This window comes from Polypterus senegalus, chromosome 1 (genome assembly GCF_016835505.1).
Source record: "Polypterus senegalus isolate Bchr_013 chromosome 1, ASM1683550v1, whole genome shotgun sequence".
Taxonomy (NCBI): domain Eukaryota; kingdom Metazoa; phylum Chordata; class Cladistia; order Polypteriformes; family Polypteridae; genus Polypterus; species Polypterus senegalus.
In genome coordinates, this window is record NC_053154.1 from 280,934,926 (window position 1) to 281,193,974 (window position 259,049).

Below are 259,049 nucleotides of genomic sequence, written 5' to 3' on the forward strand. Positions count from 1 at the left end.
TTACTAACATCTGATGAAGGAGCATCTCACTCTCTTACCAAACTGATGAACTGAAAGGGCAACACAATGAAGAGCACAGCTCAGCAGCCATATTGAGACAGGCATGCAGCCTGTTCTGAAGAAAGCTGACCAAAAATGAGGACTTAACTAGAGACATTAAGTAACAAACAAGTCTGTGTGCCGCCTGAAACTACACATCACCATTTAATCAGGTTGTATGGTTGCCAATATTCAAATGTACTTTGCATATTGTTATTATTTATGAATATTATCAATAATACATTGCTTAAATTGTAACTTAACTCCTGCTTGTCTTTTACTACACCTAATTGCCTGAGGTTATAGATGTAGAAAGGAAGGAGGGGAGAAGTTATATACTATAATACCTTATAAACAGTGGTACTGTAAGTCTGGGAGATTTGAGGCATTCTGACAAAGGCTACATATTAATAATACAAAAGAGGAAAGTAGGGAAAGGGGACTATCTTACAGACAGACCTCAATATGTGCGTCTCCGGAACTGCAGGTCTGACATTGTGGTCAGCAACACAGGCGCACCGCAGGGGACTCTACTTTCTCCGGTCCTGTTCAGCCTATATACATCGGACTTCCAATACAACTCGGAGTCCTGCCACGTGCAGAAGTTCGCTGACGACACTGCTATTGTGGGTTGCATCAGGAGTAGGCAGGAGGAGGAGTATAGGAACCTAATCAAGGACTTTGTTAAATGGTGCGACTGAAACCACTTACACCTGAACACCAGCAAGACCAAGGAACTGGTGGTGGATTTTAGGAGGCTCAGGCCACTCATGGACCCCGTGATCATCAGAGGAGACTGTGTACAGAGGGTGCAGACCTATAAATAACTGTGAGTGCAGCTGGATGATAAATTGAAATGGACTGCCAATACTGATGCTCTGTGTAAGAAAGGACAGAGCCGATTATACTTCCTTAGAAGGCTGGCGTTCTTCAACATCTGCAATAAGATGCTGCAAATGTTCTACCAGACAGCTCTTCTACACGGTGGTGTGATGGGGAGGCAGCATAAAGAAGAAGGACGTCTCACGCCTGGATAAACTTGTTAGGAAGGCAGGCTCTATTGTAGGAATGAAGCTGGACAGTTTAACATCTGTGGCAGAGCGACGGGTGCTGAGCAGGCTCCTGTCAATCATGGAGAATCCACTGCATCCACTGAACAGTATCATCTCCCCCACACTATGCGACTCTTCAGTTCATTAAGGCTACAAAACTGAGAGAGAAGGAGGAGCTGAGAGCACAGCTGGCTGACTTTGTATCTGCATTGGTTCAATTGTGTGTTATGCACCTATTTTGTTTTTCTTTTCATTACAACTAAACGGGGTGACTAGAGTGGTACCCGAACATTTCTTCCTGCTCCTGACTGCTTCCTTGTCACACTCTGAATTACTGACTCAGAATGGAGAAATTTTTCTTGACCGAGGTGCTCTGTCCAAATCTAGTGTAGGCTTCACAAATCCTGAACATCAGTCCTCAAAATGATCACAAAATACCGTAATCACCATTAAAATGTACTGAATAGGAAGTGAATGTCAATATTCCAAACAGCTGGGGTCATGAAAAACCATATATTTCAAAATGGATTCACAAACCAAAAAAAGCTTAGGAAACTCTGAGTTAAGCTATAAAAAAATAAACAAAACGGCCATCATCGGTATCAGAGACACTAAGAAATGAAGGTCTGTTAACCTCCTGTAGAAAGAAAGACAAATAGAAAGACCCCAAATCTGAGCATTCAGTGTTGCCTTACCACAATTAATGTGGACCTTTGAAATATTTCTATGTAGGCTTGTCGGGATTTCTTATAAAGTAATCCTATTATGAACTCGTACTAGGAAAACGGTCCATACTAACCTGGCACCATGACAGCTTCTGACAAAGTGTATTAACCAACACGCTGTGTGTATCGTCAGCTGATTAGATAAAGTGCTAGGTGCTCCTATTGTAGTAACATTTGCATGAAAGTTCAATGACTGAATGCCCTTTTCATTTGCACCCCCCCCTAAACCCATGTCCTCAATCAGATTAGTGCACACAGGCTCTCGGCCTCTGAGCAAAATTAAAATGACTGGACTCTTTGTTCAGCCAAGTTGTCTATTCTGAGGTACAGTTTTGTCTTTTTTCATGCATTCTTTTTAATCTGCAATTAATGTGTGAAACAACCCCATCAATTACGTAGTCACATGCTTGTGGAACTGACAACAATATGCTTCTAAAAATGAATGAAATACTAAACAAAAATCCCCTCTATCTATTTAATGAACTCACCATTTCCATTTTTGTACTACATGTCACTGGATGCAAACATAAATCATATCCTTAATTACTTTTGCCCATCTTACATACTTTACACACCCACACAGTCAGACACAGATAGAGCAGACTGTGACAGGGGGCCCTGGAGCTGGGAGCCAGTGATGCCCACCCCTCTGCCAGCTTGCTGCCACATGTTAATTATAGCATAGAATTCTCAAAGCAGCTTAGTCCAGTTCAGGGATTTGGAGGTCAGAACACATCCTGCAAACTAAGCAGGAGTCAGCCCTGGGTGTGGTGCCAAGCCATTGTGCCTCACACACCTCTAACATTTACACTTCTGTTAGCCCAACAAGCAAACGGAATCCAAATATTAATGCCTTGTTTAAATAATTTGTAACAATTTTTACTGATGTGTTGAACTACTGCACGCCTGACTTTCCCTGAGGGTATGAATATTACTATTATATAGTGCTATCTATCTATCTATCCATCTATCTATCTATCTATCATATAGTGCCTCTATATATTTTTCTATCTGTCTATCTATCAACCTGTGGCACAATCCAAGCAGGTCTGACCTAATCTTATTGCCAACCTACAAGCCGGTTATTAACAGAAGCAGCTCTTGACCAGACACAAGTATGTATGTGTTTTGGGGTGGTGTTTATTTATTTTTTGGGAGAGTCTGTAAAATTTTAATTTCCCCATGTAGAAAAATAAAGGATAATCTAATCTAATCTAATGATGTCTTTGAGATGTGGCTGGGGCACTAGAGTACTAGAGTGAGGTAAACCTTCACAGCCCAGGACTGCACAAGAGCTTTAAACCAAGGACACTGAAAGAATACAGACATACAGTACATTTAACAGGAGAGAAGCCTTGACAGATGAATTGTCGCCATGCTGTTTCCTGGCAGCCTCTGGAGCCTGCGTATTCCAAGGATATGGAACACTTTTCCACTGGCTTTGAGATCAGCAGAATCTGTTGAACTGTTCTGGTGTCAACTTGGGGCTCATTCCTTAAGACTGGCATTTGGGTAGCACCGTCAATCTGTGGATGTTTTTGCATTGTCATTGCTGTGCATTTTCTTTTAACATTTCATTTTATTTTAGGTTTTATTGTTCAGTGCTTTGTGACTTTTGCTTCTGATAGGCACTCTCTAAATAGATTTTTTTACCTTTCTTTACTTCTACTAGTGCATCCCTGGACCAAAGGACATGCCCTGTTCTAACGGATTTAAACCCGATTCTTGTCCACTTTCTGTGTGGACTACTTTTACATAACACATATTCTCACTCTTCAATTAAACATCAGTTCTTGTTTGTGTGGATGAAGCCTATCAGCAGCACTGATCACAAGGCAGGGAATCAGCACACGGCACACACAAACAAACTGACCCACACTGAGCTGCACTCAGGTCAGCTTTGAATTACCAGTTTACCTAATGTGCACGTCTTTGAGAATGCAGGAGGAAAACCGTAGTACATTAAAGTTAAATTATTTATCTAAATGTATATATCAGTTGAAATTAAGAAGAAGCACCTTTCAAGATTGAAGCTAAGAAATTCAAGTGTCCTGGTAGCATGGAATGCATTTTTAAGAAACACAGCTAAAACGGAGATCTGGAACTTTCCAAAATTTCTGCATGTGTAATATTAGGAAATCCCATTAGTCATGTGAACGAACTTGATGAACTGGCCACTGTAAAATAGAACTTTTAACATATAAAGCATTAAATGGCCAATGTCCAGCTTACTTGTCTGAACTTATGACTTACAAACCAGAGCGCACATTAAGATCTCAAGATGCCGGTCTGCTTAGGATTCCAAGGATTAATAAAATAACAGTGGGAGGTCGAGCTTTTAGTTACAGGGCCTCTAAACTGTGGAATGGTCTGCCTGCTACTATAAGAGATGCCCCTTCGGTCTCCGCTTTTAAATCCCAGCTGAAGACTCACTACTTCAGTTTAGCACACCCTGACTAGAGATGCTGATTAACTGTACAGACTGCATCTCTGTTGTTAGTCATTAGCGCTAAAACATAAGTAACATGATAGTTATAATTGGATACTAACCCTCATCTATTCTGTTTCTCTTCTCGGTATTCAAATGTGGCACTTGGTGCCACGGCCCACCTGCCAAGTTGTTTTGCCTGCCTAAGTGAAGTCATCCCTGACGGAGGATCGCAGGAATCGTGGGGTAGAGGGGTCCTTTCATCGGATTGGCTGGTCCAATTTTTATATTTATACTGTATTGAGGATTTGTTATGTTCTGTGTATTGTATTGTATTGTATTGACCCCCTTCTTTTTGACACCCACTGCACACCCAACCTACCTGGAAAGGGGTCTCTCTTTGAACTACCTTTCCGAGGTTTCTTCCATTTTTCCCTACTGGGTTTTTTTGGGAGTTTTTCCTTGTCTTCTTAGAGAGTCAAGGCTGGGGGGGCTGTTAAGAGGCAGGGACTGTTAGAGCTCATTGCGGCACTTCTTGTGTGATTTTGGGCTATACAAAAAATAAATTGTATTGTAAATGGACTTAGAAGGCATTTAGTAAAGCACAGCTACCAGTATGAATAGAACAGCAGCCATGACTTTCTCAAAGATGGAGGCAGTTGCTACCCACCCGGCCTTTATAATAAAACATTAGCAGTGATCCAGGTATGAACTCAAATAACTGGATCAGTGACCTCCTATCACACCAGACAACTGTCTGATGAAAATGTGCGTCCAGACTATGAATGAAAGAACAGAAGTTTAGTTGTATTATTATATGTACTATTAAAGAGTGACTTTAATCAAGAAGTGGCACTGCACATCCCCTCTCTTGCCATCGTCATAATCAGCTCAGTAGAAAAGCCTGTTATTTCGTCTTGGAGCTCTTTATAAATGGATTTTCCTTTATGGGATTTGCATTACAGCACACTATAGAAAGCAAGTTCTCAGAGAGGGCACATGTTGCCAGGACTGCAGAAGAAATTACTTTAGTCGCCATGAGCAGGTCTGAAAACAGCTGACAATACCAGAGGAGCTCAACAATTAGTAACTACGGACAGCTCCTGTGAGTAGGAGAAGCTTATACCACTAACTGCTGGTGGGCTCTGAAGCTGGAAGGGTAACTAAGCCATTCTTGGTGCTCTCCCATTGTTTTCAAGATACCGATAGTCAGAAGTGATGTTTCATGATGATTCTTGCTGAATGGTACTGTATAATAAATACTGAATGAGGACCACAGTAGTACTAGAAAGCATATACATGTAGTTCACCAGCTGCAACCAAAAGACTGTGCAGTCCAAAGGCCACACACACAAACAGGCTTCTACAGGTTTAGCAGCCTCAGCATGCTAGATAAAACCTGCAACAATGTTTTAAGTCTAGGTAAATAAAAAAGGAAGTAAACAAAATATCAAAACAGGTCCAACATTTTATTCTTCCTCCCGCAACTGGATAACCACAAGAATTTTTGGAAAACCCTTGGAGAGCTGAGGCAATCTGCTCCACCTTGGCCAACGTGGCCAATCCCCTGCCAGTGAGTATGGTGCCACTGTGCAGCTAACTGTATCGACCTACAATCCATCTTATGCTGCGTTGCCTGGTTTTGTTTTGTTCCATGTTTCATTAAACATCATGTGAAGGTTCTTGACAGTACGCAGGATTGCTGAGATTTCAGAGTTAATCACGGAAGTCACTCTATTAATTTAAGTGTACAATGGTGCTTCAAGTAGAACACGTGATAACACAGAGGTTAGCATTGCTGCTTGCTGGCATTTTTAAGTTGGCACGGCTATGGGTGCATGTGTGAGTTGGCCCAGCAGTGGCCTGGTACTACATCCTGGGCTGCTTCCTGCCCTCCAGACCTCTACAACCAAAATGACAATAACATGAGTTTGAGAATGGTATGCTATGATGCTTAAAATGTATTGATTGATAAAGAAGAATATTCTTTAAATAATTAAACCAATTTATCTACATACAATTGATTTCGGGCATCTGCTTACCCCCTCCAACTAACTGCATTTAACCACATTTTAATGATTTTAATTAATTAATTTTCCTAAGAGTTGTAATCAGCTTTAACGTTTTTATTTTGCATTGCTAATGTCTTGTTTTTTCAAGTCATATTTAAAAAAATTAATTTACTGAACTTACTACTTCTTGTGAAGAGCTACATAGAACACAGAGGCAAGAATAAAGTAGAAAACCACCCGAGAGGAAATGCTGGTCCACAGTAGTCACAAAAAATGAAAGCACAGAGTTAAAAAGCAAAGGAGAGTGGGCACTAAAATACATTTAGGGATTTTTCTGAAGGTGGTTACTACTTTTAGACTTATGGTGGGATAAGCTAAAAATCATACCAACAATAATTGGTTAAGGTATTCTCAGCAGAATGGAGCATAAGACTGGAACCACGTCTGCAGGAGACCAAGGGCAGACAAAGAGAAAGTAAATGAAGCCCTGTGACAAAGAGAGGACGCCAGTGCAGTCATTTAGGACTCTGAGATGAGCAGTACTGCGCTGTATTTGGAGAGCTATAGCTTGAGTGGTCAGTCTTAACTGAGCAAACTGAAATGCCCACCTAGTGTGTTTTTGGTGCCCCCGTGTGTATAACAAGGGTACACAGCTAAAGAGGATTTCACATTTTCAAATTCTGCACAAAACCAATTTTAGAAATGTAATTAAACACCCAAACCTTGTTACTGCTGTTGAACTAAATTAGATTATAATTTCAACAGTTTTACAGTTTTTATTAGAATGAATACAATGAATATTACAAAGAAAGTGAAATCCTATGTGTACAAATAATTTTAAGGAATCACTTTGGTGGATTAAATGCTGCAGAATTACACAGTAGGCAAATTATATGCATTTATTTGAATTTATTTTGCATAATTTAGTTCCAACTGTAGCATGCAAAGAGATTTTCAAATTAGTTTTTATACATTTTAAAGACTTCATGCTACTTGACACTAATTTTAGCAGATGAATTTAGATTCTTTCTCTTTTGTGGGCACATACTTGCAAATCCCTTGCCAGTGTGCCTAATGGCTTAGAATAATTTGCCTCTCCCATCACAGATACCACTCAAAGTGAACAATAACAGTTACTTTGGGCTGTTACGGACTGAATGACGTCCACCAAACTAAATCTGCCTTAATATTGATTTGCATTGTTTAAACAGGAACAAAGCAAACATAAAAATATCTTGAAGAAAATGCGTCACCTGTAATGAGTGTTCTGTTCAAGATCAGGTTATCCTTACACTTCATGTCCATTTGCCTCACCCCAGAAGGAGCAAATCTCCATTCCTCAGTTCAGCATTTTCAATAAATACAAGGCAACATTTTTACAGTCACAAAAGTGGAAAAAAACAAAGTATGAAATTATGAAAGAAACTAGTTGGCAAAATAACACAATTAATTAGAAAGTAATGGTTATTAGTGATTTATTCATTTTTTGCTGCTTCCAAATTGCCCTGAGGTTCCTCCTGAAAGAAAAAAAAAGAGGCATTACTTTGTACAATGGCATGAACCGAATTGTTTAGTACTTCACTCTATCAGTCCAGATTTATGAAGGAAGCTTTAGTGGGTAACACCAAACTATTATTTATTGATGTACTTGTTTTGCACAAGGATGCCATACTCACGTTATAAAACATGCTTCCCATTGCTTCATTAGTACAAATACTTGAGGGAATATAATTGAAATTCTCAAGGAAATTCTACATCTGAATACGAATCTAAAATGCTCCTCGTTATCTGTGAATATCTCTGTGTGATAAACTGATCATTTTGAACAATTGACTAAGTTCGTGGGAAACTTCAGTGTTTGATTGTTGAGTGTTTGAGGGACTATACCAGTCATGTAGATCAATGATTTTGTGAAAATTTGAATTGAAATGCATCACGTCATAACAAACAGGACAGGATCACTCACTGAGGTGAGATGTAATGTGACACAACAGCAGAATTATTCTTTATTATGACCTCAGCTTAGCAAGTGTGTTCTAATTGTTCCAACCCAGAGTGGTAGTTAAAGGTTGTTATGTGTCTGTCTACTCGTCCAGCTCCTATTGGAGTTTACGGGACACAGGCTTAAGTAACATAGACAGGAAGATTTTAAATGAAAATGGGAAAATTAATATCAGACTCTGATCAGTCTGGTAGCAAAGTGGGTTACTGTATACAAATTGGTCCCAAAAAAAAAGCTAGTGGCTCTTGAGGTAGGACACATTTATCCCTGATAAAGCTCTAAAATGTAACATTTGATGAGGATGTGTTAATTCCTTCCAAACCAATATGAGCAATTTTTGTTGACCACAGCAAATCATAAGAGAAGGCTGCTTGATTTAAAGAATATATAGAGACACTTGTAAGGTCCAATGCTCCTTCTTTGATGAATGGTGTCTGCTGATGCCACCTATGTGTAGCTCCTAGCTGGTGGAACGAACTGTGCACCCCTATTCAAAATTATGTGTTAAAAGCATTTGAAGACTCTTGTGTTTGTTGAATTTTGGTCTAATTGATATTAGAGCCATTAGGATTGGTAATGCAGGAATTGTAACTACAGTAGCTTGTTTTTTTTATTCTGAGCTCTTCCCTTGTGATCATCAATTTTGTACCCTTGTCCAGAAACTCTTGTTCCCAAGCAGTCCCCCTGACTGAGGTTTACTTGATTATGTTGATCTCTTTTGTAAGTCACTTTGGATAAAACATCTGCTAAGCAAATAAATATAAAATATGTTTAAGAAAGCAGTAATTTAGGCGCAGCATGAATTTGCATCAGGGTTCAAACATAGACTGTGTGTTCGTAGAGACTATGATGAAAAGATCCACAGCTCACACATAATGGCGCTTAAACAAATAAATGAATACAGATAAGTCAAAAACCAGCTACTTTGATAGAGGTGCTTGATTTCAGACCAGTGCTACTTTACGTCCTTGCGGACTCAGAACAAGATTCAGTATCCCATAATAAGAATGGCAACTTAATTAAAGTAGGCTTCAACCTTAGGCTGGGTGGCTTCCACTGGAGGGTCTTTTGCCTCTTCCTGTTGGCCACTTTCTCCAGGCTGGGTTTGTGCAGGTTTAGATTCTTCTGAAGCACCTTGCTGAGGAGCACTTCCATCTTGTCCCACAGGAGGATCTTTCTGTTAACATTTTTTTCAGACAGGAAAACAAAATAGCAAGTCAACATAAATGCAATATGAATTAAAAATGAATTAAATAATTAAAAGCATTAATTAATCTGGACATTTGCCAGTTGTCTACATACAGTCTGACTGCAGAAATTATTTATCTGAAAATCATTTTTCTTTTAAAAAAGTTGTAACTTTTAATCCAACTTTGTTGTGTTACAAGAAAATGAGACCAAACAAACAAACAAAAAAAACAAACAGCTGAGCGTATTCTTACACAGTACCCTACATGTTAGATGAAGTTAGTGTGCTGTATATATAATAATCAAAAACACCATGTAACACACACACACACACTGTACGGTATATATGTGTGCTTTTTTGGTGTTTGCCAAATCCACAAGAGGCTACCAATACGGCACAGGACAGGAGAATGAACCAAAAAGAAAATGGCAAAATATTGCAATGGAAGTGCATGTTCACATGTCAGTGTAAGGGAATGCTGGAGGCCAATAAGCCCTTTAGGTATAATACATGCCTGCCCCACAAGCAACTTATCTTGGACAGTGAGAGTGTGAGAAATCGGCAGGAGACCACAGTTCCTGCATGCTACTACACAGCAGCACATGGTACCTTGCTAGAAAAGCAGGGAACAAATGGCCATTTTGAGTGTAAGACTGGAGAGGACTGGCAGGAGGACAATATTTTCCTTTGGGCCAGTTAGCTGGCAGCCCACAGTCCCTGACTGGGAAAAGTGGGACATGTGTTTTCCTTTGAAAATAGGTGGCCTGCAAGGTGTCTGACAGACTCAGTTCCTCTAAGGTTACCTAATGCCTAGGGGTAAGGAAACACAAGGGAATACTAGAAGATTTTTAGCGTTGGTATCACTGTTGAAAAAGTGCTTCTGTGGTTTGGAGTCAAGAAGACAATTTGGGGCAAAGTGTCCTTTAGTAACCATTTACCCACAATAGTACTTGTGATGGCATTCCAGTTACCAGGCTACTCTTTTAAAAGACAGATGCTACAGACCATTCTTCTGTCATGTCTTCACCCTATATCAAAACCTCTTGAGAGAAAGGTTTGCTGTGCATTAGTCCAAGATTGAATAACAGTAAATTTCCAACATGTCTCATAAAATACTATTTTTCCAACAAATGAAATTGTGGAACTAACTTATGCATCCACTAGATGTCCTTCAAGAAATATTAGAGTCCTGAACACATCCTTCTTAATGAAACAATTGACAAATAATAGCATTACAGCATGGACCTTTAAACGTCTCAACTCATAAACATTCTTTCCTTTATTTGTGTTGCAGATTTATGGTCATGAATATTTATTAATAATGTGGAAATGTAATTAAAATATTAGCATAATATTAACCACTTCTAATGCTAATGCAATTAAAAATGTGTATATTTAGCAAAATATCAACCATGAATGTTCAATATGAGATCATACTTAACTTTAGGTTATAAAAAATTGTAAGCAATGGTTTCACTCTTTTTATAAAGGTATCCTAAAGACTAAAAGCAGTGATTTTTCAAACAGGATCCTGGAGATGCAATACAAGAACCTTTTTTCCCTAAGCAGTTTCTTAGCCAGCAGTCAATTCTTGCAGAACTCAGATATGCGGTTTACTAAAATGACTTTGGCCGGTCTCTTGCTCTACAGCACCAGACATTTCCAGCAGTTTACCTCAAGAGAGGTGTGTTTTAGATGTGCATGGATTAGTATGCATCAACTGTTTCATCTGTGATTTGTTTTTTAAATCTCTCTATTAAAGTAAAAAAAATCCTGGGACGAGACGTGACTTTTTCTGAGAGATACTTTCATGTCCCGCGAGATGAGACTTTGTGCCAAGAGATTTAACCCTGCCCAGGGCCGGAAATAAAAGACAAAGTGTAGATGACAAAGTAGAATGTCATAAAGAGTTAAAAAATGGCGCAATACAGAGCAGGTTAGTGATCATGAAAGTACTAAAATTGTAAAATCTCAAAAAAATGATAGTAAAGATCACATTAGTGCAAACAAACAGAAATTATTACCAGGTGAAATAATGGAACAGCAAAAAGGGCTTGAATGTATAGTTCGGATTTAAACTTTAAGTCGGATGATCTTGTGGATCATCTATTTCTTTTTGCCATCAGGTAAAAGTAGTGTTTCTTTCCAATGAAGAGACCTATCCGCAAGAGTTAAAAGATTTGTTATTTGGTGAAAGTGAAATGCACATATGCGAGCAACAGAGACACGAAGTGGCTGGCGCGTAGTGTTGGATTTAGGGGGTGAGGGTTGGCGAGCGAAGTGAGCAGGGAATGAAGCCCCCTAGTATTTTATTAAGATGCAAAGGGCTGAAAGTCACTGAGCTAATGGTTCGTCTTCATATTGCACATACAAGTACAGTATGCCTGCTCAGAGATAATGGGTTGCTGTTTAATGGTAAAAGTAACAAGTAAGGGCTCAAAGTCTCACCAATCAAGTGATATAAAATAAGCAGATATAACATGCATACAAAATATTTTTGGGCAACTAAAAAATCTCATTCTTAAGATATTTGCAAATGCGGGTTAAGAGCTGTGGCTTGCTATCTAGAAGGAGAGGGGTCTCTGTAATTAAGAAATTACTTGGGATTAAAACTGACAGCCAAAGAGGGTTCCCAGAACAGAGTCTAAAAGTAACAGGATTAAAATTCTTCAAGAAAACCCTGACTGAACAATTAACAATATAAAGGTCACATTACTGTTATGGTTTATAACTTGTTACGTGTTGTTGTTTCAGACTGATTTGTTAGTATAACACAGTCCATTATATAAAGGACAGATATAACTTCATTTTCAGGACCTTGTTCCACTTAAATTTGAAAGGTTACGTTAGTTACAAGATTATGATTTTTTATTGCATGCTTCATTATGTACTTTTCTACATACCTGATGGTGACTATAAAATAACAGGCTGCTGTAGGACTGCAAACTACTGAAGTATGAAATGAATATAACCACCAGAAGAGCATGACTGGCAGCATTAAGAGTGAAGTACAAACATGTTGCACGTACCACAGGAGCAGAAATGCTTTCATCGCCTTCTTGAACAGGTGGAAGGCTTGGAGCCCCAGATTTCTCTGCCAGTTCTTCCAGAGGTTTTTCCGAAGCTGCCAAACGTTCTTCTTCTTCCTAATGATAATAGCATCATTTTATGTGGCCGTGTGGGTAAATTTAAAAATGATTAACACATCTGTTAATATGTCATAAAGTTGTCATTAGTGATGCAAGTTTAAAGATTTTTATTTACCAACAACATCTGTATGAAGCTTCAACAGTTCATCCCAGCATGAACTACATTTTTAAACTTCGTCATATCAAGCTGTCATATATTTGGGGGGGTGAAATGGTCTCTAATGGACAATTAAAAATTAACTCCTTTAGTTTAATAACTAACAATGATAAATATTTTTTAATTGAATGAATGAAATGGAAAAGTAAACTATGGATGGATGCAGCACTTCACCCAATCCAAAATACAGATTTTTTGAGAGAATTGTGTTACTGTCTGGTGCAACCTTAGAGCACCATCAATGAATTTGCCTCTTGTGACATAACATGGGAGCAGCAGAGAATTTTTGCTTCTCTGACAATCATTTTTTCTTCTACTAATATATTGTACAGTTCACTAACTGTAAATAAATAACCAAAGAAGCTGTCATTCAATCCTGCAGCCAGACACACCAGGTAATAACCCACCTTAAAAGGGGGGCTGGTATGTCACAGGGTGCCCATAAGTACAGTAAGACACTTACACAAGCCAAGCTGTAGCACATTCATTCAATTAAGTACCCCAAAATGCATGACTACAAGGCTTGAATTTTGTAAGAAACTCAGCATATCCTTAAAGAAACCCGTGTGCACACAAGGAGAACATGCAAACTGCATACAGATGGTGACCCAGCCTAGAGGTGAAAGTGAACTTAAATATAGCAAATGCTTCCCACTTTGCCCTGTGCCTCTCATCTTTCACATCAACTGTCATTATCTGAAGAAGGACAGAAAACGAGAGATTATCTACTGTATTTGTCTTCCACTGCTCACTTTAAGATGCTGTTGGAGTGCCTTCGATAACCTCTCCTCTTCTTCTTTCAATTTTTGCTGAAGCTCTTCTTCTTGCTTTGCTTTCTCTATTTCTTGTTCCAGCAGGGCCTGCTGAATTTTTTTCTGAAACAGAAAGAAATCACTAAAATTTAATGAAAGAAGTGTGAAATCAGAATATATCCCGGTTTTAAAAATAATAATCTTCTTATAAACTGGTTAAATAATGAAATATTAGAAGAATACAACAAAATGAAACTTTCAATTGTACTGAAAGCGAATGAATCAAAGGCAAGATATGCTTAGAGTTGAAATGCTGAAGGCCTGCAAAATGTGAGGACATGGCCATGTGGCTTGCTCTGTAAAAGGATTATGAGGTTCATTAATGATAAATTAATATGAAGAGGAGTCTACAGATGGTGAACATAACCCCTGTTCATGGTAAATGACAAATACCGGAGGTAATGAAGTGTAAACTTACTGTATTCAAACCGAGTTTGTTACTTGGGACATTGAGTATGTAAGATGTGGACGGGGAGGCAGACTTGGCAGTGTGTGGGCCGTGCTATACATAAAAGATGTTTCAGGATCATCACCTCAGTTTTGACTATTACATTCACCTTTATTGTATCAAAGACATTTTAAAAATTGAAGGGGGCTTGCGTGGAGTATGGGAGGACAATATGGCTGATGAAAGCAGAGCATGAATAAAAATCATAAAAGAATGAAAGAAGAAAGATTGGGAAGTTATAAAGAGACTTCCTGATGTGATCAAGTTAGAGTTGACGAGTTGGTCTGGCGGTGATTAAACTGTTTATTGATATAAACAGGCTGAAATGTTCTGGTTGTAAGGAGAAGGAGGCACAGAGGGGGCTGAAGGACTGGAGACCAAGGCAGGGCAGGCTGAGCTGACATAGAGACCTGAAAAGAGCGACTCTCACCTACAAGGAAGCCTAAGACAGAGCAAGGCAGAGAAGTGAATTTCTGAGAAGCAAACTGTGAAATTTGTAGGGGTAAAATATTGTACATTTTACAGCTTAAGCTGAGCATACATTTTCAATATAAAGGTTATTATGCACATTTTAAACAATAATACCTTTTCTCTGTATTCCAGATTTTCTTTGTATTTATAAATCCAGTGTGCAAGATATTCAATAGGATCCCGGGGTCTTTTTCTGGATACTTCTGCTAATCCTTCCACAAGACATTTTCCAAGAGTATTCATTAAATATTCTGAGTCCATTCTTCTTGATGATTGTTTTTAACTGATGAAAAATTAAAATTAAAATAAATATAAATAACTAAAGTGCAAGTATTGCAATCTCTCTGATTTCTGCTTTCCAATTATATAATTTGTTTCATTATCTGCTATTTAAGTAGAAAATGAACAGCAATAAATTGAAACAAACAAATCTTCAAAAACAATAAATACAGGATATTACTGTTTACGTTTCAAAATCATGATTTTAATTATTACAGTGGTGCTTGAAAGTTTGTGAACCCTTTAGAACTTAGAAACCAGTTAAGCAAATGAGACAAAAATATTATACTTGGTCATTTATTTATTAATAAAAATGATCGAATATTACATATTTGTGAGTGGCAAAAGTATGTGAACCTTTGCTTTTAGTATCTGATGTGACCCCCCTTTGCAGCAATAACTGCAACTAAACGTTTCCAGTAACTTTTGATCATTCCTGCACATCGGTTTGGAGGAATTTTAGCCCATTCCTCCATACAGAACAGCTTCAACTCTGGGATGTTGGTGGGTTTCCTCACATTAACTGCTCGCTTCAGGTCCTCCCACAACATTTTGATTGGATTAAGGTCAGGACTTTGACTTGGCCATTCCAAAACATTAACTTTATTCTTCTTTAACCATTCTTTGGTAGAATGACTTGTGTGCTTAGGGTTGTTGTCCTGCTGCATGACCCACCTTCTCTTGAGATTCAGTTCATGGACAGATGTCCTGACATTTTCCTTTAGAATTCTCTGATATAATTCAAGATTCATTGTTCCATCAATAAAGGCAAGCTGTCCTGGCCCAGATGCAGCAAAACAGGCCGAAACCACGATACTACCACCACCATGTTTCACAGATGGGATAAGGTTCTTATGCTGGAATGCAGTGTTTCCTTTCTCCAAACTTAACCCTTTTCATTTAAACCAAAAAGTTATATTTTGGTCTCATTCGTCCACAAAACATTCTTCCAATAGCCTTCTGGTTTGTCCATGTGATCTTTAGCAGACTGCAGACAAGCAGCAATGTTTTTTTTGGAGAGCAGTGGCTTTCTCCTTGCAATTATGGCATGCACACCATTGTTGTTCAGTGTTCTCCTAATGGTGGACTCATGAACATGAACATTAGCCAATGTGAGAGAGGCCTTCAGTTGCTTAGAAGTTACCCTTTGTGACCTCGCCGACTATTACACGCCTTGCTCTTGGAGTGATCTTTGTTGGTCGACCACTCCTGGGGAGGGTAACAATGGTCTTGAACTTCCTCCATTTGTACACAATCTGTCTGACTGTGGATTAGTGGAGTCCAAACTCTTTAGAGATGGTTTTGTAACCTTTTTCCAGCCTGATGAGCATCAACAACTCCTCAGAAATCTCCTTTGTTCGTGCTATGATACACTTCCACAAACAAGTGTTGTGAAGAGCAGACTTTGATAGATCCCTGTTCTTTAAATAATCAGGGTGGCCACTCACACCTGATTGTCATCCCATTGATTGAAAACACCTGAATCTAATTTCACCTTCAAAATAACTGTGATCATCTGTGAGGTTCACATACTTGTGCCACTTACAAATATGTAATATTCTATCATTTTCCTCAATAAATAAATGACCAACTTAATATTTTTGTCTCATTTGTTTAACTTGTTTCTCTTTACCTACTTTTAGGACTTGAGTGAAAATCTGATGATGTTTTAGGTCATATTTATGCAGAAATATAGAAAATTCTAAAGGGTTCACAAACTTTCAAGCACCACTGTAAATCACTACTTTTGGTAAGAACAGCACTTTTCACCCACAAATTGATACATTTTTTTGTGTAATGAAGACATGCAAAAATATTCAGAACAGAACTGGGGACTTTCAAAAATGACTTATGCATATATAGTTCTTATACTATATATACACTATATATATATATATATATATATATATATATATATATATATATATATATATATATATATATAGATACACACACATATATATATACACATATACATATATATATACATATACATACACACACACACACACACACACACACATATATATATATATATATATATATATATATATATATATGTCCTCTATCAATCATTGCCAACTCAATCTATTCAATGTTTATGCCCTCTTATCTATGTGTTGTATCTATCCATTTACCCACCAACAAACATGGGGTAAAAAGACATCCTGATAATGAACAGTATTTAAATGTTTCTTATACATACTCTAAGTCCACCTATTTCTTTATACTTACATCCTACTGGATTAAAATGTTAATACTAAGTCAATTTACAATTTCAAATGTTTTGATGAAAAATTCACAGCATTGTTTTATTCTTTAATGTATATTAATTTGTAGAAGTACCCGAAAATTTAAAAAAGCATAAGTGTTCTAATTTTTTATTTACACATCATTTAAATTTTTCCCATAAGCAGGTAATGTAAATGTCCTGTAAATGTGAGAATTGCAAATTCAGATATAAACACTATGGTGCTAATATTCTGCATCACACTGCCGAAACAGAAACTTCAGATATGTATGGTGCAACTATCTCATTTGTTTGGGCAAAATGAAAATCTTTCTATTTCACAAATATTTAAATTGGAAACAAATTACTTCTGCAAACAACAAAAGAATTATGGTCGTTTAATTGTTTTTGACTAACAATGGATACGATACGATATCTGCATACAAATACAAAGTTAAAATGTGATTTTTTTTTTATTTTCTAATTTAGTTTTATACAAAAGCTGAAGTTATGACGCACGTTAGGAATGTGTATGCTTTGAGATGTGAGCTCTACGCTGAAAACCGAAAATAATAATGATAGTTAAAACATATTAAGACGACTTTTATCTCGTACCTACATGAGATTGATTAAAACATTACATTTTTAAAATCCAGATTACTTATTCATAGAAATAACCTTTTTGATTAATCGTAGTAAAGAAACAGGCACATTATGCAAAAATGTTTACATTAGCCGTGGAATGTTTTGTTTCAACTGATGTAAATGAAGCCAGACAGGAAACACCAGACTACAATGTGATAAAGAAAACTGAGCGGCTCAAATCAACTGCGCGAGTTTTATAAACTTCACTTCCCAGCATGCCTTTCACGTTTAACAATGACGTCGACAGAAACAAATGTGGGTTCACATATATGGGTACTATATGTATGTAATTTTTGTAAATAAGAATATAATAACCTTATTAAATAAATTCAATGCACTCTATCTATTCCAGCTTAGTAAGCGACAGGACGACTTTCTCATATCCTTTTAAAAAATGCAGTCCTTCCCGAAGTGATGTTTATTTGCATTCACGAAAACAGACCTCAATTTCTTAATTAGAGAGACGTTATAGCTGTCAGATAACTGGTGTCTTAATTATAACACATTATCCAACATATTACTGTTTTCATCAAAACTGATATCTTTGTTTAAAATACTGTACTCAGAACTCACAGACTAATATCAACAGCACTTTAAATAAAAAATCCTCGGTTCTCGCCTGGGTTGTCTTCAAAAATAATCTGGAAAAATAACATACTATCTTAATGTGCTGTAAATGTCATGTGAGATATTCCATACGCTTGACATGCAATGTCAAAATATTGTATTTCGTTACTTGTTACCATACCGTACGTAACCAACCTGACTTTCTTTGGCTTCGGTGTTCACGCACAGCGTCCGGAAGTGCTCTATCATCTCCATGACAACAGTGCAAATTCCGGTAGAAACAAAGGTCACTCTGTACAAATGTAAGGTTCCTCAGTGCAAACAGGAATTGGACTAAACGGGTTGGAAAAAGTTATGTTATTCTTTAGACAAGGCAACAAATTGAAATAATTTAGTGAATATTACGTGAAACACAGTAGGTGTTAAAATGGATCGTCTTGTTTACTTTTTAATAATATAGCCACTGACTTAAAAAAATGATGTGCAACAGATAATAAGGATTTTATTAGGAACATTAATATTTTCAGGAAAGACAAAAAACGAACCATTACATACAAGTATTATTATATTTTCACCATTCATGCTGAAAATAATGCTTTACATGTAATAAAGATCCGTATTTACATATTGCAGCCCAAAGTTGGTCATGCAAATGCCTTGAGCATAAGAAAGGTGCTATATACAGTAAATAAAATGTATTATTATTATTATTATTATTATTATGATGCAAGGATTCATGATGGCCTTTTAGCTCTACTCCTTGGCTGCTTTGCCACACTTTCTGTCTACATGTGTACAGACACCTTAAGAGCTGCGTTGATGAAGGTATACCTGAAGAGCCACTGCTTTATTTTTTCTGTTGATGTCATTTGGTGTATGCAGGCCACTCTTACATGTTTTCTACCAGTCTGTAGTTAGCAGTGTAAAGTTTTATATGGGGGGAATGGCCTTAGTGCTGGTGATCCCAACAGACTAAATAAACCGATTAAAAAGGCTGGTTCAACCTTGGGAGTCAGGCTGGATTTACTGAAGGAAGTGGTTGAGCAGACGGTCACTCAGAGTGCCGCTGACTATTTTGGAAAATGGCTGTCACGTCCTGTAGGTGGTTTTGGCTAAATAGAGGAACACAGTCACTAACAGACTGAGACAACTGCTTCGCTCCAAGGAGGACTATGTGAGGTCATTTCTAACCTCGACCATCAAACTCTGTATTGAGCCACCGATAACTGAGGAGGTATTGAATGGTACTGAGCTGAAACAATGAAACCATCTGTAATATGCTGGGCCAATGACTGACATCCTGTAGTGTGAAATAGTAACTAAGAAGTCTGTACAATTCTAATCACTTTCCACTTAGTGAACACCTACACTTTTATCATCTACTAATAGATCATTCTTGTTATATGTGTATTTGTGTCTTTTCTGTCTGCTGCGGTAACCTCACAATTTCCATTGGAATTAATAAAGTCTATCTATCTATCTATCTATCTATCTATCTATCTATCTATCTATCTATCTATCTATCTATCTATCTATCTATCTATCTATCTATATTTAATTACTTACAATTATTAAACAAAAGCATGCACATATTTTTTCGCAATAGTGGGTAAAAGCCTACATGGGCCACAGTTTAATTGTTTCAGTTATTTTACCTGCCTAGGACCTTGAAACATTCAGCAGACATTCTGAAAGAGTGAGCCAGTGACTGAGGTGCTGAGGTTCTGAATGACATGTTGCTCGCTCATCTCCCCTCTCACTGTGTGATGCTGAGAGTATGAATTGTAGTTGATCTGTGATTTGCAAGTCACTTTGGATAAAACGTCCATGTAAATACATGACATTGTTGGCTAAGTGACCTTCCGTCTGCCCATGACTGGAAGCACATTAATTCAATTTCTCAGTCAAACAGTATGCTAACCATTCTAGCATCTTCAAGTGAATGGCAGGAGATGCACCAGCAAGTAAATGTTAAATGCTAAGAAGAAAATGGTGCAATCAACATCCAGGAAAAGACTGGGTTGCTGCTGGAAGAAGTGTTGGTGATGCCAGCAGGGGGCGCTTGCCCTGTGTTTTGTGTGTGTGGATCTTAATGCCCCAGTACACAGATGAGGACACTGTGCTGTAGAAATGTCACCGTCCTTCAGATGAGAAGTAAAACTGAGGTCCTGACTCTCTGTTATCACAAAATATCCATGGGAATCCTTCTTAAAGTATAGGGCATTTCCTGATATCCTAGCTAAATTGCTCACCACAGCCTGGTCATTCTTGCCCTCTGATCCTCCCATTTCCCTAATTGTCTGTCTCTCTCAGCCCTTATTCTCCTATTAGCTAATGTGTGCTCAGTTTACTGGCACATGAATGGCTGCCGTCATATCATCCAGGTGGATGCTGCACATTGGTGAAGGTTAAAGTGACTCCCCACTGTCTACAGTATGTAAAGCACTTTGAGTAGTGAGAAAAGCACTATATACATGTAAATAATATTAAGATGTAAGTTGGCGCCTATAGACTATATGAGAAAGTGGACATCATGAAATCATTGTTCAGTAGTTCACTTTGTTATATAGTTAATTTCCTTAATTGACAGCACAGTATATTTTTTAGGTCCCTTAAACCCCTTTGGCAAAAATATGACATTTATTTATCATTTCCTTAAACAGGCTTAAAATGCACATGAAGGTCCGGCCTATGAATTTTAAAATTTGCCAATAAATTCACAGATGCACTCAGACAATGGCTCACTAAAAGCACACTACATTTTTTATTCTTTAAGTATAACATTTACATGGTGTTTCAGGTGTTTTTCTAATTTTATTACAGGGCTGAAGCACACAGCATCACTGCACTCACTCAGTCACTCATCCAGAGTCACATTAGAGTCACCAGTTCACCTAACCTGCATATCAGGGGGACGTAGCAGAAGGCCCACACCACCGACACAGGGAAGGCCTGCACGCTCCACACAGACAAGGAGAGGGCTGGAAGTCAGCCAAACTCAAACCTCTGAAGCTTTTAGGTGGTGGTGGTAACCATTGTGCTGCCTGAGGGGTTGTGCCACCTTAGGCAATAACATTGAGTTTATCACTTCTTCAGAGGGGCACATTAAAATAAAGCAACAGTTCACAGGCAATAATGTTCATATTAATAATAAACTACAAGAATACTTTCATGGGGAGAGCTTTGGAATTATTATCTCTTTGAATCCTTTAGTCATTTTACATCAATAAAATGAAATGCTTAGCCAAGCAAGTGATGCTCGAGTGTCTCTAAATACACAGCGCCTTGAGCATGGGAAAGGTGCTATATAAATAAAATGTATTATTATTATTATTATTATTATTATTGTGAGGTTTCTACCTGTCTCTTGCATGATGGATGCTCTCCAAGTGAGTACCAACCTCTCAGATGCAGATTTTTTTTTCCAAAATGTCAGCATTTTAAGGGAATGTTATCATGGGATGTTCATGTCTTTCATTATCTGGCTTTATAGTTCTATATTATTTACTACTTTCTGTCCTTTAGTGCCTATTTTTATGTACTTTGAAGGGCACAGACACTTGAGTTCCTGATGAGTGTATGTTTAAATGATAAAAATAAAAAAATCTATTCATTTTCAAAAAACGTCATTTTCTAAACCAGGAATAAATCTGAGTCACAGCAGAAACGAATATTAGACAGGATACCAGGCCATCCCTCGCTTTGCACAAGTATTTGTTCATGGTCTGAATGGCCTCCTTTCTTGTTCAGGTCAGTTCAGGTTGGGGAACATACACTGGCACAGCGCACTGCACCCACTACATGACGAAACACCTCAGGATCCTGGTTGGCAACCCCCCAGACAGACATGAGGTCCAGTTCCACCCCCTGAAATGGCCATCTATCTGCCACAGCCAGGTGTTACATGGGCATCCCCTTGGCCTGGTCCAGCCACTCAGATCCCCAACAATGAGGATCCTGTGAGCTGGATTACCCTCTGGGAATTGCTCCACATAGCCGTAGTGCCATAACTGACGCTCCCTCACAATGCAGGTAATGTGCCTCATTCAGGACTCCATGAGCAAACTCTCATTCAACACAAAGTCAAACCCTTTCTTGTTGTTTGCTTTTAAACGGTTCTTCAGATTCAATGCTGTAGCCTGCAAAATTCAATTTAAAAACATCATCTATCAATCCATCCACCCATTTTCTAACCAGCTGACTCTATTTAAGTTTTTAGGGAGCCTCTGCCTATGCTGGAAACCGGTATGAAGCACCAAAGTCCATGAAGTATGAAGCATGGAGCCCACTTTATGACACACACCTTTTTCAATCTACAGTAAATGCCAAACAAGCTTATCAAAACAGAATATGGCTGCATCTGCTGTACGGCTTAAGAACTCAGTAGGTACTGTAAATGAAGGAATGGAAAGAATTAATACATGTGGAAGAAAAATTAGGCCTTGGGGTCACATAGTCATAAAGTGTTTTGATGTGCTTTCCATATTAAAATATAGCCTTTATCTTAAAGAAACAGCATAAAGGGTTAATAAATGTCTGTCCAGCATATCAGGAAAACAGCTAAAGGTCAAGTGAACAATGGAGACTACGATGTAATACACAAAATGTACTGAAAGACGACTAACAAGTCAGCAGATGTCCTGTGGACAATCAGATTGGACAGCTGCCACATACACAGAAATTTCAAGAGTAACGTCTAAGCCTAACGACATAGGAAGAACAGGAGTTTAACAAAAATCGACTTTCTAAGTTATATGATGTGTAAATCAACAAACCAACCACAGTAAAATGTAAGCATTGAATGAAACTGTATGTAAATTCAATTGTTTATAAAATGAACGTCTATCCTTTGTTTGTGTGACCGTTCTCGTCACGCTGTACCGGAGTGCTGTCAGAGATGCTCCCTCCTCGGCTTGGTGCTGCAGGTGTAATAAACAACGCAGATGGACAAGCTTTTCTGTGCCTGATTACTGACTCAAAAATGTTATCAAACTTGTCTTATTACAGGATAAGTTTCTTTCTTTAATTAAGTTGTTGATTTCTACCACATATACTATTCACAACCCCCCATGCTATTTATTTCTTTCAAATAATCTGGAGGATTTGGTATTTTGCTTTACTGCATTTGTATCGTGTTTGTTTGATTTATCTGAAAAGGATAATGGCAATGTATTGTAGTGACTGATGTAATATTACCAATAAATCATTTAACCCCCAAACTATAACGAACAGATATTGTGACAGATAGGGGGCGCTGTCGTCCCTTTGAACCCTCAGATCAGACGCCAGACACCAGACAAAAGTCCAATTATTATTTATTTTGTAATAATAATGTGCACCAAGCACCCTCCATTCCACAATACTCATAAATATACAATACACAATAATCAATAACAATAAATCCTCCTACTCCCAGATGCGTTGCCACCCTTCCTCCCGACTCAGCTCAATCTGCTGGGGTTTCCCGTAGTCCTTTAATAGTCCCTGACCCGGAAGTGTTTCTGATCCCTCAGTCCATGTGATTCTTATCACTTCCGGGTCAGATCAAAACTCTTCTTCTTCATCCCGGAAGTACGTCATTTCCTCTGTTGCTCTGTGCTTCCAGGTTATAGGGAAAATAAACATCTCTGAGCCTCCCTGCAGCATCTCCTGGCGGCCCCGAAGTTATCCAGAAGGGCCTTGTACTAAAACTACATAGTCCATGATGCGCTGCTGGAATTCGGGGCATTTCCATGTTGCAGGGAAGGGTCCCTCTGGTGGCCTGGGGGTATTGGCCGGGATGAATGACCGGCCATAGTCCACAATGTACAGTATGGAGTTATTTTTTTCACTACGTAAAGGTCAGTCATTTTCTAACCCACTTAGTCACGAACAGGGTTGTGGTGAGTGTTGAAGGCTTTCCCAGCTAGCATAGGGCACAAGGGAGGAACAAACCCTAGGCAGTTACTCCATGTGGACACGGTGAGAACATGCAAGCTCCTTGCAGGAATGCAAACCCCAGCCTCCTTGGTGTGAGGCAGCAGCGCTACAACTGTGCCAAGGTTTGTTTCAAATAGTTCCAAAGTGTTTTCCTCTTCCTGTAGGATGTGTTATTTGTTGACTCTCCTACAAGTTGACCTTTACTCCCCAGCTGTGTTTCACATTATTTTTAATAACTTGTGCTTTCCAAGACTGATATGTTATCATACTGCCAGCGAACTCACATTTTGCAATAATGTACCTGTGGAAATGGCAAAACATTTTATTCTATGCTTGGTTAAACGGAATGCTCTGTCCTGTGGGGCTCCATGTATTCTGAACAGAAGAAAATGTCAAACGCTGCCAAAGCAATAAATACAAACCAAATGACATAACCTGATTTAGTGAAACATAGTGAGAAGTCAAGCAAAATGACAAAGGTGTCATTTTGCTTGACTTCTCACTACATTCATAATGGCTAACACAGTACCACACCCTAGTACTACAGTGAAATGCATTCAAATAAAACATCAGTTGCCACACAAGTCCACATGGGGATTGTCATTCTAGCTCAGCTATAGTAACCCATTACACTCCAAGATGAGATGGGGTGCTGTTGCTGTCTCTGCTCTTTCACATGCAGCTCAAGGAAGGCACCAAATGAGGGCACCCATAAACCCCACCCATGGCACCCAGAGCAAGCCCTGCCTCTTGCAGTTGGGACTCCATAAAGCCAGACAGTCCCAAGAGGTGGCGTCTCTTTTTGTGACCATGTCTCATGACCTCAGAGCTCCAGCGTGACTCCTTGTGAATACGTTTCAGTAGGAGAATCTTTTATTTTGGACCGTGTTTACTGTTGTGCCGCAGTGCACCCTTTCCCTTATTTTTGTTGTTCATTAAATTACCTGCTTGGTACCCCAATACTTATTGGTGGAATCCTTGTGGTCCATCTGCTTGGTCACACAGTATTACATACATTAAGATCATAACTCTATTGTTGATCTCCAACAACTTACAACTGACCAAAAACATATTTAGACATCTGGTTCAAGGATCTCATGACCTGTAAATGACGATTTTGGGAAATATGCTATTGTTAGGAGCCTGTTCCTTGCTTTTGAATTTTGCAGCGACACTCATTTCCTTTCTTTTTTAAAAAAATTCCCAAATTTCTATTATAACATTTCATTCGCTTATGCTTGCTAACCTCTCTTATCAAATTTGCTACAGCATGTAAGTCTTTCATACATAATAATGAGGGCATATTTAGGTGTTGGATTAGTCCGCCAAAGCCCGAACAAATTTCAATAAAACTGTTATTCTCTTCATTTTTTAGAAATTGGAAAAAATGTTATATTATGCAGCTTTGATGTTATAAAGTCTCTTTGGGTTTATTTCATTAAAAGCAGGATTATGGTCTGTTACCTGGTGCATAATTATCCAGCTGCAGCAGTACAATTTCCCATAGGCTGTCACAGATCAGCGGTGCTTACTAAGTACCAACAGGATCCAGGAAATCCTGGCATGTGGCTCCCTCTCCCACATTTGGTAAAGAGTGAAGGCAGGAACCAATTGCATACAAGTTCTCTCAGATGCATGTCCTACAAGGGGCTTATTCATGGTTTAGTCATAAGCACTGACAGAGTAGACACCCCCAAAGGGTCCCCTCAGCAGACCTTCACAATGCCAGCTACAAATATATGTGTGGCGGAAGGTCTGGACGCATGCCCAGCTAGGGCGCCCCTTTGGCACTGAATCCAGAGGAGCAGACTACGTCCCCCGGATCACTTGGTGGCAGTCCCCCTGGGTTGCATCAGGGTTACAATCATGGAACACCGGAGCTCAGTCCTGTTGGGCTCCGTGGCCACCGCCAGGGGGAGCTGCACAGCTCCCTGAGCCCATGTGAGCCATGATGCAGCCACACCGGGAAGTGCAGCTTGAATTAGGTTAGTCATCACCTGGAGCACTTCTGGGTGGGCCATAAGAGGAGCCAGCAGCCACTACTCTAGGTGCCAGAGTCGGGAGGAGGACGACCAAGCTGCCTGGGAGGAGTGGAGGAAGAAACTTTATTTGTGTATCTGCTTTTGTGTGCTTGTAGTGATGAGCACACGGGGAAGAAGTGCCCCACAAGTGAAGAAGAAAAATAAAATCTTTTCTGTTAGCGGGACAGAAAAGGCTTCTGCTCCTTGTCCTCTTTGCCCAGCTCTTCCCATTTCAGTCAACCACAAGCGTGCTAATAAGGATGTGCCAAGTGACCTGCCAGCCCCAGGTAAATAAAACAACATGACATTTTTGAATGGAAATACCTAAATGATAACACTGGAATCTCAAAATGTCTTACTATATTAACTCTACAGATGTTTTCATTGAATTGCAACAAATTGGCCAGTCACAGCACGGGTTTAATCTGATTTGTCCAAAAAAAATTTGTTTGAATAGTGTCTGACTTCAGTGTAGAAGTAGGAGAGATTAAAATACAGCAGAACACTCATGTAGGGTATTTCTAGGAACCTACAGGGAAAAAAAGTGTTAAATGCAGAAAACTGTCAATTATTATCTCATTAGTACAGGTCAGGGTACAGTGTGTTTAGGGTTTTTACTTAATATACATCCATTATCCAACCCGCTATATCCTAACTACAGGGTCACAGGGGTCTGCTGGAGCCAATCCCAGCCAATACTGGGTGCAAGGCAGGAAACAAACCCCGGGCAGGGCACCAGCCCACCGCAGGGCGCACACACACACCAAGGGCAATTTAGAATCTCCAATGCACCTAACCTGCATGTCTTTGGACTGCAGGAGGAAACTGGAGTACCCGTAGGAAACCCATGCACACATGGGGAGAACATGCAAACTCCACGCAGAGAGGACCCGGGAAACAAACCCAGGTCTCCTAACTTTGAGGCAGCAGCGCTACCCACTGTGCCACTGTGCCGCCCAGTTTTACTTAATATTTTCATGATAATTATTGATAAATAGTTATGATCTACTGTAGTTTGAATTGTCCTAATTTGGCCTATTAAATTTGTGGAATTATTAGTCATTTTTGTTATTTCAGATTGATATTCCTTTTCATGAATGCTGCAGTGTTGTTTGTAGCAGCTTCACCGTTGTTAAACCACCAGTGTTAAATCAGGTCTGACCCCAATAGCTGCATGAAACATACTGTACAATCTTGAGTCTGATTTTTGAAGCCAGAGAAGGGCTATGTTTACACTGCACCTGAATTCACATTTTTCCACTCTTATGTGACACATATCTGATGATTTTAAAGAAGTGTGATTAGCAAAAAACGATACAGAATCAGAACTTTTCAAAAAGTACTTACACTATGCATTAACAGTTTTGCATCCAAACACTCTGCATCACACTCTTTTGTCCACTAAGCTCATTTCTATATGCAGAACACCGACAGCAATAAATAAAACCAACAGTTCTGATCGTTTGCTTCCTGTTTCTCTTTGCTGTCATCACAAGTTTACGATTTGCAGACATCCCACACTGAAATGGTGTGAAGTAGAGCAGCAACTCTGCTGCAATGTGTGTCTGTCTGACTAAATTGTTTTATTCATACCAGATATGGATCAATAATAAAATTCATTTAAGCTTACCAAAAAAATATCAGAATAAGCTATGCAAAGGTAGACTTAAAGGACTTGCGCTCCTTTAGTTAGAGATTTTGAATGTCAACAGCAGCAGCCAAAAATGTTAAGTGTGTTAAAACAACTGGGGTTCTGTGCTTTTTTCAGGGTGCATGCCACATTTCTGCTATTGCGGGGTGGGGCACAAATTTTGCACTACGCAATAGGTGTAGCAGTTGTGTTGTGTTTCTTTTCGCAGCTATGTTGCTAAGTCTGGTTCCTATTTTATTTCTGCTACAGTATATCTTTTCTGAAAACAACCATGAAATGCATCAACGCAGCTATCTCCTGCTCTGTGCATGGAAGAGTCTTTGATGGGCAATTCATGAACAATTCATTGTTTTTGAACGATTCTTTTCAGTGAGCCGTACAAATCGATTTGAGAGCACAAACAAATCGATTCAGATTTGAAAATCAACAGGAGTGCTGTAGCTCACATGTCATGTTGTCAGTGCCTTTGGTTTCACAAGTACAAGTAGATGTTTAAAGTGCATGAGCAAGTTATACCCACCTGATTCATGATTCTCATTCACTTCACTTATGATTTTTTTGAGGTCGAACTGAATCATTACCACTGATGAGTTTTGTGTTCATCATATGAATACTGTTCAATATGGGCAACAACACATTTATATTAAAATGTATCTGTTGTTGGTTTTGTACAATTTGTTATTGGAATTGTTTTAAAACAGAATACATAAAACATATTAAAAAAGTACATTTATGTCCCTTTATACATTCAACAAATTAGTCACACAAAATTTAACCTTATAAAATTATTATTTCTAACCATTATTTGTTATTAAATTACTGTAATTTAAATCTAAATTTAATTTCATTTATTGCAGCTCACTAACTGCACTGCCACATGTCATTCACTGATTCTTTCAAGTTCAAACTGAGTCATTACCCGAGAACAAGGCACATGATTGATTTGTGAACTGAACCCCAGAATAAGTTGAACAATTCTCAGTTACTTATGATTCTCTATTGTATCGTCTTATTTTAATTACTGTATGCATTTTAACTGTTGTCATGCTTTGTGTACAGAAACAGGACAATGTCATATGAGTAATAAGCATGTTAAATATAAAGTGTATCATTTATTACATTAAAATAGTGTATGAATTATTATATAGTTACAACGTGATCAGAGGAGAAGCCTCAACCAGATTATTGATGATTCAAACAAATCAAAAGGATCGATTCACTTAAACTGGTAGGTTGAAAGAATTGTATCAAAATTTTGTACAGCACTTTGGTGCCGCCTTTGTTGTTTTGAATGTGCTTTTATAAATAAACTAGACATTAAGCCCGTTACAATAACGGGCGCTACAACAGTAGTGTATAAACATTAGTAGGAACAGTCTATATTAAATGGCAAGGGACCTTGACCTCATTCTGTTTCTTGTCTTAATTTTTTTTTGTCAAAAATATTTTTGCAAGAAGCCTAAAGTAAAATAATAATAAAAATAAAATAGAAATGCATATGACAATACAGTAAGTATAATTAATATTGCTTTAGTGTAAAACTTTGTAACCATCTGTAAGACACAATATCTGAAGAAGATATTTAGGTAAAATTTTACATTTTTTTACCTCATGAAATTTTTCTGTACAATTTCATTACAGACAACATTTCTTGTAAATATTCTGTCTGAGTTTGGCAACAGTTTGCCTTGTTCAGGAATCTCTACAACCTTGACAACAACATCTGGAAAACTTCTAACTCTTGATAATGCAACATAAAACTGACCATGGCTGAATACTGCTTCTGGCAAGTAAACGCCAACCTTTTCTAAGGTTTGCTCTTCTGAGTCTTTCTCTTTTAGCGTTTTTCTGACAGTCATTTTCTTTTTGTTCAATCGATCTATTTGCTCGTATTTTTCTTTGTCTTTCAGCCTTTCTTTTGTTGATGTTTACTTGTTGAGCTGACCGTTCTTCCAGGAGATGTTGCTTATATAGGATTTGATTGTCTGTGTCTTTTGTCCAACTTGGCGTGTCCTTTTTTTGGGTGGCATGTTGTTAGTAGATATGTCTGTAATATTTTCTCCTACAGTAATACTGGCTTGTATGTGGCTGTAATATGCATCACTGTATTGTGTGTCTTTAATTTTCTCTCGCAGTAATACTGGTTTGTATTTACGTAAAATGCCTGTCATTTTCTCTGACAATAATACTGGCTTTGATGTCCGTAATATGACTTTAATTTTCTGTCACAACAGTGAGGAATCAGCAGTGTCCCCAGCAACTGATGCAATGTGTGGCGTGCTGCTTATAATTGTGCCTGTGGCGTCTTCCCAGCAAGTACTGTGCAGTTCCCCAGCAAGTATTTTAATCTGTGGGGGCGTGCAGCTGATTATTTTATGTGTAGCATCTCCCCAGCAATGGATTTTATGTGCGCGGCAGCGACTACCCAATCAGCACTCTCCCCAGCAATGGTGTCCTTTATATCTTATCATGCGCGGCAGCGGCTAGGCCATTCACTGTGCGCCCAGCTTCCAGTGTGTGTGTGTCCACGGTGCTGAGTTCATGGGCGGGGCATGGTACAATGTGTGGCCTGCACGCGCACTTCACCAGAAGACACACACACGGACATCCCTAGGCATACATGTGTGACATCAACTAGAAGTAGTGGGATCTCAAGACTGAACTTGAGGATTACTGGTCTAAAGGGGTCATATATGGAAAAGAATTTAATTTAAACGGGCGCAAAAATAAATGTTGTTCAGTCACATCAGCTTCTGATCATCATTAGCAGACCATTTAGTAAAAACGAATCTGCTAGAAAATGCATTATCTCCTGTGATTTAATTAAATATCACATAATCTTTCATATATTTTTCATGTACAAATGTATTGATTAGTTATTTTAAATGCAAGAAACTGGAAATGGCAGCATAGTGGTACAGTGCTTAGCACAGACAAAAACTTCTCCTGTTTCACATCTCATCCTGGTCACACTTGGCATGGAGTTTACATATTTTTCTTGTGTCTGTGTAGATTTCTCTCATGATGCACCACGCCTTTTACATTATATGGAGGCTTGTGTGTGTCTAGCACCCCATCTAAGGTTGATTATTGTATTACATCTGATGGTGTTCATGCTGTATAGAGTCTTGAGTGTTATGAATTGGATTAAGTGTGTTCAGTTAATGGATGCAGTCTGACAACGAGGAGAAATCACAGTCTTTAAAGAAGTGGTGATTGTTATATCAGTGGAGATAAAAGCTTATTATTACTGTAAAAAATATCCTGCGATGGAGCTCATTATGAAAGGTGCTACAGTACAGTATATTAAAAGTGGAGTGATTGAAAGGAAGGCTGCATGGTAGTAGTGTGGACATCATGACCGATTTTACAGTACATTGAGGATGGCTTCGAAATCCTGGCCTGGACGCTGTCTACACAGAGTCCACAGTGTAAAGCAATATGCAAATCATCATGGACAGCTGCACACACTACACAACCTAAATCCTGTCAGAAAGAAGAGCCTGCCATTTGGTACCACGTTTCTGTTATCCACTCATTTCAATTTACTGTTTAGATGGTCCACTAGCTATGTGTTGAGTCTCCACCAACTCTGTCTCCTGCCCATTATGTTGAATCACCCTAGGTGCCGCACAGCATACCAGAAGCCCACCACCAATCCCACTACCTCAGTAATGTTTCAGTTGCAGATGTTTGTCCCTGCACTTCATGACAAAGTCCTATGCCTTGTTTCTTAAAGTGCACCTAATGTCCAGTTCAGTTGTTACCTCAACACACCAACACTTCATTAAGTGTGCAAACTGAAACAGTGCTTGCCCACCATTACAGTATCACATAACAAGTGCCAGAAATGTCAGTCAGACTTCTGTAATGTTGTGCACTTCACACGCTCTACTTGTGGAGCTGCTGCTGAGTGACCACATTTCATGTTGCTGGCATTTCTTTTGCTTGCAGCTGCCTTTCAGGCTGCCATCTGAATATGTCAACAAGACCCACACAAACCCACCTGTTGGTCCTTATTTGAGCCTCCAACAAATGCACTTTAGGATTTGTAACCCGCCCGTGCTTGTGTAAACGGCTCTGTGCCACTACTGGCTAACTGCATGCACACCCCCAACACACCCTTATTTTCTAAAAATGAGAGACTTCAAAGAACCTAGGACAGCACACAGGGCAGCCACATACACACTGTCAGGGCAGCTTATATTAGACCAAGAGAGGATCGAGACTACAACGTATAACCTACTGAATTATGTGACAACGTGGTGGATGACAAAGGTCCAAGTCAAGAAGAAATTTATGGGCTTTGTAAACAAAGTTGTGTTCTCCAATGATACTTTTATATGTGTGCTTATGTCTGAACAGATTTTAAATAATTAGCTCTGACGATAGTGCTGTGCTGGATTTTGCTTGGTTACGTTGAATAAAAGTAAATCTGGACTTTTAATGATTGCTCTCTAAAGCAGAATACGAGCTGAACACAAACCAGCAGGATATTTCACTCACATAGATTCCTGTCACAAAGCTATAGTTAGGTTTATAAAGCTACCTGTTTTCTGAACCTACTTATTATGCAGTAGAGTCACAAGAGCCACAACGTATGTTGTCGGCATTGGGCCACAAGGCAGGAACAAACTGTAGGGCACTTTTCACAGGGCAGGTGTGCACCAACATTGACAGTCAGGGCTGTCTTAATGTTTGGGCACTGGCTGGGGAACCCAGGAGCATAGGAGCCCATAATGTTTCTGATGCCTACGTATGGCACTGTTTTGCAATCAAAATAGGGGCTCCAGTTCACTGTGATTGACTCCCTGAAGGACATGAATCACTAATCAATCTTACAAGCTGCCCATTCCTCCAACCTTTTACTGAACCTGCTTAGTCCAAATCTAGGTTGACAGCTAGCAGGAGCACATCCCTGCACAACCGGGCACAAGATGGGAGTACCTGGTGAAAACGCATGCAGAATGTTTAGAACTTAATGTTTTCATTCATTTAGCACACTTGCTCGGTGTAAGCCACTGCCTATTCTGGCAGAATCATGTACAAGGTTGGAAGTCACAATGCATGAAGCACCACTTCATTGCAGAGCTTGGACATTCATGGTCATATTAGGTCATTTAGAGGGACTAGTCAACTAAACAAGCACCTGTGTGAGATGCGAAAACCAGAGTACCCTGAAAAAACCACACACACTCAATGTGAAAGGTCCTCAGAGAAAATGGCTGGGCCAGGGCTGACACCACACTCCCTGCAGTGGCTTGTAAGTAAAAAAAAAAAATGTTATAACATTTTAGAACAGGGACAATGTTTTTGGTATTTATCCACTAATTTGTGGGCATTACAACAAACAAGCCACGTTGCACAATAAAATGATTTATTGAACATTAGATTCCATATGAGACTATTAAAGTAGTATGTAATACATGTTTAATTAGATGAGCTGTCAAATAACGCGCAGTTTGGTGCGAACGCTTGATGTGGTAATTACACTCAAGTACTCTTAGAGCAGATGGCTAATAATGTGGTTAACATTCTAAAGTGCTACAAACAACACTCACAAAAGAGCCACAAATTATACAAACTCAGAGAACTACAAATGGTGCAAAATGAAAGTAAGCTGAAAATAACTGCGTAACAAATTTAAGACAGTAATTCAAAAAAAATAAAGCATATACTGTATATAACCCCAATTCCAAAAAATTTCATAAAAACACTAATAAAAACCAAAAAAGAGTGATTTATAAATTCTACTCAACCTGTGCAATATTTAAAACACTACTACAGCACATTATTTGATGTTTTACATTGTGAATTAATTTTTTTTTTAAATGTTATAACATTTATAACATGAGTGAAAATGTACACTCATTTCAAATGTTTTGACTTCAACAAACTAAAAAAAAGTTTGGACAGTTGAGTGTTTACCGCTTTGTGACATCACCATTTCTTTTAAAAACACTCATTTAGCATTTGGCCACTGATGACACAGGTTGGTGAAGTTTAGAAAGTGGGCTTTTTCTCCACTCGTCCATTAAGTAGGTCTTCAGCTGCATAATTGTCCAGCGCTTTCATTGTCGTATATCGTGCTTCATAATGCCCCACACATTCTCAGTCAGAGGCTGGCTAGGTTTTTAGGGAGGCCAGTCTCATAGCCACACTCTCTGCTTGCACAGCCATGCACCTGTAACGTTCCTGTAAAAGATGACATCTGGATGGCATGTTATGTTGTTCCAAAATTAGTACATATCTTTCTGCACTAATGGCGCCCTGACAGATGTGCAAGTTACCCATGCCATGGGCACTGACACACCTCATACCATGACAGACACTCACATTTGGAAATGACTATGATAACACCTTGGACGGTCTTTTCCTGTTAGGCGAAGAGAACACGATGGCTGCTTTTTTCAAAAACTTTGCAAAATGTTGCCTTGATGGACCACAAGACATGATTCTACTGTGCTACTTTCCATCTCAGATGAGACTGAGCTCCGAGTAGTCGGTGGTGCGTTTGTGGACAGATTTATAAAACTAGCATAAAGAGGCTTGAAATATGTGTATGGAGCTTTCCATGTAAATGTCAAGGTTTATAAACTAAAACTTGACAGGAGAACGTGTATATATTTAAGTCAACTCTGACCCATCAGTATGCAACATTTCAGAGAAACTGGGAAATGACAGCACCCATCATCAAGTAGAGAAATGCAACCAAAGCAGCTACCATATATACTCGTGTTTAAGTGTCCCACGGATAAGTCTGGGCTTGATTTTACCGTACAGTTTACGGTATTTTATAACGTCGGTTGTATAAGTCGAATGTGGAAAACTCACGCTATTGCTCCAAGAGATTGATATGTTAACACCAATCTGAGAGAGTAACCACAGAGCACACTGCCTTTTTTTCTATGTATTGTGCCTATGTGACCACACGATAATACCAAAACTATTCCGAAGCAGCGTTTGCACTGTTTTGTGTTTTTTGTATCTCACACCCTCATACACCTTTATCGTAAGAGCATCACTTATCTACAATGTAGCATTTCAATCAGAAGAAAATATGAAGCTGGTTTTAAATTAAACTCCTTTTAAGTGCGAAAGAAATTGGTAACTGCGCTGCTGCAACAAAATTTGATGTGTCTGAGAAACTGGTGCGAGATTGGAGGAAGCAGGAAGATGTTAACAAAAAAATAAAATGTCGTTTTTTTGGGTGTATGAATCGAGGTCTGATTTTATGATTGATTTTTCAGGTTTCAAGAACAGACTTATAAACAAGTATATACAGTAAATGATGACTCACATGCATAATAAATCATATTACCGAGCCATTATTAGAAAGCGCATTAAAAAGACAAACATATTAAAGCTCAAAAGTGATGAATATGACTCTATTTTAGTCCCCTTGTAAGAGGGCCAATGCTGCATATTTGCACTAGAAAACCTTTGTAGCTTTTCATCAGTTTCTATCAGCTGCCTGTTGTCGTTTCTCAGGGAAATGGCCGACACGTCAACAATATCTGAGCCAAACTTCACTCCATTATGTTGGCTATGATGGAAGCCATTAACTGACCAGCAAGGTGATACATTCATTTTTCATATGGTCGGGGTATACATACATAAAACATAACATGCTTGTGCTAACATAATAAGGCAATTTGTAGCAGTGTCTGGTTTTCCAACATAATCTGAGCATTTTCTGCATTCATATTGCAACAAGGGCATCTATCGCGAATAACGCTGGCTTACTGGTAAGGTAATTAGCTGAGCCATCAGATTTTCATATGGCCTCTACTGTTTAGTCATTGTAACAGCAATTACGGCATTACATGTGCCAGGTAGTAGTGGCTACCCACTCTGGTGCCTTATGAGGAAAGGTGCTATAAATGCTGTGCATGATCTTGGGCACTCAGTTGCGGAACACAGCAAGACCTTTGAATGCAGGTGCGGGGGTCTTGATATACCAGATGGAAGCCTGCTCTCTCAGCCAATGAAGTTCGGCAGGATCATGACTGCATATGTATGGGGTCGATTAGGATGCTCCATGTATGGTTGTTTCAGGAGCAACCAGTTTGAGGCACTTTCATAGATGCACATTTAGAAGATGGCTGTAATAAATAAAGTTAAATTGCATAGAAATGTGTTTATGCCAGGTTTTAGAAACCATGTTTTTTTTGGCATACACATTTTCATGTTTTTTAGTGTTTTATAAACAAGGCCTCTGAACAGTGTCGACACCTAGTTAAGCCTTAACTTGCATCTGTGGATGCAGCGGTGAATGGTGTTGACTGAGAAAGGTTTTGCAAGCTCATGTCATGATATTCATTACAGATGTGTTACACCTTTTAAGACAGTGACGTCTGAGGGATCGCAGATCACACACATTGAGAAGTGGTCTTCAGCCTTGGCCTTTACTCATTGATATTTGACTGGATTCTTCAAATCTTTTAATCATACTGTGCACAGAAGAGGGTAAAAAGCTCTTTGAGAAATGTTGATAAGAACAAATGTGCGAGCCTAGACTCATCCCTACTCTTGAAGGAGTAGGTCGTTTTTGAAGGCTCCTTATGTACTATGACATGATTGTAACATTTAACATCACCTACTTCATATCACCTTGTTACTGCACATGATTCTTAGTCCAGCTTTTTTGGAATGTGTTGCATGAATTAATCTTAGAATAAACATTATCTTCAAATGCAGTTGATTAGGTAGGATGTGAGATGCCTTGTTTTTCTGCTGCTTTTGTTTGAATGTAAGTCAACGTAAATTTAGAAGTCACTCCCTTTTGTTTTTTTGAGCATTTTCCCTACTGTCCCAACTCTTTTGGAATTAGGGCTGTGTATGGTAACGTAGCATTCTCAAATTCGCTTGATCTAGGTCACTGAGAAGAGGAGTCTATCCTGACAGCAAAGGGCAACAATGCATGAACCAACCATGAACAGAGTGCCAGTCAATAAATATATACTGTGCAAACATCTTGGGCACCCCAGATTTATATACATGTTATCTTAAATGTTTAGTTTTCTGCATTTGTTTGTCAGTAGAAAAGCACTGATGTCAGATGTCCATACTTTCACTGGCCAAAAAAATTAGAGGAATCAGAATGGAGGAAGATGACCAGACTAAAAGGTGACAGGGGTGGCAGATGTCACAGTTTAACTTTCAAATCATCAATCCTTACACCATAACAAGAGTGAACAGAGCATTAAGAAACAAGGTGCCCCAGTAAGGTCTCTCTCAAGCAGAAATGTAATGGCAGAGAGGAGTTTCAAGATGTGCTGTCCAAGCTCTTCTGAAGAAACAGAGTGAAGTGTGAAAGGCTGAGAAGCAGAAGTGCAGCGCTCCACCATGGAAACCGAGTGCAGTGGGTGAGAGATGCAGCCAACTGACATCCTTTCAAAATCACAAAAAGAGCAGCACTGCTGTCAGCTCTGCACACACAGAATATACACCCGTCAACATGGCGTGGACTTCATGGAAGGGTTACTGCCTAAAAGTGGAAACAAAGCCAAGAGACTCACCTATGCACAAAAATACAAGAACTGGGATGACTGTTAGAGTCAGAATGAATAGAATCCTCAGTGATGAGAAGTACAACCAGATTCTCATCCATCAAACAAAACCACAAAAAAAGCATCTGATGGGTCCCGGGGGCCAAATACTTACAAAAAAAAGAGATTTCAGTTGTTGTTTTTTTTAATAATTTGGTAAAAAGTTCTGAAAACATGGTTTCACTTTATCATTATGGGTTATTGACTGTAGATTGATGAACAGAAATGATAAATTAATTCAAATTTATTTTTAAAATTGAATCTATGACACAATAAAATGTGTAGAAAGTGTAGGGGTCTAAATACTTTCTAAATCCACTGTATTAAGTTTTTCTTCAGAACATACATAGGTTACTAAACTACATTAAAATGGGGAGCCGTTTTGGGTCATACTGTACATTCAAAGTGAAAACCTTGGAAAGACAATAGGAAAAAGAAGAGTTTAGGAAAAGACTCCCGTGCATCTGTCTGGAGAAGGGCTAAGAAAGGATAGCAAGTGACCAGAACTGCTGTGGTGATGAAAGTGGCCTGCAGCAGACTGAACCCGATTAACACTTTATCAGATAAAGACAGTTGAAACTTTCAGATAAATCGTTTTAGCTTCTCAAATGGTACTTGTATTATTCATATGTTTTGTTTTTAAAGGCACTTATGTCTATTATCAAGAGAACAGGGAATATTGGACTGTGGACCCTGATGGAGCCTTCGCTGCTGCTGCTCTTTCAGTACAACAGCCCTTTTAATGGGAAAAATTAACCTGACGCAGCTGATTGTTCCATTGGAAAATCCAGAGGTGCTCAGCCTCATATAACCTGAAAATGACCTCAGCTAACGAGGATAATATTTAAAATAAAAATCACACCTCCCTGATCTTTGAGCCATTAATTTGCCAAAGATGTTTTGAAGCTGCAACAGCACCAAAACATGTCTTGCATCAATGCAGTGCCTCACACAGTTGGTAAATATTTGATAACAAGTTAGTTCCACTGGCAAAAAAATTCAAAAACAAACAGTGGTGTTTCCACCAGGAGGCAAGGGATTGGTCCGGAGCTGATTAGGCAACCAAGGCTCAATTTCTTGTTTTGTTTTTTTTTCCTACCCATATTTTTCTGCAGTGGAGATCACCGTTCAACACACAAAATAAGTGACCTGGATTAATTGGGTTAATAATATTGTTCAATATTCTCACAAATTAATTAGCACAATTACATTGTTTGATGTGACTGAGCCTGATCTTTGTCGGCCTTTGAGCCTGTTTTGTGCCACTTCCAACTACCCTGGACTAGAAAACAGGTAAGAATAAGAAAGGAAGGTTTGCATAAATTCTAGGCACAAGTTTAAATTGCTTTTATGAAATGAAATTTGGCTTTAGTAAAATATTACTTGCAGAATATTAAAAGGGTCACTATGTGTGCTAAGGGCACAAATTGGGCAGTTTCCACCAGCTCATGTGGTCTACTCACAATGCCAGCTCCAAGTGGCCTCCATCATTGTAGAGGTGGCATCGAAAGCACCTCAGCTGGCACTGCTGTCTCACTGAGTTCACAATGTGCATTGAACTTACAATCTACATCCAGAAAAAAAATAAAATCACACTTTGGGAGTTATTCAGAGGACACAGTCACTCAATGGTAAAGATTAAGCTGGCAAATATAAAGTTCATATCATAGAGATTTGGCCACACAGTCTATGTCTACTATATAATTTGTGAATTTCCCCTTGGGATTAATAAAGTATCTATCTATCTATCTATCTATCTATCTATCTATCTATCTATCTATCTATCTATCTATCTATCTATCTATCTATCTATCTATCTATCTATCTATCTATCTAATTAACCACTACTTACTGTCTGTGTGCATGTGTGTAAGTGTCTGGTCCCTCCAAGCAATCTGATTGGTCAGTTTGTCTTTGGTCTAATTAGTTAGTTTCGGTTTTGTTGCTCAGTCAAATGTGATCAAAATGGGAAACACCGGGCAAGAGAGGTTGACACCCATGAGGATACCGAGGGGAGGCGTAGGAGGAATGCTGTGAGTCACCTTCAAACAGGGAAGTATTCATAAGAATATGAATGATGGTTTCACAGTGGGTAATGGGTGCTTGGCTATAACTGGTGGAAGTCAAAAAACAGACAGGAGGTGAGCAACATGCCTGAAAATAACAGAGCTTGAGAAGCAGACTTTATAGGAACGTGAAGAGAAAGCAAGTGCTGGACATGAGAAGCTAAAATACAAAAGGATGCCAAAGAAATGTGTAGTATGAAAGCTGGCCATAAATGTAAGGAAAGAGATATTTTAAAATGTATTCTATTACCTGATGGGTAATGTAGCTAGTATATAAAAGAAATATTTCTCATAGCAGTGTTCCACAATAAACACCATTCCAAGACATTTTACAGGAAAGTTCACACCAGAAGTAATGCAGGTTCAGTCATATATATGTAGTCCTACAAACAAAATTTGTTTTTATATGTCACCTTAGCATAATAAATGCCATCCTAAGACTCTTTGCAGCAGTGGTCTCCAGCTCCAGTCCTGGAGGGCCGCAGTGGCAGCAGGTTATCATTCTAACCCTTGTCTTATTTTTAACTTCTCTTCCCATCATTTTAATTGACTTTCTATTTAAGACTCTGATCCTTTACTTGTTTCTTTTTTCTTAAATTAGTAGCCAAACAATAATGTGATACAAAATGAGCCAACAGAAGACCAGCTAACCTAAGCCCATCATATAATATCTGAACATAAAGGAAGGTGAAGGTCTGCTGAGGTCCACAAAACATTTTGACGGTGCTCCTAGGAAACAGAAAATCAGTTATTCTGGAAATGTCTGAGGTGGCAGAATAAGAACACCAAAAAGTCTTTGGATTAAACAAAGAATTTAATTAACAACAAGAATCGGTTTCTAATTAAGAAATTGTTTGGCGGGAAATTGGTTGGAGTTTGAGGCCCTGACTTAGCTGTTCTACTGTTGGCTCGCTTCACATCTCATTTGTGTTTGACCTGAAACATAACGACACAGGACAGGTACATTAGCAGCCTCACAAAAGAAACACAGATGGCCACAGACTTTGTCTAATGGATTGTCAGCAGCGCTTTGGTGTACTTTTCAGAATGCTGAGCCACTGTCTAACATCAGCCAGCGAGGCAGCACATCCGTTCTGCATGTTAGCCACTGCTGATAAACTGGAGTCACTGACGTATTGCATCATTTTACATTTACTATGCATGCTGCCACCCAAAGTCTCTGTTTAAAACTGCGTTTGACGGTCAGCAAGCATTTCAACTTAATAAAAAATGATTCTCTATTTGGAGTTAAATTTCAAAAAGAGTTTCAACGTCAAGCTAACATGTGCTGTGAACTTTAGCACAACTGACAACTCCACAGGTTGCCAGGATGCCAAAAAAAAAAAAAGAGAGAGACACACACACACGCGCACACACAGACACACACACAGACAACATTTGGCAGCTGCCTAAACATTTGAGTGTCCCCACCGCCTGCTCCCAGTGCGCTTTCCCACGGCTCACATGATCTGTGTGTATTTTCTCCTGTCCATATATAGGAGCAATCTGGGAATGACAGCCGAGGTCCTGTAGAAAAGCAAGCGTGAAGTATAACTAAAGCGGCGTGCACTCTGAAAGAACTCCTGACACTCCACCGCTGAGCCAGTAAGAGGGGACCTTCACAAAAGACATCCAGAATTGCTTTGCTTTGAAAATGAACGGGCCAGTGGATGGGCTATACGACACAGAGCATGATGATGGGGCTTTCATGTTCACTTCAGAGTCAGTCGGGGAGGGACATCCTGGTGAGTGAATGACTATGAGCTTCCTTACAATTTGTAGACTAACTGAAAGTGCACTCCTCTCTGGTAGCTGAAGGAGGCTGGGAACGCATGAGCCAGGCAGAGGTGTGCAGCCAAGGATGGCTGGTGGGGTGTTAAAGGAAATGATAACATATTGTCAGAACGTTATTTACAAGAATGCTGACATTGCTAGCCTGTTTAAAAACTAAGGATAAAGCCCAAGGGTTGCTGCAGCAGGAAGGGAGCCATGAACAACACAGCCAGATAAAGACAGTGTGGCTGCCTTGGCAAGCACAGCCTGACCCGAGAGTGACATTAGGTGAATGTATCTAGTTGTGTTCACTTTGTTGGCACTTTTTTGCATGGTGGCACAATGGGTAATGTTGCCACCTCATATGGCTTTCACTCACATTGATTCCCAATTGGGACGCTTTTTGAGTAGTTTTTGCATGTTTTACCTGTGCTTGTTTGTATTTCAAAAAGGCCTAAAGATTAGCTATTAAATAAATTGCCCAGCGTGTGTTCTACTCAGTTGGTTCTTGCTTTGTGGTAGGATAGTATCTGCCTTTCTATGACCCTCTGCTGGAACGAGAAGATTCAAGAAACATGTGGATTTTTAGTGCAACATGACAATTGTTTCTCATTTCTACAAATGCAAGTCTAGGTAAAGATGGACAAAACAGTTTGAGATGGACACTGATCAGCCAGCCTCATGATGGACAGTCCACTGCATTAGACACTATGCCACAATACTTATATGGAAATCACCCCCAAAAGAAATTTCCCAGGGCCTGTAATGGTATGTTGCCCCATCCGAGGAGTGCCTTCTAGCCCCAGGAGTAAAAAATTCAACATCATCACTTTGCATTCAGAATTCTTCATTAAAAGCAAAGCAGCGCCTCTTTAGGATCAACCCTGAGTGCATGTTATTATCCAGTAGGTGTGTGAGAATCTCAATGCGCTGAACAGTATTGCTGTGTTTGGGAAGAAGAAAAGCACAGTTTAGTCGAAAAGAGAACCAATGGTGCTTTCTTCTTTTGGCTCTGTAGCTAGCTGTCTGCTACCCTAATACTTTAACTTGGAAGTAAGGCTAATTTTAAATACTGCGAGGGACGGGTAGACTAACTTAACTAAACCCCAACCCCCCTACGACTCTTGGCAACATGAGACCCTCAGGAGGCAGCTGTCTTTCTGAATAAAAACGGCCTTGTGACCATTTTTCTTGCTGCAACCAAACAGCTGTCCACTAAAAATCATTAGGAATGTGGCTGTGCACCACTCGGTGTGGCACTGATCTCTGAGTTAGGTACAGCATTAAGGGTGCCACAGATCCAGTCCTTTACACACCATGGTGCTTTCACTCTAGCAGAGATCATTGTATAGGACCCATTGTGCTTCTTTCTTCATTAGATTTAATTTTCTATGGAATGCGGCCATCATGGCTCTCTTTAAAACCTGGAAAATATTTGCACTGTTCTTCTGCATTTCAGGCCAAAGGTCTGCAAAATGGTCCTTGTAAACTTTCTCTGTCTTGTTATTTATTATATAAATCTAGATCAGGGGAGGCCGTAGAGTACAAAAGCCAAGAACATAACCTGGAGGAGATGAAAATTCAGTTTTTGTACACTTTGCACTGTCGCATAGCATTTTACTCTGCATGGCAGTTCCAATTATCACACATTAAGTACACAATGTAGACAGTAAAATAAAGAGAGCAGGGCATTGAGCAACAGGATTATGGGTTTACAAATCAATATCAGTCCAGAATGCAATGAAGAAGAGCTGCCGGCAAGTTGTTGAATGAACAGGAATGCTTCAGAGCTGAAATAGTCATCACTGAAAACAAGAAGGGTGAGATGGAAAGGCAAGCCTCAAGGTAAAATGTAACAAAACCGGGGAGGTGAAGTCAGGAACAGGTAGGAACTTATTAACGAAGAAAAATCAAGAAAATGTAAACCACAAAAACCCACCATGTTATCCAAAAAACACAGATAAAAGTCACAAAGCAAGCCAGAGTTGAGAATATTTGAGATTTGTTCACCCTCACTACTCTAACACATGGATTACTCTTTCTTAATCATCCATAAACTTGGACAAACTGTGATGGTGTGCCACCATTGTGCCACCAGCAGCATGATAATGTCACGTGTCACACTTCCAGTAGTCATGAGGAAGCAGCAGGCAGCCATCCTTAACAACAATAGTCATGATGTTAAAATACACAAACAACAACAGCATCAGCTGTCAAAAAACAGGCAAAATGGCAACAAAATAATGTATAAAAATGATGATAAAAAATTTGGATGTGAGCATCAGTAGGCTTTGCACCCTAGGAACCAAGTTACCCGAACTACAGTATTCTATAACATTTCAGTAATTATTTACCACTCTTGTGTTGATCTTTTTGATCATAAAATAGGTTATTACGATAGCAATTCATGAGAAGAATTCATAAGTAATTGCAGAATTATGGTATTTGAGGGTTTCTCAAGAGTGCCTCTTTCTCTTGCCACAATTTGGCTTAAAAAGTAATCAGCACTTCGTCATCTCATGACAGGTTTAATTTCCAAGCTTGGTAATTTTCCGTCTAACTGTTTTAGCTCTAGACTGTCCTCAAGAAACTGTGACCCATCATCGAGATATTAATGTTTTTGGTATCACGGGACCCTAAAACATTGAAATCCGTCGAAAACCAGACATTGAAATTTTTGACAAATCTAAAGCTTTTGCTTCTACCCCATAGATGATTGGTTATTTGAGGGGAGGGAACAAAGCAAAAAAATCAAAACAACATTACACAAAAAACCTCAATGCAGAATCAGTTTCAGCATGTTCAGAAGTGCAGAAACCATGACAAACAAGCTCTGCAAGGACCAGCTTCAAAGGGCGTCCACTATCACATTCTGAAACAAGCTGTAAACCAATGTACTGTAGGCCATCAGGATGTTCAGTATGCTTCATGATTTGAGGAGCTTTATTTGAATTAGCTGTGGCCAGAATAACACTTCACTGAGAAGGCAATCACCATGACTCATTCCATAGGCTATGGAGACATGTGTTTGAGATGAATGGACAAGTCTTTGACTTTAAACGTGCAACCAGTAACAAAATGAAGTTTTAGCTGAAATGATGCATAACGGTGAAAACTCAAGTCACTTTCAAAGAAGATCCGTAGGAGTGGGTGGGTGGCAGAGTAACAAGGCCACAACTCTCACCTTAAAAAGTATGTTCATCCAGAAGCAATGAATGAGGGAACTGTAACAAGATGCATCAGCAAGGGTAAGAATAGAACGCCATCTTGAATAAATTAGTAGGATAAACTCATTTAGGATGTAAATATTTCCGCAATAAGAAAGACTAATAAAGATTTGAATGTACTGCATGTGCAAGATATAATTAAGAAGGAGGAGGTTTATTTTGGAAAGGAGACAGTATACTGCATAGGAGTCAGTGGTCACCTTGTTCAATAACAGAGAAAAACTGCTGCCAGCATGACGACATCTTCAAAGTACATAGTAAGTTTGGTAATTTACAAGCCAAAGTTATTTCTTCACAAACATTCATTTACCATGCAAAATTGCGATAAAGCTAATAAATGTTAAAATACATAGCCAGACCTACAGAAGATGATACTCCAACTGAAAATATAAGTATAAAAACTTACAGAATACATACCTCTTTGAATAAAAAAGTACCTTCTATGTTTGTGACAACAAAAGGGTTCTGGAGATAAGCATTTTATCACATATTCCTGGTACTATTTTTCTCGATGTAAAGATATATTTTCTATTCTCTTATGTGAGTTCTCACATAAATACAAAAGTAAATCAAAACAAAATCAACCACATGACATGAAACGTTTACTATGAAAGGAAACCGCACCTCCGGGGTCAAAGGTTATTGTGGAAGAAGACAAGTGCTGAGATAGCGTGCATAGCCAGTCATGTTTTAGAATCTTTGCATGTCATAACATTGGTGTTATTTGTTCAAAAATGACATGTATAAGATATTCTAACATGTATGTGTAATCGCAAGACATGGATCAATACTTGACAAAGGTCTTGGCTTGAAAAATGTGCGTATTAGGTATGATTTAGGGCTTTATGTCACATGCTCCAAATGGTTCAATGTAAAATGCAAAGACTCACTATGTATTTTTAAAAATTTATGGAAGTCGTTTAGCTTAAGAACACAATTTTCCTTTGCAAATGCATATACCATGTTTGTGAAGAAATAACTTTGACTTGGAAAATACTAAACTTATCTCATAGGTCTGTGTACAGCATAAAGAGAATGTCAGAATAGGCAACTAAAGCCTACAATTTGTTTATTTAAAAAAAACAGAACAAGCCAGGAGTCAGCGCTAAGTGCCAGTCGAGCACAGGGCACACAAGTACACCAACAGCAATCGTGCACGGATACACACAGGAGGATCAAGTGCCATGAAGCACCACCTGCTGAGTCACCTTGCTGCCTTTCTATCTGATATTTGTTTATCATAAATTAGCTATATTCCTATTATTTCAGACATCTACCTAGACTAATCTACTCTAACAAGTGGCTTTAAAATAAGTAAGCATACAATTCTTGAAAAGTAAAGTCTACCAGCTGATTGGCTGAGTGCAACTAAAGATCAGAAAAGGCCGCACCCTTGGGTTTGTGATCAGATGGTTATTCGTTATCCATTATATCACTACCTGTTTAAAGCGCTAAAAAGTTAAAAAGTTACAATATAGCACTTCAGGCAGGCAAAGTAGTGAACACTTCAACTGCACAAGAAAAAATGAATTTGATCTCTGGTGGGAATGTGACCAGAGACTGTCACCAGAAATGAAAAAAATAAAATAATTCACATTTTTAGGATATCTTTTGTAAATCGCAGTTTTTTATCCAGCCTTTATGGCCATACATAATCCGATTAAGTATTGCAGGGACATGATTTCCAGGCCGAAGTTTATTTATATATGTACATTGTAGTTCAGTGCAGGTGTTAATATATTTCTCAGTGACTTCAAGTACTCTGAAAACACAGTTAAAAACCACGGATATGGATTCAGGTAAAGTCAAGCCTTTACAGATTTAGTGTATTATATGCAGTGTTTAAAAAGGCTAATCTTAAAGCAACATAAGGTTTGAGGATGCTTATAATCTAACATATTTAATCATAATAAATGAATACCTGTAGTGAATGATAACTGAATCAAACATTCATTCTTGTTTATCTAAGTGTCCGCAGATAGTTGCTTCATTTCTGTTTTTAATGCTGGATGGATTATTCTTCCTTCTTATTCTTCCTTCTCTGCCTTTTTTTCTTTTGCTGCCCTTGTTGTTGTATCTCATTTTAAAGTGGAATTCCAAATACCGTAACATTTCTTACATGGCACCTTGAAAAAAAAAACAACATAAGATAAAAATCATCTAATGAATAACAACATTCAAGTTAAATCTTTCTTCCCTCCACTGTACAATTTAAGAAAAGGCCCAGAGCAGACTGTTCTTTTTACTTTTTAATCTGTGCAAAAAGCTGCTTGGGATGTTCTACACTTGCCTAACTGTGGCTACTGTACACTTCCGCACCATGGTCTGCTGGGCTAGTTATTCCAACTCTATGGATGCCAAAGGCCTGAATAAAAAGATCTAAAGGCCAGATGGATTACAGAAGCAACAGTGGGCTCACTGGAAGAAAAGAGTCCATCATGGCTAATATTACCCATCTTCTCCCCATTTTTCCAGAGCGCCTTTAACTACTGGCCTTTCCACATAGAAGTGTGGCTAGCAGGGCTCTTCTTCATTCTTAGCCATCACAAGATATAATGTCTTCTCCCATTGTCCCCACTCTCCACCCTCTTCAGTTTTAACAAGCACACTGGCATAAGAATAACATTTCTTCAATTTATTATATTAAATATTCAGTTCTGGGTCTTCATACTTTCTATCTATCTATCTATCTATCTATCTATCTATCTATCTATCTATCTATCTATCTATCTATCTATCTATCTTCAAAATGTCTTATTGTTGGCAGTGTTCACCAAAGCATGAACCATTCCGGCACATGGCACACTCGTGCGTACATTGACTAACTTTAGACCAATTTATTTTACATGGTATCATTAAACAGTATCATTCTCTCCATTTTCTGAGTTAACTCAGATTGGCCGAAAACTGGGAGAATAGGGTCACACTTTTTCAAAGCCAGGTGCCTTCCTGACACCAACCTCCTCTTTCTCTTTTACATGAATTTGTCTATAGTACATACTGACAGAAACGGCTTTGAATTCCTTGGTAGTGCATTTTTGAAGTGATATGCTCAATGTACAGAAAACATAGCACTGATATGTCTGACGCAACAGTCTCTCCCTGTTGCACACCTAATGGCGAGAGCAGTGTGGATAAAGCTACCGCATTGTCTGTGTTCGCTGGTTCAGCTAGATCGCTTCAGAATGAAATGCCATATAGACACATGAATTCACCCTGATGCCTCCTGATGGTGCTCATTATACACATTTTTGTTCACTCTTTTTAAAGCAGCTGAAAGTGTCACTACTTGCACAACAAGCAAACAAAAAAATGTCCCACTCTTTCCAGCAATCATTAACTATAAGTCAGAGACTTGTAACAAAATACATAAAAGACTATTAACTGTATGCAAAGTGTGTAATGTTATTGAAGGCAAAGGGATCTCCAAATCTATTTCCTAAGTAACTCAAACACAATTTAAAGTTCCTGGTTTCCTTTCTAACTAGAGATTATTATTTGTCTTTAACTGACCACCTTGTTCCTTTTCTAATGTCTCTGTGGTCAAAAAGACAAAGTAAGATGAAAAGATTTGTACTGCTATCTGCTTTATACATTGCCTTTCAGGACAGTACCCTGCTGAAGTGCTTGACAGTTATTTACAGAGCTGCACATCTCTACTATTGGAGTGCAGGAGGTTGAAGTGACTTCTTCAGAGTGTTAATTGTGGGGACTGAATATGCCAAATTGTGTTGTTAACATCCAGATTTTTCACCTCTAGCCCATTCTGCCTTCTATTCACAAGGAGTGTCCTGGCAAGTAAACTTTTGAGAATAGCAAAGAGAACAGAAAAAAGACTAAAAGCCAGGAGATTAAAAATAGCAACCAAAAACAAAGTGCAAGACAAAATTCCAAGTCAAAAGATACAAGCAATGAGGTCAAAAACGAACAATGCTCTCAAGAAAAATTTTAGCAAGTCTTTGAAAGACTTTAGGCGTCGGCAGATTGGATAAGGAAGAGAACACACAGCTAGCCTTTGCACCAACTGCCAAAAGGTCATGACCCCAGAGGACATGCCAATTGAAACACAATGAGGACCTAGTGACAGGTACACAAAGTGGCAGTGATCGTGAGACTTAAAATGGCATCCAAGACAAAAACTTACACAACTCCTAAACCATTAGGAAAATTGAACAAATAATGACAAGCAACGAATCCTTGACCTCAAAACACCCAACTAACTAATAACTATTAAAGTGAGCAAAAAGAACCAACAACAACACCAAATCATGACAAGGAGTTTCAAAGGTAAAAAGTTGGGGTTCTTCTCCATGAAGTCCAATAATTTATACCCCACCTACATATAACAAGCTCATTGAGAATGATAATGGAGCAAAACAAACAAGCACGTGTAATTAACATACGGTAGTGTGTTTGCTGTTTTCTTTGTTATTGTACTACTGCCAGTAGTCTGTAGGAAGCAGGCAAGTAAGAATATATTCCATTACATGATAGTTTTTCTGTGCCACTTGTACACTATTGGCTATGGAAGTAAAGAAGTCTGGCACCTCTGTATCGATATTTGTGATCTCTAGAGGGTGCTCTTGTGCCAAATGCAAGCGTTTCCTCTATTAATTTACACTAGACTGTTACTGAATCAGTAAATATGTACATCAGTCAGATACTACATATGTTCTACATGCCAGTTTCCTACTGCTTGGTGTGTGTTGTTCACACTACATCTTGCATCATGCCTCAGTATATCCACACAGAGCGAGCTCTCTATGGGCGAATGCATTACATTGTACATGTGTGGGCACTAAAGTGAACATCAGCATGAAAAATGAATTTGCATCAGCTCATAATAGTCAGCCAGTAGTAATCACACCATTACAACGTAATATTCTTTCCCAAATGACACCTCTACTACTTCAGGTGCCTGTCCCCAGCTCTGAGTAATTCTTTGGGATTAACTGACACCATTGCAATACATGACTCTGGAATCAGCCTGTTTTATACCTACTAGGGACTTGACTAATTTTAATGTACTACAGTATGTACACAGGGTAATACAACTGCTGGGGACTCACTCACCTAACCTACCTCTCTATCAATGGCCCCTTCTGTATTTAATTAAAAGGTCTGCTGGGTTAATAGTGTGAAGGTGTGCCCTGTAATGGTCTGTTCTACCCTCCTCCCAGTGCAGCTGTGATTTAAAAGCTACAGTATTTCTATCTACTTTGGAGCAGAATTAATGGTTCTCACTAATACAGTATGTTCTCTTTATTTCATTTAAAGTTATCTTGAAGACTAAATTCTGTAGCTTTATTATTCATCCATCCCTTTATTTTCTCAAATATATTTAATGGAATTTATTAGATCACAGGGAGCTGAAACCAGTCCCAAGAGCAATGAGTAAACCGCAAGGACCAGTTCTGTACTGGACATTGGTTCATCACAGGACACACACAGTCAACTCCAGGCTGGAATTCAAGAACAAGTCAACCTACCCAGCATGCTTTTGGGGGTGTGGAGGATTTGGAAAGAAGGCCACATGTGCATGAGGGACCATGCAAACTCCACATGAACAACAACCACTGAGCTGGGATTAAAATCCATAAAAAAGCTAATAAACACTTTCTGGGCACTGGTAGAAAATGGGGTATGGTACTGAAAAATCTTTTGTAACTCACTATACCAGCCATCATTTCCCTGCTTTAAAACATATTTCCAAATATCTGAGAGTAGAATAAAACCATTTCTAGAAATCTGCACTTCAGGTATTTCAAAATTTGTGACAAAATGTCAAAATATGAAAATCAGTCTAGCCATTTTCTGTTTCCACTTAGTCTAATTGAGGGTCATAGATGACTGAGGCTTTCTAGTCCATCCACTACTTTAAGCCACTGGTGCCAGACCCTGTCCTGGAAACACTCTGTGACATCTGGCCTTTTAACTTAATCCAATCCCAGTCTTTCCAGTTCCCGTCATCCAGGCAGGACTGAAGTTGCCTCCCCCACAAATGAGTAATGTGGCTGCACTTCCATCGCCATTAACCATGTGTTGCTGGCACTTAGCCTGAGGGTCTTGCCAAGGCTCCATGTCCTTAATCTTTCCCTCTCTCTGCATCTCTCTCTATGATGCCCTCAAGTACATCACTTTCTAGAAAGTCTGTAAGTATGTCGGTGAGAAAACCTTCATGGACACAGTGAGGGTATGTAAACTCTACACAGGCCTGGAATAGAAGCCAGATCTCTACGGCTGTAAGGCACTAATCACATGTAAATGTCATTTTTACTGATTGATTAAATTAATTAAAGGTTAGTGATAATAATATCTGCAAGTCAGGGTTTGAAATTTCACTGCTCAAAGTTATCATCACCCCTTTATAATCTGCAAAATGGTCACTGTGGACTTTTACTTTGCCGATGTATACCCTTTTAAGAAGCAACCAAAAAATTCTGGTGGTGCACAGGAGGGTTCAAATGTGGACATGGAATAGGACTGCAATAAGCTCCAGAAATCTAAAAGACTTGGACTTGGTAAATTGCCAGTTTTGCCCTCCCATCATGTTCCAAGAAGCCCTCTAAGGAGGGAGGCCACTACTTGAGGGCTGAGGAATCTCCTTCACTAAACCACAAGATACTTTGTGACGCCTTACAAAAGGCACTCTAGTAAAAAAAAAGTATAATGTATATAAATATATATATTTCAGATTTGTTTTATTTTATTTGTTCTTCACAGACAAAATATGTGACCAGATCAGTGATGCAGTGTTGGACGCTCATTTGAAACAAGATCCTGATGCGAAGGTGGCATGTGGTAAGTTTAAATAATACGTACCTTACCTTCCTTGAAGCGCAAAGCTCAGGCTTACAATCATTCTTGAGAGTGGCACATGCATTCAGTTTCATGTACACAATAGGGTCTTTTTCTAGACAGTTGGGTGTACATTATGTGAATGATGTGGCACTAGTGGTCGACGGCTCTTCTACACTGTCCTTTGACTTATTTGTGAATGTCAATGTGTTTCAAAGTCTTTTTTGCTCTGTAACCTGGAGCTACTGTAACAAAACCACGCAAATAGGTCAACAACAGGGTAATAAAATTAGTGATGGGCCACAGCACAAAGACTGCACAACTGGGAGATTATTGTTAAAATATTCATTGAAGTAATCTATTCTGAAAGATATAAAGGAGGAGAAACATGCTTCTGGGCAAATGCCAATTAAACAAATCTCTCAAAAATATCTGACTGGAAATGTGACATTATTACTGAATGCCATGAAGTGTAATACCTGCAAAACATTATAAAGAAACAAAAGATGGCCTTTATTCATGTAGTAATTAAAATCTGAAACTCTGTTTGTGAGCAAATAAACCCAGCAGACTGTATGAAGGAGCACAATCTTTGAATCTGTAATAAAGAACACATAGCAATCAAAAGCGTCTGTGAACAATAGGGGGTGCTCTTGAGCCATACCCAAACTCATATCCTATGGTGAAATGCCTTGCTCGTCTTTGAGGTTATAATTTTATTCTTACTAAGGTACCACCACACTATTGTTGCCTGCAATGCCAATGCCCACTGGCTACCCTTTTACTATTCCAAGGCACATGAGGGACATCTCTAGTGGTGCAGCAGGCAGCCTTCCTGTTCATTATGCTTAAATTGCACCTCGGAACATGTACCTTATAATTCTGTGGGTAAGTTTTAATATAGTGTCCATGTTGGGTGATCTGCTGTGAAGGGCACTTCATTAGGTCAGGCCAGTTTAAATAATAATCAGTGAAAATGATGTTACAAGCAATTATAATTATATTTACTGAATAGCAGTACTGCACATACAAAAGATGCTGGGTTGGAGTTCGCCATGAAATTTAACTTAGTAAATTAAAAGGGCCACTGATCAGCTACTCATTATGCTTTTTAAATTTTTTGATAGCTTAAAGACATTTATCCCGAGACCAACCTTTGCCCCTAGGAGAAGCAGATAGATCACTTACCCACGGGTTTTGCTTAAAGCATCCTGTGACAGTTTTTCCTGTAAGTTGAGGGTTCATAGCTTCTTCTCTGCATTTAGCTGAAACAAACAGCAAATGGCTCACAGCCTCACTTCTCACATGGTTAGCACTATCATGATATTTGTATTTAGTCTCCAATTGTTTTGGCCCCTTGAATGCACATACCTCGGGCTGGTCTACATTGAGGTTAAAGAGTCCAAAGAATGTCTCTCCGAGAAGGCGCTCTGTTTGCTCACGTGGATCCCATGGACAGAGCAGTGTCCAGCTGCCTGTACATTCCTCATATGGCTTATCAAAACTCCTGGTTTCTGATTTACGTTCACCTCTGAACTCCTGGGATTTCCGGAGTGATTTCTTGACCATCCTTGCAAGGCCATCTGTCCTGTTTCATGTTGATTAACTTCATGCCTCTGGTGTTTGGCCCAACGCTATTTACTTGTAAGTGTGGCCATGAAATCCTGCCGACTGTACGATTTGTGAGCACCAGGGGACACCCCAAACAGAAACAATTTCAGGTAAAATAAAAAGTAGTTTAATATATAATAATTCTTCCACACGCTTTAATCAGTCTAGTACAGCAAATAACACACAATTTAGTCACCTCCTGTGACAGCATAAGTGCTGTCCGCTTCCTCCCAACTCTGACTCCCTGGTGCAGATGAAGTTGATTCTTTTCTGGTGGACCTGAGAGTGCATCCAAGGTCAAAGCACTGCACATCAGGAGCACTTCTGGGATAGACAGAAGTTCTTCAAAGTAAGGACAGCTCCCCCTGGATGCACCTGATTACCCTAATAGGTCTGCCTCTCAGGACTACAGCCCCCAATATGCCCTGCAGGGTTATAAATAGGAGCTTCACCAGGAGGATGCTGCCACCCTGTGTACAGGGGGAATACATGGCCCTGGGAAGCAGCCTCCCTCTGTCCTTCCATTATGGCCCCCCAACCGGGTAAAAGTTACCAGCAATTAATCTGTCTGTGATGCCTGTCTCAGGAAAAATATCTTATCTCACATATAAACTACTTTAGGATATCACTACCATAAATGTGTTATGTCAAGCCTCAATGTGTTTCAGAATACAGGCCATGGTATTTCAGTTTACTAGTTGACTAGTATTGAGTACCTGCGTAGAAATCCTATGGCACATATAAAATGGGCGCAGTGTGAAAGTGACTTCAGACTTCAGTTGCTACCAAGTACTAGCAATGATAAGTGTTTGTAGGATTGGACTGTGGTGCTTGCCACCTGGTGCAGTAGACTCAACACCAACAAAACAGGACAGATGGTGCTGAACATTCAGAATTTGGGGTCATCCTTAAGTTTAAGCCATCAGAGGGATGAGGGTGGGCCAGTGAAACGTTTGATATTGTTTGGATGCACCATTTGACAGACACTCAAGTAGGACACTAACACCAAAGCACTTATCACAACAGCTGAAAAGCAGACAGTGAATTGGGAATTATGGCTGACTGTGGAAGAGAGGAAGCAGTTGGAGAGAGTGTCTATTAAAGCATCAAACATTATGGACTGTGAACGTTTTTGTTTTGCCATTATCTTCTCCACCCATGTCAAAGGGGCTTTGTAGGAGGCATACAGTGATGCAGCTACAGCAAACTCCTTTGTGAAGTTGCATTCCTCTGGGAAATCTGTAAGAAGCACTAAAGCCAGGACAGCCTGTTTCTGCAATAAGACTGACTCAGAGGCTTTAAGATGTTTGGATCTATTCACTTTGGTAAATTCCCATTTTTTAGTATACAATGACAAATTACTTGTTAGATATGTTTGTTATGACAGTGGTGCGCTGGTAGCACTGCTGCCTCATAGTAAGGAGACTAAGAATCACATTCTGGGTCCCCCTGGGAATGGACTTTGCATGTTTGCTCTGTGGGTTTCCTCTGGCTGTTCCAATTTTCTCCCACGATGGAAAGACCCACAGGTTAGGTGTACTGGTGATGCTAAATTGGCCTGTGTGTGTGTGTGTATTCACGCTGCGATGGATTGGTGCCCCATCCAGCGAGTGTCCCTGTCTTGTGCCCTATGACTATTGGGGTGGCTCTAGCCCCCCAGAACCCTGCTTAGAATTAGGTGGTCTTGGAAAAGGGTGTGGTATGTTTGTTATGTTATACAAGATTTGTGGATGCTCCCTGGTTCTTATTGTTCTGTCTTCACTTAATTGTTTTCATTTATGTTTCTTGTCATGAACTATTCAAATGCAAATTAGCCGTCAATTGATCATAATGAAAGATGCTGCAGTGAATACAGATGAGCTATTTAATCAATACACCACAGTTTGATTTACTATACTAAACTTGCTATAATTTACAGTTTGATTTGAATATTCTGTATCTCTGTAAATACCAAGAACACATATAAACTGCTGAACACTAAAGGGTGTCATACCCAATAATGAGTGATTGATCAACTAGAGGAGTAAATCCAGGACCTGCACACTACTTGTATGAAATTCAGGTTCTCCATGTGTCTGTGCTCACGTTCATGCTCATGTACGTTACGTTGATTAGCAACTCTAAGGTTTCCATTAGTGAGTGTGCTTTAGTGTGCCATTTGCAGAGGCCTGGTAACCCACCCTAAGCTGATTCCTGCCTCATGTCACACCTTTCTAGAAAAGGAAGAATAAAAACAGAAATCCCAACATGTGGCTCATCCTAAAGATGCTTTATCAGGAATGCGCCTGTGTGTAAAGAGCTTCCCCTTCCACAAGCATAACTAATCAATCCAGCAGGTGATCCTACTAATACATGCGAGAACAAGAGATCAATAAGAAAGAAGTTATTTCTACTGACCTGGATCCATTTGTTATGTACATGTAATTAAATTGCAGAACACTGAAAACATTATTATTATTTACTTAGCAGATACTTTTATCCTAGGTAACTTACAAATGAGGTTTTACTACAAGAATGATTAGAAGGTTTAAGTATCAAAGCAACAGAGAACAAGATAAAATGAAGACAAGGGAGTAATAGTAATATTACTACATAATTATATACCTGCAAATAGACTAAGACAGAAATCAGCACTCTAAACCCATTGTCAGCACAACAGCAGCTTTACAGCAGAACAGAAACTAAGCTGTTCCACAATATTTAAAAAAAAATAAAGCATTTTCAAAATATGCCTAAGCAGAAGTAAATGGGTGCAGTTTGAATAGACAAAGGGAGATAATTTCACAACCTATTAGAGCAAGAATGGAGACTCATTGTCCAGTTTTGGCACATCTGGAAAGGGGAAGGATGGTCAGCAGAGATGTAGAGGCAGAATGGAGACTTCTTGAAGGGACATATGGAGTTATGAATGACTGAGTATATTGAGAAACAGAACCATTCAGAGAACTGTAGGTCCGGACAAGAGTTTGAGATACATGGAAAGATCAGGTAGCAGCTGATTGAAGAACTGCCAAGAGAGACTTGCAATAGACCAGCCGAGAGAGAACCAGTGGTCAAATGAGGAGTTGCGTGGCATGACTAGTGAAGAAGGGCTGAATCCTCTGAATATTATGAAGAAAGAAATGACAGGGTCAGGTAATTAATGCAATATATTCAATGTATATATATGTATACAATCACACTGAGAATCCTGACCACGTCTGATGGTGAAATACTGACATTTTCAAGGGCAAAGTGTAGAGAAAATTCTGAGAAATGAGGATCAGAAGGAAAGTTAAAAATATTTTCCTTTGAAAGTTTAAGTTTAAGATGATGATCATTCATTCATGACAAGATGGCCGAGAGATAGGTGGAGACTCTTGTGCTGAAACCTGTGGGTTGTAAGAAGGAAATGAGACAAAGATCTGTGCTTCAACAGCATAGAGTTTTTAGGAGAAGCCATGAGAAGAAATAACATTGCAGAAAGAACCAATATACAGAGACAAGAAAATTAGGCCCAATACTGATCCTTGAGGCACACTGTGAAGAGTGCCTATGGAGAAGACAAGAAATTAGACAAGGAGACACAAAAGGATCAGCCAGAAACCAGGGACTGAACCAGCGCTAAGCACAACCACTGATTGCAAGTTTATGGATGGAACAGAAAATCAGAAATTAATTAGCAGTATAAAAAGCTGATGAAGATAAAATGGATAAAGACAGGAATGGGAAGCAGCTTCAGCAGGTCTAAGAGCATTTCTGACTAAAAGCAATGCATTCTCGGTACAGTGAGCCTTGCAGAATCCATATTGAAGAGGATCTAGTAGATTGTCATCAGAGAGAAAAGAGGAGAGATGTTTGTGGACTATGCTTTCTAGAGTTTTGGACAGCAATGGCAGAAGGAGACAGGACCGAAATTCTCAATGGCAGATGGGCTGAGAGGGTTTCTTTACAATAATAATAACACAAGACTTCCTGAAAGCTTGAAATCAGCAGAGAAGATCCTAGAAGTCAATGAGACGTTAAAATGAGAAGAGATGCAAGGGAACAAGGAGGGACAGAAGGACTGAAGAAGATGTGGATGAATGGAATACAGTTCACACTCGTCACACTTGCATCCTCTCCAACCTTGACCTGTCAGTATGCAATTCTTTACTTCTGGTGCAAACACAATCACAAGTTGCTTCATGAGCATCTCTGTAAAATGTGTTCTGTGCCACACGTCAGGTAATGTGAACCATGACGGGTGCTACATTCTGTAAAGCTATACTGTGTGGACACCAGGGAGCACTCTAGCTCCCTAAACTCAACAAAGACAAAAGTTTAAAACACAAAAATACAAAGAGCCTTTTATTATGTGGGAAACTTTTTGAACCAGTGTTTCCCACCACCATAGCCACAAGTACAAAAACAATACAGCACACAATGGCTCCTCTTTCTTCCTTTCTCTCTTGGTCACTGCCTCCTCCGCTCTTCCCAGCAAGCTTCATCTACCTTCCACCCGAGCTTAGCTCTCCTCTGTGAGGCACTCAGTTTCTTTTATGCTGGCACCGCGGAAGTGCGTCTGCTCTTCCACCCACATGGTCTGTGAGCACCTCTGGATAAGGTGGAAACTTCACACCTTAGGGTTTCTCAGTCCTTGCAACACCTCCTGGAGGCACCCATGGCACCCAACAGGGCTGAGGTAAAGAACTCCAAGTCCCATGATGAGAGGGAGCTGCCATCTAGTGATCTGGGGAGGCAGTGCCCTAAAGAAGTGGCCTTCCCCTATCCTTCCGTTTCTTGGGCATCCCGGCTGAGTTGTGCTGTCAGCCGTCCTTTACAACCGATAAACAGATTACTGCTTGGTTTCTTAATTATGATGTATTAATATTAGTGAACATGTCTCTAAAAGGCATGCTGTAGTACACATGCAGAATGCTTTAGGATCATGTGAATCACGAAGAGCACTGTTTTCAATTCAGACGGCGTGATCCACAAATTAGACAGAGAAACAATCACAAATTGATCTACTGAACAGCATCTCTGTGGAAAGCGTACCACACTGCAAATGTGAAACGCTTCGGGCTGATGTATTCCATGAGAGGTGCCATATAAAATAAAGACTAAACGACTGCCTCCTCAGCAGCTCAGTCAAGCGGTAATCAATTAGTTATTAAGCTGAAAACAACAATGTTAATATGGCTTATGCAATAATTTAAAAAGATGATAAATTGCTTCAAGTTTCTGGAAAGGCGATGTGCTCCTTGAGGCAGCAGCTTCACTTGCCATGCTGACCTCATTATTCTTTTATATTTTTGTGCTTTCTCTTTTCACCCTGGAATCACAATTGTCAGCACCAATGGTTTCAGTCTGTTAGACTCAGGGTGTATTATAAAACTGAAGCCATTAATAGTTAAAACAGAAAATGATAGAATAAAAGAGAGTACTAATTCCAAGTATATATCAATTTAAGACTTAACTAGGGATTCAAAATGACGTTTTCCCTGAAGTCCTCATCAGTTCAGTTGAGTTTCAATATGAGAATTACATAGGGTGACTGAAATAGGTCTTGGAAAAGCAAAAAAAAAAAGATTTATAACCAATTAGGAGCAGAAAGGACTCACAAACAAACCTCACAATAAGAGATATTTGGGTACAATAGAGATATAGCTGTGTGTTGTATTAAGACAGGTAAATTTGTATTTATTTATGTATTTGTTTGTTTGTTTTTAGTATTATAATCCAACTCAGACCCCTTCACTTAAGGCAACAAGTGGCATTTAAATGATTTAACACATGTATAAGGCACACCAGTATGTCTGTCTCTCCACTTCTTTAAAACCTTAGCACAATTAAAGTAAGCTATGATCAAACAAACATTCTTAACGTTTCCAGGTTTACTTCCCCTAGCAGGAATGATACAACATTTCTTCCATTCTCCACAACTGACCAGTCAGCTCTTGCCATTAAATGCCTACTCACAGCACAAGAGAGTGAAGTGAGGTGAGAATGGAGACTGTGATCAGACTGCACTGAGGCATTAAATCACAACTCCCTTCTACAAATTACAAGAGATAATGAAATCAATAGTCAAGTCATGACTCCCCTTCGGGATACATATAGACTTTATATGTCTCCTTTAGTTATGTTGCAATGTAGAACTTGTAAAATGGGGTGAACAGGCCTAAAAATAACCAAAAATCTGAGCAGGACTTCACTGGTCTTTCTCAAAAAAAGGTCTCACACCAGACAGCCTGACCCCAAACTCAAAAGGCAGACTTCAAGGATTGCACAAGGTCAAAATGGGGCTCAGGCTTAACATGTTCAAAAATACTCTTAATGCTCTTCAAGACTGTAACACAGATGATATTCCCACCTTTTGTAGTTCATGAAATCAAGGGAAAACCACTGATGAAAAGGATTAACAGAAAAAATACAAAAATCTTATTTATTCTTTCCAGTGCTCAGTTACTTCACAAATCAGGGCCAAGTAACTAGCATACAGTTCTTGTGTTCTGAAATGGCAAAGTACTATACCTGTATATATAAAAATATTGAAACAACTACAGTAGAACCTCTGTAGTAGAACTGATTTGGTCGTGAACCGAAGCAATTTCCCCCATAGGATTGTATGTAAATACAATTAATCCATTCCAGACCATACGAACTGTATGTAAATATATATATATTTTTTAAGCTTTTAAGCACAAATATAGTTAATTAAATCATAGAATGCAGAGCGTAATAGTAAACTAAATGTAAAAGCATTGAATAACACTGAGAAAACCTTGAACAACAGAGAAAACTAACACTACAATAGTTCGTGCTATAGTGCTACCAACCACTGGCTAAAAGCACTTGAGTTTTAAGCACAGGGAAAAAAATGAACATTTGAAAAAATCCATAATTTAATAAACCACCAAGAAAAATAATATTGCAACAATGCACGCTACAAACCAATTGCTGGAAACAGAAGTGAAAACAAAATCAAGCCCAGTGCATTCTTTAACTGCCTTCCTACCTTAATGCGTCCAGCTCTCTCTCGCACTGCAGTCTGTGTGTGTGTGTCTGCAGGCTGCCTCTGTGTGTGTGTGTGTGTGTCACGCTCTCTCTCGCTGCCTGTGTGTGTGTGTACGCTGCCTGTGTGTGTGTGCGTCTGTCTCTCGTGCGCGCTGCCTGTGTGTGTGTGTGTGTCGGCTCTCTCTCTCTCTTGCTTGCTGCACAGGAAATGCACAGGGAGAGACTGAACATGTACAAACCGAAAGGGAAACTGGCTTGTTCGTATACAGAGTGTGTGGTTGTGAACTGAGGCAAAAGTTTGGCAAACTTTTTGGTCATAAACCGAGTTGTACGTGTACCGAGACGTTCGTGAACTGTATATAGAAAGAAAACAAAGACTCAAAATTTATTTCCTACTGCCTTCCTACAAAATAATGTCTTCTAACCACGTTTTCCTAGGAAGAACCTCAACCCTGTTAATCTGTTCAGAGGACTTTTCTCCCAGCTAAAATTAACATTCTTTCCTTCATTAGTCAGAAGGCCCTCCCGCTCCTGACACTGCCAATCCTTCTCTTCTTTAAAATATTCAGAAGGCTGCTAGTGTGTGCTGACAACTCTCAGACTTAAAATCCTCAGTTATCTTGATCTTTCCCTAACTATCTACTGTAGTGCTGTTTAAACATGTGTGGGACTCCTCGAGCCTATCCCAACACAACATGTAACTCAATCCCACCTGTAGGAGCTTTTCTTAACCTGCAACATCTCTTAATTAATTTAGCTGAAGCTTCAAAAATTTGAGCAAAATTAATTGCACGTTAGTGATTGCCAACATGTCAGGCCACCTCCATCCAGGCACTTATCTGAACACACAACACATGCAACCTTTCATTGTTAGTCTCAGGGCCTTAACTTGTCTCTTAGTTGCTCTTTAATTCTGCCAGCATCTAAACTTCTTTCTGTTCATGCCAATACCACACCGACGTCTCATCAGCACCTCTGCTCTCATGCATGTGCCCAGCCTGTCATCTTCCACAGATTAAGATTTGTGCATGAGCTTGTGCTGTCCCTGCAACACGACCCCAAGTGCACTGGATTCCACAGCACAACTCTGTTCAGGTGCTGATGTCAATTCCCTCAGACATATTACCACTGAACTAACATCACATAATAGGTGAGCTTACTAAAAGTGTTTGCCAACATATCATATCCTGCAACCCTTCAAAGCAGTGGATAATTGTAAATCTCTGTCTTGGTCTGTGTGTCCAGTCCCTCTGAGCAATATGATTGATCAAGTTTGGCTTTAATATGATTGGTCAGTTTGGCTTTGGTGACGGGACAAAAGAGGAATTGAGAGTGTGAGATGCATGAGGAAGGGTAAAAGGCATAGGAGACACAATCAGAGAGTCACCTTCAAAGACGGCACAGAAAGTGAAAAAGGTGCCTTGAAAATAATGAGAGTCTGAGAAGCAGACTTTACGGGAACACGCTTGAGTGAGGGAGGGCCAGTAAAGAGACGTTCACACAGAGAAAAGGCTCTGAAGGTACACATAGGATAGCACAAGAGATAGCAAATGCTGTATTTTTAAAATTATTTTATTACCTGTTTTCAACAGGTACTGTGGCTAGTGTATTAAACACAAAATGGCAATGAAAGGAAAATAGAAAAATAAAGCAACATGGGTATGCCTTACAGAGGCAACTTAAGGCAAACAAGTTCAGCCTGATATTCAAACTCAAGAGTCCATAAATGGAGCAAAATCCACAAAAAACAGAAAATCAGAAGTGCACCACACAAGATGATGCAAACTCCCAGAGCTTGTTCTTGGATTTTGGCTGACCTAGGCAAAGTTTTAAATGTCACCCTGGCACCCCCTTTGCTTTGAGAGAATCATCACTGCTGGACCTTTGCATTGAGACCTGGAGACAGGACTGGGGACAGCAAAGTATTTAGGATCTGGAATTCACAATTTGAGAATGTCGAGTTATAGCAACGTCTGTTTACAAGACTCTCTCAGAAAAATATGCCCTTGAGGGGTGCCATTTCAGAAAATAATGAGGAACCAGGCTGTATTAGTAGTCTTTATTTATTGCTTTTAACATTTCTCTAAAAAGAAAACACTTGTTATTGCTAAAACAACAACTGAAGTTGTAAAGTTTTCTATTTAAACCACCAGCTCAATGTGTGCCTTTTGATGATGCTGACTTCCACATATATATATATATATATATATATATATATATATATATATATTTAAATTAATGCCCTTCACATTAATACAATAAATTGAAAACTAAGCATAATGACATCATTCAGTGAAACTGAGAATATAATGATTATCTTTAAATAGGAATCTTTACCCACAATTCTTATTTATAGTATGCTTGTGTATACAAATAATGCAATCTCTATCCAAAATAATACACAACTGCTTTAGCGTTCCCAGGGCAAATCTGACAAATGTGGTGAGCAAGAGAGGACGATATTTGCTAAATTCTAACACAAGTTTTAATGTACATCCATATAGGAGATGATCATAGTTTGGGGTAAATCAGCTTTTAGCAATTCCACTCAAGAACTACAGTCCTGTTGCTGTGTTAATTGTTTAATTTTATTTCACCATGTCAGTGTCTTCTGTGCTACAGTTTGAGGATTATTATTACTGGTATCATCATCATTGTTATTCTTGTTCATGTTTTTGTTGGACTGTGTAGGTCATCAGACGTTAAGACCGACCATAGCTTGTTTGCGACAATAATATAAAATAAAATAATATATTTGCTGTGAATCCGAGTGTTCGTAGATCAGTATTGTTAAAAAAAATGTCACGCTGCCCAGGGCCATTTCTGGGCAACAGATTGTGCAGTACATAGTGTAGACAGTGCAGGTGTTGGTGAGGCGTACAACAAAAAACATTTGTTTGTGTTCCGGTCCAGCTCGGAAAAATGTTATAAATAAATACATAAAGATAGGAATCTCTACATGGGTTACAGAAATGCACACTGACCACTATGCCCAGAAACGGCCCTGCAAACTCCCCAAATCTCAGTGGTCCCCCTCTGGCTCATGTTTAAAGTGCTTCTCTTTTCCTTTTTTAACCTTTTGTGTATTTTCTTTGCTTTTGATCTGTTTTTTTGGTAAGACATCTTCAAGATTTTGACACTACTTGCTATTTTTTTAACTTAGAAACTGGATCTCCATTTTGAGGACTAGTTGGACTTTAAGCATCTAATTTTCGTTTGGTTAAGGATTGCCATGGAGTGAGATATGTTTTATTATAACCTGCAATTTAACCTAGGGATCCATCTTGTCAAAAATGTGACAATAAAAATGACTGCAACCTGAACTCTGATGTGCCCTTTAAATATTGCAGTTCATTTTGCACAGTGCAATGGATGACCCAGTGTGCCAGGTTTGCCAGTGGATTTGACTAGGATATTCAAGTTTGACTTTTTAACAAGGGTAAATTTTTTGCTTGAAAACAGTGGGAATTAAAATGGCCAGATTTGAATTTAGATACATATTAAATCCCACAGTTCATTTATACAGATAAGCAATCGAGTGTTTGAGCAATCGAAAATTAGTGTACCCACATTGGACTGGGTAAACTTCACATGCACTCAATACATGAAATATGAATTTGTTTCGTAACGTGTGCAAATTAGAAGCTGTGGGCTAGTAAGTAGATGGCTAACTAATGTCCTTATCTTTTACTATAAATTAGTTCAGTAGTTAGCGCTGCTGCTACGCGGATCCAACGAACTGGGCTTGAACGCATAGCCTGCACACGTAAATCTCGTACGTGAAAGTATCCCGTACATACGAGATATTTTCACGTACGTACAAAATAAGGGACATCCCATAACTGGCCAATATCAATTTCTGTGGAATGTAACTGTGTGAGGAAAACATCAGACTGTTTAGTGATATGTCCTTTTTCCAGAAAATGATGTATAGTAGCATGCGAGGGTATTTGGTGCTCATCTGAATGTATGTGGTGCACACGCAGCATAAGCTGGCTCAACCTTAAAATGCCCTGACTATGGTAAGTGGTGGGCACAAGATATATATACTGTAAATTGTGGATACTGATCAGGATGCCTCCTGGACGCCTCCCTGGTGAGGTGTTCCGGGCACGTCCAATCGGGAGGAGGCCCCTGGGAAGACCCAGGACACGCTGGAGGGACTATGTCTCCCGGCTGGCCTGGGAATGCCTTGGGATTCTCCCGAAAGAGCTGGAAGAAGTGGCCGGGGAGAGGGAAGTCTGGGCCTCTCTGCTTAAGCTGCTGCCCCCGCGACCCGATCTCAGATAAGCGGAACAGGATGGATGGATGGATGGATTGTGGATACAAAATAGTAAGTTGTATGCACCAAATTGTTTACCAGGAAAAAAAAAATACACCATATCCCCTCAGGGGCTCCATACAAGTGTGCAGACAGATACCTGTGAACATAAAGCACGTACAGTATCTAAGCCCTTTGAAGGGGCCTTAGCTGTCTCAAAAGCTTGCATTTGTAATCTATTTAGTGAGCCAATAAAAGGTGTCATTTCACCCTACTTTCTCCTGTATCAATCTATGGCTAACACGGTACAACACTCTACTGCTATAACCCTTTGAGTCAGATAACCCTCCCACAACCCTAAACTTAACCATAGTGTAACGGGGCATGTGATGGGCATTTAGTGGCTGTCATTGTGGGCATTACCTGATGTAAATCATAGGTATGGCAGGCTGCAGTTAGACCTATTGCCAACCATCCCACACTCCTTTAATAAATAAAAGCCCATCCATCTGCTTTTTATATCACCACACCACAACAGATGGAAGTGACATCAAACTGAAGCGCCGTGGCCTTGGTAAAGATGTAATTAGGTTTCCCCGGAGAGCACTTTTGCATTTTTTTAATTTAACTTTATTTCATACGTACATGAAAGTATCTCATATGTTTAAACATCTCGTGCGTGAAAGTATCCCGTACGTACAAGTTATTTTCACATACATGCAAAATAAGGGCCATCCCATAATTTTTTTTTCACTGTGCAGTTCAAAGCTTCCGTACCTTAAATAGAGGTGGCAGCATCTCCAAAAGAAGCAGTGAGATCAAGTAAGTAAGTAATAATAAGCAGCAGTGCATCAGCAAAATCATGGAGAAGATTATTCAGAGTTTGGAAATGGGCATGTTTGGTGCTATGATACATTTAGAATACAAGCTGGAAATATTAAAACAGTGTTATTACTTAAAGAAACTACAACTTCAAGCATTTTAGGAATGAAATGTAATTTGGGGATTGGGCAAATATTTATGAGAAAACAAAGGTTTAGGAGCTTCATGTTTTCTGTAATGGAACAATTCTTGCAAGCTTTGGAGCAGCAGTTATTGAGTTGGTCTGGAAAGACAGATAGAGAGTGATGCTAATGAGGGGACAACATCATCCCTGTCATAGTTCAGCCTGGGTCCCACTCGTGGACCCTGACTCAGCCTCCTCTAGTTTCCCCTTTCCCATGTGCAAGAGAATCATTTCACAAGCAGTATTCAGAATAACTCTTTTCTGGTTTGACTAGTAAAGCCATGCAAGTTAGCCCTAAAATTGGGGCTGAATTCTTCAATGACTGTCTCCTTCCCCCTTCCATTGTCAGACATTTTTGATAACTGTCATTGTAGTTCAATCATGTAATGTTATAAAAAGGGAAACTCTAGCATTTCTTTGTGTCCGGCAGCCATTTCCAGCTGTTTTTGAGGTTTTAGCCATCCCTTTTCCTAAGAGAATTTCCCTGGTGGTCCCAAGTTTAAATCAATTGCCTTCTTAGGTGGCTAATGTGTCCTTCGCTGAATTTACTGGAGTTGTTTTTGTCCATATGCTTATTTTGAGGATGTTGGAATTTTGCTATTCCAGTGTGTGTTTTGAATTTAATTAAATTAAACATTTTTAAAAAATATTCTCTATCATTGAGTTTCATGAAAGTTTGTTCTGTTTTTGGATATGTTTCAGTTTTGCTTCAATTTGATTTTTCCTTAGGAATTATTCCCAGGTGTTTCTTCTTATTACTAACTGCATTTTTTTAACTAGTATCATTTTATGTTATTAATAACCTGGATTATTACATGATAATTTGATAAGCTCAGGTGTTTATCTTTTTATTAGGGACATTCACCACCGATATCTTAACAATTAATTATTTAGTGACTGTAGTAAGACTGTAATTGCAAAGAAGTATAATTAGTTCATTAAACCTGCTGCGACTTGCCTAAGGAGTCACTTCTTCCTTCAGAAGAGAATCTTGTTAAATGAATATTCAGCCCAAAAATGATATTTTTATATGTTACTTACCCCTTGTAGTTTGTAGTGATGGCCAAGAAAAAATTTAATTACAGGTTTTCAAAGAAAAAGGAAAGAAAAAGTTTACGATATAATGTATGCTAATGATAACCAATTTTACAATAGCAAAAAATCTCGTATTACTTGTGTTGCGTAATCTACATATCTGTTATACAGCTGTATACTTTCAGCATGCAAAAAGTATACATATTTAACTAAAATATTGTTAAATAAATAGTTCCAGAAAATAGTTCATAAGCAGGAAACACAAGTCTCATGGTACTGAATTTTTGAAGATTCTCCTTTCCTCCTCATTGGTCGAGAGTCTTATCTTCAATCCCATTTGACCACGCGAATCCTTGAAGCCAGAGGCAAATGTGAGCAGACCTATGAATAAACCTGCCACCTCACAAGCCTTGAGTAGTGATGCACTGTAGGTAGGGGATCAGTCAAGCAGCCATTATAGGTAGAATGAGAGAGAAGGTCATGAGCAGAAGGAGAAATCAGGCAAAGTTCATGAAAGGGAGCAAGACGGTGGAAGGACAGAAGAAGAGAGCATCGACTGACCTTACCTCTCAAAGGTAAACACTGATGTACATATCAGGTGCCCAAGTACACATACAACATTCACCTTAATAATCACTTACATTTATGCAATAAAATGCAACCAGTTCTGTAAAGAAAAACCCAGTTATTAGTTCTCTTTTAATAAAAACTGCTGGCTTTATTTAACTTTTTGCTTTTGTTGGATCTGATATAGACTTAATTTTTACAGAGGCAATTACATTAACTCTTTAGGCTCAATAACGAGAACATGACAGAACATTCCAAATCAGAGAGTTTAAATCTGTTTCAGGATTAATGCATGGCCTTTGCTCATCAGAGGATAATAAGTATATTTCTTTGCTGTAATTTGCTTAAACTGCTTTTCAGGAGATTGAAAGAATTGGTGGGACTGGAATATTGCAGTCAAATTCGACAGACAATAATCAATCAAATAAGTCAAAGAGACAGGCGGTTGTCTTATACCGTGTGACATGAGAACACAAGATGACTAACCGTAGTAAATAAAACAATTAGAAGTTGCAGCATTAAAGTCTTTTTGGAAGAATGTGTTGCCTTTCCCTAATGCTGAGAGTGCTGTCAAAGGGCAGGACAAAGTCAGACTTGGGATAATGAGTCAGACTATCAGAGAGACTTCAAAAGGTTAAAACAAAGCTGAAATGAAAATTTAAATCGAAAGGGGGCAGGCATTATGGTCCTTGCTCTAGATTTGTGTTCTTCTAAATGAACTGTAAAAGGTGTTTGTTTTGTTTTCTAAGTAGATCCAACACATGGTACTGAAATTTTAAATTGACAGTAAATTCAAAAGTAATGGTGATGTCCGATCTTGAGACTGGCAAATGTTGTTGGCATGAACCAACACGACCACTGCCATGCAAAACTAGCACAAATCAGAGGCACCCACAAGAAAAATACACAAGATGGCACTGTAGTTATATCACTGTCAAAATAATAAAATATACTCAGTGGTGCATAAGCAAAAAGGGGAAACAGATCGTAAAACTCATATTACAATAGCACTGCTGATTCTATATTTCTACAACTTAACGGAGTCTGGTGGAAACAGAACCGACCACTTTGTGATTTATAGTTCAAAATAGTTTCCATTAGCCCATAATGAATGCAATGAAGTTCTTTTCATTTTTGAGTAACAATTGCATGAAAAACAAAGGGTTTTTATTTATTACTTTAATTTATATGTTTTACAGAGACAGTCTGCAAAACAGGAATGGTCCTTCTATGTGGAGAGATTACATCTCGTGCTGTTGTGGATTACCAGAAAGTAGTGAGAGATGCCATTCGCAAAATTGGCTATGACGATTCAGCAAAAGGTGGGTTAAAAAAAAAATCAGCATTTTTGCTTGCATCAAATCTAAAATAACATACAGCTCTTTCAATTCCTCTGGACTAATTATATTTGCTTGGCAATATGCTGAAGAATCATACAATTTTACAGCTTTCTAAGTGCAAGATTGTGCAGAAGGTCTCCAGCAATGTCACAGATCTGCATGATCAATTTTAATCAGCAGCTAATACAATTTACACACAACAAAGACAGCTTGCTATGAACATGATGTAAAACACTCATCTCACTTTGGTAGGAGAGTTAAAGCTGCATTCATTTGCTTCCATCATCAAGAGTCTGCATAGCAGCTGAGCTCCTTGAAAATGAATCACAAGCATAAAAAATATTTGAAAATACAGCATGTGTACTTTGTGCAAAAATCACATGACAAATTTGACAATTTCTTAATGATGTCGACTGTCACAGTACACATACCTCTACCATCTGGTAAGACTTCCTCCAAGCCTCACAATGCATTGATAATTTTATCATATCTTTATAAATGAGAAAACAACGGAATTGAGAATTTCAGAGTTTAAAATATGAAATCTTATGGCGCATTCCAGAATATTTAAATATTGCATGTAGATTTCTTTGTCAGGGAGCTGTAATCCTGAGCTGAGTGGTGGTTGCTGTCCCCTTTTATAGCCCACCCGGAAGTGCTCCAGGTGCTTGATCACCTGTTTCCGATTGCACTTCTGGGCAGGGCTGCAGAGTCATACATGCAGACTCAGGGAGCCATGCAGCACCCCCATGGCAGCCACCCCAGATCCCATCAGGGCTCCCATGGAGCCCTGCGGGAAACTGAGGCACCATCGTCAGCCAGGGAGGCTGCCACCAAGCATCCCAGGGGAGGTATTGAGTAACCCATGGTTGCTCCCCCAGAACATACGTTAAATAGATACATAGCAAAATTATAAAAAACAGAAAAACAATGAACAAAAATGACAAGAGTACAAAGAAGACAAATAGAAGTACTTTAAATATGAGCCAGGTGAGGAACCCTAGCTGGACCATAACCAATTTACTCGACTCTTCATGACTGAAATGTGAAGCCAATGTAAACCCCCCAACACCTTGCTCCTCTTTAATCTGATAAACAGCTTAGGGCTGTCAAAACCAAGACTAGCAGATTTAATAGTATGCACATACAGTATGTGATATAAGAGGCATGAATTTAATACTTTAGCCCTGAGAATCATGTACAATATTTTCACGAATGGATCTACTGTGTTTGCATTAAATTATTATTATAATTTATAATTTAATTATTTTAATTTAATTCTAATTATAATTAAATTTGGCCCTGGTTTGTGTGTGTGTGTGTGTTCACCCTGTGATTATTCTTGCCTTGCACCCATTACTTGCTGGGACAGGCTTAGATTTTCTGTGACCCTGCTCGGGGTAAAGCAGGTTTAGAAAATGGATGGATGGAACTTAACCTGATCAGATTCCTGAGATTGTTAGGTCAAGAAAGCTAAGTATAAAGTAGACCTTAAAATGATAATGGGGGTCTGCTTCCTTTATCATCCAGTAACACACCAAATTAATTTGCCTCTCTTGTGTAACTACTTTGTCTCATTTGTTTTAATGCATCAAGTTACTTTTTAGCACTTGCTGAATTTAATGTTCACCGCTGGTTTAAACCCACAGGCTTTGATTACAAGACTTGCAATGTGCTCGTAGCTCTGGAACAGCAGTCTCCAGATATTGCACAAGGTGTCCACTTGGACAGGAATGAAGAGAACATTGGTGCTGGAGATCAGGTATGTTTAGGGAATGCAAACTAACAGGATATAATGAAAATATGAGAGGTGTCAAGATTGTATTCATCTGTGCACTTTTATTTAGGAGGTGATTTGAAAAGGATTCTTACTCCTGAAATACGTTGCCAGCATAATGTAAAGCTTCAGTACCATTCCTTTTTAATTTTACACAACTCCAACAAGTCTATTTTCAGTAAGACTCTGGACCATATATTCAGCTCTTAGATTAATGTTCTATTATTAAGCAAAGTATCCTCATTTAAATTGATTTTGTAAAACAGGTGACAAAGTTAAATGACTTGCACAAAACCTTTGTGAGCAGCTAATATGTTATATGTCTTATAGGTCACATTTAAGCAGAACTGCCATTTTAGTGGCTCTCTGACTAGCTACTCTATTACTTAGCTAATTTAAACAGAAGCAATAAAATGTATTACGAGAATATATTAAACATCTCCTGAGTCATTCATCAAAGATCATACAATTGGAGAATAAAGACAAGATAATAGTAGGAAGACCCTGTTAATCACTCTAACTTTTAAGATACTGTACTGTTGACAATAATGCATACATACAGGTTTATTTAGCATTCTATTTTAAATAGAGACTTATTGTAAATGCTACAATGTAGTGTTTAGTACATCCATTCAAAATGTTTTTTGTATCATACAAAAAAATAATAAAATAAAAACAGGGACAAGATAAATTTGGCTCTAACGTTCAAACTCTTCTAAGAAAAGAAACATATTGCTGGAACTGCCCACTACAGAACATCTAAACCATTTCTGAAAACAAACCAAAAAATGAAAAAAAAAAAAACTTACAAAAGTCAGTTACAACATAACATTCTCAAACCTGCTTAGTCCAGTTTAGGGCAGCAGGGGCCCAGGGTCTGTCCTTGCAGCTCTGGACTCAAGGCAACTACCAGCCCTGTCCAGGATTGCAATCCATCGCTGGACCCCACCTGCCCCACCTCACACACCCACCCACTCACATGAGTTCAGTCTAGCACCACCGATGAACTTAATACACATGTCTTTAGAAATGTGCAGAGAAAACACAAATACACACCCCCACACACACACACACACCCACCAGAGGACACACAGACTCCACACAGACAACAAACACGTCCACACACACACACACCCACCAGAGGACACAAACACATACACACACACACGCACACCTACCAGAGGGCACACAGACTCCACACAGACAACACCTGAACACCCAGTGCCTGAGGTACCACTGTGCTTACGTACTGTAGTTAAGCCAGTTATCACCTGCAAAAAATAAGAGACCTATACGTAGGACTGCTAAGTTTACCAGTGAAAGTATTCACAATTATTTAACATATTATTAAATAATAATCTATGAAAACTGAGTTTAGCAAAGGCTAAAAATGATATGGGCAGAAACATTACAGCTTTTTACAATTGCTAAAGCACAATTTTGACAACAAGGCTCATTGTTGCAAATCATTTAGCGCAATTCACAAAACACCTCACCCAAAGAGCAAAACACCTCACATATCCTGCAAAATGAAACACTGCAACCAAAACTACATATAGAATAATCATAATCAAACTACTCCACTAAATGGCACACATGTCAGTCATATCACCAGATTTTTGTCTAACCAACTACACACTGTTGGGCAAAATGAAAAGCACTCTCATCTTTAGTATGCTCTGCCACAATACTAAAATAGTCCAAATTGTAGAAAATTAGAGTGTTCACATGCACAGAAATATTTGCAGATACACACACATGCATTTATTTTTTTATTTTTCACCAAACAAGTCAGTTCAACATATGCACAGCAGATATATTTACATTGGAGTGAACAAAAATATGCTCAGAAAAAACAGTAAACTGAAAAAAAAAAACGTGCAGAAGAAATACATAGAAAAAAAAGAGGCAAGAAAAATAATTAGGCAGCATCTTGCCTCTCAGCTGGGTCTGGCCACAATGCCTCGTCCACATCACAGGCAATATCTTCCCTTGCCAGACATCGAGGGAAGAAGTGCCTTGAGTGCCTTATCCATCCCTGAATCGCACCCATATCAATTTCATCACATGCCTCTTCCATAGCCTGCACAAGAGGCATGCGCACATAGGGCTGCCGGTCGTCCTCCGCCATGCCGAAAAGAACTCTTCTATGGGGCTCAGAAATGGTGAGAATGGTGGGAGGTATTGAACGAGAAACAGTGGGTGGTCAGCAAACCAATTTTGGACTGGGGCTGCATGATGAAAGCTCACGTTGTCCCATACTACAACATACCGGGTTCTTGCATGGTCTGCATCATTCATACGCTCTGGTGGAATGAGAATGTTATGGAGTCTGTCCAGAAATGTTACAATATGGCCTGTGTTGTATGGTCCAAGGTTGGCATGATGGTGAGGACACCATGCATATTGGAGATGGCAGTGCACATGGTGATGTTCCCACCACGTTGGCCAGGAACATCTGTGGCCAATGACGTTTCTTCCCCTTCTTCTGGTCTTTGCTAGGTTGAAACCAGCCTCATCTATGAAGATGAACTCATGTGGGATTGCATGAGCATCCATTTCCAGTACTCCCTGAAAACAATTAACTAAAATCAGTCAATATGGTGTTATCCAGTACACTAGGAAACAATGTTGCGTGTAATGTGCTGCAGTCAATATTGTACTTACATCCACATACACTCGTCTGAGCTCTTTGTTTCTTTGAGAGTTTCTCTCAAAAGGCACCTTATACAATCGTTTCAGGCTGATTTGGTTTCGCTTGAGAATGCGAGCCAATGTGGACAGACTGACTCGTTGAATGTTGGTGAATATGGTGTTGTCTTGGATGATGTTGCTTTGAATTTCTCTTAATCTGATTTCATTATTCTCCAAGACTGAGTTTACAATGGCAGCTTCCTGTACCCCTGTGAACATTTCGCCCCTTCCTCCACCATGGTTGCGTCTCTCAGTCCTTTACAAAAACAAAAAACAAAAATATAGGGCTTGCACAATGCAGCCTAAAGATTCCCCCACATTATAGTAAATTGGACAGGAAACTCGTACAGTTAGTGTATGACATTAGCCATTCATGAAGTACACAGGTGTCACCCAACTGATACACTATGACATGGGGTGTACTACACAGTGTGAAAGACATTTTGGTTGCATACCTGTGCTCCAGTCTAAATGTCCGGATGACAGAGGCGACAGTAAAACGGCTCAAGTTGGGCTGCACTCTATGTCCAGCCTCTTGCATTGTCAGCCCATGGTTGATGACATGATCAACTAAGGTTGCTCTGATTTCATTTACCAGTTGCTGTCTTCTTCGTCCATGACCTCCTATACCAGCTCTACCCCTACCTCTCACTCTTCCTCCCTCTCTCATCCTCACCCTCCCTCTTCATCTTCCTCTCTCTGCAATGTCTTCCATTGTTCTTGAAAAAAAAGGTGCTCACCTGTGGTCTTTTTATAGTGCTTACTTCGTGATTGAAGTGGTAACAATTAACCATTGAAGTGTTTGGCCAGTTGGCACATATATTGGCCAATTAGCTCATGTTCTGTCCTTTTGAATGGCAGTGTGTTGTAATGGCAAACATGTGACTTTATGTCAGATTGTTGTGTCTTATGCAGAGAAACGTGTTTAGTGCATTTAGAAAGTGCCATTTTGAATTGCAAAATGTGTGTAAAGCAGGAAATGTGTTTAGAGTTTTAGAGACTTGAGAAGAGGTTTTGCTCTCTTTGTGTCAGTTTGAATAATTGTGCTATGCATGTCATTTTAGTGTGTTAGCAATTGTGAAAAACTGTAATACAAAAAATATATTTTAGCAAAAGTCCTATAGTTTCTATGATTTGGTAAGTATTGTCATTTGCTGCAGGCAGAAGCTTGGAAAGGATACTAACAGAAAACAAACCTTTATATTCTTAATATTTACAAGCAGGTGGTGAAGTCTTTGATTTATTTAATTTACTCTTCAATGCTGTGATTTTAGTTTAGATTTTACAATATGTGTTACCTTATAATCATCAACACCATAATAATAATATCACATTGGGTAAAATCCTGAAGAAACATTAAAAAACATTATTGTTGCTTACAAAAAAAAATGTCAGGCAGAGTAATGATTATGAAGCTGAAAATTGGAGGTGTGATGATGAATGTTGTTAGTACATATGCACCGCAAGTTGGGTGTGCAAAGAGTGAGAAAGATTTCTGGAGTGAGTTGGATGAAGTGATGGACAGTGTACCCAAGGGTCAGAAAGTGGTGATTGGAGCGGATTTCAATGGACATGTTGGTGAAGGGAACAGTGGAGACGAGGAGGTGATGGGTAGGTATGGTATCAAGGAGAGAAATGAAGAAGGCCAGAGGATAGTGGATTTTGCCAAAAGGATGGACATGGCTGTGGTAAATGCACATTTTAAGAAGAAGGAGGAACAGAAGGTGACATGCAAGAGTGGAGGAAGATGCACACAGGTAGATTACATCCTATGCAGAAGAGTCAATCTGAAGGAGATTCCAAAGTGGTGGCAGGGGAAAGTGTAGGTAGACAGCATAGGATGGTGGTCTGTAGGAGATCATAAAGAAGAGGAGAGTGAGGGCAGAGCCAAGGATCAAATGGTGGAAGTTGAAAAAGGAAGACCGCAAGGTTGAGTTTGGGAGAAGGTGAGACAGAACCTGGGTGGCAGTGAAGAGTTACCAGACAGCTGGGAAACTATGGCAGATGTAATAAGGGTGACAGCAAGAAGGGTGCTTGGCGTGACATCCGGACAGAGGAAGGACGAAAAGGAAACCTGGTGGAGGAAGGGAGAAGTACAGGAGAGTATAAAGAGGAAGAGGATGGCAAAGAATAAGTGGGATAGTCAGAGAGATTCACAAAGTGGACAACAGTACAAGGAGATAAGGCGCAAGGTGAAGAGAGAGGTGGCAAAGGCTAAAAAAAAGGTGTATGATGAGTTGTATGAGAGGTTGGACACTAAGGAGGGAGAAAAGGACCTGTAGCGATTGGCTAGACAGAGGGACCGAGCTGGAAGAGATGTGCAGCAGGTTGGGGTGATAAAGGATAAAGATGGAAACGTACTCACAAGCGAGGAGGGTGTGTTGAGCAGATGGAAAAAGTACTTTGAGAGGCTCATGAATGAAGAGAACGAGAGAGAGAGAAGGTTGGATGATGTGGAGGCAATGAATCTGGAAGTGCAACAGATTAGCAAGGAGGAAGTATGGACAGCTATGAAGAGGATGAAGAATGGAAAGGCCATTGGTCCAGATGACATACCTGTGAAAGCATGGAGGTGTTTTAGGAGAGATGGCAGTGGAGTTTTTAACCAGCTTGTTTAATGGAATCTTGGAAAGTGACAGGATGCCTGAAGAGTGGAGAAGAAGTGTACTGGTGCAAATATTTAAGAATAAGGGGGATGTGCAGGACTATAATAACTACAGGGGGATAAAATTGATGAGCCACAGCATGAAGTTATGTGAAACAGTAGTGGAAGCTTGGTTAAGAAGTGAGGTGATGATTAGTGAGCAGCAGTATGGTTTCATGCCAAGAAAGAGCACAACAGATCTGATGTTTGCTCTGAGGATATTGATGGAGAAGAATAGAGAAGGCCAGAAGGAGTTACAGTGTGCCTTTGTGGACCTGGAGAAAGCATATGACAGGGTGGTATTGTATGAGGAAGTCGGGAATGGCAGAGAAGTACATAAGAGTTGTACAGGATATGTATAAGGGAAGTGTGACAATGGTGAGGTCTGCGGTAGGAGTGACGGATGCATTCAATTTGTTGGTGGGATTACATCAGGGATCGGCTCTGAGCCCTTTCTTATTTGCAATGGTGATGGACAGGTTGACAGACAAGATTAGACAGGAGTCCCTGTGGACTATGATGTTTGCTGATGACATTGTGATCTGTAGAAATAGTAGGGAGCAGGTTGAGGAGACCCTGGAGAGGTGGAGATATGCTCTAGAGCGGAGAGTAATGAAGGTCAGTAGGAACAAGACAGAATACATGTGTGTAAATGAGAGAGAGGTCAGTGGAAAGGTGAGGATGCAAGGAGTAGAGTTGGTGAAGGTGGATGAGTTTAAATACTTAGGATCAACAGTACAGAGTAATAGGGATTGTGGAAGACAGGTGAAAAAGAGAGTGCATGCAGGGTGGAATGGGTGGAGAAGAATGTCAGGAGTAATTTGTGACAGACGGGTATCAGCAAGAGTGAAAGGGAAGGTCTACAGGACGGCAGTGAGACCAGCTATGTTATATGGGTTGGAGATGGTGGCACTGACCAGAAAGCAGGAGAGAGAACTGGAGGTGGCAGAGTTAAAGATGCTAAGATTGGCATTGGGTGTGACGAGGATGGACAGGATTAGAAATGACCTGCATGTCTTTGGACTGTGGGAGGAAACCAGAGTACCTGGAGGAAACCCATGCAGACAATAATAATAATAATAATAATAATAATAATAATAATAATAATAATAATAATAATAATAATAATAATAATGATAATAATAATATATTTTATTTATACAGTGCCTTTCCCATGCTCAAGGTGTAATCTAAGTAAACAATGTCTAGACCTCAGCATTAGAGTTTGGATTGCATTATCTATTGGAGTGTACAGTATTTAGTAATGCATGTAGTACTGAAATAGTTTGGTTTGTGATGTGCCATCTGTTTGAATGACAAATGCAATGTGTTTTATTACTACAAATGTCTGTGATGTGCAGTCTGTTGGAAAGAAAGAGACATAGCAACTGGCTGGACACACAGACACATGTTCCTTTATTAAATTCGATTTGAAATAACTATGCAAAATAAGTGCAAATGAGTGTATGATAGATTTAAAATGGTCAACACAAACAGCACTGAGGGAGCATCAGTTATGGCACTACAGCCATGTGACGCAGTTCCCACAGGGTGATCCGGCTCACAGGATCCTCATTGTTGAGGACCCAAGTATCTGGACCAGGCCAAGAGGACATCCACATAACACCTGGTTGTGGTAGATAGATGATTATTTCTGGGGAGTGGGGCTGGACCACGTGTCTGCCTGGGGTGTTGCCAACCAGGATCCCAAGCTTTTTTGTCATGTGGTGTGGGCGGCAATGCGTTATACCAGTGCATGCTCTCCATCCTGACGTGACGTGACCTTAAAGGTCTCTTCCAAATGGCTGTCTCCAGTCACGTAGCTGTGGGGTTGTATCTGAGCTCTGAAAAGTCATCACCCCACATGCTAAGATTTCTAAACCATGCAAAGGCCAGTAGCACTCAACTCACTTTCAATGAAATGCTTAGGACATTTGGGGTAACACATCATAAAGGCAGAGACTAAACCCTTTGAAGAGAACCACATGTTTGCTTAGTGTGCAAGCAGACAACTGTTTGGACACACTGCTGCTTGTCTTACATCATCTCTGCTCTTTTCTTGACATGCCTTCCACTTATGAAAGAACACTATTTCGGAATATTTCTTTTGCAATTTAACACTATACAGCTTTGAATAATAATTGATAAATTGAATAATTGTAATATTCATCTGTATATTATACCCAATTATCTTTTAAATCATTTGGAGATATCTAGAGTACATAAAACTTTCTCAAACTTCATTTATTTTAACACGGGGGCTCCTCAAGGTTGTGTCATGTCTTCTGTGATCTAAGGCACACCAATCATCACCATCCTGTTATCAAGTCTGCTGATGAGTCACGAAAGCCATTACACAAACCGAGTAGACTGTTCAGTGAGGTTTCTCTCAACGTCTACCAATCTTAAACTTGATGCCAGAAATTTGTTCATTCATTTCTCATGGTTCTGGGAAAGAAGGTGGAATTTCTATGAACTCACATTACTAATGATCTATATTGGAACACTGATAAAATATATTTATTCTAAATGCAATCAGAATTTACTTCTCCTCCCATTCAGACTTTTGAAAGTGAACAGGGATGATCTCATGCTGCACTTTGTACCCGTCACTTTCAGCTCCATTGCCTGCTACAGTGGCATAACAAATGAACATTTAAAGAAACTTCAACAGGTTACCAGGCAGGAAGCCAATGTGACTGGAGCCGATGTGGATGATACGCTTGTGCTACAGGGCAGCCGACGAAACTCTGCTGTTGACAGCCATTCATTACATGCTGTGCTTGCCTTCAGTAAGCCATGGAGGATAGTGGGCTTAAAGCTGTGCACTAACCTCATCAGTGGAAGCACAGATTTGTAATCATAAAACTTCACTGCCGTTTGAAGCACCTTCAGTGGGGTCTGCATAAACACAGTATACATTACTATGAAACATTTATTAAAAGAAGTGTTTTTCTAAAATGTGCTTAGCATATAACCAGCTCTGTGTGTGTGTGTGTGTGTTTTTCTTTATAAAGCAACTGAAAAGTCACATTTCTTGTTTTGTCTATAAGAGACTGAAAAAAAAAGTTCAAACTTTAAATGGACAAAATAAAATTTATGAATGGTGCCACACAGCTTAGGCTCAATTGGTGTAGATCGAGCTTTAATAACATACAGTAGACTACCTTGGCATAATATCCTGACAGTGACTGAGAGATGCAAATGTATGAATCAGAGGCATTCACTTATTTACATGTTGAAGAAAATACCAAAACACCCACATGTCCCATTTGAATGAGGGGAGCTTGTCTCCTCATCTCTCAGATATCTTTCTTTTTGCCTCTAGTATCTGGATACTCTTCTTCCCAACTCTAAGCTCAACCTGTTATGGCAGGGGATAACTTTTGCAAAGTTCATTTTCCAAGGTCAGCTGCAAACCTTCAAGGCTATAAGGCCATCAGGTGATATGGCCATCTGGTGGTCTTTGTTTTCTCTACAGCCCTGGTCCCACACATTTCAGTCTATTCTTGGGCTGCTTGCTATAACCAACAGGTAGCAGGGTACCAGTAGCTTCCTCCATGACTCACTGTTGCCATCGACCGACTTGAAAGATACAGCTGGGTGTCACTGAAGGCCCAAAGACTCCACCTGTGAGGACTGTGCCCAGAGCACAGATGATACTATCAGCTGTCATGAATTAATGTTGTGGCTTCCTTGGAACCATCTTGGACTTTAATTTTTGCAATTTTTTGTAATTGTAATTGTGTTGTTTTTTGGATTTTTTTCTTTTATTGCTATTTTAGTGATGCCATCATGGTTTTATTTTTTGTTTTTTGGTTGCCACCATTAGTTTAAGGTTTTTATGTTCTTTGCTGGTCACACAATGCAGTGGTCACATGACACATTTCCTGCTTACCTAAGATTGTGGTGTGCATCTGTTAACTTAGAAATGAAAGGCACTGTTCTCTTGATAAAGCAGGACTACTAAAGAACAAATATGGATCAAAATCTTTTTTTTTCCTGGTTTTGAATTTCCCTCACATTTTGCTTTTGATTCCTTTGTTTCTTTGACTTCTTGGTGTAGAACGTCCTATCATTTCCCTTTAGTACCTGCCATATTATTTCTTAGTCAGAGTCTCTCAGATAATGTTTGTTGCCACTTTGAGTTTACTATGGACTTTTGATATGTTTCACTTTAGTTTTTATTTTTTTGATTAACTTTTATTATTACTACGATAGTATCATTATGCCGCTTATTTTATCATAGCAGCTCGGGTGCAACCATCTTGAATTTTAGCAATGGTGCCATTGCTGTTGCAGTGCAGAATATGTGATGTTTTAGTTTCAGGATTCAAATGTTATTAAATGTAATCTGATTAAGAATTTTAACTAACATTTTTCAAACTGATAATTGGTATTTCAGAGGTCTTTGAGGTATGATGGCCTTTTGGCTAGTCCCCTGACTTTGATTTTAACCTTTTCCACTGTTTTTCTAAGCCATTCTTGCTTTCAATAAAATATTTAGATTTGAATTCTCTTGTCAATACCATGCCTGGCCCCTCATGACTACACCAGAAAGTCACCAGGGACCACCACCTCCTGACATCTCTCTTTCTCCTTGCAATGGGGTATTCGGTCCTTCCAGAACAAAGATCTATTCTACTAATAATATTTTTTAAGTTTACCAGATAATTACTATCAAGTCAAGTCAAGTTCGGGAGCATGGACTGGTACAGTGCGTTGCCGCACCCACTACACGACGAAACAACTCGGGATCCCAGTTTGCAACCCCCCAGGCAGACACGCGTTCCAGTCCCACCCTCCGGAAATGACCCTCTATCTGCTGCAGCCATGTGTTACGTGGGCGGCCCATTGGCCTGGTCCAGCCACTCGGGTCCCGAACAATGAGGATCTTACAAGCTGGATCACCCTTGGGGAAACGCGCCACATGGCTGTAGTGCCGTAACTGACACTCCCTCACAATGCAGGTAATGTGCCTCATTTGGGACTCCATGAGCAACCGCTCATTCGATACAAAGTCAAACCAACGGTACCCATGGATTTTCCAGAGAGACACAGTACCAAAGGAGTCCAGTCTTTGTCTCAGGTCACTGGATAGCGCCCATGTCTCGCAACCATATAGCAAGACAGGACTCTTAAGAGTTGGACCTTCGTCCTTTTGCATAGATATCAGGAGCACCACACACCCCTTTCCAGCGACCTCATGACCCCCTCAAACTCTCCCAATCCGTCTACTGACTTCACAGGAAGAGTTATCAGAGACATGAATGTCACTACCAAGGTATGTAAACCTCTCAAGAAGGTCAACACTCTCTCCGCAGACAGACACACTGCTGATGGCTGTGCCCAAGAGGTCACTAAAGGCCTGGATCTTGGATTTTATCCAGGAAACTCGCAAGGCCAGACACTCAGACTCCTCACTCAGTCTCTCGAGCGCTCCATTGACTCTGCGAACATCACAGCATCATCAGCAAAGTCAAGATCAATGAAACTTTCTTCACTAACAGATGCCCCACAGCCGCTGGACCCCATGACCTTGCCCAACACCCAGTCCATACAAACATTGAACAGAGTAGGAGCAACAACACACCCCTGACGAACCCCAGAATCAACTGGGAAAAAAACGCAGAGGCCCTGCCTCCACTCTGCACAGCACTCACAGAACCAGTGTATAGGCCGACCATGATATCCAGCAACCTCGAGGGGATCCCGTGAACCCTCAGGATGTCCCACAGGGCAGCTCGAACAACTGAGTTGAACACTTTGTGAAAATCAACAAAGGCTGCAAAGAAACTCTGCTGATATTCATGTTTGCGCTCCCCGAGAACCCTCAGTGCCAAGATGCGGTCAATGGTAGACTTCTTAGGCGTAAAACCAAACTCTTCCAGTCGCTGGTAGGTGAGCAAGTGATCATGGATCCTATTGAGGACAACCCTAGCAAGGACCGTACCTGGCACAGGGAGCAGTGCTATCCCCTTGTAGTTGCTGCAATTCAGGCAATCACCCTTCCCTCTCCAGATAGGGACGACAAGTCCCGTTTTCCAGTCAGTTGGGATGATGCCAGTCTCCCACATAGAAGCAAAGATTGCTTGCAATGCCAGGAGGACAGCCTTACCACCAGCCTGGAGAAGTTCACCCCGAATACCATAGATCCCTGCGGCCTTTCCTCCCCTCAGCTGGTTCACCACCTTTGCAATCTCAGTGAGATTGGGTGGTTCACAGCTAATTGGAGGATCAGCCTTAAGAACTGTGGACCCAGAGATATCCAACATCCTAGCTGGAGGATCAGCTTTGAACAACTGCTCAAAGTAGCCAGCCCAGCGGGTCACAACTGCAATGTCATCCGTAAGGACTGCTCCATCAGCCGCCCTGACTGCTACTCTCCGAGGAACAGATTCAGATGTGCGTAATTACTAATTTAATCAATTCCAAATTACTATATACACATACATTTTAAAATATATTTGTAACAGGACACAATAAGATCCATAATAAATACTCATTTGGAAAGTGTATAATTTGGACTCAATTATAAAAGTGGAAACCATCAAATTAATTTATGACTTTTCCAGTAAATCAGAACAAAATGAAAACATGGCGAGCAGGTCCTGAACGTTTCAGTGTAACACACAGTACTGAATGTCTTACAAAAATTAAAAACAAATAATGCAAACTCTTCATAGCAAGTTGTAGTATCTGCTATTGTTTCTAGAAGTGTTTCTTAAATATAGTGTACAAATAACTTGCCAATAAATAATATGTACACACAGTATTTTACAGAAATCTGAGGGTAGCACTGTGTGTTGCTGTGAAAAATAACACTTTCTACAGTTTCCAGGACTAAGAGGATGCATGCAAAAAGACTGATGGGATATACTATATGTAAATACCAAAAATTACCCTAAAAAATATACACTTACAGTTAGGTCCATAAATATTTGGACAGAGACAACTTTTTTCTAACTTTGGTTCTGTACATTACCATAATGAATTTTAAATGAAACAACTCAGATGCAGTTGAAGTGCAGACTTTCAGCTTTAATTCAGTGGGTTGAACAAAATGATTGCATAAAAATGTGAGGCAACTAAAGCATTTTTTTAACACAATAGAAAAACGTTGTCTCTGTCCAAGTATTTATGTACTGTGAGGTTAATCGATTGTTTGAGGTTGAAGGTTAACATTAAATAGTGTATATAGGTTTGTAAGAGGATAAACTATAAATGCTTGAGATCTTAGTTAAAATGTTATTATATTTAACTATGTGGTAATGATAAAGAGGTCTCACTGACAAATAACAAATTACCAGTTGTCTGATTTCAGCTGATGCAACCTTTAGGCTGTTTACCAGTACTTTGAGAGGGGTTTGAGAGTACATGATAAACACAGTGCTGGATATGTGAGGAAGGCAGTTTGGAAGATGAAAGGGAACATTATGCTGTCAGAGAACCAAAGTAACAGTATTTGATAAGCCTGAAACCTACAAAATGTCCTGCAAGAAAATGGGCACACATCCTACTTAGACCTCTCAGTGGTGGAAAACTGGGAGCAGACCATGAGTTGTGGTCCCAGCAGTGTGCAGCCTGCCATTCCTGACGTCTCCAGGGTTGAGTATTGTGTGGTGCACATATAAAACAAGGTTAATAAGCAAATGTGCAGTATCAGAGGTTTTTCTTTCTGTTCCCCAATAAAAAGGAACCTAAGAGACTAGTAAAGTGCCTACTGTGGACAGTTTCTATGACAAAACACACGGTCATGATCATTGGTAGACAAACTAGGATATACACTTGTATGGATTTGATTGCCTATTGCTCCCATGGCTGTTCACTGCACCTCGCTCTGTCAAATGCATAGAGCATAAATCCTGTAAATCACAAGAAATGAGAAGTATGCAGAACAGTTTTAACCCCAATTGGGAAATTGTTTCACTCTTAACAATTTATCCTACAGGGCTTGATGTTTGGCTATGCCACTGATGAGACAGAAGAACACATGCCGCTAACGATCATTCTAGCACATAAGCTTAACTCAAAAATGGCTGAACTCAGACGCAACGGCACCCTTCCTTGGCTCCGCCCCGACTCCAAGACTCAGGTAATGTTGACACTACCTAGTTAATTGTAATTATTAACAAGCAACATTCATTCATTTTCTTAAACTGCTTAGTAATGTCTGCAATTTTACTGTTACTTGTCTCAATGGAAGACAATGATTTGTTTTTTTACTCAGTCTACTTGAGTTGACATAAAATAAATTAATTAATTAGCATGTATTTGACTATTGTTTTATTAGTACCACTAACATTACTACCACTACTAGAAACAGAGGAAATAGATGTGGTGATCTTGAGGCCTCAACATACAATATTGCTATTGCTATGACCTTTCCTCAAAACTATTCTCTCTTGTCAAACAAAGGTTCTTGAAAATTAAATAAATAAATGAATAAAAATAAATAAAAAGTATTTTCCTTCATCCATGTGGCAGCTGGAGTCTATTGAGGCAATCATCAGGTGTGAGGCTGGAACAACACCTGGACAGGGCACCAGTCCACACTACTATAAAATATAACTCAATTTCAAGTTTAAGTAATCATCTGTAACCACATTGGCATTTATCATTTCTTACTGTAACGGTAAAATGAAGGTAAACAGTTAAAAAAGCTTATGTTGGTACATAAACTATAGAAATTGTCATTATTTTGTATTGTGTCATACACAAAACACATCTTGTCAAGGTGCTCTGGAGAACAAGGGAACAATTTAGTGCTGGACAAAATAATGTAATGTACAATCATTTAATTATTAGGAAACAGAAACTACATGTGCATGGGTGCAGAATAAAAGTATAACAAAAAAGAAATTACATTTGGCACAGAGGAGTCAATTAGACAACGAAGCTACAGGTACTGGATGGTCAATTCAAATGTAAGATGGAAAACTAATATTTTAAAGTCTGCTTTACTATGACCACTGATGGAAGTTCACCTTGAAATACAGGAAGACAGATAGATCTAGAAGCTGTCATCAAATTTAAATGAGTGTACAAAATAGTGAATAGGCCAAAGTGACTAGAGGTTAATTGTGTGGCAAGGTGACATGAAGAAAGCAGTAGTGAAACGTAATCTGGGGCATTTAAAAGTAAAGTAGAACATTTTTGAAGATAACGTGATTCTGTAGAAAGAAGAAAGAGGGATTAAGCCAGTCGAGCAGTCATGTGTTCATCATGCCCATTCAATGCTAGAATGCTAAAAAGAGTGCTTTGAATCTGTTGTTTAATAAGAACATGTCAGGCCATTTGAGCTGACCTGGAAATTCCACTAGATGTAAATGGTGTATTTTTTTTATTTAGGTTATAATGTTAGCACACATCAATGCATTGATGTTACTGATGTTCTACTAGAGAAAAAAACTAGCAGAAGAGAAGGAAGACATTTAATCATTAAACTAGCCAATAATGAAAGTGGGAGTTCAGAACAATCTGTCATCAAGCTCAAAACAATAACCCTAACTTGAAGTTAAAGAAGTGTAGCTTAAATTCTTTTGCACCAAAACATTAAATGAAGAATATTTTGTACAAACTTTCAATAAGTTTGAGTGTGAACGTGTTATGAATTTTTTGTGAGTTTTCAGTTATTTCCTGTTAATTCCTGAATTACTTTAAGCAATTAATAATATTTCTGAATATATTAATTTTCTGAAGTATTATTTTATTTATTCATTCTGACACCTTATTGTTTCCCCTTTTGGGTTATGAGTGACACCATTTTGTGAATAGTTGCTTCATGAAGCATATCACAGCTACTGTATATAAAATGTGATAAGATAAGATGGCCGGTAAACTTATCCAGTAGAGACGCCGTGACATTCGAAGGAGTGGGGAGAGAGCCTGTTCAGGGCATTACCTCCCCCAGAGCACTAGGTGGCAGCCCCCCAAGGGTGACTCCCACAAGGCTCCTTGGGAATTGCAGTTTGGAGTTGCTCTACTGGGTTCCATGGGCCTGCCAGGGGGTGCTGCAGGAACTGTTGAGCTGCTTTTCGATTGTTATTGCGCTTTTATTTGAAGGCTCCACCCTGCTCATAACCATTAATGGATTACTTTAGAGAGACGCATAGAAATATTCATGATTTTTTTTGCAGCATGACGTTATTTTATCCACTAGATGAAAGCAGAATACTGTCCACAGTGTTAATTAGGCTTAATTACGCATCACCCTGTGTTTAATTCGCACTTATCCACAATTGAATTGAGTACAATGTCACACTTGGGGTTATCACCAAGTAGGTCAAAATGTTGTGTGTTTTATATCTGACATACAGGCAAGACTTTCTAGTCCTGACAATAATTTATTTTCTTTTTTTAGTCATCCTTGGCTTCAAACCCATGTCTACTTCAGAAACTGTCAGTACCTCAATGTCTGTGGAATTTTTAATAGCAAAAATGAGTAACATTAACACTCAGCAAATTTCTCCTAAAATCTAATATTGTTTATAAGAAACAATGATAACGAAAAATAGCAATCTTCCCCCAATACCCCACCCTATCAAACCCATAAAATGTTTTACTATTGAAAGAAATTAAAAATATGGAAATGCCTTTTTTAATAAAAAAAACTGTGAACCTTGACACCACACATATTGTAAGTTGACCAAATATCTTAAATTCTCCTTTGCAATTTAACAGTATTTCACTTCTTTAATACAACATTTAAATAATGAGTACAAGAAGCTGTCATTTTATTTAATTATGTATGTACCACAAGCTATCAAAAGAAGTTTCTGTTCTGTTTGAGGCACTAAGAATATTAATAATATTGGGAAAAATGGGAATAATTTTGGACTGAATTCAATAAAGCTTTGTGAGTTCTTTATTTCTGCATTTATGATTTAGAGATTCTTTTCAGATTAGCATCTTAATTGCATATTTTCAGAACACTGCAGCTGTGTGGTGGGTAATTAATAACAGTACACCTGCTTCAGGGAAGGACAAAAATGTAAAAAAGTGTTTCTAAGCTTAGATTATCACACTGTAGCCATAAAGGAGAACAAGAATCTTCTCCCAGTTAAAAAGGTGCTATGGTGCCTACAAACTCAATTATGCATGAACCTGAGGATATCTAAACAAAAGAATGCTTGATGATAAATTTGAACTGCACTTTATCAAAACAAATAACTTATATTTATGTAGGAGGGCAGTGTTTAGGGAATCTAGAAAATGTCAGAGTCCATTATAACAAGTACACTATTCATCAGCAAGTCAGAGGCTTCTTGAAAAAGGTGTGTATTGACTGGATCAAGCAGATGTGTGGGTAGTGTAGTGTTAACCAAGTAAGTATTCTACAAAGAGCAGTTAGGCCTGTCTTAGCAAAGGAGTTTAGTTCACTGTCTTCAGGACATCAGCGTTCAGCTAGGTTTGTTCTTGAGGTCTGTGGTATACTACGTCTTAAATTATATACTTTATCTGAAAAGAATGCAGCAAAAGCCTCACGTTTAGTTAATGACAGTTTAAACATCCATTCCACTGACAGAGCCAGGTGCAAAAGGCATTCAAAATTTAAAAATACGATTTGTGGATTTCCTGCACTGCTGTTTATAATTTGGAGAAATAGGACCACCTTTTGGATATGATAAATATATTGTACTTGCTAATCTGAGGCTTCAGCTTTTCATAGTGGATTATTCATTTAGCCTTTCTCCATTTATGCTCAGCCTTATGGCACTTACTTTTGTGTTTCCAGACTGCTTAATTCACTATGCTCTACACACTCATCTCGTAGCTGGTGTCTTAACTCCTTGTCATTAGCTGATGAGAACTGTACAGAATTCATCTCCAAGCAAATTGATTATTTTTTAGAGACAAATGTTATCTTCAGAGGTCTCTGCAGGAATACTATGGGAAACTCTGATGGCTTTTTTAAGAATACAGATTATTTAATATCTTTCCCATAAATAAAAAATAAATAAATTGGAAACCAAGAAGGCATCAGAGCTAATCGATTAAATTTCCGGAATAGATCAAGAATATGCCAGGTCTCCAAATGAGGCACGTTATAGGAAAAGACAGGTTCTGCAATCAGAATTTATCCTCTTGACAACTAAAGAAATGGAACAGATCATCTCTACATCGCAACATCATTACTAAGAAGGTCAAGAAGATCTTAGCTCAACAAATCCACAAACAGGAAGTTCAATAACAGAAATTACCAACACATTGACCATAAAAATATCACCTACACATTTAGAGAGTACAATAAGTCCTTATATTCGACTCAATTTAAAGAAGATAACACACAATCTAATTAGTTTTTTGATGCATTACAAATACCCCAACTAGATACTCTTAGTGCAGAGAAATTGAATAAACCTCTGACACTCTCAGAATTACTAGACACTATAAACTCACTCCAATGTTTGGATGGATTCCCAGTGGAATTTTATAAAAAAAAATTCAAATAAGTTAATTCAACTACTATTACCAAAGTTTACAGAAACTAGACACAACATAATTCTTACTCAAAGTTTTCACCGAACATTAATTACCATCTTTCCAAAAAAAATTAAGGACTTATTACAATAATGATATTAAGATACTTTGCAAAGTTCTAGCTAGAAGGATTGAGTAAGTGCTTCCCTCTGTAATATAACAAGACCAAACTGGAATTATTAAAGATAGACTGTTCTTTAATAAATTAGATTTAATTATAACCACATTTGGAATTCAAAACATTCACACATCCGAAGTGCCACTCTACAATGACCTAAAACAGAAGGGAGTATGGCACTACCTAACTTTCAATTTTATTACTGGGCAGAAAATATATAGACCATAAAGACCTGGGGCCTCATGTATAAACAGAGCGTACACACAGAAATGTTGCGTATGAACATTTCCACGTTCTAATTGCGTTGTATAAAACCTAAACTTGGGCGGCACGGTGGAGCAGTGGTAGCGCTGCTGCCTCGCAGTTAGGAGACCCGGGTTCGCTTCCCAGGTCCTCCCTGCGTGGAGTTTGCATGTTCTCCCCGTGTCTGCGTGGGTTTCCTCCGGGCACTCCGCTTTCCTCCCACAATCCAAAGACATGCAGGTTAGGTGGATTGGCGGTTCTAAATTGGCCCTAGTGTGTGGGTGTGTTTGTGTGTGTCCTGTGGTGGGTTGGCACCCTGCCCAGGATTGGTTCCTGCCTTGTGCCCTGTGTTGGCTGGGATTGGCTCCGGCAGACCCCCGTGACCCTGTATTCGGATTCAGCGGGTTAGAAAATGGATGGATGGAAAACCTAAACTTGGCATAAAGCCATGCACATTTCCAGGTACCTCATACCCTGTCGTATGCAAGTTCTCCGCTCGGTTTTGCAAACTGGTGGCACCCAGCGTCAAAGCAATGCTACTGTTCCCGTGTGGTTTATCTTTCTTTTTCAGATCCACATTACTGACGTAGCTTTATAAATACACTGAAATTAAGCGCATATTGTTTATTAGTTTAATGCATCTGATTGTAATTAACCTGTAACAACATAATGATCCACAGAATGGTCAAACTATTCTAAATACCATAGCTGCTTTAACGTTGTTACTCTCACTGCACTTTCTTCTTCTTCTTTCAGCTGCTCCCGTTAGGGGTTGCCACAGCGGATCATCTTTTTCCATATTACTCTCACTGAACCACTCGGAGCAGCTGATCGGAAAGAGAATTATCGGTATACAGCATCAAGCACATGCTGCCTCAGTAATGCTTCCTATTTGAACTGCTTCTCACATGGCAAATGCTTCAAAACCTTTACTGTATGGAACTCGCGGTTTAGAACAAGTTTCATACCAAGAGCTCTAAAAGCACTATATCAGTCCATCAACTGCTCATTGTAGAACTGTTTGTACTTATAAGTACAATTACCTCACTGTAAACTTCCGATACAGTTATAATATTACACAACCTGAGCCACTTTATAAAGCGCGTATTTACATATGATGACGATATCATTTTTAAGATTAAATGCAGCAAAATATGTGTATTGCATTATACAAATAAAACTTTAACTTTATTTAAATAATCTATATTGTTAATAATTAAGGACATGGTGTCGCTACGCTAACAAGGATCTGGCTCTCCGTTCACGGATTGTTCCTGCCTTGCACTGTATGCTTCACTGGGATTGGCGTGAAGGATAGAATAATTAAAAATGTACCACGAAGATATTCCAATGTTCCTTAAAAGTTTTGGAAAATCGGTGTTATAAGTTTACAGATGGCTTAACGTCTATTACAGAGCTGATTGTGTGGCAATTGGGTATTTGGAGAAAGAAAAGGAAGGACAGGAATTGGAGGTTAGTACGTTTGAAAGAGACAGTACTGCTGCAATAAATTATTTTATCGAAGGTCGCGCACAATCACTGCACCACCATGTCCCCATGTTTAATAACATGCTTTAACTCCTATCATCATGAAAATGATATCACGTATACATGTCAGTATTTTAGTTATTCAGAGAGCTGTAATATTATGAATGTAATGGATTCTGTGTCCTGTCGGAGGTAGAGAAAGCCGGTTTAAGAAGCACGTAGTAATTCACACATATAGAGCACATAGAAGATCAAATACAAAATAAAGCATTTAACGTACTACTTTAGTATGATGGGATTTGTGAAACTAGTAAATTAAACAATTTTAAAGTTAAGTTTATGATGTTCTCCTTTAATGACAAAATAAACTACCTGAATAAAGTGGACATTTCGAGATTAAAGTTGACATTTCGTACTTTTTCCCCACTGTGTGCCTTTTTTTTTCTCTGTACCCTAATAAACTTTCATATGTCACTCAGACAGTGGGCTACGACTCGCCTTTTCACGGCGACTTTGACATGTGACAACTTCTTTTATATTTTGGGCACTGTGCGTCTTTGTGAACTTGAGTTTTCGAGTTTCTCTGACACTCTGTCACTAGATCAACTTCCTTTTCTTGTTTATACCACTGTTTAAACCAACAAATAGTAAGTTTTTCCTAGCCTCCACTTGGTATTTCCTGAAATTATTCTGTTTTTCCTCGTGGTTTTGCCATTGTCTTTTCACAGAACGCTGAGGTTAAGGGCTATTTATATTTATTTACATATTCAAAGAGGCATAATTCTGTGAGGAGTTGGGGCGGAACAGCAGGCGCGTGCATGTGCGTTACTTTTCACGCTGATCGGGATTTATGTAGCGGAAGAACGTGGAAGTTTGCGCATGCACAGATTCCTGCATCTGGATTTTTCTGTGCATACGCACATTCCTGCTTTTGTGCTTACGCCATGTTATAGTGTCAGTTCTACGCATGGCATTATACATGAGGCCTCTGGACATCAACACAAATTGATGAATATACACAAGCATGGTCTGCAATAGAAATAAAATTTTGATGTACTTCTTTATATGCTCTACTTTGTAATTACAAATTATTGCCACCATACTAATAATCCAATTGCCTATCAACTACTCAGAATATGGAATAAATGTAGGAAGCACTTTAAGACAGAGAAGCTCTTATCTTTTGCAACTTTACATGATAATCACCTTTTTCTACCCTTTCAAACCTACACAGTATTTAATATTTGGAAAGCGCCTGGGATTAAAACACCTAGAGATTCAAATATAGATAATGTCTTTGCATCTTATGAACAATTACACCTCAAATTTAACTTCTCATAAACACAATTTTTCCACTACTTTCAATTCAGAAATTTCACTAAAAGGAACCCACTCAATTTTCCTCATCTCCCACCCATTGCTGTTCAAGAGGCAATGCTATTAGTATCTCAATAATATATAAAAACATTTTAAAGTCTCTTCCTTTCAAAGATCTATAAGGCTATAATGGGGAAAGGATCTTTCACTTAACATCTCTGAAAAGGAGTAGAAGGCAGCTATGCATAGAATACATTCCAGCTCCATATGTACAAAACATTCAATAGTTTAACTCGAAATACTTTATCAAGCACATTTGTCTCATTTAAAATTGTCCAAAACATATGCAGAGCAAGATTCAACCTGTGAACGTTGTAGTCTAGCTCCAGGCTCACTGGGCCACATGTTTTGGGAGTGCACCAACTTAACATCATTCTGGACAAAAATCTCTGAATGCCTATTAGAAAGCCTTGGTGTCACAACCACTCCCAACCCATTAACAGCTACAGTATGTTTGGTGTACTCTAGGATGGGCTGAAGGTGGAGAAGGACAAATTGATTGTAATTGCCTTTTACCTCACTGCTAGCATGCTGACTTATCTTGCTCAACTGGAAGAATCCTAGCCCACCTGATATAAGTTAGTGGGTAACTGATGTTCTGTATTATTTGAAATTGCAAAGAATCTAATTCTCACTTACAGAATCTGTTCAAAACTTTTTTTAAAATATGGCAAGATCTAATTAATCAAATCTTAGAATAAGCATTTATATCTGAGAAAAGGACATTCTCCATTCTTTGTTGCTTTCAAAGATTTGCTCTTGCTCTTGCCTCTCCTCTCTTTCTCTCAGGCAGGGGTTGAATTCTGGTTTGCTAAGTTTGACATGACTGTACGGAATGTTTCTTTCTTCAAATAAAATCAATAAAATTATATATATACCAGCCAAACACAAACACTCAGGCCAGTTTAGTATTCAAAATCCACCTAACCTGTATGTCTTTGAACTGTGGGAGAAAACTGGAATAATTCCACATGGACAAGGGATGAACATGCAAACTCCATTCAGGGAGAATCTGGGATGTGATCCCTAGTCTCCATGTTGTGAGGCAGCAGTGGTACAATTGTACCACCCTGCTTGGTTATCATTGTTTTTAAAAACTATTTCTATATTCAAAGTGACCTGGTACATGTTTTCCCCTTTAGGTACATTGGTACAGTCTGCATTGCTTTCCATCCCTTTACAAGACAATCAAAATATAAAGAACACATCCTTCTTAGAGCAGCAGACACAATTATCAAGATCTGTGGAGTCATAAATTGCCCTCTCAGTACTGTCTAAGCTTAAAAATAAGTAGTCAATCAAATCTAAAATGTACAAAACAGAACAAGCCTGATGTCTGAAGTTTCATGTTTCAAAACCCCTTATTTTGAAATGCAAATCTAACAGGAAAGTTATGTGAGGAAAGAATTTGTCAGGCATATGCGCCTGGTGATCACCTTCCTGGCTTTGCTGAGATAAACAGTATCATGGTGAGGCGCTCATGCTAATGGATTCTCCTGTTCCATATGTAACTCTGAAATGCCATCAGGGCAGAGCAACTGATCTGACCACAGCAACCAAAGCTAGCCCCTCTTGGCTGAGGTTCTATAAAAACTCAACAGTCCCGAGACAAGTTGGTCTGCTTTTTGGACCCGAACTTGGCCTGGAGCAAGTTATTCTATAAGCCTCTCCAAGAGGAACACTTTTCTTTTGAACCAGCTAATGCACCATAATGTTCTGTTGTTGGTGCCATTGAGTATGGTTTTTGTTTATTATTTTGTGCCTATTAAATGGGGACACCTGGGTGGTGCCCTAAAATTTCAAAGAAGTTTGTGCAATTCTGTCCACCCAGTCGTAAATTAAACAAAATAAGAAACCAGACGTCATGATCTACCACGTCCCTTTCATAAACCTAGGGTACTTTTTAAGTTTTTCTTTAGTCCTGATGACCTCTGTTTAATTTCAATTTACACTATTGTATATTCATTTTTATTTTGCATCTCCATTTTCACTTTAGTGAATAGCAGTACATGGAGTAACCAAAGTTTATCTCTACATGAAGTATAAATAGGTCCTTACCCAATAGCTGTGGGCAGCAGCACTCAGGACATGTTGTCTCATGAGCTCAAATGTGGCAGGAACATTGCACAATCCAAATGTTATTGCAGAAAAAAAATGCCACATTATTTGTAGTTACTATTTATTACCCCCATGGATTCCATTTTGTTCATGTTGGAAATGTGAAGTTTTTCACCACACCCACCCACACAGAGATACAAAGATACAAAAAACGCAAAAAAGGGTTTGAACTAAAAGAGCTTTCAGCCTGTAAATACACTAAACTCATGCTGATCCATGACAGACCTTCCATTTCAGTCTTGACCAAACAGTGCTGTGATTCACGCAAGCAAAGCTCAAAAACAAACATCCTACCTTGCTAATCTTAAGGAATGTAATGTCAGCCTAGGATGTTATTATTACTCTTTTTAGTGCTTTTTTGAAATATTTTCATGTCATGCTGCAGCTTCTTACAATTTATTATTCTGAAAATACTATAATTGATTCATTCATTTTTATACAATGCCTTTCACTCACACCTACAGTGACAAGTTTTCCTGACTGCTTATTCTTTTGTCTTCCCAGAACAGTACCACACAGAATTATGTTGTGTTCTTCAACAAAACGCAGTTCAAAGCAACTCCATGTACAGTAATCATTTCAGTCAGTTAGTCATTATCCAACCCGCTATATTCTAACACAGGGTCACGGGGGTCTGCTGGAGCCAATCTCAGCCAGCGCAGGGCACAAGGCAAAAACAAACCCCGGTCAGGGTGCCAGCCCACCGCAGGGCACACACACCAAGCACACACTAGGGACAATTTAGGATCGCCAATCTAACTAACTTGCATGTCTTTGGACTGTGGGAGGAAACCGGAGGACATGCAAACTCCATGCAGGGAAGACCCATACTCATTACATATGTTTCATATTCTTTAAAAGCTAAGTTCAAGCATATGGATATGCATACAGATTTCCCAGTTAACATCCAATTTCATCCTGGTGTGGCATCACTCTGTGATAAACAAAAATTATCTTGCATATTTTGTTTTTTAAATTCAGCATTTACACTTCAGCATGTAGCACTTGCTTGGAGTCCTAGTGTAGGTCAAAACTTGAGGCCATGCAGGACGCAGTCCAGCTGCTGAGTCACTGGGCCACACTGCCTTTTTGAACAATCTTGGCTGATATGCTCTGAGTTTGGTTCACCCTGAGGACATGGTCATATATCCATTCATTTTATGTATCTTCATTAACTATTAACATTAAAAAACACAAAATGAGTATGATGTCATTAAAACAGCACATTTCTGTTTTTCATTCACCATGCAGGTAACAGTTCAATATGTTCAGGACAAGGGAGCGGTGATACCAAAACGAGTCCACACAGTAGTCATCTCTGCACAGCATGATGATGGAATAAAGCTGCAGGACATGCAGAATGCTCTGAGAGAGCAAGTGATTAAAGCAGTGATTCCTGCCAAATATCTGGACGAGAAAACAATCTACCATCTCCAACCAAGTGGACGCTTTGTCATTGGGGGACCTCAGGTAAGGGAAAATTTAACAGCTTTGCCATAATGAACCTGAAAAAGTTTAACAGAGGGATATCACGAAGACGATCATGAGCTGGTAATTGCCTGACTTGTAGGTAATATATAAAACCATGCTTTTGTATCTGACACAGTAGAGGTTAACTTTCCAAATAATAAATTGGAATTACACACAAAATAGTCTGCAGATTTCATATTAAAACCTTTCAGAAGAGTAGCCAACAGTGAAACTGGGATGAAACAATATCCTATGTTTCCCAAAACTGAAAAGACATCACAGCTTGAACTGAAAAAACACAGAATGCTTTACTAGCCTAACCATAAACATTATAACAAGAGTGAACATATGGTGTAAGACCTCTAACAAATAAAATGATACAGAGTAATTCAGCATCACAGACAAATACACTTTTTTATTCACTCTGACTATGAGTTATTTTGCTTTTTGACTTTCCGACAGTTTTGCAGAAGTTTCATGCTCTGTGCATTCATATACTGGTTGGTTTAAACCCTACAGCACTGTACCACAGACTTCTGCACAGTACACCGCTTTTTAATGTTGTGTATGTTTATACCCAAAATGATTAGCAAGTAACATTCTTAAATAAAAGACGATTCAAACATTTGCTAAAAGCACCAGATTCCACATAAATACTGCATGATCATAATTTATAGTTAAATGAGATACAGTAGAAGGATCCCAAATTCAATTGTCAGTGGTCTGTAGACTATTAGTAGTTCAGGGAGCATGAAGAACCAATATCATACATGAACTGGTCATCAGAGTCCGGAACTTAACCCTTAAGTCTATCTATTTATCATATAGTGCCTTTTCTATATGTCTATTACATAGTGCCTTTATCTATCTACCTATTTATTTCATTTTTAATGCTTCTATCTATCTATCTATCTATCTATCTATCTATCTATCTATCTATCTATCTATCTATCTATCTATCTATCATATAGTGGCTTTTCTATCTGTCTATCTATTACATAGTGCCTTTATCTATCTACAGTACCTATTTATCTCATTTTAATGCCTCTATCTATCTATCTATCTATCTATCTATCTATCTATCTATCTATCTATCTATCTAAATGGCAAAACAGGCTGTGGAAATCTGCAAATGCAAGTCTCTCAGCACCATTTCATATATTTACAGGGAGACGCTGGCGTAACTGGAAGGAAGATCATTGTGGATACGTATGGAGGCTGGGGTGCCCATGGAGGTGGCGCTTTCTCAGGAAAGGATTACACCAAAGTGGACCGATCTGCTGCATATGCAGCTCGCTGGGTGGCAAAATCATTGGTTAATGCAAAACTGTGCAGAAGGGTCCTAGTTCAAGTAAGTAGTTGCTTCTTACAACATGGATATAATCATGTTTATTTTCATTATTTAATTAAATTATACAGCTTAACCATGTATAGTTAAAATAACAGAACAGTCCTAAATCTGCTTAATTCAAGTCAAGATCATTTGGAGGTGGTTTTGGGGCACAAAACCTATCCTCGGTTCAAGGCAGCAGCAGAGCCAGACAGGGTGCCAGTCCTCTGCAGGGCACACTCATGCACTCACTCCAAATCACTCATACTGTACCAGTACCAGTAGAGTTTCCAGTTAACCTAAACTGCATGATTTTAGGATGTGTAAAGAAAATAGGAATACAGAGTGAAAAATGAGTGAAGATGCATACACAAAAAGACAAAATATTTTTCAATTAAAAAAAACAAACAATATTCTGTACTTATCTAACAGATCGATAGACATTATTCTTAACTATGTTTTAAATTTTCAAAATGTAATAATTAATAAGTAAATAATAATGAGTATTAAGCTAAAGCCAAAAGACAGCAGAGAAGCATGCGCAGGGGCAACAAAAATCCAAAATTCACCATCACCAAGCATCTTGACAGGCTTTTTAGCTCTGCAGTGAAGCCGTTAGACAATAAACCACCAGGTTGGCAGGTCAGTGTGTGATTTACTAAGTGATTCAAATCAAATCTCTTAACTTGTTTGCACTTAAATTGTTAAATATACATGTCTGTGTTCACAAACTGACTTTGACTGGTAAAAAGTAAAAAATATATTAAAACACTGTCTAAAAGAAGGTTAGCCCCAACAGTCTAACTTGTCTTTTTTATGTTAGATAGGCAGCAAACACAAGGTCCAAGCTCCACAAATATCTGCAGTAGATATACTAAAGCTCAGTTTAACTTGTCATAAAAATACTTTTCATCAGTGATGTACTGAATTAGTTACCTTAATGTGAAAAGTAATTTGTATAGCATTAAAAATCATCAAACTTAGGTATTAACTCATTTTTATATTTAACAACAACCAATTTACATAAATCTTTAAAACTTGTAAGAGATATTAAAGTATTTATAGGCATTTATGACTGACATATACAGCAAATGAAAACTGCACGGTGATGTTTATCAAGGTTTATAGTAAATTTATGATACGAACGGCAATAAAAGAAACCAACTTAGAAACAAATATCAATTTAAAATAAATGTAAACTCATCCTGCCGTTTTACATTGGTAGGCAAAGAAATGGATTAGCAAATATTTATTTTTAAGAGCCTGTGTTTTAGTTTTTCATTTCAAAACCATTTTGCACCAGTTGTTTTACTCTCACATAGGTTGTGACTGCACAGTAATCAATAAGGCTTACGAAAGAAATAGTATTGTCCAGTGTCCCTTTTAAAATATTGTTATATTGCAGTCCGTCATATTGGCTTTTAAATATTTTTCTTTAATTTAACTGAAGCAAAGAGGAAAAACAAATTAATAAAACTGCTCAGCAGGCAAAATCACCAAGCACGAACAAATCACACTCTGCTGAAAGTGACAGCAGAGGCAAATGAAAATTAAAATGAATTCTTAAAATAAAGTGTTAATCACAACAAGCTTCACTGTAATTAACTGATACAAGAAATGCATTTTCATTCCAGTATATCACATTGTAATTTTATTGCAGTTTATTTCCTTAGCTTTGAAACCTGAACTAAGAAATATTCCAAGAAAATCAATCAAAAACAATGAGCTGTTTAGTTACCACAAATATTGCATTACTGCAATTGGTATGGGTCTGTGTCCAACAATGGACCGGTGCCTGCCTTGAGTGCAGTGGTGCTGGGATAGGCACATTAGTAAACCCTACAAACCTGAACACAATATGTAGGATAAAAGATGAATGAATGAAGATAACATAACAAGCACATCTTTGACACATAGAAAGAAAACCAGAGTACTTTTTAGAGAAACGCAGAGAAGGTCAGCAGGCCAGGATCTGATGCCTACTTCAAAAGGGCTGATCTCAATGACTAGTGGCATTAAGCAGTAATGGGTAGAAAAGTAAATCAAACCTTTGATATGAAACAGTTTCTAGTAAAGAACATAATGTTTATTCACGAAAAATGTTCAAAAAAGAATATCTCCTTTTCAAGGTCTCCTATGCTATTGGAGTTTCATATCCTCTGTCGATATCACTGTTCACTTATGGATCCTCAGAAAAAACAGAAAAAGAACTGTTGGACATTGTACACAAAAACTTTGACCTCCGACCCGGGGTCATTGTCAGGTAAATATGCCATTTTTTTCAAATAAAGTTGAAAAAGTTTTAGGTTGAAAATGTTTCACTTTTGGGCGGCATGGTGGCGCAGTGGGTAGCACTGCTGCCTTGCAGTGAGGAGACCTGCGTGGAGTTTGCATGTTCTCCTCGTGTCTGCGTGGGTTTCCTCCCACAGATCAAAGACACGCAGGTTAGATGCACTGGCGATTCTAAATTGTCCCTAGTGTTGGCTTGGTGTGTGGGTGTGTGTATGTGTGTGTGCCCTGTGGTGGGCTGGGATTGGCTCCAGCAGACCCCCATGACCCTGTAGTTAGGATATAGCGGGTTGGATAATGGATGGATGGATGTTTCACTTTTTTTATTTGTCAATTATCAAAACATTTTTTGCTAATTTACCTTACAAGGAATGCTAGACTGGTAACTTAAAACCTGAAAATGCAACACTTGAGTTTAATCTTTGATTATATGAACTTAAGGGTGTGACCACAAGGGGGTGCCATTGAGTCCCAAACTCCAGACACAACCACACTGACACAAGTCCTGGTTCAAATGTTATAAATGGTTTATTCTTACAACTGCCTACTGGCATAAACCAAACAGCACAATTCTTCTTCTCACTTCCTTTCTGTCCTTCCACTCCACCAAGCAAGCTCTGTCCTTCTCCTCTTCCAACTCCAACTTGCACGGATGAGGAGGAGCGGCTCCTTTTATCTTAGACCCGGGAGTACTTCTTGTGCCAGGGCATAGCCTGTAGAAAGCACTTCTGGGTCAAATGGAAGTTCCAAAGAGTAAGGATCACGTTTCTTGGTAAGGGATTGGAATCCATCCTGATTTGGATGCCCCAAATGCCTGCTGTCCTTAATCCTAAACCTAACCCCCATCCTCAAAGGCACTAAATTAATCTTTCCAGGGCAAGGTGGCCAGTTTTACAATGTGTACACTATTGAACAAGAAGTTATAATCACCATAATGTTCATGACTTCTGTCTGAAATAGAACAACAACAGTCAGCAGAGGAAATGTCCAGCCTGTAGTGATCTTTGGCTACTCCTGAAATCTTATATGGGCAAGGTCTCCAACCAAGTCCAATTTCATGACATTCAAAGCAACAAAAGTTCCCCATTGAATGTTTTGTCCTGTGCGTTTAGAAGCAGGAGAGAAAACCAGGATCGACACCCTGCTTTATGGATTTTGACTCTCCTTTTGTATTCCATGGGTTCATCTGGGCAGGAACAACAGGATAACATGACCCTAGGGATTCTTTCACTCAAATGCTGGGAAGAAATTACTTTTTAGCATGATCCCCCAATTAATTTTGTGGTACTGGAACAGTCTGGGATACTCTATCAGTAAAAGATGGACCTCTGATTGTCTGTACCATTTGTTCCTGTTTTTTAGATGGGACAGCCACATATTTTGTAGGGGTCTGAGTAATTTCGATGCTGGCTTTAATATATTGGCCCTTTTCACTCTGAACTCCCTTTCCATCTTGGTCTCTATAGTCTGAGGAGACATTTCTCTGACTGGATGCCCAAACACTGGAAAATCAACTGTCGGACCCTGTTCATGTGTCGAAACTGCAGCTACTTGGTTCCCCTCATGTATGTCCAGGACCCCTTTGCTCTGCATTCCCTTATTCATTACTGCACATTCATTACTTGTGCAGCCAAATCAGCTTTAGTCATAAGTCTCATGCCTGCCTGTTTCAGATAGGCTTTCAGTGTCTCCAGTGGTGCACCCGTAGCAAGCTCTGTACGGGTTGTACACTTTCCTCAAGCTTTCGTAGATCTAGCCAACACTAATTTCTCTGGCTCTCGTATTGGGCTTCGGGTGTTCCCTTTTGCTCCTCTGAAGTCGGTTGGTGTGTGTGCTTTATGCATGCCTAGTTGGGCCTCGCCATGTTACTTGGGGGATATAGCTTGGGCAGTCACCACATTGACCAGTCTATTCTGGCTGCATTATTTTTGTTCCAGTTTCCAGACATGAGTCCAGACTGCAGTTATTAAAAGAAGTGGTGAACATGTCTCACTCACCAATTCTTCATTTGTATCTGTATCTGTGGTGTGGTGCAGCAGGATTTGTTGCTCCATTTCTGGGTTGCTGCTTTGGTTTACCCATGGGACCCCACATTCTTCCCCGTGACTGGTCTCTGTCAATGGGACACCTTTGTCATAGGGTCTTTGCTTTGCTGTAGGTGTATCACGGACATCTTGCCTAGGTGTAGAAGAATGCAGGAAACAGCAAGCCACTGACTCACTACTCAAAGGGCAAAAATACAAATTGCCGGGTGATTGTTTCCCTGGTTGTTCACAACCCATGGTGAAATGTACCTGGGCAGGTGCCTTGTCTCCTGCAGAGTCCTCCAGAGCGTTGATGAGTTTGTCTTCGGAGTAATCATCTGTCCTTTCAGAGAAGACTTCATCTACTTCCTGTAACTAGGACAGTCTTCCCTCCAAGAATTTCTAGCACTCAGGAGGGCAAACCATAGCAACAGAAAGTTTGTGTCCTGAATATCTGCCACCTCTTTTTGGCATTTTCTTCTCCATGGTTATAATATAACAGTCATATTTACCGTGCACCATGTATGGTTAGTCTGATATGGTTTTGGCCAAAAGAAAAAATGTTTAAATGCAGGTTCCTCAAAAAGCAGACAGGCAGGAATCCTGCCGACTATGCCACTTGTGACCACAAGGGGACACCACTGAGTCCCAAACACCAGACACAACCACACAGACACAAGTCCCAGTGGAAATAAACGGTTTATTCTTACAACTACCTTGTATAAAGGCTTGAAAATGGGCATAACCAAACACAGAACAATTCTTCTCTCTTTCTCCCACCACTCCTCCAGGAGAGCTTTGTCCTTATCCTCTGCTGACTCTGACTAAACTGGTTGCGGTCTAGTGGCTCCTTTTATCTTAGACCCGGGCGTACTTACGGTGCCAGGGCATAGCCCGTAGAAAGCACTTCTGTGTCAAACGTAATTACCAAAGCGTAGGGATCGCGAATCCCTTTTCCTTGCAGGATGGTACCCATGGAACCTAACAAGGCTGCTCTATCGTACTCCAGTTCCCAACATGCCTTGCAGGTATCTGGAGTGATAGTGTTGTTCAGAAAAGCTGTCATCTAGAGTTTTGGTGGGGCCAGTAGCCTTGCCAGATTGTCTCCCCGTGTCCTTTCATCCTACTTGCCTCTTGGCTAAGTAAGGGATCGGAACTCATCCCGACAAGGAGGCCTGCACATATGTGCTGTCCATCAAAAGATAAAATGCCATAATTGCTTATTTATATTACTGTGAGTTAAAAAGAACAGTACAAAGATTGAGTGTCTACCTACATTATATGGGGTTGGCCCTTCCACATCAGCCTTAGTACAGTAAGGCACAAAATCAACAAGGTGTTGAAAAAGCAGTTCCAAAGCATGTCTGTACCCCTAGGGGTACATAGATGTAATGAAGGCATGTACCTGATAACTAGTCAATTTACTTATATGAAGGGATCTATAGTTTGCTAAGCATTCTCCATTCCACTGTAGTGCAAATAGCAAAACTGCACTGTTGATACAAGCAGGATGAATCCATCCAGTATCATCAACCTCCTTTCAACATACATCAGGACATCAAACCAGACTATGTTTTCCATTTCTCAAGTATTTCTGTTCTTAGCTCATTGAAATTGCAGTGTTTCACTTTTTATTACCAGTAGTTATATCAGTTCCTGTATTTGACTAATAATTGAATGTCTGTATCTGCCTGAGCGTAGTCAATGTCAGCCTCCAACAGACACTTTTATTAGCAATTTGATTCTGCTAGGTGGATAACTTTGGGTGGTGACCAGTTCACAGTACACTCTCCCCATTGTCTTGTGTGAAAACCATGGTGTGTGTGATGCTGTAAATGATAAACTTGTGCTATGCATCTGTCATTCAATGTCGTGCCATGTTCAAAGCCACTTGTATCTTTGGTCTTGCCTACACCCCCTCTGCATATGTATATGCATGAACAATCTTTTCAAGCTGCCTAGCTGCTTTAAGCAGAGAGTCTGCATATGTGAAGTTGTCTTCATTGCTGTTGAACATTTAAAACTAATAAGTGGTGACATGGTATAAAGATAAAGAAAATGAGATTTTAAAAGGCTACATTGTGGAGTGAGCAGCTGGTACACTATTAGAAGCATATTATACAAGAAATGAACAAACAGTAGTACATTTTTCCAATAATGGAAGGTGGCTTCAGTATTTAAATTGCTATTAAAACTGATTTGATATTTAAGACAAGTCACGTGTCCTGCATTCCTGTGACTTCAAAAGGAAATCAAGCAAAATATAAATTACGTTAGGAGTACAAACCCTACCTCCAGGTTGCAGTGATACAAAACATTTGTGAACAAATTGTGCTATACTGTATATAATGAATCTTATTACAATAAATTTTAGATTTCAACTCATTTGTTATTTACATATTTTATATTTCTAGGGACCTGGAACTGAAGCAACCAATCTATCAAAGTACAGCATGTTATGGACATTTTGGCAGAGATGATTTTCCTTGGGAGAAACCTAAAAATCTTAAACTCTAAGATGTTAATTTTTTGCAACTGCCAGAGTTACTTTACTTGTTAACAATACCTTCAGAAAGGCAGGTTTGAGTGGTGGTAAAAAATGTAGTTACAGAAAATGTTCCATTTATTAGTAGCGATTAGTGATAAAAAGTAGAAGATTATGGTATATATAGTGCTTAATCATTTTTAATGCAACTTTCAAGATTTTTTATGACAATGTGAACAAGTCTTACAGAACAAGGTTTTCTATAATCCTGTGAAGATGTCTGGAGAATCAGGCTTCCCACGTTACTTTTCATAATGAGTGCTCTCACATTAAGCTTTATTATTCAATCAATACTGTGAAATGAAGAACTGATTCTATTTTTTCTTATATTGTCTAAATTAATTTTTTTATTATCTATGAAATGTCCAGCAGGAATAATTTGCTTGACTGTGCCAAGCACAATACATATCGTTCAATGGTGCTGCTTGATATCTTCTAGTTGACAGGTATTTAATCTTTTGTAAATAAAAAATAACCAAAAACCAAATGTAATATTTGTTTCGATAATATGCTAGTTTTCCTCAACAATACATAAAAAAGTAATTGCTGCTATTATACATAAATAAACTGTAAGGTTATATGAATACTGTATATAATACTGAAAAAGAGGAGGGTAGATTCATTTAGAAATTCAGTGTTTGGAAACTTTCTGCACCTTTAATCCACCTTTAAAATGCAATCACAAAGAAAATAAGGCCACTATTAAAGAAATACTCAGGCAGAAGGCAGGTTTGATTATCTTTAACAATATTTAAAGGGCTAAAGTAACAACTGGAATTTTAGAAAATGAAATTTTGCTGCTGATAAAAAAGAGATGGATGTTTACCATTTTCTTTGTGTTGCCAGCTTTGAAATACTGATGTTAGTAGCAAGTCCTTATTTATAGATGAATGGCTCATCACTGAGACATGAATCATAAAGCAGGGAAAAACCTAAATGTTAATAAAAGATTGTATTTCTACAATATATCTGACAAATTCCTATAAACATTAACTTTATTTACATACACCAGATCAGGACTAGGACTACTGGACATGAATTATGTGAAGAAAGAATTTGTTCTTAGTGATCAAGGAGCAACAAATGTAATTGCAAATATTTATGTCTTTCATTTGTTATCCAAAGATACTGTATTGTATAATGGTAATGTACTGCTGCCTTTGTTTGTACATTTTTTATCAGTACTACTCATCAACACCACTGTCATGTTTTATTTTGTATTAAAAATGTAATTATTTAACAGATAAAGGACCATACCTTATTACCAAATAATAAAGATGGCATCAATCAAGCAGATGGCAAATTAATTTCATATCTTAGTTCTAATCCTTCCATTCCAATATACAATGCCAAAGGATGCTCCTGCTCTGTGTATTTTGATACAATACATCAAAAGTGCACTAAACATGCAGCAGAAATGTTAGTAATAAAAATTAAGAAGCATAAATATAAACAATATACAATAATAAAAAATATACAGTAAGTACAATAACAAATGTCTGCCAAGTTGTTTCACTTGTTACAAGGAGGAACATGTTGGAAAAATGTTGGACAAAGTCTACAGAAAAGAATTATAAGGCAAGAAGGTGAAACAAAGGCTACATAAAGATGATGCTATCTGAAATTCAAAATATTTCTTCCATTGACTGTACAAATACTATAACTGGATGCTGGTTAAGATCATACTGCATTTTTCAGCAGAAAACCATCACATAATGATTTATACATACAGTATATGGAAACCGTCGGACAATGGAGTGTTGTCCAGTGCAGCAGCCTGGGCAGTCTGAAAAATGGGATTTAAAGTTTGTAGGAATGAATGGCTGACTAAGGGCATAAACTGAGAAGACATTAAGCAAAACATAGATAGATAGATAGATAGATAGATAGATAGATAGATAGATAAACAAAACGTACCATATAATAGATAGATAGATAAATAGATAAACAAAATGTGCTATATAATAGATAGATAGATAGATAGATAGATAGATAGATAGATAGATAGATAGATAGATAGATAGATAGATAGATAGATAGATAGAACTTTATTTGTCCTGCCTTCTTAATCAGCGTAGTGATTTGAGGATCCTCTCTTCTTAAAGGCCCAAAATACTACAACATAGAAAGTCACAATGCCCATCACAGAGCTGTAGAACATATAAAAGATGTCACTACCCACATGAAACAAATGAAAAAGTGTTTGCCCTGCCCTTTCTTATGTGGTTACTGTGTGTTATGAGACCAGTCAAGCCTGACATTAATGTGGACCCCCAAGTACTTGTAGCAGTGCTCATAATGGTGTCCACATTAAAATGACATCACAATGGAGGCTCACTACTTTTCTCAAGACTTCTGGAGATTCTGGTGTGCTTTCTAATTACTCTCATGCCATTAACAAAATATCTTAATATTTATGTATTTTGAAGTTGTTGCACATCTCATCGCATTTCCAACACATCAGGCATTTTAATTTCTTTAAACTATATAGAAGCATTTGCACAAAACATATATTTAAATACTGTGTTACTTTCAATAGAGATTGTAGCTAAACAAATTAGGCAGACTGGCTGTAATATAACATAAAGAAACTATCTTTAAAGATTAATACCAGGTCTATGCAAAAATAGAAATAAAAGATTGATTCATGGTGTTTAGTTCAGAATGGAATGAGCAAGAGGGTTCATTTTCTCCACATGTTGCCATATATATATGCAGATATTAGTAGTAAAGGGAGATAAGAATATCACTTAGAAATACAAACAAGCAGTGCTGTAAGAAATGAGCAAATACTATATTTTGGCTCGCAGAATGACTTTCATATTGTTAAAGACAAAAGGGTGGGCTGCAATGTATGCATCTAAACAACTGTCAGCTCATATAGGGTCTGGACACTAGTGAGTGAAGTAACTGTTCATTCTCCTTTCTTGTATATAATAAAGCTAAACAGTCAACATTCTTTACTGAATAAGCTAAGAAACAGAGAGATTCATCTTCACACATAAAACATGACTTGTTGAGTATTCTACAAAGTTGATAAAATTAGTATGCAGATACACCAAACCTGTAAACAGATTTTCATTTACATAATTAGATTTTTTGTACCTTCATTAAAGAAACATATGTTGTGAACATTACCAGTATCTCATTGTTCTATTCATTCACAGAAGAAAGTCAAAATTAAACTGGACTTGATGAGAGTGGTTGGCACCCATGCCAACTAAGAGGATAGCAGCCCTTATTTCTTTGCAGTTAGAGTATTGTATATAACTATTTTATTGTAAAGGAAACCATTAGACTTTGAACTATTAAACACTTTCAGGTAAAGGTAGTGGTAAACAGCATTAAAAGAAAACAGTGTGTTTTGAGGGGTACACAAAGTAACATGAAATAAAACATGAAAAAGGAAATATCAGTCAGGTCTTTTTTGTGGTCTATAATTATTACAAAATGTATCAGAAGAAGATACATAAAGAAACACAGTGGGGTCTTTTTCAGTACAGTAAGTCTTTTTCATCTGAGTAAGATTTGGAAAAATGGAATCAATAAGTCTGTTGAATCAACAACAAAAAGGTTGATTATGGCAGATGATAGATAATGTACTGCCATAAACAAAGTGGGGGATGTATTTCACGTCACTGCAAGGCCAGCATGTCCAGGAGATTGATATAAAAGGAGACTGACGCATATCTGAAGCAGTCATGACGTCCCACACATAATAAGGACGTGACCTTCCGAAACCCTTCTACACTTGTTATGCAATATTTGAAGGGACAAATGTGGAAAACTTTAAAGAAGGGATAATATTTTGCACAATCCCCATAATGACCGCAAGATCTATGCTAAAATGAAAAGATTCATGAAACATCTGTACTAGAGGGAAATCACTAAGGGAAGGCATGCAGTAGTTTAACAAAAAATATGATTATAGATTGTTTTACATTGCATAAAATTAAACCAGAACAGGTTTTAGCTTTAAGTGCCAAAAATACAAGTTTAGATTAAACTGGGGAATAATTATAATACTAAGTCCTCATAGAGAGAAGGGAAAAACAAAGGCAAAAGTGAAGGAGTGAAAAAATGGATGGCAAGGATTAGGCAAATTATAGTAAGGGCTGCTGTAATATAAGGTTATAGCAGAGAAGTGCACTAAAAAATTATTATGTCTGAATTAAGACAAAAAGCAAAATGTACAGAATCCCCAAAGAAGCTATAGAAGAGAAGGTGTGACAGAGCAAACTTGCACAGAGCTTGAAGAGGGCAAGAAACAGTTAATTAGAATGGAACTCACTTTGCACCTGACTGTGGTGTGTTTGGGAAGTGGGTGGGCACCTGAAAGCCCCAGGGTCCCAGTTCAGTTACAAGTGCTACCTTTGCAGAGTTTGCTTGCTCTCACTGTGTTACATCAGAGTTCCTCTCCTGACTGGGGTTCAAATCCATGGTTTATGTCATTTATTTATATTACTGTTACTTTTGTTAATTTTTATTGATTTATTTATTTATACATTTTATTTAATAGATGCTTTTCTTAACACTCAAAGTCACCTTACAATGAAATTAAACAACAGTAATGAAGATATAAAAATAAATAGAACAATAAAATCAAATAACAATAAAGGTACTGCAGTAGTAACAAACATCAAAGGTATCCGGCTGTAACAGTGGAAAAACTCATATTTGGTATGCCAGTTTGAAAAGATATATTTTAGGGCAGTTTTAAACTGTGTTATTGAGTTTAGCTGACAGATATGAGAGGGAAGAGAATTCCAGAGTTGAGAGGCACTATGAGAGAATGCTTGTGCTCCCACAGAACAGAGTTTGATGTGTGGTACAGAAAGCAGAGCTGTAGATGAGGATCTGAGGGAACGGGAGAGAGTGTAAGTCTGTAGGAGGTCAATAAAATAGGAAGAAGTGAGATTGTGGAGAGCTTCAAATGTTAAGAGCAGTATTTTGTATTGTATTCAGTAATAAACAGGGAGCAAGTGAAGCTGGGAGAGAATAGGTGTAATATGTTCAGTGGATTTAGAACAGGTAATTATCCCAGCAGCAGAATTCTGAATAAGTTGCCAGATAGAATAGCATCACTGTAATCTATACGTGAAGCAAACAAGGCATTAACCAATATGTTGCATAAGAACAGGACGGTCTAGAAATGTTTTGGAGATGGAAGAAAAAGACAGAGTACCGTCAAGTATGACGCCCAGGCTCTTCACCTGGGAAGGGATATCTGTGTTCTTTCTCTTCATCTTTTGGCTGCTCCATATAGGGGTTGCCACAGTGGACCATCTTGCATCTCTTTCTGTCCTCTGGATCTTGTTCTGTTACACCCATAACCTGCATGTCCTCTCTCACAACATTCATAAACATCCTCCTAGGCCTTCCTCTTTTCCTCTTACCTTTAACATCCTTTTGCCAATATATTCAGAATTTCTCCACTGCACATGCCCACACCAAAGCAATCTCGCCTCTCTAACTTTGTTTGTGTTAATGTTGTTAATTAAAATGGAAGAACAGTTAATTTTAGCTAGTGTAGATTTAGAACCATTGATGAGCACCTCAGTTTTACTGCTATTTAACTGGAGAAAATTGTGAGTCACCCATGACTTTATGTCTTAGAGACATGCCATAAAAGTATGTGGAGGGAAAACAGAAGTGGATTTAGTGGGTAGATACAGCTGTGTGTGATCAGCATAACAATGAAGATTAACACCATGGTGTTGAAAGACTATTGGGGAGATGTAGATGAGAAAAAGAAGTGGCCCCAGAAGAGAGTAACCACTGCATTCTCAGATTTAAAGCCCTCTTCTGCTCTATTTTCCTAGCCTATGCTATATCCCATGTGGTTTCTGGGAGTTCAATCATTTTCAGAAAAGCACATTACATGGGCCAACAATAGTACATATCGTTTTCAAGAAGAGAACTGTTGAAAGCATCTATTACTGGTTTAGCAGAAAAGCACATCCAATAATTATTCTAAACTTTCACTAAAAAAGGAATTAAGCAACACTTGTGTTGGGTAGTGTAACGTTTAATTTTAGACTTATTTCCTGGTAGCCCTGGAAGTAAACCAAAACAAACTTACTGGAATTCTTTAAAAGACTTCCTCCCTTTTCGTATAAATGACCACGTAAAGACGGCTTGAGGCAGAACAATTCTACCCACCATTTGAAGGCAAACATGTTGACCTGGCAGATCAGCGGAGGGCTCCTGCTTTACTTCTTCTTTAGAAGTAACGCTCTGATAGGTAAGTAACAGTAATAACTGCATTGTGCGACTGAGAGAAAAACGGATCAATATCTTTAATAGCTGCACTTCTTTTGACATATATTTTATGTTATTTTTAAAAACATTTTGTTAGTGTTAATAATTAGCATGCTGCCTAGACTGAAGCCACTCAAAACCTGGCTTTACTAGCTAACACATTACAATACTTTGTGATCTGAAACTCATGCCTACCTCTTTTCGTGTCTTTACTTCAGCTTGTCAACAATTTTGTTTATCCAAGTACTTGGTTATTAGCTGCGGTTTATTGCATTTTTGGTGTTGGGTGTGAAAAAGTTTACAATAATCCTAAAGAGAATCTCATTGTGAAAAGCAGATATCTACTGTTTTTGAAGTGGCTTCTTTAAAGCAACACCCTTCCAAAACTATACAGAGGAGAGTTGTGAATATCATGTTTCATACATCGTGATCATGTCTTCTTTTCTCTCTCTCTCTCTCTGCTTGCAGCAGGTCCATAATGGTGAGTTACCCTTGTCAGGGGTGTGAAAGGAAAAAAGACAGTTTGCTTTCCTGGCTTTTGTAGTGCATTTACTTTAGAGCAATTGACCAGCTACTATTAAACACTATACATTAAACATGGAGAAATTTGTTAAACTGACCCATGATGTTCACTAAGTGCCTCAAGCTCAACATTATATTACACCAAATAACACAACGTGCGGTAGAAAGAAAATCATCAGAAAATAGCAAAAGGGCTTGCAAAGCACTGACCAAGGCTCAACATTAATGTACCAGTTCGCTTAATTCCCAAATTGTTGCTGTATTTTAACTCCATATGTTACAAATATTTACTATGTCACCTGTGTTACATGATTAAAATCCTACTGTATACAAAACCTGAAAATACAGTATACCACCTACTAAATTTAAAAAACAACATTGAAACCTTTGTAAAATGAATCATTTTTGTTCTGTATAATTTATTCACAATATGAACCATGACAATATTCTAAATAATATTCTAAAATGGAATGAAACTGAGTAAAGCAGGACAACAATAAAGCAAAAGTATTAAAAGTGCAGCACAGGTCAAAATAACAATGAAATACTGACAGACACTTAGGAGAGGTTTAGAAAGAAAACAACATGAAGAACAGAGAACATACTATGGGACATTGCATTATTGCTCTTAATAACATGAGCAAAAAGGATGCAAATCAGTTGTTTAAAAGTTAATGATGTCTGATGGGGGTATATTTGTGGCATAATGGCTAAAGGGCTGAAGTGCCAAGAAGGATGCTGCTGGTTCAATTCACAATTATGACCCTGAGAATGTCAGTTACATCAACATAGTACACCAGGACCACTCTAAGATGGCATATGTGGTATTTCATTGAAAAGCAGTGTGGGCATCATATGTAACTGCACCATCACAAGGATGCATTGTATTTTAATCCTGGACAAAAATTAGTACCCACTGTTATCTGCATGCAATTTCATTGGATATTTGGATGCAAGTTCAGGGTCATATTAATATTCAGTTCTATTTATAGTTCTTAAAGGTAACATGTTGGAAGGAGGAAAAACAGGCAAGCAAAGGCATCTGAGCGACTTTGTCAAAGGCTGAACTGGAGGCAGCGTGAGAATCTGGGAAAAGTTCTGCTGGGAAACCTTGGGTCCTGGCATTCATATGGATGTAACCTTCAGACAAACCACCTATCTATAGTCTGTTGCAGGGCACATACATCCCTTCATGGCAATAATATTCCATGATGGCAGTGGCCTCTTTCAACAGGATAATGTGAGGAGTAAGAGGAAGCAAACAGAATAGGGAGGAGTACAGTGTGCAATCAAGGCAGCAACTTGCTAAGCACATCTTCATTGAGCTTCTCTAAACTTTTGATTTTCCACTCTTTCTCTGGTAGTGGTCTTCATTTCATTTCATAAATGAGAAAACACGGGTTGGCTAATTTTCTTTATTCTATAACTAGGCGGCTCCACCTCCTGCTCGCTTCGCTTGCCCATCCCCAGGTTTGGTTTCCGTATATACAATTTAAAGAGATTGCTATTTTGATGGGAATTGGTACATATGCATTATTTTCACTTTTACTTTAAAACTTTTGTAAAAACAATACTTGTCCTTTATTTCCGGCCCTGGGCATGGTTAAATCTCTTTCTTGCAGGACGTATAACGCTGCTTGCATTGTGAAGGGGGAGTGGCTGAACGCACGGTAAGGAGATGCCATTGGATCATCTGCTGTATTTCTGCTGCTGCTGGCAAGCTGCGTATTCTGTTTGTCGTGCTACACATTGATCATTTAAAAGCCTGTACAGCAGCTGTCCTTTTACCACTTCGTGTCTCTGCCGCTCGCATTGTGAAATGGGGGTGGGGGGGGGTTGAACGCATACTAAGGAGGAGCAGTCGGATCATCTGCTGGCTTGCTGCGTGTTCTGCTTGTCGCTTGTCGTTGTTTTAAGAGCTGGGAGCACATAAAGTGTGTCTGCCAAAAGCATTCCAACAACTGGATGTTGGATGTCCGTGAACTTGTTTTAAATGTTGTCTCACTGCCTTGTCACGTGTGACATTAAAGTGTCTCTCACATCAAATTGTCTTCCGAGAAGATCACATCTCATCTCCCTAGTCTCCCTCCCAAGATTATTTTATAATAGAGAGATGTCATCAAGTTTCAATCTAATTAATCAAAGTGTTTTTGAGATTTTGAGGAATTTAGTTTTTACCACTAAATATTGATATATCATTCGTCATTTCTTATCTGATACCTACTGTCCTAGATGTACTATTCTGCCAAATTTTAGCCTTTTTACAAAATGGGGAGTAGTATTTTTATTGAAGAGTGAGTGAGTCACTCAGTCAACTTTGCATTATACTGTATGTGTATATAGATACACATTTGTTATTTTATCTTACTGATATATACAGTAGTCTATCTGCCCATTTCTGTTGTTATTTTCAAGTTATTTATACACCTTTGTGCTTGTATCACCTGAGCTTTTTTATTTTATCCTTTGTTTTTCTCTGTACTTATTTGTTAGGTAGTTTTGTAGAGTGTATGGAATAAAGAGAAAAACAATTGTTTTTGCAGGGTTTTCTTTACCTGACAATTGTCTGCCTTCTTCAAAAGATCCTCAAATGGTATCTGAACAATTAAAAGTAAGTCAAGTATTTTCATAAATTCAGCATATACTCAGCTTAATTATTGATCAATTTCTTTAATTTTATATTCAGGACAGTGCAATGGTGAGCTTGAGCTGACTGCACAGTAATCAGCTGTGACTGAGATGCCCTTCTATCACTCTTTACACTCACATACTTGATCACATTGACCAGGGGCCAGAGTAGAGTCTCAAGTTATCTGTTCTAATCACTGTACTACCAGCAAGCACTACCACACAGCAATCGGCAGTGTGTGCTCAGTGTTCAATATGGAGTACAAATTAACTTTACAGTCAAACTACAGCTTAAGGCCATGAATGAAAATATCAGATTCACTATAGTAAACAGTTATACTAGTATTGTCTGTGGGAGTAGGGGTAGTAGTTTGTGGTGTAGGTTAAATTAATGTTGAAAATGTAGGCAAATGGGTTCAATTCATTTTTATTTAAACAGTGCATTACTTCACTGCCAATAGTATGTTATGGCCTATAGGTTACTGCAAATAGTGTAAAGTACTCTTTTACTGTGTATTGTATAAACAAACACTTATCTGTTAGATTAAGAGGTGAAATGATGGATGCTTTTCAAATTATGACAGCAATCAGCAGAGTGGATTCTAGCTGTGACTCTAAAATTAGTTCTTCAACAAGAACACGGGGACACAGATAAAAGCTAGTTAAGGGTGGATTTTGTACAAATATTAGGTTTTCTTCACACAGAGAACCACATTCACAAGGAATACACTTCAAGGTAGCGCTGTGACTATGAGTTCCAAAGGTGGTGAAAAGAATGTGAGGTCTCCAAAACAGGCCCCAAAAGCAGGCCAGGACATTCACTGTTCTTCTCATAAGAGGCTCATTCCAATTCATCCAGCTGTCTTATTGTTATCAGCAGGCTATGGTCTTCACAAGCCTAACAAAGAGGAGCTTCCTTTTAAAAGTTCAAAATATTACAAGCATCTGAAAATGGCCAACAACAGACGTAAAACTGTTAAAACTCTGGTTTGTAAACAAAAAGGGTGAAAATGAATCTTTATAAATTTGAAAAATTATTTACAAAAATAAAGAAATACAGCAAACATACTCAAAAGAATAAAAAGGATGTGCCTAAAAAGATATCCAAGTAGTGTCAATGGTACTTTAGTGTTTAAGAATTATTTATAACTCTGCTCATTTTAGGAATTAACATTTTAATCATCACAGCTTGATTTCATGTTATCAGTGCACAGTGCTGTGACTCATTGTACAAATTTTGTGAAAACAAAAAAAAAATCAGGTGAGTCACATTTTAAACGAACAAGGGATGTGTCACTAAAACATGCTGGTTTATTACAGGTCAGCATCAGACTTAGAATTTGAGTTTGGTTTAAGCAATAAGTATCAATAAGTTTCATTCAATTTCTTAAACTCATGCCTTATACTATATACATGAGGCAACCCACACAGATCCATTGCAAGACACATACTGTACATGCATACACCCACACACTATGCGAATTTTGAGGTGCCATTTAGCTTTACAAGCCTTTTTTATAGGGTAGAAGAAAGAGACAATCCACATGGACAAAAGGATGTTCAGCAACTTGGAGTGGGCAGGACGAGAATCAAGTCCAGATCCCTGCAATTAATTTAGGAGGCAGCAGAGCTAAAATAGACTCCTGTCCACAACCCCTATCCTGCAAAGGAAAATAAATCAGAGAGCACAAATTTTGGAATGATAGATTTGTTAGATGCCGGTACACTATGATAATTATACATTTCTTGATTAGAACACATTTTTAATGAAGTACACATATAATCATAACCAAACATAAGCAATGGATTAGTTAAAGTCATTTACATCCATTCAAACATTTTCAACCCTGCTCAATCTAGTTCAGAGCATGGGGGGTTTACACTTACACACCATCATATTGGAAGAAAAGTTTCCAATCAGCACAATGCACAAATCTTTTGGGACGTGTGAGGAAAATTGGTGTATCTAAAGAAAAATCCACACAGACACTAGGGGACTGTGAAGACTCCACACAGACAGTGTCTAAACAGATGAGCGTCATACTGTAAAGTGGTGAAGTGGTAGTGCTCTCCATGGCACCATCATGCTGCACTAGTTAATGTCATTACAATACAAGATAAATGTGTCCTAAAAAGATATATATCTTTAAATAATAGTAAGCACAAATGCATTTTATGTTAAGTAACTGTGGACTGTTAAAAAAGTCAGGATAATTTAATGGGAAGTGAAATTAACAAAGTATAAGAAATGTAGACTTACAAGAAAATATTACAATTCATTTGAAAATAGGTCTGAAATTTGAAAGTAAAAATGCTGTATTTTCATCTAATATGTTATATACTCTGCGGTGGGCTGGCGCCCAGCACGGGGTTTGTTTCCTGCCTTGCGCCCTGTTTTGGCTGGGATTGGCTCCAGCAGACCCTCGTGACCCTGTAGTTAGGATATAGCGGGTTGGATAATGGATGGATGGATGTTATATAGTATAATATTATGAGTTAAAAATATTAACAGCAATAAAAGTAAACTGTATGTCATTAAACATTGTGATGTTTTCAATGTCTTAAGAATTTAACAGAATGCACAAAAGAAGAAATAGATACATGGGACAGAAGGAATGTCGCATTGGTCCTGTCTTCTGCAAAAAGACTGATGGATTTACTTGAAAAAAAGCAGAGAACAGGTAATTGCAGCATTACTAAAATTCTTTTTCTGATAGGTTTCCTTGTGTTAGAAATGTGTATTTAGCATATTTGATTTAAGTGCTTATTTATTTATTTTGCTTTTTATTTAGTTGATCACATACATGAACAGTGGAAGAAAATACAATGAAGTGATGAAATGCCACTGGGTCTATCTCTACTGACCCCACAATCATTCTCTATAATGAGAAGATGTCAAATAAACTGAATATATTTTTTCACAATTAATCTTTTCTTATCCCAAATAATTCTTCTCCTTCTTGCCTAAATGATGATCCTCGACAAAGGACAATGTTTCAGGTGAGGGACATTGGTAGTGTACAGCTACGGCTGATAACACATTCTGAAGATCAACATTAAGAGTCTCTTCATCTGCTAGTGTCACACCAGTCCACTAATGTATGTGCCTTAATTATCTGGATCACAACTGAATATACAGATGGTGGTGAACTGCAGCTCCAGATTTTTCCCCTTCAGCCTATTCTTTTCCTTAAATAATCATTTGGTACACATAGGCCCTTAGCTTTCAAATGTGTTTGAGGGGCTATTGTCACCATTCAGGCAACCAAGTGTGGTGACACAAGAAACAGTTATAAAGTAACTGCACATGAGGCATTTAATATATGAGGCATTTAAAATGAAAACCATAACCTATGAAAACAATCATCACAGCACAAAATTAAGAGATGTGTTACTGTTCATGTCACAAACCCATTTCATGTCATTACTCAAGTGTACTTAACATTTAGAAAGATGCAACATTCAGAAGGGTTCAGATTCCATAGCCTTCACATATGACATTTGTAATTAAAATGATTCAGATATAAACTATCACCTGCGTGTGTTATGAACACCTGGATAGTCACTGATGTTCATGGACACTTTTATGAGCATTTTTATATTAAACAGGAGAAGAAATAAAAGAAGAAAAATGTGGTCAATATTACAAGTAAAGGGTTTTAATACAGAAAATAAAAACAAAACAAAAAACTCTAAGAAACCAAACAAGAGCACAAAACCGGGATCAACATCACAAAACAAAGAAGGTAAAAGGCCACACAATCTAGCACTACTTTGAGTAGTTATACCTAACTAATACTAACACAAAGGTTGATTTTTTTGTTTCTGTGGAATTGGTCTAACACCAGGATATACAGACCACACCATCACAAGACTTGCAACGGTCTTAGCAACAGTAAAGACATAACAATATGGCAGCAGTTAAGCTAAAACACATTAAATGAAGGTGATGCAGTGATGCCATAGTAATAACTATATTAAATAGTTAAATCAATTGAAAGAACATTTGCAAAAAAGAAAAATACATCACAAAATGATTTCCAGACATCCAAATTATTAGAGGGCAGACCACAAATACATATGGATTATTTCACAGTAAGTCGATACTCATGTTGCCTAACCATACTGAATAAAACAACTAATATCACACAACACAGTCCTTCTTTTTACCCCAAGTTTCACCGCACAACTACGGGCAATCATTCAGTCTTCCTTACTGCACACCATCTGTCACTACACCTTCCATAAACCTCCCTTTTGTCTGGTGCATTTTAGAAACTAATTTCTTCATTTATTCTACCTACGTAATGGTTACTTCCAGCTATACTTTTTTAATTCTTTTAAGTTTTGTTTTACAGACTTCATTCTACTTTCAGTAGCTAATCTCACGTAAACTGAATACTCCATTTATCATTTTGCTAGTTTATTTATTTAGATGTTTTAGCCAATGCTTGACTAAATAAATTTTTTTTTATTTTTTAAAGCATGCAACGACATTATTCCAGCTCAGTGTGAAGTGCCCATTCCACCCAGTGCTGGCGGCCTTGTATGTGTTACCATATCAAATATTCGATACTGTAAGCCTATGTGTAACAGGGTAAGTACAATAAAAGGAAAATAAGTTGAGAACCTAGAATATTTTTATTAACTAATTGCTGGAAAATACTTTAAAATTATTTGCCAGATGCTATCATAATAAAACATTTGAAAACCCATACAGTGTCTAAAAGTAGTACAATGATTCTTACAGCAGCACATACTATTGATTGAAAATATTATGTACAGTATGTGTGTCTGCCAGCTACACGATAGGCAAATCTAAAGTAAGACAGGTTAGAGCATCGCAAAACACAATTAGAAAATGTCACGGAGGATTTATTATGCACAATTGTAGTAGTAATGGTAGATGTAGTACTATTGTCACATTTACAGAATTCAGGGAAATTCTTCAGACTGCTAAACTAAAAACTTTATTTAATTGAAAAGTGAGTGTATTTGTATGTGATTTGAATTAGCTCACTTTGAGGAAAAACAAAATTGTGACATTAATAGCAATCCTACACCTCCGCTACTGTATAAGTTTAGAGAAGCACATATTTACTTTTAAGTCAAAAGGATCCACTTAAAAACAAAAATAATATAGAGTTGTGCCTAGTATAATTTTATAAGCTTTATTTTTAACAAGCAGCAAGAACTAGCAACAACTTAAGAACTGTTTTGTTTCATGTTGCTTGTGACAAGACCTCAGTTTGAAAATGAGCACTATGATGTAGACAACACACACACTAACAAGACAGACACGTCAGCCCTGACATGAACAGGTGCTTTTACTGTTTAAATACTTTAACATTCTCAGTTGTTACCAAAGGGCATGTCTCTAAAACAACAAACATGCACACTTCGAACAAAGGCCACCTACCGTTTCTTTTACTCATCCCACTCTCTTTCATGTAATCATTCCTTTCTGTTCTGTGGCGGAAGAAGCCATACAGAATTCTAAGCAACCAGGCACTAGGAAATTAAGTTAAAAAGTCTCAGACTTTTACACGTACAAGAGGACAAAACTTGGAGATCAAAACCGAAACTGGAATATTGAATCCAAAATGTAAATCATTGCTTGATTTCAAAGTTATAGATATATTAATACATATCCCAGATATATTAAGCATAATTTTCAGTTAATGTCTTGCCCATTACCTTGGCTCCTTGCTTTTCTATTATTGTTATTTGCTTTCGGAAGACACCTTTTTTGAACCACTTTTGTTTTTAATCCTTATTAGTATGGTGGTTTATACGATTTGTCTTTAGGAGGACCATGTCATTTCCTTCACGTTTGACTAAACTTAATTTCTGAAATAAAAACCTCTGGTGTTCTGGAGTACAACTTTATTATATGACCACATGAGAATAATATATTAGGCAAAGGCACCATAAGTTGCTATTTACTTGGGGTTTTCAAAGGGCTTGGACAAAATTAAACCTGGGGTACCAAGGCATGTTTTAGTTTCTCTGGCTAAACAAAATCCTTTTTCTGTAATGGTAATTTCATGTTTCTTTTGCCTTTGATTTGCTGTATCTCTTATGATTTTTTGCTTGGTTCCTGAATGTTAAATATCTGCATATTTCTAACGGATTAATTTATCCCCCTGTCACTGTTGAACTACTGTTGCTGATGCTTGCCTTTATCACTTATAGTGAGAAAAAACTGTACCTTATTGCACGTAAATCACAAAGAAGCTTGACTGAGATTCCTTTCGCTTTTTGCATCATCTGAACTCTCAAAACTTTTTCTCTAAAGATGCCTGTGGGACTTCATTAATGGTTGCTTCAGTCTTTCTGTCTGGAATTATTCTATCAACACTAACTGTTTACAATGAACTTTCTAATGTTTAATTTGTACCAGTTGTAGTAGTACTAATATTGGTCACGTTATTCAATGTCATGATAATAATACTTACTGTTCCCTTGGTTTAGTGAATTCCTTTGTTTTTAATCACAGTACTGTATATTTTTGATACAACATGCTTCTCAAGCTGCTCTTATTAGCTTTCACAAGGGTTATTTGTAGTCTTGTTTTGTAATTGAGGTCATTCATTTATTCAATTTGATGATATACTGTAATCTTATTTGCTCTCCAAGGAGTCACATAATGGAGCATATTGTAAATGGTACAACCATTCGTCAGATAGCAGATGAACTAAATTATTAAAATATTAGGATAAAGAAATTATTCTACAACAATAAAAACAGACAGGAGATAATATTAGAACAGCTGGCGTCCCTGTCTTGCAATGTAACATCATGTGTTATGGCATCCAGCATGACTATTAGCAGGAAAGGCACAAACGAAAATTCCATTACACGTAGCAGCATACAAAAAAACACAAGTACCACAGCAAAACCTCCTATCCAGTCTTAAAAATGGCAGGAGAATTTATAAGCTTATAGAATATTTCTAATTATTCATGATGTTTTAAAGCTGTAATAATTGCGATTTTCCACTCGTTTCCTTTACAGATGGGTATTAAGCACTTTAAAGATTTCATTTACCAAAGAGACTGGAATACTTTATTGTTTCAGGAGTCTGTCGTCTATAGATGGGCACTAAACACTATCCTTCTTTTCCACAAAACCAGCCAGTCTGAATGGGTGAACTGGTGGGCTTAATAAATGCATTGTTTTTTCTGAATGTATTCTTTCATTACCTTAGGCTTTACAGAAGAAAAACATGACATTTTTTGTTTAATGGGGTCCAAGTGAAGCATATATTGTAAATACATTTGTCATATACTGTATATGTTGCACACTGTTTATGCTTTTTATTTATTTTACTTTTTATGTGTGTGTCTTTTTGTAGGTACTGTATCACTCACACTAGTCTGAGAGAGATACACGCACCTGAAAATAAACTTGTACAGAGAAGCTCTGAATCTTTTAGCAATCAACAGCAACCGATTACTGTTCATGCTGGAACACCTTAAGAAAACATGAAAACTAACTAGCATTACAAAAACAAAAGCAAGGTCAAGCACACAACATTTAGAAGGAAAAAGATGAAATTTAAAGTGCAAAGGACCAGGTTAGGTTAAGATCTAAAGGTAAAGCAAAGGTGAAAAAATGTTTATTCTAAGGAAGAGGAACAAGAAAGAGGGCTAACTAGCGAACTTTTTATAGCTGTCAAACTTTTACCTTCTGTCAAGCCTCTGTTTTTCTCTATTTTCATTTTCATGTCACTCTTTTATGGAGTCTGACAGTGATGCAGGAAGCAGCTGCTGCCAATTAATGAGACAGGCATGGCAATCAAAACCTGAAAATTAGAAGACAGCCAGTGTTCACTGGGAAAAATGTTTCTCACCTTCGCCATTAGCTTCAGGGATTTTTTTTTGTTACTTCCTTCAATGTACAGTACCTTCAGAGATACTTGTCAGAGGGAATCTGATGCAACAGTCTGCTAATCATGACATGATGTATGCTTCTCTTGAGAAAATAATATTTTTACCTGCAAAATATTAAATTCTTGTGATGCACAATTTTACATTTTTGATGATATTGAGCAGTCATTTACAACTATAAAAACTATTGATGTCAAACATGAAGGAATTTCTTTACCTTGAATATGTTCTGATTGCTTCACTTTAGGGCTATGATTTTGATTTCATCAGAAGAAGTCGTATATATGAGCAGTGTGGAGAGCAAACGGAATACAAGTGGACTACTCAATATATTGGAGGACAAAAACTAGCTTTCTGCAGCAGTAAGTGAAACTAAATTACAGATATATCACATTGACATTCTTACTTTGTTTTATACCCTAGCAATCCAAGTACCAAAAAACTTTATGCAAGTACATATTTGTGTTGTTTTGTGCCAAATGACAGTACCTAGTTAGGTTTTAATTAGTAGAAAATGTATATTTATTAATTGTCATTTTAAATAAGCTGTGACAGCATAAGAATTAATGAAATTCTGCATATTACTTAGTAGTTTAGAGTTAGCACTGCTTACCTTGGTGACCCAGGGTCCTGTATTTGGATCCCAAGCTTAGCCATTGCTGATTTGGAGTCTACAATCTGTCCCAGTGTCTGCTGGGGTTTCCTACAGATACTTGTGTTTTCCTTCCACATTCTTAAAGGCATGCTGGTTATGTTGACTGGTGACTCCAAATTGCTTGCTGTGTGAGTAAGTCCTGTGATAGGGTGGCACCCTGTCAGGGGCTATTTCCTTCCTTGTGCACAGTGCTGGTAGTATGGGCTCCACGAGACTCTTAATTAGATTAAGTAGGGTTGAGAATGTTATGTTATTATAATGCCGGCAGCATTATAAACAGATATAAATACTTTGAGCACATTTCGACAAAATTATTTCACAAATGACAAAAGAATTTATAAAATATACATATTAAGTACATACTTCACTTACTTTGTGTTTTTTTAATCCCAGAGTCATCAATTTCCGTGGCAGGTGCGCCTTCAGCTTATTTTACAGAAAATGAGGAATGCCAACAAGTACTGCAAAATCAAGACTTGCAGAAGAGCATCATTAATGACTTCCTTAAAGAGCTAAAAGAAAATGGGATAAATGGCAACCACGAGATGGGTTATGATTGCCTCATCTGTGGCTCATTTCCTGTGTAACTGTTTGTTCAGCCCTAAGAATTTTCAGTTTTATTTTGCTTTGTTTTATATTGCCAAAGTTGTGATTATTATGCAAGTATTTTCAGTAAATTGATATTACAATACAGAATTCTCAGTGGAATCCTGTTTTGAACATCAGTCAGAATAGCAGGTTGATAAAAATCTTGTAAAAAATGTACATCTTGTTATCTGTACCAATTATTGTGCCCATTAAGCTCATTGTCTTGTGTTCGGTCACATGCATTGCTTTAATAAGTAATTGATGTTGCAGTTTGCTATGAAAACAGACTAATGGTCAGAAACAAAATTAACATAAAGTTGAAACCACTTTTTCAACAATATAAAACATTTCTGAAAATGAATGTGTTAATCTGAAGCTGAGTAACACTTCATTGGCTGTTCAAAGACACAATTTTACTTTTAAGATTGCCAATATTTGTCTTAAAATAGATAATAACACAATAAGATAATAAGATCATGCATAGAATTATTTAAAGTCATAGTAAATTCAAGATTAACTTACACTTTTTATTTCCATTAAACCAGAGGTGCTTGGTTATTAGGGCTGGGTATCGGCAAAAATGTCCCAATTCGATTTGATTCCAATTTACAATGTCCCAATTCGATTAGATACCTATTTTATGTTGATTGAATTAGTGTGCACTGATATATTTGAATTGTTGGCTTTTTAGAGATTACTTAATCATGCATAGAGAACATTAAAATGTGACAAACCTCACTAACTCTTTATTTGAAAAAAAATCTACATAGTCACGGAATATCATTTAAGAAGAAAAACTTGATTAGTAATGAACAGTTAGAAAGAAAAAAAACTTTTTCACAACACTGAATTATGTCAAATTCACCATAATTTAACTAACATATTTATCACCACATCCACATATATTATGGGAGGCTGTTTTAATACAATGCAATGGTATATACTTTATTAAACATCTGTATCATTTGTGAATATTATTATAAAATATTCAAATATTGCTTCTTAAACAATAAATGTTATTCAATAAACTATGCATGTGTTATGAATCTCCATGTAGACACCCTTCAACTAAACAGCCAAATTTATTCCCTTTTGGACATTGAAAATAATCTTCAGTCACTTGAAATTAAAGATACAGTGGGAAGACTCGTGACTTTCTTTAATTCTACAAGTTAAGCATATTTTCAGTTGCTCACATGTAGTGGTCACGTTAATCAGTCTCGAAAATGTGTCCTTACAGTTCCTCCTCAGACAAAAAGGAAGCATTTTAAAATGAGGATCTAGTGCTGATATTTGTTGACAGTGGCAATGGATGAATGAAACATAAAAGAAAAACAACTGGCCATCGTGATTGACAACTCTGCCAATGTGATCTGTGCGGCATGGTTTGTTTAGAACTTCACACCAACTGCTTTGTGTACATGCTCACTTTGGTATAGCAGGCTGCTCTGAAAATTCCAACAATTGCCCGCTTACCTGGCTGGGTAAGGCATGTTACATACTTTTTCCGCTGTAGCAGTACAGTTAGTCACATACTTAAAGAGAAGCAACTTTTATTGGACTTGCGAACAAACAAATGTGTGATAGATATGGTCACACAATGGATCAGTGCATTGGAAATGCCAGAAAGGTTTTGGGAACAACAGCCAAAGAGTCATCTCAGCAGCTCTGCATACTGTATAGACAGCGAGGTTGCTCCCAGTGTGACCATCATGCAGTGTGCTTGTCTACAACACATCCTCCATAGTTGCCCTGTTGTTTATAATGTAGTGACATGTGATTCGTCACGCAGGTATCTGCTGCCCTGGATGTGCAGCTGTCACAAGGTCGGGCTACTCTTTCTGCTGACCTGAGAGATGTGGTGATGTTTTGCTTAAATCTTCATAAATCAAGTAAAGTAATAAAGTAGAATAACTTCACATATTTGCTTTCCGGTTGGCATAATATACCGCAGTTTGAAAACCTGTATCATTTGTCAAAAGCTCTTGTTTTCAACAATGGTGTAGGGTTTCATATTTTTACAGATAAAACTTTTTGGGCATGAGGTGAATTAAACACAAGGATGGAGTGACACACCGTGTCTAGTGTACATTGTTTAGGCTCTACTCGTTTGGATGCTGACTGAGATTACATTTAACAGTGATGTCGGGATAAAAGATTTCACATATTTATTTTTTTACAACAGTACTTAACTTTGGAGTTGTACAGCTTGCATGGCTTTGCTTTTATCCAGTTGTTCTTTCCCGACACAGAGTTTGAACCCATAGGAAGTCCACTCATCTGCTTTAAGTGTCTAAGATGTTGATTTCAGTGGAGGACTCACCACTTTATGCTGTCCTATAGGCAGCCAGACCATTCTCATTCAATGCAAGGTAGTAAAGTGCTTTTACCGCAGGGCCTTAACAGGCACATCTACTGGATTGGACACCAAAAACGAAGATAAGCAAAAATCTACACATAGTAACTGAGCATGATAGAGATTCACAAGATTGTTCTTGAGACTTTAAGAATAGATATTGAATTTTTTAAATGAAAAATAACAATTAATTGGAAAATCAATACTTTTACTCAGGCCTATTGCTTATTGTAAAAAAATGTTTGTTATTTTCAGCTAAAATAATAATGAGATATTTAGTTACTCTAAAAACGAGAACCTTCAGTACATTAAACAAACATCCAGTGCTGTGCAAGCCTTATGTTTGAGTTGATTTTTGTGTAATGGACTCCAAAGTTTATAATCTGGTAGTAAGAAATAACATTACAAACCTGTTAAAACTTTGTGCTCCATTATGTTAGGTGACCCAAACAAGCTCCCTTGAAGATGAAGCTTGGAAGAATAAGGAAGACCATATCTGGTTAAAATTCTACTGTAAGCTACAATGCAAATATCTTAACCAATCATTTATTAATGTAGTTATTGTTATATTAAGCTAGATTAAATTAGCATAGCTGTAAGGTTACATTTGATTGTTTTAACACATCTACTTTGAACCAGTTTATATACTGTGTGTTTAGAAGTTTGTCTTCTGAAATAATTTAAACTGATTTGCAATTGTATAGATTCTTTTTACTGTTGATTCTTGTGACTCAAGGAATTTGCACTGAACTTAAAGAGATACCACAATATTCACCGATAAGCAGTGATGGTGTCACACGCTATGCAGTTAACCTAACATTGGAAAACCCACTTATTCTCAACCCTACTTAATCATATACAAGAATTCAGCAGTTCCACAAGGCAGGGTTATTAAGTTTACTCCAGCATATTTAGGGTCAAATCATACAATGTTCAAAAATGCAATGCAGGTTCCAAGTATAGAGCAACAATCTAAAGCAGTCACAAGACAGTAAAACTTTGTTCAAAAAGGACATTATTCTACAAAGCATAAATACATTCCTGCTGACATAACTGCAACAATTCATTTCCTACAAGAAAAAGAATCTTTAATCATACATTTTATGGCTCATTAGTAATCAACTCCTTTTGACGATATGAAACCTTGCAATGAGTATCCTGGAAAGTACACAAACAGATCACAATTGCATTGTAGAAATTCACAACCCAGACAGACAGTTCAACATGGAAGATCCTGTACTTGTATGTGATGAAAGGAAGCAAGTGAGAGATGGATACTAGCAGTCGTGACCTCTCAACATGGTTGTGACTCTTATACTGTGGATGCGGGGGACACAAAGGAAAGAAAACTTTCTAAGGAAACCCTGGAAAACCACAAGTAACCAGATGCCTCATCAGCTAAACAACGTACTAGATGTTACTTTCTTCATGCAATCAAGAGCGAACATTGCTGTACATTGTAAAGGAACAACTGGTTGTACTGTATATAATTGTAATAGTGAGTCTGTTCCAAGTTAGAGAGTTCATATTGTCATTTGTACAGATTACAGTGACATCCTTACTTTCATGGGCTAATCAACATACAAAAACATCACAACTCCGTCGTACCATGATTAGTGAGTAGCACAACCTTACCTGGAAACTGTCTTCATTATCTAAAAAAATCTCAAAACACAATTGTCATAACCTTGCAGAACAACACAAATCAAATATTACATTATACTAATAATATCAAATAAATTAATACAGGACACGACCCCATTTATGATGTAAGGAGCTTCAGTACTTCACTGCCTGCCACACAAGCAGGTGGACAGAAGGAGATGTCCTGAGGGAGAGGCTTGAGGCTTGGACTAGTCTACCTGTACCTCTAGCTTAATTTCTAAAGAAGTAAATGAACATGTATACTTCAATACGACTGGTGGAAATGTAACAAATTGTATGACATTTAGTAGGCATTTGATTGATTGTATCTTGCCTGAAGAAGGAGCATGAGTTGCCTTGAAATGTTGCATATTGTAATCTTTTTAGTTAGCCAATAAAAGGTGTCATTTCGCTGTACTATAGTGTAAAAATATAAAATTCCGTCAAAAACTGCACAGGAAAAAAAACTATAGCATTTGTGCCATATATTGCCCAAAGATACAAAAAACACAAGCCTATGACATTTTTAAACAAATTACTAACGTCACACAAAGATATAAGAAAAAATAAAAAATTTGTAAAATTCTACTGAGGAAACTTAAAGTTGTGTGACAGAAACACCAGTCTGTCCACAGCTTCTGACTCCAGAGCAGCATGGCTACATGTTACAACATTTTCTCCGGTGCTGAAAGCCTTTGCAGAAGGGCTGCTTGATGCAGGGATGCACAGGAACTTTTCGGCAAGTTTCCCTAAATTGGGGAAATGTGCTTCTTGTGTTTTCCACCACTCAAGTGGATTTACATCACTGTCAACCTCTACTATTATCAAGCAGCTCTTGATCTCTTTTTCAATGGCAGTGTGCAGAGACTCACCTTCTCCGAATTCCTGTGTTTTTGAAAGTGCTGCCAAAAGACTTCTCCCAACTGTGGTCAGTTCAGATATATACAGTACATTGGTTTGAATAGAACGGTTGGGATTTATGGGCAGGCAAAGCATCTCCATTCTGTTTCACGCTTTAATATTGTTGTCATTATTGTATATACGTTATACACAATTTGGGGTGAGATGGAGTGGGGCAAAGATGCGGTGATCTGTATAAGTTTTTTAAATAATGAAAGAAAAAAAGGTCTTTTGGAATCAAGGACCCCCAAACAAGATGGCTTGCGAAAATAAAACATGCCCGATAAACATATGCTTCTTAAGGAAATAAACATAATCTGTTCAAACTAATTACGTAATTTGTTCAAATGAAATTGTTAGAAATTGAACAGATTATTTAGTTATTTATTTTTTTTGCATGGCATCTACTTTGCAGATGATGAAACAAGTTAGTTATTGAGCTGTCTTTAACGGCAAACGATTTCTGATACATTTTGCAGATTGCTGTTTTTTAAGCAACATAATTTTTTCAAGGCCAAACCACCTCCATGCATGTGAGGATGATCCACCTCTTGCAATTAAATCTAATGACGTACATTGTGAGGCTGTTTTATCCCCTGGCGCTCATTGCTAATTTAGTTTTAGGTAGTGTGGTAGCCGGCCCGGACTTTACAAAAGTGAAGCACACAACCCCAAAACTCCCCCAAAGTCCAGGCCTCTTTCCTTGATGCCTTTGCCTCTCAGGTCCTCCTCCACTCTTCTCCCAAGCTCTGTCCTTCTTCCACCCGACTCCAGCCATCGAATGGAGGGAGGCGGCCCCTTTTATACACACCCGGACATGCTCCAGGTGCCTCCTGATTAGCCTTCTGGGTGTGGCGGAAGTGCTGATAGCCAGGGCTCCTCAGGCAGCCGCCTGGTGGTGACCACGGGGCCCTATAGGGCAATCGCTCCCTCGTAGTCTGGAGGAGGCATAAGCCCTCCTCTGGTTCTTCTGGGTGTCCCGGCTGGGTACCACCCCCAGCCACTCGCCACAGTACTCTATCCTATTAGGTTACATCAGACAGTGAATGCATGGACTCTCAAGGTGTGTTTTTGATTGTTTTTTTGCAAAGTGGGTGACATCATTAATAATTTAAGCTCGCATATCATTAAAACAACAATTGAGATAATATATTGCACACTCTTACAGATAATAGTATTCAATTATGTAGAATGCTGTGTTTGATGATGAAAATATTGATCCTTAATCTGGAAAAAATCTACAAAGAGTATGAGTAAAATAAGTAAAGTACAAAAAAAGAGATACTTGGCCTGGAATTGAACCCAGGTTCAGCATCAGAAACCAACTGAAAATGTTCAGGCATCAAAACAAAGTAAATAACAATGAACTAATATAGGATTTAAAGTAATTTTGGACAGACAGCATAGCTAAGTCTCAATGTAAATTAAAAAGGTTGAGTGATAAATGTGTTAAGCATGAAAAGAGTAGGTTTAAAATACTTAGGAGAAATATGGATTTTCAGACTTACTTCAGACATTACAGACTGTGGCATTCGGCCGGGGCCCATGCCCGGCTGGGACGCCACTGCAGCATATCTTCCGGGGCAGCAACGTTGGGAAACCCAGTATCCCCTACTGAACGTTAGATGGCAGCCTCCCTGGGTTGCAGCGGTGCCTCGGACTCCCCCCAGGGCTTCATAGGGGTTGGAGATTTGTGCAGCCCTGTTGGGTTCTGCAGGCGCCACCAGGGGGTGCTGCAGCTGGGACTCCTGAGCCCATCTGGGCAGCATATTCGTCACACCCGGAAGTGCAGCCAGAGGTTGGCAATCAAACACCTGGAGCACTTCTGGATGCCCTATAAAAGGAGCCAGCAACCACCACTCAATGGCCAGAGTTGGGTGGAGGAGGACAAGGTTTCCTGGAGGAGTGGTGGTAGAAGCGAGGACTGTTTGGACTATTGTGTTTAGCGCTTGGGACTGTGTTGTGGCTGGGGTGATTATGGGGAAGACGTGCCCTCCAGCTAAAGAAAAATAAAACTGTCTTGGTTTTTATACGTGCCTCCATCTCCAGTCTGTGTCCGGTCGGGTGCAATATAGCGCCTTTTGTTACAAGACAATGAAGCTTCATTTACAAAACTATGGGGAAAGTTGGAAAGATTACCAGCATTTTTTCTTTTTTTAAGACAGGTTTAGATACATTAGACAGAAGCAATGCATCATATTAATTCAAATATACAGTTTTCATGACACGAGGCAACATCTCCAAATGTCTGTTTCAATAATTAAGTTTTCAGCATAGAAATAAAATGCTCCAGCTGCTCAGTTACATTAAATATACTCACTTAGGCCTAAAGCAGGAAATAAGGAATTTAATGAGGCTGACCCAATTCTGAGAAAGGATCTAAGTTAATGTGTAGTTAAGATGACTTTGCAAACATGTACTCAAGACGTTCAGAACTAGTGACAAAATACTGATTTAAAGACACTAATGGGAGTAACTATGTTAAAATGCATTTTGACAATAATCTTGATTGTCTGGTAATTATGATGGAAAAGCAGACATGCAAGTGGCAGGCATGAACATTTATAGGTTGAGTGTTCAAAGTTTCTGCATAGAATTTAGCTTTCATGATTTTACCTGGGCTGTGATGTGAAGTAATTTCTAACTAAAACTGTTTACTTTCATAACGCATAAATCTCAGTCCTATTCCATAATTTTAATAAAAAATATGAAAATGAATTAAGTACCAGACGCATTCTGAAACAACATAATCATTGTAAAATTAATAATGAGTTTGATTTGACCTTTGTAACTCTGCAGTGACAGAAATGAAAAAAGTAAACAAATGTTGCTTAGCCTTTTGCATTTCTTCATCTCTGTCGAAAACTGAACCTAATTCACACAGAACTGATTTCTGTGTTTTATGCATTATCTGAAAAGCACAGTCTTATTACTGTCAATTTTGAGTAGCAGCATTTACAATTCATTTGACATTACAAAAAATATGAGGCCCTAAGTGGTTTTTGGATTCAATGTTAATTAGAATAAAATGTCACAGTTCTTTTTATTATTAACATATCTTTAATAGAATAAATATAAATATGCATGCATTTCCCATAGGCTGTAAAATTCATCCACAAAGAAAATCAAGCATAGCAAATCATTTATGCAGTTTCATTGACTGAACTGCATGGAGAATCATGTTAATTGTTTTGGGATTTGCAAACATACATATTTAAAATGTGAAACGGTTTTATTGTTTATGTGATTGAGCTAAGCAAGTATGTCAAAAAGTATGCAAATATTAGTTCCTCAAGTATTTTTATTTTATCACAAAATAATCTGAATGGAATTACACATCCAAGCACTAAGCAAGCATTATGTAACCTCATCCAAGCTAAAAGAAATACTGAGGTGGACATTGAAAAAGCAGAGGGTATACAAATGGTAGCACCTGCACTAATTTCAGTCTCCAAAGAAGAATGAATGACATTAAGGATGGCAGAGAGAGTGAAAGAAAGCTTTTACAATTAAGTGGGACTTCAAATCCACTTTTTGATAGAGCTGGAGGTGGTGAACACAGAAATGTGAGGTACCAACTTGAGAGTGCCTAATGATCTAGAGCTGAAGGCTAAAATAAAACTGGATTAGTAACATGGTACAACATATGGAAGTGAAAAGCTTAAAAGCCTGAAGGTAAGAACAAGATGACAGTTCAACATAAAGCTACAAAACGTATTGAAAAAATTGGTTTATGGACATGCAGTAAGATTGTTAGGTGGAACTCCTTCTAGCACAAAGCCTGCTACAAGGTGTGTCATAAAAGAAGTAATGATATAAAGAGTACTTGGCACAAAGAAACTTTAGCTAATTTGCTGGGGAAAAGTGCGTGAAGCTAAAAATTGAGTTGTACATATCCAGTCAGCCATTCATTTTGTAAACTTCTTAATCAAATATTTGGAATATTTGGAAGTGGATGTCTACCTCTTTAGTACTGAACGTAAAGCAGGACAGGCAGAAGTGCATGCCAGGGCACACATGTCACTGAGACATAGCCAAATTAATGGTAAAAATAAACCAAGCCTACACCCCTTTGAGCACAGGACAAAAAACAAGAAAACTGGAAAAAAAAAATCCTTGCAGATACAGAAAGAACACGTAAACTTCACACAGACAATGAGTAGGCCATGTTTCTAACTCACTCCCCTTGAGGTGTGGGATAGTAGAGTTAATTGCTGGGCCCTCATGCCACCTTGGAAATAAATAAAAAATGACAGTAGTAACAGAGAACTGGCTGGATACACAATATTGATGTTATTGTGTGTTACATTAACATGCACAGTATATTAATGCAAACAGCAATGAAAAGTTTTCTTCAAACACTATTCAAGAGTAAATTTAACAAAATAAACTGTATCCTAGAAACAGGAATAATCAGACTAAAAATGTATACAAACTTTACAAAATAGATGGGCAATCTGGGGACATGGTAGTTGTGGCCACATAATTAAGGAACTGTAACATCTTACTGAGAAGAGTATAAGCAGCCATGAAGATTAGTAATATTCAATATGCCACTGTGATCTGTGTATTTAGTAAGCTTTGTACACAAATAACTGGATTATTTAAGCAACAGTATTCTTTTATCCATCAAATAAAGTATATTTTACTCTTGTAGATTTTTTTTTCAATTTTTAATATTATATTAATACTAGCTGAAATACCCAGTGTTGCCCAGGAGGAAAATAAAGTGTTTTTTTTTAATTGTTTGAGAAAAATTTAATTAAAAAAAACACAACTTTAAAAATAAAAATAAACTAACAAACAATGAACACTTACTAATGTGCTTGTCTTGTGGTCTTCTTTGTATGTTATCATCCAGTTGACGCTTGGAACCAGCCAACTCTATTTAATTTCAAAAGCAACAGGGGCGCGGTGGTGCACAAACATAAGGAACGCTGGCAGTCACCTCCAGTTTGCCCTCTGGTGGTCGTTCTGAGTGTCAACTGGATGATAACATGCATACAAGACCGCAAGATCACCCCCCACGGTTGATTTCACCACACAGTATTTTTAGCCAACCAATGAGAAACATGTATACCAAGTTTCATGAAAATCGCTCTAGCCGTTCTGAAGTGATGCTGGAACATACACACATACATACACACACACATACATTGACTTTTATATATATAACATTATAGCATTATAATTTGACATTAAGAAAAAAATGATTGGGCTCTGCAAGGAAAAACCCTGATAAAGCTTTTTCCAGAATGGTCATAGTGGTAGCGCTTCTAGTTATTGTAACAACCCAATATTATCTTAAAGTTATAAAAAGTCTTACCACACACACATGTACTGGCATTTGAGACCACACAACAACTGGACCCCTGACATGCAGGAGCATCACAGCTGCAGGCCTACTTAATCCAGTGATTTTTAAAGTGTGATTTTCTGTAGCCTTCCACATTCCAGACCTCTGCACACTCTGACAGCATCTGGAGAAAACAAAGACCAGGGTACAGAGAGCAGCTGGGCTTACTGCTGTGCTGCATTCATCTGTCTTAAGTTTTCAGACAGAGCCTGTTTGTAGATTTGTATGCCAAAAGATTCTTTGATACAAGAGAAGTGCAAACGTATTGTTTGTGCCATAATTAATTTTTGTTGTTGCGGTTGTAGCTTTGGGGTGGCATGGTGATGGAGTGGCTGCCTCACAGTAAGGAGACCTGGAGTTTGCATGTTCTCCCTGTGTCTGCATGGGTTCCTCCCCCAGTCCAAAGACATGCAGGTTAGGTGTATTGGCGATCCTTAATTGTTCCTAGTGTGTGTGTGTGGTGTGTGTATATGTCTGTCCTGCGGTGGGCTGGTGCCCTGCCCGGGATCTGTTCCTGCCCTGCGCCCTGTGTTGGCTGGGATTGGCTCCAGTAGACCCCCATCACCCTGTGTTAGGATATAGTGGGTTCGATAATGGATGGATGGACGGGTTGTAGCTTTGAGGTAGCACTATAAGTGAAATGATTTTTCAACAGTGCGATTCCCAGAATTGAAGTAGTCCATGGTGCTAACACTCCCTGCTGGACTTGTACAGTGCCCTGATCCCACATTGATGACCAATATCAATGCAGAGTACTTTAGTAACAGAACAGGTAAGATTGGAATCTGGTTTGAGCATTTGTTTTAATATTTATGCAACAAGAACAGGAAAACACTGAGATTATTCAGGACACTTTAATTTGCTACATTTTTGTTAACAAAGCTTTAAATATGCATTTTTAATTCCAATGTATCTGCTATGAAAACAAGAAAAGCAAGTACTGTAGATTAATGCTGATAATTCCCAGTGCACCAGTAATATCAATTATATTCTATGGCTTCTGTTCACATCACAACAGAGGTATGCAGTACTGTGCATTTTTTTAAATGTGACATTCTGCATGTTTTGCACACAGGGCAACTGAATCAGGAGATGTTTGTAAATGCACACCATAACCAGCTTGAGCAGGACAGCTCATGTGCAAGGTTAGGTCAGTTATTTAAAGGGGTGCCATGCTGTGACAGGGCAATGGGTGACCAGAGGGCCTCATGTATAACGGCGTGCGTAGAACTATAACATGGCATAAGCACAAAAGCCGAAATGTGCTTACGCACAGAAAAATCCAGATGCAGGAATCTGTGCGTACTCCAACTTCCACGTTCTTCTGCTACATAAATCGGCGTGAAAAGTAACGCTCGTGCACGTGCTTTATGTAATGCCCCAACTCCTCCCAGAATTATGCCTCTTTGAATATACAAATCAATATAAATCGCCCTTAAGCTCAGCCTTCTGTGAAAAGACAATGGGAAAAGCACAAGGGAAAATATAAGAATTTCAGCGAATACCAAGTGGAGGCAAAGGAAAAACATACTATTTGTTCAAATAAACCGTGGTATAATCAACAAAAGGAATTTGATCGAGTGACATAGTGTGTTGGAGAAACATGAAAACTCACGTTCACAAAAATCGCACAGTGCCGGAAATAAAAAAGAAGTCACATATCAAAGTCGCCGTGAAAAGGCGAGTTGTAGCCCACTGTCTGAGTGTCATATGAAAGCTTATTAGGGTACAGAGAAAAAAAAGGCACACAGCGGGGAAAAAGCACGAAATGTCAACTTCAATCTCGACATTTCCACTTTAATCACATAGTTTATTTTGTCATTAAAGTAGATCATAAACTTCATTTTAAAATCGTTTAATTAACCAGTTTCTCAAATCATATCGTAATTAAAGTAGCACGTTAAATGCTTTGTTTTGTATTTGATCTTCTATGTGCTCTATGTGTGTGAATCACTACATGCTTCTTAAACTGGCTCTCTTCCTCCAACTGGACACAGAATTTATTACATTCGTATATCGGATATTACAGCTCTCTGAATAACTAAAATACTGAGATGTATATGTGATATAATTTTTATGATGATAGCAGTTAAAGCACGTTATTAAACATGAGTTTCATGGCGAAATTATTTATTTCAGCAGTACTCAGGGGCGGCTCTATGTCCAATAGAAAAAGTCCAATGTCAATATGTTATCTTATGCATGGTGGATCGCCACACAATCAGCTCTGTAATAGACGTTAAGCCATCTGTAAGCTTAGAGCGCTGATTCTTCAAAACGTTAAAGGAACATTGAAATATCTTCGTAGTACATGTTTAATTATTCTATCCTTCACGCCAGACCCAGTGAAGAATTTAGATTATTTAAATGAAGTTAAAGTTTTATCTGTAAAATATAATAAACATATTTTGCTGCATTTCATCTTAAAAATATCGTCATCATATGTAAATGTGCGTTTTATAAAGTGGCGCAGGTTGTGTAATATTATAACTGTAGTGCAAGGTTACAGTGAGGTAATTGTACTTCTAATTACAGACAGTTCTACAAAGAGCGCTTGATTGAGTGCATTTATAGTTCTTAAGATGAAACTGTTTCTGAACTGCAAGATCCGTACAGATAAGGCTTTGAAACGTTTTGCTGTGGCGTGTGCTTAATGCCGTATATTGATAATTCTCTTTCCGATCAGCTGCTGCTGTGATTCACACTCAGATACAGTGATATAAATACTCCGAGTGGTGCAGTGAGAGTAATATGGAAAAAGATGATCCGCTGTGGCAACTCCTAACTGGAGCAGCTGAAAGAAGAAAAAGAAAAGGTGCAGTGAGAGGAACAACGCTAAAGCAGTTATGGTATTTGGAATACTATGGCTATTCCCTGGACCATTATATTGTTACAAGTTAAATACAATCAGATGCATTACACTAATAAACAATGTGCGGTTAGTTTCAGTGTATTTATAAAGCTGTGTCAGGAAAATAAAGAGTAACCACACAGGAACAGTAGCACTGCTTTGACGCTGGGTGCCGCCAGTATGCAAAACCGAGCAGAGAACTTGCGTATGACAAGGTATGAGGTACCGTGGAAAAGTGCGTGGCTTTACGCCAAGTGTAGGTTTTACACATCGTGATTTGAACGTGGAAAAGTTCTTACGCAACATTTCTGTGCATACGCACCGTTTATGCATGAGGCCCCAGGTCCCTTATCAGTTGATGGCAGGAGAAGCTTATAAAAGCCAGGTGAAAGTCTGATAGGGGTTCAGTTCAAGCTGAAAGAACTTAAGATCATTTAGGTAGTTGCTTATGGATGTAAGCACGTTTTGCTGAGATAGACTGGAATTCTGTTAAAAAAGAAAGCTTAGTGACCTTCTGAGCTTTAGTTAGAAGTTTGGCAAAAAAGACAAAAAAACTAAAGGCTTAATTAAGACAAAGCATATTGGGACTGAATGCGTTTTTAAGCAAATAGCCCAGAAAAGAAGTTTTGGAGATTTTTATTGTAAGCTGTAACCTATTTATTGTTTTCACATTTTTTGGAAATTTCACTTTTTAAAATGTTTTTATTTATTTATTGAAGTATTTATTACACAATGAATTCCACCTTTTTCAAATTGCACCTCTGTTCCTGCCCCTTCTAGTCTTGGGCCCTCTATCAAGGTCCTGGGGTCTGCGAGATTTACAGGTTGAAGATACAGGGCATGACATAAACACATATCTTATTAAATACAAGTCTGTGGAAAACACTAAGAGAATATGGATCCATTATGTTGCTTTGTATTTCTTTTTTCATAACATGTGGTCAAAAGAAAAGAAGATTTTGATATTTGGTGTGTTTTCCAGATGTACATGGGGAAATGCTTAAACTACCTGATCGAACAATCTGTACAAGTTAACACCAAAAACAGCATGTATGTTTGTGCAAGTGTGTACATGTGACTGGATGCAACTGGGAGTATGGCTAAGACATCAATTAGCCTATTATATAATGTAAACATGGACTTTTATTGTTTCATCATCTCACTAAATAATAATAATTCTTCCCTTGTTTAAAGGAAGGCATAACTGACAGATCACAGCTGCCAGAGCAACAGCAGCTCAATGCTTTCTCTGTCAATTGCAAAGTTACTTTTCTCAATTTCAAAAGAAACGTCTTAGTCTTAAAACTTATTGTCAACAATATTTTCATAAATGTATTCAAATTGAGAAACGACAATTCCTATTTTGTACTTATGAGTACACTACCTAACATTTATTATATAATAAAACATTATAATATTTATTATTCTGTATACAACCCACCTCATCGATCTTATAATTGTGCTGTTGATCTAATGCCTGGAGCTCAATTTCCCAAAGGAAAAAATATTCTTACTGTCGTGTAATGAAACCAAAGTAATAAACAAAAATATCCCTGAAAATCTTGAAACTGGATTTACTTGACCACCTAACAGTCCAATCTCATTAAAGTTACAATGAAGAATAACTATCCTCTTCCTCTGATTTCATACCTTCTTCATCAAACACAGGATATATATTTTAACAAAGCTAGATTTATGCAGTACATATAATCGCATCAATATTCAGGTGGGGCCTGTGTGGAAGACTGCATTTAATACTGCTCATGGGCCTTACGAGTATTTGGAAATGCACCATGGATTGGACAATCTTCTAAGGTATTTCAATTATTAATCAATGATTTTTTAATTTTATAAGGTCAATGTGTTTTAGCTTATACTTATGACATTTAATATTTTTCTAAGGACATAAAATCACATATTAGTCTTGTAAGGGACGTGTTGTGTCATCTCAGGGATAACAGGCTCTTTGCAAAACTGGAAAAGTGAAAAGTCCAACAGTCATCTGTTCAGTTTCTTTGGTTATTTTATCAATCAAACTGTGTGTTGAATAGATTCCCACATGGCCTCTGCTATCGTGCAATGACAACCTTGTACTAGTCAGTCAGTAAGTCATTATCCAACCCGCTATATCCAAATTAAATAATATTAGGAAATAAATATTAGGAAGATTTGTCCAAATTCAGAACCATAGAATATGTTGCCAAGTAGTGTGGTAGGCAGTAGGGCTTTACAGACCTTCACAGCTTGATGTTAATTTAGAAGAATTCAGTGGATAGGACTGGTGAGCTGTGTTGGGCTGAATGGCCTGTTCTCATTCAGATTGTGCTAATGTTTCATTTTTAACACTGATTTATTCAGCATTTTAATTGCCCCCACTACTATTCTCATAAAGAAGGGCAGCAAAGCTCAGGAGGTACTTGAGTTCTTAAAAACAAGTTTAATTCTGCTACCGTTTTGCATTATCATGACAGTAAGTGGCTGCATCCAGTGTAGGGACAGGGGCTGCTCTTTTGCTAAACTTTGTAGACACCAATAAATTACATCCTTGTGGCTTCTGCTAAAAAAAACAAAAAAAAAAATAAAATAAATAAAAACTCTGTGCTTTTAGTCAGAATCATCAGGTTGATGATTGAGAAATGCTGGTTATTAAATGTAGCTGTTAAAAGTGGTATCACTGGTTAAAAATGGCAGCTCATCAATTTACTATTTAATTAACCATATACATTTTGTTTATTTAAATTATATTTAACTGCTAGACAGGATCATTGGTTGTTATTTTTAATTGGATCCAACTTTTTGACCACATATGGACCTGACAAATGGTTTTATGTAGATGTGTTGAATTTAAATGCAGTGTATTTTTTATTAATTTTATGCAAGATTTCTAACTTTACACTGTGTGCACAATTATTAGGCAAGTTGTATTTTTGAGGATTAATTTTAATATGGAACAAAAACAGTGCTATCAGTCAATCCAAAATGTTAATAAACCTGAAACCTGAATGTTTCACAACGGAAATGTGAGTGTGAACATCATCAGGGGAATACATATGTCGGCACAATTATTAGGCAACTATTAGTGTGCAGATTTATTATGCAACTAAAGGAAAAATGAAAATTTTCCCATCTCACTTGTTTATTTTCATCTGTTATAGTGAGAATAATAAACAAACACCTCAAAATTTACAAATAAACATCTCTGACATTTCAAAAAAAATAAATCAATCAATCAATGACCAATATAGCCACCCTTCTTTCCAATAACAGTCATAAGCCTTTCCATTCATGGAGTCTGTCAGTTTCTTGATCTGTTGACGATCAGCTTTTTGTGGAGCAGTGACTACAGCCTCCCAGACACTCTTCAGAGAGGTGTATTGTTTTCTCCCCCGTAAATCTAGCGTTTAAGAAGTGCCCACAAGTTCTCGATAGGGTTTAGGTCAGATGAGGAAGGGGGGCCATGTCATTATTCCTTCATCTTTAAGGCCTTTACTGGCTGGCCACGCAGTGAGAACTTCGATGCAAGTGATGGAGCATTGGCCTGCATAAAAATCATGGTCTTTTTCCTGTATCACTGTTTGAAGAAAGTGTCTTCGAAAAACTCGCAGTAGGTTTGGGAGTTGATTTTGAGTTCATCTTCAATGCAAAAAGGTCCAACTAGCTCATCTTTAAAAATACCAGCTCATACCAGTACCCCACCTCCACGTTGGAGTGGAGCTCTGTGCCCATTACTGATCCACAGGTCCATCCATTTGGTCCATCAAGAGTCACTCTCATCTCATCGGTCCATAAAACCTTTGAAAAAATCTGTCTTCAGATATTTCTTGGCCCAGTTTTGACGTTTCAACTTATGTTTCTTGTTCAGTGGTGGTTGGGTTTCAGCCCTCCTTACCTTGGCCATGTCTTTGAGCACTGAACACCTTGTACTTCTGGGCACTCCAGGTAGGTTGCAGCTCTGGAATATGAAAGTACTGGAGGATAATGGGTACCTGGTAGCTTCACGTTTGATTCTTCTCAAATCTTTGGCAGCTAATTTGCGTCTTTTGTTCTCAACACGTTTCTTGCGACCCTGTTGACTATTTGCAACAAAATGTTTGATGGTTCTGTGATCACACACCAATATCTTAGCAATTCCAAAAGTGCTGCATCCCTCTGAAAGACTTTTTACAATTTTTGACTTTTCAGAGTCAGTTAAATCTCTTTTTTGGCCCATTTTGCCTGAGGAAAACTAGCTGCCTAATAATTCTGCACACCTTGATATAGGGTGTTGATCTCCTTAGGCCACACCCTCCCTCATTACACAAATACACATCACCTGACGTGCTTAAATCCAATAAGCATTCAAGTTAATACAGCTTGGAGTTGGAATATACGCATTAAAAATGATGATATGGTCAAAATACTAATAATACTAATAATTGTGCACACAGTGTATATGGTAAAAAACACATAAATCAACAAATACTCAAGACCATCTATTATCAAATGTGGGAAACTTGACTGCATAATTTATGGTAGTGGGAGACTGCGTTCCCTCTCTGCCCTAAAAAAAAAAAAAACATAAGTATGTGTTACAATAGTAACTCTACGCAAAGTATAAGTGATTTTTAAAGCAAAAAAGTAACCTGTAGATGGCACAATGATACTGGTCTCATTAAATAACAGAAATATAAATATTTTATTTACAAGTTACATTGACTCTTGTTTTTAAATCAGCAGGGGAGGGGGATGTTGGTGGGGCTATGGCAAGTTTATTCAGTTTATTAAAATATTTTGCAAAGCAAAAAATGCATTTAAGACACAGTTCTCTTTAAGTTTCATACATCTTTATTTTTAAACACATTTTAAAATAATACACTACTTATAATCATTGTATTATTTTATGGTTTTCCTTTTCCAGAAAAAATTATAACAAAGTAAACAGTATTCAGGGATACTATAGCAAAATATGATTTTCTATTTACAGAAACAAAATTATTTCTTCACATACGATGTTTTATTCAAAAAAGGCCCCTGCATTCAAATATTCTGTAAAAGAAAACAAACTTAGTCAAACTTAAGGTTTTCGTATATTAAAACACTCAAACTTATTTATTGAATAGATTTTTTATAGCTTCCATTTCTAATGCTAAAGAATTTGATGACTTTGAACATCTACCTGTCCTATACACTGTAATGTAACACCTGGGTACAGGATCAAAGACTGATTCATCATGTTTAAGTTCTTGCTTTTTAAGCTCTCCAACAAGTATAAGCTGTAATGACGTACACATACATAAATAATCCCTGCTCCTTCTGTTAATTTCAAAATGGATTCATATAATGTATAGAAGCAGTGGGCAACATTTGTTTTTTGCAATGAATGGAACATGAATGCATTATACATCAAGTGCAAAACACAGGCAGACCCCGAAGGAAACCTTTGGACCCCACGAAGACAGAAATTCAACATTTGGCACCTGAAAATAAAATTTTAAAGCATGATATTATATTATAAATCGCTCAGTGCCCATTCCTGGTTTGCAAGAAACTTTTTAGCAGCCTCACAAGGCTAGCCAGGCCGGAATACTTGAGTGACAGCCCATCTGGCAAACAAAGGAGAGGACATCCTTTGACAAATCTCAAAAAGAAAAATGGAGGAGAGACTTACAAGGAACAAGAATAAAAATCTGAATTAGCATAAATCACCCTAATTAGGAGTGGACATAAGATATTGTAATGATTCACTTCATGAAGTATAAGTACATAATAAACAAGAATAGTTGTGTAAGATATTTTTTGAAATACAGGTAGATTTTCAATAATGTCACACCTATTGGGAACTGAGGAGTGCCAAATTCGTGAAAATGCTGGATTACAGAAGAATCACCTATAAATAGTAACTAAACACCTCATCAAACCTTTAAAATATCATGTAAATTTAAAACATTAGATAATAAAGGTAACAAACATTAAATGAAAAAGCAAGTGAAATTTTAATTAAAAAATGAAGTAATGTACTGTAGGGGCACAGTTAATAGATGTTTAAAGGGTAAGGCAAACAATAGGTAACTATTTCATCCCACTTTTAAAATACAGTATTAATATTATTTAAATCAGTACAAGTTGGATACATGCAATAAAAAGAAAGAAATGAAAGCAAAGTGAAATTTAATTGAAGTAGCTAATGCACCATATAGGCACCGGTAATATAAAGGTAAGGCTACAGATAATAAACATTCAGGCAAAATTGCATGTCTGCAAGCATGGGTCTGTCAGAATAATCAACATCTTCATCTTGAAACATAGGTAAATCACCATAAACTGGTGGTGGAATTAGCACAATTTTTTCAGGAACCAGTGATGCTGGTGCCAGCATATCAGGGTGAGTAGAAGTTGATGGGAGTGGAATTTGAAATGTTAGCCTCACTGTTGCATATTTACTAGCAATTGTTGAGCATACCTTACTAGGTAAGTGGTTTCATATATTTTGGTTTCTTTATGATTATCGTGCAAAATATAAACACCTAAATACATACATAAAAATAATTTACACACACACACCAGGATGACTAAACAGGAAGAAGACTTAAGAAAAAAGTAAACTTCTGATTTGTCAGTCCCACTCACAGTTAGGCATTATACAGTACAGGCATTTCTGTTGGTATAAATGGGCCCCAGTAGCATTTCTTGACACACTTCTGTTAAATAATTTGTTGGCTGAAAGTACTCACTGTTAGAGTGTCAGAGAAAATATGTGTAGCATTGTTTATGATGGCACTCAGTTTTGTGTTAATTATGTCCTTTGCTACTACATCCAAGGGGCCCAGAGTGTGTCTCATAACTGAGCCTACCCTCTTAATTAGCTTGTTAAGTTAGTGGGCATCTCTTGAAATTATGTTACCAAACTAGTACACTACAGCATAGAAAATTGTAATGTCCATCATAGAGTTGTAGAAATGTGAAGAATGTCACTTCCCACATTAAAGGAATGCAGTCTCCTAAGGAAAAAACAGCCTGCTTTAAACCTTCTCATATAGTTCCTCAGTGTTGTGAAGATGTAGAACCCCAAGGACTTGTGGGAGCTCACAACCTCATCATCTCCAATCCCTAAATAGTGACTGGGAGTAGAGGCTCTTTGATCCGGTTAAAGTAAATAACCAATTCCTTGGTTTTGCTGATGTTAAGATGCAGACAATTATATTTTTGCTTCAAGGAACAAAGCACTTCACCTGATTCCTATACTCTGTCTCATCTCCTTTATCAATACACCCCACAAATGCGGAATCTTTTGGGAATTTCTCCAAGTGACATGACCTGGTGATATATTTATAGTCAGAGGTGTACAGAATAAAAAGAAATGGAGACAACACTCTTCCTTGTAGTGCTCCAGTGTTGCTCACATTTGTATTAGAAACACGGCCCTCGAGTCTCACAAACTGTTGTCTGCCCGACAGATAGTCTATTATCCATGACACCATATGGTCATCCACCTGCATCTCTTCGAGTTTACAACTTAACAGAGATGGCTGGAGGGTACTGAATGCACTGGATAATTCAAAAAACATAATTCTCCCAGTGCTGCCAGCTTAGAATAAGCCTTGCGGTGCAGATTCCATCCTCAACTCCAATCTCTGCCTGATAGCCAAACTGCAGTGAGTCCAGGTCGTCTACACCAAGCGGACTTATAAAATCCAGGACCTGTGTTGCAAAGGTCTTAATGATGTGAGACTCAAGTGCCACTGGTCTGTAGTCATTAGGTAATTAAGGTGCCTGTCTTCTTTGGAACAAGAACAATGCAGGATATTTTCCACAGCACTGGCACTTTCTGGAACCTTAGGGGCATGTGGCACCACAAAATTGGTTAGAACAGGCATTAAGAACTTGCTTTCCTGTTCAGTTAAATTAACTTTGTTGCTCATTTCAGTAATTCACCTGTGAAATCAATTAGCCTGTCAACAGAAAGTCTCTCTTCTATAACTTCCTTATTATCATTAATGCTTTCTCCTTCACTGTCTTCTTTCTCTGGATGTACTAACATTTGCACAATTTTCAAATCAGTGTAATGATGAATGATAGGCTCATCCTCATCTACATTCATCCAGCCGTTAACATTATCACCATCCAACCCTAATGCAAGGTCGTTGGCAACAGGATTAGTTAGCTCTTGAGCAAAAGAAAACAGTTAACACATCATGTATTTTTCCTTGGAAACCCTAAAGCCTGAAAAGTTATATTCAGTCTTTTCACCAGGTGCAGACTCAAACATTAAACATGACCATAATTTAGACCAACCTTTCTTCAGTGTGGATAGCTCCAAAGATCACCAAGCATTAGCAACACAGTAATTAAGCTTTTCAATATGGAAATCTTTTACAAATTCCTGGAACTGTTTACTAGCAGTAACACCAGTCACTAGGTGCCTCATATACAGGGGACAATACTTCAACTTGGAAGAACAGAATATGCCATTATCCAGTGGTTAAATTAATGATGCACAGCTAGGAGGCAACTATTGGCTTTTTTACCAGTAGTTCCACAGTTAGGTGTGCAGAGCATTTGTCTAATATAAGCATTATATTAGAGTTTTGGGCCAGGCCAAAATAGTTACAGCACACTTATTCTTTAGGAACCAAATAATTTTAAATTCATTCTAGTGTAATGCTAGTTATAATCAATCCTTTTTTGTCAGCATGGTAAAGTGCAGGAGATTGCTACCTTTGAATGTTCTGGGACAAACTTTTGCCAATGACCAGTAAATTATACCAGTGGGTTTCTGTAGCATTACAGCTGCCAAGCACAGTCATACAATCTTCTGATGCCTTAAAACCTGTTGGTGATTCTGCTTCTTATTTTCTCAGTGTTCTCCTTGGTGTACACTGCCAACACAAAGCAGTCTCGCCAGCATTACACTCATGCTTGGGTCTCACTGCTTCCTTATCTGTTGAATCTTTTTCACCACACACTGCTCAAAACTGTAAGGCATGGTAGTGCTTGAACCGATAAAGCCAGCCTCCAATACAGTTACACTCAAAATCTAGACCTAGCTCTTCATGAAACAGTCTTGCTTGTATTGCTGGGTTTAGCACTGTACATTCAGCCCCTCAACAAATTTAATGATTTCTGAAAATTGAGACAGATTATTTCCATCAGGAGCAGGAATATGGCAATCCTCCGAACATATGCCTCTGGAAATTTATTTTGTGGACACTTCTACCCATGGCTGCTGAAAGTGTGTGTGACATACACAGACTACAAAATCCTTAACAGTAACACGTTGGATTATTTGCAGAGAAATCTACAGTGCATCTGTTAACCAGGTTAACACTGTGTAATTTACCTTGATAACTTATCTCTTAACACTAAGTCAACACTAATAGTGCAAACTGATAGTTACTACATATCTATAACAGTTCGCACGCAAACACTCACATAGAACACAACATAAGTTCATACTAGTCCGCAAGGTCATTGAACGTGATATTAATGTGAGATGTGGGTGTTTTGTTGGCGAAAAATTGGATGTTTTATCTCATGATATGTGATTTTTGGAATTCACTTTAATATTTTCCCCTTTAAGCATCACTTAATTGTTTCTAGAATATCAAGGACTTTTAAGTACTGGATTTTGGCTTGTTAATTTTTCATGACTTTTCACATTTTCCCGGGCCAGTACAAACAATGAATAAATAATGAGAACTAGTAAGACATACCAAGATTCTAAATGCTAAATAAAATTCAAGGTAAGGAGATGTTCGTGAGCTGTTCTTTACATTTTTAAAAATACTGAGTGTTAAATTTTAAACAGAAGTCAAAATCATTAGGTATTATCCTAAAGGTTCATTAACCCTAAATTCAAAATAAATATGCATTTGAGAATTATGCCCAATCTGGGACAATCAGGAAGTGGGTGATGTATGCCTTTTATTTTGATAAATGCCTTATATAATAAACTGGAAGTCCTGACACACTGCTTTGTTGAATTCCAACCTTCTGGAAACCTGAACTGTGATGAAGATCTACTATAATGGTGTAAAGTAATCAAGTGCCATTTTCTTGTTTTAATATATAAGAAAATTAATTGTTTACTTGCATTTTAATAACATTTTTTGTCATTTCACAAAGTTTTGGTTGTGCCAGCTAAATTTTATTTTTACAAGGTTTAAGTACGAAAATGTAAAGTTTGTAAGCAAGTGCTTAACAGAAGCATGTGAACTGTTAATGTACTCATACTGATGTAAGATAAACTTTTCTGGCTAGCTAAAAGGATTCTAAAGGAGGAATACATTTGACACTATTTTGTTAATTATTTCGTGACTTGAGCACCATCCCAGAAGATCGCTGTCAAACATGATACTGGAGGGGCTGCTCTGAGAATTGTTTCCATTCTGTCAGTAATGTGCCACAAAATTACAGGGGGGATGATGAGTAGCTGATATGTGTTTCTATATAGTATATCTTCAGCACATGACACAGTAACTGGACGCTATATAATTTATAATAGAATAAATCATAAATAGCACACTTTCAAATACAGTCTTAGACTAAATTATGAAGCAAAATGTAGACATACTTATAAAACAGTCACTAAACCCTGGATCAATGTTCAACAATTTCTGTTTAAGACTTAGTATCTCCGTCATCATGGTAGACAGATATGGTGCATTTCTTCAGAAGACACCTGGAGTATGCCAGAGATAAAGAGCTTGAGGAGTTCAGCATGCAGATCAAAACTGCCTTGTCTACCACAAAAGTAGACCAAAAACATTTGTTCTGGTTTTGAATTAAACAACTACTATTAAGCTAAGTACAGTTTATTTTCTATTAACTCTGGTTGACAGTCCTTCTCTTGCTGACTAAAAGTAAAAGTAAAATAATTACTTATCAGTGTGGATACACCCCTGTAGAATATAATTATAATATGATGCATTATATGCAAGATGTTACCATCAGTGTCAAGTAGGACACGACAATATATAGAGTTTAAGATACCTTTAATACATTTTTAAAGCATGAAGTCATCCAATTTGCTTCTACCAGATGTATAACAGTAAAAAAAGTGTTGCCCTTACTACAAGATTTATCTTTGTTTTACCATCTTGAGTAACAAAAAGCATGTCTTTTAAAGATAAGCTCTCAGTCTCAGATAAAACTGAAATATTAAGCTAAAATGTTGCAATACCACTTTATTTGCAACTGATTTTTGATTTAAGACATGTGGGGTTCAGCTATATAGCAATAAACATCCAGTTTGATCTTATGATATTATTATGAAATATTTGATTATTTATGGTAGAGCTTAAGCTAATACCTTAATATTATTAAGCAGTAATCGGGCTGGTATACACGATACACATTCCAGTCACAATATTTCCTGAAAACTAAAGTTATTTATAATATTCTTTAATCTTTACCAAATATAATGCAGTGAAATGAAAAATTCTCCTTTTGATCATGCTATTGTCATCAAGGATCAAGACAGAAAAATGGTTTAATGACCCTGGAGCAGAAGAAAACAACTATCTTGGCTCCAAGCACCAGAAAAAAAATGTGTGAACTTGGTACCTTCTTGACTGTTCAGCAGTCTGTGAACAAAGCAATTTGATCTCTCTTTAAGGATGTTTTTGATCATTTTTTGCCCCCTTTTCTGGGGGGATTTTATATATACTAGCCAACCCGCGGCGTACCATACGCCGCATAATCAGGCCGGTTTTTTAATGATTTTTAAGCACAGGGAAAAAATTAACATTTGAAAAATCGGTAATGTAATAAATCAGTAAGAAATGCAACATTATAACAATGCACGGAACGAACCAACACACAATCGTTCGTGACTGAAAACTGGCGGACCAATCTAGTTGATGTGAGCGAAGGAAATGTAGACGTGCGCCTTCTGTTCTGACAGATGTGTCGACGATGTATTGCTGGAAGAGTTTGCCACTGGAATGCAAGACACTAAATGAAGATCTCATGGCAAGCCTGAAAGCATAAAGCTGTGTGACTCGCATTCTTTTTGCGGTTCACTTTTACTCAACATGGTTTAATTGTATGTGCCAGCCTGGATCTCCGAAAGGGAATAGCAGTGGAAAAAACCATGGGGTCACAGTTCATATTGAGAACAGAGATACGCTTGCAAGCATATGCAAATGTCTCGTTGTGCAGGAGGTTCCCCGTCTTCACCTACAAAGCAGCAACATCAGTTTGACAGGACGGGGCGTAATACCTTCTCATATCCAAACCTGGATTTTCCATGAACACCATTCGTACAGCAGTAACAGAGTAACCGTGAGTGATAATGTCATGCATTTGCATGTAAGACTTTGCGAAGGGATTAACCTGGCGTATCATGTTGTCTAGTTGAAGCAACAAAATGTAACTGCAAGCGCTAGCCTCAGCAGAATCGAAGATATATAGCTGACCGTATTATGGTGACGTGTCAGGACTGTTATATAAAGGAGAGACCTGGTGATAAATTTGACCATGGATTCTGAAAGCATACGGTCCTTGTCCAGATGGTTGAGCGATGTGTGTGCCCATTGATGCGAAAGCTAAAGCAGAGTTGTATTCCCTGATATGATCACAGTAATTTCGGGACAGTGGGTTCTTGCCAGTCAAGAGGTCTTTCAATAAAAGAGGGGGCTTGGATAGCGGTGGCAAAGACACCTTGCCGGCATGACAACACTTAGTGTAATGTCCAGATTTGTTGACCTCTGCTGGCCAATGAAGAGCATTGCAAGAAGCACATAGTGCGGTAGGTAGGCCAATGTTATGTTCTTGGACGTGAAAGGCGGTATCTTCTTGAAAAGCCGCAGAAAAGTGAATGCGATGTTTGTGCATGAACGATTTAGTGCTGTGTTGACACTGAAGGGAATTGGAATGAGTTGTGTCGAAGCATTGCTGGCAATGTTCACATTGCATAATTCGTTCAGTGGAGTGTGTTTTTAAATGCATGTTGAGAAATCTCTGCACTCGAACGTTTTGAACAAATCGTGCTTTCAAAGATCTTTTTGGAATGCGTTCGTTCAGTGGAGTGGGTGTGTAAATGTGCTTGGAGATATTTCTGGCGTTTGAAGGTTTTGGAGCAGTGTTGACACTGAAAAGAATTAATCAGGGAATATGTTTTGAGATGTTTAGTAAGGTATCTGCGTGTGTGAAAGTGTTTGTCGCAAATTTTGCATACAAATCTTTGCGTTGAATGGATCTGCATTGTGAAGCGTTGTGGAGATCCATCTCACCTGTGAAGACCTTGTTACAAAATGTGCAATTGAAGGTGAGAGTGGAACGAGTTCGTAAGTGTTTTTTAAGAGCGCGAGTTGTCTCGAAGTATTGTTGGTAATGTTCACATTGTATCATTCGGTAAGTGTTGTGTTTTTTCAAATGTGTGTTCAGATATCTGTGTACTCTGAAGCTTTTGGAACAAAAGGTGCATTGAAAGTCCTGCCTGGAATGTGTGTGTTCAGGGAAGGGTGTCTTTAAATGTTTTTCAGGAAGAGGAGAGTGGGCATGTGACGTCACATTAGTGTGACGAGCAAGTGGGTGTGCACGCTGTGTGCACATACCGACAGAATTAAAAGATGTCACCAGAAGGTAATCACATGGGTATTTGAGAGGCATGAGAACCTCGTAATGCCCATGATCCAAAGGACCGCTAAAGAGCAGGGATATGAAGAGACGCTGGGCCGGATTGTAAACTCGAGGAGAGGCATGAGGACGTTCTTGGAAGTAAATGCTGATAGTAGCTGGAAGGATTTGGGACATTGCCACAATTTCTGCCTCGCCACCAAAGACTCCGGACGTATTCATGTAATCAGCGTATTGTTGAGCAGACTGTATAACAATGCCTCTGTGACTAAGAACAACGGACACCACGTCACCGAAGTTATCCCAATGTTGGCAAATAAAGCTAACAGCCATGTTACGAAGTTTGAGAGCAACAGTTTCGTCAATGACATTTCTCCAAAAAAACCCGACTGACAAAAACAAACAGTTACCTGAAGCAGGAATTTCAATAACATTGAAAGAAGTGTTGTTTCCATGAAATACATTTGAAGCAGTAGCCATGGAGGGCAAAAGAATAGTCAACGTGGCTCACAGCTGGGTTTGGACCGCAGCACAGACCAAAGTGAGTGAGTATGTGTTTAATGAGCTGTTTGATTTGGCGGGCAGTGGTCTAAGGTGCGTTCCTGAGCACGTGGGAGGAGGGGTAGAGTTTCTGGGCGGTGCTTCGTTGTTCTTTCGCATGGTTTTCATGGTGGATGCGGTCGGTGTCGAAACCGAAAAGAATAATGAAAAGTCAACGTGGCTTAGACGTGCATGTGGACTCCTAGCACAGACGAAAGGGGCTAACTGGGTGGTCAGTGAGTTTTTGCGTCCGGGCACATGGGCAGGCAGTGTGAATGCCTAGAGAGCGAGGGTAGAAGCGGGCCAGTGAAAAAGGAGTGTTAGTGGGCAGGGAAACGTCTTCTGTATTTCTGCAGGAGCATCTAAGAAGACGCATGTTTGTCGCGGATGCGAATTGCTGTATGTAGCGTGTAAAACAGTTTGCTATGGTTCACGCGTCGTGCGTCGTAACCGAAAACTCGGTTTTTAAAGACTGCTTACTTCATTGTGTTTTAACCTCAGTTGTAAAGGATTGTTTTAAAGATCCCTTGGGATACCCCTCGCAAACCGTTTTACACGCTGCGTATGGCGATTCACCTCCGTGAGAAACATGCCTTTATGAACAATCAACATGCAGGTGCATGTGGCCTCTACGACAGACGAATATAAATGACGGCGTTTCTTCTGTGTCGACGCGTCCGAGTTGGTGGGCGTGGCTCTGCGAGTTATCGTCGTATCCAATGGTCTTGGAGCTGGTGGGCGTGGCTCCTTCCTGCGTGCGCCATCGGTGTCTTACTTGTCGGCGGCTCAGTGAATCCACGCCCCTTCCCGCGTGCTTTCCATGGCTGTCTTGCCTTAGTGAATTATATATATATAGATTAGTCACTATTTGTATAAATTTCTGAGATCAGAAAAAACATCTTTCATATTGGAATTAATTTTCTGTGCCTTGTTTAGCTTTTGTAAATTAATTTTATTTTAAATTGTTTCTGCTGCTGTTTTGGTTATTGCTTGTGCTGATATTTTCTTTCTATTTCTATGGACATTTTGTGGTTGGTCGCAATGTGAAAACAAAACTGTCCCATGTTAAAATGTCACCTGATGTATTGCTTTGCTATTCCAATTCACAGATAAAAGTCTTACATGCCCCTGTGCTGTAAGACTAATTCTTTCTGTGTTATTTTGGTTTTTGCTCTGTTCTTGAACATTTTGACTTTGATTTTTGCTTAATCCACCTGATCAGCCTCATTAAAATTTCTCTGTTCACAAAAAACAGAATGCTCTGAAGTTCAAAGAAAGTGAGTTGCTAGATTTGGTCCAATCTCAGATAAAAGTGACTGTTTTGGGAGGGGATCTTTATACCTCTGCATTGAAGTCAACACAACTGGCACAGCCCCAGTGCATCATGGGATAACTCCTATAGAAATGGATGATGCAAAAGCCACAAAATGGTGGTTTCTGCTGTCAAGCTATAAAGGTATTAGAAAAGATGGTACAAAATAATTACATTTATGGTTCCAAATAATATTCTGACTGCATAATTGAATTCATTGGGTAATAAAACCTCCAAAATGACACCAAGATGAATTCTCCAGCTTTATGCAAACCCAAGAAAAATTAAAAAGAAACTCAAATAATAACACAGATTACCTATTTATCGAGATGCGTAAAGCCTGTGCTGTAGCATTACCTGCTGTTTGTGTTATCTGGCTCCCATTTCTTGAATTTCTCTTGTTTTTTTCTTTTGTAAGTGCTTGTGTTACCCTTGAAGTTGATTTTGGTATATACGAGTATACATATATTATATATATTGCTTGTGTGTATATATATATATATATATATATATATATATATATATATATATATATATATATATATATATATATATTGTGAAGTGTGTCCCCATCTTGCACCCCAAAACACAAGGCAGAGTCTCAGTACTATAGCAAAACCAGCTTTTATTCCACTTGAAACAGGAACAGCATGGTTATTTATTGTAGCAGGATGTACTGCTCTCCTACACCCAGACAAAGCAGTCAGGCAAGGTCGTGGCCAGGTTAGTGGCCAAGTAATAATATTCCCTGCATTTATAATGTTCCTTCTATCACCCATCGACGGCAGGCGCATATAGCATGACTGCAGTCTTTTCAGATTTATTTTTTGCGATGAGCTGCTACAGTGCTCAGAGCCTGCGGTTGCCCCACAGATGCAGCGACTGTGCTTTGGGGGGAGTCCTGAAAGAGTTTCCTTACAATATATATTTTAGGTTGCTTCTTGGAGGTTACACTTTTGTATACTATTGATCAGTTTTGAAATCACTTCTTGTTTAAACATCTTTTGAATAAACATTATTCTTTTCAAAAGAAATTTTGTTTTGTTCTTTGAGCCAGAGGTTGATATGGTTCCCCATCTTCCATTTTCAGATTAATAAGCTTATCCTTTTTCAGTCTGCAGGCTGTAAGCCAGCTACACTTTCAGAACCAGGCCTACTGTTGAGATTCACGGGCCCAAATATCACAACACCAACATGCATATCTTTGAGATGTAAGAGAAAACCCTATATAAAAAAAGGAGAATAAACAAACTACACACAAGCAGACAATTTGACCCCATGATTTGCAGCTGTGATTACTTTAGCAGTGTTAAATCTATAACACTATACCACCACACACTGACTATCTTGAAACATAAATATGGAAATCTTCCTTAGACAGTGATTACTTGTCATGGTATCACTTAAACCCCATGTTTAGACTTACTGAAAATGTTTGATGAAAGAAAACAAAAAAATATTTTCATATTTAAATTGTACATAGCAAAAATCAATACTTCAGGCATTTTTACAACATTTATCCCTTTTACACACTTTTTAATTCAGTTTTTTAAAGTTTACGTATTGGTTGCTTATTAAACATTAAAGTACCTTTAATATGTAATTATTCATTGTAAATTATGGAGGTGATGAAATGTACATAGTACATTGTCCAAATATTGCACACTCCAGGTGTCAAGCGACCTTCTTCCGTTAGCATGTCCGGGTGTGGCAGAAGTGCTGCCAAACAGGGCTCAACAAATTTCCAGGTGCTCCCTGGCAGGGGCCATGGGCCCCAGCAGGGTTGAGCTTTCAAGCTCCAAAACTGTTGCCCCACTGGAAGCCAGTGGGAATGCCCTCTATCAGTCTGGGGGAGATAATGCTCTGAAAAAGCTATCTCCCCTGGTCCTTCCATTGTTGAGGCGTGCCAGCAGGGTAGGGCCCTAGCCATCCACCACAGAGGCTACAAAAAAGAAGGCCTGTAGTCAAGTAATTTTTACAGTGAGCAGTGAACAGGGCTGCCCTTTGTCACCAATTCTGTTCATAACTTTTATGGACAGAATTTCTAGGTGCAGCCAGGGTGTTGAGGGGGTCCGGTTTGGTGGACTCAGGATTGGGTCACTGCTTTTTGCAGATGATGTTGTCCTGTTTGCTTCATCAGGCCGTGATCTTCAGCTCTTTCTGGGTCGATTTGCAGCCGAGTGTGAAGCGGCTGGGAATGGAAATCAGCACCTCCAAATCTGAGACCATGGTCCTCAGCCGGAAATGGGTGGAGTGCCCTCTCAGGGTTGAGAGCGAGATCCTGCCCAAGTGGAGGAGTTCAAGTATCTCGGGGTCTTGTTCATGAGTGAGGGAAGAATGGAGCGCGAGATCGACAGGCGGATCAGTGCCGTGTCCGCAGTGATGCGGGCTCTGCATCGGTCTGTTGTGGTGAAAAAGGAGCTGAGCCGTAAGGCAAAGCTCTCAATTTACCAGTTGATCTACGTTCCTACCCTCACCTATGGTCATGAGTAGTGACCAAAAGAACGAGATCATGAATACAAGCGGCTAAAATGAGTTTCCTCCGCAGGGTGTCTGGGCTTTCCCTTAAACATAGGGTGAGAAGCTCAGTCATCTGGGAGGGGCTCAGAGCAGAGCCGCTGCTCCTCCGCATCGAGAGGAGTCAGATGAGGTGGCTCGGGCATCTGATCAGGATGCCGCCTGGACGCCTCCCTGGTGAGGTTTTCCAGGCACGTCCAACCGGGAGTAGGCCCCGGGGAAGACCCAGGACACGCTGGAGGGACTATGTCTCCCGGCTGGCCTGAGAACGCCTTGGGATTCTCCCGGAAGAGCTAGAAGAAGTGGCCGGGGAGAGGGAAGTCTGGGCCTCTCTGCTCAAGCTGCTGCCCCCGTGACCTGACCCCCGGATAAGCGGAAGAGGATGGATGGATGGACATTATTTTTTACCTCACAAAGCCAAATAGCAAGTAAAACAATTTTCTTACAAAACTATCTCTGTTATTTATAATAACAGGTAATATGCTATTTGAAACCTTTACTTACCTTTATCTTTCTTCAGTAAAGCATTTCTTACTACTGACTTATACCTGATGTCTGACAATCTTTTGTGGAAAGTTTCTGAAATGTTCAGAAAACTGTTACATTTTGTAACAAATATTTAATTATTGATATGAACTAAAAGTTATTTAATATGCCCTGCAATATTCCCTGCAACAATAAAATTAAAATAGATTCATAGTAAAGAAATTATTAGTTATTATAATAGATAGTATTATGACAGTAAGCAGTCTTGGTATAATCTGACATTTAAGTCTAAGATAACTGCATTTGGCTTTTCCTTTACAGACAGAGCTTAGATCAGCATAGTTATAATAATTTTTATGATAAAATAAAACAGATATACAAAAATAATTAATATTTTTCTTGAGATTCATATATTAATTTTTCATTATATTTTTATATATATATATATATATATACACACACACACATACAGTATATAACTGTATATATACACTATCAAATTAAATATATACAGTACATATAAATTTGAATTTCCTTATAATAACCCAGTTCTTCCAGTACTGCAGCCATACAAATTTTTATTTTTATGCTGTATTGAGGATTTGTTCTGTTCTGTGTATTGTATTGTATTGTATTGACCCCCTTCTTTTGACAACCACTGCACGCCCAACCTACCTGGAAAGGGGTCTCACTTTGAACTGCCTTTCCCAAGGTTTCTTCCATTTTCCCTACAAGGTTTTTTTGGGAGTTTTTCCTTGTCTTCTCAGAGAGTCAAGGCTGGGGGGCTGTCAAGAGGCAGGGCCTGTTAAAGCCCATTGTGGCACTTCCTGTGTGATTTTGGGCTATACAAAAATAAACTGTATTGTATTGTACTGTATGCAAATCTGGAGTCTAATAAATACACTGAAATGTTCTGCTGTAGTAATTTACAGTAGTAAATACAGCTGTATGCTGTGCCTGGGCCCAAGTTTAGATGCAAGAACAGTCTTATTTCTAATTATTTTTTTAAAGTACAAGTAAAGTATCATCAATGGTCTAGTGATCCACATCTTGCTTACAGAGGAATCAAAGCATTATGCACACCTGAATCTGTTCCACAGAGAGTAGCAGTCTGCGCAGCTGATGAAACGCTGCAGTTGTAACCCACTAGGCTGACTATTTTGAGCAGCTGTTTAAAGCTGATCATCTGGCTAGGATGGTGGACATTTCTGGATCCACAGTTCTTGAGGCTGATACTCCAATTAGCTTAGAACCACCCAATCTCACTGAGATTGCAGAGGTGGTGAACCAGATGAGGGTAAGGAAGGCTGCAGGGATCTGTGTTATCCGAGGTGAAGTTCTCCAGGTTGATGGTAAGACTGTCACCTCCTGGCATTATAAGCAATCTTTGCTTCCATTTGGGAGACAGGCATAATCCCAATTGACTGGAAAACGGGACTAATCATCCCTATATGGAAAGGGAAAGGTGATCGCCTGGACTGCGGCAACTACGGGGAATAACACTAGTCTTGGTGCCGGGTAAGGTCCTTGCTAGGGTCATACTCAATAGGATCCATGATCACTTGCTCACCTACCAGTGTCCGGAGCAGTCTGGTATTATGCCTAAGAAGCCTTCAATCGCCTGCATCCTATTCTCATCGAGTGCAAATGCGAACATCGGAAGAGTTTCTTTGCATCATTTGTCAATCTTCATAACGTGTTTGACTCAGTTAATCGAGCTGCCCTGTGGGACATTATGAGACTTCATGGGACACCCCTGAAGTTACGCAATGTCACTGGTACTGTGAGCGCTATGCACTGCCATTAGCAGCATGTCTATCTGTTAAGGGGTGTTGACTTCATCAAAAGGTTACTTAACTCGGCAGTGACCTTCATGTCTTAGGTGACTCTTCCTATGAAGTCAGTAGATGGATTGGGAGAGCAAGAGGGGTCATGAGGCCTCTGGAAAAGTGTGGAGCAATTCCCTGAGGGTGATCTGGCTTGCAGGATCCTTATTACTGAAGACCCTAGTGACTGGATCAGGCCAAGGGGATACCCACCTAGCACCAGGCGGGGGTAGATAGAAGGGCAATTTCAGAAGGGTGGAGACTGGATCACATGTCTGCTTGGGGGAGTTGACAAATGGGAACTTGAGATGTATGGCAGTGCGGTGGATGTGGCAATGTGCTGTACCGGTGCATGTTCCCCAACCTGACCTGATATGAGAATAAAACTGAGACAGAAATTAGATTCCTAGACAAAGTTAGTGAGCTCACTTTCCTTAATAAAGGGGTTAAGATGATAAACAATAGAGAAGGACTACAGAATAGAACCTCTACTTCTCTGAAGGAGTGGATCCAATTAAGGTAGTTTAACATGCAGCAGAATGTCCCCTAAGATTCTCTGAAGGTAGTGTACCAGGCATGGTCCACTGGGAGAAGACCCAGAACAATATGTAAATTGGCAGGACTGGGCGTATTTAGGAATTTGTCAGAGATATTAGATTCAACTTGTTAAATATAAGGTGACCTGGTCTTTCCAACTCTTCATTTTGACATAGCAACCCTCCCCAGAACAACTGAATGGAAAGTATGATAAAATGGCAAAATAATTAAAAGAAAAAAATATTTAATTATTGACAAAAGGGCATATGCAGCAATTAAAAACAATTACATCAAGAAGATGATTTTAAAGAAAAAGGAACTCATACCATTTGTAGAAAATGTATTTCTGACAATAAAACTTCATAAGTATTATTATTGCCATCTTCTCCTATAAATGTTTCTAACTCTTTTTTCAGTCTGTAAGACAGGAAAAAATAGTGAAAATGTAACACAATAACAGAAATTACAAAAATTGTATTTATTAAATACAGAAAACTGCTTAGAAGTTTTTATTTGGAACAATATTAGGAACACATGAAGCTACAGTATAATCTATCTAGCAACAAGCATGACAAAATAGCAATACAACAGCAAAATGGTGGCACACTAAAAAGAAGATGACACTGCAATAGGTACATAAATAACAAAAATTAATTTAATCGTTGCTGTAGAGAAAAGACACAGAAAAAATGCTGAAATATGTATATTCTGAACCCAATATCACCGAAGAACTATTAATAAAGAAAAAATATGTTCTAGCCAAATTATTTATTAAAGTTTGTGAAATCATAACAGAGCAAAGTTACTAACTGATGTGTCTCTCCATTTTATTAGAAAACCTGATATGAAAAGAACACAATAACCTAGGAGCGTTGTGGTCATTAAAAATTTAAAATATTCAAAATGCACTGGGCTTTAAACTAATTTTCACTATCAGGAGTGATCAATTAAAAATTTGAACTGGGACACACTGGCTTCAGTCTAGACACACTGAATATAAGGTAGATCCTTAAATGGACCAGAAGTACCACCTTATATAATACTGGACCATTTTAAGATGGGGCATGGGTAAATAAACCAAGAATCTAATTTAGGGGATGGGACCCTTAGGAAGATGTCTTGCTTAGAGTGCCGTACCTACTGCCCAACCCAAAACTCAGTGATGAGCAAATCACTTGGCACTGGTTCTCCTTAACCAGTTTTTAAGTTTTGCATAAACTAGCAAAGCACTCAGCCAAACTAGCAACCACAAAGGAGACTGATTATAATCACACACAAACACACACACATAATCGGCTAGAAAAGGGCCCAATGGATACACTTTACCTCAGGCAGAGGCAGTCAAGCCCAAAAACTCAAATGAGAGGCTTTCTGCCTGCACAGATCCAAAGATAGCTTTTAAATATCAAACAAAGGATAAGCAGAAAACTCTGAAAATTCTGGTCCAATGACAATATTCCTTAATATTAGATATTTATTTGAAGAAAAAGAAATTAACAAAAGGCAAGGCAAGAAGAAGGGCAAAAATAAGTTTTGCCTAAATAGACAGCAAACCCAAATAATTACAAGCCAGAATCAGCACATTTAAAAAAAAAGAACCTGGGGTCAAATTTAGTAAATCCAAACAAAGTAAAATAAAAATCACAAAACAAGAATCCAAAACATAAACACAATGATGATGGTTCAGTACAATCTGAAGCTTCTCTTTAAATACTATCAGGGGCAGTAACTCATCTGCATGATCATTTAGCCCTGCTTTGTTTGCCTCGACATGAAGCAGACAGGGCAAACAACTAAATAAAACACAAGTTAAAATAACTCAAAAATATGAAATAATTATTGACATCACAATAGTTCATATATATGATAAGACAAAATGAAACAAAATACAGAATTAGCAACTAAATAAATATATACTGTATACAATATTAATTTACAACCAAACCTATTGTAGGAAAAACCATCAAAAATGAGACACAAATTGAGGTCCCCTGTCATTGATGATTAATTTAGGAAAACCATGAAAGCAAAAACACTTGAGATAACAGAGATAAAAACATTTAGAAATACTTCAGCTTTATGAAGCTTTTTAAAGAAACAAAATGTGTGCTCTCAGAGAACCGAGCCCGTGTCCAAAATAGTAGTATATTTCTGTAATGAAAGTAGATCTATATTGAAATCCATGCTGATTTTCAGGAAAACCAGGAGTAATTTTGAATATGGTGGCGACTGAATACAGTGGCCTCTCCTAGTATGACAAAAATGGTGTTGTGTGTTAAATGTTGCTTATTTTTATAATTCAACTCTATATTTACCAGGGGCCTCATGCATAACGCCGTGCGTAGAATTCACACTATAACATGACGTAAGCACAAAAGCCGAAATATGCTTACGCACAGAAAAATCCAGATGAATAAATCTGTGCGTTCGCCAACTTCCGCGTTTCTCCGCTACATAAATCCCGGTCAAAATGAAAAGTAACGCTCGTGCATGCGCCTGCTGTCCCGCTCCAACTCCTTCCAGAATTATGTCTCTTTGAATATGCAAATCAATATAAATAGCCCTTAAGTTCAGTGTTCTGTGAAAATACAATGGGAAAAGCAAGAGGCAAAAATGGAAGAATTTCAGAGAATACCAAGTGTAGGCAAGAAAAAACTTAATATTTGCTGGTTTAAACAGTGGTATAAACAACAAAAGGAAGTTGATCAACTGATACAGCGTGTCGGAGAAACTCGAAAGCTCAAGTTCACAAAGTTGCACAGTGCCCGGAATAAAAAAAAAGAAGTTGTCAGATATCAAAGTCACCATGAAAAGGCGAGTTGTAGCCCACCATCTGAGTGTCATATGAAAGCTTATTAGGGTACAGAGAAAAAAAAAAGGTACACAGTGTGGAAAAAGCACGAAATGTCAACTTAAATCTCGAAATTTCCACTTTAATCACGTAGTTTATTTTGTCATTAAAGTAGAACATCATAAACTTCATCTTAAAATTATTTAATTAACCAGTTTCTCAAATCACATCATAATTAAAGTAGCACATTAAATGCTTTGTTTTGGATGTGTTCTTCTATGTGCTCTATGTGTGTGAATCACTACGTGCTTCTTAAACCGGTTCTCTTCCTCCGACAGGACACAGAATCCATTACATTCATAATATTACAGCTCTCTGAATAACTAAAATACTGAGATGCATATGTGATATCATTTTCATGATGATAGGAGTTAAAGCACGTTATTAAACATGGGTTTCACAGTGATGCAGTGATTGTGTGCGTCCTTCGATGAAATAATTAATTGCAGCAGTACTCAGGGGTGGCTCTAGGCTCGTGGCGGCCCTGAGCAGAGAAAGAATCGGTGGCCCCTTCGCCCGCCAATGTCAATATGGTATCTTATGCACAGCGGATGGCCACGTCCGTTGCGAACACTGCATAGCCGCCTCGTGCTCATGACACAAGTGTTTAACTTTTGCCGAAATTTGCCACTGCATTTTTAGCTGTGTCGTTATTTTCTCTTTCTGTTTTATATTCAATATATATTGGCTTGGCGGCCCTGTGCAGGTGCACAGTTTGCACATGCCTAAGGCTGCCCCTGCAGTTCTGTCTCTTTCAAACATACTAACCTCCAATTCCTGTCCTTCCTTTAATTTCTCCAAGTAACCGATTGCCGCACAATCAGCTGTAATAGACGTTAAGCCATCTGTAAGCTTATAACGTTGATTCTTCAAAACTTTTAAGGAACATTGAAATATCTTCGTAGTACATGTTTAGTTATTCTATCCTTCATGCCAGTCCCAGTGAAGCATACAGTGCGAGGCAGGAACAATCGTGAGCGGAGCACCAGATCCTTGCTAGCGTAGCAACACTGTGTTCTTTAGCTATTAACAATATAGATTATTTAAATGAAGTTAAAATTTTATCTATATAATATAATAATAATAATAATAATAATAATAATAATAATAATAATAATAATAATAATTTTGCTGCATTTCATCTTAAAAATGATATCGTCATCATATGTAAATACTCGCTTTACAAAGTGGCTCAGGTTGTGCAATATTATAACTGTAATGCAAGTTTACAGTAAGGTGATTGTACTTATAAGTACAAATAGTTCTACAAGGAGCAGTTGATGGACTGATTTAGTGCGTTTAAAGCTCTTGGGATGAAACTCTTTCTGAACCGCGAGGTCCGTACAGGAAAGGTTTGAAGCGTTTGCAATGTGAGAAGCAGTTCAAATAGGAAGCATGGCTGAGGCAGCGTGTGCTTGATGCTGTGTACCGATAATTCTCTTTCAGATCAGCTGCTCCGTGTGGTGTAGTGAGAGTAATATGGAAAAAGATGATCTGCTGTGGCAACCCCTAACGGGAGCAGCTGAAAGAAGAAGAAAAAGGTGCAGTGAGAGTAACAACGTTAAAGCAGTTATGGTATTTGGAATAGTTTGACCATTCTTTGGACCATTATATTGTTACAGGTTAATTACAATCAGATGCATTAAACTAATAAACAATATGCGGTTAATTTCAGTGTATTTATAAAGCCGCGTCAGGGACATGGATCTGAAAAAGAAAGATAAACCACACAGGAACAGTAGCACTGCTTTGTCACTGGGTGCCGCCAGTCTGCAAAACCGAGCGGAGAACTTGCATACGACAGGGTAATAGGTACCGTGGGAATGTGCGTTGCTTTACGCCAAGTTTAGGTTTTATACATTGCGATTTGAACGTGGAAACGTTCTTACGCAACATTTCTGTGCGTACGCACCGTTTATACATGAGGCCCCAGATAATTAAATCTGTAACATCATTGCTCTAAACCATGATCACCAGGGAGTGCTGAATTTTCAGTAACAACAATAATAGACCAGTTGGTGAGTAGACAAGGCAGCAAAGTCACGTAGATGACTGTGTAAAGATGCACTATAGGTGGTGCTGAAGCAAACAAAAATGTGGTAAGCAGGCCAGCATCTACAATATCTTGGTTAATGGTTAATCTGATCTGGCCAGCTCTCCTGTCCATCCTGCTTTCCAATGTCTGTTCACTGAACAATAAATTGACATCTGTCAAAACCACACCACCCACTGGAAGATTAGGGACTACTGGCTTTTTATTTCTACTGACACATGCCTGTAAAACATTATCCCATTCCGACTATAATGAAAAAGCACCGAATGGACCAGGAGGCGAAATGTTTTTAAAAATGAAACCAAATTTCTAACTTTTAAGTCAATCAGAGCTTACAGTAACAACTATGTTACAACACAACACTGGTAGCTGGGGCTGCAATATTATACCTATATATCTATTGAAAGTATCAGAATTTTTAACTATATCATGATTTAGATTTTTGGCAATATCAGCCACTGAGTGTACAGAGTAGGGTAGTTACTCAAAGATTCTCTCAACTTGTAATAGGATTGCTCTACTCATTACTTCCTGAAAAGGTGATCACATTACTATTATTTTACTTTCATGTTATGTTTAATGTAATTTGGAAATTACAAGGATGACACCTACATGTCATTTCAGTATTTTAATAAGGAGGAAATAATGATGGCAATAATAATTACAAGCAATAATAATCAATTATCAGTAGCATCATACTAATAATATTAATCATCATCTTGAAATAAGAATAAGAAGAAGAATCATCATCATCATTATATCCAACAAGAGATATATGGTCCTCATATATGTAGTAGCAGCCTTGACCAAGGAGGTGCAGGCTTTGCAAGTTCAGGCGGGAAATCAGACAACCCAACTCTCCAAATCAGAGGCATGTCTGATGGATTGGATGGCACTCATTGAAGGACAAACATTCATTCAGGCCTTTCCACATATTTGTGCCGCTACATCCTAAGAAAGATGTGGAGATCTATGTCATCATTTTCAAGCACACAGTGATCCCTCAATGCTGATATAAGCTGAGTGGGCACACGTACTGGCATCAATCCTGATGTGCATGACTCAATGGGCTTGTTAAGACCTTGATAAGCTGGTTGTCGGAAAATACAATCGTCTGAAGACAGAGATTCTGGCATGATACAGTGAGACTGCGGACCTGCAGGTAAGGCAGTGTTGGAAGTGGTGCTTTAAACCTGAGTGGCCAGGTTACTCTCAAGCGTTTGAGCTCTGGAAGAAGCTTGGATGGGTGGCCAACTCCATCGAGAAGGTCTCCCAGAGTATCTTGAAAAACAGGTCCGCAGGCAATCAAGAAAAAAGATGAAATACATTATTGAGACTTCAGAGTAACTCTGGACAGCCATGCAAGTCAAGCATTCAGAATAGCCTGATGACCACTGGAAGCCCCGAGTGGGTTGTGCTTAATGAACCGAGTCCAGCTGGCACAACATGGAATTAGACACTCAGTTCAAGGACAAATCTCCAACCCCTTTGTACTATTTCAAATGCAGGGAGATGGGACACATTATTCCCAACTGACTGAAGCTGAGGCCAGGGAGGAAGGTATTGTGCTCTGACTTTTGTTAACGTTTTCTTCCATCCTTATACAGGTGTGGTGGTGGAAGTAAATGAAATTAGAATCACTGCTCTCATTGACTCCAGGAGTAGCATTTCCATTGTTGCTTTCCAGTATATACTTTTACAAAAATGGGGCTCAAGGATGACCTGTCTAACATGTATTCAAAGGGAACCCTGATGGTATTCTCCAGCCAACTTTGTGATCACCTTCTAGGGGGATGATAACCTTGTCCAGACTCCAATACAAAAAAGTATTCCACCTTATCAGTCCAGCAGAGTGCAGCCACACCCTATAAGCTATTGGTTCTGGCTACGTGCAAAAGCTGGCCAGGTTGAGCATTAGCTTGATCAGAAGAGCAGTTAATTAGAATGTGGTTGATGTTTTTAAAAGAAGGAATAATGGTCTTGTCATTGGCTTCTTGGGTATACATAAGCCCATCCTCTTGGATGACCACTGGTGCAAAGTTCTGTCCATTAATGTTGCTCATTCTTGATTTATGGCCCTTTGTTCAGAACATGGGTCTCCAGCTTATGCCTTTGGGAAACATCCCTGCTGATATTAAAAGGTCTGGTGAAGATCATCTTAACAGTTAAGGCACAAAGCTGCATTCTGGCCTTTTCAGGCAGAGACTTTTTACTAGGCAGTAAGAGTGTCTGGTAGCAGCTCGTTAGGCCAGGATTTGGGTTCCAACCTAGCAAAATGGACAATGGCAGTCTGTCCAACATCCCTGAGATCTTAATACACTAAAGTTGCTAAAAAACCTGACCGTCACCTAAAGCTACTTACAGAACAAATCAATACCCTGTACACACATTTAAATGTTTAACAACAATGTACAATGGGCAATAGAAAACAAAAAAGTAAAACTTGAACCCATGAAGCCTAGTACTACATTCTAAAAGATGATGATGCACTAGCAACATAGCAAAAACACAGTAACCTGATGTCTAATAAGATCAATACAAGCTTTATATATCCAAAGGAGAGTTTAGACGTAGAAATCAATTATGCTGCGGAAAGGTGTCTTAAAAAGGCCTTTTATATAAGTAGGCATTGTTGATGACTCTTTCAAAGTGTACTTTATTTACTAAATTACTGTAACTCTACACTGTAATGCTTCTGAGAAGTATGGAACAAGTCAATATCTATACTTAAAAGTTGACAAAAACACTTACTAATAGGAGAACTGAAAATTATTATTTAAATGTTCAAAATAAAGTTTCATAGAAAAATCTTTTACCTTTAAAGTTTTCTTTTACTCTGTAAATATTAAATATTCAAGCTCTCTCCCCCTTACTGTGTAGATAGCTTAACAGTTTGGTGCATTTTGATGTAGAAAAATCTAAAATCAGGTACCATGACCGTGCTGTAGCTTTATTGTATACAGGACAAAAACAGAATTACAAGAAACTGTAAAATGAATATTCTGTACTACAAACATCAGTGCAATTCATTAAATATAGAATATTTGCATTAAAACTGATAATAAAATAGTTAAATAACATTGATAAATTTAATTTCTTACCCCAAAATTTCAGGATCATTCTGAGGTTTCTGTTCAATTTTGAATTTTTCAGCATTCAAACATTTAGTTGATATTTTAGCTTTACTTAGTTTCACCCTGAGGGCTGAAAGAAAAGGACAAACATTTTGTGCTTTTCATATATACAGCTGTCATTTTATAACTTGGACGAAATTTGAAGATGATCAGCTTTAAAAAAATTCCCCAGCAGATGGATAAGTTTAAACTTTGTTCCACTACTCTATCATAATGCTATATAAAGACTACAAAACTTACTTATAACATAAAGTAGATAGATAGATAGATAGATAGATAGATAGATAGATAGATAGATAGATAGATAGATAGATAGATAGATAGATAGATAGATAGATAGATAGATACTTATTTGCCCCAAGGGGATAATTTACTTTTTTAGAAAAGCTCAATAATACATAAACACATAATGCATTGTATATGTTCTATCCCCGAGCTTTTTGCCATTTCTGCGGCGGTGGGAGTAATTTGCTTGCACTTATTGACACGTTTACAAAACAAAAGATGCTTATGGAGAGGTGCGAACGAATTTAATGTGGGACGGGTTTACAAGTTATTTCGTATGCTTTGGTAATGCTAGTGTTAAACAGGCGTTCCAGTTGGGTAGGAGCCCCAGTCATCCGCCACACTACATTGAGGTCCAGCCTCCTAAGAGAAAAAGTGTGCTCTCCCCTTTCTTATATAGTTGCTCTGTGTTATGAGACCAGTCCAACTTGACATTGATTTGGACTGCTATGTACTAGTAGCAGTGCACGACATCCACATCCACTCTCTGAATAGTGCCTGTTTGGTGCATCAAAAGTCAACAGCAATTTCCTTGTTTATGTTGATGTTAGGTTACAGACAATTCTCTTTGAGCCAAAAACAAAGTTCTACACCTAACTCTTGTACTCTGTCTCATTTCCCAAGTGCAAGTGACATGACCTGGTGTTACATTTACTGTCTGAGGTGCATAATGTAGGAAAATGAAGATACGTAATTAGATTAATGAAATATCGGTTTTGCCTTCAGCAACGCCAATAATTATTTTAAATGATTTGGTAAGGCTTTTAATTTATTTACCTAAATTTCTTTATTCTAGAATGTGGTCTCCGACCATTTGATTTATATCAAGGTAACACAGATTGTCTTGATGCATCTACAGTTAATGAGCTTCTCATTGGTCACACACTAGACCTTTGGGCTTAAAATAGATGTAGGGTGGGCAAATTCTCTCTGCTGGTGCAAGACCCACTTATTGCCTCTTTGTGGAACCAAGAAGGGACATGGATCGTAAACCCTGAATCAAAACCAGTGCAGACTGAGCTCACTTATCCTTTTTAGGGAGGTTAGCCTAGGAAAAGACACACTCCAGTTTCAAAAGTAGCATTAACCAGCTGTCAATGTCTGCAATTGCTATGAGGTCCTGGTTGATGCCGTCCCCTGCCCTAGTACGAGTTCAGAAAGACTGACTGAGAGGGTGGGAATGTAGTGTCCAGACACTCCTTTCCACTATAATCAAACTCAGTGTGCAAGTTAGCTGTCAGCTCAAACTTGTAGGATATCAATACAAGGACTGTGGCCATGAGGAACTGGCAATGCAGTCAGGTGACGATTGTTGCTAGGAGTGGTTCAAAGTGATGACTTTTACCTGGAAATATCATCAATATTCATGCCCTTCTCGAGTGTGAGAGCAACCTTATGTAAGAAGAACATTGCTGTCCTAGCAGTAAGGAAGGGGTTAGAAAATATGTCCTAAAAACATCTAATCTCCATAGAAACCTGTTATTCAGCTGCAACTGAATGGGCAACCACACCTAAAGTAAAAAAAACTAGTTTTACCAAGGAGAGAAAAACTGAACTTTTAGATCATGGAATGTTTGCTTACTATATCACCAAGATTTGTGCTTGTAAGCTTTCTCTCTATGGAACTGACATTGCTATTTTAAGTGAAACTTACCTGTCTGGGATATCTGAAATTGAAGTGGTTGTTGATGACTATTTTTTGTTTTGGGAAGGCTATTAATGAACACACATTTTCTCGTATTGGCTTAGCTGTTCAATTAATCAGAAACTGTATATACTATCATATGCAATACAATTTATTTTTGTATAGCCCAAAATCACACAAGAAGTGCCGCAATGGCCTTTAACAGGCCCTGCCTCTTGACAGCCCCCCAGCCTTGACTCTCTAAGAAGACAAGAAAAAAACTCCCAAAAAAACCCTTGTAGGGAAAAAATGGAAGAAGCTTTGGGAAAGGCCGTTCAAAGAGAGACCCCTTTTCAGGCAGGTTGGGCATGCAATGGGTGTCAAAAAGAAGGGGGTAATATGGAGTTAATGTTATGGTAATGCTGCTATAAATATAACTAGCACCACAAATATCACATAACCATTATCACTGACTATGCACAAACTATAATACACATTCTGCGCATGGTTCTACCTAGAAATCAGCAAGTAATATGGAAGGACAAGATCACTCATTTGGATGACTTTAATGCTGTTGCATACAATGTAAATGCCTGGCCAGTGGTACTTGGGCATTACAGAATAGCTAGAGAAACCAGCAACAGGACACTGCTCCTCAGATTGCTTGTCAGATGATTGATTGATGACAGTCATATATTTGTATGTGCAGCGGTCACATCACCTCCCCATCATTTCACAGCCACCTGAAAGGTAAATGTGTCCTTATCATAGGTTCCAGAGAAAAGGCAACAATTCCAAGAAGTAGCTGAAACTGAACAACTTATTTAACACAGTTCATAATTTGACAGATGAATGGTATTTGCTTAACACTAGAATTACCAGAACCTACAAAAAAACTTGTAATTCCGTCCCACCTTAAACTGCTTCTTCTTCACACCTCTCCGCCAGCGTCCTTTGTCTTCTAAATGTGCTGATAAAGAGAAGCTTGGAGCAGCCAGCTATTCCATCCCCCCACCAATTTAGAACGTGCACGAACTTCTCTCAGCTCATGCCTTGATTGAGTATCTGGGAGTGAAGTGGAGTTTTAGAGTGGAAATAATAGATCGTTATTTGGAACACACGCATTTCATGTCTGTTCCGTTTCTACAGTAATCTGTGTCAACACATTGTTAAAACAGAAACATTTTTTATATTCTAGTAGTAGATGACAAAATGTAGGCATAAACTACATAATGTATGAAGCTTGAAGTCCAAATAGCAAAGAAACATTTTCACAAAAATAACACAATTGCAATTGTATTCAAAAATATAACTGCAGAAACAAAAAGCCGCTTTAACATGCGACATTGACACTTGTTTATTGTAACTGTTTTCGTGGTTCAATAGAATCAGTTCCCGCTTGGGAATCAAAAGGTCACGAATTCGATCCTGCGCCACTCCGTTTTGAGAAGTAAACTGCTCTTAGTCTTACTGTTTTAGAATAAAAGCATACATTTGATTTCAGTCTGTAACAGCCGGTGCAATTTATGATCCTTGTAAAGGTTAGCTTTTTTTTTTTTAATTCACTTTTCATTCTCTCAGTCGCGTTCAGAATCATGCGTTAGTATGCATCGTGGTACACTGCAGAGCTATAGCGCGTCTTTAGTGAAAACAGCCGTGTCAGATGGGGTTGTATGGATTGATTCTGAACTTCTCAAAATGGAGTGGCGCAGGATCGAACTCGTGACCTTTTGATTCCCAAGCGGGAACTGATTCTATTGAACTACGGAGGCAGGTACAATAAACTGCTGTCAATGTCGCATGTTAAGGCGGCTTTTTGTTTCTGCAGTTATATTTTTGAATAAAAGCGCAATTGTGTTACTCTTGTAAAAATGTTTCTTTGCTATTTGGACTTCAGGCTTCATACATTATATAAGTTTATGCCTACATTTTGTCATCTACTACTAGAATATAAAAAACGTTTCTGTTTTAACAATGTGTTGACACAGATTACTGTAGAAACGGAACAGACATGAAATGCGTGTGTTCCAAATAACGATCTATTATTTCCACTCTAAAACTCCACTTCACTCCCAGATACTCAATCAAGGCATGAGCTGAGAGAAGTTCGTGCACGTTCTAAATTGGTGGGGGGATGGAATAGCCGGCTGCTCCTAGCTTCTCTTTATCAGCACATTTAGAAGACAAAGGGCGCTGGCGGAGAGGTGTGAATGGATTTAAGAAGCGATTTAAGGTGGGACGGAATTACGAGTTTTTTCGTAGGCTCTGGTAATTCTAGTGTTAAAAGCAGCCTAGTAGCTTTGGGAAATCAAACCTTTGGATTTATTAAGACTGTTTTAATAGCAATGATGCTACTGTTCTCCCTCTTCTCTTACCCCTACACTCAACCCACAAAGAGGCTGTCAAACAAGAGTGCATTGTAGAACATATATCCTACTAAAAATCAGTAGAAGTACAGTCAAAGCTACATCAGATGAAAGATGATGGGTTGAAAAAAGCAAAGGAAATGCAAATGGCTGCTGATCAAAAGAGCTTCAAATGTTACCTCAGCTTTATTTAGCAAGGCTGGCTGGACTTTTTTTTACATGTGCTACAATATTCTACAGTGTTGGAGGAATCATCTTCATAGTCTGTTCAACCATAGACAGTGCTATCCATGAGTTACCTCAGTTACCAGTTGTAAAATCTACCTTGGCAACCTTTCCTAAGTGAAACAATAAAACTTATAAAATAAATGAAGAATGAAAAAAGATTCCAGGCTTTGACAGCATTTGTTCTGAAATTTCAGGGGTGCCCAATGCGTCGATCGCGATCGACCGGTAGCTCGCGTTGCATTCAAAAATTTTTTTATCATATATCCTCCCTATTGCATTTGCCACTTGATTGACATACAGGGCAGCCAGTTTGAGATCTCTTCTCTTCTAACACACTGGTCATCCCGCATGCGCTATCAAACGCGTGAGCTACTACAAAACTCCAGCTATCTAAGTGATCTAGTTAGCCTTCTAATTTATATCGACTAAAGAAGGGATTAAAAAAAAAATTGTTTGGGGAGGGTATGGGCTGGATGTGGAATTGGAAGAGGATTTTTTTTCTCACAATGTCACAATCAAAGTGCATTTGTCTGATCTGTCAATGTATCATTGCTATTCCAAAGAAGGAAAATGTGGAAAGGCACTTTGGAACTGTTCATAAAAACTACGAAACTGACTTCCTTCCGAAAAGCGATCTGAGAAAGAGAAAGGAGAGGGAACTAAAATCGCAGTTAATCGCAAAATCGTCATTTTTCACTCGGCTGAATTCAAAAGCTCCTTGACTGCATTATTCGGCTCTACTTATTTATGCGAGTCAGCCTTTTCCCACACTCGTATTAAATCCAAATACTGTAATGACCATAAATGTATTGAATTGTTATTGTGCCATAAAGGTTATTCAGTTATGCAAGGTACAACAACATATATTTTATGTATAAAGTATACTCAGTATATAATTTATATATATATATATATATATATTTTTATATATATTAAATATATATATATATATCATTTTAATGTAGATAGATCATTTCGACCTGGTGGGCACCTCTGAACTAGATGATCCTAGTCACCAAAAAGTTTTTTAAAATTATTAAATAAGAATACAGAGACAGTACTCTAAGATTTTAAAGATAAGTCACCTTTATGAACACAAGAATGACCATACAAATTGCAACAGTCATTGCAGAATGCCTTTACTGTCAATTGCAGGAACAATTGTGGCATATATAATGATCAACTGGTCATGCATTGTGATTGTTGTTTTTGGCAAAATGTTCTCACTGTATAGCTATCGTTCAGTTCATAATGGACATGATTTTCATGGCCACGTAGCCGTAAGAGAAGTGCAAGGAACATTGAAAGCAGTTACATATGGTCTTTGAAAATGTGACAAAGAATTTTGACAAGGTCAGTTGAAAGGGACTTGGCAGATATTACGCCACTTTCATTGCCCTGATAAACTTGAAAATATCATAGTCTGTTTAAAATAGTTTGATGGTCAGATGATTTCATCTAGCTTGATGATCTGAACCATTTTTAGTTTGAGATGGTAGGAAACCATGCTAGGTCCTTGCTCTGCTACTATTTAACATAGTTTATGCTACAATGCTTTTGTTTATATTTAAATAAAACCAGCTAACCTACTCAACTGATGGATGCTTATTATTTAAATGTTCAAGACTGTATGCCAAAAGCAAAGCCACTGAACAACTGTAAAATTATCAGTAGTAGCAACACAATCCATCAAATTTACTTAGATTGTCACTGGTAACTCTGTGAGCTGCTTTAAGTTTTTTGGACTATGGCTTGCGGGGGCACACTAGCCACCCAAACCCGACACAAGCAGAGACCAGGCACAAGTTTCTCCACGTAGCACATGTTTATTTGGTGGGTAAGCGCTTTTCTTTTGATTCCCACAGCAGCACAGTACAATAAACTATTTAAACACAAGATTTTCTCTTTGTCTCTTCTTCCTCTCTCTCTGCCTTCACCTCCACTCCTTCTCCGGCAAGCTTAATCCAACTCTCCTCGACTCTGGCTCCTTAAGTGAAATGAGGTGGCTCATTTTATGCTGCACCTGGGAGCACTTCAGGTGGCTCATCAGTATTATCTGAAAGTACTCCCAGGTGTGGTGGAAACCCAAAGTATGGCTCTGCAGCTACCCCTAGTGGCCGAGCCGAACATGGCTATGCCAAACTGTAACTCCAATGTAGCTCTGCAAGAATCCAAGGTACTGCTGCAACCCAGTGGGGCTGCCATCTAGCGCTCTGGGAGAGGCAGTCAATGTCAATGTCAAATTTATTTATATAGCACATTTAAAACAACATAGGAATGCTGTGGCCAAAGTGCTTTACAATAATAGAATAAAAAGAAAACATACAAATAACAAATAGAAATAAAATATATGAACATAAATAAAATAAATAATAAATAGAAGTAATGTTACATAATCACAATGAGGAAACCATCATTATTACTGAAGGTCATGGAATGCAAGTGAATAGAAATGAGTCTTTAATCTTGTTTAGAACAGTTCAATTGTAGACGACTCCTTTATGTAAAGAGGTAAAGAGTTCCACAGGCGAGGAGCAGCAGCTGTAAAAGCCCAGTCCCCCTTAGTTTTAAACTTGGTACGAGGGACAATAAGAGACAACTGATCAGAAGATCTAAGCACTCTAGATTGCTGATGTAAAACACACAATTCAGATAAATAGGCAGGAGTAAGCCCATGTAAAGATTTAAAAACTAGCAACAAGATTTTATAATTAATTTGAAAACCCACGGGCAGCCAGTGTAAAGAAGCTAATATTGGAGAAACACAATCAGACTTTCTTGCCCCAACCAGAAAGCGAGCGGCAGCATTCTGGATCAACTGTAACTGCATATCAGGGATTTGCTAATCCCAGAATACAGCAAGTTGCAGTAATCAAGGCAAGAAAAGATAAAAGCATGAGTAGCTTTCTCAAAATCCCTAGAAGATAAAAAGGCTTGATCTTACCTAATAGATTAAGCTGGAAAAGGCAACATCTTGAGTACAGAATTAACTTGTTTCTCAAAATAGAGGTTACTGTCAAAGATAACACCAAAATTGCGGACTTGAGGTTTGCAAAAGACAGAGAAAGTCTGAGAAGTCCAAGACAAATTTGGGTTTTAGCTGATGGTCCCACTATAAGCACCTCCATTTTATTTTGATTCAGATCAAGAAAATTACTAGCCATCCAGGATCTTAGTTCAGAAAAACAGTTGTGCAGCTGATTTATTGCAGAGTTGCAGATAGGAATATAAACCTGAATATCATCAGCATAGCAGTGAAAGGAAATGTTAAATTTACTAAAAATAGCTCCAATAGGGTGAAGGTATAGAGAGAATAAGATAGGACCCACAATGGATCCCTGAGGAACATCACATTTAAGAGGAGCATTAGACGAAAAAGAGGAATTTAAAGTCACTGAAAAGTGTCTACCAGTTAGATATGACCTGAACCAGTTAAGAGTAGCCCCTTTAAGCCTGACAAGATGTTCAAGCCGCGACAGCAATATCCCATGGTGAATAGTGTCAAAGGTAGCAGACAAGTCAAGGAGGAGAAGGACTGCAGCATCACCTGAGTCAGTAATAATAGAGATGTCATTGAATACTTTCAGAAGGGCCGTCGCAACACCATGATAACGCCTAAAGCCAGATTGGTAGATCTCAAATAAATTACTGGAGTTAAGGTGATCAACCAAATGATTATAAATAATTCTTTCTAGAATTTTAGCCAGAAATAGCAGTTGGGAAATCGGGTGAAAATTGGCTAAAACTCCAGGATCTAATTCTACCTTTTTTAGACAGGGACGCTGTTTCCGATGGGAGTGTTAGCTCCATGGGAATATGTTCTTTTATATTGCGGCGTTTTAATAAACCTTTATTTAAATAAGTATAAATTATAACGGCGATATCCCTCTTTTCGGTGACAAAGTCACAGAAAAGACAGAATATACTTAGCTTGTTTAATGCGGCTTACGTTGCTATAAAACGACAGGGAAGACCAGTCAAATTTCATCTTTTAACCGCGGGGATTCGGTCGTGTAGAAATTGCTTTTTTCTGTCACAACGGGGGTGGCTTTGGAGTCTATGGCTTCCACTCCCGCAGGTCTTCAAAGCTTGGCAAGGTTCCAGCGTTCTTTTATATTGTGTTCACACGACCAAATCCCCCAGTACAATGCCAAACAAGGTAGACAAACTTAAGCTAAGCATCAGACAGTCAGATCATATAACACTTAGGCCTTTTAGGGCTGACAACAGCTGTTCTTGTCTGTCTTTATGCTTTGCCTAGCCCAGCAATTCTGAAAGCTGACACTCTGTGCTAAAGCTGGCTCAGCTCTTCATGGCATGTTACACAGAAAAAGAATGAAAAATACATTTAAAGAGAGCTAAAACAGATACAGTGACACAATTCTTAATATTATAACAACCTTAGTATAACAGACGCACCGCAGCATGTTTAAAAAACGAGGGCACACTTATAGAATCATTGATAATGGCTACTACAAATGGACCGAAAACATCAAAGGCTTCCACTACAAGGTGTGGTGGTACAATATCAAGAGGGCAGTGTGACGATGTGGGTTCAGCTCCATGCTCTCATCCGCTGTTCGGGAGCCCTTGAACCCAACACCGCCGATAATGTCACCGAGTTGAGCCAAGCAGTGAGGCAACAATAGCAAGGGGATGATGTAAAAAGGTGCACAAGTGCTTTTATTAAAACAGTCAACAAAACAAAGTGTTCAAAATCAGTGCAGTGCTTCAAAGTCTACATCAAATAAATAATCCAATAAAAGCAGAAGTGAATTGTGGAGGTTAAAATCAATAAATAGAAAAATCTTCTTAAAACAACGAGGTTAAAACGTTCATCAGGTAGCAGTCTTTTAAAATCAACTACAAGCTCTTCTACACTAGCGTTCGCATCTCTCTCACCTGCTTCTCCCATGCGGGCCCTGCACCAGGCGAGACGCTCTCAATGCAGCTGACCTTTCTTCTATCACATCAACACGAGTCTGGAGGCCTCCCAATCCCTGGCTTCAGTCAAGTACTCATCCCAGGCCCGAGACTTGGTTCACGCCCATCGGCCAGGACGCACACGCTGGGGAATCCACCACCAAGCCTCCCAACTCCCGCTGCCTTTCCGGCCTTCCCTGGCCAGTCGCCCTTCACTGGTCACTCCCGCTACTCGTTCACTCAGCAGGAGCGACTTCTACTACGATTCCTGGGTGTCGGCCAAACACCCTGGCTTCCCTTCAACTGCCTGCGAGCGCTCGCTTCCTGCTGCACCGACTTGCTCTCTCTCTCGCTCTCTTCACTGCTTCCTGCTGCAACCTCCATTTACTTCTCTTTCTTTCCGTTTTGTTCTCCCCTTTTAACCGACTCGCACTTCTTTATATTAACACCAAGAGGACATAGCAGCTGCAGCACATTAGCCATAGGAACAATCACAGATGTGGGCAGTCCCTCACCTGTGCACTAGGTGAGAAACGCCCACACCGTAGATTGCCCTGCGGCTTGCTACGGACACCACGCCCCCCTCACTAATCCACCGCGAGCGCGGTGATTATAGTGATCCCTCGCTATATCGCGCTTCGACTTTCGTGGCTTCACTCCATCGCGGATTTTAAATGTAAGCATATCTAAATATATATCACGGATTTTTCGGTGGTTTGCGGATTTATGCGTACAATGGGTCTTTTAATTTATGGTACATGCTTCCTCAGTTGGTTTGCCCAGTTGATTTCATACAAGGGACGCTATTGGCAGATGGCTGAAAAGCTACCCAATCAGAGCACGTATTACGTATTAAATAAAACTCCTCAATGATATATAATATGCTTCCCGCGCTGTGCTTTGCACGCTTAAAAGCTCTAACAGCACCTATTGATTTTTGATTGTTTGCTTTTCTCTGTCTCTCTCACTCTCTCTGACATTCTTTGCTCCTGACGGAGGGGGTGTGAGCAGAGGGGCTGTTTGCTTAGAAGATACGGATGCTCCTCTAAAAAATGCTGAAAGACTACCTTCACATTGATCCCTTCATTGCGGCCGCTTTATCGCAGTGCTACGCATACTTAAAAGCCCAACAGCCCTATTGATTTTTGATTGCTTACTTTTCTCTCTCTCTGACATTCTGCGCACTCCTTTGAAATTTTTAATTGTGAGAAAGAACTGTCATCTCTGTCTTGTCATGGAGCACAGTTTAAACTTTTGACTAAAGAGTGTTATTTCATGTCTAGAGGGCTCTAATAATGTTAAAAACTTATTTAGAATGTCGTAAACAGGTTTTCTATGCTCTAACTGCGAAAATATTAGATTTATAAATAAAGAATCCTACTTCGTGCAAATTCATTTATTGCGGTAGAGTCTGGAACGGATTAACCGCGATAAAAGAGGGTGTACTGTATTTATTTAAATAAACAGCCTTTGCTGAGCGAGCTGTGGACCCATAACACCACAGGCAGAGAGCTGGTTTAAGGGTCTCAGTAGTTCTTTTTAACTGTGAAAGTGTGACAAGATCAAACGATTCCAAGACAATGCCCTGTTTAACAGTAGGAAGTTTATAGCCAGTTTGAACAATGCCACAGCGGATAGTATCAATTTTGCTGACGAAGAATGAAAGAAACTGCTCACATGAAAGAACAGTACTATTTAATCCCATCACAGAATGAGGGTGAATGGCCGCAATAATTGAATTAAATAAGACCCTAGGATTCTTAGAATGACGGGATACTAAATCAGCAAAGAAATCTTTTTTAGTTTTCTTAACTGTAGCCTGGAAGTTGAATAGAGAAGTCCTAAAAATCTGTTTAGAAACAATCAGTCCATCTTTTTTCCAACGCCGTTCCACAACTCGACAGGCGCGACGTAGCACAGCGACCTCGTAGTTTCATTTAGCCAGGGAGCAGGTCTTCCCTTATTACAGCATATCTTGAGTGGAGCAATTGAGTCTAAAACCGTTTTACAAGAAGAATTAAATTTTAAAACAGAATCATCAATACCATCATTTTGGACATGCACATCAAGAATAGAGAATATGGTTTTAAAATCAGATATAATAGAAGAATTTAAAAAGCGAGAGCAGCGTGGGGGACAGCTGCTGGTTGGGACATCAACAGTAATATTCAAATCCATCATTATAGAAAAGTGATCAGTAAAAGAAACATTGCATAAATCAGTATTATTAACTGTAATATCACATGTAAGAACAAGATCAAGGGTGTGACCGGGAGAGTGAGTTGGTGTATTAATATGCTGGATAAAATCAAATTAGTCCTGTAGTGATAAAAAGTCATTAACCAGAGGTTTCAATTGACAACAAACATGAATGTTAAAATCACCAACAATAAATACTTTGTCATGGGAGAGGGTGATATCAGCCAGGAGATCAGAGAATTCAGAAATTAATATATCATTAATTACAGGAGGTTTATAAACCACAGCAAACAACAAAGAAGGGGAGCTGCACACTTTGAAAAGTTGTAGTTCGAAGCTACTAAACGGACCCTTTGTAAGGCTCTGACACAGGAACATACTTTTAAAAACAGTGGCGATACCCCCACCACGATGAGTCAGCCAAGGAGAGTTTAAAAATGAATAACCTGATGGTACCAAGTCAGTAAAACATGAAGAGTCACCATTTACAATCCAGGTCTCAGTGATGAAAAAGAAATCCAGATTATTTGAGGTAATAAAGTCTTTCAGAATAAAAGATTTATTAGACACTGATCTCACATTCAAGAGACCAGCCTTGATAGAAGTGGAAGAGCTCGTTGCGGGATGAGCATGGGTGAGCATGCGAAGATTAGCAGTGCTTACTGCCCGAAAGCACACTGAGGAAGAGTGATGCCATCTTGGGATAGAGAAATTAAATCTGGTATCTAGCGCCTATGGACCAGGGATGGAGTCCTGTGCAGGAGAACATGCGTCATAGACGACACGCAGGCATTGGGAATCCAAGCTTTGGGACTTGAGTCGGCGTTGTTTAACAGCAATTCCGGCTTTTTTTTCACAGCGGCGGCAGCAGGTGCATTTGTGTCTCCGAGGGGCATTCAACTCACTGATACAGATGAAACCCAAGCATCCAGGTGAAAAAGTCAGGAGATGAATATAACAAAGGTAGAGGATCACATAATATCCCATCAGGAGATGAAAATTGAGAAGAAAGCAAGCAAGAAAATATGTTAATTAAAGAATCACGATTGTAGGACAGTGTCAGTTGGGATAAACTAAAACATAAAAACAAAGTTAAAACATAGATTAGCGAGACGAGCACACGGCCAGCCACACCAGTCGGCGCCATCTTAGCATTCAATGATGTGACCTGTGCACATCTGCTCCCCCAATCCTTCCAGTATATTGGCCTTCTGGCTGGGAAAGGGCCCTGGATGTGTGTCACAGAGCTAATAATCAGTGTCAAAAATACTACTACTGTTCCAGCTAGTGGATTCAACAGATCTTTCAGCATTGACATACATAGTATCTATCTATCTATCTACATCACTATTGATGGTCAGCCATTGCAAAAGGCTGCTGACTTCTGCTATCTTGATATCACACAACGCACCAGTCCCAGTGTTGATGCAGTTGTCATAAAATGCATACACAAAGCAAAGTTCTGCCTTTGGTGACTTGTCACTGACTTTGAAATAACTGTGACATGAGACTTGAAACAAAAATCAGTGCTTGCAAACTTACAGTGCCAAAGGTCCTCCTGTATGGATGTAAGACTTGGACTTTATACAAACCATTATGGTTGTTCCATATGTGCAGTCTTTGATGCACCCCTCACACAAGATGGTGGCAAAAAATACTAAACATACATACTGCAACATTATCAAACATGTGTCATTGAGAATGGCCAGCTTCAGTCATATTTCCCACAAGTCTCATAGCTGTTTACCCAAAGTAGTTCTCCACTATGCTGATACATGGACACATTTAAGCAACAAATTAAAGCCTGTAACATTAATCTTATCACAATGGAAAACAGTGGTATAGACAGGGTTAACTAGATGTGGACATGCACTGAAAGTAGCAGCTAAGTTTGAGTGAACCCACCCATGTTTCTTTTGCCCAACAAAGACTGTATTATTATATCACCTAAAATCCCATAAACAATAAAATTAATATCATTCATCTGTTGACAGTGACAGAAGACTCCATCAGTATTACGAAAATAATGTATTATTCTACTATACTGTTTTACAAAAATTCAATAAAGACATTTAAACAAACATAAAATCATACAGTATATAAGTCTCATATATTGCTTTTTATAGGCCTTTAACGTAAACCAGGGTTAGACCAATTATGTGTGATTCCCAAAACTAGTATTCCTTATTCAAGGTGAAAATATAATTTCAACTCATAGATACCTTTTGTTGGTTAACTGTTAGAATTCTTCACTCGATGCTTTGTTTTCATTTTATCATCGCACAAACCAAAGATGTATGACTTAGACTAATTAGTGACTTTAAATTGAACCACTGTGAGCATTATGTGTGAGAGAGTGTGCCCTGGGATGGATTAGTGCCATGTCCAGGGCTAGTTTATGCCCTGTGCTCAACATTGCCAATATAGGATATCTAGCCTTCATGAACCTCAATCAGATGCAGCAGATTTAGCCAATGGATGGATTAGTGGACTTTTTCTGCACTTGATCCTACACTCAAACGAAACTCCTCCTAGCTCAAAAAGAAAACTATTAACATAATAATAGAATATTCTTATACATAGTTGATGCTGTTGCAGATTTCAGATAAAAAAAACTTTTTCTGAACTGATTCCAGTCATATAAAATGCTATATGTAATGTAAATATTGACTTTCCACAAAAGATGTACAGAAAAGTGAAACTTTAGTATTAGATGAAAAAATAAAGCTATATTTTCAGGGTAATACCTTCAGTTTTGTTTTCAAGCCCCTCCAACTGTTCTCTTAAAATCCGAAGCTGCTGTTTAATACTGTTCAATCTGAGATCATTTTGTTTCATGTACTCTATATCTAGAGATAAAGAATAAAATGTATCATATTCTACTCTGGAACAATTCTATAATTAAAGAGAACATATATAAAATTAAATAAATGAATATTAAGTTTCTCATTGCAATCAATAATTCAGTCTGAGTCAAGTTTTATATGTCACCTTTCATGGCATCAAAGTCCTTTAAATAAAAGGTACAGAAATACTGGCCTGGGGCCTCATGTATAACGCCGTGCGTAGAACTCGCACTATAACATGGCGTAAGCACAAAAGCTGAAATGTGCTTACGCACAGAAAAATCCAGATGCAGGAATCTGTGCGTACTCCAACTTCCACGTTCTTCCGCTACATAAATCCCGACCAGCGTGAAAACTAACGCCGTGCAGCGCATTATGTAACGCCCCAAATCCTCCCAGAATTACGCCTATTTGAATATGCAAATCAATATAAATCGCCCTTAAGCGCAGCCTTCTGTGAAAAGACAATGGGAAAAGCACGGGAAAAATATAAGAATTTCAGCGAATACCAAGTGGAGGCAAAGGAAAAACATACTATTTGTTCAAATAAACCGTGGTTTAATCAACAAAAGGAAGTTGATCGAGTGACATAGCGTGTTGGAGAAACTTGAAAGCTCACATTTACAAATCGCACAGTGCCGGAAATAAAAAAGAAGTCACATATCAAAGTCGCCGTGAAAAGCCGACTTGTAAGCCCACTGTCTGAGTGTCATATGAAAGTTTATTAGGGTACAGAGAAAAAAGGCACACAGTGAGGAAAAAGCACGAAATGTCAACTTCAATCTCGACATTTCCACTTTAATCACGTAGTTTATTTTGTCATTAAAGTAGAACATCATAAACTTCATCTTAAAATCGTTTAATTAACCAGTTTCTCAAATCACATCGTAATTAAAGTAGCACGTTAAATGCTTTGTTTTGTATTTGATCTTCTATGTGCTCTATGTGTGTGAATCACTACTTGCTTTTCAACCGCTCTCTTCCTCCAACTGGACACAGAATCAATTACATTCGTAATATTACAGTTCTCTGAATAACTAAAATACTGAGATGTATACTTGATATCATTTTCATGATGATAGGAGTTAAAGCACGTTATTAAACATGTGTTTCACTTGATGAAATAATTTATTGCAGCAGTACAATCAGGGGCAGCTCTAGGCTTGTGGTGGCACTGGGCAGAGGAAGAATCGGTGGCTCCTTCGCCCGCCCGTCAGTAAGGTAGCTTATGCACAGTGGATGGCTGCATAGCCGCCTCGTGCTCATGACACAAGCATTTAACTTTTGCCGAAATTTGTCGCTGTGTTTTTAGCTGTGTTGTTATTTTCTCTTTCTGTTTTATATTCAATATATATTGGCGTAGCCGTCACTGCAGTCAGTGCTTTTCTTTACCCAAGTAACCGATCGCCATACAATCAGCTCTGTAATAGACGTTAAGCCATCTGTAAGCTTAGCGCCGATTCTTCAAAACGTTTAAAGAACATTGAAATGTCTTCATAGTACATGTTTAATTATTCTATCCTTAACGACACTCCCAGTGAAGAATATAGGTTATTTAAATGAAGTTAAAGTTTTATCTGTATAATTTAATAAACATATTTTGCTGAATTTCACCTTATAAATGATATCGTTTCTGTTTCTGAACCGCAAGGTCCGTACAGGAAAGGCTTTAAAACATTTTGCAGTGGCTGAGACAGCGTGTCCTTGAAGCTGTATACTGATAATTCCCTTTCCGATCAGCTGCTGCTGTGATTCACACTCAGATACAGTGATATAAATACTCTGAGTGGTGCAGTGAGAGAAATATTGAAAAAGATGATCCGCTGTGGCAACTCCTAACAAGAGGAGCTGAAAGAAGAAGAAGAAGAAGAAGTGAGAGTAACAACGCTAAAGCAGTTATGGTATTTGGAATACTATGGCTGTTCCCTCTACCATTATATTGTTACAAGATAATTACAATCAGATGCATTACACTAATAAACAATATGAGGTTAGTTTCGGTGTATTTGTAAAGCCACGTCAGGAAAATAAGGTGTAATCACACAGGAACAGTAGCACTGCTTTGACGCTGGGTGCCGCCAGTCTGCAAAACCGAGTGGAGAACTTGCGTACGACAAAGTATGAGGTACCGTGGAAAAGTGCGTGGATTTACGCCAAGTGTAGGTTTTATACATCGCGATTTCAACGTGGAAAAGTTCTTAAGCAACATTTCTGTGCGTACGCACAGTTTATACATGAGGCCCCTGGTTTGCACCTCATCTTCCATGCCAGGAAAGCCTTTGTCTTCACTTCCATTCACCTTTAAACTCACCTGGATGAGGACAAGAAGGCCTTTTAAAGGCCTTTGACTTGATTTTATAATTAATCTCCTAGGTTAAATCATAGATACCAATGTAAAAGTTATAAAAATGAAATCCTTCCACAGGGTTTGCAAGCATCTCTGATGATGCTTGTCATGATCAAGTAACTTTGTTTATATTTTGATTAAGAACTAGTACATTTTTACCATAAAAATTACAAAATTATTGATAAAAACCATATAATTGTAACATTTCAATGTAAAATAACATGCCATTTTGAACTTTACATGAGAAGGGGGAAAAGGAAACTTGTTACATCAATCAGTTACAGTAGAGTTTGAAGCACAGCAAGCCCTATACTTTGTTTGGTAATGCTATGATAACTTGTCTGATGACATACAAAAGAACACCTACTGTGACCAAATTAAATACTGTGTGGGTGGAGACATATAGTAATTTACGTCTTTTGAAGTAGTCCTTTAAGTTTATTTTTCAAGATGGCTCCCCACAATAATGATCAGGATTCATGTGATATTCTTATGAAAAGTCTGTAGAGTAAAAACCACATATTGGGCCTTGAGGTCTGTTTACAACTATGATGAGTTGCTTCATTTTCAACAGTGAATTGACCAAGCCAAGAATAAACTTTCTAATGAGCCAATGTTACTTATATTCGCTAGCGCAATCTCTCAATTGATAGTACTATATTTAGTCAGGACAAATATGTGCCTCACTGATTTACTATCTGTTGGATCAGTAATGCTAATGACATTTCTGTGTATGTGAAAATGTGCATGGATGACTAACTGAATTGTGTGTGTGTTTTTTTTTAATCAATGACACTTTTAATTATTGCTGGACAAATATGTGCAAATATGGACCCATGACCTATTCCTTGTGTGTAAGGTATGAGGTTAGGATGTGGCGTTATGACCCAACCCTTTTTCCTGTGTTTAATAAACAGTCTGTTTATGTCAGCTGTGGATGTGACGTCAAGTGGGCTTTATCTATATACATTCCTCAGTACATTATACAGTAGTACAAAATTACGTTTCCCAGGGCCACACTGGAACATTTATACAATACACAGGGTGTTCATTTTACATACTGGAATGTAAAAAAAGGACCAACATCTGTAATATGGATATCAATATATCACAGTTCCAAACAATTATTTGTCCAAGGGATAATATTTAGAACTATTTTGTTTAGACCTGGAATGGCCGCTGTGAGTGTTTAAAGAATAAAACTTTTAACATGATGTAAAGATGTCATAATGATGTTTGTTATTATGTTCATAAAGAAGAATACACACAAGACAAACCTTAGCTTTACACTTCAAAATGGAAACACCACACAATAACTAGGTGCATGAAAGCAGCTTTTATAAAATCACAAAGTTAATGATTGCTAAGAGCAGAATAGCATTTTAAAGTAAAGAATGCCTGTTTTGTTTCATTTACAGAGGTGCTGACTAGCAAACAAAATCTAGTTCACCATGTTGCACACGTGCGCATGGGAGGCAGCTAAAGGGCTTGAGTATAGACAGTTCCGAGACATACCGGGATGTGGCAGAGTGCACTGACTCTTTTTCTCCCTTGCCTGCAGACCATTTACGGGAGATTCCACCTGGTCCTCTTGATGTCACTTCTGGGACCGAGCCAATGGAAGGAGACCTTGCTGGCTCCAGCCCCTGTGATGTCATGTCCGGGCTCGCACCAATGACAGAAGACCTCTATGACCCTGACCCCTTTGACTTTACTTCCTGTCTTCCCCTTTAAAAGCCTCCACCTTTTCCTTATTCCCTCAGTTTTGTATTGGACTCGGTCTTGAGCACAGCAGTGCTATCATTTAATAGACGATTTGTAGCCAGGATACCAAATTATACGGGTGGCTGCCCCAAACCTTGCTATGTCTCATTGTGAGTTTTGTAACAAACACCAGAAAAGAGGTCACAGAGTAGCTCATCATCTCCAGAGGCAGCCCAAACAGGTCTGTCAGGGAATACAGAGTAGGATGTGGGTGAGACTGCACCAATAATATGCAATTCAAGTTATTTTTTGTATAGCACTCTTCAACGAGTGCAGGTACAGAGCACTGTGAATAATTCTCAGTTAAAATACATGTATAGATTATATTAATTACTAAATACAGAACTAGTGCACATATAAATGCACATTTGTTAAAACATACAAAGAACAAGGTAGAAACTATTAAACATGTCTGTCCATTAACTGACAAACTATGCCCAGTTGAAAATGATGGAGATTAAAATTATAAAAGAGAAAGTCACAGACCAGGACCTAGGCCAACTTGCTGCATACCCACTCCTTGATTTTCTATAATGAAGTCTGTGCTGGCCGCCCATTCCTACTAGAAATAAAGGCATGAATTAATTTCTCAGTATCTTGCAAATTTAGAAAATGTCTTAATCTTCCAACGCTATTACAATGGAAAAAGCCTGTTATGGACAGTTTTGTAATGTATGCTTTAAAATGACATGCTGGAGTCAAAAATTACATCTAAATTGTGAGCAGATTCAGTAAAACTAATGGTGATTCACATAGTTTTCATGAAGATTTATATATAGTATAGAGAGAGGGAGACAGAGACTATTAACACTGTGTGCCTGCTGACTACTTACAAATATTTTAGTAGATGCCGAAGTAAGGGATGTCCACATCCACATGGGATCATATGTAAATTTTAGACAGAATGTCTGCAGGCAGAGGATATTCACAATGTTGAACAACAATAAATTCAAACTTTATACTCAAACAAATTAATTTCATTATGGCAATCCTTCCTAAGTATTGATTCAAAGAACATCATGTGCTGAAAGAATACAGAAAGTAACAGAAGAACAAGAGGATAAAGTCAAATTCATAACTGCAGACAAAAGTACAAGCTTAGGTGTTTTTGAAATAATGACTTAAAGGGTCCTGCATCTTGTCATTCAGGTGTCCAAATGAATAAGCACTCGCAGAAATGTACACAGCTGGCACTTTGTGCAGAGTTAAGTAAGCTCCAGAAATAAAGAGCAAATACAAGCAGAAACCAGGAAGAATTAAAAGTAATAGTTGAATTGTTTCTAAGTGTGAATGCAACACATTAACAACACAAATTGCACTGATTTAGCTTTAAATGAGCTAAGTTTAAAGAAATCATAATTATATCAAATCCATAGATGGTAAATGCTGAACTTTGGTAATGGGAATATTTATTAACAGAACTGTTTCCTCTGAGTGCTCTTAAAGTTCTCCTTTGACGAAATGCTCAGACATCATTAAATTGCACAAATAGAAAATGTTATTATTTGCCACTGTGAATTTGAAAATGAGCACGAAGGCTGTGTAACTTTCTTGTACTTCACAAAGATGTATTTATAAAACACATCTATCCCCTTTCCACATCCTCACGCCACCAATGATATGTGGTATGAGCACTGGCTGCTCTGTCACCCAATCTCACTGTTTCACCATATGCATAGCAAATAGGTGGATTACAACTAAGCTGACACTTTATAAATAGGTTTTGTTACCAAATTGCACACAGAACACTCCTTTCTGCTTGGCTGTGTGACTGAAATATTGAGGCAGATTATTTCAACCAGGAGAAGGAACTGGCCTCAGGAAATTGATCTTTGTGGACACTTCCACCTTTTGCTGCTGAAACCATGTGCGAAGCTAGCATACATACAGGCAAACAGAGTACGATGGACATGCACAGACTACAAAGTCCTTAAGTGTCACCTGGTTAAGGCTTTACATAGCCAGATAACAGGAGTTACTCACAAAATATCTACATGTTTTAACCAGGTTTCCTAGAGACCAATAAACAGGTTTCTCCAACGGGAATAAGAGTTTACATGGCACTTTAGAAATCAGGTTTCTGTGAATCACCAGGTAATTAAAATGCATGTAAACGCACTGAATGAACTATTACTCTATGCATTGGTAGACCACACTGACTGTCCTTAAGTGTGTTGGGGGTCAGACTATAGCATTCTACATACTGGTAGAGCCTGAAATAGTATACATTGTATTTTCACAGTCAATGATTCATTTTATCACTCAAAACCACCTTCTTGAATTAGATGGTCTTTTCTTCTTCCCCAATTGTACATTCTGAAGAGCGCAGTAGTGTGAGATTTTAATTTATGGGAAATCTTTGCATTTTTAACATAATTTAAAATTCTTAACTCCTTTTTGTTAATTTCATATTAATAAAACTTTTTTCCTGTAGACTGTGCTCCTTAGTTATATTCTAGCAATGACAATTAGCAACAAATAGAGGCAATGACAGTGAAAGGCTTCTGCTACTTTTAGCTAATATGCTCATTATTAAGTAATAGCCTAAATTACTAAAACACCAGGAAAAGCAGATCGAAAATATTGGTGATGCGGATGAAAACCAAGATAATCTCCAAGTAACATTTGTAAATGTTTGCTACATGCCAATAGAAACAGGAAAATGACAGCTTGCTTAATTAAGACAAGAGTCAAATTAAAATCAGAAATTGGTTGATGTAAAAAAAAAACAACAGCCACAATGGGCTCCTCGAGAACCACTGAGTTAGACAGTGAACTGCTTGTTACTATATCATTTGTATATGTTAACTGGTGTTATTGTAGGGTTGTATCAGTGTGCATCTGCAAAGATAAAATAAGGTTAATGGGTATTTCTGTGCTTAAAAGAAAAGAAGGCAAAAGACATGTTTCAGCTGTATAGCCTTCAATAGTTATGCAACTGACAAGGAAAAAAGCAGATAACATACCTTTAAGTTTTATTATTAAAAAAATGTACTAGTCTGTAATAATTATATTATGCTCCATGTGTTTTACAACAGAACACTTTTAAGTGAAAAAGTAGGCATTTCTAAAATGAAACAAAATTCAAATATAAAGCAATAATTTACAAAAACGTAAAAATAAGCTTTACTTGATGCTTCAATACCCATAACACTGAATGACATTCTTATTTCAGTTAATCCCATGAGCAGAACATATTGATGCCAATGCACCTGTAATACTCGAGCAACTTTATGCATTAAAATTTGTTTGCCATAAGATGCTTCAATTTACATGTAAAAACAGAGAACCAATGCTTTCCAATAATTAGTTTCCATTTCACTATGTGGTGTTTGCATTCCCTGGAAACCTGCATGTTTAGATTTTCCATTATAGTTCCTGGTCAACACAATACATCACACTATGTAGTCTAGTATGCAGGCTAATGTCAAACCTTGCTGTATGGAGGATATACTTCAAAACTTTCCAGCTAGTCAGAGGCTCTATTGCGAACCCTCCACAGCCAACCTGAGCCTAACCCTCTACACCCAACCACAGGACCACTTACATTCCAATAGAGCCTATGTGGCCAGTGAACATCAACTCATGGCAGTTTCATGCTATATAAATGATTGATAGGGTATGTTTCCTGAGCGCCAGGTCTTGTTGGTGGTACAGAAAACATGTAGGTAAGCTTTTGTGATCTGTAATTTCTAGGAGATCATGGTTGAAGTTCACAAAATGTTGCATGCATATTACAGCTGATACAACTTAAAATCTGGACTTTACGGCCGTTCAAAAGTTTCATTGAGAATTTGGGTTGTAATGGCTCAGTTGTGGCAGCAATGTGCAATTGTGTGCAAAGCTAAAACAGTGTTAACAACGCCAAAATAGTTCAGTAGATGGTAATGAATTTTGGAATACTGTTTAAGGTTTGAACTACTTACACTGAAGTCTACATTCCAATAGAATGAATCAAATAATGGAAATCATTCAAATGAAAGCAATAAAAGCAGGGGGGTTTGCAGTACAATGGGGGACCAACACAACTATTGCACATCACACAAGAAAGACTATCAACTACTTTTATTAAATTTTGGATTTACATAATTGCTTATGCTATTTAATATATTGTCTTCATTGGGAATTTCAAAAATTTCACTGCAGAGTTGTAAAGGGAGGGACAGCACCAAAAAACATGTAATACTCCAAAACAGCTGGCTAGATATTCTTGAAATTTTGCAAATATATCACAATTTACCCAAATTGACAAACACAGTTTATAAGAGTTTCAAAAGATTTGTCATGAATGGGGTTCAATAAAGAAAACAATGCTAATCAGTAGTTCTGACCAGCTTATATGTCATATCACTGTTTCAATTACAGTATTCAACAAGCCATCCAGCTTATTAGTGTCAAATTAAACATGTAGTCATGACACCATAGTGTTGTGATGTGAGATTTTGCATACAAGTTGAAGGGGGTGAAGTGGCTTAAACCAGTTTGGCAAGTGCTTCTCTGCTAAAGTCTTTCAACCCCCGCAAGAAAGCCACGCTGCCTAACTGCCAAGCTTTATCTTAACATATGGTGTTGGTGTTTAAGATGTTTTATTCCCCCATTGGTCTGAAGTATGGCTGTTTGGAACTGGCTGTATCAGAAGCCTTTAAGTACCATGACGTCCTATTGGCTCTAGGGGTTGGACAGAACATCTATAAATTTACTCGCTCCTTCACACTCTCTCTCTTACTAACATATGATGAAGGAGCATCTCTCTCTCTTACAAAACTGATGAACTGAAAGGAGAACATAATGGAGAGCACAGCTCGGCAGCCATATTGAAACAGGCATGCGGCCTGTTTTGAAGAAAGCTTACCTCAAAATGATGCCTTAACTAGAGACATTAAGTAACAAACAAGTCTGCGTGCCGCCTGAAACTATACATCACCATTTAATCAGGTTGTATGGTTGCCAATATTCAAATGTACTCTGCATATTGTTATTATTTATGAATATTACCAATAATACAACGTTTAAATTGTAACTTAACTCCTGTTTGTCTTTTACTACACCTAATTGCCTGAGGTTATAGATGTAGGAAGGAAGGAGGGGAGAAGTTATATACTATAATACCTTATAAACAGTGGTAAGTCTGGGAGATTTGAGGCGTTCTGACAGAGGCTAAATATTAATAATACAAAAGGGGAAAGTAGAGCAATATATTACTCTACTAAGACAAAACACATAGTAAACCAGGAAATACAAAGAAGCAGAGTTAGTTCATGGTTCCAAATAAGCAAGAACTTACCATAATTGTGAAATGCAATCATACAAAAAAGACCAAACTCTTGACTCATTAGTGCAGAGAAATCGACAGTTATTGTAGATGATGAGCGGGACAGTTGCATTTCAGCCAGAAATAACTAAAGGTTCAACATTTCAAAAATTCATGAATATTTGCTTTCTTGCCTTAATCCATTATATAAATACATTCATGTTTTTAGATACAGTGACAAAATATAATACAATAATTATGAAACATCACTAACCCTCTCTGTTTCTCTTCATGCTACACTTCTGTGGTAGTTGGTGTCACTGTTCTAGTACAAATATGTTTATCTACCAATTCTGGAGGCCTTAGAATTAAAGGACGGAAAGATTATGTTGTCATATTAGAAATCATGGCATAATGTACAATGCTCAGGAGGGGCAGGAGGCCAGTTAGCCTACTATGTCTTTGTCTTTTATAACTGATTGTTAACCCCAGGCATCTCTTCCCCAACAATGTTGTTTTCTCCAGGAATCCTGCTAGCTGGACTTTTTGTTTTCCTCTCCCCTGTTGTAAACTGGCCATAGTTGAAAGATATTGTTAATGGGCAGATATTGTTAAGTTCCTTTAATATTAATCAGTTTCAAACTTGTTTTACTTTTTATTAAAACATGTCTATATCTTCATTTGTATGCATTATGTAATTAGTAATGTATAAAATGAAACATTCACTGAAGAGAGCTATACAAAAATAAACTCAATCGAATTCCTTCCTTTTCTAGATGTGTAGCATATCTTTCTTATTAATTAGTTCAGTGTATGTCAACCTGGTGAAGTGAATTTTTGTCCACCAATTTAATCAGACCTGAATCTTTTTGCTGATCAGCTTGTCTCAATTTTGTCTTTGTGAAGTATATTCCATCAATTGATGCTTCCTTTTAAGATTTCCACATATGTAATGATTTGGTTTGTTTACTTCATTGCACAATTTTAAGAAGATTTTCTTCCTCCATGAATTTGTCAATAAGAGAGGGTTTTCACCTAGATGCATTTTATACCATATTACATACACTCACCTAAAGGATTATTAGGAACACCATACTAATATGGTGTTTGACCCCCTTTCACCTTCAGAACTGCCTTAATTCTACGTGGCATTGATTCAACAAGGTGCTGAAAGCATTCTTTAGAAATGTTGGCCCATATTGATAGGATAGCATCTTTCAGTTGATGGAGATTTGTGGGATGCACATCCAGGGCACGAAGCTGCCGTTCCACCACATCCCAAAGATGCTCTATTGGGTTGAGATCTGGTGACTGTGGGGGCCATTTTAGTACAGTGAACTCATTGTCATGTTCAAGAAACCAATTTGAAATGATTTGAGCTTTGTGATATGGTGCATTATCCTGCTGGAAGTAGCCATCAGAGGATGGGTACAAGGTGGTCATGAAGGAATGGACATGGTCAGAAACAATGCTCAGGTAGCCCGTGGCATTTAAACGATGCCCAATTGGCACTAAGGGGCCTAAAGTGTGCCAAGAAAACATCCCCCACACCATTACACCACCACCACCAGCCTGCACAGTGGTAACAAGGCATGATGGATCCATGTTCTCATTCTGTTTATGCCAAATTCTGACTCTACCATTTGAATGTCTCAACAGAAATAGAGACTGATCAGACCAGGCAACATTTTTCCAGTCTTCAACTGTCCAATTTTGGTGAGCTCGTGCAAATTGTAGCCTCTTTTTCCTATTTGTAGTGGAGATGAGTTGTACCCGGTGGGGTCTTCTGCTGTTGTAGCCCATCCGCCTCAAGGTTGTGCGTGTTGTGGCTTCACAGATGCTTTACTTCGGTTGTAACAAGTGGTTATTTCAGTCAAAGTTGCTCTTCTATCAGCTTGAATCAGTCGGCCCATTCTCCTCTGACCTCTAGCATCAACAAGGCATTTTCGCCCACAGGACTGCCGCATACTGGATGTTTTTCCCTTTTCACACCATTCTTTGTAAACCCTAGAAATGGTTGTGCGTGAAAATTCCAGTAACTGAGCAGATTGTGAAATACTCAGACCGGCCCGTCTGGCACCAACAACCATGCCACGCTCAGAATTGCTTAAATCACCTTTCTTTCCCATTCTGACATTCAGTTTGGAGTTCAGGAGATTGTCTTGACCAGGACCACACCCCTAAATGCATTGAAGCACCTGCCATGTGATTGGTTGATTAGATAATTGCATTAATGAGAAATTGAACAGGTGTTCCTAATAATCCTTTAGGTGAGTGTATTTTCTGTTTGATGGCTTAGGGATTCTTTGCATCACACTCTAATAATGTATAAAGTGCAAGTCTGTTCAAGTACAGTGATGGCATTTTTGTCAAAGATTAAAATGATGTTCCCCAACCTGGTCATAATTTGGATCCAAAGGACCTACAGTAGATGAGTGCTAATGGAAACACATGAACTCATTTTCAATATTATACTTAAGTACATCTGTGGCACAGTGGTTAGCACCGCTGCCTCATAGCTCCAAAGTCTTGTGGTTATTTCACATTTTCCCCAGCAAGTTAATGCAGATCTTTCTTCAGGTACTTTGGTTTTCCTCCCACACTACAAAAACATGCATGCTTGGTTGACATGCATCTCTAAACTGATTCTGTAAGAAAGATTGTTGGGCTGTGTGTGACAGTGTTTTATAGTGAGGCACAAACTAGAGCTGGCCTCTAGTCAGCTTTGCACCTAGTTCTCACAGGATAGCCTTTGGCCTACTGCGGTTCTATAAGTGGTATGTTGTAAAAATCAATGGATGTTGAAACTAACTCAGAATATGGTGTTAAAACACATTCATAAACAAAATAATATAACGTTAATCTCTCTGATCCTAAGGTGAAATTAAATTGCTACAATGAAGGAGATATAAGAAGTGATACAGAATAATGCTGATGCCAAACTTAAAACAAAATTACATAAAGGAGTTTAAATAGTGCTCAGTTTGACTTGTTCATTATTTCCTTTACATTTATGGTAAGACATGACAAAAGTATTAAATACTAAAGATATTCTTGATGATGTGTCTTTCTTTTGGTAAAAATACTTACCTTTACTTACATCTTCTGCCTCTTTTGCAAGACTCTGTATTTCTGCTTTTGCTTGGCTTTCAGCGGCCATTGCTCTATTTGACAGCAAATTGTACTCACAATTAAAATCAGTAATTTCTTTGAGGAATTTTTTTCTTTCTTCTGTAGTTTCATTTTTCTTTTGTCCCTAAAAGAAAAATGCTCAGTCCTAAATAAAAGTAATCAAAAAGGCTATTTGATGAAATATTAAAATGTCAAAAATGTAATACACAAAAATTTACTGTTCACAATTCTAATTTAAAACTTAAATTATGGGAAAATACAGAACTTCAATATTTGCTGTATTTATACTGTATATACTTTATTATTTTTGTTTGCAATAGTAATGAATCTATACAAAACTCTCTATATTTAAATTTTATAAAATCTGTATCTGTAATGATTTTCTTTAAATACATCCCCAAATCCAAAAAATTTGGGACAGCATACTCATAAAAACATCAGCACCATTTCCAGTGGGTGTGAAACTCCACCAGGGCTGTGCTTTGTCTCCAGTCCTGTTTGTGATTTTCATAGGCAGGATATCAAGGCACAGCCGAGGACAGGAGGGAGTCCAGTTTGATGGCCTTAGAATCGCACCACTTCTCTTTGCAGATGACGTGGTGCTGTTGGTTTCATTGTAAGAAAAAGGTGGACTGTCCTCTCCAAGTGGGAAGAAAGTTACTGCCTTAAGTCGAGGAGTTTAAGTGCTTCAGGGTCTTGTTCACAATTGAGGGGAAAAGAAAGGGCAAGAATGACAGATGGACTGGGGCGGAAAGCACAGTTAGGCAGAGCTCTCAATTCACCAGCCAATCTACACTCACCTATGGTCATGAGCTTTGTGTAATAACCAAAAGAATGAGAAGGTTGGTGCAAGCAGCCAAAATAAGCTTTTTACACAGGGTGTCTGCACTGTCCCTTAAGAGATAAGTTGAAAAGTGTAGACATCTGGGAAAGGCTCAGAGTAGAGGTGTTGACCCTCCAAATCGAGAGGAGCTAACTGAGGTGGTTCAGGTATCTGATATGGATGCCACCTGGATCTGTGGAGGTTTTATGGGCACAACCAGCTAGAAGGAGACCCCTGGGGAAGACCTAAGGTTCACTGGGAGGATAATATTTCTCAGGTGACCCGTGAGTGCCTTGGGATCCCACAGTATGAGTTGGCATGTGTTGCTGGGGAAAAAGGTGTATGGGCTTCACTACAAAAACTCTTGACTAGGTAACCCAGCATCTAATAATGGTGGAAAAATAAAACAAAAAGTCCAATTAAATTCATAAATCACTTTTTTTTCTACTGATTTTTTCCATAGTGTCACAATACAATCCAATTTATTTGTGTATAGCCCAAAATCACACAAGAAGTGCTGCAATGGGTTTTAAGAGGTCCTGCCTTTTGATAGTTCCCAGCCTTGAGTCTCTAAGAAGACAAAGAAAAACTCCCAAAAAACCCTTGAATGAAAAAAAAAGAAGAAACCTTGGGAAAGGCAGTTCAAAGAGAGACCCCTTTCCAGGTATGTTGGGTATGCAGTGAGTGTCAACAGAAAAGGGGGATAAATACAATACAATACACAAAACAGAACACAAGTAATCCTCAATAAAATAGAATAGTACAATAGAAATATTACAAATACAGAGCAGAATTCAACAGTAGATAATATCACATAATACGATTTGGATTTGTTCAGAGTCCTGAAGACCTTGGCCATCAAACTGCCCCCATCCTCCCCCTTTGTGGCCATTCCACAGATGAATCAGCACTGGACTAACCAATCTGATGATCCGATGAAATAACTTTTTTACATTTGTGGTTGTAGATTATCAAACCTTCAATGCTAAAACTTACAAAACCAATATATACACTTGATATTCTATAAAAGATTTTTAATCATTAAATTAGGAGTGAGGAAGCAATTAGCAAAATGTCATCATTTATTTTTTATTCAATGTTTGGATTATTTTGGGAATACAATTGTCATTTTTGTGTGTACCTTTTAAAACATTTTTTAATGTTTATTTCTTCTTTTTCTTTGGGTCAGTTATATAAATATGTAGCCCTGTAAGTTGGGTAAGAAGATGATTTAGTTCATACAGCATTATTACAAAAATCGGCCGAAATTGATTTCCTCTGTGCGGAGTAAACTGCCATGAAGTTAACCACTTATTTTTATGATCTATGTCAGGTAGTATTTGTCAGTAAAATAATGCTTATTCATCTATTTGTGAATCATATGTAACAACATGGATTTTTCATGTTTTAATTAAAAAAATATCCTCTGACTAAGGCCGGGTTTATACTTCATGCAACGCATGCTGCAGAGGACACTACTGCTATGCAAGTGTTTTACTCTTTATACTTGTGTGCGTACTTTACGTAAATCTGGAGGAATCCAGCAGATGGCAGTGCGAGATACAGTATAATCACAGTGAGAACAGGTTCGGCTTCGCTATGTTGTAAATTGCCTGAAACATCATTTAAATTTCGATAACACCTTACCGCAATATCTCTGAAAAGGATATTTAATGATTAAATCCATCAATCCAGGAATGTGTCCATTCCATGTCCATTCCAGCAAGCACTGGGCATGAGGCAGAAACAATCCCTGGATGGGGCCTCAAATCATTGCAAGGTGAATACAAGCACTCACATACAGTGGCGTCATTTTAGCGGCACCAAATCCCCAAATCTGCATATCTTTTGAAGGAAACCGGAGCACAGTGTGGAAACCCAGCAGGAAAACGTAAACTTCAAGCAGAGAATACCAGCGACATGACTCCCTGCGAGAAAGCATTTCTACCGCTCCACCACCGTGTCACCCTCATGTGTGTAATTATTAACAGTATTCATTATTTAACAAATTGATCTGTAAAATGTAACATAGATACTTTAATGCATTTCATCACGAAAGTGATATCAAGTATAAATCTAAAGATTCTAAATTTGCAGAGATTTGGAATATCATACATTTAATGTGTTCTGTGTGGTGATCTATTACTGCTTGCCGCTGCTGTCAGGTCCAAGAAGCTCTTAGTGATTAAAAACTGGGATGACGTTTACGATGGTCTGCTTTAATTATAAAGTAAACTACGAGGTTAAAGTGGATGTTTCAAGATTAAAGCCGAAATTTCTACTTTAACCACAAAATACACGTTTTCACCATGTCCTTAATTTTTTTCTCTGCGGCTCAAATACAGCGCTGTACATTATGTTGCTTTTGTGAAGTTGAAAAAAAAAAGACGGCACGAAAGATGGCATGTGAGACTTTTAAAATGTATCGTTTCATTACGATCCGGAATATGTGACGCTTAAATATAAAAGCACCACAAATGCATTTGTATGTCGCCATTTTACTTCACCACATCGAACCATCAAACATCGAAGCGCACACATTGATCCCGCAGGATTCGCATAGAGGCTTTCTGTCAAATGTAGATAGTAAACATAGACTCTGATGTCACATTCTGACTTTTATCACACTGCGCCCCCAACTTTTTGCTGATACTACAATTTGTGCACGCGTTGCATTAATTTCTGAGGACCTGCTCAGAGGACGCGTCAGATGAACGCTGGGAACGCGTGACAGCCATGATGCGGGGGCGTACGCATTATGAGCGTGAAGTATAAACAAGCCCTTGGAAGAAACACTGACAGAGCTATTACAGTTCTAGTTGCATTACAGTATTGACACAACACACTGTTCCTGCAACAATTTTGTTTCCACTTTTTAGTGAACAACAGTCTACTACTGCTTTCCATTTGCTTTACTGTACAAGATACCCTGCTGATCAAACAACATATTTTCTCTTCTCTTGAAAAACCTGGTTATAACATCAGACCATTGACTTCAGCTTTTAACCCTCACATTCACAAAGCAGCAACCTGTGTTCTAACATTAAGAACTCTGATAAGTTTCCAAGTATACACACAATACACACACTTTACGATAAGTCAGATACAGTTCTATGCAGAGTTCTACACTCAATAGAATTGAAATTCCTCTCTTCCATGAAACAAGGTATAGCAAGAATTGTATAAGGTATCATCCTCCTTATACAACTTCAAACCCTTGCAAACCTTATCCAATAGTTAACTGGGTCAGCTCTGAATCAGAGTGGGAAGTCTCACATACACAAAACTGATCTGAGAAAGCAGAGGAAGGAAGTGAAACGACTGATTTATAACAAACAGGGGCCTCATGCATAACAGCGTGTGTAGAATTCACACTAAAGCATAGTATGCGGACAAAATTGGAAATGTGTGTACGCACAAAAAATCCAGATGCATAAATCTGTGTGAACACCAACTTCCACATTCTTCTGCTCCATAAATCCCGGTCAAAGTAACACACGTGCATGTGCCTGCTGCCCCACCCCAACTCCTCCCAGAATTATGCCTCTTTGAATATGCAAGTCAATATAAATAGCCCTTAAGCTCAGCGTTCTGTGAAAGGGAAATGTCAAAAGCACGGGGGGAAAATAGAAGAATTTCAGCGAATACTAAGTGGAGTAAGGAAAAACGTACTATTTGTTGGCTTAAACAGTGGAATAAACAAAAAAAGGAAGTTGATCGAGTGACATAGAGTGTCGGAGAAACTTGAAAGCTCAAGTTCACAAAGTCGCACAGTGCCCGAAATAAAAAAGAAGTTGTCAGATATCAAAGTCGCCGTGAAAAGGCGAGTCGTAGCCCACCGTCTGAGTATCATATGAAAGCTTATTAGGGTACAGAGAAATTTCCACTTTAATCAAGTAGTTTATTTTGCCATTAAAGTAGAACATCATAAACTTCATCTTTAAATCTTTAATTTACTAGTTTCTCAAATCCCATCATAACTAAAGTAGCACGTTAAATGCTTTGCTTTGTATGTGTTCTTCTATGTGCTCTGTGTGTGAATCACTACGTGCTTCTTAAATGGGCTTTCTCTTCCTCCAACAGAACACAGAATCCATTACAATTGTGATATTACAGCTCTCTGAATAATTAAAATACTGTGATGTATACTTGATATCATTTTCATGATGATAGAAGTTAAAGCATGTTATTAAACATGGGAACACGGCGGCGCAGTGATAGTGATGAGCGGGTGCCCTGTCCAGAGATTGTTCCTGTCTCCTATAAGATGCTTGCTGCGCTGTGCGCAACCTTTGATGAAATAATTTATTGCAGCAGTACTGTCGCTTTCAATTCCCGTCCTTCCTTTTCTTTCTCCAAGTAACCAATCACCAGACAATCAGCTCTGTAATAGATGTTAAGCCATCTGTAAGCTTAGAACGTTGATTCTTCAAAACTTTTAAGGAACATTGAAATATCTTCATAGCATGTGTTTAATTATTCTATCCATCTATCCTTCCAGTGTCGCGCCAGCCCCAGCAAGAATACAGTGCGAGGCAGGAACAATCCTTGAACTAGGTAGCACTGCGACACTGTGTCCTCACATGTTTAATTATTAACAACTAGCCAACCCACGGCGTAGCATACGCCGCACATAATTATTTATTGATGAGTGAACACTTCCTGAAAGACACAGTTGTCCAAATGGGGAGGGTTTGAGGATACAACTGTCAGTGAATGAAAAGATGGAACTCTGGAGAGAGCAACATACAATTGTCCGTGAGTGAAAACAGGTTTTGGCAGATACAGGCATATTTTTGTGAAAGTTTGTCCTTGTGCCTTATTAATAGTCATTGCAAACACCAATTTAACAGGAAATTGTCTGTGTGTAAAAGTAAAAGGCAAATTAGAATCTGATGGGGTCAGGGAAATTCGGGGAATGCTGGTAACAGAAAGTCTAGTGCCATTACAGAGACCTTTTGCTGGCATGAGGTTCCTGAGAAGCATGATGACTGAAAAAATTTTAACTTTAAGTTTATGCAGAGGCATGCCAGTGGGAGTAAGACTATTAAGAAATTCTTCGGGGAATGCAAGTTGATCTGCAGGATTGTCTGTGATGATGGAGTCAACACTGGTGAAAGTTACTTTGGCGTTAGGGATAAGTTTCAGCACCTGTTCATTAAGGTGTAGTGCGTTTTCGTTGGTGACGCTTAATATATCTCGCGTACTGAGTTGTTCCAGATTGACAGTTGAGAAGTCAATGTTGCCTTATAAATTGCCTCGAGAGCGACATTGGAAGCCTGCGGAGGTTGAGAGTTGGCGGGCGGGGCCTTGTTGTCCGTTCCCCATGACGTGGGAGGAGGGTTAGAGTGGGCGTTCGTGGCTCTTTCGTGCATAACCCATGGGCGGGGCTCTGTTAGAGTTGGTGGGCGGGGCTCTGTGAGTTGGCAGTCGTGGCTCTCTGTCTTGCGTGCGGTGAAAAGTCAACGTGGTTCAGAGGTGCATGTGGACTTTTGCACAGATGAAAGCGACTGAGGCTATGTTTGGTGAGTTGTTGCATGCGGGCACATGAGCAAGCAGTGCACATGCCTCAAGAGCGACGCTGGACGTGGGAGGACGGTTACAGTTGGCGTGTGTGACTCTGTCGTGTGTATCCCATGACGTGGTAGGAGGGTTAGAGTTGATGGGCGGGGTTCTCTGTCTTGCTTGCGCTCACTGTCTTGTGTGCCCTTAGTGAATTATATATATAGACTAGCAAAATACCCGGCTTCGCAGCGGAGAAGTAGTGTGTTAAAGAAGAAAAAGAAAAAGGAAACATTTTGAAAATAACGTAACATGATTGTCAATGTAATTGTTTTGTCACTGTTATGAGTGTTGCTGTCATATATATATATATATATATATATATATATATCAAAATACCCGCGCTTCGCAGCGGAGAAGTCGTGTGTTAAAGAAGTTATGAAAAAGAAAAGGAAACATTTTAAAAATAATGTAACATGATTGTCAAAGTAATTGTTTTGTGTATTTGGCGGCAGCGTCACAAAGTTGTTTTCGTCTAGCTGCATCAGAAAATGTACCACGACGTCTGACACGCCTCCTTTTTAGTGTTTTCTCACAGCTTGGATTGCTGCTGTCATAATCGGTTTGAGTCTACATATATATTATATCACTGAAAGATGCTGAGAAATTAGTTCACGCGTTTGTTTTAAGTCGACTAGATTACTGTAACGCACTCCTCTCAGGACTACCCAAACAAGACATAAATCGTTTGCAACGAGTGCAGAATGAAGCTGCTAGAATCCTAACTAGGAAAAGAAAATCCGAACACATTTCTCCAGTTTTAATGTCACTACACTGGTTACTTGTGTCATTCAGGATTGACTTTAAAATTCTGCTTATGGTTTATAAAGCCTTAAATAATCTTGCCCCATCGTATATATCGGAATGTCTGACACCTTATATTCCAAATCGTAACCTCAGATCCTCAAATGAGTGTCTCCTTAGAATTCCAAGAACAAAACTTAAAAGAAGTGGTGAGGTGGCCTTCTGCTGCTATGCACCTAAAATCTGGAATAGCCTGCCAATAGGAATTCGCCAGGCTGATACAGTAGAACAGTTTAAAACACTGCTGAAAACGTATTACTTTAGCATGGCCTTTCTATAACTTCAATTTAACTTAATTTAACTTAATCTTGATACTCTATATGTTCAATTTTCTCATAATAACTATTCATGGTGGCTCTAAAATCCATACTGACCCCTACTCTCTTTTCTGTTTCTTTTTCCGGTTTCTTTGTGGTGGTGGCCTGCGCCACCTCCACCTACTCAAAGCTTCATGATGCTCCAACAATGATGGATGGATTAAAAGGCAGAATTCTACGTGACCATCTTCATCAAGCCCTTCCCTGAGAACCCTAAATCCAAAGAGGACTGTTTCATTTATGTTAGGTATAATGCCCAGAGGGGACTGGGCGGTCTCATGGTCTGGAATCCCTACAGATTTTATTTTTCTCCAGCCGCCTGAGTTTTTTTTTTTCTGTCCCCTGGCCATTGAACCTTACTTTTATTCGATGTTAATTAATGTTGATTTATTTTGTTTTCTTGTGTCTTTTATTTTTCTATTCTTTATTATGTAAAGCACTTTGAGCTACTGTTTGTATGAAAATGTGCTATATAAATAAATGTTGTTGTTGTTATATATATTATATATATACACATACACACATATATATATATATATATATATATATATATATATATATATATATATATATATATATATATATATACACACACACACACACATACACACACATATATATACATATTCACATACATATCTTTATATATATATTGTGGGGTACAGCCCGGACACAGACAGGTAGACATGTTGTTTATCCACACATGTGTTTATTTACTCCACTATAATACAAATAAAGTGCACAACCCAGTGCCGCAGCACCAATCACCCCTTACAGTCCTGGCCGCACAACAATGCCTTAGTCCTTCTGACCGCCTCCACTCCTCTCCTCTCCTCCGAGCACAGTACTCTTCCACTCGACTCTTGCCGTCGACTGGAGGGAGGCGGCCCCTTTTATCCGCACCCGGATTTGCTTCAGGTGCTCCCCGACAATCTTCCGCTGACACGCCCCAGTGTGGTGGAAGTGCCGGCTGTTCTCCCGGAAGCTCTCCGGGTGTCACTGCTTCTCTTCCCCTCAGCACTTCCTGGTGTGGCAGAAGTACTGGGATCCAGGGTTCCCAAGGCATTGGGACGCCTCCTGGTGGTGACCACGGGCCCCTACAGGGTGGGGCTTCCATGCCATGCACCCGTGGCCCCCAAAGCAACCAGGAAGGCGGCCCCCACGTGATCTCAGATGAGCGCACGCCCACTTCCGGTCCTCCAAGGCGTCCCGGCTGGGTCGTGGCCCCGGCATCCTCGACAATATATATATATATATATATATATATATATACATATACATAGATACATATCTATATACATATCTAAATATACACATATAAATATATATACAGAAGCGCAGTCAACATCTCAAAGGCCGGCTGCTCGACTTTTGCAGGGCAGGAGACGCTACTTTTTGCAGACACGTTCACATGATCAAAAGTCTCCGCACTCTTTGGAGGTCATTCATATATATATATATATATATATATATATATATATATATATACACACACACACACACATACAGGTGCCGGTCATAAAATTAGAATATCATGACAAAGTTGATTTATTTCAGTAATTCCATTCAAAAAGTGAAACTTGTATATTAGATTCATTCATTACATACAGACTGATGTATTTCAAATGTTTATTTCTTTTAATTTTGATGATTATAACTGACAACTAATGAAAGTCCCAAATTCAGTATCTAGGAAAATTAGAATATTGTGAAAAGGTTCAATATTGAAGACACCTGGTGCCACACTCTAATCAGCTAATTAACTCAAAACACCTGCAAAAGCCTTTAAATGGTCTCTCAGTCTAGTTCTTTAGGCTACACAATCATAGGGAAGACTGACTTGACAGTTGTCTAAAAGACGACCATTGACACCTTGCACAAGGAGGGCAAGACACAAAAGGTCATTGCTAAAGAGGCTGGCTGTTCACAGAGCTCTGTGTCCAAGCACATTAATAGAGAGGCGAAGGGAAGGACAAGATGTGGTAGAAAAAAGTGTACAAGCAATAGGGATAACCACACCCTGGAGAGGATTGTGAAACAAAACCCATTCAAAACTGTGGGGGAGATTCACAAAGAGTGGACTGCAGCTGGAGTCAGTGCTTCAAGAACCACCACGCACAGACGTATGCAAGACATGGGTTTCAGCTGTCACATTCCTTGTGTCAAGCCACTCTTGAACAAGAGACAGCGTCAGAAGCGTCTCGACTGGACTGCTGCTGTGTGGTCCAAAGTTATGCTCTCTGATAAAAGTAAATTTTGCATTTCCTTTGGAAATCAAGGTCCCAGAGTCTGGAGGAAGAGAGGAGAGAATCCATGTTGCTTGAGGTCCAGTGTAAAGTTTCCACAGTCAGTGATGGTTTGGGGTGCCATGTCATCTGCTGGTGTTGGTCCATTGTGTTTTCTGAGGTCCAAGGTCAATGCAGCTGTCTACCAGGAAGTTTTAGAGCACTTCATGCTTCCTGCTGCTGACGAACTTTATGGAGATGCAGATTTCATTTTCCAACAGGACCTGGCACCTGCACAAAGTGCCAAAGCTACCAGTACCTGGTTTAAGGACCATGGTATCCCTGTTCTTGATTGGCCAGCAAACTCGCCTGACCTTAACCCATAGAAAATCTATGGGGTATTGTGAAGAGGAAGATGCAATACACCAGACCCAACAATTCAGAAAAGCTGAAGGCCACTATCAGAGCAACATGGGCTCTCATAACACCTGAGCAGTGCCACAGACTGATCGACTCCATGCCACGCCGCATTGCTGCAGTAATCCAGGCCAAAGGAGCCCCAACTAAATATTGAGTGCTGTACATGCTCATACTTTTCATGTTCATACCTTTCAGTTGGCCAACATTTCTAAAAATTCTTTTTTTGCATTGGTCTTAATTGATATTCTAATTTTCCGAGATACTGAATTTGGGACTTTCATTAGTTGTCAGTTATAATCATCAAAATTAAAAGAAATAAACATTTGAAATACATCAGTCTGTGTGTAATGAATGAATCTAATATACAAGTTTTAACTTTTTGAATGGAATTACTGAAACAAATCAACTTTGTCATGATATTCTAATTTTATGACCGGCACCTGTATGTATATATATATATATATATACTAGCAAAATACCCACGCTTCGCAGCGGAGAAGTAGTGTGTTAAAGAAGCAATGAAAAGAAAAGGAAACATTTTGAAAATAATGTAACCTGATTGTCAATGTAATTGTTTTGTCACTGTTGTGAGTGATGAGTGTTGTTGTCATATATATATATATATATATATATATATATATATATATTTACACACACACACATAAACATATATATATATACATATCTATACATATACACATATATACATACATATATATATCTACATATATACACACACATACATACATACACACACAAATACATATATATATATATACATATCATACACACACAGCTATTTCGTATCAGTGCAATACGCTGTTTGTTAAAACGGTTGACTCCCGCTCTTACGTGCAATAACAAATCAAATCATTCAGTTGTCTTTGCTCATATGTCATTTTAGAGCTGGACGCCTGGCATCTTTTTTTGGCCACAAGTTCGTTTCTGTTTGGTGTGAGGTTCTGTGTTGTGGAGATTCTCAGGATGGATTGCAGGTGCTCATCAGTGAGGCGACTCCTGTGTGCTGTTTTGTTAGTCTTTATCACTGAGAAGAGCTTCTCACACAGATATGTGCTACCAAACATGCACAAGGTTCGAGCCGCATGTAGACGGACTTTTTTTGTTCTTCAAAGTCACCAAAGCGCCGTGCAAACTCAGTGCGCAATAACTCTAGCTTCGCAATAACTTGCAGCATCATAAGGTAGACTTGATTAACGCGGTTAGTGTTGGCAAGGCAGCTGAAGCGCTGCATTATGGGATCTGTAGTTTATTGTGTTACCAGCGCTTCATATACCCGGGCCATTAATAACAATAATACAGTATATAAAATGATCTCGCGGGCCGGATATAATTACACATAATTACCCTTGAGTTTGACACATATGGACTAAATAGAACTTGAAAAGATATATTTTTTCAAATGTGATCGCGCAATTCAGATAGAGTTGACGCAAGACTACAGCCTGCATGCCTCAATGAGTCATCCTCCCCTCGCTCTTACTTTTTTACCGTTCATCTAATGAATACACTGAGTATGGCTTTACCAAAACAATCATTGATGGCTAATAAAGTATCCATTATTCGAGTATGTAGATCGATATATATATATATACATATATACTGTATATACCCGCGTATCGCAGCGGAGAAGTAGTGTGTTAAAAAAGGTAGAAAAAGAAAAGGGAACATTTTAAAAATAACGTAACATGACTGTCAATATACAGTATTTGTTTTGTGAGTGTTACTGAGTGTTGCTGTCATCAAGGATTTGATTATCATTATTTCTTTCAATCAGGTTCGTATTTGTAGGATGTGTTGTGTTCAAGTTACATTCCGTGTTTGTCAATCGTTGTAAAGATGACAGGTTTCATTCATCGATTCGTTTCTTACTGCATCAATAAACAGCTCGTCTTCTTCTTTATCTGAGACCTGACACACTGCATGCACGGGTTTTTTACACTGTCTTCCTTTAGCGGGACATTGACTTTTCCACCGTGTGCTTTGTTTCCGCAGTAGCTGGATTTATGAATATGCTTATCAGACGCTTCATATTTTTGCTGCCTTTCAATTGTGTAATTCGGTTTTTGTTCAGCGCTCTTTGGAACTGTTGCTTTTATCTGTGCACTGCGTCAGTTCACGTGAGCCACTCGGTGTACATGCATCGAAGGTTCCCAGCTGTGCTGGTGCCATCTCGTGCTATGTCCATGGCTGTATTTAATGTTACCTTAGTCCTGGCACTTAAAACTTTGTCTCGCAGTTTCGCTGAGTTTGTGTCAAACACCACCCTGACCATCTCATCTTCCTCTCCATAAGCACAGTCCTTCACCCGTGAATATTTACCCGTGGCAGTTTGCTATTGGATTGCCGCTGACGGACGGCCTTATATGGGTGGGCACTAAATTACAAGCGCCAGCGGCAGCCTGTCTATGAACTTAATTTAAAGTGTAGGTTTACATCGTGCTTTGTTTCCGAAGTAGCAGAACTCATGAATATGGTTGTATATGTCACTCGCTCGCTTCTTATTGTTTCGCTGCCTTCTCAATTATATAATGCATGTTTTCTTAAGCGCTTTTTGAGGTCTTCCTGGTTTTCTATGTACTGCGTGATTACGTGGGAGGCGTGATGATGTCACACGAAACTCCGCCCCACGGCGTTGAAGCTCATCTCCATTACAGTAAATGGAGAAAACTGCTTCCAGTTATGACCATTACGCGTAGAATTTCGATATAAAACCTGCCCAACTTTTGTAAGGAAGCTGTAAGGAATGAACCTGCCAAATTTCAGCCTTCCACCCACACGGGAAGTTGGAGAATTAGTGATGAGTGAGTGAGTGAATTGAGTGAGTGAGTGAGTGAGTGAGTGAATTGAGTGAGTGAGTGAGTGAGTGAGTGAGGGCTTTGCCTTTTATTAGTATAGATATATATATATATATATATATATATATATACTGTATATATATATATATATATAAAACTGATCACCCATTGGCCTCGCTCACTGAGTGTAAGGGAAAAAATAAAATGTAATCTATAAGTTATTAAACAGTAAAACATTAACGTTTTAAGAAGTAAAGATACATTGAGCACCACTGGAGTGGTTTCGGGTAAGCTACATTTTAAATCCGGTATAACATAACAAGTAAGTAGTACTAACAGCAGCTAAAATGCATATGGGTCATCTCTTGGTAGTTGATCCCTTTTGAAAGGCGCTACACAACGGCTGTGGTATAGAAATTACATTTTCTATGTGAACGTCCAAATTTCTGCCTGTGGTAATGTGCCTTACAGGCATTACCAGCATTTATAAGAAAATCATTTTTGTGTCCTCTGCAGTGTTAAGAGAGAAAGGCTTTGGTTTGGGATAAAAGAAAAAAAGGTGTAAAAAAAGGAAACTTGTCTTTTTCTTTTATATAGTGTAGAGAGAGGTCTTCGCTGACGATATGAGCGTCGCGGTGGGTCTCGTGTAGACTGGAGAGACGGCCCTGCCATTAACTGGCCAGGATGGCACTGTCGGTCCTCCACTCCTGTGTGTGTCTTCATAATCCGACCTGATGACCTCATAATCGTATACGTGTAAAAGAAAGTGCGAAGTGCCTTAATATTAGTTTGCAGCGGTCTAGAAATGGGATCCCATGTTTACAGTTGTCTGGGCTATAGCTCATGGGAAGGAGGAAAATAATTAAAAGTGTTTACTTTCACTTAAGGCAGAAGCGCAGTCAGCGTCTCAAAGGCCAGCACAGCTACGCACGCTCCGCTGGCTGCCCGACTTTTGTAGTATTTTTGCAGTGCAGGAAACGCCACTTTTTGCAGACACGTTCACGTGATCAAAAGTCTCCGCACTCTTTAGAGGTCTTGCTTTCTCTGCATACTGCGTTCATAGTCAGTTCACGTGAGCCGCTCGGAGTACATGCATCGAAGCTTCTGAGCTGTGCCTGTGCTATCTCGTGTGATCTTGCGATGTCCAAGGCTTTATTTAATGTTAGCTAAGACCCGGCACTTAAAAGTTTCTCGCTACAGCAATTTTAACTCCATTACAAAGTGATCCAAAGTCTCGTTTATACCGCGTGTCTTCTCATTAAACTTGTATCTTGCAAATAAAGTATTCGGCGTTTTTCTTCAGCGCCCTTTGGGAGCTCTTCCTTCTTTTCTACGTACTGCGGTCACAGTCAGTTCACGTGATTACGTGATGATGTCACACGCAGCTCCGCCCCCCAAGGCCATCGAGCTAACGTCCATTACAGTATATGGAGAAAAATAGGTTCCAGTTATGACCATTACGCGTAGACTTTCGAAATGAAACCTGCCCAACTTTTGTAAGTAAGCTGTAAGGAATGAGCCTGCCAAATTTCAGCCTTCTACACACACAGGAAGTTGGAGAATTAGTGATGAGTGAGTGAGTGAGTGAGTGACTGAGTGAGTTAGTGAGTGAGTGAGGGCTTTGCCTTTTATTAGTATAGATATAGATTATTTACAGTCATGTGAAAACATTAGGACACCCTTTGAAAGCATGTGGTTTTTTGTAACATTTTTAATAAATGGTTATTTCATCTCTGTTTCAACAATACAGAGAGATTAAAGTAATCCAACTAAACAAAGAAAACTGAGGAAAAGTCTTTTCAAGATCTTCTGTAAATGTCATTCTACAAAAATGCCTATTCTAACTGAGGAAAAAGATAGGACACCCTTGCCCCTAATAGCGAGTGTTACCTCCTTTGGCTGAAATAACTGCAGTGAGACGGTTCTTGTAGCCATCTACCAGTCTTCGACATCGGTCTGAGGAAATTTTACCCCACTCCTCAATGCAGAACTTTTTCAGCTGTGAGATGTTTGAGGGGTTTCTTGCACGTACAGCCCTTTTCAAGTCACCCCACAGCATCTCAATGGGATTCAAATCTGGACTTTGACTTGGCCATTCCAGGACTCTCCATTTCTTCTTTTTCAGCCAATCTTTGGTTGATTTACTAGTATGTTTTGGGTCATTGTCATGTTGCATGGTCCAGTTCCGCTTCAGCTTTAATTTTCTAACTGATGGTCTCACATGTTCTTCAAGCACCTTCTGATACACAGTAGAATTCATCGTGGATTCTATGATGGTGAGCTGACCAGGTCCTGCTGCAGCAAAGCAGCCCCAAACCATGACACTTCCACCTCCATGCTTCACAGTTGGTATGAGGTTCTTTTCTTGGAATGCTGTGTTTGGTTTACGCCAAACATGTCCTCTGCTGTTGTGTCCAAATAATTCAATTTTGGACTCATCTGTCCAAAGAACATTATTCCAGAAGTCCTGGTCTTTGTCAACTTTATCTCTGGCAAATGTCAGTCTGGCCTCGATGTTTCTCTTGGAAAGCAAAGGTTTCCTCCTTGCACACCTCCCATGCAAGTTAAACTTGTACAGTCTCTTTCTGATTGTAGAGGCATGTACTTCTACATCAACAGTAGCCAGAGCCTGCTGTAGTTCTCGAGATGACACTTTAGGGTTTTTGGAGACCTCTTTTAGCATCTTGCGGTCTGCTCTTGGGGTGAACTTGCTGGGGCGACCAGTCCTGGGCATGTTGGCAGTTGTTTTGAAAGCCCTCCACTTGTAGACTATCTTCCGGACAGTGGAATGGCTGATTTCAAAATCTTTGAGATCTTTTAAATCCCTTCCCAGACTCATAGGCTGCTACAATCTTTTTTTCTGAAGTCCTCTGACAGCTCTTTTGTTCTCACCATGGTGCTCACTCTCACTTCAACAGTCAGGAGCACACCAAACTAAATGTCTGAGGTTTAAATAGGGCAAGCCTCATTCAACATGCAGAGTAACGATCTACTAATTATGTGCACCTGGTGTGATATACCTGTGTGAGATCTGAGCCAATTTAAGAGGGAATACATGTGAGGGTGTCCTATCTTTTTCCTCAGTTAGAATAGGCATTTTTGTAGAATGACATTTACAGAAGATCTTGAAAAGACTTTTCTTCAGTTTTCTTTGTTTAGTTGGATTACTTTAATCTCTCTGTATTGTTGAAACGGAGATGAAATAACCATTTATTAAAAATGTTACAAAAAACCACATGCTTTCAAAGGGTGTCCTAATGTTTTCACATGACTGTAAATGATGTTAACATTTTATCTGTATAATGTAATAAACATATTTTGCTGCATTTCATCTTAAAAATGATGTCGACATCATATGTAAATACGAGCTTTATAAAGTGACTCAGGTTGTGCAATATTATAACTATCGCAGGTTTACAGTGAGGTAATTGTACTAATAAGTACAAACAGTTCTACAAGGAGCACTTGATGGACTGATTAGGTGAGTTAATAGTTCTTGGGATGAAACTGTTTCTGAACCGCGAGGTCCGTACAGGAAAAGCTCTGAAACATTTGTCGTATGAGAGCAGTTCAAATAGTGCATGGATGAAGCAGCGTGTGCGTGATGCTGTATACCGATAATTCTCTTTCCAATTAGCTGCTGTAGAGCTGTAATTCCACACTCACAGTGGGATAAATAGTCTGAATGGTGCATTGAGAGGAACAATGCTAAAGCAGCTATGGTATTTGGAATAGTTTGGCCATTCCATAGACCATTATATTGTTACAGGTTAATTACAATCAGATGCCTTAAACTACTAAACAATATGCGGTTAATTTCAGTGTATTTGATATAGCCGCGTCAGGGATGTGGATCTAAAAAAGAAAGGGAAACCACACTGGAACAAAGGCACTGCTTTGACGTGGGGTGCTGCCAGTTTGCAAAACCAAGCGGATAACTTGTGTATGCCAAGCATTTAGCTGGCGTGAAAATATGCGTGGCTTTACGCCGTTTAGGTTTTATACATTGCAATTTGAGCATGGAAAAGGGAGTATGCAACACTTTTGTGTGTATGCACCGTTTATACATGAGCCCCAGGAGATGAAATATTGTAAAAGTAAATAAGTGCCCAAAATTATCAATTGCCTTACAGTAGGAAAATACTTCTAACTGGCTAAGAAATCTGAAAGTGAAGCCAATTTGGTATAAAGAATGGGGGAAATATGTAATACAACATTTTAACAAGAAAATTGTGAGCTTCAAGTAAAACAGTAAATAAATGAATGACTATGCATCCTCTATAACAATTTGCCTTACTGTCAGAATTATTTTGCATGTACATCATTATAGCTCAATTTGTTATCCTTATTGAGAAAATGAGTCAGGGTATGTGGCTTTTCAAAATAAGGAAGAGTTTCAGCATACTGAAGCATACGGACAGAACAAATATTGCCGTGACATATCAGCATCCAACATTATTAGTCAAGCCACACCACAAGCCATACAGCCAGCTGTCAGACACTTGCTTCACTGGGCCATATGTTTGGTAGTGATGCTCTGAACAGGATTTTTAAGGCCGATACTGATCACTGGTTTCATGTTACTTGATCAGCTTAAGTACTGTTTATCTAGTTCTACAGGACGACTTCATCACTTTTATTTTCAGTTTATTACTGCACTTTCTTTATCATAAAGGCTAATATACCAATTGCCTCTCATTCACTGATAAAAAAAGACCCCACCAAGTTTGCCGCAAAAACAAAAACTACTGTAATACAACTAAATTACCATAAAGCTTAGAAAAACAGGGGCTGAATATATAGTTTTTTGTAATCAGCCTTTTCATCGATCACAGACTGAGCCTTTTTTTAGTGAAAATCGGCCAATTTCAATTGGCAGTTGATCGATCGGAACATCCCTAATATTTTGAGTGCAACCCCTACCTATACCTTGTTGGAATAAAATTTTTACTTACCTATTAGATGATCTTGAAATCATAATAATTACTATTCTACTTACTCTGTTTGGTCTAACACTGCCTGGATTGATAATTAAACTACATTGCTGACACATCATCCTAATTCACTCAATGGAAGAATCCTAACCCAGTAAAAATAAAACATTGTGTGCATTTTACATAATACTTAGTATGTAACTTTAATTTATGCCTAAACTGGTTATAAGAATATATTGTTTTTGCTACATAATATAGTAGATTTAACCAGCATTGTACTGAAAATATGTTTTTACATATGAGCTGCAAAATAAGGCATTTTTTGAAATTTCAGAGAAAAAGAGGTATATGAGGAGATCAGTGGTGGATGTTGGTCCTTCAAACAGGGAAAGCACATTTTAGGCTTACATCATAAAATTAATCAATTATTGCATCATGGTATTTATATGTAAATTTTGTCCTCTTTTCTTTTTGCAGAAAATGGGTTGTCACCCTGTCATACCAAATAGGAGTTTTCCAGAGACAGTTTTCTCTCATTGTGTTTCAGCTGTACAACTTGACTTGTTTTAAGCAGGAGGCACTACTCTCCACACATGGTGATATAGCTCCAACTGTTGCTACTAAAGACAATAGATTGTAAAGCTGACACACTGCATTATCCAACTTCATGTCTTTAAAAAACACCAAAAAAAATCACACAAATTGCCCCTGTCGCCCTGCAAGTCAAGATTTAAATATAGGGCTCGGAGTTCAGATCTTAGTCTCTCTGAATCAAAGAACAGGACACTTTGGAATGCCTCTTCAGGAAACACTTGTTAAATTTCTCTGGACTGACTAATTCTAGGAAGCACATACTTTCCAAAAACACTGAGGAATCTGTTCCATAAGCTTGTCAAGGATAACCATGTACAGATTTCTGTAACGCTCCTGAGGATCCTGCAATTGTGACAGACATCAATGCTCTCACCTAGGCTCATTTTGAGAGTTTGACGTGAGACTTGCTGCTTTTGCAAACATTGCTTTGAAAGTCAACCTCTAACCTCTTCTTCTTTGCAAAGGCAAGGAAACTTTCAATTCTGTGTTTGCAGTAAAGAACATCCATAGCCCTCTGCTGCACAATGTCAAAGACCCCATCAAGTTTATGAGAAGATCTGTTCGTATTTGTTCAACATGAATGTCAAAGACCACATCAGTTTATGAGAAGATCTGTTCGTATTTGTTCAACATGAAAACAAATTAAAAATTCTCCAGTGTCCTTAAGAAGCCTTTGGCAACATTCAGTGTGTCATCATCTACTATAGTCTCGATAATCTTTTCAAAAGTCTGCAGGAGCCCATCATAGTTGTTAGACAAAGTGCTCACTATTTGTGATGTAAAGTTCCACTGAGTAGGAGCACTTCTGTCTAACCTTGAACACCCTGCAGACTTGAGGAGAGACATCCTCTTGGTAGATTTACAAAAAAAATGTGGCAAATGAAGAAAGACGCAAAAAATATTCTGGGTTCAGACAAGCACCAGGTTCGGTTTGTATGTATAGCATTGGGGCTATTGCTTTAACTTTAGCCTGAAGTCCATTCTGAGAGGAAGCCATGATAGCAGCCCCATTATTGGTTTAATTTAAAACATTTAAAGACAGACTGGGCATTTCACTATAGAAACATAAAAAAAAAATCAAAAAAATCGCTTCTGAATTTGACCTGCAGTATTGACATATAAGGACTATGACAGAAAGTTGTGCATGACATGAAATGTCAGTCATCTCAGCTATTTGGCATGCAAAAAAGGAAGCAGACCTTTAATTTCATCAACAACAATGGCTGCAATAGCAGAAACCAAATTATTTTGAATGGAATGGTACATGCCAGAAAACACACAAGATGACTAAAAGTATGTGGCCAAGACAGAATCATATTTGAATTATGTTTCACTGAATTCTCTGTAATTCCACTTGTTAGCAGATTCACTACCCTCATCATGTCCTCAAAATGTTGGCTCTTGACAGCCAAGCAATGAAGTGACATCAATTAAGCTGTTAAGAAAGGCCCTATTTTTTTCACTGTTTCATTGTTTTGCCACCTGAATGCATACACCATCATTTATTGCATGTTCTACTCTGACCCTGCCAAGACAACTTAATCTTGCACATGAACTCACAAGCTCATTGCTTTTCTGATGTTTTTTGTATGCCCTGTCGAAGTTAGCCAGCTCCCCAAAACCTAGTTTTGACCAAACAACCTGAAATGGTTTCATTAAGAGGCATTGCCAACATTACATTCTCTTTGTCACAGAACGTACAGTCAGCCAGCTCACCTTGTCATACCAAGAGAGTTGAAAATACTGGTTATTTTCCCCAAGCCTTTGCATCAAATCAAAATTAAATCTGAGTCGCTAAAAATAAAGTAGACTATCACTAATGTAAAAATGTGAAAATCAGGTCAGCAATATTAGCACTATCTGCTATCTATCTAACTGGCTAGTACTGTGTGACCCAGCTTGAAATAAGCAAATGAACTTTACTAAACTGAATAAAGAAGCAAACTGAAGAACACTATTTTTGTGTTTTTATGTACAGTAGGATATGTACAAATGAAAATAGTGGGCTATATTGCTAGCAAATAACAGACTACGAACTGCAGTTTGTCTCATGACTTAACTTGCCAAAAATTTGTATGGGACTGAACTTGAAATGCTCCAATGCAAAAACATTTGTCAGTCAAAAAGACGTCCACCACTTTGACAGCTCTTCCAATCAAATGCAATAGCCCAGGATCCTGGCCAGCCCATGGCCCCATTTACTACCAGAGACGCTGAGCTTTCCTGGAAATTACATTTTAAAGCATTTGAACAAAAAGCATTTAGCTTTTCTGCACTTGAAGTGAAACATAATCTGATATGCTGCTGAAGTCCAGTGAAGCTACACTTCAATGGCTTTTAACAGATCATGCTGCCACAAGTATGTGTGAGAAAAAAAATCATGTTATCGACAACCTGCAAGAAATTATAGCTTATTCGGAACAACCTAGCCATGAAGTTAAACAAGTTCTAGCACACTCTTTGTAACTGTAATTACAACAGTACATATTTAACAATTTTTTGTGACATTTTAGAGAAGGCAGAGATTCCCTTGTAGTCTTAAGAGCAGTTGCCTCTGGTGGAGATACATATTTTACTGTAAAGATATAATAAATACTGTAAATTTGAATAAGATGATGAAAGAGGGAAGGTACTATGTAATGCTGTGTCTTCATGAGTTAACTTCTGTGTTCTGTCTTGTTGGAAATCATAAAGGCATCCAGCAAAGTCACTTGGGGACAGCTGAAGAATCAAGAAATCCAACAACAGACAAGAAATTTGCCCAAGCTCCTATTGTGAGATTTTAATTGCTTGATTTTACTAGAATAAAATCTAATTCCCTTCATAAGGAATAGTTGAAACATCCTTTAGATTTTGGCAAGCATGCATTAAAGCTTATAATAAGCTTATAACTGAGCATGCTAAATTGCTCTGAAATTGATGTTTCAGCTTCTCAGAGTAAAAACTTCAGAATTAGATTTTCTTTATTTTTTCTTTCTCTGTTCTCTTGATGGATAGGGGAGGAATAATGTGTTGTAAGTATGATGTTGATTTACATACTGTATATATCACTGACATATGTAGTCATTGTACTGCAATTCTTAAAATTAATACACAGGTTAAATAATCTTGAAATTATGCAGAAATGATTTTAAAATGTCTCATTAACAATGATTCCACCTAATGATGATCATACACAAGCTACTCTCATTCTCTCTCATCTCCTTAGCTGTCAGTCTTGTTCTATACAGTACTAGTTACCAACTGATTGCTAAAAGTTTCCTTTTGAAACATTTTGTTTGTGACTTCAGTGATATAGTAGTCATGCCTGAACAGTGGAAATGAACAGCCAAGGGTGTTCAACATATGTGAAAATGTACAAAAATTAATTTGCACATGAACATGTTTAAGGGGTTGTTGTTTATAATACATATAATCCATCCATTTATCTAACAGGAAAATTATTAAGAAATATGAAGGTGGACAAAACATTTTGAACGACAGCTCAAATTAATGTTAGTGTCATTAATAAATGCAATCAATGGACCATCCAGGTGAACTTCAGCTGTCAAGAGTAGCATTTCTGAGGTTACTGAGAACACAAAGATAAAAATGAAATTGGCTGTAAGTTTGATTTGTTCTATCCCTGACAAATGCATAAGTATACCTGTATATTATTTGCCTTGCAGCATGAAAAGCTTAAGATTTTCTGACAACAATAGGGATAACCTAAAGCTGGTGGCAAAAATACATGCTTTGGAGGTCCATGTTAGGAACCTGACAGCACATAGGCAAACCAAAAATTGGATTGACTTGGTTTGTTTAGACAATTCAGCCATTTCTAATTAGGCTTTAGTCTCTCCAGGTCCAACTGTAGTCGGTGCATAGCAAAAATCATCAGCACCAACTCAGCTATGGGGTGACTGGGTAACAGTGGGACATTAAAGTGTGCATGCTCTAATTGGCTAATGCAGTGTGCTGAATTTTAGAATTCCAAACTATGATAATACAGCAGTTAAAATAAAATGCTTCTTTGGACAAATGTTTCCAACACTGAGGCTAAATTGGACTTCCTGGCCGACAATGAAGTACCTACTGTATCTTATTGCTACATGTTGGCACTAACAATATTGCTTTGCAGGAATCGGAGGTATTAAATAGGAACTTTATATCCTTATGCGCCAAAGATAAAAAAAAATGTGCTAACTTCATTATGTCTGGCCTGTTACCAAGATTACATAGAAATCTGGCATGCAAATAAAAGCAATGCCTTTCTTAATAATTGGGAAAGTTCTGGGAAAGGCCATGATTTTTCAAGAGAAATGGTCTTAACCCTCACTGGAAAGAATCCTTTATCTAATATATAAAGCAGAGTCGATGTATGTATGTGCGTGTGTATGTTTGTTTGTCCGCCATACAAATCTGCACCGGGAGTCTCCAAGAGGAGGTCATGGGGTATATTTGGTTGGGAAAAATGTTCGTGGTGACCCACAGGACACCTTTTCACCGACACAATGTTCGGCACACATCCCCGTATTTATCATCGACAAGATGGCCATACATTGCAACAGACGTTCACCGCAGCTCCATCTATCTGCAGCTTTGGTCTTTGTGCGTCGCTCTTTACCCATGTTTCTTTAAATTGCCAAGAGATGGCGGAAGTGTCCAAGTATGAGAAGGCCGGCTGCTTTGACCGGATGAAGGTGACCTGACGTATGGATGTAAAATGTGAACAACCCAGTGCGAGTGACCGGCTGACACACTCGCGTTTCCGCACGTCACACTCCCACATGCACTGATAGTGCTGTATTTCATTCGCTAACGTCCGTTATATGCAAGCACGTTTGAACAGAGACTCCCCTTAAAAAAACAGCATCTTTCCCCACCATTTTCCCCAAACGCAGCACCGGTTGTATATCACTTCTCTCAGTAGTTATCATTACCAAGATCCGTCAGATGGCATCACAGTTCAACACAGATGCGCCTTAGAAACAGAGCACCCCTCCCCGCCATTTTTCCCAGTACGGTTTCAGTGCTACTCTTTCTCACTGGCTTTCCGTATTTGTGGTGCTATTTGCTCCCTTTCCAACTCACAGTATGATTTTAGTGTTGCTCTTTCTGACTGACTGGTGCTATTTGTTCGCTTTCTGATGTAAATAAAGTAAATTCATCTCACTGTGGTGCTTTTTCCGCTGGGGTTCCGTACCACACATTATAATTGTCCTGTTTTTTGCTAATATACCCATGCCACCGAAAAAAAGACATAGAATTGGAAGGTGCACTTCAGATGCCAGAAGAAAGTCTATTTCAAGGGCGTCTGAAACGCCACAGCAGACAGAATCCAGAGTGGACGAACTTACAATAAAATGTGAATTACAAAACTGTTTGTTCTATTTCTATGTTCTGTTTCTTTCATTTGGGAAATTCACCGGTTATAGATTCCCGGGCAACGCCAGGTACTCCTGCTAGTTTCTTCCTAAAACATGGCAGCGATATTGCCTGTCTGAAAGATCAGAGGACAAGCCAGGCTGTAGCCTTATGATTGTAAATCACAAACTATAGTTTATCCCACTGTTTCTCAAACTTTCTGGCGTTATGACCTGCCTTTTCCCATTCCAGTGTCCTTTCCCAACTTTTTTAAGTCAAGTGTGAATGCCATAGCGGGCATATTCCCCAAGGTAAATCAAGCACAATTGTCAGGATGGGGGGGATCGTCAGAGCTCCACCTTGCAGATTCAAGCACGAATGTCAGTTGGGGGATCAAACACGATAGTTGGTACCTTCAATGACCAACTACCACTATATGTAAGCACAAAATCTGACTTGTGTTATCTTATTGAAACCTGTGTTAGTAAACCTGGCACTACTCCTTTAGCTGAGGTAGCACCAAATGGATAAACATTCCTTCATAATTCTACAGAAACTGGTTGAGCTGCTGGGTTTGGGATAATTCTGTGTGATGAACTGCAAACAGCTTCTAAAATGTTTGCAGATTTACATCTTTGGGACACTCATATTAAATATTAAAACAGATTCCAGCAGTTGTAGTATTCAATTATAGACCATTGTTTAGAATAGTTGCTAATCCAACAAATGGCAATCCTGAAATGTAAAATACCAACAAACATTAGCAGCACAGATTTTATGAAGTTTTTTAATGCTAAACTTAATATAAGCTCCCTAATTTCAGCGTCACCTTACAAAATAAATATCATATTGGCAGACCCTGTCTTGACTTGCACACACCACTTTACCTTGAATAGAACACTCATAAATTTAATTTCTAACATGAAACTTACTAACTGTACCCTTAGACTCAGTCACAACAAAACCAGTGAAAAACTCAATGGCAGTTCTGGCAGTATTTATTCTTATAACTAGCTCATTACTGAATGGCAAATTTCCTGAGGCACTAAAAGTGTCAGTTGTCAGATCGTTACTGATAAAATCAGAACTAGACAACCATACAGTTAACAATTACAGACTGGTTTCAAATGTACCCCTTTTTTCTAAAATACTCAGGACACAGCTACAGTCTCACCTTACATATCTCAATTTATTTGAGAAATTTAGGTCTGCCTTCTGCATAGGTCACTGTACAGAAATAAAATATTAAGAATTACCATTGAATGCACAACCTGTGGGTGCAGCAGTACACACACACATCTACATTGTGCTTATATTTGAAAGCCTTTTGTGTATGAAGTCTGCATATAACTTGCTATAGTGGCAATAATCAGCATCTAAAGCATAAATGATAAAGGCTGTACTTTAATCATTTACTGCTAAATAATGACTAGAGAGTTTTTGATTACACCAGCAAGATAATGCTTGGATTTGGAATATGAATTCAATTTTAAAACATATGAGCAGGATATTATTGTGATTTGCAAGAAGTACAGGACATATAAGGCAAGAAAATCTATGTTTAAAATGAATATTAACTTTTCTCTACATACTGGCAAGTCACGGAGCAGTCAAAGCATTCATATCTCCTGCAGGATTTATCCAGATTTCTGAATCGGCTTTGTGGAAATTAAATATTAAAATACCTATTAAAGCTTCCCTGGCAGCATCTTGTTACATAGAAATACAAATGTTTACTCTTAGTTGGGATCAAATGTAATTTTAAAAAGAACAAAATTGATCACATACTGCAGCTTGAAGAAGGCAGTTTTTTTGATGCAAGAGTTCTTCCTTTTGCTGCTGCACTCCCTCTTCTTTTTTCTTTAGCAGCTTCAGTTGCATTGACAATCCTGTTAAGTCTTTGAGCTGCAATCAGATTAACACCATCCCAGGAAGAATTAGAATCTTTAAGAAATTATTTTGTCTATGCACTTATCTAATTTCCTATAAAATAAAAAAATGGTTTCTGATAAAATACTATAATTAAAATATAACAGCTATTTTAAACTATGCATACTTTCAATATTACACTAATAATCTTCATGTTTTCTTGTATTATTTTTACTATTATTTCTGTGATGTCACATCATCAATGTTTTGTGTGTTGGCTTCCATGTTTTGTCTTTGTCTGAGAGCCACTATTTTGTATTTCTGCTTTTCTAGAACACTTACAGTATACTTTGTGTGTCTCATCACTATCAAGTCAAGTTGGGGAGCATGCACTGGTACAGTGCACTGCCACACCCACTACACGACGAAACAGCTTGGAATCCCAGTTGTCAACCCTCCAGGCAGACATGCGGTCCAGTCCCACCCTCTGGAAATGACCCTCTATCTGCCGCAGCCAGGTGTTACACGAATGACTCCTTGGCCTGGTCCAGCCACTCGGGTCCCCAACAATGAGGATCTTACGAGCCGGATCACCCTCAGGGAAATGCGGCACATGGCTGTAGTGCTGTAACTGACGCTCCCTCACAATGAAGGTAATGTGCCTCATTCGGGACTCCATGAGCAACTGCTCATTCGACACAAAGTCAAACCAACGGTACCCAAGGATTTTCTGGAGAGACACAGTAACAAAGGAGTCCAGTCTTCATCTCAGGTCACTGGATAGCGTCCATGTCTCGCAACCATATAGCAAAACAGGAAGCACTAGGACTCTAAAGACTTGGACCTTCATCCTTTTGCATAGATATCAGGAGCACCACACACCCCTTTCCAGCAACCTCATGACCCCCATGCTCTCCCAATCCATCTACTGACTTAATAGGAAGAGTCACCGCCATGAATGTCACTGCCAAGGTAAGTAAACCTCTCAGCAAGGTCAACACTCTCTCCGCAGACAGACACACTGCTGATGGCTGTGCCCAAGAGGTCATTAAAGGCCTGGATCTTGTTTTTTATTCAGGACACTTGCAAGCCCAGACACTTAAAATATTAGTATTCTATTTAATGTATGAAATGTTTGGTTGTGTTTTCTTCAAATACACATTCTGTGACACTGATTGTAACCTTGCTAGTCAAAATTTCACAGCTGGTTTCTCCCAGAAATAAGATTTATTTTTTCAGACCACTCACCAAATGCTAAATGTCCAAATGTTGGGTTATGGCTCTATTTTTATGTTCTTGGAAAAGTCCACAATACAGAATAGCAAAACAAAAATGCTTCCTAAATTTCTTTCTTTCAAAATATTTCATAATTCTTTTGCTGAATAGTATTATGAGTATGGAAACAGCCAGAAAAGTATATTAAAGTAAAAATGTCATTTGTCTATTCAGACAGTTCATGGTTTCCAGGTCATTCAGTAATTACAGCAATATTGGCATTTAAACCTCAATGAATATTTCACCCTTTTCCCGCATTCTCTTTAAAGGAGACCATTCAGCCGTGAAAGGCAAATGTTATCATTCAAGTTCTAATTACATGCTACCTGGCTTCACAGAACACAAGTAAATTAATATTTGCTAGATGCTTTCTTATGACCCCCAAGCAATCTCTCTGAAATAGCTGTCATAAATATTGCATTCAGAACTCATGTGTAGTATGAACCTAAAAAAAAATGTGCCATTTCATTCATTCTCTATTTCTCACATTAATTTACTCTGATCTTTATGTCAATCTTGCATTCCAGTGTAGCTGTAAAGCCTGCAAAAGACATCAGGATTAATTTACAATTTCAAACAGTCAAAAGCTACTAGATCATTCTCATTTACAAGAGCAGAAGTGACAGATATCAAATTAGAGATGCCACCATGGCTTTTCTTATTAGAAATATATGGTAATTGTTCCTACCTGAAGAAGCCTTAGAGTGCATCAAGGAAAAGAGAACCATGAATCAAAATTTTTCAATAGAAACATTTCAATATACAAGAAACAAACATTTTTCAGTTCTCTACATAAATTATTAACTATAAGCAGAGCACATAATCCTTATTATTATAAACAGTACCATCATTTCACATTCAAATTACAAATTCAAATATAAGAAAAGCAGTTTTACTGTACAGTAATAATCTTAAATATTCTCTCTAAGCAGAATATAGATCAAAAGTTCATTTATCATATACTATATTTATATTTGTGAATTTCCCCTTGGGATTAATAAAGTATCTATCTATCTATCTATCTACTATACATGGTTATTGTTTCTTAACTGAAAGCACTGATTAATTTTTTTAAATGAAAAACAAGATTTACAATCAAGCCTTAACTTTTGCAGGTGTAATGTTGCTAGGAAATGGCGCAAAAGTCAAAAACACAGATGTTAATACATTGAACCTGTGGGAAGTAAAAGGTTAGGTTCCCGTGACCATTAGAAACTGTAATCTTTCTCTAGAGATTTGTTTAAACTACACTTTACTACAAATAATTCTTTTTAAAAAACATTATTTGTGATAACATACACTTTTTATATTACAGTAACCAAGAAATCACCCATAAAATACAGTACACAAAATAAGACTGGTAACATGCTTCGTTCACTGCTGCAAATCCTTACGGGCTTCAGAGTATGGGAGCATAGCAGAGGCGAATTGACGTATAACCTTGAGGCTCTGATCGATGATGGGACTGACAGCCTCGGGATCTCTGACTAGTCCCTACTTTTCTCCTTTTTGCTGATATAATGAACAATTGCATCATTACCATCAAACTTTCATCCGACAGTGGCCAGTGAAATTTTCTCACTAAGCCACATCACTGACTTTGCACACTTGGGTTTAGAGCTCAAAGGACTTGAACTATGCTTTGCCTAATAGGATACTAGCCACTTCCCAAACTTTCACGCATCGTGCCACTCTTTTTTTTTTCTACTGTGCAAGGCCACGAAGCCTATAAATATGCGCTAACACTAAAGTAAAAATAAGGTTACTACTAAAATCACACAAATGCTTGAAGTCACGAAAGCCAAACTTCAAAAGTCAAACAAACTAAAATACTCTAAAGAATAAGTTTTTTTTTCCACAAGTCAAAGTTATTTCTTCACAATCATGGTATATATTTGTTAGCCACATGGAACTATGTTCTAAAGTATATTTCATAATTTTTTTTAAAAATAACATGACAGCTCTTGTGTTTTAAAATGGATATTACTGATATCAGGATTCCATTATAAAGAAAAGCCTTATAACTTACCATATATATCCATTTTTCAAGTTAAAAAAGTTATCAAGTATTGACCTGCATGTTATGATTATACACAAAAAACAAAAACAAAACCATTATTGTGAAATCCAGCCATTTTAAAAGGACTCTAACTGTGTGCTTCATGTTGTCAGCTACCCCATTCATTTTTCTCCTTGGTACCCTTTAGCCCCAGGGGAATGGATGAACCTTGGTAAATCATCATCAAGTGCCTTTATTGCAATTATAGAATACTGATGCTTAGATGTAAATTTCTCTCTGTTCTGCAGACAACTAGACAGTAACAAAAAAAAACAAAAAACATGCTATCGCTTATATTTTTTCAATATACAGAATCTTATTTTTTTCACAAAGATACTGACTGCTGCCACTGGACACTTAATGCATGCATATGCTTCAGTGAAACAGTACATGCACATAGCATAAAATCAAGTGACAAGAGTTAAACAGACATTATAGGCATCCCATTCATCCATCTTCCTGTCCAATTTATGCAGGGCAGCTCACAGGGTAGCTAGCACCTATGCTAGCAACATCTGGCACAAGAGAGGAACGAACCCTAGACAGGAGGCCTGTTCATCACAGGCAGAATACAAAGAGTTGGAGTCAATTAAGTAATGCCAATTCACCCTAAGTTTTATCAGGTGGAAGTTTAGTGCAGTTGTTTTAGCATAGGCAGACCATGTCTTTATTTGAAAATTAACTGTGTCAGATCGGGGGGAGCATAAACATGACAGAGAATAAAACTGAATAAAAAAAAAGCTAACTTTTACCATACATTTACACCAGCTGTTACAGACTCAAATCAAATGTATGATTTTATTATATAATAGTAATAATAGCACCTTCAATTTTGTTTTTCTTTTGTAAAAGTGACAATGACAATAAAGATTTATCTATCTACTGTCACAGATGTCTGGGGTCCTTACCTGGCCGGGATGCCTGGAGGGACCAGATAGAGACATTAAAAGCTTCCGGGTCAGGTGGACACAACCGCCCTGGAGCAAGAGATGACCACGGGAGAGGAGGAGAGACTTTCCAAGAACTTTACTTCCGCCACACTTGGCAAGATGGCGGAGGAACCTGCCAGGGATGCCCAGAGTGCTTCCGGGACAAAGGGCAGCACTTCCGCCACACCAGGAAGTGCTGCCGGAAGATCATCACCAGCCACCTGGAGCACATCCGGGCCGGAATAAAAGGCGCCATCTCCTTATACTCGGGGAGCTAGAGTCGGGAGTGGGAGCAGGACGAAGCTCCCAGGAGGAGATTGGCGGCTAAAGACTGTGTTATATAAGAGTTTATTGGAGAGATTTATTTGCTGTATGCATTGTGTGTGGTTTGGGACTTTATTCCTATATATGGAGGTGTGTAATAAAAGTGTGACTTTTATAAAGATGTGGTCTCTGACTGGTGGTGTCCGGGCAAGTCTCACACTACCCATCTATCTAATAATCTATCTAATAATAATAGCAGCTAGCTACTCAAAACGCTAAATGCGGGGAGGATTTAGGATTGAACACACAACCTTTTGATTATGAGACAGCAGTTCTTACTGCTGCACCAGCCAAGCAGACATGTCTACTTTGCATCACTTGATATTTGGGCTTCGGTTTTTACACATCAACATGTAAATAGAACAATTTATTTTTCTTCAGTTATATTCTTGAATAGAAGTGCACTTTTTTGTTATACCTTTCATAAAAGTGTTTATTTGATTTTTGGACTTCAGTCTTCACACATTATGCAGTTCACATCAACATTTTGTCATTATAACTATAATACAAAGAAAATTTCTGTTTTAGTTATGTGTTCAACATTTATTGTCTCGCATTTCCTTTCATCCTACATTTATGCAGGTTGTTGTAGGCACAGAACACACATGAAATGCATGTATTCTAAATAACAATATATTACTTACCCTATACAATTTCAGACACCTCACTCCCAGATACATAGACTTCAGCTGTGACAATTTTGTGTCCAACTTCAGCTGCCTCAGTCGGGGATGGGTGAGCAGGCCACCTGCTGCCAGTGCTGACTGACACATTTTGCAAAACAAAGGTGCTGATTGGGACGTGTGAGGGAATTTAAAATGGCCTGGCATTATGAATATTTTCATAGGCTTCAGGGATTTTGGTGTTAAGCAAATCATATATAAGTTCGCCAAAGATAAATAACACAACCTTTAAGTACAGAAAATAAGTTTGTAAAATAAATATTTTTTTTATTTTTTTGCCTTTTATCCTGCATGTGTAATAACTTTTTTCTCTATATTTGTGTGAACTGTTTTCTTTGAATTTTCACTAAACCTTTTTAAAATGAACTGTATTGGATTGAGAAATGTCTTTTGTTAAGCATTTGACTCATGCTGGATCCTACGTTGACAACAGTGGCTGCTGAATTTTGGGAAAGATGCATGTGCACTTGATACGTTTGAAAACTGCCTGTTTAAGCTTGACATTGGTTTGTGACAGAAGAAAACAGCAGAAAACTTGAAAGACTCCACAGGTATCTTAATGTTTGTTTGGTACATATGCAGATCAGAGTTGAACTTTTGAGAAGACTAAAAGCATATAAGCTAAGAGGAAAGAATTTAAATACCTTAAAAGGAGTGTTCCTGGTGCATGACTGCAATGCTATTTCCACAAAGCCTGAGTGGTTATCCTGACGACTATGACACAACTGAGAGAAACAGCATCTGTATGATGACAGCAAGATGCTCACAATACCAGTGCAACCCAGGTTATTTTCTGGACAACTATTAATGGTAGCTGTTATGGAACAAGTTAATGATTTCCAGTTGGAAATGGATGAAAATAAATACAAAGGAAAAATGTTTCTAGGAACTATTTTGGAAAAATACGAACAGTTATCCAACTTGATGAATTACATAAAAAAATTCAAGAAGGATAAAACATAATTAAAATGATCAAAACGGAATTTTCTGCAGCAAAAAAGGAATATGCAGTTGTAAATTAGTTTTTTTTTTTTTTGCAAAGTGATGAAGATGAATGAAAGAAGTGATGTAAAAAACTCAATGCTAAACTAATTACTTTAAATATGTTTGTTGGAGCTGCAATGGACTGGAAAACACGTCAAAATAAAAGTATTCCCAAGACATCTTCCAATATGGTAGATGAGAAACCTTTAAATCAATTAAATTACTCGTAGTACAGATTTTGTGAGAAAACCACATTCGCCACTCCAGATAGGTTGTTCAAGTTCACCAGACTCCCTTTCAGTCTCCATGGTGTAGATCCTACCTCCCCATTCCAGGTACGCGGGAGCATATCTCGACTATGTGGTCATTTTCAGTGACGACTGGAGATCTCACCTTGATCTCCTGCAGGTGGTGTTTGAGGCTGGCGGGGTTGATGGCTAACCCTAAGAAAGGCAGGGTGGGTATGTCGGAAACCCATTATTTGGGGTATTCAATGGGGAAGGGTCTGCTCAAGCCTCAGATGGACAAGGTAGGGGAGGTGCTTGCATATCCACAACCCGAAACACAGAGGCAGATTCAAGCTTTCTTCAGGCTCACGGGGCACTACAGGTGGTTCATTCCCAATTTTACGCATCAGGCCACCCCTCCTTACTGACTTGACAAAGGACAGGAAGAACTGTAGTATTGTCTGGACCAATGCCTGTGACAGAGCCTTCTCAGACTTAAAAGCTACTTTATCCTCATTCCCGGTTCTGCGGAATTCTGACTTTTAAAAGGAATTTGTTCTGAGCACAGATGTACTGGAAGTGCTTTCGGTTTAGGAGAAGTGCTTTCTAAAGATTTTGAAGAAGAAGAACACCCCATCATGTTTCTCATTAGGAAACTGCTTCCCAGGGAGCGCAGTTATTCAACCATAGAGAAGGAATGTTTAGCGATTATGAAGGCCCTCTGGTACTACTTGTGGAGGCAGTGGTTTACCCTGGTGACTGATCACACCCTGCTTCACTGGCCCTACACACGGAAGGATGCGTATGCCTAGCTCACTCAATGGATTATTAGTTTACACCCATCTGCTTTTGATGTTCACTAGTGGCCCAGCACTGCACATGTCAATGCTGATGTTCCTACACGACTGGCCGAGGCCGGCTTTGGCAGTCGCTTTGCACACACCAGTGTGGACAAAGCAAAGGGAGGGGATGTGAGATTTTTTAACTCTTTTGAGTCCATCCCCAACAGGGCAACACGTGATTAACGCGTCTGTCAAGGGCTGCTTGTTCATTGCTGATGGAACCACAGGTTTGCAGCACCTCGCGGGTCTGTAACGCCTCCTCGGTAAGCGGGGAATACTATAATTTGGCCACTGACCTGGCCCCAGCCTTGCCTATTTGTGTCTGCGTGTAGTAGAGTGGTAGCTCCCGCTGCAATAAATAGCTTTGCTGTTCCTGTTTCAATAAAGCTGATTTTTCCAAAATCCTTAGACTCAGCCTTGTCTTTTGGGCACAAGTCAGCAACTCACGTGTCACTTCCATTAAAAAAGGAGAACATCCAAATGCAACAAGATATTACAAGATGGTCTTACCTCAAAGATGTGCATCTACCACAGATAAATGCAGAGGTGGACTTGTTAATAGGTACAAATGTCCCTAAAGCTATTGAGCCATGGCAAGTCATACACAGTAGAGATGAAGATCCTTGTGCTGTGAAGAAGGCTCATGGATGGATTGCCAATGACTTGCTAAAGGGGCCAAATAATAAAAGACTGCAAAAATACCTGTATACAGTCAATCATGTGTCAATAATGGAAATAGAACAAATGTTACTTTAGAAATACAATACAGACTTTCTGGAGTACAGCTGTGAGGAGAAACGGGAAATGTCACAAGAAGACATTAAGTTTATGCACATATTTTCTGAGTCTGTGAAACTGGTAGATGGACATTATTGCATAAATCTACCTTTGAAAGATGAGACACTTAAAATGCCAAAGAATCATTGCATCCAATACTGGTCTGCCAATACTGATGCTCTGTGTAAGAAAGGTCAGAGCCGACTATACAGTACTTCCTTAGAAGGTTGGCGTCCTTCAACATCTGCAATAAGATGCTGCAGATGTTCTACCAGACAGTTGTGGCGAGTGTCCTCTTCTACAAGGTGGTGTGCTGGGGAGGCAGCATAAAGAAGAAGGACATCTCACGTCCGGACAAACTTGTTAGGAAGGCAGGCTGTATTGCAGGAATAAAGCTGGACAGTTTAACATTCGTGGCAGAGTGACGGGCACTAAGCAAACTCCTGTCAATCATGGAGAATTCACTGCATCCACTGAACAGTGTCATCTCCATGCAGAGGAGTAGCTTCAGTGACAGACTTTTGTCACTGTCTTGCTCCACTGACAGACTGAGGAGATTGTTCCTCCCCCACACTATGCGACTCTTCAATTCCACCCAGGGGAGTAAATGCTAACATTATTCAAAGTTATTGTCTGCTTTTACATGCATTTTTATTACTCTTTAATTTAATATTGTTTTTGTATCAGTATACTGCTGCTGGATTATGTGAATTTCCCCTTGGGATTAATAAAGTATCTATCTATCCATCTATCTATCATTGCAGAGCAGCGTGCTACTGGCCTCAACAAAAAACTGAAAAAGAGCTTAACATGAGGATTACAAAATTTTCATTAAAGACATTTTAGATAAAGGATACAATATTAAGGTAATCACAGAACAATTATTACTCAGCAAAGATAGAGTGTGGTACATTCCTCACCATGGAGTATATAATTCAAAGAAAAATAAAATTACTGTAGTTTTTGACTGTACAGCCATTTACTAAGTGTTTGCACTGAAAAACAATTATTGAAAGGACCTGACCTAACTAATACTCAAACTGGAGTTCTTACAAGATTGAGAGAGCAGCCATTTGAATTAATGGCATATATTATATCAATGTTTTACCAAGTAAAGGTTCCAGATGAAGATACTTATCTTCTTTGCTTTTTGTGGTGGCCTCAAGGTAATCTGAATGACAGACTAGAGAAATACACAATGACAGTACATCTTATTCATGCTAATTCTTCACCAAGTTGTGCTTCTTAGGCTTTGCAAAGTACTGCTGAAGATGCAAGAAATACAGCTTCTGAAGAAGCAATTAACATTGTACTTCACAATTTCTATGTTGATGACTGTGTAAAGTTAGTTGCTACAGAAGAACAAGCTATAAAATTGGCCAAAGGTCTTCAAGCCCTGTGTTTCAAAGGAGGATTTCACCTGGCCAAATGGGTGAATTAACAGCAGAACAGTCTTGTCTATATCTGAAGAAGACAAGTGCTATTGAACAAAAAGACTTGGACTTAAGCCATGATTTATTACCAATTGAAAGAGCCCTAGGCATTCAATGATGCACACAAACCAACAGTTCCAGTTTGTGATCTGACTTACAGTTGGTAAGGCATGGAGGGCAAACAGTTTTCAAACCACACTGTATCATATTCAACGCACTGACCATACCAAATGTACCATATGTATAGAACATACTTAATGTATCAAGTAAAGCATATGTAAGTTTGCCATAGAGAAATAACACAACCTTTAAGTATAGAAAGTAACTAAAGTTCAACAATAAAAAGCTAAGTTTATAGAAGAAATTTTATTTTCATTTTTTGCCTTTTAACATCCGTGTGTAATAACCATTTTCTCTATTTTTTTGTAAACTGTTCTGCTTTGAATTTTCACTAAATTCAATTTAATTTAATTTAATTTAATGGTGGGGGCAGGGGTGGTGGCTCTGTGGCTTAGGATCTGCACTGGTATCTGGAAGGTTACTGGTTTGAATCCCTATTAAAAGCGACTCTACTCTGCTGGGCCCTTGAGTAAGGCCCTTAAACTACAATGACTGACCCTATGCTCTGACCCCAAGGGGTATGGGAAAATTAAGAAATTTAATTTCTTAATATCAGAAATTGTATAAGGTGAAATAAAGAACAAACAGAAAAACTTTTCAAAACTAACTTTATTGTACTGAGAAATTTCTTTTGTTACGCGTTTGACTTATGCTGAATCCTACCTTGCTAACTTACTAGCTGCTCGATTTTGGGAAACTGGAAAAGACACAGCCACACAATTTAAGCAGTTAAGTATTTTTAATATGAATATATGCCCAGAACATAAAATAGACTGTTAAATAATGTACATTCTTGAAATTAATCCCATTTTATAAACTTTGAAAAGTATTTTTATTAGAATTTGAAATATTTTAATTATGAATATGCAGAATAATAATGGAGACTCTTTTATCTGTGGCACCCCTGCATAAGAACCACCTTTTTCAATCCTCACAAACATATGTAGTTTTTAATATCTGGAAAACATTTGGGATTAAATTGCTTAGAGATATTTATATAGACAACCTGTTTGCATCCTATAAACAATTACATTCCAAATTTAACTTTCCAGCAACACATTTCTTTCACTATCTTCAAATTAGAAACTTTGTTAAACAGAACCTGGCTAATTTCCCTCATCTCGCACCTTCCTCTGTGCTTGAAAAAATATTGCTCAGTTTAGAGGACTCAGAAAGCATTTCTGCAATATAAAAATTATTTTACAGTGCCTCCCTTTCAAAGATCCAAGAGGACAATGGGAAAAAGATCTATCACTCATCATATCAGAAAAGGAGTGCAAGGTAGCAATGCAGAGAATTCACTCACGCTCCATATGCACAAAGCATACAATTATTCAACTTAAAATTATATATCAAGCACATCTGCTTCACTTAAAACTGTCCAAAATGTTTCCAGGGCAAGATCCAACCTGCGACTGCTGCAATCAAGTCCCAGCCTCACTGGGTTATATGTTTTGGGTCTGAACCAAATTAACATCATTCTGGACAAATATTTTTAAGTGCCTTTCAGACAGCCTTGGTGTCACAATCCCTCCTAACCCTAACAGCTGTGTTTGGTGTTCTTCCAGATGGGCTTAAAGTGGAGAAGGACAAACAAACTGTGATCACCTTTACTACACTATTGGCACGCAGACTTATTTTGCTAAACTGGAATAATCCTAACTCTCCTCTTTTAAGTCAATGGGTAACTGATGTTTTATACTATTTGAAGTTGGAAAAAATTAAATTCTCAGTTAGAGGATCTGTGCAAAACTTTTTAAAAACCTGTCAGGATCTAATCAATAATATTTTAGATTAAGCTCTTAAAGCACTGAGGAAATAATTCTCTTCGCATTTCTTTTTTTTTTATCTGCCTATTAAACTCATCAATTTAAATATTATGACCAGCTTTAAGTTTTACTCCGTTGGCCATGCTCTCTTTCTTGGGATGGGGGTTGGGTTGTTTTGCTTTCAATCCTATTTTTTGTAAAAATTGATCTACAGTATCTGTTTGGAATGATTACAATAAAATCAATAAAAAAATATGAATATCAGGTATGAAAGTTATTAGAGTAAGGTTAATTAAAATGTATCTTAATAATTTGAAAGTAAATTAATAAAGATATCTAATGCCTATTGCAACAAAGCAAAAATTTACAGTTGATTTTACAATCGATATAATGACTGATACCTGTAATAAATGCAGCTTCTGAAGATAGAAAGATGTTACCATATCACAATGTCATTAAAAATGCTATACAAATTATTTATTAGTTGAAAGCAAGATAACTGTGGTAAATAAATCTGGTCTATTTATTTAAACACTCAAAGATAAGAGTAATAACATAAATTCAATACTGTAACATTCATTCATTACCCAAACATGGTTAGGCCAGTAAATTGAGCATATCACAGTAACCAACTCAGAATGTAATGCAAATCCATCTCAAAAGCATTGGACTTTTGAAAACATGGCTTCAGACCATATTTGTAAAAATAACCCAGGCTAATTTGCACATAGGCACATGTTCTCCCGTGTCTGCGTGGGTTTTCTCCGGGTGCTCCGGTTTCCTCCCACAGTCCAAAGACATGCAGGTTAGGTGCATTGGCATTTTTAAATTGTCCCTAGTGTGTGCTTGGTGTATGTGTGTGTGTCCTGTGATGGATTGGCGCACTGCCCGGGGCTTGTTTCCTGCCTTGTGCCCTGTGTTGGCTGGGATTGGCTCCAGCTGACCCCGTGACCCTGTAGTTAGGATATAGCGGGTTGGATAATGGATGGATGGCTGGACAAATGAGAAGAGTGTACAAACCACATACAGATATGAGGCTGAAACAGAATTTAAATTCTGATCTATGGAACTTTGAGACAACAGCACTAATATAACAATGCCACTATTTTTAACAAGGTTAAATATTTACTTTAAATATTATTTTACTTGACATAAAAATGATTTTTACAAAGGTTAACATTAATTTTCAAAACATACTTAGGGAATAAAACATTAAGGGCTGAATCAGCAACCCTTTGGTCTAAAATGTAATGACTAGTGACTGAGTCACAATGCTCCACCAATTACTGTTTCATTAACACATAACAATTTTTTGCATACACATTCCCAGTAAACAATAATAGGCCATATCTAAGCTATCTGCAATCTAATTTTTCCTTGACAACTGTGTAAAAGTAATTACTTTTCAGACCATTTAACCAGGACTTGTCTGCCTAGCAGAGATAAATGCAGAAGCATTTTACACCTTTTAGGCATGTATTATATAAACAATGGCAGGCTGACACAAAAGATAACAAACAGCACCTAAAGCTATTTTTTTCCACACAGGGACCAACAGATGTTACCACAGTGTTTATATTACAAATGAGATGTTTGAAGATTAAATGTAGGTAGTTTAAATGTAGGTAGTCTTCATTTCTGCTTCCACGTTCCTATGATTCCTACTTTATTTTGGATTGCATATTGTACTACAATTTTGTATAGCATATGTCAAAGGATAAGTACTTTACATAAGCAGATTAGTCACTTTTACAGTCTATGCATATAAGAGAACAACTGCAACATTTATCATATTATAATTATTGTAATACTATGACAATCTTGCTCTACTGCACTAGAGAAGACAATGAAAGTATAGATGCTTTGCGGGCTGTTCTTGATAAGTAGCAAACATCTGGCAATGTTTTAAGACCTGTCAAAATCTCAAAACCATATATTTATCTTTACATAAAATTCTGCTATTCCATGAATCTTATCTTTTCAGTAAAATTACATCAACATTTGTAAAATTGATATATACTGAATCATATTAATACCTTATTTGTATGATGGATTTTTGCACAGTTTAGTTCTTCTGTTAAAAGTTTCACTTTACTCTGTTTCTGGTTAACTTCAACATTGACTAAAAAAAAAAAAATCAATCTCAAATGATGTATTTCACTTAAATATTATTAAAGTACAATACAGGTATTTGTTCAGCAATTATTTGTAAGTGAAGCCATTGCAATTTGTAATGTTTTAGAACTGATCACATTTCTAATATTCATTATCAAATCCTTGTTCAGCTGTCAAAAATCAGTTTAACAGACAGGATGCTCATTTAATAACCAAAAGTATTCAACAAGAAGTACTCAACATACACATGCTGGTGTAACCTAATATTGATTGACAGATTAAGGCTTGAAGTTGTGAGTACAAATTCTGCTATGGATACTGCACAACCATAAGCAAGTCACTTCAACTACCCGTGCTTCAACTGGATAAAAAAATTTAACCAATTGTATCTCAGATGTGGTCAAGTTACTTTGGATAAAAGCATCAGTCAAATAATAAGTAATAATAACATTATTAGGTTACAGCTGCTTACTCTCCATGAAGAAAACTTTCCTGCATTAGATCATCTCCTGCTTTTCCAAGGTACTTGGCCTTTGTTGATGATCCCTATAAAACACAGTTTTACAGTGCAGTGTATACTTTTGAATTGAAATGGGTAATCAGTAGGAATAATTTCAAATGTGAGTATATTTTATCACCATTATTAGATATTTATGTTTTTTATTTGTTTACACCATTCACTTAAGTACAGCATTTCTTTTTGTGTTTTCCATGAGTTTTGTATGGGGACCCACATTAAAGTCCACATGTGCAAATGGATATGTGGATATGCATAAGTGGTGGTACTCTATGTGTAATAAAGATGTATTAATATGAAGAGTGAGGAGAGGACAGCAGTAGCTTTGAGTGTAGTAAAACAAATTCTTTGGCTTCTCCATTGTAAGAACAGTGCAAGGGTATTGCACGATGTATGTGCCATGACTGAAGAGGGAGGAGTTCCTTTCATTGTTACTGGCGGCTGGAGGTAGAGTGCCAGTATGCTAGAAAACACTGCTGATATGTATCTAAGAGTACTGGCAATGAAAAACAAGAATTGAGAAGTACCAGCCCACTTCAAACACCAGAGAGCAGGTTGGGTGGCATAACACCGTTCAAAGTGAGCAGACATGCATGTAAATTATTTTGGAGCTCGGGTCTTCTTTTAAAATTCATAAATGCAAATGGTAAATTACAATGGAGTAGCACATGGAGGGACCTGTGAAGTTCACATGGATGCCGTCTTATAGGTATACTAGCTGATTACCCAGTGGCTTCGCTCACTGAGTGCAAGGGAAAAAAATAAAATGTAGTATATAAATTATTAAACAGTAAAACATTAACATGTAAGAAGTAAAGACACATTGAGCAGTACTGGAGTGCTTTCGGGTAAAGTACATTTTAAAGGCGCTATAACACAACAGGTAAGTAGCATTAACAGCAGCTTAAATGTATTTGGACAATCTCTCAGTAACAGATCCCTTGTGCAAGGCGCTACACGACCTCTGTGGTATAGAAATTACGTTTTCTATGCAATCCTGCAAATTTCTGCCTGACAACCTTGCTCTATGTGCCTGTGATTTAACAGAAAAATTATTCTGAAAAAATGTGGACGCTGCCCTTCCGTGCTTAACGGGCAGAAGGTCCAAACAATTCCCAAGTCTAAAACTTAACATGAAGAGGTCGGTACATCTTCTTAGATGTAAACCCTCCATCTTCCTAAAAGAATTTATCACAAAAGCAACCTTGAATGTTGCGGGATTTTAGTGACCTGAACTCACCTTAAGGCCTTGTTCACACGGGCGTTAAAATCGAGCGTTTTTGCGTCAGAAGTCCGGTGAGCGCGGATCAAGAGCCGAGTGTTTTCTACACGTAGGAGTCAATGAGAGTGTTCACACGGGCTTTGGTGACGTGCATTTGTCCGGCAGCGCGTTTATACGGCATCAAAAAAACGTTGCATGCAGCAGGAAACTGCTTCTAGTTCGTTTTCTGCGCGTTTATTTTACGCTTCGGAGGACCGCATATTTTTATGTTTTCATGTACAACATATATATTTTCATATTGCTTATTTTATTGTCTCATGTAATTTGTAAACCATGAACCTATTAATTTATTTTCTAATATAATATTTGATAACGATTATGTGGGGCACACTTCTATGGGATAGATCGGCGTGTTTGTTTTTACTTCTTTTCAATATCAGTAAAGTAACTCTCACATAAATAATAACAATTCATAAAGACGATATAAAAATGGTGTCCACAAACGAAGTGATTAGTTACTGTATTATGTTTGGTGGTCATAATTTCTGTTTCAAACGCGAAAAGAATTTTATATATATAGATAAAACTAGCAAAATACCGGCGCTTCGCAGCGGAGAAGTAGTGTGTTAAAGAAGCAATGAAAAAGAAAAGGAAACATTGTGAAAATAACGTAACATGATTGTGAATGTAATTGTTTTGTCACTGTTGTGAGTGATGTTGTCATATTTACTGTACTTTACTCCATTTACTGTAATGGAGATGAGCTTGAACGCCGTGGGGGCGGAGTTTCGTGTGACATCATCACGCCTCCCACGTAATCACGCAGTACATAGAAAACCAGGAAGACCTCCAAAAAGCGCTGAAGAAAACATGCATTATATAATTGAGAAGGCAGCGAAACAATAAGAAGCGAGCGAGTGACATATACAACCATATTCATGAGTTCTGCTACTTCGGAAACAAAGCACGATGTAAACCTACACTTTAAATTAAGTTCATAGACAGGCTTTGTAATTTAGTGCCGGCCCATATAAGGCCGTCCGTCAGCGCAATCCAATAGCAAACTCCCACTAAATATTCACGGGTGAAGGACTGTGTTTATGGAGAGGAAGATGAGATGGTCAGGGTGGTGTTTGACACAAACTCAGCGAAACTGCGAGAGAAAGTTTTAAGTGCCAGGACTAAGGTAACATTAAATACAGCCATGGACATAGCACGAGATGGCACCAGCACAGCTGGGAACCTTCGATGCATGTACACCGAGTGGCTCACGTGAACTGGCGCATTGCACAGATAAAAAGCAACAGTTCCAAAGAGCTGAACAAAACCAATTACACAATTGAAAAGGCAGCAAAAAATATGAAGCGTCTGATACATACAAGCATATTCATAAATCCAGCTACTGCGGAAACAAAGCACACGTTGGAAAAGTCAATGTCCCGCTAAAGGAAGACAGTGTAAAAAAACCCGTGCATGCAGTGTGTCAGGTCTCAGATAAAGAAGAAGACGAGCTGTTTATTGATGCAGTAAGAAACGAATCGATGAATGAAACCTGTCATCTTTACAGCGATTGACAAACACGGAATGTAACTTGAACACAACACATCCTACAAATACGAACCTGATTGAAAGAAATAATGATAATCAAATCCTTGATGACAGCAACACTCAGTAACACTCACAAAACAAATACTGTATATTGACAGTCATGTTACGTTATTTTTAAAATGTTCCCTTTTCTTTTCTAGCTTTTTAACACACTACTTCTCGCTGCGATACGCGGGTATATATATATATATATGTATATATATATCCCGATCTACATACTCGAATAATGGATACTTTATTAGCCATCAATGATTGTTTTGGTAAAGCCATACTCAGTGTATTCATTAGATGAGCGGTAAAAAGTAAGAGCGAGGGAGGATGACTTATTGAGGCATGCAGGCTGTAGTCTTGCGTCAACTCTATCTGAATTGCGCGATCACATTTGAAAAATATATCTTTTCAAGTTCTATTTAGTCCATATGTGTCAAACTCAAGGGCGCGGGCCACATCCGCCCGGCGTGTAATTATATCCGCCCGAGATCATTTTATATACTGTATTATTGTTATTAATGGCCGGGTATATGAAGGCTGGTAACACAATAAACTACAGATCCCATAATGCAGCGCTTCAGCTGCCTTGCCAACACTTACGCGTTAATCAAGTCTAGCTTATGATGCTGCAAGTTATTGCGAAGCTAGCTCACACGATGCTGAAGAGAAAAGTTGATTCTGAAAATAGAGCCTTTAAAACCGATGGGAGGCTGAGTATATGTTTACTGAACCCGTGTGTCTCATTTGTGGAGCTAATGTGGCTGTAATTACAGAATTTAATCTAAGGCTGCACTATGAGACAAAACATCAGGGTAACCTGAATGCAATGCAGAAGATACAGAAAGCAGAATAATTAAATAAGAATCTGACACTTCAGCGGACGTTTTTACCCGTGCACAATCACAAAGTGATTTCAAGTGAAGCTGCTTTTATGGGAGACACAAATGCACCAGTGCACCTTGCCCCACTTTCCCTGTTGCCAAGTAATGTTAAACCAAGTCGTCACTACGGTGTTCCCAAATCGCACTTTGCTGATAAACTGGCGCACTGAGTTTGCACGGCGCTTTGGTGACTTTGAAGAACAAAAAGTCCGTCTACATGCGGCTCGAACCTTGTGCATGTTTGGTAGCACATATCTGTGTGAGAAGCTCTTCTCAGTGATAAAGACTAACAAAACAGCACACAGGAGTCGCCTCACTGATGAGCACCTGCAATCCATCCTGAGAATCTCCACAACACAGAACCTCACACCAAACATAAACGAACCTGTTGCCAAAAAGATGCCAGGCGTCCAGCTCTAAAATGACATATGAGCAAAGACAACTGAATGATTTGATTTGTTATTGCTGAAAGGAACACATTTTATTTATATTTCCAGGTTTTGTTATGCAGCATGTTCATATTTGAATTTGTATAATTTTGACAGGATATATTTTTATGGAGAGCAAAATCTTTTGGGATATTTAAAATCTAAGTTTATTTTTTATATAAAATTACATAAGAGTAAAGAAATTTGAATGTTTGTTCTTTTAACGTTTACTTTATTTCTAACTTGTATAATTTAGACAGGATATATTTTTATGGAGAGCAAAATATTATAAGTTGTTTAAGGTTTGAGTTGATTTATTCACGAATAATATTCCTGTCTGTTTTTACCATTCCTACCAAAGATATTTCTGTCGACTAAATAAAAATTCCTTCTATTGAAAATTTAAATAGAACTTGAACAAATACGATAGTTCATAATATCCACGCAGACTTGCACGTAAGAGCGGGAGTTTTAACAAGCAGCGTATTGCACTGATACGAAATAGCTGTGTGTGTATATATGTAGATATGTATGTATATGTATATATATGTTTATATATGTGTGTGTATGTATATATATATATATGTATTTGTGTGTATATATGTGTGTGTATGTATGTATGTATGTGTGTATGTATATGTATGTGTATATATGTAGATATATAGATATGTATGTATATATGTGTATATATATGTTTATGTGTGTGTGTAAATATATATATATATGACAACAACACTCATCACTCACAACAGTGACAAAACAATTACATTCACAATCATATTACGTTATTTTCAAAATGTTTCCTTTTCTTTTTCATTGCTTCTTTAACACACTACTTCTCCGCTGCGAAGCGCAGGTATTTTGCTAGTACTAACATAAAATGTATTTAGTTTTTCAATGCTTCAAAGTTCAAAAGATATCTCCCTATTAAAAGAAAATGTACTGTGTCAACAGAGATGTATAATCGCCTAAACACAAAGCAAGTGAAACAGCAGGGGTGCAGAAATCCATCGCCCGACTCGTCCGACACGGATAAATTGACCGTCAGACAAGCGTGTTTTTCTGGTTTCAGTTGTCCGCGGACAGGTGCAATTTTCTGGAGAAAAAAGAATTATATATGCTGTGCAGGGCACATTTTTACTACAACTTTCAAATTTTAAACATTTGGGTACGTACTTCGTGCGGAAACAGTCTACTTAGGTATGTTCTTCATGTCTCAAATTGGTATTCAATATTGTTTACAAAATGACGGCTGATTTTTCAAAGGAGAATCACTCTTGTGGTCTTACATAGGCTAAGTATTTCACCCTACTATTTACACGCTTGAAGATGCGGGCATTTTTTTCATGCCGACATTACGATATAATTTGATTTTTCCTTTTAATAATTGATAACTTTTATTTATTATCGATAAAATTCATTTTTTCTACATAAAAATGCGATCATTTCACCTACAATGCAATTGTTGGCTCCACATAAAGTTTGTTAGGCAGTTAATCTTTCCTGAAATTTGCAATTTCGCGTAGGTTGTGATATATTGAGGAGTTAAGAAATTTATTGTGTCAATTCTGATGAGCTGTCTATAGATCGTGTTTGATTAGAGAATTTTTCATATAATACAAGTTGGTTTCGCGCTGTCAGTTTATTAAAAATAAAGAAGAAAACATTCTAACGGTTTCCAAATGTTATGAAATATCAATAAAAATCTTCACTCAGACATGATTATTTTTTTCCCGACAACATCGGTAATATTTACTTCTTTGGAAATGCAATATCTTGCGGAATTTCGAATACGTCATTAGGAATTACCTGCGGTAAGCACGTTGTTGTCGCTGTATGTGTGTTGCCAAAAGTGAAACAAGTAGCATCGCAGATGAGAAATGGATCATTGCTTGATCAAAACTGGCACAACAAGCCCTGAAAAACCCATGGGAGCGTATTAATGCCACGGTGAAAAAAATACGAACACAGTGAAGACAAAAAAAATGTAAATGTCGAGATTAAAGTCGACATTTCTACTTTATTCTTGTAGTTTATTTTACCAGTAGAATGTCGCAAACTAAATTTCAGCTTAAAATGAATGTTTTATTTACTAGATTTTCTCAAACCCCGTCATAAATTAATGTAGCACATTAAATGCTTTATATTAAGTGTTCTATGTGTTTTATGTTGTTAATCTCTGCGCGTTTCTTAAACTGACTTCCTCTTGCACTGAGGAAGAGCCGGCAGCAATCGCCGCACATTGACTTCATGATATTCCTGCTCAATGAACATTCAGAATACTAAGATAAATACTTGATATCTTTTTCACGATGAAATGCATTAAAGCATGTATTAGACATGGGTGGCGGGGGGCACGGTGGCGTGGCTGGCTCCCTTGCATTAAGGGGTCCTCAGGTCTACGTTCAGTGTAGAGAAGTTTATGGCAGATGTGACGAGGCTCCAAAAAACTGGATATCTGAATGGGTATCGCACAGGTTTAACTGAAATATTGTGTAAATGTTGGGTTTGTGATCTGGATGGAGGTCGGAGACACGAACACAGAATTCAATGGATGTTTTTTCTGAGCAGGCTTTCTTTATTGCATGTTTGCTGTGTCTATCTTACGTACTAAACCCCCAGTTCCTATCCTTTGTCTTTCTCCATATAACCAATCACCACACGATAAAAATGTGAAATTAAAAACAGTTATAAACCTATACCTCAGAGTTTTCAGAACTTTAAAAAAATTTTCGTGTTTAATCATGCCATCCATTCAGAGGTCTAAGCTTATAACTCGTTTTAATTTCACAAATACGTTTATCGTGTGGTGATTGGTTATGTGCAGAAAGAAAAAGGATAGGAACTGGGAGTTTAGTACGTCAGATAGAGACATGAGTCTAAAAGTAAGAAAAAAGTTGGTTCAATTGAAAAGGCGTTTTCTAAAGCTGAACGTTCTGAGCTTGAGCGTTATGCTAGGCTGTTCAATACTGCTTCTTTAGAAGAGTTTGACCTATGACCAGCTGTGGAATTCTGTCTGTCACCTGGCAACAGGCACATCACTCATAAAAAACCTGAAAAGTCATCAGCATCCACTTCTGCAGGACCATCAGTCCAGGAACCATGCAGTTCAGCTCAAGCAGAAATGAACAGCATTCAGCCCATGTTGTTTGAGATAGTAAACATTCTTGGGGGAGAAGATGCTGCAAGACAAAAGCTGAAGAACATGGCAGAAAATGAATCAGGACAGTGTTCTGTTATGTAACTGTAATATATGAAAAAAGAACTAGTGTAGCTATAACAAAGGCATTATTTATTAGCCAGTTAAAATAAGGGAATCTTTTATATAATGTTCTAGAGCAAGCTGGCAAAATACTACTCCCTGAAAGAACTTTTTTCAGTTTTAAAATGGAAGGCAGTTTTGGTATCAATAAAAGAGATCAGAAAAAATTAACTATTTTTCACTTTTGTTATTTGTTTATGGGCAAGTGAATTTAACTAGCGGACAAGTGGATTTTCTAAGTTTACTTTTCCGTGGACAAGTAGAAATAAATTTGATTTCCACACCCCTGAACAGCATACTTTACTGTTAAATACAAATCTACAAACACTGAATTTGTCATTTGTTTGGTTTTTGAAGGCAAAATACCATTCATTAGTATAACCCATAAGTAAAAGTGCATGTTATATATTTGAATGGTATGTTGAAGAATGTAATGCTGCTTCACTTTTATACATTTTTTGAGTACAGGTAACAACAGCCCAAGTAACTTTCTAATTCTGGATTTTTACACAGTGTGACGGGCGGCCATGGTCATTACCTGGCTGGGACGCCAACAGAATGGAAGGACCGGGGGAAAGAGTATCAGTAAGGTAATACCTCCCCTGGGACGCTAGGGGGCAGCCCACCTGGGCAGCTGTGGCACCACAGATTCCCGCAGGGCACGCTGGGAGCTGGAGTTTGGTACAGCCTTGGGTTCCGTGGGGGTCTCCAGGGGGAGCTGCAAAGCCCTATAGTGGGCTTCCACTACACCTAGGAGTGATTCCAGGTAATATAGATGAGCCACCTGGAACACTCCCAGGACCTGAATAAAAGGAGCCACCTCACTCCATTCGGGGGGAGCCAGAGTCGGGAGGAGATGGACGAAGCTTGCCTGAGAAGGAGTGGAGGCAGATGGACTGAACGAGATAGGAAAAGGGGTAAAGGACTAAGACTTGTATTCATCTTTATGTACTGTGAATAAAAGCGTGTACTGCATTGGAACTTGTGTCTGCCTGTCTGTGTCGGGTTAGGGCAGCTGTACGTGACACGTTGGTCCACAACAGGTACAAGCAGTACAAAATATTATCACTCATAATAGAAACCTTGAAAACAGCTAAACAAAGACTGTTTAACAGGAGTTCTGAAATAAACGATTTACATAAAACTGACAATGCTGAATTCATACAGAAAGCTTTAAAGTGAGAACAAATATAAAAAAAAGGATGAATACATTTGGAAAATTGGTAACACCTTAGTTTAGCTGCTGAAAAAATGTATCTATTACTCATTTACTATTACGTAACAAATCCTTGACAAATACTACTTTGGCCTTCTTAACACACACAAAGCATCAGTAAAGTGTTTATTCACCTCAGCAATGTGATATACTAACAAAGCTTGAATTTGGAGTGGTCTGAGGTGGCCTAAGACACATTTCTCTTGATATTACATATTTTGCATAAGACCTGTAAATTGTTCATATTAATTAACATGTAACCTTACCATCACATCTAAAATTTCACAATGCACAGAGATGAATAACGTACAGTATCTACTGGAATTAAGTCTTTGTTAAGATCTAGTTACCGTTCAAGTAAATGAGTAATAGATGCATTTTCAAAGTACCTAAACTGAAGAGAAAATTAAAGCACTGTAACTTTCTGACATTTGAAATTTGAATTAATTTGACTCATCTGGAAAATATTACTTTTCAGTAATATTTTTAACCAGTTGATTCAAAAATAAAATCTTACAATAGCCAATGTTAAAAACATAGTGGTTCACAGACAAACTAGACTTTAAAACTTTTTTGTGATTTAGCAGCACATATATAATAATGTTTTAATTTTCATATTTAGTATGGATTTTAAGAAGTACTTTTCGGTTACTGGTCATAAAATGTCAAAACAAATTTAAACTGTGCACATGCTAAAATAATTTAGGTATTTTATTATATATCTTTCTTTATAAACCCTATGCTGAAATCTGCTAAGATTATAACCCCAACCCCACGCAATCTGTCATTACACTAGGGGGATCCCCATCTCTGCCACACAGTAAAGTTCAAGCTCTGCAACATACTTTGAATCTATGAATGCCAACACATGTTTACTTTAAATGGTAGTTGGGTAACGAAATGATGGCTGTGCCAGTATTTTAAAGCTGTTTTAACTGTTAACATCCATATATTTTATATTGTATTACAGGAAAGGGCACAGTTTGTTCACTTCAATAATGGAGGAACTTTAATAAAAAGCCATTGGTTGGATTTCTGTTTTTGCCATGGTATCAAAAGGAATCGAACAACAGAGCCGTTTCAACTACTCAGCAAAGCTTTACTTTCACTTTACATCTGAATATGAACCTTGAAGTAACATCTCCTTTTTAAAATCTGTCACAAAAATCACACACATTCTTATTTTATTAATTTGTAGTTTTTTTATTCCATGGCTAACCGAAATTGAAAAAGTAAAATGGCTATATATATGACAGACTCAAACATCACCAAGACAATGCAGTGTAGTGCCATGGGTCCAGACACGCACCTCAGCTGGCTATGAGGTGTCAAGAGGTTTCAGGATACAGTACATGGAGTAACCAGCCATAAAACACACACTCGGGAGCTGGGTCTTAGTTTTGGGAGCACACAGACTCAGCACTTAAAAAGCACTTTGTGTGTCTCTGCTGCTAAACCCCATTGGCCTGCTTATGTGACCAACGGTGAGCCTCAGATGTGCTTAAAGTGCCTGAGCAGAATAAGGTGAGACCAGTGAAGTGTGTAAGCAGTAATTGTGATAAAGCAGTCAGGTTGCATATTGAACCTCAAAACACCTTTGTGGTGTAGAGGAGCAGCTGAGGAAGGCAGTAGCAGGTTCATGTATGCCCGAGACATTACAGTATTTATAAATGTTAATTCACAATGAATGCACTACATGTTGAATGTCCATTACTGTAATTAGGTCAATTGACCTGCTATGAAAAAATGCAAACCAAGAATGAGAAAAAAGGCCAGGTAGCAGTTTAACACATACCTGATAAATGAATAACTCCCAAGCAAAAAAAAAGAAGGCTGAAGGCTGCTATTTTAATTTCTGCTTTAACGTTTCAGTTATGGAGACAGTGTTACATGGATTGATGAAGATTTACATGACACAGGTATCTGACTTTTCATGTGAATTAAATTACTGGTTAGTATGACTGTTACCCTAGGAAAAACAAAACCATTTGCAAACAGCAGTGCTAACTCGACTGTACTAAATGCTTCCCCTTCTGATCCTCCATTTTGTTTCTCATGCTCATCACCACCAAGCAACATGGACACAGACAATATAGTCACACTTAGAAAGAGGGCTGGTGATTTTGTGGATTTTATTTAACATTAAGAATAAGTTGTGGAAAATTAAAGCGCTGAACATCACATGATATTGGCTTTTAGATATTGATTTCTCTTACATATCGAATTGAATAAAAAAATGCATATACTGGCCCACTTTAGCTGCAACCAAGCTAAACTGGTAGTTTTTTTTAACCTGAATTTTAAAAGAAAATGTTTTTCTTCTGCCAGTTTGGTGGCATCATATTTAGTTTTACAAACCATTCATCTAAACTCATTCACAACCTTGACATTGGCTCTATTAGTCTTTAAGACACCAAGCTTTCTCTGAACAAAAAATGGCAAAAAGGATACCAATAATTTATTTTATCTATTATCTTGTATTAAACTATTACGAAATTAGGAACATAAACTGTTGCAATAAAATCTTACAGTTTAATCATACAGTTAACAGTTTCACTCCTAAAATACCCCAAAGCATGTAAGGTAAATCTAATAGATGGTTCTCAGATCAATTAAGCTCAGAATCAGCAGAATCAAAGATTAATATGCAAAATTCACAGCGTCTGGCTTATATTACTTTCTAAGATACAGAAAGCTTAATGAGATATCACATTGCAAATTTATTTCTCAGTGTATACACAGCCTAATGACGTAATCAACTAATCGATGAAAGTTATCGTTGCCAATGTTTTTAATAATCGATTATTATCGATAATGTCGAACAGTTGTTTCATCATATAAATTATATCAAGTATAAATCCTGGTATTCTAACAATGCACAGCTCCATAAGGATAGCTCTTGGAAATCTAAATCGACTTGCATGCCCAGTCATCACCACTTGAAAAGAAGTCGTTATGATCTGTAAATGCGCGCTCTCTTCTGATTTTTCCCTTTGCGATGTCTTCTAACAACACTAAAGCAGCCACGGTAGTTGGAATACTTTGGCCATTCTGTGCACTATTATAATAATACAGAATGATTAAAATCAAGGACCGTAAATGATACGCAGTTCATTTCGGAGTATTAGGGAATCGCTCAGAAACAGTAGCACTGCTTTGACAGCCTGGACAGCCCGTTTACAAAACCAAACAGAAACATGCGTACATACGTATGAGAGAGAGTGAGAGGTGAGGATAAGGGGGACGAAATTGAGAGCATGCGCTGATTACAGCGCGTTGCTACACCCGCCACTGCTTTGAAAATGTGCCTGGCTTAAGGCGAAGTCTATATTTTATATAGTTTGACGTTACCGTGGAAATGGGAGTACAAAACATTTTGTGCCTACACATCGTTTATACATGAGGCCCCTGGAGTTCGTATAACCGATTGGGTCTCGAATGAAAAACAAGGCTTTGATTGTATACGCAAGCTTCGTTGAGTGACCTCCGGGACTTAATTAGACATTTCGACACAACACACCATTGTGTTCAGTACAAACTAACACGGAACGTACGAGCTGACGAGTAAGTCCAGGCAGAGTTATGTTTTATCTTCCACGTGTAATTCTATTTCTAATTTTAACCTCTATCTCATTATTAAATGCCCCTTTTTAGTTTATTACACCAACTATTGTAGCTGGACGAAAACAGCCATACCTTCTTTAAGGAGGCGCATTTTATCTGATGCATGTTGCTCCGACAGCAGAATATGATGAAATGCTGCATCAAGACTTGTACTTATTTCGCTTTTTCCAGGGTTGTGTAGCGAATGCATTTTGCAGAACTGAATGAACAACACGCGTGTTGCGCTGACGTGCTCATATGGGGCGGGAAAGTTTATCCCGCGCATCAGTACCTCGGGTTAACGCTGGCGTAAGAGAGACACCGAATCAAAGCATCCGCCCTAGAGCAAGTCGCACTTTTTATTAATGAGCAAGGTTTGTCACGTTGTAACCATTATAAGCAAAATACAAATTACCTATAGCGGTGCATTGACTTAGTATGCTTGGTGAAAAAATGTCACAGAGCGTGGATTTTCAATATCTTTTTGTGTAAGTAAATCGTTTGTTTACTCAGGCGTTGTAGTCCATGTGACTGGTAAGAATGGAAAAGGAATTTAAATAATATAGACCGTTATATGTCCGTGCAGCGCCAAGAAAATTATTAACAACTTAAGCTTGGGCAAAAGTAAACACAGGATATACGCAGGCTAATATACTGACGGAGGGAAAAAATAACTCAACAATGAAAATTCTCGACCAGGGAACACACCAGTCTTGCAGTCACCTTTTATTATAAAAGCACCGACGTTTACACGCACATGCGCACTACCGGGCATCAACATCACGGGAGTATTAAACAAGGGAACATATCTTGCAATTGAGAGCATTTCATAGTCGTTTAACACCCCCACTTGCTCTCACATTGCTACGCATTCATGACAACATTCTTCCACACCTTCCATGAAAATAAAGCAGACTTCTCTATTTACATGCCAAATATAAATCCTTTTAACTTTGTCAACTTCAGCTATTACAGGTTTTGTCATAATGCCAGCAACCATTTCTTCTGTTGGACAGAATTAATGTTTTCAGAGTACGTTTTCCATCATTTAACATTGCTGTAATAAAGTGGTACCTACTGTCCATATGTTTACACCTCTGTCTGCTTCCAACAGTAGGTTCTTTGCTAGAGTTATTGCACCTTGGTTATCCTCATAAATTTCCACTGGTTCATCGTGAATTTCACCATCTATTCCTTTTAACAGCTGGATGAGATGAGATACATACTCGCCTGTACTGTTGCGGCAAGTGCCATATTCTCATCTTCACATGTAGATAATGCCACAGTGGATTGCTTCTTTGTATTCCATTAAACGAAACCCCCATTTTACTTAGCCTGAAACTGTCTTCAGTCATGAGCATCTGCTGCCCAATTTGCGTCGCTATATATGAAAGTGCGGGTTGGCTCCATGCTCCCGCTTCCGTTTTGGGAGCCTATTGAACCTGACACCATCGATCATTTTACCACACTATAGACCTGTAGTTTTAATTGATCTTCACATTTTCTATAACAAACTGATTAGTCAGCAATTCCTTTTAAATTTCTTAACATAAGTTTTGCTGATGCCCACTGTTAGGCACTGTGACAGTTTACTGATGACGAAACTTAAGTCTAGTCTAGTGCATGTCATTACATAGATCAAACTGCTAACTAGTTCTCTAAATGTTCTGGGATCAACTGACGTGTCATATTCTTCTGCTCACAAGGTGTTGCTCTTATTTTACGTTCTGTCAAGTCAAACCTTTCCAAAATTAATTAATTTACATCTTTTAGTCGATTTTTGCAAAATCATTTCTTTGCTCAAAGTTTATTCCTAAGAAGTGTTTCAGTTTTCCCAGGTCTTTCATTCTAAACTCCACATTTCTTTTACATTTTTCATTACTTCTTCATCGCTTGCAGCTTGTATCAAATCTTCAACCCAAATAACAGTTGTTACTTTATCATGTCCAGTTTCTTTGGTATACAAACAATGGTCAGCTGAATTTTGTATGAACCTATTTTTACACAGATGATCACGCAACATTTTGTACCAATTCCTGCCTGACGGTTTTAACCCATACAATGACTTCTCCAATTTACATACCAATTTTTATCCTTTATCAGATTCAACCTCAAATCTTTCTGGCTGTTCCACATAGATAGATAGATAGATAGATAGATAGATAGATAGATAGATAGATAGATAGATAGATAGATAGATAGATAGATCTTTATTGTCATTTTCACTTTTAAAAAGGAACAACAAAATTGAAGCCGCAATCAATTCAGTGTGAGGCATAAGAGTTAAAAAGACAAGAAGAGAGAAAATAATAAACAAACCGAATAGTAATAAAAGTAGTTTACAAAATATACACATTGCACTTGTTATATATACAAATTGCACTGGTTGACTTAAGGTCTATATTGCACATTGGGAGAATGAACAAAACATATGGTGTCTGTTTGGTGCAATTACAATAGCACCTGTTTCTTATTTCCGCTGCTGTTTGTACCACATAAACCCATAGCTCTTTGGGGGGGTTACCCTCATTGAGAATACACCTGGCCATGTCAAATAGTGTTCTCCACTGTTGTTCTGCAGTACCATTCTCATGAGGTGAGTATGGTGTAGAAGTCTCATACCTGATACCATTTTTGGTCAGTAGTGATTTAAAGCTTTTACACAGAAGTTCTGTACCATTATCTGACAACACACATTTGATTTTCCCATAAGAGGCACTGTCAGCAATAAACTTCTCCTAAGCTACGGTGGCATAATTTTTATCCTTCAAAAAATAGATAACTATTACACTGGAAAAATCATCAGTGAATACCATCACATATTTATACACTCTATGAAATTTCTTGACCAGGGAGCACACCAGTCTTGCTGTCACCTTTTATTATAAACACACACATGTTTACACGGACATGAGCACCACCATGCATCAAAATCACGTGAGTATTAAACAAAGGAAAATATCTTGCAGTTGAGAGCATTTCACAGTCATACAGTATGTTAACATAATTATTCATGTTTGCAAAATTACAACGCAAAATGAACAGTTACATATATAAGCAGGAAAAATATGCATTGTTGGCGACTCTGCAGTAATCTTTGAAAGAGATTATAAATGATCTTGGGTGCTTTGTTGATTGAGAAGTATTGATTTGCAGAGCCACAGTACTATAAGGACAATACAGTTTTAGATAAGGCTGAAGTTGGCTATTTATTTGCCAGCTACGTATTTGTTTTTTCTGTAATAAATAGCCATCTTCAGCTTTGTCACTTTCAGGACATGACATCAGTGCAGTCGTAAAGCGCAAGAGGGCCAGGAGTTCATGAAGCATGCGTAATGATTCGCTTAAAAGATGTTGCTGAGTTTATCTGAGGCGGTTTTGGTTCTGCTAAAAAGGGTTAGGGTAAGTCACCTTTAGTCAACTAAACATCAACCTGTGGCTTGGTTCATACAAGACTTAAAGTGAGCCTTTATTGTAATGTGTATTAGGAGTTCAAAAAATTCCAGTTCGATGAGAAACAAAACCTCTTTGATTTTGTTTTTTCTTTTTGTTTTGTATCATATCTAATGTTTTGGAATTCTTGTTTCAGTTATTCTTACAATTTTGCTACAAAATGGTAAAACATTCTAACCTAAACTATGGATTGAAAATTATCAACATTTGTATTATGTCAGGTTTGTTTCCACCTTTTTTTGTTAGTAACTGGATTTTTTAGCATATCAAATGTTGCTGCATTTTTTCATGGGCCCCTAATGAACCACTAGCAGCTGTCAGCATTTTGCACAGCATATTTTGGGTGTCCCACTAGTGGCAGCAGAAGGTAATTTGCCAACAGAAACCTTTTCATTTTATCTTAATACTAGCCGAAGCCCGCCGTAGCATACGGCGGTGTAAGAATAGGAACGGAAAATGGTGAGAAAAGAATTCAGTATAACAAAGGCTTAGGAATCCACCATCGCAGTATAACGAAAATAGCAAGGAGCGAAACCAATGCCAATGGTCGAGAGAGTACCTTCCTGTAGCAGGCTACGGAAAACATAGACATACAGTACCTGTATATAGATAGACGCCGCATTCACTGTGTTGCCCAGTCGATACGATAAGTCAGCGCCTACGCCCTATTGTGAGTGGTAAAAATGCCATTTAAACTAATACAGGTAGACGTGAAAACCGGGTTTTCTGATGAAAAAACAATACTGTTTTAAACAGTATTGTTTACATACAACAGATTTTGGCGAATTGTTTACATGCAATTATTTGTATCCATTTATACACTAATAATGGCAAATATTAAATAATTATTATTATTATTATTATTATTAAATAATTACTCCCTTATAAGTAACATTTCTCGGACTGCTTTCTTCCATCTCCGAAACATTTCTAGACTTCGTCCTGTTCTTACACAACACAGTACTAAAGTATAGGTTAATGCCTGAGTCACCTCACGTATAGATTACTGTAATGGTATTCTATCTGTCATCCCACAAAAAATGTATCCATCGCTTACAGTTTATTCAAAATTCTGCTGCCAGGATAATAACCTGCGGTTCTAAATCCACTGAACATACTACACCTATTCTCTCTCAGCTTAACTGGCTCCCTGTTAACTACAGAATACAATACTAAATACCACTCTTAACATTTAAAGCTCTCCACAATCTCACTGATCTCCTACAGACTGACACTTGTCTCGCTCACTCTGATTCTCATCTGCAGCTGTACTTTCTGTACCACACATCACTCAACTCAGGAATTCTCTTCTCTCTCATATACATCAGCTCGATTCAATAACACATTTTAAAACTACCTTCAAAACTTATCTTTTCAAACTGGCATACCAATTGTGAATTTTGCACTGTTACTGCCAATTATCTTTGTTTGTTTGCTAATTATTGCTGTTTGATCGAGAGCGACAGTGGACACGGAAGTAGGATTAGAGATGGCGGGCGGGGCTCTGTCGTGCGTATCCCATGGTCTTAGAGTTGGTGGGCGGGGCTCTGTGAGTTGGCGAGCGTGGCTCTCTGTCTTGCGTGTGCTCTTTGTCTTGCTTGCGCTTACTGTCTTGCGTGCCCTTAGTGAATAATATATCCTATATAAAAGCGGTCGGGATTGTCCTTCCATCCCATGAGTGGAAAGTTTAGCGGTATCCCGCTTATCACAGACTTACTACTTGCAGCTTGCAGTACGAAGTGACATGATGTGAGCAGAGTTCTGGTGCTCCCATCGTTCCCTTGCTTTTGTGTGCGATGCGCTGGAAAAATAGACAAAATTATGTCTGTGGAAATAATTAATGTTGATGGAGTACAAATGCCTCACCACGTAGTAAATATCAGGGGTTCAAAAGGGCGACCTCAATATAGAAAAAAAGTTTAAATTTCATCACAAAAATAACGAGTATTAAAGTAATACCGCTCAAATGCTTCTTCTTCATCCTGGCGTTGTGTCCCGCTTGATCGCAGGGTCCGCTCTCTTGCAACATCGTCTCCATTTGGCTCGGTCTAAAGCGTCTTCTGGGGTGACATTGGCGATTTTCATGTCTTCGCTGATCCGGTCCATCCACCGCTTCTTTGGTCTTCCTCGTGGTGCGTCGTCCTGCGGGTCGAGCCGCATTGCCGTTCAGCGCCACCGAGTTCTGGTCACCGGGTGACATGCCCGTACCACCGCAGCCTTGCCTCTCGCATCTTTTCTACAATTGGCGCTATGCCCATTAAGCCGGATGTCGGCGTTCATGATACAGTCCCATCTTGTTAGGCCCAGGCTCCAGCGAAGCATACGCATCTCCATGGTGCTTAGGGCTTGTTCGTGCTTCGCAGAGGCTGGCCAGCACTCTGATCCATATAGGGCAACTGGGCGGACCACTGATTTGTAGATTTTTGACTTCAGGCTGTCCGGCATGCGGCGCTCGCAGAGCACGCCAGTGACTTGGCGCCACTTGGCCCATGCGGCGTTGATTCTTGCGCGGACGTCGGGTGACAGGTCACCGTCGTGGCTGATGACAGCGCCAAGGTACTTGAATTCGGTAGTCTTCTTCAGGTCTTCCTCCCCGATCTTGATGGTACCATCGGTTTGCAGGCCACTTTCCATGTATTCGGTCTTTTTAATATTCAACTTCATGCCGTTGGTGTCTAACCGGTCCTTCCACCGTTGGGCCTGTTGCTGTAGGGCTTGCGTGTCTCGTCCGAGAGGAAGGCGTCGTCCGCATACAGCAGCGTCCATGGGTGGGGGTCTGGAGGTCCGCTGTTGCTGTGTCCATACACAAAATGAACAGGAGCGGCGATAGCGCTGATCCCTGGTGCGCCCACATTGATGGCGAAGGGCGGTGATGTTCCCACTGGGCACCTGACCATGCTGGTGACGTTGCGGTACAGGAGCTTGACCCAGTTGACGTATGCTTCTGGTACACCGTGCGCTCGTAACGCATGCCAGATGAGGTCATGAGGCACTCTATCAAGCGCTTTCTCCAGGTCCAGGAAGGCCATATGGACACCTTTGTTCTTTTCTCGATGTTTCTCCAGTAGAAGGCGGGCGGCATGGATTGCATCGGTTGTTCCACAGCCTTTGACAAAGCCGCATTGATTTGGCGTGATGGTGACAATATGGCGGGGCGGGCGTCAAGATCCGCTCGAATATCTTCATTGTGTGGCATAGGAGGCGGATTGGGCGATAGTTGGAGCACTTTCGCCACGTCGCCTTTGCCTTTGCAAATGGGCACTGTTATGCTGGTGGTCCAGGCCTTGGGGACTTCGCCTTCTCTGACGATTTGGTTGAAGAGGTCGCATAGCGTCGCGGCTCCACGTTGCCCAAGCAGCTTCCACACTTCAGCAGGAATGTCATCAGGTCCGTCGCCTTCCGTTCTTCATCTTCTTGACAGCAGTTGTGACTTCTGCGATGGTAATTGGCGGACGGGGCCAGAGGCGGGTCGGCACTGCTGATCGGCGGGTGTGGGAATTCTTCGTTGCTCACTCTGGAGTAGTAATCGCGCTCCAACGCTGGAGGATGGCAGGCGGGTCCGTAAGACTTGGTGTTGGTCGTCCTTGATATGCTTGACCTGGCGATATCCTGGGTGAGCGATGGCATATTGGCAAGGCGATAGATCTTGTTCGCCCCTCAGGCGTGTCCAACTCCTCATAGAGCTTGCTATAGTGAGCCGCTTTACTTTTGACAGCACTCTTCGCCACCAACTTGGATGTTCTGTATTGTTGGTAGTCTTCATCGTCTCTGGACTGGAGCCACTTCTTCAGGGCTTTCTTCTTCGCTTTGATGGGTTCTTGCACTTCTTCGTTCCACCACCATGTTTGTTTATCGATGAATTTTCTTCCCGGTTTCGTCCGTCCAAGGGTTGCGGGCAGTTTCGGAGATCTGGCTGGAGATGGTATCCCAGGTGTCCGCTACTGGCTGGTCAGGGTCCACGTCCATGCGGGCGAGCTCTTTTGTAAGCTCTTGCTTCCACTCGCCGAGTCTCCACCATTTGATCTTTTGGCGGTTGTTGTTCGTACCATTCAACGCTGGCCAAGGTCTAGGTGTAGGTCCATGACTAGCAGCCGGTGTTGGGGCGGCGTTTGTTGATGGGATCACTTTTACGTCCACGGACCAAGTTGAAGTGACACCTCGAAAGAGCCAGTAGTCGATCTGGGTGTCTCGGCCGCCGCTGGAGTATGTTATCTGATGCATTTGCTTCTTTTTGAAGAAAGTGTTGACTATGGCGAAATCATGGGCCTCTCGCGCAGTCCAGCGCTCGTGTGCCATCGTCGTTACGGGCTCCTCGTCCTTGGCCCCATGGACCCGTTAGTATCCGGTTCGCTCTTGACCCGTGGCGTTGAGGTCGCCACCGACAGCTACGTGTTCTTGAGGGCAAATGATGCGTAGGTGGGCGTCGAGGCTTTCCCAGAATCGGCCTTTCTCGTCGTCGGGGCAATTGGTTTGGGGCGTAGCGTAGCGATACAACTTCGAACGCGGCTGAGCCAGTGTCGATCTTGAGTGACATGAGGCGGTCTGAGACTCGGCTGACTTCTACGACGCGTTGTCTTGTAGCTTCTGGCAGATCACGATTCCCACGCCGTTTTGTGCTTGTGCGCCGTTGTAATACAGTTTGAAGCCTTCGCCGATGTCTCTGGCTTTTGATCCTTTCCATTTCGTCTCTTGAATACAGGCGATGTCGACACGACGGGTCTTGAGTGCGTCGGCCAACTCGCGGCTTCTTCCGGTCATGGTGCCGATGTTGAGGGTCCCACACCGTAATCGTAGTCGTGGTCGGACTTGCTTCTTTAGCCTGTCCCGTCCTTGGGCAGGTAGCCTTCGTCCACTTCTCCCGTCGCTCAGGCGAGGGCGGCGTAGCGTCGCCTGCAGGGGACGCCCTAGCATCATCGTCCAAATGTTGAGCCGTTGTTGCATATGATGCGACTGAGGAGGGTCCGTCGATCGGTAGCGTCGCTCCGCCTGGCGTCGGCGACCCTCACCGTTGGCCAACTTCCCATGGGGTCGTTGTTTCCAGCCGGCACCGCGAGGAGGTGGTGATGGGATTTTGCCAGCCAATACCGCTCAAATGCAATATAACCAAATTAATGAGTTTGTATAAAATATCAAATTGATCTACATATTGAATTGTCTTAAGAAGTGGTCAACTTAAAAGGCGGGTCAGCCTAGTATAGATTAAATATTGATGATTACAGTTCATTAAATGACCACCACTCATGTAGGAAAAAAGAAGTAGACTACAACACACTTAGTAAAAGTCTTTATATTTTTTATTAGAGCAAAGAATATGGAACAACAATAACAATAATAACTATAATAATACTGATAATAATATATTGTATACTTTTTATGCACTTTTGTTTTCTACAATCTTCTTTCACATTTAATACCACCTGCACAAAAATAGCAAAAAGGAAATAATATGGGATAGTAAAATAACAATGACAAAATAAAGCAGTGTTTAATGTAAACAAAATTAAAGCTTACATTGCAAATGCCTTTCTGCATTCATTCTTCGCCATTTTCAGCCCCCATCTCTATCAGAGGTACCGCTCAGAAATCGAGTCACCTCCAACTACACTTCCTCTTCATTAGCTTCCTATGTGTTGGGATTTCTCCTGATTGCTACTGCCATTACACAGATATTTGCAAACTTCTGTTATCTACCTTAGTGTATTAATGAACATCATTGAAATAATAAAGACAAAGTTATTATACATTGACTCAGGCATCCATAAGGATTGATGCTTGTTAGTAGCTGTAGAAACCAACATGCTATGGAGGATGCTTTTCATTTTGAGTTCCTTGAAAGAGATTACCCCCTCCCCCACCACTTGTCCAGTTACACAATTGGGCAACAGCATTTGTTATTAGGCAGGGAATCATTCTCCTCACTGATTCTTTGAATGTCTTGCCTCTTTTAATAGACAGATATTAGCATGCATGTCTTAGAACATCTGTTCAAATAGTCAAAACTGTATTGTACAATGTCTGGCAAATGTGTTGTGAAATTACCAATTTCTCTTGAATTTTCTGGTCCTGAAAGAGCATGGAATCCATATCCTTCAGAGAGAGCATGGAATCCATATCCTTCAGAGACTCTCCTGTGTTGAGAGGAAGAGAAAAAGGAAGCTCCACATCAACATTATTTGTAATTTACAGGGTCTTTTCAATATTGTCCAGTCTCTGTATGATATTACAGAGGTTGCTGGTAAGCTGTAAAAAGAGATACCTGTGTATCAAAAATGACAAAAGTACAAGTAGTAGTGTTACTATATCTACTATTTGTTATGTGTAAACAATACTAATTGCCAAGTGCATTCTTATCAGGCAGGTTCTGCCAGGATTCACCAAGGTCCAGACCTACTGCAACTTTTTAAAGCTACATTACATACAGTAACTTAGCAGTTAATATGACAAACTTTGACAGTTATAGTAAGGTAAAAGAAAAGTTAACAAATACAAACATCAATGTATTTCAATAGTGATTACACCTTTATTTTATCTTTGTCTTGAGAATTGCTACATCAGTCACAAGCTACTTAACTGGTGTTCATGGTAGCATCAGTGATTCTGACCCTGAATGAGAAAGTATGAAAATGTCAAGTTAGCAGTGTTTTTCTGAAGTGGTTTTTGTTATATAATTATATAAATAAAACTTTAAAAATGTTTTGTCACAGCACATGAAAGTGTTCTAATATCCATGCAAGCTTCTATACATCACTGTAGAATTACCTTCCAGGTGAATGGCCGTTCTTGGTGATGGGGTCCATAAAGTACAACTTAAACCTGAAAAACAAAATGCAGTACTGGGAGGGCAAATGTTCACTTCACTACATTATCAACCTGTTTATTAAATACTGATATGTAGTCAAGCCATAGGCCCCACAGAACCTACTGATTTCTAAATCTTGAAAACGGGTACTGCACATACCTGCAGATTTTAAAGAGCCTTTCCTGTCAGTGGGGCTGTACATTTGTTTGGGTCTTGTAATAAAGTGTAATTTAAACATCTTGATCTAATATTAGCATGCAAATACATTGTCTTTTACAGAGCGCACAGAGTTTACTGAGTGAGCAAAGACAAAAATACCTTCAGTATGAGGAGTGCCATGCCTATGGCTCAACAGGTGGGAAACTGCTGAAAGAAAGGTTACCAAAACACATACATCATATTTGCATAGTAATTACACCGTTATTTTATCCTTTCATGTTTGCACCGAGAATAGTTGCATCAATCACGATAGTAGCACTATTTTTTTCTGCCCCTGATTGAGAAAAGTATTAAAATGACAAGTTAGCAGGTTTTATGATCTTGTCTTTCTTATGCACGATCCAGGTTAAAAAAAAATGAAACATTATCACTTGTTAACCATTTAGTATTTAACAGGTAAAACTGACAAGACATCTTACTTTTATTAAATCTTGGAGGTTAGGGGGCTGCTGGCAGGGAGTCATCATCTTCCTCACTTGATGAAAGTGCAACAGTGCACTTCTGATTTGGTCTAAAACAGAATTTTCTGGTTAGCACAAAACACTATTGTTGATGACCAGTTGATTTTCATTTTTTAGGAATTTTTATGTCTCAGATTCTCTCTTCATTATGCTTTCTGTATTTGTGTCCATGGTAGATCTATTTTCTGACCTAAACAAGTAGTAATGAGTCTTCTCATATGCATGTGAAAAACAATACCAACAATGGCTATTCTAACTGTGCAATGCTACTAGAATTGGCAACAATTGCACTAAGTTTAGTGTTTACCTTGATTTTAGATGCGCAGATGTGAATTGCTGTCTGTAATCTTTAGATAGCTAGGCAATGATAAAATAATATAATGAATAATGAAAAGGGTACACTTATGATCTCTTATATTCTTCCACTATGAATTAAGCTTATTTCATTATTAAAGTGGCTGCTTCCACCATTCAATGGCATGTGCTTTAACCTCCAAGCCCCACTGATAAAGGTGCTAAACAATAGCGATGCTCTTGTCTGGAACTGGTTATTGATAGTTTCTATGTTTAGAACCAACAAATAGAACAGCCTATAGCTGAATGAGACATTTTTATGATGGAAGCTTCTGAAATATTTGGATGGTTGTGAGCATAAAGAGGTGCTTCTAGGAGCTGAAAACATCCAGATACTTTACAAGATATCAGTGGCTTTTTCTTTTCCATTTGATTGTCCATAAAAAAATCGGAACCCTCCCGCCTACCCATCCAATGCTTGTTGCCAGTGTGAAAACTCCATGGAGGAAATAAATCCTCCTCCCAGCCAGTTTCAAAGCTCCGCAGGGGTTCTGCTAAGTAGAGCGAGTGTAAAACTGCTGCTTTCAGATTGTCAGTAGAAAATTTTGCTTCTCAGTAAAAATGTCTGAGTTCTAGAAGTATTATCTCCAACAAATTAACAAATGCACGAGTAACATCCAGGCAACTGAATGGTTTTAATATTGATGTGTATTAAAATGCAATATTTTTAAATTATAGTTAATCTTTGGTTTATGTTTGTTTCACTTAACATCTTCAGTGGCCCATTTTTACTTATAAGTATGCCTAATATTTAGGCCACCGTGCTGTCAAAATAATTTGACTTGTTCACATCAGATTAAAACAAAAATATTAATACATCCTTATAAAAGGAACATATTAGGGTAAATTACATATATGTTTTGTTTTGTTTATAAGTGTATATTCACCTTAGGGAAAATAGAATAAACTTTAGGTATAGGACTGCTTGTCTGGGAAAAAAACAGTCCATGATCAATAAACATTTTGTCTGTTGACCTTGCAAGTAATAAATGCTGCTAGTGGACCATTGCAGGGCCACCAGCTATAACAGTGGTCGGCTAGCCACCAGAGGATTAATGTTAACTTGCTGGATGATTACCACTAGCTTTCTAGTAGGTACGAGCCGCTAATGAGCCACTAACTACAGAGCAGACAGCTGCCAGCAAGGCAACAGTGGACCACTGGCTGAAAACTCTGTCGACTTGCCTCTGTCCCCCCAATGTCAGTCTGTTGACAATCTGCTGACTGGCAGCGTGACGCCCCTAAACAGACAGCAGACTGGTTAATGCTCGCTTACTGGGTTATTTATACTACCATAAATTAATCTATGACTTTTTTTGCAAACTGGTAGAACATTTAAAATTTACCATGTTTGTTGAAAAACAACACTGAATTAATAAAGTATCACATTTAAGGTACTACTCATGCCCATTACAGTAGAGTCTCGCTTATCCGACATAAGCGGTCAGCAGAACGTCAGATAAGCGAAAATGTCGGATAATGGGAGGTGTTAAGAAAAAGCCTATTAAACGTCAAACTATGTTATAATTTTACACATTACAAACCTAATACAGTGGAACCTCGGTTCATAAACGTCTCAAATCGGGTTATGACCAAAAAGTTCGCCAAACTTTTGCATCTGTTCACGACCACACACTAGATATACGAACGAGCCAGTTTCCCTTTTGGTTTGTGCGCGCCGATGATTTTCGCACGTGTTCAGTCTCTCCCTGTGCATTCCCTGTGCAGCAAGAGAGAAAGAGCGCGAGAGAGAGACACAACACGCGAGAGAGAAAGAACGCTTATACTTCATGCTCAGAACGCGTATGCGCCCGCATCATGGCTGCCACGCATTCCCAGCGTTCATTTCACGTGTCCTCTGAGCAGGTCCTCAGAAATTGAAGCGCCGCGTGCGCGAGTTGTAGTACCAGCAAAAAGTCGGAGGGCTCAGTGTGCTAAAAGTCGGAATGTGACACCAGAGTCTCTGTTTACTTTCTACATGTGACAGAATGCCTCTATGCAGATCCTACGGGTATCGATGAGCATGCTACGCTGTTTGATGAATGGTTCGATGTGGTGAAGCAAACGCCAACATACACATGCATTTTTAGTGCTTTTATATTCAAGCGTCGCATATTCCCAATCGTAAAGACACAATACATTTTAAAAGTCTCACATACCATGTTTTGTGCTGTCTTTTTTTTTCTGCAACTTTACAACAGCAACATAATGTATAGCGCTGTATTTGAGCCACTGAGAAAAAAATAAAGGACACGATGAAATCATGTATTTTGTGATTAAAGTGGAAATTTTGGCTTTAATCTCGAGTTTACTTTACTCTTTAGTTTACTTTATCCTTAAAGCTGACCATCGTAAACGTCATCCCAGTTTTTAATCACTTCGAGCTTCTTGGACCTGACAGCAGCAGCAAGCAGCAATAGATCACCACACAGAACAAATTAAATGTATGATATTCCAACTCTGCACATTTAGAATCCTTCGATTTATAGTGATATCACTTTCATGATGAAATGCATTAAAGTGTGTATGTTACATTTTACATATAATTTTGTTTAAATAATGAATACTGTTAATAATTACACACTTGGGGGGAATAATTACCACATGGGGGTGACACGGTGGCAGAGCAATAGCACTGCTGTCTCACAGGGAGTTGTTGCTGGTATTTCCTAGTTGTATTCCACACTGTGCTCCGGTTTCCTTCCAAAGATATGCAGATTTGGGGATTTGATGCTACTAAAATGACGGTAGTGTATGTGTGTGCTTGTATTCACCTTGCGATGAGCTGAGTCCTCGTCCAGGGATTGTTTCTCACTCGAGCCCAATGCTTGCTGGAATGGACACATCCCTGGATTGATGTATTTAATCAATAAACATCCTTTTCAGGATATTCAGATATTGTGGTAAGGTGTCATCGGAATTTAATAGGTGTTCTAGGCAAGTCACAACACAGAGAAGCCGAACCTGTTCTCACCGTGATAATATCTTGCACTGCCACCTGGTGGATTCCTCCAGATTTACATAAAGTACGCGCGCAAGTATAAACACCACAATGCTTGCGTACCAGGAACGTCTGATGCAGCATGCGTCGCTTCGCGTGAAGTATAACTCCGGCCTTTGAGAGACACACGCACGTGCGCGAGAGAGACAGAGGCGCATGCACACACACACACACGCACGAGAGAGACACAGGCGCACGCACACACACACACGCGTGCGAGAGAGACACAGACAAGCGCACACACACACGCGCAAGAGAAACACAGGCAGGCGCCCGCACACACACACGCCAGAGAGACACAGGCAGGCGTACGCACACACACGCGAGCGAGAGACACAGGCGCGCACACACATGCAAGCGAGAGAGACACAGGCGCGCACACACACACGCCAGAGAGGGCTGACCACATAATCTGTTTTACAACAAAACAAAAAATTTAACCGAAAAAATTAACTTAGCAAAAAAAATAGACTACGCTCATGCTCGCAACTTGCAGTTCTTGTTGCCAATTGAGGCATTTTTTTTTTTGTGGTGGGACGTTGAATAATACAGAATGTTTGATAAGTGAAGATTGGATAAGCGAGACTCTACTGTATGTGTTTTTACCAAGATTTAACATCCAGGGCACATACCTGAAACCAAACTATCCAAATGACCCCCTAATAGTAACCAAAATGGGTACAGTGATGAATGAGTGAGAGACAATAACTAGGTTCAAATAGCCAAAGTGAAAAGTGCATGTTGATTCATCTCGGTCCAAATAATAAAATACAGTTCAGATATAATAAATAAAGTATATAAAAAATTCAGTTAAAAATCAGTGCCCTTGTGGAGATTAAAAATGAATCATAAATACTTTAAAAATCAAAAAACAAAACATTCCAGGACTTCAGATTGTATTTCTCATCAAGTCTATCCTAGCTTTTTCTCCCTATGTCACCCTCCTAAAACTGTTGTCTTAAATCGATTGACATTATGTCTTAAATCTGCACTGAGCTCATGGAGCCAATCAGAGAAAGCCCTAACCACAGTAACCATAATTGTAATTGCTGTCCTAAAGCTGTAATCACATGATGGTGCAGTCGTTTTGTAAATCCAACTTAGTAAAAGTGTGTATCTGTGTGTGTCAAGAATGTCCTTGCTGTAACATACAGAATGGGACGTGCCTAAACAGGAGCAAGGTTAAACATTTAATTCTGCCTGTATTTCATAGATGTCATGAGTTTGGGTGCTGTTGAGCTCCACACAGGCAGGAAAGATGTGACCTACATGCAAATGTTAAAAATTGCACATTTATGTAACTTGGTTTACTCAATAGTTGTCATTATTTAAGTCAGATAACTATCCCACAACTCTAGTCTTAACCATAGTGTAACCATTGTGTATTATTATACCAGACCCAATGGGCAACCCAAGTACTAGTTTTCAACTCGTTTTTGAAGGGTATAGCCCAGCCAGTATACAGTGTGATATTCTGTTGAGTCATCGCTCATCTGCACTTCAAATTAAATATTATGGAATATAATAATTCAGTAGTATGAGTGGATGTTGATGATTACAAGATAGTTAAATATTATAATGACATGGGGTTAAGAGAGACAGAGGAATGAACTATGCACTTTACACCAAATTGGTGGTAGAAGAATGTTAGTTACCAGTTTCATCAGCTACTTCTGTCCACCAAGTCTTAAGCCAAAGGTTTAATTGACTTAGTACACTGGTCCGTGGATGAAAGTAAGTTTCAGCAGGCATTATACAGACCATTATGGAATTAAAAACACAGATATGCAAATTCATAATTTGGCACTATGATAAAAATGTCTAGATCATTAAATTGAAAAAAATGAGTACTGCACCAGTCAGTATTAGGCAGGCAGTGTCATGTAGTGGTCAAGGCTGTGAGAACACTCTAGACGAGAACAGGCCATACAGCTCAACAAAGCTCGCCAGTCCTATCCACTTATTTCCTCCAAAAAAACATCAAGTCAAGTTTTGAAAGTCCCCAACGTCTTACTGTCTACCACACAACTTGGTAGCTTATTCCAAGTGTCTGTTGTTCTTTGTGTAAAGAAAAACTTCCTAAAGCTCTTTTAATCTTTCCTCATAATTCAACCCCTGTAGCCCTGGAATCAGCCTAGTTGCTCTTCTCTGGACCTTTTCTAGCGCTGCTATGTCCTTTTTGTAGCTTGGAGACCAAAACTGCACACAGTACTCAAGATGAGGCCTCACCAGTGCATTATAAAGGTTGAGCAGAACCTCCTTGGACTTGTACTCCACACATCGTGCTATATATCCTAACATTCTGTTAGCCTTCTTAATGGCTTTTGAACACTGTCGGGAAGTCGATAGCTTAGAGTCCACTATGACTCCTAAATCCTTTTCATAAGGTGTAATCTCAATTTTCTGACCGCCCATTATGTATTCAAACCTAACATTTTTACTTCCTGTGTGTAATACTTTACATTTATTGACATTAAATTTCATCTGCCACAAATCTGCCCAAGCCTGTGTGCTATCCAAATCCTTCTGTAATGATATAACGGATTCCAAATTATCTGCTAATCCACTTATCTTGGTATCATCTGCAAACTTCACCGGCTTGTTACTTATATTCCTATCTAAATCATTTATATATATATATTAAAAATAGCAGCGGCCCTAGCACTGACCCCTATGGAACACCACTCTTAACATCGGCCAATTCTGAAGAGGTTCCTCGCACCATCACCCTCTGCTTCCTGTGT

General features: G+C 38.5%; 4 protein-coding genes across 6 annotated transcripts; 2 read left to right on the forward strand and 2 right to left on the reverse strand.

Annotated features, from left to right (window-relative positions):
• Positions 1–7,026: 7,026 nt before the first annotated feature.
• On the reverse strand, positions 7,027–18,471 carry dydc2 (DPY30 domain containing 2). 2 transcript variants are annotated; one of them, XM_039775563.1, is made up of 6 exons: positions 18,401–18,471; positions 14,599–14,767; positions 13,506–13,628; positions 12,477–12,593; positions 9,295–9,435; positions 7,027–7,773 (listed from the first exon to the last, which is right to left on the reverse strand). In XM_039775563.1, the coding sequence occupies exons 2-6, from the start codon at positions 14,743–14,745 to the stop codon at positions 7,732–7,734; spliced, it is 570 nt and encodes a 189-aa protein (XP_039631497.1). In that variant the 5' UTR covers positions 14,746–14,767; positions 18,401–18,471; the 3' UTR covers positions 7,027–7,731. The 2 variants fall into 2 exon arrangements, with proteins under 2 accessions (XP_039631497.1, XP_039631503.1); XM_039775569.1 differs by having other exon boundaries at positions 18,387–18,440.
• Positions 18,472–40,839: 22,368 nt separating this feature from the next.
• Positions 40,840–103,919, forward strand: LOC120542872 (S-adenosylmethionine synthase-like). Its single transcript, XM_039775579.1, has 9 exons — positions 40,840–41,158; positions 51,137–51,214; positions 67,872–67,994; positions 69,662–69,774; positions 83,079–83,222; positions 94,206–94,424; positions 95,593–95,775; positions 97,884–98,017; positions 102,482–103,919. Exons 1-9 carry the CDS (start codon positions 41,068–41,070, stop codon positions 102,582–102,584), a joined length of 1,188 nt encoding a protein of 395 aa, XP_039631513.1. The 5' UTR covers positions 40,840–41,067; the 3' UTR covers positions 102,585–103,919.
• A 4,810-nt stretch (positions 103,920–108,729) lies between these two features.
• si:ch1073-126c3.2 (uncharacterized protein LOC555816 homolog) lies at positions 108,730–121,724 on the forward strand. Its single transcript, XM_039775591.1, has 6 exons — positions 108,730–108,856; positions 111,939–112,006; positions 114,590–114,704; positions 116,508–116,620; positions 120,163–120,277; positions 120,964–121,724. Exons 1-6 carry the CDS (start codon positions 108,790–108,792, stop codon positions 121,155–121,157), a joined length of 672 nt encoding a protein of 223 aa, XP_039631525.1. The 5' UTR covers positions 108,730–108,789; the 3' UTR covers positions 121,158–121,724.
• A 17,546-nt stretch (positions 121,725–139,270) lies between these two features.
• On the reverse strand, positions 139,271–242,328 carry ccdc172 (coiled-coil domain containing 172). Of its 2 annotated transcripts, XM_039742315.1 has the most exons (9): positions 242,112–242,328; positions 229,212–229,297; positions 215,673–215,789; positions 190,002–190,167; positions 177,451–177,552; positions 163,046–163,148; positions 155,367–155,457; positions 152,696–152,770; positions 139,273–139,290 (listed from the first exon to the last, which is right to left on the reverse strand). In XM_039742315.1, the coding sequence occupies exons 1-8, from the start codon at positions 242,302–242,304 to the stop codon at positions 152,726–152,728; spliced, it is 903 nt and encodes a 300-aa protein (XP_039598249.1). In that variant the 5' UTR covers positions 242,305–242,328; the 3' UTR covers positions 139,273–139,290; positions 152,696–152,725. The 2 variants fall into 2 exon arrangements, with proteins under 2 accessions (XP_039598259.1, XP_039598249.1); XM_039742325.1 differs by lacking the exon at positions 152,696–152,770 and having other exon boundaries at positions 139,271–139,290.
• Positions 242,329–259,049: the final 16,721 nt, after the last annotated feature.

Excerpts from the sequence above, each read along its gene's own strand:
- ccdc172 (XM_039742315.1), bottom strand. The coding sequence starts at position 242,304 with ATGCGCGGGATAAACTTTCCCGCCCCATATGAGCACGTCAGCGCAACA. Across the intron at positions 229,298-242,111 it reads AATGCGCCTCCTTAAAGAAG|TCAATGTTGAAGTTAACCAG; the intron begins GTATGGCTGTTT and ends TTTTTTTTTTAG. Across the intron at positions 190,168-215,672 it reads ACTGCCTTCTTCAAGCTGCA|GGACAAAAGAAAAATGAAAC; the intron begins GTATGTGATCAA and ends TTTTTCTTTTAG.
- si:ch1073-126c3.2 (XM_039775591.1), top strand. The coding sequence starts at position 108,790 with ATGTTGACCTGGCAGATCAGCGGAGGGCTCCTGCTTTACTTCTTCTTT. Across the intron at positions 114,705-116,507 it reads TGAAAAAAAGCAGAGAACAG|CATGCAACGACATTATTCCA; the intron begins GTAATTGCAGCA and ends TATTTTTTAAAG. Across the intron at positions 116,621-120,162 it reads GTAAGCCTATGTGTAACAGG|GGCTATGATTTTGATTTCAT; the intron begins GTAAGTACAATA and ends GCTTCACTTTAG.
- LOC120542872 (XM_039775579.1), top strand. The coding sequence starts at position 41,068 with ATGAACGGGCCAGTGGATGGGCTATACGACACAGAGCATGATGATGGG. Across the intron at positions 67,995-69,661 it reads CTATGACGATTCAGCAAAAG|GCTTTGATTACAAGACTTGC; the intron begins GTGGGTTAAAAA and ends TTAAACCCACAG. Across the intron at positions 95,776-97,883 it reads GCAGAAGGGTCCTAGTTCAA|GTCTCCTATGCTATTGGAGT; the intron begins GTAAGTAGTTGC and ends CTCCTTTTCAAG.
- dydc2 (XM_039775563.1), bottom strand. The coding sequence starts at position 14,745 with ATGGACTCAGAATATTTAATGAATACTCTTGGAAAATGTCTTGTGGAA. Across the intron at positions 13,629-14,598 it reads ATCTGGAATACAGAGAAAAG|AAAAAAATTCAGCAGGCCCT; the intron begins GTATTATTGTTT and ends TTTCTGTTTCAG. Across the intron at positions 12,594-13,505 it reads CACTCCAACAGCATCTTAAA|GAAGAAGAAGAACGTTTGGC; the intron begins GTGAGCAGTGGA and ends TATTATCATTAG.